This window comes from Danio rerio, chromosome 7 (assembly GCF_049306965.1).
Source record: "Danio rerio strain Tuebingen ecotype United States chromosome 7, GRCz12tu, whole genome shotgun sequence".
NCBI lineage: Eukaryota > Metazoa > Chordata > Actinopteri > Cypriniformes > Danionidae > Danio > Danio rerio.
In genome coordinates, this window is record NC_133182.1 from 20,361,048 (window position 1) to 20,649,405 (window position 288,358).

The following is a 288,358-nucleotide window of genomic DNA, read 5'->3' on the forward strand; positions in this document are numbered from 1 at the left end:
CCAGCCAGGACTTGAACCAGTGACCTTCCCCAACATAATTCACTGTGTGTTTTTTTTTTTTTGGTGTGTTAAAATGTGGCCTTGACACATTACCCCTTTATTTCCTGTTGTCATGACAGATGCAACAAATGAATCCTTTTCCACGAAATCAATTCCAAGTTTCATTGTGCACTGCTGAAGTCAGGATGTTTTTAAAGGAAATACCAGATCAAATTGAAAACATATTGCATTCATTTACTCAGATACTGTATCTCTACACATGTCAGAAACAAACAGTTAAAAGGTTCAAATTTGACAAAGATTTAGACTCCTTCCTCCTTGTTTAGCTTCCAGACAGTTTATCATATTCAAAGTCCAAAACGAGCATTAATGTCCCTCGTGAACAGCAGCTGACGCAGTCGCTTGATACTCCATAATGAAGACATTCCCACTTAACAAGGGGTTCTGCCTTCATGAACTTGTCAGGCTATAACTTTTGGCTTAGACACAAATAAAAGTATTATCATGCTAGCATTTGATAGCATGGAGGAAGACAGCATGCTGTACTTGGACACAAGCATCATTGTTTTCCCGTGATTATCCTTTCTCTATTTAAACCACCGTTACTCAAACCTTTTCCTCTGAAGGTGCTTATGACTCTTGAACACCTGGATTATTTGGATCAGCTGTGTTTGGTAGGGTTGGAGCAAAACTTCCCTTCAGGAATTAAGTTTGAGACCTTTTAGAATGTCATGGTTATTTTAAGTTTTTGTTGCAATTTTTATATATACAATACAGACTGCTTTGCTGTCGGCTGTTGAAGCTCTATTACTGCCAACTGCTTTTAACACTAACCACTACATCCTTCTGGCAACACTCTTCACAGTGTGTTTCTCAGGAACTGTGCTCCACTGGTTACAATTTTACATCTTAGTTACCGTCATTCCCTCTGTTATTCAGTAACATGACATTTACAGGAACACAGGTTACACAAGACCTGCAGGGCAACATGTTGCCTAGGGTATTAGGAAAGAGTTGCAATAGTATCTGGATGCAGACTTGGATTTGCACTCAATGGAGTTAGTGTGAGGGGTAGTAGGGCTATGGGGTGGGTTTAGGTGTGTGCATTAAAAAGCATTGCATGCAGCTCACCTTGCAACTGCACCAAGTCTGCATCCAGACCCTTGCTCAAAAGTTGTAAGAATAAGTGTGTATATAGTGTGCACACACTTCAAAATATATAGAGATACACAAGTTTTGCATTTAAATACCTGTTTTGTCTAGCTATTCCTGTCTAACTCCACTGGTCAATTATTTGCATTGTGCAAATGCATTCAATAACTTTTTAAATCAAACTACTGCTGGATTCAGGTGAGCGTGGAGCTTCAGGCGATGTATTCTCTGTAATATCTTTAAATTGCAAGTAAGAGAAAACACTGGGTTGTATTAGATTAGATTTATGCAGAGCTTTACTGTGTTAGCTAACAACAATGCAGCGATCTCTGAAAATAAAAATATGATTGTTCAGAATACTTCATTAAGGTTTAAGGGGTTAATCAGGGTAATTTAAGATCATCCATTCATGTTTCTATCAGCTTAGTCCCTTTATTTATTAGGCTGTTGCCACAGCAGAATGAACCGCCAACCTATCCAGCATATGTTTTACACAGCAGATGCCCTACCAGCTGCAACGCATAGGAAACAGGACTCTTTTAATTAAAAAAGTTATTTACATATTATTGTTTTATCATTATTTTCTGACACTGACTCATGTCATTCCAAAGAAGTTCATTTGTGAAACATAAAAGTATAAATAATTTGAGAAATGTGAAGATTTAACTATTGTCAGTGTTACCTAAAATTAATCTAGAAACAATGCAGCATTCTTCAACCGATTACTGGTGTTTGTTAGTCACAGGTGAACGTGAGGGTGAGTAAACCAGCGCTGCGTCCCAATTTTCATACTGTCCGTCCTAAATAGTATTTGAAAATAGAATTAGTATGTCCCAAATCTTAGTATGTTGAAAAGAGTATGCCAAGGGTTCCCAGATGGTTTACTATTTCCAGTAAAAATGTAGGTGTAGAACCGTTGATATTGGCCACAAAACATCGCGCTTTAGACATGAATTGGATTAGAACTACAAACGCGGGTGAAAATTGTAAATAAGTAAAATCATGTTAGACGTGTGACGTGAGACCAACCGTGAAGTAGTGAGGCTTGCAAAGATGTTTGAATGACTGTTAGTCAATATCTAGCCAACTGGAAAATATTTAAATCGCATTTTGTGTGTTATATTTCATCTGCAACAACAATACTGAACTTAAATAAAGTAGTGTTTTTTCACATTAATGTCTGAATGTAATTATCCAAAGACCTGAGGAGATTTCTCTGCATGAAAGACTCATTATGGGAGATTAACCTGCTGCTTCTTCTACAATAAGGTAGGAAATTAAATATGACAAAAATGTGGATGATGTGTGGATGATTACAGGGCTCATAAAGTAGAATGTCCCAAAGCTACTCTTCTGTTACACACTCAAAAGCATTTTTTCTTCTCAAAAAAAGGTAGGCTACATACTTTTAGGGTGTATGCGTATTGAGACGCAGCCTAAGAATTTTTAATTTTTAAAGATAAACCACTTAAACAATTGTATATCCTGTATAAGATAGGCAGCTGTACAGTTTTTATTGTTAAGTCTGAGGTTACACATCACTATTTCCAGCTCAAAATGCACAGATCAAATGTTGAAAGATCTTGTGAAAATGTATGATCCTAAATATTTGTCTCAATATTAAAACTCAACCAACCCGATTGGTAAATATGTGTTATAAACAAATAGTGCTGAAAATGGCTGTTGATATAGGATTCTCAATTGAAATTGATGGAGTAGAGGCTTGGATCTGCCCATCATAAGCCACTAATCAAAAAGATTCTTTAAACTTTAAAGACTTTTACACTATTTTTTGTTGAGTTTTTATTTTTATTTATTTATTACATAGTGTTAATTTTGTCATGGCACGGTGGCTCACTGTCGCCTTATAGCTAGAAGGTTGCTGGTTCGAGTCCCGGCTGGGCCAGTAAGCTTTTCTGTGTGTAGATTGCATGTTCTCCCTGAGTAGGCTTGAGTTTCCTCCGGTTTCATCCTCAGTCCAAAGACGTGCTATAGGTGAATTGGGTAGACAAATTTGGCCATAGTGTGATTGTGTGTGTGTGTGAATGTGAGAGTGCATGGGTGTTTCTCATTACTGGTTTGCAGCTGGAAGGGCATTCGCTGCATAAAACATGTTGGATAAGTTGGCAGTTTACCCCTGATAAATATGGGACTAAGCCGAAGGAAAATAAAAGGTGTTAATTTTCTCCTTGCTAGTTGCTGAAATACTATTTTGACTATAAAGTGTAACCGCAAGTCAGTGATAAAAACCAAAACTATTTAGAAATTACAATTCGTAAAAATTTTCTCTTTTATGTTCCGCAAAAAAAAAACCACACACACACACAAAAAAAAAAACAGGAAGTCACACAGAAGTTTTATTTGTGGGCAAACTGTCACTTTAACCATTTAATTAATTCATATCCTTTAACTCTTTATCCTCACATCACTGGCCTTGAGCTTTCAGGATTCAGATGAATAAGTGACATCAGGAGTCACTTCTGTTTCTGGGTCTAAGTGCTGTATCAGTGAAAATGTATATGCTATATATGCTCAGAGTGTGGTGTAGATATGATTCTACCACTTAGGCTATGTCCAAATTTAATTAGCAAATTAATGATATTCTCATCTGTTTGTGTCCAGGACACAAAAAAATTAATTTATAATAATAATAGTTAAAAGTGAGTAAACTATACAGCTATGATATGAGGGTCTCAATTTAAATTAATATATAGAAATATTTGACTGCAAAATTAAAATGTAGGCTTATATCACTTATTTAAATCATTGATGTGTCAGCGTTTTGTTGCTGTTTTATGTTATTTATTTGATACTTGTGTAAATTGCATGAGCATTAGACGAGACAAGTTTCGACCATGTGCGTTCGGAGGAACTCTGCCCACATCCGTTGGCGCATGACGTCAAAGTACACACCTGTGGCGCATTGTTTTTCGAAAATATCAAGGATGCATCAAAAACAGACCACTATTTAGTGCAGCAGTGTAGTGTTAAATAACTACCACATGGTCTGACCAAGAAGTTTAAAATCTAATCCGTCTGAGGGAAACATCAGCCAGAAAACACAAACAAAACGGCATCTCTTCCGGTGCAGTTCACTCGCTCGGCTCGTTCACACTAGTATGATGTTTATTGCAGCTTTACCGTCTACGATTTTCATTCACTTTTTAGGCGGAATATATTAGTGGAATAATGTAGGGAATACTGGATGAGGGTATTGTGGGCACTTTCGAATACAGCCATAGACTTGAGAGTTCAGCCAAAGTTGAACTTGTGCCATGATTGGACTGATGGGAGTTTTAAACCAGAGTGTGACTGCGGCTCCCTCTTCTGGACAGTCCAGAGAAGCACAGCAGCTCGCTGTGATGCAACAAAACCCTTCAAAACGTCCAGGATTTCTGTAAGTATGTTTGTCTGCTTCTGCTGTGTGCTAGTTTTACAAAATTTCAACAGTGGAGGTGAAGGAACCGCAAACGAGCCAAGCCTACATTCATTAAAATGAGTAATAATAGGGCATACACATGCCCGTAGTTAACCTGTTGAAAGGGTGGTTCTTTAAAAAATTGACCTTTTTGCAAGAATACATCTAATTTTCTGTTGAATTATAATATTTTAATACTGCATTTTAGTGTCAAGCACTATTCTAAATTAGCTTGTCGGTACGTCCATTGCTCTTGTTGCTAAAACAGTTTGTGAGGTAAGTCGTTCACACACTGTTTAACATTGCCATCTACTGATGCAGAAACAGACCTAACAGAATTAAAACGACCAACTCCTTTACAAATGTCCACACATGAACAACCGAGAACTAGTAAAATATTATTTTGTAGTCTGCTGGAGCCAGGCAGATGTATTCACTGATCTTAACAGGTGTGATATTTATGATTAATCTATGTCTGTCAGTGTTGAGAAAAGTTACTTTTGAAAGTAATGCATTGTAATATTGATTTACTAACCAAAAAAGTCACTAATTAGTTACTTTTTTGGTAATTCATTACAAACATGCACTTTTAAAAAATATTTTCAACTTGTATACTCATTCTTGATCATATTTGATGATGTTTGATGATCACAGAGAGCTGAACAGATCTTTTAATCTCGGTTGCTTTGTGCACATCCTGTCTTGTTGAAATGATTATAAGTTTTACTACAGAGACATGTTAATATGCGGAAATCAATCAAATCTTTGGGTGGAGAAAACTGCACTCCTACGTCACGTTGTGGTGGGCCTCAAAATGGGAGAGGTTTATATCCTATTTTAACGTTGGGAAATTTAAAAAAGAGACTTATTGCCTTTGTATCACCCCAGTATGACAGTGGAAACACTATATCTAAACACAGTTCTGTCCTAACAGCTTCAAAAGGATGATTTTCCATCATAGGTGCCCTTTAATATTGCTGTCTGTGAAGCGATAGTTCACCCAAAAATGAACAATTCTATTATCATTAACTCACCCATAAACCTGCTGGTTTTCAGCATTCTTTAGAAAATAATGTTTAGTATTCAACAGAAGTGAGTAAATGATGATAGAATTTTAATTTTTAGACGTTTCAATGCTGTTTGGCTTGTTTTAAATAGGCCTATCTGGTCTACAGTATATTGTAATACAGCTTTGTAATACTTCAAAAATTATGAGAATTTTGCTTGCATAATATTGTAGTACCGATTGTGAGTTAATAAATATAGTAGGGAAAATATAAACAGCAATAATGACTACAATTGACATCGAATATTGCAGTGGTGTATCCAAGTGAAAGGAGTTCTTGAGCATGAAAACTAGTTTTGGCCATTGGAAATTTATTGGATCACTATAATTTGCTATTGGATGTCATGTGATCGACACGTTATTGCCCCGCCCTCATGGCAAAATGAAAGCATGCATGGCTTGTGAATATAGAAAGAAGAAAAAAGTAATTGTAAAAGTTATTGCATAAAATAGGGAAAGTTATTTTGATCAAGCATAAAAAAATAGAGCAAGATAAAAAAGAAGAGCTGTCAGTTTTGATTTTCACAGTGACTTTCAAAAACTTGAATTCTACTAATTGACATCATCCACAATGACACTAGTGGCATCACAACAAGACATTGTTTTTTTTAAGACACAAAAGTTAACTAGCTAAATTATGGTTTTTCTTTTATGAATGTTTTCAAAAAAGTAATTCCCCATACAGTGAAATATATTTTTTCCTGGTCAAAAATATTTTAAATATATGTTGTATTTGTGTTCAATAAAATACATTTTTGAAATCTTTGAAAATGTATGTGATGTATGGTTAAGTAGCCTATGTTGACTGGTTCATGTGGAAATAAAGATTTTCTTAATGTTACATGAATGTATCTTCTGGGATTGAAATATATGGAGGGTAAAATATATTTTAAAATGTTAAAAATGGTCTATATATTTGTAGAAAATATATTTGTGTAAATTTATTGTTAAATATATTTGAGCAAATATGTTTTTGGCCATTTTTTATTTTGAAATATACATGAAAATATACACTTTTACAGTATGAGACAATAGCCTACAACAAATCAGCAGACAATAACCTGGAGGACTGCCAGAGTTTTGTGTGTGTGCGTGTGTGCGTGTGTGCGTGTGTGTGTGTGTGTGTGTGTGTGTGTGTGTGTGTGTGTGTGTGTGTGTGTGTGTGTGTGTGTGTGTGTGTGTGTGTGTGTGTGTGTGTGTGTGTGTGTGTGTGTGTGTGTGCGCGTGCGCGCGTGTGTGTTTGTTTGTGTGTGCGGCACGAATTCACACTACTCAAACATGTTTTAATATTTTATGGTAAACAAATATTGACTAAAAAGTGCCCTGTGTTTGTCAACAGCATAACCCCCTACAGCAGAATAGAAGATAAAAGATTTCTACATTTCTGAAGGGAGCTGCTGATCATAACATTACTTATAAAACTGTAATATAAACTTTTTTGTAAGCAACACTTTTCACATTTTGATGCCATGCAGCAGGCAAGCTAATCTAGTGCAAATCACAGCATAAATGTATAAATAAAACCACCATTAAATACAATATGAGGGGATTTATTGCCAACTGTTTTTGCACACTATAAATATTAAACAAACACATAGTATTATATATCACTTCTATCCGGATTAAAAGGAAAGCGTGAAAATAAAATAGATGAAAGAAATGACGAGGACAGTATTTGTGTTTTGTTTTGCATTGTTTATTTACAATTAAATAATAACAGCAGAAATCAGCCCTCCACCCGTTTATTATATGACATATATTCCATCACCACCACCACATTGACAGAAAACAGTTCTCTCAGCCTGAAACGCTGGCTCCACATCCAACCCCACTTCCTCCTCTTCCTCCTCCTTCATTTTCTCTAAATCCTTGTTGATCTTCTCCTCCTCATTCATCAAGTCCCATTTCGTTATTTTACTTTTCCTCCTCCTCTGTCTTCTTTGACTGCTCTCTCTCAACCCTTTTCTCCTTATTCTCCTTTATTGTCTTCTCTTTCTTTCTGTAACTCTCCCTTTTCCGTCTTTTGTTCTTCCACTTCTCTTCCTGAACTCTCTTTTTCTCCTTTTTACTCATCTCCTCCTCCTCCTCTTCCTCAATTCTATTCTCCTCCTCCTCCTTCTTGGTGTTCACCTCCCTCATTTCCTCTCCCTTCATCTGTGCCGTCTTCTCCACCATCTCAGTTTTATCTATTCCCTCTTCCTCCTCTTTAATTGTCTCCATCTCTTCAACAATTTTCTTCTTCGTTTCCTCCTCTTCCTCAGTTTTCTTCTCCTCCTCTTTCTTTCTGTTCCTTCCTCTCCTCCCTCGTCTAGTTTTCCTTGTCTTTTTTTCCATTATTTTCACCACATCCTCCTCAATTTTCTCTTCTTCCTCCTTCATGATCTCCTCTTGATCATCTGTTAAAAGAGAAATGATTGCAGTTTACACATTCAGAGGGTGTTAAACTGAGGGGAAAATAATACAATTTATTAATAACATTACAGACATATGATTATTTACCATTGTTTTGCTGAATTGGGGCGAGATTTTTGCTGCAAGTTTTCCTTATGATTTTTCCTCTCCTCCTCTTTATTCTCCATCCCCTCCTCCACCACCATCATGTTCTCCTTCTCTTTTTTTCTCCTCCACCTCCGCCACATCTGTTATTTTCAAGGAGATGTTAAACTCCAGGTAAGACCAGAAAAATACAATTTATTTAAAGCATTAAAGTCCATTATTTACCATCATAGCATGTATCTTCTGAATCACCCAGAGTGAAGCAGAACATTGCTTTAAAAAGCAAGCAATCCGGCACCTTTTCTTCTTTTTCTCCTCCTCTTTCTTCCTCTTCTTATCCTTCTTTTTCTCCTTCTCCTTTTTTTCCTCCTCCCTCTGCTTCTTTTTCTCCTCCATCTCTAGATCAACTAAAGATTACAGAAAGTTAATTATTGTAGTGGTACTTTTTTCCTTAATGCAAGTTGTGTTTTTTTTCTTGTGTCACAGTAATGATCAATCTACAGGTTATTTAGTGCAATGACACATCCTTAAGTTTGTATTGTCTGAGTTTAAAAGTAAATCAGGTTTAAATGGCAAGTGGGGATGAAAGTAACACTGTTATCTATGCCCCACTGCTAATAACTTGTTTTTCAACTCCATCCATTTTATGAAATAAAGGTATACTGCCAATAACGATTAAACATATTCTAAATAAGTACATTTCATATTGTTGGGTTACTTTTGAAACATTTAATGGAACCCAAATGCAAAATGAAAATGCTATTTATTATATATATATTTTTTTTTGCAAAGATAAAGGACAGAACATGATGCGGTAAACATATTCACATTGTCAGATATTTCAAAAATAATCTTCAGCCAATTATTGAAAATGTTCGGTGAAATTTGCATGACAAACAGGAAAAACTATTTTTGCTGCATATGCAAATACTATATTTATATCTTTAAAATCTGTGAAAGTATGTATGTAAAAACTTGTATTGTTGTGATTGCCGCCATCTAGGTTAAAAGATGGAACCATTTTGAAAGGTGTAAAAAACACACCGTGACTGCTAGCCAGTTTTGAAGAAAACATGACAGAGCGGGGTTAGTTGTAGGGTGTTACTGTTGGACACCAATTGAACTAATAAATTAATTGTTGAATTTTGAGTGTAATGTTAAGGAACTTTTTAAATTTAAATGTTTTTAATAGAAAAAAAAAAATATTCCTAATAATGCAAATAAAGGCATTGTATAATAATGGAAAATAATGCAAATAAATACAAATGTGTTTATCCCAAATAAACACACTGCTATGTAGAATAAAAAATAGCTACTGAGGAAATACACGATTTAAATTAAGCTGGATTTCAATTAATAGTGTAAAATCTGCCTTTGTAAGCACGTTTTACAACTAATATTACAACTTGCCCTGCAGGTGGGGTTAATAACATTTTTACTCCAGACATTTTTGGCAATACTGGACAAAAAAAACAGATCTGGCGATCATACTTTCAATGCGTATTTAAGTGAAGTTTCATAAACTAATTTCGAGAGGAGCACGTGATATGATTGTGCACCGCTGGCCACTCATCCGTAATCAGTAATAATCCAATCAGAATGATCCTAGCTTAGTATAAATGGATCACTTTCTCCTCATTGCACTATCTTCGTTTTGGAAGAATCCCCCCTTCCACCCCATCTCCTCCTTTTTCTCCCCTTCTAGTGAGCGATCGAGACCTACCTGATCTCGGTTCTCCTGATATGCTTCTTGACCGGGCGGGAGCCCTGGGCTCAAATATCTCCGAGCTCAGGGTTCTCTCCCGGGACAGCATGCCAAAACTGCTATAAGTGCCAAGCATATCTAAGTAGGAACTCTTGAAAGAAGAGGCTTGTGTGTTGCTGGTAAAAAAATTTAAATAAAAAATTGGTTTATTTAACCCTATTACTTTGTTCATTATTTGGACAAAACCAAAAAGTGTTACTTTGTGCCCTACTCTCCCCTATTGTGTTACTTTGGTTTACTAAGTTACTATATTGTTCAGTCCCCGCTCTCCACTCACTATTTACTCAGCCTCAAGTGTTTCCTTCATGGCTTTCTTACTTCTGAACACATAACAAGACATTTTGATAACACAATTGCTTTCCGTTGAAACCGTAAAATATCGACCATGTACCGCCACTACTACAAACCAACAAAATATTTCTCTGAGCTACAAAGCTAAAGTATTCCACACGAACGTGTTCTAAATGACGTTCTAAACATCTACAGTAACTAACAAGACACCGCAAACGCCACATAATTAAGTGAGGATAGTTGAAAGCAAATATGGTTAGATGTACAAATCCATATTAACAGAATGAAAGCGATTTTAAGTGTTATTAAAAACACGTTAATTATAATTTGACATAGCCTATCCCTCGGCCCTGGAGTGTCACTGTCCTGCAGATTTCAGCTTCAAATTGCCTGACGTGGAAATATGAATAAGATCTGAATTAGGTGTTGAAGTGGAACTGGAGTTAAACCTTTTAGGACAGTGGCCATCCAGGCAGGGGCGCCCCCAAGGGGTGGCCAATGTAATTTTGCTGTTGATTAATTTAAATGCACTTATGTAAATTAACAATATTTAATATAAATAAATAAGTAAATGAAATGCAGCCACTAAATTATTGTGGATTGATTGGTGCTGACGTAGCTAATTCACTTCCCCTCCCTGGTCGTCGTTGACAGTACGCACACACCTTCAATAGACAGCAAGGGCAATTAAAGGTACACCAATAGAAGAAGCTGCATTAATAATAATGTGCCTCAAAAAGGATAAATTATAGTATTTGGGTCTGTATGTGTGTATATAATAATGCCTTTTGTTCAGTTTATTCATTTGTTTGTTTTTATTATTAATTAATTAATCTTCATTATTTTATACATGGCATATACTGTATGCTGTAAAATAAAATAACTGAAAAAAAATTATATAAAAAGTGTTTTTAAACTAAATATTGATATATGGTTTGCTCATTTACTTGCTGAATTATTTCAAGGATTAAATTGGAATATTTCAAGAGTAATTATTAAATGAATTAAAACCACATTATTTCATTTACTAGAAGCAAAAATATTACATTACACTGAATTCATATTTTTTTTGTGTGCCAACCCAAGATTTGGTGTGGCCTCTTCTGGCCACCCCTAAAAAAAAAGTCTGGGGGCGCCACTGCATCCAGGGCCACGTTTGACACTACAAACTGTAATTTGATAAAATGTCCACTTAATGATGGTTATGATGGATAGCTACTTGCTGTTTAACAGGCAATTGGAAAAAGCAGATATAGAAATGTTTAATATGTCATTCCTCTTCTTCACCAGCAGAGGAGACTGTTGACCAATACTGGACAAAATCAGCCCCACTTACAGTCTTCAACAGTGTTGCCAACTTAGCAATTTTTTAGCAACTTTTCATACTACCCTAGCAACTTTTTTTTCCAAAAAGCACCTAGCAGCAAATTTTAACATTTATTTGCCTATTTTTAGCAATTTTTAAAAAAGTGACTCAAAATAGCAGTGGGTACAGGCTTCACTCAGTAGAGTAAATTTTCTTGCTCAGATTGTTTTTCATAACTGTTAATTGACTGATATTTGTTAACATGTATAATTGTTGGTAATTTAGGTAGCAATAAATTCCAATAGTGTTATATTTGTTGTCACTTTTACAAATGTGTTAATTTCACAGGTTAAAAATAAGTACACAAGCTGTGAATGTTTAAAAGAATGTAACTGTTCATTATCAGTGTTATATTTAAAATATAACATAAATATAAAAAACATAATATATAAATAATATATAATATATAATATAAAATAAAAAACCTTATCAAAAAGTGTATGTATTTTACAAATAGTCAACTCTATTTTTCATAAAAATCTAAATGGACATATTTCAAATAATGTTTTGCTGAGATGTCCTGTCAATTTGTTAAAACATCATTTTGTATACTACATAAAGATGTAGTTTTGAGTTGTGATTACGCAATGACGTCTCATGCAACGAAATATGTCAATAAGAACCTATATATTATGCATCTGGATGTAATGTTTAAATATAATAAAATACACGGCGCCTCAGAGAGTAGAGACATGATGACGCTTGTCAGATACTATGTGATGACGTCACTGATGTGTAAATTAGTGCATGACGCCATCTGGCAACATTTAGCTACTTTTCGGGCGGGCTTTAGCTACTTTTCATTAGATATAATTGGCAACAGTGGTCTTCAAACCTGAACTTTATTGTCAAGAAGCTAGATCAGTGTGCTGCACTTTCACTCCCTTTTTGGACGTGTCGAAATAAAGAAAGAAAGACAGGTGTCCTTAGTTTAATTACTCTATACGACGGGACTATTAAAGCCTTTTGATTTTCTTTGGCTAGTGAATATTCTAGTGAGCGTAGTTATTTTCTGGTAAGCGCAGAGCTCACAGTTCTTACAGTTTAAGGCGTCAAATTTAGGCACTTTTCAATCACTTTCCAGGTGCATTTTAAAACTTTTCCAGCACTTTACAACTGACAAATTTACATAGGCTACATGTGCATTCTTCATCACATTATATTAGATGCTGTTTATCATTTTACTAGTGTTATTTGTAAATAGCATCTCAAGTGATTTAAGCAACTGTATGATCCTATTCAAAAGCATGTGATCCTCTTGAAATTAGTTAATAAATAAACCGCACAAAGCTTTGAGAGATCCTGCAAGTAAACATCTTAACTTCTCAAGTTTTACAGAGCTAAAGATTTCTCAGTTCCACATGTCATGTGATGGAGGAAGTACCTGTTTCTATCGATGACAATGTCTTGTCTAAAAGAGTAGAAAAAGCAATAACCTGGCGAGATGCAACAGTCAGGTCAACGCTCTCTGAAATCCCAAAAGGGCGGTCAAGGCATTAGGGTCTAGATTTATGTTAATAGCTTCATTAAGTGTTTCAAGAACACTGGACCAGAAATGTGTCAATTTAGGGCAACTCCAGAACATATGGAGATGGTTAGCAGGAGACTGCTCACAGCACTGACTGGCATCACTTCTATCAGAACTTTGATTTGCTAGTTTGGCATTGGTTGAATGAGCTCTATGGAACTCCTGAGTACTTGACATTTTAATCAGATAAATGCAGCATTGGTGAGATCCACGGCATATTTTTAAAGTAGGTAAGCAGTAGCTTCCTGTCCTAAGTAACGTGACTTGTTTTCTTTTTTTTAATGAACGTGACACTTTCCCCGCCTATGTCTTAGAAGCAGGAAGAACGTGAGCTTGTCAACCTCAAACTGTCAGAGTGTGATAGCGAGAGGATTCACATCACGAGCTGAAGAGCTGCTCTCTGCTGCTGATGGAGCTCTTTTCTGAGGCTGTGGAATATCTGAAGGCTTATGGCATCTCACCTGGTACCACTGTTTTGTTTAATAGTAACTACACCAATAATAATCAATGATTGTTTCTGAACTGTCATCCGATAATCTGGTGTGTTTTTATATTTTAATAGTGACTGAGGATGAAATGATGGATTCTGACCTACTACATGATGTGTTCCCTGAGGAGTCAGACTGGGGGTCTCATGGCTCTATGCAAACTGAACCATGTTTGCCATCCACACCAGTAAGAAATGACAGAAGTATCTTATTAGTGAGGTCCTGTTTGTATGTTGATTCATTTTACCGTCACCAGTGTATATCAATAGCTCTATTCAAGTGTATAGTCTTTGTCATAGATTCTCAGTGCTGACCCAGCAAATAGTTTTGTGTTTATTAGACGTCTAAACATAGACACATTGGCTATAACGAGGCTAAACTTGGGCTGTCAGTGAAAATCTAATAGACATCTGAGAATAGCCCAAAACCCGACTAGTCGTCAGATAGACAGATTAGACAGACTTTATATGTGTAGTCATTCATTTCTCTTTATTTGATTACTAGTCTAGTTTTGGCCTATTCTTAGATGTCTATTTGATTTTGACTGTCAGCCCAAATTTAGCCTTGTTTTAGCCAAGACGACAATGTTTAGATGTATATTAGACGTCTATTAGACATCTTTTAAAAATAAAAAATGCTTGCTAGGGAATTAAGTAAGTTTAAAATTTGTAATCTTAAGCACAATGTGTTTTCAGACAAACGATAACCCAGATGACCTGCTTCAGAAGAGAATGGTCGTTTTGAAAAGGGTTTTGCTCAGTGAGGAGATCTACCTGATGGAGCTTGAAACGCTGCTCACGGTACAAGCACCTTCTCAACTTGTATATCTACTTTCCAGATTGTCCTATTGGACTGTGAAGTAAACAAAATCACACTTCAGCAAGCACAAAGATAGAAAAAAATTACACTATGCAAAAATTATACTATTAAACTAGTGCCAAGCCTGCATGAAGGGCTTTATTGAAACAGAAAGCTTAACATCAGTGCCATTAATAGCATCATTCTGGGCTTTTTATCATTGTCATCTAGCAGTCAGATATTATTCAAACCAAATGTTCTTCCTTTCTGTCACTTCCTGCAGGTCAACTTCTGTTTCTCTTTGTCAAGTATTGCTTCCCTTTCTTGTCAAATCATTTAAAAAGAGAGAGTCCAGAAAGTCCAGAATGACATGTAACGTAATGATGAAGTGATTGGTATCATGTTTCTAAACCACTTCCTCACAGGAATGGTGTCAGGCATTTACAAGATGTCAGGCATGAATGTTTTATGATTTTATTTAACTCACGTCTGGTGTTTACATTTTTGGAACCACCAATGCGCGTGTAATGCTTCAGCTTGCTACTTCAGCTTTTATCAGCATGTGCAATTTTCAGTTCCCAATCTATCTTTCATTTTGGCATCTGCATCATTTCTCTCTTTCTTCTCAGCCCATGAAAGCTCTGAAGGCATCAGCGGGTACCTCACAACCCGTTTTGTCCACTGAGCAAGTTCAGACAGTGTTTTATCAAGTGCCTGAACTCAGAGATCTGCACCGGCAGTTTTACACAAGCCTTCAAACTAAACTGCATCCTGATAACGTAATGGGTCAGGGGTCACAACAAAGCCTCGGAAGGGATGAGGGCCCGGTGATGCATTACCAAGGGGAGCATCATTTATCCGTGGGAGATGTCTTTCTGAAGTTTGTAAGTTATATTATAATAACACTTATTATATTGTGCATGGATTAGCAGTGCACAATTGACAGAGCATTGTTGATGTTTGATGATTCTGTATTCTCTCTGCTTTGGTGCAATGTGAAACTGCTGACTTATTTGATTGCGTTATTACATTATAAAAATATACTAGTGTTGACTCATTACACACTAATTCTTTTTATAAGATACAAGTACCAATTCCTTTTAAACCTATTACTAGTACTCATGTATTAGATACTAGTACTTATTCATTAGATACTAATTCTTAAAAAAATAGATACTAGTTTTTATTTATTAGATACTAGTAGTTATTTTAATAGTGACTAGTAACTATTCTGTTGTTACTTGTAGTAAATAAAAAAGTATCTATTAAATAAGTACTAGTATTTATTGAATAGATACTAGTATCTAATGAATAAGTACCAGTATCTAATACATAAGTACTAGTATCTATTTAATAGGTACTATTATCTAATGAATGAGTACTAGTATCTAATAAAAAGAACTAGGGCCCTATCACACACCCGGCACAATAAGGCGCAGAATGTGTTTGTTCACAACGTGTTGCTATTTTCAGACCAGCGCAACCCTAATTTTTCCTTTTTCCACCACGTTGTTTAAATAGAAAATCTATTTGTGCCACTTTGTGAACTCATGGGTGTTCCAGTCATGAAAAAAGGTGTGTGAAGGCGCATTGTTGGTGCGTTGATATTTTGAGGGACAAAAATAGACTGTGCAATAGACCAGCTGAAAGCAGGTCTAAAGACCAGTGCAGAGCACAATAGTTGTGCGCCTTGCTTACACATTGCTTAAAACAAGCAAAATGTACAGCAATACAACACATGTACAGCAAGAATTAAATGGTTAAAATATTACAAAAATTATTACTTTCTACATAAATATAAAAAATACTACCTCCATCCCTTCATTTCGTTTTTTTTTTTTCAGTTTATTCATGACAACTTGCTTTTGTATAATGTTCTTATTATTGTTATTATTAAAATTAGCAATATTATTTATTTTATACATATTTATATTTGTTTTATTAAAAACAAGCTTAGATTTGTCCACCTGTCAGGTTTTGAACCAAATAGGGCATAGGACATGTGTTTGAATATAACTTTTTTTTAGCACATTTCATTATTATTGTTCATTTATTTGTTTGCTGGAAATTAAAACTGAATTTAGAAATGGTTTAGAATCAATTCTTTGCGCCTAACAAACTAAATTAAAGGCCAGGGCTATTTAATTGGCGGCCCGCAGGCCGAATCCGGCCCCCGAGGCAATTTGTTCTGGCCCTCCAAATAGTGTGACCAAGACGTAAAAATATATTTAGTCCATTCGAAAAACGGCCGCTAAAGTTATGAAGTGACGTGCATCTGTTCAATTCAGTATGAGCTGCAGAGGTTGCGCGAAGCGTGAGTCACCAGTAGCGAGTGGTGTGGGCAGCCGAAAGCATTTGGATATGTTTTGTAGAAAATGCCTTTTGTACAATGCACAGTAATCATTACTAGGGATGCAACGATTAGCTGATTTCACTATTAACTGCGCTTTTTTTCGTCACAGTTAATTAATCGTAAAAGCTTCTCTGAGCCGCATTTCTGTTGCATGGAAAAGTTATGACAAGTTGCCAACTGTACGCTAGCTTTAAAGTTCAAAGTATGTACACTGAGGTTAATGCGCACGCACACCGGAATAACTATAGCAGCGGCTGTTCCCATATCATGTCTTTTCTGCTTGCAAGTTTGTTAATTCTAATGTAAGAATGACAATATGCGCGCACAAGCGGAGCAATGCGCTTGTGTCTTTCCAGGCGCACGCAGTAGAAAACATCTCATGGTGAGAGTTGTGCGTGCCTTTCAGTGCAATGTAAACAAAAGATTTGTTAGACGAATTATTATTAAAATGATTATGTATGCATGAACCCAGATGATAACAACAGTTAATCTAAATAGCTATACTTTCCTAATATAAAGCTTGAATTTACATTAGATGTAATAACCATGAAAGCATGATTATTCTTCAAACTATATAAACGTACAACCAAAATCTATATTGTTGCATTACTAATTGTTATGCTGATCAAAACATAACATATGAATGTGTCTGAATGTAGAAGAAGCCTACTTCAGCAATGCACTGCTTTTGTTGTGCGAAATACAACATTTTTAATGTTTGTAAACAAAACAAAAAAGTAAATTGGACAATGCAGTTGTTTTAAAATACAATATCTTAAACTTTTAATGTAGAAAAAGCCACCGTGGGTGTCTTTATGTGCACAAATACAGCATTCAATTCAGCTTTTTCAATTCAGCTTTATTTGTATAGCGCTTTTACAATGTAGATTGTGTCAAAGCAGCTTCACATAAATGGTCATAGTAACTGGAACAGTGTGGTTCAGGTTTTAGTGTTTAAGTTCAGTTCAGTTGAGTTTAGCTCAGTTCAGTGTGATTTAATCATTACTGAGAGTTCAAACACTGAAGAGCAAATTAATCGATGCGCAGCTCTACCAATCCTGAACCATGCGAGGCAGTGGCGACAGCGGAGAGGGAAAAAAAACTTCACCTGATGGGAGTGAAGAAAAAAAACCTTGAGAGAACCAGACTCAGTTGGGCACGACCATTTTAATTTCTCCGCTGGCCAAAAGTCTTGTGCAGAACTTCATTCGCCGTGGTTTATGCTGGAAGATGGCCTCAATGAAGACTCGTCTGTCCCTGGAGCGTCGCTGGAATCAGACACATGTTCTCCACTCCCCACGACCATCAGCGCAGCAGCAGCTCAGGATATGGCCTGGTCCCGGATATGGAATCCTTGGGATCATCACGTCGCTGGTCTTGGATCCAATCAGTGACTCCGCCTAATCTGAGGACCTCGGGATGAGTATCCCCAGGTGAAAATAGAGAATAAAGAGAATAATTAGCGTAGCTGCTGTTCATAGTGTATATAAGCTAGATGCAGAAGCCTGTGTGGAACCGCTAGGTGATGCATTGAGTGTATGCTTTACTAAACAGATAGGTCTTTAATCTAGTTTTGAACTGGGAGAGTGTGTCTGAGCCTCGGACATTACCAGGAAGGCTATTCCAGAGTGTAGGAGCCATGAAAGAGAAGGCTCGACCTCCTTTACTTGATTTTGCTATTCTAGGTACTACCAGAAGCCCTGAATTTTGAGATCTTAAGGAACGAGTTGGTTAGTAGCGAGACAGAAGGTTGGTTAGATAAACAGGAGCTAGATTATTTAGAGCTTTATAGGTGAGAAGTAATATTTTAAATTCAATACGAAATTTAACAGGCAGCCAGTGTAAGGAGGATAAAATTGGGGTTATATGATCATATTTTCTAGACCTGGTCAGAACTCTGGCTGCTGCATTTTGTACTAATTGAAGTTTGTTAATAGAGGATGCTGGGCAGCCAGCAAATAGAGCATTACAGTAATCCAGTCTCGAAGTCATAAAAGCATGGACTAGCTTTTCTGTATCTGAGATGGATAGCATATTTCGTAATTTAGCGATATTTCTCAGATGAAAGAAGGCAGTTTTTGTGACATGGGATATATGGTTTTTAAAAGTTAGATTGCTGTCTAATATGACACCCAAATCTTTTATAGTAGAGCTAAAGCTAACTTTGTATCCCTCTAATTGTAAATTGAGTTGCGAGATCTGCTGTGTGCAAGATTTAGGTAATAAGTAATAAGTAATAATTCTGTTTTGTCTGAGTTTAAGAGAAGAAAATTGTTGGTCATCCAGTCTTTGATGTCTTTGATACACTCAGTTAGTTTAGAAAGTTCAGACGTCTCGTCAGGTTTAGTGGAAATATATAATTGAGTATCATCTGCATAGCAGTGAAAGCTGATCCCATGTCTTCTAATAATGTCTCCCAGAGGTAGCATGTAAATTGTAAACAGTAAAGGGCCTAAAACTGATCCTTGAGGCACCCCATACTTTATACTTTAACAAGAGCATATGGGCTCTTAAATGCAGTTGTGTCATCACTCATATAGCAAGTCATATTTCTCCGGCCCTTCATTTGGGATGCTTTTCATAAACCGGCCCCCATGCCAAACTAATTGAATAGCCCTGATGTAGGCTATTGAATGTCTTCAGTGGAGTGAGTACAACACTGTTTCTTTATTCACAAAAGAGAGAAAGGTCGATTGGAGGAGGCTCATAATTTATCCTTGGGCTGCACAGAGCTTATTTTTCTGTCCTTAAAATAGCCAAAGTGGATTCGGATTCGCCCTTATTTCTTTTGCGCCCTGCTCTTTAGACTTTGCGCCTAGTTTGTTAAAATAGAGCCCCTAGTGTCTAATGAGTAAGCACTTGTATATTTTTAAAAAGCATTAGTATCTAAAGAATAGGCAATAGTTTTCAATGAATAAGCACTAGTATCTAATGAATAAGTACTAATATCCAATGAATAAGTAGTACTTAATGAAAGAGATGCTAGTATCTAAAAATAAGTATTAGTAACATGAAAATAGATACTAGTACAGGTTATAGATTAAATATCAAAATGGCTTGCCATAGTGTCAGATGTACTAAACAGGGCAAATTATTATTAAAATAGATCCCATAAAGAATGGGATAGGATTGCACGTTGAGTTCCACCAAGCAGAAAGTGGATAATTTATTAACAATAGCTGATATTAAATTTGAAAGATTTTAAATATTGGTTTAATAGCAGTGCCTACCACAAACCCCAACCATGTTGCATAATTCAAGTATTTCCCTTCTGTAATGTTTGTGGAACTTTCTACTAGGGCATGTGCAATATGATCAGCTGTAAGCATAGATGTGTCCAGAGACTTTCCACAGGTTTTGTGCCGCTTTTATGTCATTTATCTATCACCATTTATCTATATTTTGGCTATGCATACTTTTACTGTTCTGTACTATACTAAAAGTTACTGACATTTTTTACTGTATGTCATGTCACTTAGCAACCTGAGTTTAAAAGTAAAGAATTACATTATAATACATTATTTAGCAGACACTCTTATCCAAAGTGACACAGTCAGAGACAGACAGACACACAGGCACACAGGCACACACATTGTGAGCAGTGAGCAGCCATTACATGAATATCTTTTTTGTGTGTGTGTGTGAAATAATTTGCAGGTCAATCAGTTAGGAGTGTACCGGGGCTTTATTGACAACTATGAGAACGCAGTGAAGATTGTGCAGAAGTGTATGCTGTCAGACCAACGCTTCCGGATACTTGCAGAGGTCTTACATGTTTCCTCTTTCATTTTTATCTTTATTGGATTTTATAGTAAACCACACAGATCTTTTTCTCTCTTTATGTTTAGAGTATGATGTCCTCCAAGAGCTCAGACAATGTGAAAACTAAATATACCTTTGAAGGTAAACAGTTCATTTTTGCTTGTCTTTATGGTTCTGTGGATGTTTTTAAAGAGAATTGGATCAGCATACACGAAACAAACTCCATAATAAAAGGCCCAATGTTTAAAAAAGAAAGAAATTTCTAATCAGTGGAACCAGATTTTTTATACCCCTGTAGATTTGCTCACTCCAGGATGACACACAGGCATTTTTAGTCGCGAGTGTAGTTGTTTAGATTGCAACTATGCAGTTTATTTGTAAGGATAAGGCCTATTTTGAAATATTTATAATTTCTGAAATACAGTGCGTCGGCATCCATCAGCCTATCATTGAGCAGAGCATAGACGGTTGATGTTGTTCATGCACAAGATGGCGACAGAGACTGTATGATAAGATCTTAGAGGAGAAAAACTTGTAATTTCTAACTATAACTTATCAAATCATTATTAAACTGGTAGGTGATGTTCTAAGTTGATCTCTCTCTTTTGTATGCTGTGGTGCTGTATTTACACCATAGTAATTGTAGTGTGTGGAGTCTGAGATGGGACTCGCATATCAGGAAAGTATATATTTTGTGTCGGCCACTCTTTGTATAACCCTGAGTTACGTTTTGGTTGGCCATTTTAAAAAAGTGTGTGTGTTTGTATTTAATGAGTCTCCTGTTTCCGTCACTGCAGACTAGTTCAGTAAAAAGAAAGCAAGAAGAAATGCTCAAATGTGTTTAGCGTTTATTCCTATCGCAAACATAACAGTAATCTATTAGTGATTACGTTGATTTGGCTTTTTAATTATTGTGATCACCCGAGATATACTGGGAAATGTCTCTAGACTGATAGCAGTTCATGCTGTTCAGCCTTATAATCTTAAAATATGAGCAAAATCATTTGTTTTGTCATCTCTTTTGACATTACGCTAGTTCTAAAGTGCCTTTTGTGAAGTAGCAGTGGTTTCTGCTTTTCTGACATCAGCTGCAGATGTGATTGAATGGTGGAAGAAAGTAGTTCCTCGCACAAAAGGATTTGATTAATTTTTTTTTACATACACGATTATGCCATCAAACTGTTGTATAAACGCAATATCACACTCATAGCAGTGCTATATGGCTGTATATCGTCATTGGTGGGACAAGGCATTTGGCCTACTGCCTCCCACCAGTGCCTTTATACAGCCATATCGCATTGCTATGAGTGTGACATTGCTCATATGACAAATAGCTATAGAAGCTGGCATGGAAGTAAAACCCCAATCACTCACGCCATATAGGAACTGGTTTAACAATAAATGATAGAGTCTTGTGGTTTGGTTGTATGTACATTTGTTGAACTAACCCATTTACAATAATTCAACTCAGTCATGTTTAATAATGGTATTGGTGTAGAAATACTACATTACCCATTACGCTGAGTAAAGCCTTCTAAAAGGCATCTTTAGCTCTGCCAACTCCCATCAGAATCTGTGAATGACAAAATCGAGTCTTCCGACATTTTCTTAATACATGCTATTCATGTGATGACCATGTTTTTGTTGTTGCTGTTTTTTTTGCAACTGTACTTTTCAATACTAAATCTAAAAACAGGATATCTGAAAATTATTGTAAATGATACAACTGACAGAACATTATAGAAAAAAAGAAAGCTGTTCACTTTTATTTTACTGCTTGCACCTATAGATAGAAGTGTCTGTTTGTATCTTTCTCGATCATATTTAAAGTCATTTTAAAGTTGTGTCATTCACAATGCTTCATGTAATTGATGTTTGTTTCTCCGTATTAGCAACATCTAGTACCAGTCTTGTACATTTATCTTTTTGGCACATTTTTATATACATTTAAACAAAAGTTTGTATTGATGTGATTTTCCTCACGGCTGATTGATTTGATTTATATCCTATAATGTTTAAAAATGTTTTTAAAATTTCTTTATGAAACCTAAAAGGGAAAAATACTGATACAACTAAACGTAGTGGGCAAAAACCAACACACTTTCTTTGTTCATTTAACTTCACAGCTCTCCTGTACAAGCCGTTAGACAGAGTGATGAAAACCACCCTCGTCTTGCACGTGAGACACTGCTCAATATCTCCCATTTATTTATAAATATTCACTCATACCTATGGATTTATGACCTTGTTCTGCTTCATCCTCAGGACTTGTGGAAGCACACGCCCCCCGAACACCCTGACAGCATCACACTGCAGGAAGCGCTCCGTCTTTCGAGCAGCTTTATGTCTGGGGTGAATGAAAGGTCGCAGTGCAAACAGCCAGTCATGCTGTGCAGAGGAGAGGTACTGCAACGCTTCACATGATGCGTGTCACATGTGTTCCTTGTATGCTGATTATTTGTTAAACTTTAAAATGAATCATCATATATGCATGTGTGCATGTCTGCAGAGACGTCAACTGATGCGTGATGGGTTTGTGGTTGATGTGTGTGAAAGTGGGCACAACCTGAGACACCTCTTCCTGTACACAGACATGCTGCTGTGTGCTAAACTGACAAACGCAGGGTGAGTTTCCTCCAACCAGAGCTCACTGAGCATGTGGCATCATGCTTCATTCATCAGAGGCCTGTTGCACAAAACAAAGTGAACAAATTCTGGGTGGCAGTTTCAGGTAGACAAAACAAATCCAACTTGGTTTAGATCTGGTTAAGTGGTTGCACAATGCTTGATTTAAATTGTCTTGGAATATTATCAGAAATATAATGAATTTAAACACATTTACGAAACAGAAATATAAAACAGAACGTTTAAGAAGGCAACTTAATGAAAATGTTATTTTATCAGTGCAAATGAATCAACTCATTTTAATAATGTAGGATCACCAACAGCTCAGAAGTCAGTTGTTTTAAAATCCTTATTTATTAAGGAACAATTTAGATGTAAATATTTAAAAGGGCGAAAGTGGGCAGTCAACATTGCCATTGAACAGGCAGATAGCTCATTGAAGTTGGTAATATTAGCATGGGACTTCAAGGCCTGGGGTTTGTACATTTCCAGCAGTTTGGAATTGCAAGTTCGCCAATCAGACAAGGTATGATGCAGGCAGAAATTAGAGCTCAAGAGAAACAAAGATGTATGTCTTAAGCAGTGAAGCAAGCATCCCAGGGAATATGGAGAAAGTGGGATCTGCCCAAGTGGAAGAAAAAATGGGCAGCGTTATGGAGACTGGAGCCACACCGCATCTCCTTCTTGCTACGCTCTGTGTATGACACGCGTCCGTCACCATCTCATTTGCATATGTGGGGATTGAGACAACCCATACTGCAAGATATGTGGCCAAAAGTGAACACTGGCACATATTGTCAGGGTGTAAAACATCTTTACCCAGGGTCGAAATAGATGGCGACATGACAAGGTACTGTTAACTCTTGATGATTCAATTGAGCAGGAGAGACGCAAGAAGAAGCATTGCAGATAAGGAAACCATCAGCTTTATCAAGGAAGGGGCAAGGCCTGTCGCAACTAGGACAGTAGCAAAGTCAAGCTTGCTGCAACCACAGACGCTTGGCAATTGAGAGTCGATGTTGGAAGAAAACTGCAGTTCTCAGAAGGGGTTCGTCCAGATATTGTGTTGTGGTCAGATAAAGACCGTAAAATCATTTTAATTGAGCTGACTGTGTGGAGGAGGGTAGTGAAGATGCTCATGAGAGGAAGGTCTTAAAGTACACACCACTAATCCAGGAGTGTAAAATCAAAGGTTGGCAGGCATGGCTGTTTCCTGTCGAGGTAGGGTGTATAGGCTTTCCTGCAAAGTCAGTTTGGCAACTGATGCCAGTTTTAGGCGTTGAAGAAAAGAGCAAGAAACATGCTGCTTGCAGAATGGGAAAAGAAGCAGAACGAGCTTCATGCTGGTTATGGAGTAAGAGAGAGGAGAAAAGCTGGAAGCCATGAGTAGATGGCCAGTGGCTTGGCCACCCATACCGACCCACCAGCTGGAGAGTGTTGTGGTAAGGGTCGAAACACTCAGGGAAGGTTAGGAACCACCTGATGACATCAACTTGTGTCAGAAAGCTATGGTTACATAGTGGACTAACCAAAGGAAGCACCAAAATAGGTGTATGTCACAACATGTAATAATAAAATCAAATTAAAAAAATTAATTGACTAATATTATTTGACAATTAGGGGGATGCGGTGGCGCAGTAGGTAGTGCTGTCGCCTTACGGCAAGAAGGTCACTGGTTCGAGCCTCGGCTGGGTCAGTTGGTGTTTCTGTGTGAAGTTTGCATGTTCTCCCCACGTTCATGTGGGTTTCCTTAGGGTGCTCCGGTTTCTTCTACAGTCGAAAGACATGCAGTACATGTGAATTGGGTAAATTGCTAAATTGTCCGTGGTGTATGAGTGTGAATGAGTGTGTATGGATGTTTCCCAAAGATGGGTTGCAGCTGGAAGGGCATCCGCTGCGTAAAACATGTGCTGGATAAGTTGGTGGTTCATTCCGCTGTGGCGGAATAGAATTATAATTCTAGAGTTCTAATACTAATTTATATAATATAAGTTATTAGCAAAAATGACGTTTTAGTGTAAAAAGCTTTAATTTGTAGTAAAATGGAACTGGGGGTGGCTTTGTTTTCCTTTCTTCAAAGCTACTCTTCGGTTTAGGCTTTTGAACTCTAACTCAGAATAAAATGACCATAAGTTACCACAGTGATGAAACAGGATTAAATGGCACTTATTTTACCCCTTTTCAAGATTTAAGATGATACTTTTGTGTCTCTAGAATGTGTCTGTAACGTTTCGGCTCAAAACACCCATCAGATTATTTATTATAGCCTTCAGAATATTGGATTTTCTGCTTTGAACACATGGTAGTTGTTTTGTTGCCTGTGCCTTTAATGCTAGTTCTCCCCACCCAGTGTTCCCTCGTGCCTTTCAGAATGTGCATTAACGTTATGTCAGGGTACAAAATAAACCTGATTTAACGTCCACAAAATGGGATTGAAGCATCTTCTTTTATATTGTACAGACACACGACTGTGGTTATAAAGATGGTAAAATCACTGTGATTCATTACAAACATGCACTGTTTTAGAAATGTTTTAAACTTGTAAAAATCATTCTTGATGCTCACATTTCATGATGATTGATGATCACAGAGTGCTGAACAGATCTTTTAATCCTGGTTGCTTTACGCACGTCCTGTTTTATGATTGAACAAGTTACTACGGAGATTACTGATTGTCAATCAATTCGGTGGGTTGGGAAACATCATGTTGCGGTCAGCCTCAAAATAGGAGGATTTTGGATCCTATTTTAACATCATGAAATTAAAACCCTTTAAAACCAGCCAACAGTTTTGAGGCCAATATCTCATAGTTTGCACAAACTTAACTTATCTGGGTAAAAACCCAAACCAGTTTTATGCAACATGCTTCGGATTTTAATAGCTCTGTCACATTAGCCTGATAGCGATGTGTTTGTATTTAAAGGAGGCAGGCGCAGTACAGGTTTTGCTGGTATCTGCCACTGGTGGGCCTAAAGCTCCATTGGACAGCTGAACACCTGCCCTCATCAGAATACCAAATGAAAATCAGTAAAACCAGAGTCAAAATGTACCAGCTCAAACAAGCACTCCTGCAACACATGGTAAGACAGTTTGTATATGATTCAGAAGGTTTTTCAGTCATGAAACTAAACAAATATGAAAAATATTGTGTGACTTTGTTGGACTTTATTGAAGAGAGTGAGCTGCATGTTCTAACCTGAAATACATTACCCATAAATGGTCTAACAGTTTTCTATATTGCTTTGGCTCATTTCTTAAATAATTTTTTCTTATTTCAAATCAATAAATTGAAATCCTAAACAATCAGCTTCGTGTACACATCAGATTGGAACTGCTTATTTGTTTGAGCAAATTTCAAATGCTACAAATGCAGTAAGTACAATTGTCTGTAGTTTGCACAACAACAAATTGCATAAGGCTTGATCAAAACTGAGGAGTTGATTCTCACTGTGTAAATTGTCAAATATCATTTCAATCATTTTCCATTATTCCATAAATATCTGATATTGACATTGTTTGTAATGTCTGCTGAATTGGCAGATGACCCCAAATTGCAATACAATTTAACCAATTATCTAATTGCACAATCACTGCCATTTTTTTGAGAATGAAGGAGTTCATTTGGAAGTATAATATTAGTATATATTAGTATAATATTTAGGATGATTACGAATAATGATAGGATGTCATATAATAATAATAATAAGAAGAAGAAGAATATTTTTTTCATGGATGTTACTTTGTATTTTTTTGAATTTGTGGTAATGTAAAAAATGCATGTACTACAATCATGTAATGTTGAGTATAAATACAAATGACTCTTCTAAATGAATATCAGATTTTTGTAAAACGTTAATTTTCATGGTTGACTGTCTTGGTGAATATACAATTAAACATTTTGACCTCTGTGGCCAACATAATGACCAAAAATTTTATATTTTGGTGGCCTCAGCCAACTTACTGACGTGATAACTAGATTTTGATACATGAATTATATATTTTGGGTCAGTTAGTACATTTTGCACACATACAATAAAGTTCTAAAGTTCCAGCAAATAGTTGTGACATTTGCATTTGCAGTTTACAGAAAAAAATATTTCAAATTTGCCAAAGCAAAGCATTGAGGAAAAACTGTAAATGGATTGCACATAAAAAAATAACTTGTGCAGTGTTGCTTTTTTAAAATGTGCATGCATAAGAAAAAATGTGTGTTTATATTTATATATATATATATATATATATATATATATATATATATATATATATATATATATATATATATATATATATATATATATACTGTGTGTGTGTGTGTGCATGTGTTTTTGTGACATATCAGGACACAAATCTGTATAATGACAGGTATTACAAAAAGGAGGTGAAAAATGAGGACATTGGTGACGTCGTCATTTTTCAAAAAGCTTATAAATCACACAGTATAAGTTATTTAGAGAGTAAAGCTGTACACAGTCTCCTGTGATGATTGGGTTTAGGAGTAGGGTGGGGTGAGGGCAATACAATATACGGTTTGGACAGTATAAAATGAATGGAAATCTATGTAATGTACCCACTTTTCACAAAAACAAATGTGTCTGTGTGTGTGTGTGTGTGTGTGTATGTGTACACTACCTGACAAAAGTCTTGTCATCAATCTCAGTTGTAAGAGCAACAAATAATAACTTGACTTCTAGTTGATCATTTGGAAAAGTGGCAGAAGGTGGATTTTTCCACTGAATCATCTGTTGAACTGCATCTCCAATCATCACAAATACTGCAAAAGACCTATTGGAGCCCACAAGGACCCAAGACTCTCACAGAAATCAGTCAAGTTTGGTGAAGGAAAAATCCTAGTTTTGGGTTACATTCAGTATGGGGGTGTGCGAGAGATCTGCAGAATTGATGGCAACATCAACAGCCTGAGGTCTCTAGACATTTGGGCTTCCCATTGCATTACAAACCACAGGAGAGGGCAAACTCTTCAGCAGGATAGTGCTCTTTCTTATACTTCAGCCTCCACATCAAAGTTCTTGAAAGCAAAGAAGGTCAAGGTGCTCCAGGAGAGGCCCAGTCACCAGATATGAACATTATTGAGCATGAACATTATTGAGCATGTCTGGGGTAAGATGGAGGAGGCATTGAAGATGAATCCAAAGAGTCCTGCAAGAATGCTTTCTTTGCCATTCCAGATGAGTTTGAATTTGAATTTGAGTCAAGTTATTTGAGTCATTGCGGAGATGTATGGATGCAGTCCTTCAAGCTCATGGGATTCAGACACAATATTAGTTCTTTTTCCACTGCACCATGACTTTATATTCTATACTGTACATTATTTCTGTTGTGACGAGACTTTTGTCCAAGCAAAGTCAGACCTTACTGACCTATTTAAATAATTAAAAATCTTGGCATGATCATATTATATTTTGGTAAAATAAGCGTAAATTTAGAGGCCTTTGCCTTTCATATGAGCCACTTCTGATACCAAACGATCAACTTGAAGTCAAGTTATTATTTGTTGTTCCTAAAATTCAAGTTGTTCCTTGGATTTGTGACAAGACTTTTGTCTGGTAGGGTATGTATTTATATAAGAGTGTGTATGTATGTATGTATCTATATACAGAAAGATGTCCTTGTGGTAAATTTAATGCATCTAAACACAGAAAGCATTTCTCTGTGTTGTAGACAGAAATATTTTGCGGTTCTGGCTTGAACCAAGAAATTCTAAAAGCATCTTGCAACTGAAATTTGGTTATTATCATATACAAATTAATATTGATGTAAGTCAGATACACAAATTAAAGCTTTTGATATCACTAGTGAAGGACCTAACTCTATTTAAAAGAATAGATTTTGCATCTAGGAGTTATTGACGAATTAGTGTGTATATAAAATATGATCTAAATCTTTTAAAACAATTATCAAGAGCAATAAAAATGAAAGGTAAGTCCACTTTTTGATAGGTACATAATTGTGTGTTCTCGTTACAGAAAGGAAGCAAAGGGTCAGTTTCTCGTGCTGTTGATCGATTGAGGCGGAAACTTGAAGAATGTGAGATCTGGCTTTTAACAAACACACCATCTTTTACTTTAGACCTACACAGCACCAGTGGAAAGGTAAAACCACACGAGCACATCCTTTCTAACCCACACCATGATTTTTTTTAACAGTTCATATAGATATATAGTTAGATGCATAGATAGATGTATAGTTAGATGCATAGATAGATGTATAGTTATATGGATGGATGGATATTTTGATAGAATGATTACTACATATTTGTGCAAAAGTCCAAAAAGTACCAAATGAGATATTTTTTGTAGAAGCCTTTGAATTATTTTTCTGTCATTACTTTTCCTTCCATAGAGTCACACTGTCCGACTGCTTTCTTTGTATGACCTGAATGAGTGGAAAGACGCCATTGAGAAACAGTGCGGAAACTGTGAGTGTATCTTCATGCTGCTGCACATTTTGTCCTGAAGATTGATTGCAGTTCTTACATTTGTGTGTATGTATGTTTTTCCCAGGTATAGAGACGGTTCCTCCAGACCTACTTTCTGTCACCAGTTCCTGCATCAAACTCAGAATGACTCAACAACCTCCTCTTCACTGTGTTCAGTCCAGTAAAGCCTCCATTGCCTTTTGCAGTTTTTTTGTTTTGTCAGTTCTTTCAATCACACTTTTGCAAAATTAGTATACTTTGTCTCATGTGTGTCTTTCGCAGATGAGAGTGCACAGATATGTGGGAGCTTATATGTGATGGTTCAGTCTGCGTGTGGTCTACAACACCCCAGCAGTAAGTGACAAAACACACGTCTGTCTGTAAAAGAATGGAAGTTCCCGAGCAACACAGCAAACCCACAGACTTATCACACGCATTCTGTGCTAGATATGAAGTGCTTTTGGCTTCTATCAAATATGTTTGATGAAGAAACACCACAAATAAATTAGCTAACTTTAAATGTGAAAATACTAGGCCTGCGCAATATATAGCAAAATCATTGTTATTGCTATGATAGTACATGCAATATATGTATCAAAGTCGTGTATGATAAATTACATTTATTTTACACATTGGTTGTTTATCTAAATTTGACCATTATATGGGGAGTTACTATCTGTATCCCCACCTCCGCAGTAGTTGCGGTTCTGCTATTGGCTGGAGTGGCTCAAAGGTGAAATCAGAGCTGAAAATAAACAATAATGGTGGAAGTGTAGATGAAAGGAAAATGACAACAGCCAATCAGAGTCAGAATGTAGAGGTTTTCCCTCACTCATAGTGCTTTAAGAATCTAATTACAAATTCTAAAGTGCATGATGCAAAAGCACTAAGGGCATATATGAATCCACTTTTACTATTTTAAGTACGGAAAAATATGATTTGTGCTCCAGTGCACGCTCTTACGCTGTGCTTATTCTGTTAATGAGTTATGGGTGTGTTTTGAGCATAACATACATAAAACCAATCAGAGTCTCATCTCCCATTCCTTTTAGGAGTCAGTTGCATCACACCATGACGTATTTGCTATTTACATTGCGGACTTTGTTAGCTGAAAAAACTGAATGCTTCACTAGTGAGAAAACCGTTAAACAGACCATCTGCAGCAAGGATAAAGAATGAGCATCCTCCAATCGGTCTTTACTTTCACTTTCTCTTTCTCTCTTTCGTGGATAAGGAAACAATGTTGTTTGCACAGACATCCGTTAGCCTACATAATTAATTTTGTTTCTTAATTGCAAAGATTTGTTTCTAAACTATTTCTAAGTTCAGTTCTAAATTCCAGCAAACAAATAACATTCAAACGAGTTAAATCCAAACACATGTCCTATGCCTCATATGGTCCAAAATCTGACAGTTGGACAAATCTTAGCTTGTTTTTAATAAAATAAATATAAATATGCATATAATTAATAATACTAATAATAACGTAATGCAAAAGCAAATTAAAGCTGAAAAAAGACCCCCGACATAAAGAAGGGATGAAGGCAGTGGTTTTTATTTTAAGTAGAAAGTATTTTTTTTGTAATATTTTATCACTTTAATTCTTTTTCACTTGTATAAATATACAGTATTTGCGTATTGCTGTACATCCTTCGTGTATAGAGCAATGTGTAAGCGAGGTGCACAACTAGCACACTCTGCGCTGGACTTTAGACCTGCTTTCAGCTAGTCTATTGCACAGTGTATTTTAGTTCATCAAAATATCAATGCGCCAACAATGCCCCTTAACACAGCTCTTTTCTAGACCGAAACACCCATGAGTCCATATGGGTGGCACAAATGGATTTGCTATTTAAACAACATGGCGGAAAAAGGCAAAATTAAGGTTGCACTGGTCTGAAAATAGCAACATGTCAGGGCAAACTCATCTTGTGCCTTGTTGCGCTGGGTGTATAATAGACCCCTTTGTAAGTAGAAAAACTGAATGCTTCACTAGCGAGAAAACAGTTAAACAGACCATTTGCAGCGCAATGATAAAGAATGATCCTTCTTCATTTGGCCTCTTTTACTTTCTCTTTTTTTTTACTCCTTTACTTTTGTGGTCTATGGAAACGTTGTTGTTGGCACTCCACTGAAGACATTCATTAGCCTACATATTTAATTTTGTTTGTTAAGTGCAAAGATTTTTTTCAAAACTATTTCTAAATTCAGTTTTAATTTCCAGCAAACAAATGAATAAACAAAAATAATGAAGCGTGGTCAAAAAATTGTGGTTAAATCCAAACTCACGTCCTATTCTTATGCTCCATATGGTAATGCATATGTCTCCAAAACTCGACAGGTGGACAAATTGAAACTTGTTTTTATTAAAACAAATATAAATATGCATATAATTATTAATAATAGCATTTTACAAATGCAAATTGTGATGAATAGACTGAAAAAAAGGCATGGAGGCATGAAGAAGGCATGAAGGTAGTGGTTTATTTATTTTGTGCAGTCTATTTCAGTTCTTCAAACTAGCAACGCACCAACAATGCGGGTTAACACACTTCTATTTTAGACTGAAACAACCATGATTTCACAAAGTGGCACAAATGGATTTGCTATTTAAACAACATTGCAAAAAAGTGAAAATTAGGGTTGTGCTAGTCTTGAAAATAGCAGCAAATCGCGCCAAATACGTCTTGCGCCTTATTGTGCCGGGTGTATGATAAGACCCTAAATATTTACAGTTTTACACCTTTTTTTGTCTGAAATACAATTAATTACAAAAAAAGTTTACTGTAATAATTAAAAAATATATATGTAATAATAAATCATAGGTAATAAAAATAGCATTTTCTAGGGAAATAAAGTATATCGTTATCACAATTCTCAACAACAATATTGCATATTTTTTCAGTATAGTGTAGCCCTAATAAATACCTAAAAAAATTTCAGTCAACATGCATTAAAAAACATCTTCCATTAATTCATGTCACTTGCCCTTTCAGGTGCGTATGTTTGTGTGGAAGTAGACGGCTTTGAGTGTTACGACAGGCGAAAACAAACCAGCCTTTCGGCCTTCTGTGTTACACCACAATGGGATGAGGTTAGTCGTGGGAGGCAGTTGTGAATGTTTAAGAACCGGTTTATGCAATGTATGATCTACAATGTATGCAATTTACTCAATTGATCTTAATTAGCACTATGTGTGGTAATATGGTGTACAGGAGCTTGTGTTTATAGTGGACGGAGCTAAGCAGCTGTTCCTGGTTTTCGTGTGTCAGTACGAGAATGACACACAGAACGACATCGTGGGCAGAACAGTCTTAAATGTGAGTATATGAACTCTAGCCCTAAATTTGTAAAGTCAAGAAAAAGATTTTATTTGAGCTTTTTGTCTAATTGATGTATTTGTTTGTTTAAAATAGATTAAAAGGATGCTGTAAGTGCAGCCTGATCTCTTGAGGAACCTAACTATTTTACGTTTTGTCAGTTTAGTGGCTAATTCGTACGAATTCAGTTGCACAAAAATTTATTTTTAAAAGGAGACATGGAACCCAACCCCACCCCTAAACCCAACTGTCACTGGGAGACGAGCAAATCATACTATATAACATAATTGTATAAATCAATCATTCTGACCCAAACAGTGTATTTTCTGGCCGTTTGATTTTCATTTTATGCTTAAAATCATTAGGATATTAGACAAGTTATAAATCTTCATTGTCCACACATGTGGAAAATCGTTCTTGGACTCTCAAATACAAAACACACACACAGCACAAACACAAAGCTGCCTACACCACAGATTACCAACACACAACCCTGGCTATGAAACCACAGAATAACATTCAACTTTGTATATGCCGAAAGTCATAATCGTTGTAAACACAAATGGAATCAAGACATGTGGAGTACTCCTATTTTAGTTGCATTAATTATTGAAGTCAAGTGCAGTACAAACATGTCAATGCTGTTATCAAACTATTACCGTTTTGTAGGACTTTTAGACGCATTTTGTGACAGGAAAAGTCATGCACACAAAGCTGTTTGACACAGACACACACATGTCCTCCGAGTGCACACCATAACGTGTGTTCATCATCATCACTGAACACTTAACACAGCAATTAAAAAGCGTTCAATTTGTGGAAAGGAGTTTGATTTCTCATGTGAAATTGTACAGGGGAGAAGCCAGTCAGTATAGTTTATAGCTAAATATTTAGCTGTGTTTGCATGTCCTTTATGGCATAGAATTCGTTAAAATAGAAATAAAATACCATTTATTACAATTTTATTAAAAAGCACCTAAATTGTTTTGCATTTTGTGATTATTTATTTATTTATTTATTTACTTTTTCCCCTAGTTCAATAAAAATAAAAATCTATTTTGCAATAATATTTAAAATTATATATAAACATTATTTACCATTTATATATTAGCAAAATATTTAGCGACGTCTGCATGTCCTTTACTGCATAAAATTAACTAAAATAGAAGTAAAATAACTTTTTTAAAAAGTTAATTTAAAAAAAAGCACCCAAATAGTTTAGCTTTTTTTTCAGTTGAATAAATGATTATTTTCCATTCGGATATTTTAGCATTGAAGATTTCTTAAAAATTGGGTAAAAATCTTGTCTCGTCTCATTCTCTTGAACCCAATTTCGTGTCTCGTCTCGTGGAGTAAGCGTCTTATCACACAACTAGTAACAAGAGATTTATTATTATTAATTAAAAATATTTGGTTTTGCTGTGGGTTCTCTGTATCTTCTACCAGAGGGAAGCTTTTCATAAGAAAGGGGATGGGTGAAGTCCTGAACTATTTGTGAGGCCTTGCGTCTGGTCTGGTTTATATACAGTTCACCAAGCTGCTTCTGGGTGTCCATTGTGATCTTTCTAGCTGTGTTAACAATCTTTGCAAGTTTATACTTGCCTCTAGGTCCAAGCATTCTGTACCAGTAAGTAATATTATATGAGATAATACTTTCAACCAGACTGGTAAACCTTCCTCAGAATACCCTTACTAACATTAAAACTATTTCATTTCCTTAAAAGAAAAAGTGTTGCCTTCTTAAAGAATTATAGTCTGCGTATTCACCAAAATTGAAATTACTACTATATAAAATAAGCTTTAAGTACTTAAAACTGTTCACAATCCCAACATGTTGACCCTCAATAGTAACCGGATGACATATAGGCTGCCCTTCCCTACTAATAATTAGTTCCTTAGTTTTCAAAGCATTTAGTGACAAAGCACTCTTCTCACACCATGTCACCAGAGGATATGTGCCCAAAGTAGGCCTTCTCTAGCTCCTCCTTTCCTTTGACCATAAGTCCAACCACGACCAAGTCATCAGCATATAGTTGAGTAGGGTAATATTGCTTTCAGAAATCTGCATTTCTCTTATATACATCAAAAATAATGCAGGTGATATCAAGTAAAGATGATATTTGTTACGTTTTCTAATGTAAGTATATAAAAACTCAATCTTTAATAAATAATATGCATTGAAAATAACTTTAATTTTCTTTTTAAGCCTCAAACTCTAGGTTTTCAAATAGTTGTATTTTGTCCAAACCTTTTTCCATTTCCTTTCTAAACTTTCTATACTATATTCCTTCCTACACTAATAAATTGTACATCAAATTTTTTTTTATCTTTTATGTACTACAACTGCTCCTCCTCTTACTACTAGTAATAACAATAATAATAATTCTTAAAATGTCTTCATAAGAATAAGTATTTATAAGAATAAGTCTTATAAAGAGAATGTTATTTAAAGCATTAATCAAACGACAATTTGCCTTGATTGTTTATATGAGCTATCGCTTTTATTTATTAGGATAATAAAAAACATGATTATTTATGAACTGAAAGATCAAAAGTTTAGTTTACTGTCTCAGTAAAATATTGTTAAATCTATTCAATTAAAAGTATTTTTTATTGTAACAGTATGCACAATATGATATACATCCTTTTAAAAATATTTGTCAGAAATAATCATGTGGCATAAGCAATTCAAAGCATTTTTTGGGCTGTTCTGCATAATACAGTTAATATATTAAGAAATCATATATGTGCTTTACAGTTGGACCCAGACAACATGTTTAAGAAATGGAAAAAGGTCACCTGTTCTTTGGGCCATGTTGACGTAACCTTGTCACTCAAGTATGTGCCCCACCCTCTGGAGCCTCCAAGCACCACCCCTATCCTGCAGGAACCAGTGTTCTGTGTGCCCATTGGACAAGTGGCAATGTGAGTGTACAACCTAAATCATTATTACATACATACACACACACACACACACACACACACACACACACACACACACACACACACACACACAYATATATATATATATATATATATATATATATATATATATATATATATATATATATATATATATATATATATATATRTGTGTGTATATATATATATATATATATATATATATATATATATATATATATATATATATATATATATATATATATATATACACTTTTTATATTGAAAATATCATTTTGTTTGTTTTTTTTTCATCAAATCAGTGACATCATTTATAAATTTTTCAATTAAAGAGTTAAAATGCTGTAATTTACGAATTATTTTAGTAGTTTTAATCAGGACTGAGGTTGATTTACAGATTTATGCAAAAAACAAAACTTAAAAAAAGCATAACATCCCAAGCATAACAAAAGGGTAGTAAATTTGAACAGTGCACAGGTTAATTTATTATTCATTCACTATTATTCATTGACATATATGTGTGTGTGTGTGTGTGTGTGTGTGTGTGTGTGTGTATGTTTATATGTATGTGTGTGTGTATGTTTATATGTATGTGTGTGTGTATTAAATGAAACTATTGGAAAGTAATTTAAATGTCCGAATTATCTTTAAATTAGGAGGAAAGGTTTGTGTTACATATATAATCAACTTCCTTCCTTTGTCTTGAGGTTTCTGTGTGCTGGTTTGCAAATATAGTTTTTTTTAGAGTGTTATCAAAAAAGAAAGAAGAAAATTAAAACAAAATAGCAACTGTTCAACATGTCTGTCTGTTTTCCCTAGGCAAGAGAGTGTGCTGGTCCCACACATTGTCCGTTCCTGTGTGGAGGAGGTTGAGAGAAGGGGTCTGAAAGAAGAAGGCATCTACAGAATTTCAGGAGCAAGCACGGAGATACAAGCACTAAAATATGCATTTAACACTAGTGAGTGTGTGTGTGTCTGTGTGTGTGTGTGTGTGTGTTTGTGTGTTAAATTTTTAGCAGATTCTCAAAGTTCTTATCTCAGAAGTGTGCTTTTCTGTCTTTATCTCTCTCTGTAGATTACCGCGAGGCTGTGAGTAAACTGAGGAGTGTTGATGTGAATGCAGTCTCGGGCACCCTTAAACTCTACTTTAGAGAACTTCCTTTACCTCTTATACCTTGTGAGCATTTCAGTGAGCTTTCAGATGCACTAGGTGAGCTGTTCACACACATGAATGCACAATTGTTGTACTAAAGAGGAAGTCTTTAGTTGTGAAACAGCTTAATAACTTCTTACATGTCAAAGGAAATTTAATTTCTCAATTCATGACTTGACTTTATAGAAGAGATAACAAAAATAGAGATTAAAAGAGATAATAGACCAAGTAAAGAGATAATTCTCCCACAATTCTGAACTATTAACTAAATGTAACCTGTAGGACATGAAAAAAAACTTGATTGCTCCAGACTATTTCAAAAGTATGTTCTGTTTAGTATGAATGTAATTCTGTCCCACAGCTCATTTTATGAGTATTGTGCATGACCTGTTTCATTGCTGGGCGAATATGTGTTTTTAAACAAAATTTTTGAACAAAAATCATTCAGTGACAAATACACTTTTAATTGTAATTGAAACAGTCTTCATTTGAAGTGTCAAATTTTTTTAGGGTGATTTACATTATTTGAGTGGCTACTGTAGATATCAGTGTTTACATACAAAGTACTTATGTGATTATTTGGAACAGAAATAGGGTTAGTGTTGAAAAGACACAGAAAAATCACAAAAGCCGTCAGCTGGTCTCTGAGTTACAAACGCACAAACACAGGTGTGATTGTTTGCTGTGGTTGCTTTATTCAGTGGTTTAATAGACATAATTTTTCAACAAATAATCATGTATATGTGCATAAACATGCAGTGTTAGAACAGTATACATGATAATGATAATAATAATGGTACATTTCGTTTTGTGTAGCGCCTTGGACTTCGAAAAAATGTGTAATTGTTACATAAATTAACTTTGGTTGAGTTTTAAATCTATACATTGTGCACTTTTAAAGTTCATGTCTTTTGAAAAGAATGAGTGGACTCGTCATCCATGTAAATCTTTAGCTATTTCATTTTGACATCTGAATGAAACATTGCCTGCCCGCTTATTGTGCATAACCCGGGAAAACTTGAACCCCCTTCCATCAAACACTATTGCAGTGTGGGGGGTGGGATTGCATTATGATACAAATTACAACTTGTAAGTGTGACTAAAATTGTTGTCTTATTGCTCTCTGTAGCATGCAAAATATGTATGTAGTTCTGTGGGTTATGCTTTCTGGTTAACCGACTGAAGTGGCTTTCACAACAGACACGGAAAGTGCTGGGCTACATTGAACCTCATTGATTTCTATGACTTGAACATGCCAACAAATGTTCTAATACAGCAGAATGAACTTTAGACAAAATTGCACTGTGGTCATAGTTCAATATATTTTAACTGCATCTATGTCAATTAATGTATGTCGATATTATTTGGAGTGCAGGCAGGACCCTTAAAGGTCCAAATGAAGGTGCATTTATTGACAAGTTTATTAAAGGAGGTTCTCGCTCCATGGTTATTAGCACATACAAGAGTTCTGCATTAACCCCCTGGAACCATAAGCTAAGTAAATACAGGAGATAAGGACTTCATTGAGTGGTATTGATTGAGTGGTCTCATGAAACATGATGGTAGATCCGAGGACGGCTATGCTGAAGCCTGCAGTGAAAGATGTCTGTATTTCAGCAGTGATCCCTGTACAGCTTGAACTTTAAGGCTTGATAATCTGAAATGGAGGTGACGACAGCCAGAAGATGCACAAGAATATTTAGTATATGCTTGTGGTCTATGGTGATGTTATCTATATGCATGCTTCGTCTCAGAGTCTGCATGCATTGGATACTGTTTACCATGGTGCGCTAATATTTCTAACTAATATTAAATCCCTTACTTATCATTGTGTGTTGTATATACTAGGGCAGGTTGGTCTGCTTTGTCCATTCGTAGGCTCAAGCCTTGGCATTTCTTTGTTTACAAATCTACATTGGGTTTACTCCCATCATATAAATTACATTTGTAAAAAATGCTATGGCTTTCGGTCACTGGATATCTATTTACTGTCTGTTTCTTAAAGGCAGACTGAGATGGGGAAATAGGCATTTAAATACACAGCACATTTGCATAGAATAATAAACAAATAAAAATGCAGTTTAAAGAATTTGATGGATTTGACACATGTGACGTGTATACTGCCTAATCTTGGCCAGGACGCTTTTGTAAAAGTTTTTTTTTTACAAATTGTTGCAAATGGTTTGAGCATACTTACAGAGCTGAATGCCATGTATATTTATGTACCTGGTCTAATGGAATGACAGTGGTTGGAGAGGATAGTCAGTTGATCACATTGCTGATAGTGGCTCTATGCCTACATTTCCTAATATAACTATCAGTCAGCTCTATGAAGAATAAAGCATTACACTGGTGGGCGGGCATGGCAGTTTAAGACCTCTGGGCCCTGCCCAACCCTGGCTGCCTGTTTCAACACATAAGCCATGATGGGTGTTTGATTCCCAAACACACTGGATGCAATAGACCAATCACTGCAGATTAGAGTCACACAAAAAAGGGGTGTGGAAAAATAAATCCATAAACAAATTATACGGGAGACTCTGGAACAATAAGTTAAAAATAAATGCACAATATAAGTCAATAAAAGTCTTTTTTTTTTTTTTACCTTGCATACATATTAGCCCGTTGTTGGGGACTCCCCAAACTAAATATAATTTTTTTATAATCCATAATAAGGGCACTTTAAAAGAATTTTTCTTGCTTTACAATGAAGCATTACCATAGAAAAATACAATAACAATATAACAAACGATGCTAAATCAAGTAAAAAGAATCCCTAAATGATTTTAATAGAGATTTAAAAGACCTCACTGAATTGATTTACAAAGTGATGATGAATAAGCATTTGAAAAAACCATCTCTCTGTTTGTCTGTCTATCTGGCTGTGTCAGACATCGCTGATCCATTTGTCAGAGCAGACAGCTTGCTGAGTCTGCTGCAGTCTCTACCAGATGTGAACCGCAACACTCTGCTCTTCCTCTTACACCACCTGAGACGGTACACAACATCCTTTTCAATACGTAACTCTCAAAACACTGATTTAGCTTTACTCTAGCCTGACCTCATCTCACATCTGACCTTTTTGCATTCTTCAGAGTTGCAGAGAGGAAGGAAGAGAATAAAATGTCCTTGAGTAATTTGGCCACAGTGTTCGGCCCCAGTCTCTTGCGCCCCCCAGTGTCTCGTGTTGACATATCCCAAGAAGTGGAAGTTCAGGTGGGTTATTTCTGTACAATATCTTCTGTAGCAGATTATTAACTGGTGTGTTGTGCAGTAGAGTTGTATATACGGTAAAAAGTCTAGTAAAAGCAATTATTTTCTTTGAAGACTGTGAGATGTCTGTTTCTCATTTTCTGAAGTTTATTTCAGGAGATGTAAAACAATAGATTTATACCTCTGGAGACTAGCGCATGTTCCTTATAATTGCATGCACTTCTATAATGAAGATCAAATATGGGTGAAATAATGTTGAACTCATTTTTTCATCATCTACTGGTAAGATTCAGAAGGTCATGATTCACGCTGCTTAAATAATTACTTTATATAGCTTTATTTTATATTCTCAGGAGATACAAAACAGATGTTTTGGCACAATGCATTCATCAGTGCGTGATCTTTTAGTAACATTTAAATATGTTAGTAAGTTTAGTGTAAAGATCTAAATTGTCAAATAATTCGCATTTTGGATCTGCACTGAAATCCATAAATATTACTTTAATGTTATCAGATTATAAGTGTCAGAATTCTGCCACTCCGGTCTTGTTAATTCTTGTTTCAGACAATAGTCTGACAGACATTAGTCCTGTCATGTCTTGTATGATGTCCAATTTTTTTACTCCGGTCGAGCACAAATTTTTTGTCATTGTGTGTCATTTGTAAGAGCAGCGTCTCGGCCGCAATCGGGCCGTGCTATTCCTCATGTGATGTGGGTACGCAAGGTCTGGCCGTGTTTGTGACACGTGCTCTCATCCTGGTGTTTGTGTTTGCTCTGTCTGCAACGTGGTGTTTCATTTTCAGCGTCTCAGTCTAGTTTGTTTCGGTTTTGGCTGGTGCTGGGATGAAACGTGCACTGTGAGTTTTATTCATAGTGTACTCGTGTCTTGCGTTCAGTCTTCTGTTGGTGTTATGTTTAGCACGTGGTACGTTTACATGCACTGCATGCTTTAGTTGCGCGGCGAGCTCTCTGGAGAAAGTGAAACCACTCGCGATTTTAGCCGGGCTCGTAAAACAACCGGACACAACAGATTTTGTTCTTCCTGGCTTTTTGTTATTATATGTATATATTATTACGATGTAATGTCTCGGCTGTGTTTTTAAAAATGTAGCTTCCTTTGTTTTCATTTTCCTGCTTCTGCGAGTAACTCTGTAAACCAATAGCGTTCAGCTGCACGTATAGCTCTGCCTTTTGGTACCTTTTTTCCGTGCTAGGTACCCTTTGCAAAGGGTGACTAAAAAGTGGTACGGTACGGTCCGCTTTTAGGTACCCTTTGACAGTGGAAACGTCCATAAAAGCGTACCATACCCTACCGTACCACTCAGTGGAAACGGGCCATCATTTGCTGCGTGTTCTAGTCCTGTTTCACTTAAGCACATGGCTTGTGTTGTTTCTTTATGTCATGTGCTCTCCTGTCTAATGTCTAGTACCAGCCTCCTTGTTAACCCATTATTAGTTTATTCAGTTCACCTGTTTGTTAATAGTTTCTGCTTAGTCTCTGCCTATATGCTGTTCTGTGCCAGTTCGTCGTCGTTTTTTTTCTTGTCCTGTCGTTACTTCCAGCCCTGATGCCTGCCCAGTCAAGTTTGTTTATTTATTTAGTCAATATTTTCAGTCACACTTTATTTTATATTGGTATGTTTGTTGAATTTAAGTTACATTGCATCTACATGCCAACTAATCCTCATTAGATTATAAGTAGACTGTTAGGTTGGGGTTAGGTTTAGTTGACATGTTCCTGCAAAGTTACCTATAGTCAGTTAAATGTCTATTGACAAGAGCTGCTTTTTGAATGTTCCTTTCATGATTCCATTTTACATGTTATATCACATAGACCGATTAACGTCATTGCGTCACCACGCTATCCACGTTTCCTCTGGAGTTTCATGTAATTTCAGGTGTTTCATTTTTAATTTGTCGACTTTAAATGCTGGTCAGCACTTCCACTTTAATTTAGGAACATTTCATGCATGCCCCTGTGACAAACAAGATATTGGATGTATGAACTGCTGGAAGAGTGTTGTTTGAATGGAATTTGATAGCGCACGCCGTATGGGGGAAAACTTCAATGCAGGTGTCTGTGGTTCTTCACTGACTCTGTAGGTGCAGAGAATAGTGTCAAACAGTCATGTGTGTATGAACTATCCTTTCACAAAATGCAATAAAATTCCTACATGATGGTAATAGTTTAAATGCGGTGTTTAAATGTCTGTGCTGCACTTCAATGATGTGACTAAAATCGGCAAACTCCACGTCTTAATCCAGTTTCTGTTTAGTTCGATTATGACCTTAATCAGATTAAATTAATAAAAAATAGCTGTTTACATGGTAGACTCTTAATCAGAGTATTGTCTTACTCATATTAACATCAAATTATTGGTGTCCATGTAAACATACTCATTGACAGGGTTATGCGCCAGTCGTAACATTGCATCTTCTCACCTGATTTTTTTTTTACATTGTGTTTTTTTGTTTTCTGGTCACAGGTCCAGGTGATTTTTCTCTATCTGCAGTTTCAAAACCTTCCAGAAGCTCTCCTCACAAAACATCTGGACATTGATGACCTAGAGTCATGAGCCGTCAACAACTGGACTCCTGTGTTTCCACATAACCATGGTCATTTGTACATTTGTTAAAATTCTCTGTTTAACATTTGTTGAATATTTTATGTTAATCTTATTGAAATGATAGTGTGATAATATGATTAAATAAGGACAACCACAAATAGACCATGTTTAGTTTATAAAATCCAATCATTTACTTCATTCATTCATTTTCTTTTTGGCTTAGTCCCTTTATTAATCGGGGGTCGCCATAGCAGAATGAACTGCCAACTTATCCAGCATATGTTTTATGCAGTGGATGCTGACACACAAAACATTTCAGAGTCAGTTTAAGCAGTGATTCTTTGTTCTCCTCTTTTCTCCAAAGTAGAAAAGAAAGAGGAATATGCTGCATATTGTGTTCATCCAATACAGCATAGATGGGAAGAAAAGTTCAGCTCATTATCAAAAATCTGCGCTGGATTATACCGAAATGCAAAGTTTATTTCAGGAAATCAGTGGCAAAATATTTGTCTGTGTCACTAACTGTAATAATATAAAGAAATCTCCACTGTGCTGAGCGAGAACGCTTACTGTCCAGCGCATCATTGATGATGTAAGCATGCTCAGGCGTAAATGCAACGTGAGTGCTGGCCGTCGGGGGAGACGGAAGGGGGGACAAGCGTGCTTTGGCCCGGTTCAAGGCAACTGTGCATAGTGTGAGTACGCCCTTAGTCTGAAAGTGGTTGAAGTGAAATGAGACAGCTGAAGCATTTGTCGTTGAGAGATGAGAACGTTGTAGCATGAAAGCAGCAGAGCTTTTATTACGCCACTGTCCACCACCTCCAGTTTTTCAGCTCATGATCTTACATTTTGTGTCTTTAAGTTATAAAAATAACAATATTTCTGAAAATATACATTTCATGGACATTTAAACTATTTATGAACAATATATGAAAATGGGCCAATACTTTCAAAACATTATTAAAGGGTCACATTTTTAACAAGATGTAATTAGTTGGTTCCTCTAAAGCAGTGGTCACCAAACTTGTTCCTGGAGGGCCGGTGTCCTGCAGATTTTAGCTCCAACCCTAATCAAACACACCTGAACAAGCTAATCAAGGTCTTACTAGGTATACTTGAAACATCTAGGTAGGTGTGTTGAAGCAAGTTGGAGCTAAACCCTGCAGGGACACAGGCCCTCCAGGACCGAGATTGGTGACCCCTGCTCTAAAGTGTGTGAAGTTAGCTTTCAAAATACTCCATCTATCATTTATACTATGCTGTAAATGCTCCTTTTTAGGTGAAAGCAAAAATAAGTTTTTGACCTTGTAGAATGAGAGTCTCTGGGTGGGCTGAGAGGGCAATAGGAGAGAAAGGTGAAGTGAGACACTTGTAATATCCCACCACAGATGGCCAAGTCTTACACACACTTGTGGGGTTCACCAATAACTCACCCCCACCCCCATGCAAATCAATCCACTACGGTTCAGCTTCAACAAGACCAAGTTCACCATGACATGCACCAGCACTTCAAAGAGATTCATGCGGCCTAAACTCTCCCCTGCGGTTGCTGGGTGTTGCTTTTCACTTCAGCTTATGCCCCACCTGGTCAGGGTGGGATTCTCTATCCTTTCCTCATTCTGATTTTGACTTTGATCCATAATCCGAAGTTGGAAATGCGCTCCTGTTCCCAGCATTCCAGGCAGAAGTACAGCAATGTCAGATGTGTGCCGTAACGCCATCCAGACATGCCCCAGTTACAGTGGAGCATCGCATGTGTTATGAAAGAAACCTGTGCTCCCACGCTAAGACGGACACCAATAAAACAGGTTCCTGCAGTTAAATGCTAACACAGACGCGCCGATCAGAAAACATCTTGCCATTAGAATAAAACTGAGTGAATGATGGATAGAAAGGGGAAAGTACAATGATCAATGTGTGTTATTAGCAGTGGCTGTACCTCTCTAGGGGTCGAAATAAAACTGGCTTACAATGTACATCAGATGCTTTAATAGACAGAATAATCTTATAAAATATGATCAGATCACCCTAGTACATTTTGATGCCAAGGTCTCTAAAAAACGTGTGTGTGTGTACACTTAGCATTACACTGCTATAATGTACAAAAGCTCCAAACTGACATTCAGTAAAACACGTTCATTAAATACTTACAGGGCCTGTTATATCAAAGTTACTTTTTATACACAACATGTTAGTGATTCGTAACATCTAATTTTTATGAGGTGGATCATTAGCCCAACGCTTAACCCCCAATCTGAAGGACCTGATCATACACAAGCCACAGACAATTTAGAATACCCACTTCACCTATAGCGCATGACTTTGGACTTGTCAAGGAAACGGGAGCACCCGAAGGGTAAACACAGGGAAAACATGCAAACTCCACACAGAAATGCCAACTGACCCAGCCAGGGCTCAAACCAGTGATCTTCTTGCTGTGAAGTAATCGTGCTACCTACTGCGCCACCGTGCTGCTCCAAAAGTTTGTTATCTAAAATAAAATATTTATTATACAATAAATTTGATCAGGGAAATTTAGAACAAAATAATTAGATTTTTGACAATTTAAAAGATTTCACAGGGTTGCAGGGCAGCCCCAAAATAATACCCGCAAATACACATTGTTAAACTTTGTCACTATCATTCAAAATAGAATACTCATTAGTCAGGAATATTTAAAAAATGTTTCAAATGAATTATGAACATTCATTTTTATATATTTTTGTAAGTGAAGGCATAAATGATTGTGCATTTGACATAATATCTGTTAAATTGATTTATAATAAAATATTATTTTCCATCAGAATTTTGTCAAGAATGTTTCAAACAACTTTTGTGAAAATTAAATTTAACCACTTTACTTGAATTTGTTTTCTATTAACATGAAATACATTTTATTTATCTGAAGTAGACAGGGGACGATAACCGTTTTCAAGGTATAATTTAAGGTTTGGAAAAGTCAGAGTTTTAAAACCGCCTAAATTGTCTGCTATGCCGTTCTTACATAATTTTTTTCATTTACTTTACGTTTTTTAGTTGTTAGGACAACAGTGTCTCCAGCAGAAAAGATATCCATTAAATTGTAAGGAAATCAGTGTTTTCTAACTATAACTAATGAAGACAGCAGAATTAATTAATTTGAGTTATTTAGCCTGACATGTTTACTGCTCCAAAATATTTGTAATGATTCTCAAAAAAAAAAAAAAAAAAAAAAAAATATATATATATATATATATATATTGTGTTCAAAGGGGAACAAGTTTTAGTTTTTAACCTAGACATAAAAAAAACACACATTTTAGAGCAGTAATCACAAATACAGTGATATTTTTATCCAAAGTTCTCATATCGTCAGAATCTTCCATGCCTAATCTAAACACCAAAATATCATTCACCCATAAACATTTTGAGTTAAAATTCCTAAATCAAATATATTTTTAACAATATTTACATCATTTATCAATCTTGTTTTATTAAGCTTTTACTGAAAAATCATTGGGTCAGCTTTGCCAAAGCATAATAAATGCGGTGAAACAATTGCACATTGTTAATGTTTATTAGTAAAGTAATTGTGTTAAAATTGGTAGCAAAAATTACTGAAGCGTTTTTACAAACAATGGCCTGAGCAACAATGCAAAGAGGAACAATTGTAGCAGAGAGCATTTAAAATATGTATATTTAATGCTCCAAAATAAATTTAATGTAGTAAAATGAGAATCCACTTCCATTTTAGCAGCTCAGAGTGTAGCTTTTTTTTTTTATTCAAACTAATAAATAAAATTGTTTCATCAGTTAGAGTTGCATTTCTGAACAAGTGTTTTCTTTCTTATTTGATAGACTCAATTTATTCATCTTAAATATTTTAATTTTAGTAAAACATTATAAGACAGACAATTGCAGATCCACTCAAAACCTAATGATAATTCTACAGACTTAGATCAGACTTCTATATTTTTGTTTAGCTGTATACACTGAGAAATAAGGATACAAAACTTGTCACTGAGGGCAGCACCTTTTCAAAAGAAACAATCTAATAACTAACATGTGCTTACAGGTACATTTTAATACCTGAATAAAAGTCCAAATGTGTGCTTCATATCACCTTAAAGGTACAAAACTGAACCTTAAAGGTATTGATGTCCTGATCCTATCACGTGATTGAAAATTGGGCCCGAACACGCAATTTCAGACTCGATATTAGTTGAGGATGTCAACATTGTTATAGCAATCTGTGAGATATGTAAACTTGGGATTGCCTATCGGGTATTTTAAGTTGAGGTGCTGTTTGTTTTTATATTAGATTTTTAAAATATTAACTATATATTTAAGTAAAAAGTGAGGAATTGGTGGTATTTATTAGTTGATTGTTTAGGCTACCTCACAGAAGTGATCTGTTTATAAACAGCGTTGTTAAACGTTAAAATAAGGTGAATTAAATAAAAAATAAGGAACATTCTGGATCTGTTTCTTCACTCAATTTTTTTATGTATTATAGAAGTATCAGATCGGGTTTGGGTATCGGTAGATAGTTAAAATCAAATGACTCTGACTCAAGGCCAAAAGAACCTGATTGGGACATCGCTACTTAAAGGTACAAAAATGTACCATCAAGGTACTAATGTATACCTTATTGGTACAAAACTGTCGCCGGGTACCGCCAGTGATAGATTTTGTACCTTTATTTCTGAGTTTGTAGAGTTACATCCACATCTATATATTTTTTGATGTTCACCAATGTGGTACAGTGATCCAGTATATGTACCACAGATGGCACTAGTTTTATTAGCGCTAACAGCGAGCAGGAATCTTGTTGCCATGGACGCAGTGTGTTCATATGAGAGGCATGCATGCTAGGGATCAACTGGATTGACCTCCTCACTCTCGGGTTAACAGAAGCCGCGTGTGTATCTGGTTCCCTGTGCCCGTCTATACATACAGTATATGTGCCTGATCTGAACAAGAGTGTGTTAGCAGCATGTTCTGGAAGGATTATTAAACACTGAGGTTCAATCTACGGTATCTCACTATGAGTAAGAACAGAAGAAAGAGTGTGAGCGTGAGTGCTTGTTGAACTTTGTCTCTGTTTTGTACTGTAGGCCTCATGTCTCGTAAAAATTCCTCTCGCTGTCCTGTAAACACACGCGATCCAGAACATGGCATGCATTCACTCTTGAGGGAATCTTCTAGCATACAAGTTCAGCTATACAACATTCATTCAATCATTTTCTTTTCAGCTTAGACTCTTTATTAACCCAGAGTCGCCACAGCGGAATAACCGCCAATTTATCCAGCATGTTTTTACGCAGCGGAAGCCCTTCCAGCCACAACCAATCTCTGGGAAAGCTTTACAACATTTGTTGCATAATAATTGATTTCTAAGATTGTGCAAATTCACGTACTCTGTAAAAAATATATATATAATATTGCAAAAAGTTATATTGCTTGGGAAAACGTATATTAATTCTGGAAAAATATACTTTAAGAGCTTTAAATAAAGTGTGGTTAAATTTGAATTGGTTAATATTTACTGGACTTATAAATTTAAAAAAGCTGGAGTAAAATTTGTGCCAGTTAAAAAAACAACAACAATGGATTATATGCACACATACTTTTAATTTTACCCAGCCAGCTTTAGCACTTCTGGTGTACTGCCTTTTTTGTTATAAAATTGCTGCGTTTAAGGTCTGATTTCTTTCAAATTCAGTGATCTTCACTGCGTGATAGATACACAATATAAAGTGGTTCATAGACTGAACAAGAAGCACTGCATTAAATTTCATTTTCCGACCACCATGTCTTTAAAATATGACAATTTATTTAACATCAGTGTTTTCAATCGCGTTTTTGTGTTCGCTGGCTCATCCTGACAGCGCTAGTGGTTACACAGACTTTCATCTCATTTTACGCTTGAGGAACTAAATGAATGCTTTAGTCTATTTAACTGAATGTATTCCAATTACATTACAATTTTACATCGATTATGTAAAAGGAACCTTATGAAACTGAAAATAGTCACATTAAGCTTTCACCGGAAGTTCATCGTGGGCTGAAAAACACTAGCTGCGCCTATATCCCATTTAGGTAACATTTTGAAGATAAATTAAATGAAGATTTAAAAAATAAATCCGTGGAACTAGTTACTAAATATTAATTAGTTGAAGCTTCCTGAAATCATTTAGTGACTTCTTAAAAATCAGCTATAGTTTAAGGGCTAACAGTAGTTGTCTTACAGCCTAATAAAAAGAAAAAAAACAAAATTGAAAAGAATGGACTATATGCACAGCTAGTGTTTTTCAGACAATGATAAACTTCAGGTGAAAGCCTAATGTGACTACCTTTAATAAGTATCCTTTTACAGCATCGTTGTAGTAATGTAACTACAATACATTCAGTACAATACAATACATTAATTTATGTTGAAAAAGCTGGTTTGCTTCTTGTCCGGTCTGAGACCCACTCCATATCATATATCATAAATATATATATCAGGCATTGAAGATCGCAATTTTTTTTTTTTTAAGAAACCAGACCTTTCGCAAATTTTATAATGGAAAGACATTTTACCAGAAACCCTGTGGCTCGCTAGCTGAAATTAAAAGTTATCATTTTCTTCAGCGACAATTGCTGACATTTTTTCTTTATGAAGATGTTTAGTATTATCATGAAACTGACAACAAACCTTCAAACCGTCAAGTTGCAGCATTTTGAAGTGTTCTCTGAATTCGGACCCCATCAATTATTGCTTGATCCCCCCTTAAGGACATCAAAAGTCTTCACAAAACATGTTTCTTGTAAAAAAAAAAAAAAAAAGGCATCTGTAGGTGTATGTGAAACTAGATGCATAGTTTGTATTTTATTATAGATTTGCTTGCACATAAAAGTTAAACAGGAAAATAAAAATTCTGTGCAGTCTTCATGGTCATCCATTAGGTTTATTTCATATCACTACATCGAGAACCCCTCAATATCCCTCAAAACATTAAAAACATAATAACAAGATCAATAAATTTGATGTAATTGAATTAAATATATAAATTTGGTTCACTGAGGCGTATTACCGAACATAATTGATAAAACTTGACCCCTGATTTTTATTGTAGCCTATAATTTGCACCCATATTGTTCATTGATTATCAGCAGCCTAATTAATAATGTACGCAAGTTCTTACCTTAAAAACAAGGTGGATAACGGCAAACAGGAATATTGCTAAAATAGTTTTAACGATTTTTTTTTTTTAGTTTTAACGATTTTTAACTGGTAACAAACGGCAAAAACTGTCAGCGAAATGAGCCAATCAGAATTCATCCTGCTTTTTACAGCGGACCATGCAGCAGTTGCCAGTTGGACCGGACGTCAACCGCCATTAAACTGCATAAAAATAACAAGACGAACTTCCCTGTGTTGAATATAACTACAACTAGGTTAGTAAGTGAATTTGTCAACACTAAAATCAATTTACCATGTTTGTCTGTCCTTTCGCTATATTGTGTAACTTAGCTAGTTTAAACCACCTTCACTTGTAATTAATAAAATATTTTAGTTTTTAAATGGTACAAGTGTACGTTGCTCAGTCCCTGATTAACGTTACACGCACAGGTGATTTCTGGAGCTGTTTTGTGTGATCAAACGTCACGGATGCCATGTATCTCGACATCTCACAACTGTGTTCACGGGGTTCAAATAGTGTTAGCTGCGTGTTACCTGATACAAGTGCTTGGCTGCTAGACAAAATAGGGGACATGTGGATATTAGGGCACGAGACATAGACTTCCTGCAATATTGTTCTCAAAACAAGGAAAGCTGAAGGCAGTATGGCCCTTCAAGCTGTGAGAGATTTCTCTACACTAAATTAACTGTCGTCAGTCAGCCAGACAGGAAGGCTGGGAACAGGTGTTTCCTTGGCAAACAAAGCAGGTGCATCATTGGCTGTCTCGCTCTTTTTTACGGTCTTTCCCCATTTGTCTCTAAAACACCACCCCTACCCCCCTCTCATACGCATGATCATGTTTTTCCAGCTCCATTTTAACCGCAATGAATGACTTGTATATTACTGTTAACTGATAAAATTTATTTAATACAAATGCATTAATTGAATTGGGTATGGGCTGGTATAAAATTCTGACAGTATAACATTGGATAAAAATATCACGGTAATTGTGATTACTGCTCTAAAATATATTCTTTTTAAATGGCTGCATAAAAACCCTGGGTAACCCTTTGAACACATTTTATTTTCAAAAACATTTAAAATATTTTGGGACAGTAAACATTAAATAAATAATAAGATTTATAACAATAACAATAAGTAAATAATTCAATTGAATCACTGACACTGTTTTGATTAGTTTAAAAAACACTGCTTTAAATAAATGTATCCCTTCCGCTGGAGATGTTGTCCTAAAAAAAAAACAAAACAAAAAAAAAAAAAACTAACATATACTTTAGGAATGGTAGAAAATTTTGGCGGTTTTAAAACCTTTACTTTTCCAAACCGATGTATACCTAAAAAATGGTTATCGTCCCATGCCTAAATTGAATACACAAATTCATAAATTTTTAAAAGAGGTTTATTGAGGTAGAGCGTTAAATTAAACAGAAAAAAGGTTCTGTCACATTTTAATACACAAATATTTGTAACATTTACATATTGTGTAATAGATTAAAATACTGACGAGTAATAAGACATCAAAAGGCACTGTATTTCCATTGTGTTCAGATTTTAATGAAATGTATTGGAGTATTTATAAATGTTTCTCTTTGTGTGTGTGTCCTTATCTAGTAGGGCTGCACAATATATCCTTTCAGCATCAATATCGCAATTTATTATTTTGCAAGTGTTTTTTTTGAAGCCTGTGACTTTGTGAGGGTTTTAAAAGCATTCAGGCATAGGAAACTGTACCGTTTGTACCTTTGACAAATTAACAATTAATTTTATTGAATTCTTTATAAAAAGAAGACTGAGGTATTATTTTACATTTGATAATTCAGTTACTGTATGCCTGAAAACAGTTTGACTGCTTGAAAAACAATAAAACACTTTATTATTAAATACAAATGTTTAAATTTGTATCTTTTTTCTTTATTGATTTATCTATGTTTGTAGATTGTTTATTATATTTTATGCTCTCCCCTACAGAATCATCCCGATCAATCTAAAATAATACATTATTCTCAAATATTAATTGAACTGGTCAATTGTATGAAGTTAATTGTATTCATATTGAAACATATGTATCGCAGAATAAAAAAATATTGCAATTGTTAGGCGACGCGGTGACAAGAAGGTCGCTGGTTCGAACCTTAGCTGGATCGGTTGGCATTTCTGTGTGGAGTTTGCATGTTCTTCCCGCGTTTGCGTGGGCTTCCTCCAGGTGCTCCAGTTTCCCCCACAAGTCCAAAGACATGCGGTACTGGTGAATTGGGTAGGCTAAAAAATGTCTGTTGTGTGTGTGAGTGAATGAGTGTGTGTGGGTGTTTTCCAGTGATGGGTTGCGGCTGGCAGGGCATCCGCTGCTTAAAACTTATGCTGGATTAGTTGGTGGTTCATTCCGCTGTGGTGAGCCCAGATTAATAAAGGGAAAATAAAGGGATTAATAAAGCCAAAAAGAAAATGAATGAATGAATACTGTGCGTTCACTTCGTTGTTTATCCAAATTTGACCAACCAGATCAGAAACTTTGTATACTTATATACACACAAAGGTGAACCTATTAGTTCCTCTGAGCGGAGAGCTAAAATAAACACCACGGAGTAGAGAAAAGTGAGGAAAATCACAACATCAAATAAGAATCAGAACATCTGCTGGGGTTTCCGTTCATTCACAGTGTTTTATAGTCTAAATGTTTGCACCTTACACAAAGATATTTTGTTTATGCCTGAATTACATTTAATTAGATCAGATAATTATTTATTACATGTTTATTTTAATATGATCATTACATATATTTTTTTTAAATAGCTAATAAAATTTGCATTTCTCTAGGGAAATGTTACATTGCTGAAATATTGTAATTGCAATATTCAACAACAATATTGCATATTTTCACAGAACTTTAATGTGCACTGATATATTTCCCATTTGACTTTCATTTTAAGCCACACTCAACACGTCTGTCATTAAATATGTTCAGATTGGGTTAGATTTGTCAGCTGCTGTTCTGAGAACAATAAGCCACTTACAGTCTTTTAATTTTTAGATATTGGTTTCTTCTTGGATTCTTGGTTTATTCTTGGATTGGTCTCTTCCTGACTGGGGAAATGTTTTACTTTGTTTAACTTTGGAAATATGTCTCTTCTATACTCTACTTGACATGTTTTTCTCAAGCATTGAAACGACTGTTGCTATACAATGCACAGTGTTCCTGTGACTGTCCAAAGCATGTGACTGAGACATGCCATTGGCTTTAGGTTGCTAAACATTTGTGGGAACATAGTAAAAGCGCTGCTAACCCTGTTTCATCGCAGAGTTTGATAACCCTGAGTAAAATGTTTCTGCCCTTCTTCTAAAAAATACAAGTGTGAAATGTTCTCTACCCAGGGTTAAATGCAGGGTGTAGCACAGTGTGAGAAGCCCTTACAGGATACAGCCTATTTGAAACAACCGCTAATTTACCTCACTGACTGACTTCAGTCATTTTAGTATCATTTGTATTTCTGTTCTTAATGCCTGATTCTGTCAGACAGGTGACCAGGTTGGACATGCCGTTGGGTAGTACCGCTCACGTTTACTGGCCTGACTCGTCTTTGAAGTACCTGAGAGAGGATCTTGTGTTTCCTGAGAGGAGCTCAGTGTGACGTTTTCAGCCTCATGGTCCTCCTCAAGGTGCGTTTCTGTGTTTTTTCCTTGTATGTCCTGAGTCCCCCTTTGATTGTGTGTGTGCTCTGATCCTGATTGTGGTGTTAAATGATGCTGCTTATGTGCCATGTGTGTATGTTTATGTAGTCTGTGTGGCACAGACTGCAGTTTGTCAAGATGTGGAGGTGTGTATTCCTCATAAGAGTTTGGGTGAGATGGTTTCTGTGCAGTGGTGTTTCCCTGTAGGCACTTCCCTCGGGTGTCCTGCCCGCGGAACCCTCTCAATTTGGGGCTCCAGTGTTCTCTCCATTGCAAGGCCATTGTGGTGCGGTCTGCAACTAATCTCCTTTCCTCAGGGACCCAACTACGCCTGCTTTCCTCTGCACCGATCAGGAGAAAGGTTCGGCCAATCTGCAGAGCAGGGCAGCCGCAGCTCACATCCCGATCTGGAACCCAAAGGGCCTGAAGGCCTCGCTTTACATGTGAAGAGCCCATGCGAAAAACTGACTGCACCAGTATGGAAAACTGCCACCAGGGACCAGAGCGTTCCTTACTTTTTACCTGCACCTTCAATACTGGGATGAAAGTATGACAGGGACAAGGGACACAAACAATGAAGATGAGAATGTTAATACGACTCAAGAATTCACTATCCAGATTTATTTTCTGAACAAGTAATGTGGCAAAATTCAGCCAACAAGAAATCTGTGTTCTTGACATAATAAAAGGTCTTAAAACTCTTTTTTAGGTTTGATTAACAAGGAACATTTCTGCCATGAAACTCTATGTGCGCACAGGCTGATTGGTCACCTAATCTGCCCCTGTGTCATTGAACTACATGGCGCAGGAGATTGGATGCTGCCCCCTTTGCAGCCAATGAGCTTGCTCCTCATCAGTTTAAATGCTCTGCGCCATTTTACGCTGTTAAGCTGTGGCACGTTTTCGGTGACCCTCCTCCACTCCAGCTTCATTTGTGTTTAGATCTGCAACAGGATTTACTTATATATTACGTTTGCAAGCGGAGCATGTTATATTCTTAGACGGCATGTCTGTGTATATACTTTCAGTAGCAGATTTCAATACTTGCTCTGCCGTAATAATCAAAGAAGCAGCAGCAGCGCAGCAGATCTGTTCTTCCAAGACTAAATACATCAACATTGCCATATAAATATTCATTACCATAATAAATCCCCAGAGTGTTCAGAAATAAGAAACTCAAATTTCATACGAATTTTGCACAGCTTCGGAGTGAGTAAATTACAATACAAAATCTATACATTTAACTTTATCTCACAATTTAGGTCTGTTTACACTAAGAACAATAGCTTGTTAGCTTGTAATAGTTGTTCTGTTATCATAAGCATGCACTGCTGTTTTGTAATCTGACACTAAAAGCTTGTGTTTATCAGTGCAGATAGAATTGTGGTTAAGCAGATGCACATTGACATCAGTGTGGCTGCACTTGTGGTGTTTTCTTCTCACATTGAGGCCCTTTGCTAATTCTGTTTTTCTTTCTCACTTTATTCTGCAATGTGGAAGTAGCCCATGTTTTTTTTCTGAAAAATTTTAAAAATTCTGATTCCTTTGTATATGGAGGAATTTACAAAAAAAAACAGCAGTAAAAGTTCAAGCTACTTGAACTCCCTTGAACTGTTTTGAATGGCTAAAAGTCGATGGAAATGATCAAGACTGAAAGTCTTTGGACTGATTCTTATTAGCTGTCAATATTTTATATCATTCATTACCTAGAAAAAAAGGTAATGAATGAAAAAGGATTATATCAGGATGGAGTTCCCTGTTTTTATAGAAGTAGTTCAATAGTTATTTTAAAGCTTTCATTATTGGCATTGGTGTAAAATGACTTTTTTTTTTCTTTCATTCTGAGGCCAAAAATAACTTGATTAGTAATATCATCTATAGAGCTGCGCATCGATGGATTGCTCTTCAGTGTTTGGACTCTCAGTAGTGACTATTAAACCAGACTGAACTGAGCTAAACTGAACTGAACTTAAGCTCTGAAAATTTAACTACACTGTTTCAATTTACTATATCCTTCTATGTGAAGCTGCTTTGACACAATCTACATTGTAAAAGCGCTATACAAATAAAGGTGAATTGAATTGAATTGAATAGTAATAGACATACCATAATCCTTGAGACAATATGTTTCTAAATTCATTCTGACTCTTGCTTGGGAAGGTGGACAATAAGAAAAACACTCTTCACCTGTGGTGAGAAATGAAGAAACACATTTTAAAAGCAGTAATGGACCATTGCAAAATGGTAATCATGCTTATGATTTCAAAACATTTTGTAATCTATTTTAAATAGCACTTTGTACAAAGTAGACCACCAGTATCAATCTTTCCAGCAAGAGAAAGTGAAGGGCTGTTCTATATCTCTATTCAAGCATTTAATAGAGCTCGGGAGTCCAGGAGTGTTTTTTTTGTCTACAAGTGAAAGGCAGTCCTGGCGTCTCTGGAGACCTGGAGTTGGCCTGTCTACTCAGAGCAGATCATAGTAATGTGTGTGAAATCAATCAGTAGTAATGGACTGCACTGCTCTTTTTTAGATATAAGCAAAGCAGCTGCAGCAGGTATAAATTTCTATAATCATAGCATACTGTACAGTATTCTGTTGCTGTCAGTGGTAAAACATGCTATATTCAGAAAGAAAATATCTGCTCTGGGGTTTTTTCTGTCTGTTGGTCACCAAGCCAGATTTCAACATAGTATCACCCTGGAAAATATTTCACTTAGTCAGTGGCTTTTTTTATTATCTGAGTTTGGTGTCAGTACAAGCTAGTAGTGAGAGTGGAATCAGACGACAATAACAACAGTTTAAAAAAATGTCTAGGTCTTAGCCGGTATCATAAAACAAATGGCAAAGATGTAGACACATAGGGGAAAATATAAATTAGAGTTTAGAATACAGGAAGATGCTATAGATCTTCTACATATAAATACTTTATTTATATTACAAGATGTTTTTATTATGATAATCACCTGTATACTACAAATAAAATTGCTTTACTTCAGGTTAAATGACAATTTAAAGCTGGAGAATAGCATTCTGTTAGAAGGCATGAATGATTTCAATTGTGAATCTCAAAGAGAGACATATTAATATTTTGTTTTGCTTAGAACAGCACATTTGTTAAAACTTTTTTTTGCTAGGGAAATTAATTTAGCCAGAAAGCTAGTGATACTGAAGGGAAACATTATAAAAATAATACAGCTACATTCAGCTTGTGCATACCTCAACACATTTGTTACAAACAAAATGTTACAAAATAGATTCACTAGGGGGCAGTAAATCACTACTAATATAATTATATAGCATATATAAGTTGTTTGAACATTTGTTTTCAAATGAAAATATGCCAGTTGAATTTATTTACATTAAAAAGAAAACTACCCAAATGTCCAACTTTTGATCACTGTACATATATGAAATTCACTTGTTTTCAAATTAATGTAATGTTAATTAAAGTAATGTGTTTAATATTTCAGATAACTTTAAAAAAATAGGTGAAATAATGTTTCATTGTAACTTGGTGAATCAGAAATATAAATGTTACAATTAAACAGCTTATTCTTACTTGTAGTTATTAAAAAATATAAAAGAGTATGTGATTCTTCATGGAACATTTTATACAATTTTGCTGACAAATAGGTAAAATGCATGGATTAAAATATACAGATTAAAAATGAGAATTAGTTTTTTTTTGGCGGCTGCGCTGTAATCTTTAGTCGTTTTTATGTGTCATTATATGGTTATTTATTTATCATTATTATTTATGATTATTTCTGTATGCCTGAAAATATATATATTTTTGTTTATAAACTATGATTATGCTAAATGTCCTTAGTGGATGTCTTCTGTAAGCCTAGGTAAAAATGTACACCAGTATTTTTTTTAAATTACAATTACAAAATTACATGCTTGAAGTTTCTATGCTTGAAACCTCTTTTGATACATGCATTCGTAGCTCATAATAAATGAATATTTTTATTTGTTTCTTAGTGAATATATCCAATATATTTTTTGGGTGTATTTTAGGCATGGGTCGGTATAAGATTCTGATGGTATGATAACCATGGATATAAATATCAGGGTTCAACAATATCATGGTATTGTGATTACTGCTCTAAAATCTGTTCTTTTTGAAAGTCTGGGTAAAAAATAACAACCTTTTCCCCATTGATCGTGGTATGTATTTTTTACATTTAAAATATTTTGAAACAATAGATGTCAGGCTAAATAATTGAAAAGTCATGGACTCCTATTGTCTTAATTAGTTTCAAAAACACTGATTTCTTTTCGACTTAAAAAGCCATCTTTGGATATCTTTGGATATACGAGATTTGTTTTGCAGATGTTTACTAAATCATGGACTGACCAGTAACTTAATAAATAAGTTAACTCAATAAAATAGTCATAAAAACACTTAAATTAACAAAACTTAGAAAATACCTTAGGAAAGGTATAACAGAATATTTGAATGGTTTTAAAACCTTGACTTTTCAAAACAGCGGTAAACCTTAAAACCTGTTATCATCCCATGCCTAGTGCATTTAAACAAATATTTTTATTGCCTATAATCTTTAGGAATAGAAAGATAATACAATTAATTTCAATGAGTTATTGCAACAAAATATATACAAAGCTTTTAAGTTTGATATGTTTTATGTTTCTCTTGATTTGTCCTCGTTATTTACATTTTATTGAATATTTCTCTATCATATTAACTTAGGTATGCAAAGTTTTGGACTATAATCTTTAGATTTTTTTTGTTAGATTGGTTAGCTCCAGTTTTGGTTTTGATACAGACTAATCTAATGTATGTTTATGTAACAATTGCTTACCAATGCTGTACTGTGGCTGGTATACAGGGGTGGGTGGCGCAACCTCCTGAATACCTGAACAAACAACAGGCAGAAAGAAAGGAGGACGAGGGTCTCATTAAATTACAGCAAGCAGTGACAAGTTTATTTGTGTGCCTTTCATTTTGTCCTTCCTCTTTTTCACACCTCCGCTGTGGGTGACTTGCTCTAATCCCTGCGGTGGCTCATTAGGGCATACTTGCCATTTGTGAGTGTATGAGGGAGAAAGGGGACATGTGTGCTGTGACTGCAGTTTGCCCTGTTGTCTTTTAGTGCATGCAGAATGCTAGTGTTTAAAAACAAGCCAACGTTTATCACTGTGTGCGAGCCCACACAATTTTGAGCATGTGTGTGGTCTTAAAGGTCAATAGGGCCACCTATCAGGATGCCCTCTGCCACACACACATAGGTCTGCCACTGTGATAGGTCTGCAGCGCTGGGTCAACCATATATTACCCACGAGTTCTGTACTTCTGCCCATATCTCTGACACAACTGGGGCACTGACACCTTATCCTCCTCCTCCAACCCCCCAAACTCCAAAGTCCCTTAGCAATAAGTCATATCAAACGTCAAATGCCTGATACTTCAGATGCTTCCTTCATTTCAGTGTTTTTAGTCACAGAGGCATTTAGTGTGGCTCAAGGCATGTGTGAACGCAAGCCTGTACTAACTGCTTTAAAGGATGTGGTATATAGATAGAATTTAACATGGATAACATGAGACTTCCTGGCCAATGTTATCCAGAATAAAAAAAAACACAAATCTTCATGTGCTAATAATATCTAATGTCTGGGTCACTTTCCCTGTGACAAATGACGGCTGCGTTTCCTGCTCCATGAGAGGTGGCAAGTGGTCCGCTGGTGCTGGTTGTGTTTTTAGCTGCGGCTCGCCTTTGGTCCAGGAAAGACGGGAGCTCACGCTATAAATATCCATGTTGAGACGTTCCATTTAGAACAACAAACAAGCTCTTCTATCACTGAGCCGTAACCCGTGAAGAATTATGTGTCTGTCGTGCTGGGAGGGAAACAGGTCTGGTTGTACAGCACGACAGGTGCTGGTCGCCACACCATGTCATCCTTCTCTCTGTAGCTTGCGCCGTTACATGAACTCAGATGTAAAAATGTCACAATGCTTATTGGATTATCACTTAATGAAAATGAAGCACCCAGAAATCCTGGAAAGAAGTTGCAATGCTGATGAAAGTTTTTAGGTCTGTGTATGGTAGCTGCTATTCACTACTAAACCCTTGATAAACAAACAGTAGTTTGCAAAAGGAAGATACGGAGGATAAACAAAATAAGATGTTTAATTGGGTCAAGGGCAAATGGCCTCAAAAATAAACACACAATAGCAGATACTTGTAAATGGACTAAAGAATAACAATCAAATTAAAAATTGTATTTATTCTCTGAAAAATCCTTAAATGTTCTTATTTATCGGATCACCTACATGTATATAATATTGGTAGGTCACTGATCAGGTCTTCGGATCAGTTTATTTTTTCTGTACCAAGGTCCTGGTATAAGCGAAGTGGGGATCGGGCTTTTGTTGTTATTGCCTCAAAATATTGGAACAAGCTTCCACCCCATATTAGACCTGCTCCAACTTTATCTGTCTTTAACAGCAACACTGTGAAATAATATTACAATTTTATTATATGTATATATCCTCACTGTTGCTTTTGATTAATTTATTGTATTATTATTATATTATATGTAATATATAAAATACATTTATTACAAAAAGACCGACTCTAAATAGTGGAATGAAAGTGTAGAATTGAAAAGCTAGAAAAGCTCCTGCTGACCAATATAAGGTCTACATATTACAGTTCATTGGTATCAAGTGTCTTCATAATTTTTATGAAGATTAAACTTGTTTAATAAAATGTTTGATTATTGCTTATTAGTAGTTTGTCTGAAATCAGGAGTTCAATTTAGAAGTCAGACCTACCTGATTTCGCAGAGAAAGTTAACTATTTGACTTTTTCTTGAGTTGTTGGCATATCTTGTACAATCTCATTACTATAAAGTGTAACATTTATGGAAGGTTAGCATATAAAAGCTGGCCCATACACTCAAAAAAGTGTTTTTGCTGCTTGTTCAAGCTACTTATTTAAAATGAGCTGAATCAACACAATTTTCAAGTTCTTTAGGGGGACAACATGTTTTATATTTAATTCACTTTAAACAATCAAGTTAACTTCAAGTTTACACTTAGCTGATGATTGGTTATAAAGCTTTTTGGCATGCTGTCCCTGGAGAGAGCCCTGAGCTCATAAGATCCTCAAGTCCAGGGCTCCCTCCCATTGTAGGGCAGGAGGGGAGTTAGTGCTCACGTAGATCTCGAAAACTCCCTTGCTGTAGTAGCTAATGAACAGATTGGGATTGCTCTTAAGATATATCTTACGAAGAGCACATCTATGATGTCGGTTTGGATTTAGTCAAGGGCCCGTTGGAAATCTGCGTGAGCACCGGGAGAACATGAAAACTCCACACAAAAACGTCAGCTGGCTTAGAAAGGACCAGTGACGTTCTTGCTGTGAGGTGGCAGTGCTAACCACTGGGCCACCGTGCCACCCATCTAAGAAAGGAGGAGGAGTAGGGGTGGATAGGGGGATTCTTCGAAATAAAAAATGGCTGTGATATGTAAGTTAGGGTATTTAGAGTGACTAAGGAATCATCTGATTGGTGAATCATGAATTGGCGAATGCATGACCAGCTGTGTTCAATCATAAGCACCTGATCCTCTCTAATATAGTTTATAAATAAACTCCACTTAATCAATTTGTGTTGGGACAAAATAAAGGAATTGTGTGGAACTCAGCATTTTTCAATTTTACATATTGTAAGTAAAGTCACTGTCCACAAATAAGGTATGTAAGAAGATGGGATTTTACTAATTCATACAAATAAGCCACTAATTTGACAATATGTGAAATAATTATTAAAAAAACACAAAATTCAATAAAATTGGGTTGATCCCAAATGTACTGACTAGAATTTGAAACTGACAAGCAGTTAGTTATCTGTCAATAGCCAAACTATGGGACATTTAGTAATCTTTGCTTATACTGTATGTTATGGCCCATGTACAGTTGAAGTCACAATTATTAGCCCCCCTGTTTTTTCCCCCAATTTCTGTTTAACAGAGGAAAGATTTTTTTAGCACATTTGTAAACATTTGTTTTAATAACTCATTTCTAATAACTGATTTATTTTATCTATGCCATAATAACAGTAAATAATATTTGACTAGATATTTTTCAAGACACATCTATACAGCGTAAAGTGACATTTAAAGGCGTAACTAGGTTAATTAGGCAGGTAAGGGTAATTAGGCAAGTTATTGTATAAGGATGGTTTGTTATGTAAACTAATGAAAAAATAGCTTAAAGGGGCTAATAATTTTGACCCTAAAATGACTTTAAAAAAATTTAAAACTCCTTTTATTCTAGCCAAATTAAAACAAATAAGACTTTCTCTACAAGGAAAAATATTGTCAGACATACTGTGAAAATTTCCTTGCTTTGTAAAACATCATTTGGGTAATATTTAAAAAAGGAAAAAAAATTCAAATGGGGTCTAATAATTCTGACTTCAACTTTATGTTTGTACTCACAATCAAAAAGAGCTTGTTTTAAACCCAACTTTAGTTGTTTAACAGAATAAAATTCAAAGTAAGGTGTGATGCTTACGGATGCATGGTCGAAGCGGGGAGTGGCCTTGCTTGTACCCCGGGGCGCACCGGTTACACCTCTGTCCTATGACTCCTTCTCTACACAAACACTGCCCTGTGGACTGGTTACACCAGCGACCCACGGCACCCACGGGGTGACACTGGCATGCTAAAGGAGACAGAGATTTCACAAAGGAAATCACAAATTTTATAAAGACAAAAAGAGCAAGATGTGCTAAGAGAGGAAATTATTGTAAGACTAAGGGTATTAGTGTAAAACTGGCAGGCTTAGACACATGAAGGGAATTAACGAGTAGCATACACAGAACAAGGCAGCTGTGGTTCATGTCTTCAGTTGTATTTCAAGTCTCATTGACCCCTGTGTAACATTTTTCCCATAAAACATATGTGTGATGGTTGGGAGACCTTTGAGAGGAAAGATCTGCTTCTCTGCTTTTGCTCAACCTTTCTCCATCTAAACAAAGCTCCAACCGTCTTACAAACATTTATACATGCTTAAAAAGTCAGGTCTGTTTTAACATTAACAACATCTAAATCTTTCAGTTTCCAAATTTTTAAAGATAATTCTATCGCTTAATTCAAATATTTAGGTGTTAGCAGAGGTTTTATGGTATGTTCAGGACATAATTTAGATTTTTGTATACATTTCACCAAGTTACACAATAAATTACAAGTAAACACTGATGTGTGATATGCAGAGTAAACTGGTGTTATATTGGGACATTGACTAAAATGCTCAGTGAGCATGCCATAGACACGAAAGCAGTCAAAGGGCAAGTGTCAGAGCACATTCCATTAGTCATAGTGTAGCCATAACATAGACACAGACTATGCTACATTTCACACACTTTAGACCCCACAAATTCCAAAGCCAAAAAACAATATATACATTAATATAATTTTTTTTTCAGTTTTGGAAAAGCAAGTACAATATGCAAGCTAATACATGATCTCCACTCAAAATATACAGGCAAATAAATTTTTACTGACGCTGACAGGCCTTGCGGTGATTGAGTGCTTTGCTGTGGTCACGCATGTATCCGTTCTGGCAAAACTGGCAGTGGCGTCCTGTAGTGTGATGCCGGCATTTCAGACAAACACCTCCACTGACTCGACCAGACTGCTGATAAACGGCCATACTGAATCTACATTTATTAGAGTGACCGTTACATTCACATGCTGGGAGAGAGAAAAACACACAATCATGAGTGCAGCTAGAGATGTGAACAATAACACTGTAAAAACATTTTCATTTCAAAATAGCAATGGTGAACATTTTTTCGCCATTTCCTTAATTGTAGAATTTAAAAAAAAAATCCTTAAATTTATTTGAGAAGAAACACTCCATATGATTTATGCACATACACTTGAAGTCAGAATTATTAGGCCCCCTTTAATTTTTTTTTATATTTCCCAAATAATGTTTGATAATATTTTTCTTCTGAAGAAAGTCATTTTTTTCCGGTTAGAATAAAAGCAGTTTTATACTTTTTTAAAAACCATTTTAAGGTAAAAATTATTAGCCCACTTTTAGCTATTTTTTTCAATAGTCTACAAAACAAACCATTGTTATACAATAACTTGCCTAATTACCCTAACCTACCTACTTAACATGATTAACCTAGTTAAGCCTTCAAATGCTATCATCTTGAAAAATATCTAGTCAGATATTATGTACTGTCATCATGATAAATATAAAATAAATCAGTTATTAGAAAATGTGTTATTAAAACTAATATGTTTAGAAATGTGCTAAAGAACTCTTCACTTCATTAAACAGAAATTTATGAAAACAATTAACAGGGGGGCTAATAATTCAGGTAGGCTGATAATAATTCTGACTTAAACTGTATGATATCTTCTTTTTTATTGCTGCACTAGCAGATTTATTGAAGTACATACTCAAAACATAAAAATGTTTCAGTACAGTATACAATTTGCCATTACTGTAACAGTTTAAGTACGTTTCCCCAATATTAACTACTGGCTTAATATTACCATCATTAGTATGATCTTTATAAAGTATTAGCTACATTCTTAGGGTGCTTTCACACTTGGTTTAATCGCCTGGACCGAACCCAAGTTCGTTTGTCCCCCTTGCCACCTTCTCAGCTGGTTTGTGTTCACAAAGTCTTTTTTCCTTCTGAACCCCGCACACTTGCGTCATCAAGCTGCTGTTTTTTGTACAGCTGTTGCTAAGTGATGGCCACGAAAGTGGCTGCCAACCAAAATACAGAGAGCCAATTGCGTCTATCTGCTGCAAAAAACGTAAAAGCGTTCAGAACATCATGTGATGTCTGTAAAAGTCTTTTTTGTTGGAGACAAGTAGACATTATAACTGTTTGTACCGGGTCAGTCCTGCTTGTCACCAAGGCACAGTAGGTGATACACAGACATACACACATGAATGAACATTATGAAAACTAAAGTTTGTTGTACAGTTTGTTGTACAGAACCATACCAGAGTTCGCACAAACCCAGACCACCTCTTTCAGGCGGACTCTGGTACGGTTCACAGGTGCACACCCAAGATCAGAAGACATGTTCATAGCTAAATGTACTCCAAAGTCATATGAACCTGGCTGTGGACCAAAAGTGCCAGTGTGAAAGCACATTTAATCTTATCCAATACCTAAACCCAACTACTAGCTTACTATTAATAAGCAGCAAATTAGCTATTAAGAAGCAAATATCACTTATTTTACATTTAATCATTATTTTATTTACTTTATTTTTTACCAGGACAAATTATCTAAATATGTGGCCTCTAAAGGATTTTCAACCTGTTTCAAATAGCAAAACAAATAAATAAAGGAGCTATTTGCAAAACTTTTTATGTTTTAATTTTTTTGTTTTGTTTTGCCAGTGTTAGCAAGTGTGAGCAATACAGTACTGGCTCCAGTTCACTTAATGTCCAATGGTGTCCCGATTACAAGGGTTTATGAACTCTACATAAATCTCCATCGTGTGTTTTATTTCCCTCAACTATTATATAATGCAAATATTTGCATGTTTTATCTTGTGTAAAAACATGTGATTAATAGTTTCCCAAGGCAACATCAGTGTATTATTAAAGATACATTTAAGACAGACAGAGCACCAGACACACAGAGGCTTAAACTCACGGACGCACGGGTGTGGTTGGCTGGGTGTGGCCCGTTGCCATGGACGATCATAAAAGAATTGCTCACACATGTCACAGTCTGGCCCAGATGTGTGATGTTCACACTGACACACGGCATGCCCCTGGTTGTCACGACGACAGCGAGAGGCATGGCCATTGCACTTGCACCTGCCTCCAACCTGCAGGTCCGAAAGTGCAAGTGTGGGTTTCGTTGGGGCATAAAGAGACGAAGGGACAAGCTGGCGTGAGCCATTTTTTCTTTGTTTAAAATGGGACTTCCCCCTTCCGCCGTTGTTTCTTCTTCTCCTCAACTCTCTCCCCTTGGAGCTCTGCTGTTGGATATTTAGGGATCGATCACATGTGCCATCCTGGCATGGCCTGCTATTGTCCTTTCTATGGCCTCTTCCCACTCTACCTTGAGATCCCATCTCCTTTCGGGTAACATTGTGGCCGCTTTGCAGCACTGTGCTTTTATTCTTAAATCTCTGTGTTGAAGTCTGTTTTTCTCGACTATTTCCCCAAACATCGGTTGCTTTGGTGCCAGTGTTTTTCTCGCCAAACCTCAAAGCTTTGTCTCCTCTTTCTCTCCATCTGTATGCACCTCCCACTTCATTCATTTTCTCCTCTTGCTTTTTCATTTTGTCCATTGATTGATGAAATACTATCTTTATGTCTGTTGCAGTTACCCAATCTTGTAGTCCAGGACTGTAGTCAAAGTCTGGCGAGGAAGGACGTCCGTCCAAAGTCGAGAAAGCCAGCACAATATTTCCTCGATGTTTCTGCAGTGGTCTGGGATCTGAACAAAGTGGCTCCGTCTCCTGGTGTTTTGTCAAAGCAATTGACTGTGCAGGTCGCCCAAATGAGCCCATGCAGTCATTTGAATAAAACTGTAAGGGGCGCCAACTCTGGCCAAAGTCCATTGACTTTAAGATAGTAATGGAGTAGGACTCAACCGAATCCACCTGTTGACAAAACTGAAGACTAATGTATGTGATTTCAAAACGTCTTCCTAGGGGAACTATCAAAGTCCAATCCCCACCACTGGAGCCCTCTGAAGCTGTCCAGCATGTCAGATTGTGGGGGTTATGAAGATCTGTTAAAGTGCTAATATTTGTCTTGGGTCCTTGCTGGAGGTCCTCCATTGTCACGGGCACCCCATAAGCTGTATTGATGAATTCAGACAGGCAGTGGCGTGGACGCCCATCCAGGTGGTAACAGGGGTCATGGGGAGAGGTCCAACTGAGAGGAGATTGAGAAAGTATTGGAGACAGAAGTGAGAGAGGGAAGAGGGTAAAGAGGAAAAGAAGAAGGAAGGAGAGGGTCTGGAAAGGAGGGGAGTGATATCTGGACATGGTGTCGTCAAGCCTGTAACAGTAGGGAAGAAGAAAAAAAGGATTTTAAAAATTATAGGAGGCCATTAAATAAAAGGTCAGGGAACTGATGGGTTTACATGACATTTGAGGGAAGCTCAAACGGACGAGAGCATTGCAATATGAATTTTCTCAGACCGCACCAACTGTGCCACAATTAAAAACATCCCAGCTCTGTAGAAATTCATTCTAGGTTCTAAGTCGACCATTTCACACACACAGTCCAGCCAATAGGAGGCCTATTTGTCAGCAGGAGGCCTCTCTTTATCTGGGCTGTGTCGATGTGTCTAACTCAATGCGCTTTTAAACATATATTCATCTTGACGTTTTCAACTCTGTACAGAAAGATCAGGGGCAATTGAGTGTTTAAACATGGGGAGATTGCAAGAGATGACAGAGCATATGGAGCAGCTGGTCCAATATTCCAATCCCTTTTTTCGTTTATCATTTTTATGGCTTTCCTCAGCTTTAATCTAAACCTGCATGTTGGGGAACTGAGAGTGGAGATGTGAATAAGCAGCATTAAATCAACTAATTGTAAGTAAAAAGAGAAATTATTTGTAACTATTATTAGCAATCGCTATAAGATACAACAAACTTCTTTGCATGAGAAATTGTACTTTGCTCCATGCTTACTATTTACTCACATTAACTGACAATGTTGAAATTATCTAGAGGAAAGTAATTATAATTAAACACACATTACAATACCAGATACTAATTGCATGTGCATACTGTGAAATGTAGAATTGCCACATAAAAGACATGACAAACCTAAATGTAAGCATTAAATATGAATATATTGGCAGAATAGTATATTGTTATATTACACAGATAATAACAATAAATGTGCTCATTACATTCATTATGTTTACATACTGTAGATAAACTGGGAATTAGGGCTGGACTTACTGGTCGTTCTTTTATCTTACTATCCTTCGTATCTTACTTTATGTACTGTATGAAGTGTTGTTACATTTGATTATTGAACTTTTGTACCTCAATACTGCTAGGCTCTCCAGAAAACGATAAAGCGCTGTTTAATACATTTGTATCTTTTTTCTATTTTATTAATTTACGTTTGTAATTTGTTTATTAGGGTGGCACGGTGTTCGCGTGGGTTTCCTCCGCGTGCTCCAGTTTCCCTCACAGTCCAAAGACATGCGCTGTAAGTGAATTAAATAAACTAAATTGGCCATAGTGTATGAGTGTGTGTAAATGAGTGTGTATAGTTGTTTTTCAATACTGGGTTGTGACTGGAAGGGCATTCACTGCATAAAACATATGCAGGATAAGTTGGTGCTTCATTCCATTGTGGTGACCTCTGAAATAATAATAAATAAAAGTAATTAATTTGTTTATTATTATTTTATGCAGATTCTCTCCCCTACAAAATCATCACAGTCAACGTAAAATAATTATGAATTATTTCCCAACGAGTTATAAATCATCTTGTGAAATTACATTTATATGACAAAATATATCGCAGAAAAACTAAATGTTGCAATGTCAGTTTGTTTTCAATGTTGTGCATATAAAATTATTTTATTCTAAGTAGATACTGCTAAAAATTTTGGTTCCTCTGACTTGATATATGCATTAGGCTCAATGTCCAAGTTGGTTTCCGGGTTTTCCAGGACCCAGTGCAACATTTAGTTGTCCTTTTAGTCAGAAAAAAGGTAATCTCGTTGTGTGCCAGAGGATAAAGAAATTATGGATCTATCTAGATTAGAAAATAAAATAGTTGTGCCAGATTGAATGTGAGAACTGCATGTTCAATTTGAGCCTTCATTCAGCCTCTTCCTTTGGCAAGACATTGTAAGCCTGTACCCGCCTGTCTGCAGGCCCTTCGTAATGAATCTCTGTCTTCCACTTCTTGGCCTGATGATGGAGCATGTTTATTTATCTGATGAGAATCTACACCAGAAGTTGCAAAATCTCGCCTCCAGACATGAGAAACAATGCACTCACTCTTCCTTACATAAAGTGATATAGAGCCTTGACAGCTTGTGGGTTTAAAAGACTCAGACAGATGGGTTGCATCTGAAGCCCCTTCACTTCCAGTGGAACACATTGTAAAATCCTTCAGTCAGTGCCTCAGATGATCAGTTGTAAACTGTTGGTTAGTGCATCTAAAACTAACAGAGGAGCATTTGTTGTTCCCTCGGCTCCTCTCACACCCTCTCCTCGTTGGATCACCTGCTCTCAAAGTTCTGAGAATATTCCTAAGTGCTGATGATTGATGATGTCCTAACAAGCGTTTGACATTGACAGCAAAGTCAGCAGGGATGCATAAACGGCCCGGTAGGAGAGGGGAGCACTGAGAGATTCACGAGAGGAGTCACTGGCTCAATTAGCTCTTAGGCTGAAATTTGAGGACCCCTAAGGGACATAAAGGTCAAAAAAGTGCAGCGAGTAGTAGTATAACAACCCACTTATAATCCCTTGTTCTTTAGGGTTTCTGTACTTTTTAATATTAATTTTAATAAGAGTTTTTTTTGCAGAAAAAATAGCGAGGTTGCTGCCTTTACAACTCGAGGTGATGAGCGTACAACTGCGGGGCTGTCCTGCGTGCTTACCCGCTGCGGCACATTCCCAGGGTCCGGTGTGCGGCTCGCGATCATTCCACACATGTTGCGACGTGCCCCAGGGGAAAACTGAGAACACTGTGAAAAACCCTTCCGCATTAATTGATCGCTTGATTAATTGAATCTCCGGTTTCGGAGAGGCGGTTGTGTATCTGAGGGCGATGCGTAAGGCTGTAAGTTGGGAAAGTGATGAGGGTGTGGAGATATTCACGGCTGTCGGTGAAATAGGGAACTCGGGTCCCAATCATAGAGGGTTTGAGCCCCTTTCTAGATTACAATATATTTAATTCGTCTAGCACGTCCAGTATGAACCCTGGATATACGGTTTCCACAATTTACCCAGCTCTTTCCATAAATTCACACCTGGTGTAGTGCGAGAACTGCTTGGGCTTTAGGTTTCCTTTCCTGTTCACCAGAATTTACTTTTGAAAGCGATCGGGGGCGCGTCTTCATAAATTATCACAAAGTCAAAAAGAAAATCTCTGATCAACTTTGTTTGTGCTCGAGTATACAAGTTAGACTGATTGCCTTAGTTTAGATGAGGGCCAATTCATACATGAGTAAATATGTCATTAAGTTACACTTCATCCATAAAATTATGAGACAAAAAAAGTCTGCAACTACTCTTTAGTGAGCTTTTTAGCCACTTGTGGACCGAAAGAATATTTGATGACAATTGAGCTTGACCCTGAAGCTTTATTTATTAGGCTTATTTAGCCTAACTATATCTATTGAAATAAAATAATACGCAGCCTAGGCCTACTGCTTATTAATAAATTGTTATTAATGAATTGTGTTAAAATCCACTTATTCGTAAAACAAAAAATACTCAATCCTTTTGTTTTACAAATTATTTTTGAAGCAGGATATGCGACTTATGCGCCACAACATTTCTGCACAAATAAGCAAAACATCCAATGTCAAACATCCGCCCAAACACACGTATGTTCGCGTCTTCAAGTCGTCCAATCACATGTTGTAGTATGGCTACTTATAGCCACATTGACTGTTTCTGGTTTGATAAAAAAACACCTATTTGGTTGACTCTGCATCTTAACGATTGGAGAGTAGCCGACTTTAGTGTTTTCATAAGCAATTAATAATGCCTATGGCGTTATTTAAATAAATGCATAAAATAAAATTCTTAATAAAAGTTGCATGAAATGGTATATAGGCCTATATATAATTATTTAATTATAATTGTACTATATCACTATGTTTGCGAAAAAGCCGGTGATTTAGAATGCGATAGAAAGTTATCTCTTTTTCTCTGAAATATGATTTTGCACACATTTGGCACATAACTGGGTCTATTCTTAGGAGAGCTGGATACCTGTCAGTTCCTGCGTGCGCATAGCTGCTGTTAACGTTTTAAATCTTAGCCACTGTGTGTGTTGTCGGACAGATGAGAGAGATTTGGCCTGCTTAACACATTTGAACATTCTTCGTCATGGACGACAGCCAGTCAAGGTTGTTCTGAATCCTTGACAAGCGATTCCCGAGACAGACAGGCCTACACCTGGGGTCCATGTTTCTGAAATAAAGTGATTTCAAATTGTGTGATTTATCTCTTCAAGGCCGATGTCCTTCATTAATTAATCGATCACTGTCTTTCTGCTCGTTTTTCTCAGAACAGGAACGTATTTTGCGCTTCCAAATAGCTGTCAGTGTCACACGAAGGAGACGCGCACGCCATGTAGCAGCTGTAGCTTTCGGATACTTTCGGATGGTCTTTATACATGATGCATACAGTATAGAGACACATTGCAGTTTAATTGAAAGCCTAACATATTAAGTCATGTAGTGGATGTCGGTGAATTGTTGTCTTGATCAAAGCAGCACTGGCGTTCTTCAGCACAAATAGCTGCTCGTATTTTTAAAGGCAAAGTTGTCACGCGCCTTTGGAACCAGAGGGTCAACACAATGAGTTTTCAAAGAGAAAAAGAAAAAAAGATAAAAGAGTGCTAGGCCTAATGCCCTTATATTTGTTTATCAGACAGTCAGCTGTGATATTGCAAATGTGAGTGTTTAAATACGTCTGACTTCGAATCATGATCTGCTGACGCGCGTTTCATGAAATCTTACTCAGAAAGCCAAGCCAGATGTAACTTTCTATGCTTTGAAGTTTACGTAAGAATATTCATATGCGCCCATGTCAACTATAACATATGCCTAACAGGTCCAAGCAAGGATACATGTTTGAATAGGAAAACACATGTAGTGCTGTACGGTATATACAGCGGCACAGGCCAGGGAGAGAAGGGGGGAAAAGGGAGAGAGAATCCCTCTCTCTTTCTCTCTCCTCTCTCTCACTCTCTCTCTCCCACGCTATGTGCCCTGGCAGACAAATCATGAAATTTCCCTCCAGGTTTCGTCTCAACGTTGAAAAACAGATGCAAAAGAAATCGCCGTCCGTGATTCCATTCTCCATTTGTGCCAAACACAACATTCCATGATGAACCTATGGGTGGAACAATTAGCAAGGGGGGTTTCATCCCATTTATCCTTAATTAAACATGTAAAATGAAGGCAAACCATGTGTTTTAGAAGATACACAAGAGAGTACATCATCGTGTCAAGTACGCTGGCACTATGGCAATAGCTGGTAGAGATCATCTTCTTTTTAAGAAAAAAAAAGATAACTCATTATTGCAGGCCCATCGAGATTTTATCCCAATTCTATTTCCACTGTAATCCGAGTTAGAATTGTGCAATGAGAATTAAATCACATGGGACGTGAACTAAAGCGAACCCTATAATGATCATTTAATGAAAAATTCTGTTTTATGGCGCAATAATTACAACCATTCGTGTTTATCAGTTGACCCGACATATGTCACAGAATAACGAGGCAAAGTGCGCCCGCAGAACAGGGAACGGAAATTGCATTTTTTTAAAACTAAAATAACGGTTTTCCAGCTGGCCACCTACATGGCCTTAAGCTGTTTTTTTTTTTTTTTTTTCAATCTTATGTTTTACCCAGTCGCAATTGTCAAACTTGATGTGCCTCATTAGACGTATTAATTATGGCTAATCAATGAATATGTAAAACTGCAATGAACTTTCCCCAATTAGTTTTGTGTCATGCTGTAGGCTATATTTTATGCACCATGATAGGAAATAAAACAAAGCATATATATATATATATATATATATATATATATATATATATATATATATATATATATATATATATATACACACATATACTGCAGACTTTATAAAATGTCAGATTTGGATGTCTTGCCAATTTCACCCTACGCGCTCTTCTGAAAAACGCATAAACGGCCGTGCAGATTTATAATTAAATACTGAAATCAATATTATTCCTATATGTAAGGGAATGTGGACGAATATATTCCTTAACCTAAGCTAAATAATGTTTCTGGATTGTTTGACAAGATTTGCGGTGAGCGCAGACAAATGATCTCATTATCCTTAAATTACGCGTAGCCTTCCGGCAATTTTGTTCTGTTCACAGATCATCCAGCCCATCCGCATCTGACAGGTAACCTGTTTTTCAGTCAAGTATTTTATAGCCATGTTACTGTACATTTTGTCTTTTTTATTTTCTATTTAGCCCATTTATTTGTCTGATATAAAATAAAAAATGAAGAAATAAGCGTTTAAAACAAAAATGAAATTCTTTATAATACAGGATACATTCAGATATTTATTTTTTGTCATACAATTATAAGTTGTAGTAGAAGTTATAGGATTCAAAAATAATTATCCAATGGTGTTTGCTCTGATTTTTTAAAAATGTGCATTTAAATTAGGACGATGTAAATGTATGTTTTTGCATTTATGAACCATTTTCTTGTTATAGATCTACTTTTAGGAGACCAACACGACTGAAAATATTTGGACTTAGTAATGTAGTGCTCGGAATTAAAAAATAACATTGACTATGAAGCAGGCAAACCACTAAAACATCTTAAAATATATATAAAAAGTTGTTTGATTGTAAAACAAATTAAAACTTTGTAATGTAATGATGTAAAGTACTATAGATACTGTGATAATACAATTTGTTGAAATATAAAATAAAATAATACCATGCAATAAGTATATAAGCTTTACAATTTTTTTTAATTTAAGAAATCCTTTATATATTAAGGATCTGTAACAGAACTTTTGCAAACTACATTAGCACCATCACCAGTTAAAACTAATCAACAGGTCAGTGCGTTATTCTAAATTTAAATCTCTTGTCAGCAGTCCTAAGCAAGCCTGTTTTAATTTAGGCAGAGAAGCATACACAAGAGCAAAACTTAGTTTACCTACCATGTGCGTGTCGATGCGGGTTGCCGGTGTAGCCGCGTCCTGGTTGATCAATAAGAGCACAACAAGTGGACAGATATTCAGGCGGAGCAGCGTGAGGTCCTGCTGCGCTCAATGCGCCGCGGCAGGGTTACGTATCACCCTGACGTCAACTCCTCCACAGGACACACGCTGAATGCCTGTACATGCATTAAGCACAAGAAGCATGAATGCACTAAAACGAAAGACAAACTTGATTCTCTGACTCTTCAGCTGAGAAAATATCACCTATGGCAATTTTGGTTATGCGCCGTGATCTTGAACCTGAACCCCTGCGGGCGCCAATTCAAAGTTCAATGCGCAATTGAAACAACACTTTGGGTAACCCCAAGAACGAGGCGCTCCCTCTCTGGAGAGGATCTAAAGCTGACACATATGGAAATAGTGAGTAAGGGTGAGGCAAAGAGAGAGAGAGAGAGAGAGTGAAAAAAGAACAACTGAATTGAAAGGGAAACAAAAGAAACTCTCCCAGAGCGGTCCCATAAAACTGATTGATGACTTCCCTGGAGGACTGTTTCCCAGGTGTATGCTAGTTTGTACCAATGCTATATCAAGGTTTGATATTTTTGGATGATTGTCAAATACAACAAACTTAATTGAGAGATGAACTGGTACAATTGAACACATCACATATTCTTGGCATTCTTTCACCCCACAGATCAGTTTGACTGTCTGCTGGATCTATTACGCCATGTGATATTGAAAGAAAGCTGGAGAAAGTCCAGACATTGAGACAGACAAGGAGAGTGTTTGAGAGACGTGAGCAGCAAGAGCAAATGTCACCAAATGGAGGTGAGAGCTACTGTGGTCAGACTGCAAAATAACACCAATCTCCAGGTGTTCAGAACAAAGCATCTATAGAATGGCACTTCATTTATCAGCATGATCAAGTTATGGATTTCATTTATTGTTTAAAGGAGGAAAAAAAAAGTCCAGTGCTTAAGTATTAGTCTTTGATTGCAATTAGAGGTTCTGTAACCTTTTTAAATATTAAAGCCAGCTTTAGTCATTTATCACTGAGCTTTTTTTCTCTCTCTCTTTCTTCTTTTGTTGTCTGAACGTGTCTCATTTCCACTCATTTCATCCTTAATTAAGATTCAAGTATTTGATGATGCAAACAGTGCAAAACTGTGTTTGATTTCGAAACAGCTGCTTGTTAGAGCTTTGTTTTTCCTAGAGACGAAAGGAAGTCAGAATCCTTGGCGTAATTTCTGTTTTAATTTCAAATGAAACACGTCATTTTTAATTCCATGGATACATATTTCATAACTGTTTGGATCAGCTATCACACACAATAACATTCCACATTTAAAGAATAATCATACCAGCAAAAATGTGCTTTATGATACAATATGGCAGAAATTAAGGCATGGACAAAATTATAATTGTTATTTTTTATTATTGTTACTATGATTATTATTAACAATTCAATTCGTCTTTATTTCTATAGTGCGTTTACAATGTAAAGCAGCTTTGTTAAAGCAGCTGAACACTTTAACTGCCTGCTCTACCAAATGGTTGACCAAGTTTTTATTGTTTTAAATAATGACTGTTAAAGTCATTTATAGAATGACTGTTTAAATAATGGTTTACACACACAATATTGTTGGTTTATAAACAATTAAAACAAGCACAATCCTGTTGTACTACACTTGATTTTGGTTTTATTGTAAAAAAAATAAATATACAAATAAAACAATGTAAATGAGAATCTGAATTATTTCATGGCTTACTTTTAAAAAAATCTTTATTTTTGAAGTATGCCATTAAATATTTCGGATTCTCTGATTTAGTATTCACAATGTTTTATTTTGATTATGTTTTTAAATAAATTGGTCTTACACTTCATATTTTCTTAACTTTTATAGTATACAGTTGAAATCATTATTAGCGCCCCTTTGAATTGTTTTTCTTTTTTTAATATTTCTTAAATAATGTTTAACAGAGCAAGGAAATTTTCACAGTATTTCTGATAATATTTTTTTCTTTTAGAGAAAGTCTTATTTGTTTTATTTTTGCAAGAATAAAAGCAGTTTTACATTTTTTTAAAAACATTTTAAGGCCAAAATTATTAGCCCCTTTAAGCTATGTTTTGTTTCTATAATCTACAGAACAAACTATCATTATACAATAACTTGCCTAATTAATCTAACCTGCCTAGTTGACCTAATTAACCTAGTTAAGCCTTTTAATGTCACTTTACACTTTACACTTTACTTTATCTAGTAAATTATTATGTACTGTCATCTTGACATTTCATTGTTAATCAAAATAAGTTATTAACCGTATTATGTTTAAAAATGTTGAAAAAGTCTTCTCTCCGTTAAACAGAAATTGGGGAAAAATAAACAGGCGAGCTAATAATTCAGGGCATTTAATAATTCTGACTTCAACTGTTTGTATTCATTCCGGTATTTTTACAATAAACCGACATATCTACCATTCGGTAGAGGTTTGATATTTTAGAAATTATAGGATGTGTTGAAAAAATGCACAGTTAGGAGTTAAGAAATGCAATCCAAAATAGTTTTTTCTTGGTGGGGCAGTTAAAGGCTTAACATAAGAAATCAAAACTATATTCATTGGTAAATATTTCCTCTCTTAGTCTAAATGTAATTTTTTTCCAACATTTTTTGTGATAAAATTGAATATGCTTTAAACTGTCTAAAAAGTAAGATCGAAAATTCAATGGTGTAGAAATTAAATTTCAAAATCACCCTATAATCTTTCTGTAAATGGAATCAAATGTCATTCCCACATGCTGTTTAACATATGCACTTTCTGACATTTATTTACATTTAAAATGTAAATTATACTTAAGGGATAAATGTTAACCCAGTTACAAATGCATATAAAAAGAGACAGCTCTCACACCTTTTTTGTGCAGTACAGAATGAGTTATAAGAGCAGGAGTAAATGGCCAAGAACAAAAGCACAGCACTGGTGGTAAGTCATGTGTGATTAATAATGTTTAGAAGAATGTGTAGTAAAGTTAATGACTGTAATTGGTCATTGAAGTCATTAGCTGCTGGCCCTGCTTTGTAAGTGGGAATTTAAGAAGTTTATTAAACAAACCCACATTAGGAAAACAAAGCATGAAATCAAGTAATAAAAAGTGCATCTGAGAGATGTAAATACAAAGTCTACTTGTAAAATTTGAGATCTCAGAAAAAACTATTAAAGAAAAAAACATTTAATATGAAAAGCTTTAGTTACATTGTAAGCAAGTGTGTGTGTGTGTGTGTGTGTGTGTGTGTGTGTGTGTGTGTGTGTTATATATATATTAGCCTCCTTTTGAGTTTTTTTTTTACTTTTTTAAATATTTCCCAAATGATGTTTAACAGAGCAAGTAAAATTTCCACAGTATGTTTGATAATATTTTTTTCTTTTGGAGAAAGTCTTATTTGTTTTATTTCGGCTAGAATAAAAGCAGTTTTGGAATTTTTAATCACCATTTTTGTGACAAAATTATTAGCCCCTTTAAGCTAATTTTTTTCGATAGTCTACAGAACAAACCATCATTATACAATAACTTACCTAATTACCCTAACCTGCCTAGTTAACCTAATTAACCTAATCAAGCCTTTAAATCTCACTTTAAGCTGTATAAAAGTGTCTTGAAAAATATTTAGTCAAATATTATTTACTGTCATCATGGCAAAGATAAAATAAATTAGTTTTCAGAAATAAGTTTTTAAAACTATTATATTAAGAAATGTGCTGAAACAATCTTCCCTCCGTTAAACAGAAATTGGGGGAAAAAATAAACAGTGGCGTTAATAATAATTTAGGGGGCTAATAATTCTGACTTCAACTATATATATATATATATATATATATATATATATATATATATATATATATATATATATATATAATTTATTATTTTATTATTATTTTTTTTTTTGCTTCAATAGTTTTTCTGATGTCTCAAAATGTGTGTATTAATGGTCAGAATAAATAAAATTAATGATAAAAATTATAAAACCAACGTTGGGCGAAGCAGCGGCGCAGTAGGTAGTGCTGTTGCCTCACAGTCAGAAGTTCGCTGGTTCAGGCCTCGGCTTTTTTTTGTGGAGTTTGCATGTTCTCCCTGCGTTCGAGTGGGTTTCCTCCGGGTGCTCCGGTTTCCCCCACAGTCCAAAGACATGTGGTACAGGTGAATTGGGTAGGCTAAATTGTCTGTAGTGTATGAGTGTGTGGATGTTTCCCAGTGATGGGTTGCGGCTGGAAGGGCATCCACTGCGTAAAAACTTGCCGGATAAGTTGGCGGTTCATTCCGCTGTGGCGACCCCAGATTAATAAAGGGACTAAGCCGACAAGAAAATGAATGAATGAATTAACGAAACCAATGTTTTTCATTAATATGAATATTTACAGCATAACCAGATCACTGTAACAAGACAAACATCTAGTTTAGAACACACTAGGACGTATCATTGCCATTATTCTTTCGGATTTACCTCAACACAGAATGAAACTGGATCTAAAACTGCTCCAGGTGAGGCTCGAACTCACAACCTCGGCATTGCTCTGCATCGTACTGTCTTATAAGTACCGCGCGCTAACCGATTGCGCCACTGGAGCGTATCTTTGTTTACAACACTGTTTATCTAAGAATAATCCATCCAAATGTTCGTCATGACAATAGAACGAAGCTGGTGTTTCCATAGCTTAAAAAAAAAAATGTTACACTGATCTGGAGGTTCAAAGGAAGTGATGCTGTCAAACAACTTTCGTTGGATTCAAAAACAGTTTATTAAAAAAAAAAAAAAATTCCCACTGAGTTTCAGCTTATTAAATGTCCTAGGCTATTTGTGAATGGATACAGTAGGTTCCTTAGTTTGGTTTACCACCAGTTGAGCTGTACCGCCCCCTTGTGGTGTCTATTCCTTCTTAGTTGGTGGCAGTTTTCTGGTATTTTTAAAACCCTTTTTTAGCAGTTGGTAGCAAACTAGTGGTCAGTGTGGCACTGAATTACATGGTTTTCTTAATTTTGTTACAGTGAGTGTTAAACTTCAACAGACCTAGAAGCATTAATCCATTTGTCATGTTTAGTCATAGCATAAATTACAGTTCATGCATTATATTAGCCTCAGTCAACAAGAAGAAATAATATCTTTAAAATATATATATATATATATATATATATATAGAGAGAGAGAGAGAGAGAGAGAGAGAGAGAGTTGCCATTTTCTAAAAGAACCAATGAATGTTGCTTTCCTCAATATGCAAAAAATCTAATAATAAAATAATTTCTTACACAGTTCAAGCTGTAATTATGTCGCATGCTTTTAACAGCTCTGGAGAGTTTTTTTTTATTTAAATTTATTACCACTTAAATATTTCATTGGAAATATGAAAAGAGTGGGCGACGCAGTGGCGCACTAGGTAGTGCTGTTGCCCCACAGCAAGAAGGATGCTGGTTTGAGCCTCGGCTGAGTAAGTTGTCGTTTCTGTATGGAGTTTGCATGTTCCTCCGGGTGCTCCGGTTTCCCCCATATGTGTGTGAATGAACATGAATAAATGTTTCCCAGTGATGGGTTGCGGCTGGAAGGGCATCTGCTGCATAAAAACGTGCTTGATAAGTTGGAGGTTCATTCCGCTGTGGCGACCCCAGGTTAATAAATGGACTAAGCCGAAAAGAAAATTAATGAATATGAAAAGGGTAGAGTTAAAATGATGGGTAAAGATTATTGATCATATGCATGCATACTTAAGTTTTTTTCTTGCACTTGAACACTTATTTGTAATTACTTTTTGACTTGTAACCTAGAAAACCTCATAATTTAGACATAAGTAGGCCCACACGGAATCTGCGCGCGCAGAATTCCGCAGATTTTCCGCAGATTTTAAGCCCATCATTAATTCTGTTTATTTACTTGTAAATCTAAATTTATTCAGTTTTTGTTCAGTAATTTATTACTTTTTATTTCATATATTAAGGTTTTAGTTATGATACTCCGCTGGATACTCCCAAAATAATTCCGCAGAAATCTGCAGATTTTTACCAAAATTCTCCGCAGAAATAGCAAAAAACATCCGCAGATTCCGTCTGGCCCTGGACATGAGTAATAACATATGTGAAGAACATGATTGTTTCGCAGTGTACTTTTGCATAAGAACTGATCACTGACCAATCCCACCACCAGAGCCTTACATTCAGTTTATAAAGGCTCATACACAGATGGTCAATTTGACAGGACCGTCTTTAGTCTGTCAAACTACTTCATACACACACCCACACCCACACCCCCCCCCACACACACACACACACACACACACACACACACACAGACACAGACACAGACACACACACACAGACACACAGACACACACAAATTAAGACAACAAGCAGATGACTTATGCAAAAATGCATTATTTAAAAGGATTACTGTACATATATCAAGCAGCCACAACATATTTTGAAATTACCCCAAATACAAAATCCTAAAACCATCTGTTTGTTTCAGACACAGTTGTGCAGTAATGATAAATACTAATACAATTCCCAATCTGATCTAGAAGTAAAAAACACTGGTAGTGTCTGTATGTGCTGTAACATATCTGCATAAGGCAGCATACAATAAAAGGCACATTGCTGGGAACACTGCATACAATTATCAATTCAAAATGTCAGCATCGATAAAAAAAAGAGGTAAAATACGAAGGACTCTTCACATCCCATTCTCTTGTAAATGTAACAGATTTTGGAAAGTGTTCTGTAATGCAAAACAATTACACTCATATGGATGTGCTTCTTGGTTCCAATTAGCTTTGTGCAAAGATAACATACTGGTTGTGTGCATTCTTCAGCCATTACGGATGTGCTTTCACAACTCTCCTGCATCATGGGTCTCTTTTCCATCCTTCCCTTCACTCTCCTCTTCAGATCCCTTCATTCCCATGTCACCTTTCCATATCTCAGTAAGACACTCTAAAAGACATATGAACATTTCAAATAGTGGCTTGACATGTTTGTCTGGAAGGACTGGGTAACAAATCTGTATATTAAAAAAGCAATATTAAAAATGCGTGCAGATCCTGTTTCCACCTGATATTAACGGTAATTTTCAGAGCTTCGATCAAAAGTCAGCTAAGATGCATTACTATTTCCACCTGGAGTTAACATCCATTTTCAGTGATCCAATCACAATTGGTCAACAAAGACGCATTAATTTTTCAGCCTGGTGCTAACATGCATTCAAACGAGTCCCTTATGACCACTTGTGTTAAGATTTTGTCAAGCCCTGTGCCTCTTAGTCATGCTCTACAAAATTTTCACATGAACACTCGGTGCTACCCATGAGTATTACTCCATTCAGTATGAAAGCAATCTGATTTAATACGTCTTCAAATATGTCTGCAAGTGGTCAGAAAAGGACAAGCTCAAAACTGGAATTAGGCAGTTGTGGTCTAATGGTAAGGCACAAATGCAGAGCACACATTTTGAGCAAGGGTAACCCTTCTTGGCTTTTTAATACCAGCTCTAAACAGGGTTGAAGTGTTTTTATACCTTGGTCTGAGTCTTTCAGGACATGGGCTTCACAGAAGAATCTTTCCAGTCCTTTGTCTTGATGATGAAAATACCAGTCCTCCACAACCTCTTCATGCTCTTCCAACATGGTCTCACACTTTAAAAGAAACATAAAAAGATGTAAAAATATAAACTTTTATATTTACATGTTACCTTATGGACCCAAAAGACATTTACCACTTTTATTTTCTTTAATTAATTTATTCATCTTTAGTTATTTAAGTATTTAAACCTACAAAACATACTGTTCCAAACAATAATAGCTTTAGAATGTTCATTCATTCATTCATTCTCCTTCGGCTTAGTTCCTTTATTCATCAGGGGTCGCCACAGCGGAATGAACTGCCAACTTATCCAGCACGTGTTTTACAAACTAGATGCACTTCCAGCAGCAATCCAGTACTGGGAAACATCCATACTCATTCACACTCATACACTACAGTCAATTTAGTTTATTCAATTCCTTTATACCCCATTTCTTTGGACTGTGGGAGAAACAGGAGCACACGGGGAAAACCCACGTGAACATGGGGAGAATATGAAAACTCCACAAAGAAATGTCAACTGACCCAGCCGGGACTCGAACCAACAACCTTCTTGCTGTGAGGTGACAGTCCTAACCACTGAGCCACCATGTCGCCGGCTTTAAAATATGTATAAACAAATTAATAATCGTAGGATTCTTAGTAAAATTAACAATCTCAGCTAGTTGCTGTTTTCTCAGTGAATGTGTTGTTAATCTGCTCTCTTGATTGACTGCCCAAAAAAACAAAGATAAGAAATGAGGTTGATTGACTAATATAATTTGAGAACATGAAGATGCATTCATTTATTCATTACCTGTCTCTTCAGTTCTGCCACTTCCACTGTTGGTTCATCCCACAGTTCATAGGGGACACCCAGTTCCACCTTTACACCTTTTTCCACCAGGTTCTTTAGTGTGTTCATAGTTTGACTTGTGCCCTGAAAAACACAGAGATGTAAAAATAATCCAGCCACAATAGTCTGCAAACACACACATTTTATGTTCTGGCTTACTTTAGTGCAAGGGAGGGATGAGTAAAACGACCTAAGGTCAGCTCAATACCTTGGCATATCGAAGGCTTCCTGGTCTCTCAGCATGCACCTTATACTGTAAAATTCTTTCACAGATGTTATCCATGGCCTCAGTGAGTCGCATCTCTCTGGAAACAAATAAATCGTAATTATGGCAACATAGGGAGGATACTGATAGAGTTAGACTCCCCCTAACATTATTCTTCTTATGGGGACATTCTAAAACACAAACGTAAAAACAGGACTTAATGTACCCAAACATCATCAAATTTCTGCCCAACTTTTGTAATTAACCCTAACATCTATAAAAAGAATGAGAGCCAATTCCATAATTAAAGTGAAAAACATCATGTTAAGCATTTTCTTCCCTAATGAAGTCCATTATAAGGAAAAAAGTTAAATGTGGCTTAATTTATCTTTACAACAAGCGGGGAAAATCAATTTTCTATCAAATATTAGTTGTGATTAGCACTTACTACTAGCAAAAGAATGAGCCCCGTTACCACAGTTAATGTGAACAATACTGTGTTAAGCAGTTTATTTTGTTTTGAGTGTCACAGAGGCCAGCTAGTAAGTGCTGTTCAGGTAATCCTCACTTCTCTGACCTCTAAAGGTGCTCTAGTGAGAAACGCTAGAGGCCAAGGTCTTTAGCTCCTTGTTAAAGCAACCGACTCCCATGCGCTTGGTCACCAGTTGGATACCAGCTCGAAGTGGGTTGGGTGGCGTAGGACCAGCAGTGTTACATGGGCATATCAATAAAATCCCCAAGCACATTCTTTTGACAGTAAGGGTTAATCTATTATTAATAAAATTTGATTTTATGAACAGCCTTTTTAACAAATGGTTTCCCTCGGTTGTTGTAAAGTTATGATAAGCCTTTCTTTATTATGGACCTAAATTGGTGAGAAAACGTTAAACATGATATTGTTGACGTCATCTATGAAATTAGGGCCTGTTTCTATGACAATAGTCAGTGTTAATCACAAGTAAAGTTTGACAGAAATGTGGGTTTCCTTAGAATGGACTTTTATAGAAGGAATGCTTAAAATGATATTGTTCACTTGATATACTAAAATAAAAGCTTGTTCTTTTAACAGCAGAAAGTGTTTATTGAGTGTATTTTTATAGAAATTGGATCGACTCCAGATGTTGTCAATTAAATCACATTAAGCTCTTATAATGGACTTTAATGGGGATAAAACTATTAATGTGACATTGTTCACTGTATCCACAGAATCAGGGCTTGATCTTTTGCTAGGAGTTGATTAAAAGCAAAATTTCATTGATTTTTGGTGTGCTCAATTTTTTTTGAGGTATTTTGTGGTGGACTTAAAACACACAAGGCAAAGTTTTTCTCACTACAAATTGAATTGAAGCTCATTCTTTTGACATCAGAAAATATTTGTCATGCGAATAAAATTTGATAGAAATTTGGTTTGCTGTTAAGGTACATTAAGCCATGTTAAACTTTTTCCTAATAATGGAAATTAAAAGGGGTGATAAAACACTTGCTGTGATGTTTTTTACATTATCTTTGGAATAGGGACTCGTTTTTATTAGCATTTTTATAGTATTTAGGGTTAATTACAAGAAACGTTTGAAATAAATTTGGGTTTCTCTGGTTGATTTTTTTGTGCATTAAGGTTTTCTTACACGTTAGGCGTTTTAGAATGTCTTATTTCGTTTCTCATTACTACACGTAGTCAGTATGCTGTAATTACTTACGAAGTGTTGTATTTGATTTTGCGCCTGCGCTTGCCAGTGTCCAAAACTTCTCCAAGCTCCACAACTTCCTTCGAGCGGCCAGTTTTATCTAAGGCGTCCTGCAACTCCACCGTCAGTAATTTGCAAACTATTAAAAACACATTTATTAAAACATCAATAATGCTGTAACTTTAATAAAAACCCATTAGTTGTTGTAGAAGATTTATGCTGTATTTTAGTTTATTTCCCGTGAGAGTTTCTTTTATTATTTAACATCTGAGGGTTTAAGTTTTTCTTTTTGTTTCTTACCCTCGCATTTATTCGGTAATCGCTCCTCTTGATTGGCCAAGACGAGGCTAAACATATAAAACAAGAAAACAGTAAACATTTCCATACTGACTACAAACTTATGCTAACAGTATGAGTTTGTATTAAAGCCTCATCAACATGCTTGTTTATGATAACTTTGAGCTAGTGGAAGTGAGCATGCGCGCTGCCAAGTCGACGCTAAGAAATGTAAACAGAAAACGCGTTATCGATTTAGGCACAACTAATCGAAAGCGCAACGCATTGATCTTGGTTAAAGAGGCCCCGCCGCATGCATATATCAGAAAGAAACTATCTGCTTGTCAAAGTAATGAAAAACACGTGAAAATCGGAGAAATATCTTTAAGACTCCAGATTGAGAGCAACGATTAATCAACAATAAGTGCTTTAAAATTGTCATTTTCCTAAGGTTTACCACTCACCAACCCAAACTTGATGAAACTATTAATAACTGTAGAGCTTTTTAGCTGTCTGAAAGACAAAGTGAAGTCTATGAGAACTATTGTCCCGCCTAACTCTTTGTGTCCTTGAGTGATTTGAACAGGTTTAAAGTTTAAGTGATGTGTATTTATAACAGTGACATGTTGATTGCATTAACTCAGATGGCTGGCACTTGCTTTTCAAGTCTTTCTGTCATCTGTAAAAGCCATTTAGAAAAGATACAAAGTAATGTATTTTGTATCAGTATGTCTCAAGTACTTTGTTTTATTTGGATTAGCTTTTGGTTGAGAGTTAAAGTTTGTGTGTCTTCACAGGGGAGCCTGGTCGCATTACGCAGCCATCAGGATTCAGGTGTCAGAGCCACCCGTTTATTGACAGCCGATATGGTATGATGAACCTTCTGGTGGCTGTGTATGGGAGGGGGTTGAAAAGCAAATCAGAGAGACTGATGGTTAATTGCTTTATTTCTTTTAACCGTTTTATTAATCGTAATTATGCATAGATAGTGACTATAAGGGCAGTAAATAGAAAGATTTTGCTATTTAATGTGACATGCATACAGCTGTAATATTTACACATCTCAGTTTAACTGAGAAATATTTTTAAATACACATTTGAGAAATAGAGAAGAAGTCTTGTAGACAAGAAACATTGGCTACAGTTCTAATATTATATTATTTCATGTTCCTTCAGCTTAGTCCCTTTATTAATCAGGGCTCGCCACAGCGGAATGAACTGCCAACTTATCCAGCATATGTTTAAGCAGCAGATGCCTTTCCAGCTGCACCCCAGTACCGAGAAGCATCCATACACAATCATTCACGTACATACATCAGTTTAGTTTATTCAATTCACCTATAGCGCAGCACATGTCTTTGGACTGTGGGGGAAACCAGATCACCCGGAGGAAACCCACGCCAACACGGGGAGAACATCCAAACTCTATACAAAAATGCCAACTGACCCAGCCGAGGCTCGAACCAGCGACCTTCTTGCTGTAAGGCGACAGTGCTAATCACTGAGCCACCGTGTCGCCATGTTATATTATATTATATTATATTATATTACATTTCTTAGCGTCGACTTGGCAGCGCGCATGCTCACTTCCACTATATTATATTATATTATATTATATTATATTATATTATATTATATTATATTATATTATATTATATTATATTATATTATATTATATTATATTATATATAATATATTATATAATAACAGGCCTCGGTTGGGTCTGTTGGCATTTCTGTCTGGGTTTGTATGTTTACCTCGTGTTTGCGTGGGTTGCTCTCGTTTTCCCTTAATAATAATAATAATAATAATTAATAATAATAATAATAATTCGTTACATTTATATAGCGCTTTTCTGGGCACTCAAAGCGCTTTACACAATGGGGGGGGAATCTCCTCATCCACCACCAGTGTGCAGCATCCACCTGGATGACGCGACGGCAGCCATTTTGCGCCAGACCGCACACCACACACCAGCTGATTGGTGGAGAGGAGACAGAGTGATGATATGCCAATCATGATATGGGGAGGGTTAGGAGGCCATGATGGACCGAGGCCAGTGGGCAGATTTGGCCAGGATGCCGGGGTTAAACCCCTACTCTTTTTCGAAGGACATCCTGGAATTTTTAACGATCACAGAGAGTCGGGACCTCGGTTTAACGTCTCATCCGAAAGACGGCGCTCACTGAGCAGTATAGAGTCCCCGTCACTATACTGGGGCATTAGGACCCACACAGACCGCAGGTTGGGCGCCCCCTGCTGGCCTCACTAACACCACTTCCGGCAGCAACCTAGCTTTCCCAAGTGGTCTCCTATCCAGGTACTGACCGAGCGCAGCCCTGCTTAGCTTCAGTGGGCGACCATGTGAGAGTTGCAGAGAGGTAGCTGCCTTACTGTCCAAAGACATGTGATATAGGTGAATTGGTTTCCCAATACTGGGTTGCAGCTGGAAGGGCATCCGCTGTATAAAACAGATGCTGGATAAGTTGGCAGTTCATTCCGCTGTGGTGACCCCAGATTAATAAAGGGACTAAGCCGAAAAGAAAATGAATGAATGTTCCTAACCAAATTCACTGTATCCCACCCAAATTAAAAGGTTTGCAAAACAGCTTGAATACAGTTTAGCATGTTATTACCTAAAATTGTACGTACATAGCAATTAAAGTCTTCTAATAATGTGAAGCTTGTTTTTATTTTTTATTATTACTAATAATTGTAATATTATTGCTGTTATTAATATAAAATATACTTTTCAATAGTTATTATATGTTTTATTATTACCCTGTTAAAAAAAAAAAACTTGTTTGTTAACAGTTTCTCATATTTTATTTCATTGTCCGCCCGCCTCCCTATTTTCACTTTTGAATTGCATTAGGGGAGCTTAATCTCTAAAGCTCTAACACCCTTTGACGTTGAAACGTTTAACAAAGTTAGCTTTATTGACATTTTTTGTAGTTTGAAGTTATACAGTACATTGTCTGTGTTGATCATACAAATTATAATTTATATGGGACAAAACTGCTAATGAGCTGAAAGTGCCTTTTGTGTTTTTAATTTCTATACATATTAGTTCTTATGTTATAGATTATTTAAATTATCAAATAATTTCAATATGAGTCACTGTTAAACTTACAAATTTTAAGCATATAAAGTTAATGAAGAAAAAAATCAAGTTCAACTAGTGAGTGTAAATAAAAAGAAAGCACCTGTATATGAAAAACATTTTTACACTGTTTGTGTGTGTATATAATATTACAAATTTATTATTATTGTCATATGATATAACCAGTTTCAAATAAATTAGGTGATTAATCAACAATAAGTGCTTTAAAATTGTCATTTTCCTAAGGTTTACCACTCACCAACCCAAACTTGATGAAACTATTAATAACTGTAGAGCTTTTTAGCTGTCTGAAAGACAAAGTGAAGTCTATGAGAACTATTGTCCCGCCTAACTCTTTGTGTCCTTGAGTGATTTGAACAGGTTTAAAGTTTAAGTGATGTGTATTTATAACAGTGACATGTTGATTGCATTAACTCAGATGGCTGGCACTTGCTTTTCAAGTCTTTCTGTCATCTGTAAAAGCCATTTGGAAAAGATACAAAGTAATGTATTTTGTATCAGTATGTCTCAAGTACTTTGTTTTATTTGGATTAGCTTTTGGTTGAGAGTTAAAGTTTGTGTGTCTTCACAGGGGAGCCTGGTCGCATTACGCAGCCATCAGGATTCAGGTGTCAGAGCCACCCGTTTATTGACAGCCGATATGGTATGATGAACCTTCTGGTGGCTGTGTATGGGAGGGGGTTGAAAAGCAAATCAGAGAGACTGATGTGGGAGATGACAAATCCAGACGGTGGAGAAGTACTACATGAGAAAGTGGAAGTACTCAGAGTGAAGAATAACAGGCCAAACCGTGAGTGAGACTGTAAGTGATTATGCGCATGAATGCACTTGTATGCGGGGGGAGCTGCATGTCTAATTAAGGGTCTTGGAAAAGAGGAAAAGCCCATGTGTTAATGTGAGAGCGAGAGACACAGGAAGACAGCATTGAGGGGGACAGGTGGCCATGAGAGAGGAGCTGTACTCAGCTGATTCCTACCACCTTTAAGGGTCAAACTGAGGGCATGGCCAAGAAAACAGTGGAAAAAAGGTTGAAGAAAAAGACATGTTTCAGAAGAAAGTAGAAAAAGACAACTTCTTCCTTTATTGGTGTCTGTGGTTTAATGAAGAATTGCTAAATTCTTTGGAACTATTTTATTGCACAAAACAATCTTTTTGGTTTAAAAAAGGCTTCTTAAATGCGCTACAGAAAAAAAAGACCAAACTTATTATTAAAATGCTTTATTAAAAACACATTATTTTGACAGCCCCATTAGATATGCGGTTATCTTTGCATCTGCTTAATATCTGCTATGAACTGTTGTTGGTTTGTTTGCAAACAACCTATTTTAAGGAGTAAATTTCATGACACTGTTTTCAACCTGACACTTTTTATGCATGTTGCCATTCATTTACACATTCACAGTTTTTTGGGGATGTTTCAAATTCATGTTTGGTAAACAATGCCATTATAACCTCTCTAAAACAACCCGAGATGTGATTTTGTAAATGCGGGAATGTTTTGTGCATAACATGTTTCTTTTAGTCTTTTTTATGGATCTATGATATTGACAGTTTTGATAGTGTTACCATCTGTCCTAAAAACTTTTTAGTATAGCAAAAGAAATACATTTTTGTATATATTTAGTTTTTAGTATACCATTGTAAATGGCACCTGCACTGTGCACACCTACCATAAGAGGGCGCGAATTAATGCCACTTTTTAAATTTTTTTTACATAATTCAATTTGACTATCAAACAGTACACAATACTATATATTGATAAAGCTAGACAGAATGAGAATAAGTAAATGTGTGCGTTTATGTGTTTTCAAGTGTGTATGTACTCGCATGGTGGGAGATGGGTAAAGAAATCTATTGGCTTTATTATAGCTGGCAGTTTTTCAGCACACTAAAAATTACAATTCAGATAGCTAATGTTTAAAACAAGGTTTAAAATGAGTAAACCTGCTCTAAAACAGCTATACTTAATTGAGACATTTGCCAAAAGGCCTTAGACTAATGAAACAAATATTGCTCATGAGACCTCTTATCAGCACCTGAGCCAGGGAAACTCAATACCCAGCCCGTGACTGCACAGCCTCCCTACATGGAACCGCAACCATTCAAAATGTTTTAAACAATTTTATATGAAAGACTTCCACAAATAAGCAGACATCTCCATTCTCACAAAGTTCTCTCACCCTTCCAAAAGAGTTTGAGAGGTTTTAAAGCACATATTCTTGTTTATCTAGTAGATAACTGACCCATATATATATATATATATATATATATATATATATATATATATATATATATATATATATATATATATATATATATATATATATATATATATTATATTATATTATTATATATATACAGTATTATATATATTAATATATATATTATTATATATATTATTATTATATAAATTAAGACACAATAATGTGCTTTTATTTTTCTCTATCTCATTTGCCATTTGCTTCAATGCCCTTTGAATAATGTAACTTTTTACTGCAAGCATCAGTGATTTTAAGATTTAAATAAAAATAAATAAAAATAAGGGATGATGGGCAGGGTGGTGATGGATATGTGCGTACCTTTGAATAAAATCCTGCAGGAGCCCCTGATTGTTAGAATACCATACAGTTTTAAAAACAAATGATCTGAAAGAAGTTTTTGCAGCAATGTAATAGATGAACCGTTTTTTGTTTTCTAAGCAATCATTCAGTTACAGTTCATAAAAGAAACATTTATTTCTTGGAATATTGATGAAATCTTTATTTTCAAAAAGTATACTGAAGGTAACTTTGCAACTTTGCAGTCTTCACACAAATTTATTTAGCAGATATTTTATCCAGTTGCAGCATACAAATTAGTATTACTTACTTACTTGCATCCAGGACCATTTTATATTGAAGTTGATATTTAGTCACACCATGTTATAGTAAAACATTGTAACATCCAATTTTTGTGAGGTTGGTCATTAGCCCAACGCTCAACCTCCAACCTGGAGGACCAGGACTTTCACCCATACACTTTAGCTTCCCCCATTCACTTTAGCTTCAACTATTCAATATAGTGCATGCCTTTGGACTTTTAGACTTTGGACTTGTGGACTTTGGAATCAGGAGCACCCAGAGGAAACCCACACGGACATAGGGGGAGAACATGCAAACTCTACACAGAAATTCTAACTGATCCAACTGGGGCTTGAACCAGCAACCTTCTTTCTGTGAGGTGACAGCGCTACCCACTGCGGCACCGTGCCACCCCCAAATTAGGATTACAATGAATAATTCAGCATAAAGAGGCAATAAACAAACAAAAGATAAAACATGAGAACTAATTGTTTTGTTATTCAACCCTTGTTTAGACAGGACAAATGAAAGCACAGGTTGTTGTTTTTTAATGTAGTGATGTTGATTTTAGAATATCAGTTATAAACCAAAGAATTATGAATTACTTCATGTGGTTAAACATCATTGCTGATTTTTTATATAAAATACACTGTATTTGTTTGCCTTTAGCTTTGGTAATCAGACTCAGAAAATTAATATTAATATTGGCCGAAATGTTCACATTTGTACATTTCCTTCAGTAAAATGCACATATGCCCTCAAGAAAGAGATGATTTTTCAGCTTGAAATGTTTTAGTAAGATAATCTCAAGGCTGTGCTAACTTAGTTAGAAAGATCTAGTTGAAAGATAGTTACAGGATCAATAGAATTTTTTAAAGAGACCATCAAACTTTTTTTGTAGCATCACTGAAAAAAACCTTTTCTCAAACCATTAATTTACCTGCAAAATATTATCAATAAACATATTAAAGCCTGCTTTACTACAGTATATTACACTGTTTATACTTTTTGTGATAAATATTTTATGCACAGATGTAAGCAAGTGACCCTTGTTGGCTTAATAGGAAAGCTTTAGTTTCATTGTAAGCAAGAAGACTGTGTGTGTATGTGTGCGTGTGTGTGTGTATGTGTGTGTGTGTGTGCACGTCCTCTTGTCTCAGTGTCAGCAATTGTTTTTTATGTCACCGTGTTTTCATTTAGACTGGCTGGACAGATGGAGTTTCATCCACAAACAGCAGCCCATGTGCAGGTAGGCACACTTGACATACACGACATTACTTCTATCAAGGATTAATTGAATATTATATTGTAAATGCAAATGATTGTCAAAGTGTTTACCTGTGTAGAAGACCCAAGGAGACCCACACCTATTCTACCAGACTAAAGCCGGTTGTCACAGCGACGTCAAACAGAAAGAGAACACCTGCTGCGGCGATCATGTTATGTCAGACACATGGACACTACAGCAGAATGACTGAAGACCAGCAGCTTATATATATCATCTCATACAAATAACGCACTTACCTGAAACAGCCATTTAGGATACACATCCACGAGGAGTATATTGCACAAAGGCAAAGACAAAAGCTAAGGTAAGTGTTGTATCATTCATTCATTCATTCATTTGATATTTAGTTGGCAAAATAAATTTTGGTCACACTTAATTTCAATGTACAATTTTCACAATTAACAAACCATTAACTAAGACTTTCAGCTCAATAAATTTGTTATTAATATTTAGTAAGGTAGTAGTTGGAATGGTATGTAAATCAAGATCATACTTTATAAGTGGTAATAAACAGTTAATATCTTAAATCAAATCACTTTTATTGTCTAATCATCAGCAGCACATGTGCTATGATGAGTGAAAAGCTTAGGTGCTGGCAGGTAATAAGCCAGTAGTAAACAGTGTGAATTGTTACATAAAGGTGTTGTATGTAAGATTGACTCTTGATGGTTGAACTAAGTATTGCAGTCCAAAATCAAAACACTTTTTCACTCTGCCCCTCCTCCAGTTACTCCACGCAAATGCTGGTTGCCAGATTGATGAAACTGACATGAGTGAGCACGCCTGACTAAATGTAAACAAAGACAAAAGAAGACACAAGACATGTCACTCGTATAATTTTGAATGGAGAAAAGTGTAACAGTCAATATGGTGAATAAGGCCCGACTTCTAGTACAGGAGCCAATCATCGATAGCTGTAGACTGACGATACTCTTTGTAGTGGGAGGGATTTTGACCAGATTTGATTTTCTGCAGTTTTTTTGTGATATGATTGTTTAGAAATAAAACTAAAAAGACAGAGGTTCCTAATATGAAATTCAATGGTAAGCTTTGCAAGCAGTTTTGGAGAATATTATGTTTTCCCATTCAGACAGAATGCCCAAGCACACTGCCCGAAAGGTGTTTCAATGATGGCCGCCAAGTGAAATGACTTGCCTTAAAGAGACTTTGACAGAACTACACATGACGGCACGTGATAAAAGGAACTTTTTATGTTAAAAGGAGTTTTTGTAATAACCATCACCTGAAATTTCTACTTTAGAAATGGTTTCTAGGCCTATGTCTCACGGCTGCATGACAGCATAAAACTGCTATGATATGCATTGCTATAATGAAAGCAGCAGCATATAGTTTACCTCAGTTTACCTTTGTTATCTTGAAAATAAAATAAACATTTAACTTGGTTTGAAAATGAATGTTAAAACTGTCTCAGTGCAAATCAACAAATATCAGTCACTTAGCGTGTACTTTTAATGATTTTAAGGAGCTTTAATATGTATTAATTATATGGTTACCATTTCCTTGGTGTGCAGTGCAAAGCACTATTCTTTGTTTCTGAACAGCTCTGCCATTTAAATGTTTCTGCCATGTTGTTTTGCGTGTTGTTTTGACATGGTGTAACAGTGTAACCTGCTCAACTAATATTTACATTTGCAATATTTATACCATTGATAAAAAAACACCTTGAAAGGGTTTTTATAACTCATTTTGGAGGCTGATGCCATCCAATAAATTTCTTTACCATTGTTTCTCAGATAAACAAGTATGTTCACTTAGCATGTTTCTTAAATATCTGCAAATAAACTATGTTTTTTAATGCTTTAGAAGAGTCAGAAACTTACATAGAGGAGCACCTTTAAACTAAAGTGGTGCCAAAAATTTGTAATAGTTCATACAGTGTTGTCTATGAATAGTAAAATAAGTATTGAACACATCATCATTTTTGTCAGAAAACATATTTCTAAAGGTGCAGTTAAATTGGAATTTTCATCAGATGTCATTAACAACCATCTATTATTCTATCCGTACACAGAAAAACATGAATAGGTTTAGAATGTAAGTAGAGAGTAATAAAATAAAAAGACAAAAGAAAAAATATTGAACACATTAAAAAAGATGTAAAATGCCCAGACAGCAGCTAAAATCTTGCTGCGTTTTTTCAGCTGTCCTCTCTTGTCAGTGTAAAGAAATATTAGTTGCTTCAGTCTCAACGCCTACACTACCAGATGAAACCAGGGTGAACATTTTAGCAAGACAATGATCCCAAACACAGCCAATGAAACTCTCAATTGGTTTCAGAAGAAAATAAAGCTGCTAGAATGGCCCTACCAATCCCCTTGAAACCTATAGAAAATCAAAACTAAAGAGCATGGATAGATAAGACCCACAGAGCCGATTCAAGATATCTAGACTGTTAACGTCTGGGTGAAAGTAAAAAAAGTTTATTTTTATGTATGGATTGTTTGGATTTTACCAAAATCTGGGTCATTTTCATGTCAACAGCTTCTTTAAAATACATTTACCAGGAAAAATCATGACACAATATAATGTTGATAGATAGATAGATAGATAGATAGATAGATAGATAGATAGATAGATAGATAGATAGATAGATAGATAGATGGATGGATAGATAGATAGATAGATAGATAGATAGATAGATAGATAGATAGATAGATAGATAGATAGATAGATAGATAGATAGATAGATAGATAGATAGATAGATAGATAGATAGATAGATAGATAGATAGATAGATATATAGATGGATGGATGGATGGATGGACGGACGGACGGACGGACGGACGGACGGACGGACGGACGGACGGACGGACGGACGGACGGACGGACGGACAGACAGACAGACAGACAGACAGACAGATAGATAGATAGATAGATAGATAGATAGATAGATAGATAGATAGATAGATTGGTAGACAGACAGACAGACAGACTGTGTTGCACCATCCTTTGTTTTTATGTGTCTTTGTTTCAGATTTACTGAAATAAGATCTTTGAAAAGTTTTGGTCCTGTTGTGAACGTTTTAAAGTTACTCAGTTAAAAACAATTGCCTTAACAAGGACACAATTACCTTACAATTGGCCTCCACATGTGAATCATTAAAATAACTACCACATTTCCTGACAACCCCACTGTCAAGCATAATTATCCTGCTTGTGAATCTGAGGTGAAAATGTGCCCAAAGAATTTTGGTAAAGTTGTTTTTTAGTCATAATTTAAAAACACATGTGATAGGACTATTAAATCCTTGCCTAAAAAGAAAGACCCCCACCCCAACACACACACACACCTTCTTACATACAGTGCTATGTTGCAGAGATTGGGCTTTTGTTTAGCAGAAGCAGGGATGCAGATTTAACAAGAATGATACCAAATGCAGACTCAAATTTACATTGAAATAGCTTGAGAACAAAAAGGGGAATGTTCTGCAAGGGCCAGTCAAAACCCTGATCTCAGTCCAACTGATGATCTGTGACACATTTTGAAAATTGCATCAGTGTTATCTTACTAACCAGAACAATCTGTCTGCCAGCTAGCGGAGACAAAGAGACAAAAATCAACCCTTAACAGTGTGTCCTGAACGTAGCTCCACAAATTATACATTGCATTATGAATATTGTAGGTTAAAATTGTTTTTCCAATAAACTATATTTAAACAAGATTTTCTAAAGTCATTAACTCATACTTATTCTCATAGAAAATAATGATTTCTCAATTAAATCTGTCTTGATAATTGAATAATTGAAAATACTTTTTATTTTTTTATTATAATAATAACGTTTTTATTTTGTTTTGCACTGACTCAAAGTCAGTCATGCTGGGCAAGTGTGGGTGTGTCTGGTATGTTCACACAACTTGGATTCACTCTGCACACACAGACACATGCACAACTACCAACTCAACATAAGCACTAATAGGTGGCTTAAACAAGCACACTCGGTTGGCCACTGGCCTACCCCTGTGCCCCTTGCCAGACCCCCAATAGCTAAACTGTCCCCTAAATCAAATGCCTTCACACATACACACACTTTCTCTCTGACACAGACATGCACACACAAACCTTTTATTTACAGACTTTATTTCAGTTTGACATATTTAATCACTCTTAAACGCTGATCCCAAATGTCTCGTAAACTTTCCCTCTAAACATATTTTATTTTGATGTTTTTACACACACAGAGACTCCTGACACTTTAACCTCTCCAGGGCATGTCTAACCCTTCTCCATTTGCAAGGGAAACTACACCGTCGGCAAATACACCGTTACCCAATCATCCTTGAAACTGAAGCTAAACTCATGGGTTCAGAACAACACTACACATTGTGCTTTACAGACCTTGCTAGATCTGGACAAAGGCATCACATAAATACCAGAAGCTTTTATTTCAATTACTAGGATATATAAATATACTTTTTAATCACTATTTTCTAAAACTGGCATGTCTTAGTTGTATTTTAAACAATCATTGAAAAAATATTATGTGACCGTTTATCTCATGTTGATTTTTTATTATTCTGTGTTTTATTTCTGAATAATCATCTACATAGGTTGATCTGAAATACAATTTCAGAACTCAGATCACCCATCTCTTCTTTATCCTTCTTTTCTCAGATCTTTGTGCAGTATGCCAGAAAAAGTCTACAGGTTTCAAGGTCAGTGTTATCATAAGCTGAAAAGATCATGTCTGAGGCGAGGGGCTCTGTTCCAAGATCCACTCTTTCCTCCTTCAGCCGAGTCGCTCTTCTACAGAAGGACGCCCCCTCCAGGACTGACATGGAAGAGACCCAGCGTATGAGTATCCTTTTTTGATTGTGCAAGTGCTAATAGTTAGTTTAATCAAAATTTGGGAGTATCACTACTCTCCAACATTTAGCTTTTGAATATCAGTAGAGTGGATGTACCTCAGTGACTCTTCTGTTTCTAAATGTGTCTGCACTGTCAGCATCATAAGAGATATGTTTAATTAAAGGCCTTTCTGCCAGCTGCAAGGCGTCGGGAACCTGACTCCTTGTAGAGTACGTGTGTCACGTGTATGGCTCCAAATGAAAAAGATTACCAGCATATTATGCTGCATTTACACATGCTATTCTGATTGAACTAAACAAACAAACCAACCAAAGAACCATTAAAGAAGCAATATGTTGATAATTTCAAAGAAGTCTATAAAAGCAGAAATTATAAATTAGGGAAAAGATTAATGAAAAATTAGTGTCTGCCATTGTTATTAATATCTAAAGAGCAAACTATCTATTTATAAATGGCATACAATTGTTCAATCCTATAATGTGAAACAAAATAAAATATTGTTTGTTATCAGAATTTCATAATGTTTCATATTAATTCAAAAGATGCCATATTTATTGTTCTTTAAAGGTCTTGTTTTAATAGACTTATCTAACCATAAACACAAACAATAGAAGCTCTTCTGTCTTCCACCCAGGAACTGTGTAAAGACCCTCGACTCTTTGTGGATGGAATCAGTACAAGGGATCTGCACCAGGGCAGTCTGGGTAACTGCTGGATGGTGGCAGCCACATCGTGTTTGGCTGCAGAATCCTCGCTCTGGAAGAAGGTCCGTATTTTGGAAAATAGGAGATTATGAAACATAAGCATTAAGTAGCTGTTCTGTAGGTGAAACAGACTAGTGTTAGCAATAAATAAAGTGCACCTTATAAATAGGCCGTTGAGTATGCGCATGTATATAGACAATTCTTTTATATACATGCAGCCTTGGTGAGCACAAAACACCTCCTTCAAAAATGATAAGTGAAGTTACAGACCCTAAGCTTTTTGATCATTAGTTTGTTTACTAATTGCGCAAATATCGCAGTTCTTTTCTGTTGTCCCTTATTCAGGTGATCCCAGACCACACTGAACAGGAGTGGCACCCAAAGCGGCCAGATCTATATGCAGGAATATTTCACTTTCGTTTCTGGCGACTGGGCCAGTGGACAGATGTTGTAGTAGATGATCGCTTGCCGGTCAGCGGGGATGGGACGCTGCTCTTCTGTCGGTCTGCAACGCCACGAGAATTCTGGAGCGCTTTGCTAGAGAAAGCCTATGCCAAGTAAGACATTTGGTAAATACACTCTTAAAGTGAATATTATTTCAAATTAATATTCTCTCTCTCTCTGTCTTTCTTAGGCTAAATGGGTGTTATGAGGCTCTCGAGGGAGGTAATACAGCAGAAGCTCTAGTTGATTTTACTGGCGGCGTCTCTGAACCATTGAGTCTGAATCAGGAAGAGCTGATCCAGCACGCTGACCAGAGAAAAATACTGTTCCAGACACTAGCCCATGCACACAGCCATAAAGCACTCATCACCTGCTCAATTCGGGTAAGAAAGCATAAGGAAAACACTTTTTAAAGTAACACTCTGCAAATCCTAGATAAATATAAATAAACAATGACATATTCAGTCACACAACTCTTATGTTTAACTCTTTTAACTCTCTTAACACATTTTTTGTGTGTTACAGCCAGCAGAAGGGGAGGCTTTAGAATCAGTTTTGGACTGTGGACTAATAAAAGGTCATGCATATGGTGTGACTGCTGTCAAAAAACTCCGTATGTCAGAGACTCTGCATAGCATGTGTAATGCATCTCGTCTGTACATGGTGCGAATAAGGAACCCTTGGGGCACAACAGACTGGACAGGAGCTTGGGGTCTAGGGTGAGTTCATTTATATTTATTTTTCTCAGAATCCCAAAAAATTTTACGATTCTGTTATAAGACAAATATTTTAACAAACATTTATGTTAAGAAGAGAGTTTGAGGGCCTGTGTACTCAATGAACCTGGTCTCTATGCTAGAAATAAAGCATTCCAATAAGAGCAGACTTCATGTGTTAACATAAAGATTACTAGCATCTATAAATAGAATCACATTAAATTCGAGAGTTTAGAATAATTAGTTTTAGAAAAGTTGTACTAAAAATAAAATTGTACTATTTCAAACTGTTCTTTAGTTTAATAATATAAACATAACATGTATTTAACTAGAATAGTATGGCGTTATTTCAATAATAAATGTCATAAATGCGGTATTGACGAGACATGGAAAAATATGAGATTTTGTGGTCCTCCACAAACGTGATATGGAAGCAATGCTTCCATGTTTTCAGTCTTGATTTGAATGTGCGTAATGTTGGAGTACATCTGATCATTTCTGGAAGCTGATTCCAGCCGCGAGGGGCATAGTGGCTGAAAGCTGATTCACCCTGCTTTCACTGAACTCTTGGAACTTCTAGTTTGTATGATCCAAAAGATCTGAGTGATTTGTTGGCTTTGTATTCAGTTAGTTTATATATGTCATGAATTGAGGTCCTAGGCCATTTAGTGACTTATAGACAAGTAATAATACTTTAAAATCTATTCTGAATGTAACTGGGAGCCAGTGTAAAGTCCTGAGGACCGGCATGATGTGCTCTGATTTCCTGGTTCTGGTCAGAATCCTGGTCGCAGCGTTCTGGATGAGCTGCAACTGTCTGACTGTCTTTTTGGGAAGGCCAGTGAGGAGGCTGTTACAGTAATCCACCCTGCTGCTGATAAAAGCATGAACAAGTTTCTCTAAGTCTTTAAGTTTTTAAGATGATATTATGCTGATTTACTGACTGCTTTGACATGACTATTGAAACTCAGATCTGACTCCAAAGTCACACCAAGATTCTTGACCTTATTTGTTGTTGTTTGACCCTTAGAGCTAAGGTTTGCATTCACCCTGAGAACCTCATCTCTGTTCCCAAATGCAATGACTTCAGTTTTCTCTTTATTTAACTGGAGAAAGTTTCGGCACAGCCAACTGTTCATTACATCAATGCATTGGCAGAGGATGTCAATGGGGCTGTAGTCATTAGGCAGTAAGGCTAAGTAGATCTGAGTGTCATCAGCATAGCTGTGGTAGGAGATTTGTTTCTTTCTCATTATTTGGCGCAGAAGGAGCATGTAAAAATTGAACAGGAGAGGTGCCAGAATCGAGCCTTGTGGGACTCCACATCATGGGTGTGCACCTTGACCTATGGTTACCTATACTGTAACCTCTCCCTTCAAGGTAAGATCTAAACCATTTGAGGACCGTCCCAGACAGCCCAACCCAGTTTTTCAGCCTATAAGTATGCTGTGATCGACAGTGTCAAATGCAGCACTGAGATCGAGCAGTACCAGCACTGTTAGTTTTCCTGAATCTGTATTTAGGTGGATATCATTGATTATAAGGGCGCTCTCTGTACTGTGATGTGGTCTAAAACCAGATTGAAAATTGTCTAAACATCTCTTGAAGTTTATCCAGGTTATCCAGGTTGCTCTTCTACAAGAGGGGTTTAACAACTGCAGTTTTAAGTGAGTTTGGAAAAATCCCTTAGAGAAGTGAAGCATTTACCACTTTTAGAAGATCCATTTCTAAACAGGTAAATACATTTTTGGAAAATGCTGTGGGCAGCGTGTCAAGACTGCAGGTTGATGGTTTCATAATTTGCACGATTGATTCTAAGATTTTAACATTAATTGCCATGAAATCAGACATAATGAGTGGGGGGGGGGTGACTCTCTCTATTGTTGCAAAGAGTGTACGAGCATTACTTAGTGTTTAGTTCTACATTAAAAACAGGAAGACTGTCTTTATAGATATTACAATGGACTACTAGTTTCGTCTTCCTCCACATACGCTCAGTCTTTTTATCATTTGAACTACTGTTGAATGTCTCTTAGATGCTTTCTCTCTGCCAGTTCTCTTCCTGACTTTAACAGGAGCAATGTCATCTATGACATTCTTAACTTTAGAGTCAAACAAATCAAGGAGAGAATCAACAGAGTCTGCAGATATGCTTGGTGCTAGCGATATGGCCTTCATAAACTGCTCACTAGTGTTCTCATTTATGCATCTCTTTCTGACAAAAACGGCTATTTTTTAATAGCTAGAGTTATCAATATTTTAAAGAAAATCCAGAAATTATCAGATAGTGGAACATGCCTTAACAACAGTCGATGAAATGTGTAAACCCTTAGTTATAAGTAGATCAAGAGTGTCTATGATTGTGTGTGGGTCCTTGAACATGCTGAGTCAGATCAAAAATGTTAAAAACAGTCATCAGTTCTCTTACAGCATTGATTTCTGGATTATCAATGAGAATGTTAAAATCCCCAGCAAAAGTAAAATAGTCAAATTCAGATGTTACTATTGATAACAGCTCTGTAAAATCATCAATAAAAGTTGGAGAATATTTTGGAGGTCTGTAGATAATGATCTATAAAATGCGAGGAGCACCTTTTAGTGCTAAACTTATATATTCAAAGGGCAAATAGTCACCAAATGATACTTGTTTAAACTCATGGACATCTTTAAATGGGGCAGTGATACCTCCACCTCCTAAACACTCAAAAAATCTAAGTTTAAAGGAGCTGTTTCATTCAGAACTGCTGCGCTACAACTGTCATCTATAGCCAAGTTTCATTTAAAAGCATAAAATCAAGGCAATTTGTGTTGATAAAATCATTGACTAAAAGGGACTCATTGTAAAGTGATCGGATGTTTAAAAGTGCTAACTTCCTTACAGTAGTCTCAGATTTACATTTAATAGACACCAAATTTGAATGATTTGCTATACGGCCTGAAGAAGTCTTCAGTTTTCTGTCACATAATACAACACAAATCTGCTTAGAGAAAGCTACAGACACACTGGGTTCCTGCTTGTTCTGTAAACATCTGATAAAGATACTGTTGTCTAAGCAGGCACCCGAGACACATAAATGAGAGCTGTTGTGTTCACCAGCTGAAGATGGGGCATTGTTTGGGCCCTGGCGATGTGGCAAAAGTCGTAGGGCTTTTCCAGGTGGGCTCAGAGGTGGTTGTGGAGCAGGCCGCTTTTTGGTTGTCAACTAGGGGCTTGCGGCAATGGAGTGTTAAAGTTTAGTTCCAGCAAACACCAGTTCCTCCATCTTTTTTGAAAAACCCAAGAGAGGTGAGCAAGGTGACAATGAGAATGTGTCTGGTGACAGAGCTGTGGGTCTGGAGATTCTGGCTGCTAAAATATGTTTTCATGGCTGTTTTCTTGAGGATCATTGTTAAATGACAAGACTTGATGCTGTTAAGATGCGTCACAGTCTGTCTTTGTTGAGCAGAGGACAAGCGTCAGTGTCTCTATCAACAGTGGGTGTTTTGGCTGCATGGTTTTACTGTCCTTGTGTGATGCATCAGCCACAAGTCCACTCAGGAGCTGATTTGAAGTCCTGTGATGATTCGGACATTTGCTAGATGTGTGGATGATGACAGCCAATGGATGATGAAGGGAGAAATAGATATTGTCCTTTAACACCTTTGCACCAAGTTTGTTTGGGTGCAGGCCGTCTGATGTAAACAGTTGTCTTTGGTCCCAGAAACGATTGAAGTTGTCGATTCAGTCCTTTCCTGTTACATGTTTTTTGCAGCCATACATTTAGGCCAAGAAGTTGTAAAAACATATTTGTCCTTCTTGCAGGGAGTGGTCCACTGATGAACGGCTGAATTTTCAATCTTTAAACTGTTTCCAAGAGCTTACAAAAAATCTTTCTTGAAAAATCCTTCTGAATATCATTCTGCCCCACACGGATGATAATTTGTTTTGCAGTCTTGTGCTTCTTTAGAATTTCTCCAAATTCTTTGTTTACATCAGAAACTGTTGCATGAGAAAAGCAGCATGTCATTGTAGCTTTCCGCCTAAAATTAAAGAGGACGCTAATGCAGCAGCGTATAATCTGACCCCGCGAGTACCCTTTAGCCTTGCACCTTGTTTTTGCCTTAAAGCACTAAGACAGCAGCTCCAGTAGTGCAATCGGTCAGCGCATGATACTTATAAGACAGGACAAAGCTTAGCAATGCCGAGGTTTTGAGTTCAAACCTCACCTGGAGCATGGTCTGTAGATAAAGAAGACAAGTGGGGTAAAAGCTAGTGCTGTTCGGAGTAGATTTTGGAGGGCAACCAACCTGCTGAACCTGCTTTTATGCTAGTCTTTTACACCAGATCTAAAATAACAATGCTATTAATGAAATAATGAAATAATGAAAGCTATTAAGTCAGTTGTCGGTACTTATAAGACAGTACAATGCTTAGCAATGCAGAAGTTGTGAGTTTGAGCCTCACCTGGAGCATGGTCTTTAGATAAATAAGACAACCCTGCTGAAAAATCCATCTTAAACCAGCCTAGGCTAGTTGGCTGATTTTAGCTGGTTGACCAGCCTGGTTTTAGAGGGGTTTTGGCCATTTCCAGGCTGGTTTCCAGTGATTTCCAGCCTGGTCTTAGCTGGTCAGGCTGGAAAATGACCAGCCAAATTCAGCTAAAACCAGCTTGACCGGCCTAGTTTAAGCTGGATATAGCTGGTTTTGGATGGACTCCCAGCTTGGCTAGGCTGGTAAAGCTGGTTTTTGCTGGTCATCTCCCAGCCTGACCAGCTAAGACCAAGCTGGAAATGGCTGAAAACCAGCCTGGAAGCGGCCAAAACCCCTCTAAAAACAGCCTGGTCGACCAGCTAAAACCAGCCAACCAGCCTAGGCTGGTTTAAGCTGGATTTTTCAGCAAGGATGTGGGGTGAAAGCTAGTGTTGTCCAGAGTAGATTGTGGAGGGCAACCAACCTACTGATTGTATATTCGATGCTAATCTTTTATGCTAACCAAGCTGTAGATTGTATCATCAAAACTATTTTTAGGAATCACTGCGTTGTTTGAAAACATTAAATGCAGTAGCTCCAGTGGTGCAAACGATCAGCGCGCAGTACTTATAAGACAGTACAATGCTTAGCAATGCCGAGGTTGTGAGTTCGAGCCTGACCTGAAGCAAGATTTTGAGATAAGACAGACAAGTGGTTAGAAAATCACGATTGACTAGAGTTGTGTGTGGAGGGCAACCAACCTGCAGATGGTACCATCTATGCAAATCGTTTACACCTGAACTAAAACGTCAAGGTCTGTGAAAGCTTTTAATCCATTATGATCTGAATCAGGAATGTTTTAGGAATCACTGCATTGTTTGAAAGCACTAAGGAAACAGCTCCAGTGGCGCAATCGGTCAGTGCACGGTATTAATAAGTCAGGACAATGCTTAGTAATGCTGAGCTTTGAGTTCGAACCTCTCCTGGGGTATGGTGTTAAGATAAATAAGACAAGTGGGGTGAAAGCTAGTGCTGTCCAGAGTAGATTGGGAAGGGCAACCAACATGCTGATTGTATCTTCGATACTAATCTTTCTATGCTAACCAAACATTAGATTGTATCATCAAAACTGTTTTTAGGAATCACCCAATTGTTTGAAAACATTAAATGCAGCAGCTCCAGTGGTGTAATCGGTCAGCGCGCGGTACTTATAAGACAGTACAATGCTTGGCTATGCCGAGGTTGTGAGCTCGAGCCTCACCTGTAGCAAGCTTTTGAGATAAAAAAAGACAAGTGGTTAGAAAATTACGATTGACTAGAGTTGTATGTCGAGGACAACCAACCTGCAGATGGTACCATCTATGCAAATCTGTTACATCTGAACTAAAACATCAAGGTCTGTGAAATCTTTTAATCCAGTATGATCTGAATCAGGAATGTTTTAGGAATCACTGCATTGTTTGAAAGCTTTAAATAAACAGCTCCAGTGGTGCAATTTGTCAGCCTGCACTACTTATAAGACAGTACAATGCTTAGCAATGCTTAGGTTGTGAGTTCGAACCTCACCTAGAGCAAGATTTTGAGATAAAGAAGACAAGTGGGTAAGAAATCACGATTGATTAGAGTTGTATGTGGAGGGCAACCAACCTGCAGATGATACCATCTATTCAAACCTATTCAAACCTGAACTAAAACATCTAGGTCTGTGGAAGCTTTTGTTCCAGTTTTATCTGAATCAGGAATGTTTTAGGAATCACTTCATTGTTTTAAAGCATTAAGGAAACAGCTCCAGTGGCGCAATCGGTCAGTGCGGTACTTATAAAACAGTACTATCACGCGGTGTTCAGGTCCTAATTAATTAGTTCAGGTGTGTTTGATATGGGTAGCAACTGAAATCTGCAGGGAGGTGGCTCTCCAGGAACAGGGTTGGCCACCCCAGATCTATGCAAATCTTTGACACCTGAATTAAAACATAAAGGTCTGTGAAAGCTTTTGTTCCAGTATGATCTGAATCAGGAATGTTTTAGGAATCACTGCATTGTTTGAAAGGCCTAAGGAAACAGCTCCAGTGGCGCAATCGGTCAGCGCGTGGTATTTATATGACAGTACAATTCTTAGCAATGCTGAGGTTGTGAGTTCGAACCTCACCTGGAGCAAGATTTTGGGATTTAGAAGACAAGTGGGTAGGAAATCACGATTGACTAGAGTTGTGTGTGGAGGGCAACCAACCTGCAGATGGTACCATCTATGCAAATCTGTTACATCTGAACTAAAACCTCAAGATCTTTGAGAGCTTTTAATCCAGTATGATCTGAATCCGGAATGTTTTAGGAATCACTGCATTGTTTGAAAGCTTTAAATAAACAGCTCCAGTGGTGCAATTTGTCAGCCTGCGCTACTTATAAGCTGTTACCTTAAGGAAACAGCTCCAGTGGCGCAATCGGTCAGCGCGCGGTACTTATAAGACAGTACAATGCTTAGCAATGCCGAGGTTGTGAGTTCGAGCCTCACCTGGAGCATAGTTTTAGGATAAAGAAGACAAGGGGGTTGAAAATTACCTTTGACCAGAGTAGGTTGTGGAGGGTAACCAACCTGCAGGTTCTATCATCTATGCCAGGCGTCATCAAACTTGTTCCTGCAGGGCCGGTGTCCTGCAGATTTTAGCTCCAACCCTAATCAAACACACCTGAACAAGCTAATCAAGGTTTTACAAGGTATACTTGGAACACCCAGGCAGTATGTTGAGGCAAGTTGGAGCTAAACTCTGCAGGGACACTGGCCCTCCAGGACCGAGATTGGTGACCCCTGTTTTAAGCCAATGTTATCTTAACCAGGAATGTTTTTAGGAATCACTGCATTGTTTGTAAAAAATAAAGCAATTGCTCCAGTGGCGCAATTGGTCAGCGCGCAGTACTTATAAAGCATTGCAATGCTCAACAATGCCGAGGTGGTGAGTTCGAGCCTCACCTAGAGCATGGTTTTGAGATAAAGAAGACAAGTGGGTAGAAAATCACGATTAACTAGTGTTGGATGTGGAGGGCAACCAACCTGCGGAAGGTACCATCAATGCGTATATTTTACACCTGAACTAAAACATCTAGGTCTGTGAAAGCTTTTATTTCTGTAAGATCTGAATCAGCAATGTTTTAGGAATCACTACATTGTTTGTAAACATTAAGGCAACAGCTACAGTGGGCCAATCGGTCAGCGTGCGGTACTTATAAGACAGGACAATGCTTAGCAAAGCTGAGGTTGTGCCAGGAGCCTCACCTGGAGGAAGATTTGGAGTTAAAGAAGACAAGTGGGTAGAAAATTACAATTGACTACAGCTTTATGTGGAGGGCAACCAACCTGCAGATGATACCATCTATGCAAATCTTTTACACCTGAACTAAAACATTAAGGTCTCTGAAAGCTTTTTATCCAGTTTGATCTCAATCAGGAATGTTTTAGGAATCACTGCATTGTTTGAAAGCAATTTATGCAACAGCTCCAGTGGCGCAATCGGTCAGCGCATGGTACTTATAAGACAGTGCAATGCTTAGCAATGCCGAGGTTGTGAGTTCGAACCTCACCTGGAGCATGGTTTTAAGGTAAAGAAGACAAGTGGCTTGAAAATTATTATTGACCAGAGTGGGTTGTGGAGGACAACCAACCTGCAGGTTGTATCGACTATGCTAATTCTTTACACCTGAACTAACACATCAAGGTCTCTGAAAGCTATTAAGCCAATGTTATCTGAAACAGGAATGTTTTTAGGAATCACTACATTGTTTGTAACTTTTAAAGCAACTGCACTAGTGGCGCAATCAGTCAGCGCGCTGTAGTTATAAGACAGTGCAATGCTTGGCAATGCTGAGGTTGTGAGTTCGAGCCACTTCTGGAGCAAGCTTTTGAGATAAAGAAGACAATTGGGGAGAAAATCACGATTGACTAGAGTTGTATGTGGAGGGCAACCAACCTGCAGATGGTACCATCTATGCAAATTTGTTACATCTGAACTAAAACATCAAGGTCTGTGAAATCTTTTAATCCAGTATGATCTGAATCAGGAATGTTTTAGGAATCACTGCATTGTTTGAAAGCTTTAAATAAACAGCTCCAGTGGTGCAATTTGTCAGCCTGCGCTACTTATAAGACAGTACAATGCTTAGCAATGCTTAGGTTGTGAGTTCGAGCCACTTCTGGAGCAAGCTTTTGAGATAAAGAAGACAATTGGGGAGAAAATCACGATTGACTAGAGTTGTATGTGGAGGGCAACCAACCTGCAGATGGTACCATCTATGCAAATCTTTTACACCTGAACTAAAATGTCAAGGTCTGTGAAAGCTTTTGTTCCAGTTTGATCTGAATCAGGAATGTTTTAGGAATCACTTCATTGTTTTAAAGCTTTAAGGAAACAGCTCCAGTGACGCAATCGGTCAGAGCGCGGTACTTATAAGACAGTACAATGTTTAGCAATGCCGAGGTTGTGAGTTCGAACCTCATCTGGAGCAAGATTTTGAGATACAGAAGACAAGTGGGTAGGAAATCACAATTGACTAGAGTTGTATGTGGAGGGCAGCCAACCTGCAGATGGTACCATCTATGCAAATCTGTTACATCTGAACTAAAACGTCAAGGTCTGTGAGAGCTTTTAATCCAGTATGATCTGAATCAGGAATGTTTTAGGAATCACTGCATTGTTTGAAAGCCTTAAGGAAACAGCTCCAGTGGCGCAATCGGTCAGCGTGTGGTACTTATAAGACAGTACAATGCTTAGCAATGCCGAGGTTGTGAGTTCGAGCCTCACCTGGAGCATAGTTTTAAGATAAAGAAGACAAGGAGGTTGAAAATTACCTTTGACCAGAGTAGGTTGTGGAGGGTAACCAACCTGCAGGTTCTATCATCTATGCCAGGGGTCATCAAACTTGTTCCTGCAGGGCCGGTGTCCTGCAGATTTTTGCTCCAACCCTAATCAAACACACCTGAACAAGCTAATCAAGGTTTTACAAGGTATACTTGAAACACCCAGGCAGTATGTTGAGGCAAGTTGGAGCTAAACTCTGCAGGGACACTGGCCCTCCAGGACCGAGATTGGTGACCCCAGTATTAAGCCAATGTTATCTGAACCAGGAATGTTTTTAGGAATCACTGCATTGTTTGTAAACAATAAACCAACAGCTCCAGTGGCGCAATCGGTCAGCGCGCAGTACTAATAAGACAGTACAATGTTCGAGGTGGTGAGTTCGAGCCTCACCTAGAGCATGGTTTTGAGATAAAGAAGACAAGTGGGTAGAATATCACAATTAACTAGAGTTGTATGTGGAGGGCAACCAACCTGCGAAAAGTACCATCAATACGTATCTTTTACACCTGAACTAAAACATCTAGGTCTGTGAAAGCTTTTATTTCTGTAAGATCTGAATCAGCAATGTTTTAGGAATCACTGCATTGTTTGTAAACATTAAGGCAACAGCTCCAGTGGGCCAATCCGTCAGCGTGCGGTACTTATAAGACAGTGCAATGCTTAGCAATGCCGAGGTTGTGAGTTTGAACCTCACCTGGAGCATGGTTTTAAGGTAAAGAAGACAAGTGGGTTGAAAATTATTATTGACCAGAGTGGGTTGTGGAGGGCAACCAACCTGCAGGTTGTATCGACTATGCTAATCCTTTACACCTGAACTAACACATCAAGGTCTCTGAAAGCTATTAAGCCAATGTTATCTGAAACAGGAATGTTTTTAGGAATCACTACATTGTTTGTAAGTATTAAGGAAACTGCACTAGTGGCGCAATCAGTCAGCGCTCTGTAGTTATAAGACAGTGCAATGCTTGGCAATGCTGAGGTTGTGAGTTCGAGCCACTCCTGGAGTAAGCTTTTGAGATAAAGAAGACAATTGGGGAGAAAATCACGATTGACTAGAGTTGTATGTGGAGGGCAACCAACCTGCAGATGGTACCATCTATGCAAATCTTTTACACCTGAACTAAAACGTCAAGGTCTGTGAAAGCTTTTGTTCCAGTTTGATCTGAATCAGGAATGTTTTAGGAATCACTTCATTGTTTTAAAGCATTGAGGAAACAGCTCCAGTGGCGCAATCGGTCAGCGCGTGGGAATTATAAGACAGTACAATGCTTAGCAATGCCGAGGTTGTGAGTTCAAACCTCATCTGGAGCAAGATTTTGAAATACAGAAGACAAGTGGGTAGGAAATCACAATTGACTAGAGTTGTATGTGGAGGGCAGCCAACCTGCAGATGGTACCATCTATGCAAATCTTTTACGCCTGAACTAAAACATCTAGGTCTGTGAAAGCTTTTGTTCCAGTATGATCTGAATCAGGAATGTTTTAGGAATCACTGCATTGTTTGAAAGCCTTAAGGAAACAGCTCCAGTGGCGCAATCGGTCAGCGTGCGGTACTTATAAGACAGTACAATGCTTAGCAATGCCGAGGTTGTGAGTTCGAGCCTCACCTGGAGCATAGTTTTAAGATAAAGAAGACAAGGAGGTTGAAAATTACCTTTGACCAGAGTAGGTTGTGGAGGGTAACCAACCTGCAGGTTCTATCATCTATGCCAGGGGTCATCAAACTTGTTCCTGCAGGGCCGGTGTCCTGCAGATTTTTGCTCCAACCCTAATCAAACACACCTGAACAAGCTAATCAAGGTTTTACGAGGTATACTTGAAACACCCAGGCAGTATGTTGAGGCAAGTTGGAGCTAAACTCTGTAGGGACACTGGCCCTCCAGGACCGAGATTGGTGACCCCAGTATTAAGCCAATGTTATCTGAACCAGGAATGTTTTTAGGAATCACTGCATTGTTTGTAAACAATAAACCAACAGCTCAGTGGCGCAATCGGTCAGCGCGCAGTACTAATAAGACAGTACAATGTTCAACAATGCCGAGGTGGTGAGTTCGAGCCTCACCTAGAGCATGGTTTTGAGATAAAGAAGACAAGTGGGTAGAATATCACAATTAACTAGAGTTGTATGTAGAGGGCAACCAACCTGCGGAAAGTACCATCAATACGTATCTTTTACACCTGAACTAAAACATCTAGGTCTGTGAAAGCTTTTATTTCTGTAAGATCTGAATCAGCAATGTTTTAGGAATCACTTCATTGTTTTAAAGCATTGAGGAAACAGCTCCAGTGGCGCAATCGGTCAGCGCGTGGGAATTATAAGACAGTACAATGCTTAGCAATGCCGAGGTTGTGAGTTCAAACCTCATCTGGAGCAAGATTTTGAAATACAGAAGACAAGTGGGTAGGAAATCACAATTGACTAGAGTTGTATGTGGAGGGCAGCCAACCTGCAGATGGTACCATCTATGCAAATCTTTTACGCCTGAACTAAAACATCTAGGTCTGTGAAAGCTTTTGTTCCAGTATGATCTGAATCAGGAATGTTTTAGGAATCACTGCATTGTTTGAAAGCCTTAAGGAAACAGCTCCAGTGGCGCAATCGGTCAGAGCACGGTATTAATAAGACAGAACGATGCTTAGTAACGCTGAGCTTGTGAGTTGAAGCCTCACCTGGGGCATGGTCTTTAGATAAATAAGACAAGTGGGGTGAAAGCTAGTGCTGTCCAGAGTAGATTGTGGAGGGCAGCCAACCTGCTGATTGCATCTTGGATACTAATCTTTCTATGCTAACCAAGCTGTAAATTGTATCATCAGAACTGTTTTTAGGAATCACTCAATTGTTTGAAGACATTAACTGCAGCAGCTCCAGTGGCGCAATCGGTCAGCGCGCGGTACTTATAAGACAGTACAATGCTTAGCTATGCCGAGGTTGTGAGTTCGAGCCTCCCCTGGAGCAAGATTTTGAGAAAAAAAAAACAAGTGGTTAGAAAATCACGATTGACTAGAGTTGTATGTGGAGGACAACCAACCTGCAGATGGTACCATCTATGCAAATCTTTTACACCTGAACTAAAACATCAAGGTCTGTGAGAGCTTTTAATCCAGTATGATCTGAATCAGGAATGTTTTAGAAATCACTGCATTGTTGAAGTTTTTAAGGAAACAGCTCCAGTGGCGCAATCGGTCAGCGCGTGTTACTTATAAGACAGTACAATGCTTAGCAATGCTGAAGTTGTGAGTTCGAATCTCATCTGGAGAAAGATTTTGAGATAAAGAAGACAAGTGGGTAAGAAATCACGATTGACTAGAGTTGTATGTGGAGGGCAACCAACCTGCAGATGGTACCATCTATGCCAGGAGTGACCAACCCTGTTCCTGGAGAGCCACCTTCCAGCAGATTTCAGTTGCAACCCATATCAAACACACCTGCCTGTAATTATCACGCGGTGTTCAGGTCCTAATTAATTAGTTCAGGTGTGTTTGATATGGGTAGCAACTGAAATCTGCAGGGAGGTGGCTCTCCAGGAACAGGGTTGGCCACCCCAGATCTATGCAAATCTTTGACACCTGAACTAAAACATAAAGGTCTGTGAAAGCTTTTGTTCCAGTATGATCTGAATCAGGAATGTTTTAGGAATCACTGCATTGTTTGAAAGGCCTAAGGAAACAGCTCCAGTGGCGCAATCGGTCAGCGCGTGGTATTTATATGACAGTACAATGCTTAGCAATGCTGAGGTTGTGAGTTCGAACCTCACCTGGAGCAAGATTTTGGGATTTAGAAGACAAGTGGGTAGGAAATCACGATTGACTAGAGTTGTGTGTGGAGGGCAACCAACCTGCAGATGGTACCATCTATGCAAATCTGTTACATCTGAACTAAAACGTCAAGATCTGTGAGAGCTTTTAATCCAGTATGATCTGAATCCGGAATGTTTTAGGAATCACTGCATTGTTTGAAAGCCTTAAGGAAACAGCTCCAGTGGCGCAATCGGTCAGCGCGCGGTACTTATAAGACAGTACAATGCTTAGCAATGCCGAGGTTGTGAGTTCGAGCCTCACCTGGAGCATAGTTTTAAGATAAAGAAGACAAGGGGGTTGAAAATTACCTTTGACCAGAGTAGGTTGTGGAGGGTAACCAACCTGCAGGTTCTATCATCTATGCCAGGCGTCATCAAACTTGTTCCTGCAGGGCCGGTGTCCTGCAGATTTTAGCTCCAACCCTAATCAAACACACCTGAACAAGCTAATCAAGGTTTTACAAGGTATACTTGGAACACCCAGGCAGTATGTTGAGGCAAGTTGGAGCTAAACTCTGCAGGGACACTGGCCCTCCAGGACCGAGATTGGTGACCCCTGTATTAAGCCAATGTTATCTTAACCAGGAATGTTTTTAGGAATCACTGCATTGTTTGTAAACAATAAAGTAATTGCTCCAGTGGCGCAATTGGTCAGCGCGCAGTACTTATAAAACAGTGCAATGCTCAACAATGCCGAGGTGGTGAGTTCGAGCCTCATCTAGAGCATGGTTTTGAGATAAAGAAGACAAGTGGGTAGAAAATCACGATTAACTAGTGTTGGATGTGGAGGGCAACCAACCTGCGGAAGGTACCATCAATGCGTATATTTTACACCTGAACTAAAACATCTAGGTCTGTGAAAGCTTTTATTTCTGTAAGATCTGAATCAGCAATGTTTTAGGAATCACTACATTGTTTGTAAACATTAAGGCAACAGCTACAGTGGGCCAATCGGTCAGCGTGCGGTACTTATAAGACAGGACAATGCTTAGCAAAGCTGAGGTTGTGCCAGGAGCCTCACCTGGAGGAAGATTTGGAGTTAAAGAAGACAAGTGGGTAGAAAATTACAATTGACTACAGCTTTATGTGGAGGGCAACCAACCTGCAGATGATACCATCTATGCAAATCTTTTACACCTGAACTAAAACATTAAGGTCTCTGAAAGCTTTTTATCCAGTTTGATCTCAATCAGGAATGTTTTAGGAATCACTGCATTGTTTGAAAGCAATATATGCAACAGCTCCAGTGGCGCAATCGGTCAGCGCATGGTACTTATAAGACAGTGCAATGCTTAGCAATGCCGAGGTTGTGAGTTCGAACCTCACCTGGAGCATGGTTTTAAGGTAAAGAAGACAAGTGGCTTGAAAATTATTATTGACCAGAGTGGGTTGTGGAGGGCAACCAACCTGCAGGTTGTATCGACTATGCTAATTCTTTACACCTGAACTAACACATCAAGGTCTCTGAAAGCTATTAAGCCAATGTTATCTGAAACAGGAATGTTTTTAGGAATCACTACATTGTTTGTAACTTTTAAAGCAACTGCACTAGTGGCGCAATCAGTCAGTGCGCTCTAATTATAAGACAGTGCAATGCTTGGCAATGCTGAGGTTGTGAGTTCGAGCCACTTCTGGAGCAAGCTTTTGAGATAAAGAAGACAATTGGGGAGAAAATCACGATTGACTAGAGTTGTATGTGGAGGGCAACCAACCTGCAGATGGTACCATCTATGCAAATCTGTTACATCTGAACTAAAACATCAAGGTCTGTGAAATCTTTTAATCCAGCATGATCTGAATCAGGAATGTTTTAGGAATCACTGCATTGTTTGAAAGCTTTAAATAAACAGCTCCAGTGGTGCAATTTGTCAGCCTGCGCTACTTATAAGACAGTACAATGCTTAGCAATGCTTAGGTTGTGAGTTCGAGCCACTTCTGGAGCAAGCTTTTGAGATAAAGAAGACAATTGGGGAGAAAATCACGATTGACTAGAGTTGTATGTGGAGGGCAACCAACCTGCAGATGGTACCATCTATGCAAATCTTTTACACCTGAACTAAAATGTCAAGGTCTGTGAAAGCTTTTGTTCCAGTTTGATCTGAATCAGGAATGTTTTAGGAATCACTTCATTGTTTTAAAGCTTCAAGGAAACAGCTCCAGTGGCGCAATCAGTCAGAGCGTGGTACTTATAAGACAGTACAATGTTTAGCAATGCCGAGGTTGTGAGTTCGAACCTCATCTGGAGCAAGATTTTGAGATACAGAAGACAAGTGGGTAGAAAATCACAATTGACTAGAGTTGTATGTGGAGGGCAGCCAACCTGCAGATGGTACCATCTATGCATTTCTTTTACACCTGAACTAAAACATCTAGGTCTGTGAAAGCTTTTGTTCCAGTATGATCTGAATCAGGAATGTTTTAGGAATCACTGCATTGTTTGAAAGCCTTAAGGCAACAGCTCCAATGGCGCAATCGGTCAGTGCACGGTATTAATAAGACAGGACGATGCTTAGTAACGCTGAGCTTGTGAGTTGATGCCTCACCTGGGGCATGGTCTTTAGATAAATAAGACAAGTGGGGTGAAAGCTAGTGCTGTCCAGAGTAGATTGTGGAGGGCAGCCAACCTGCTGATTGTATCTTGGATACTAATCTTTCTATGCTAACTAAGCTGTAAATTGTATCATCACAACTGTTTTTAGGAATCATTCAATTGTTTGAAAACATTAAATGCAGCAGCTCCAGTGGCGCAATCGGTCAGCGCGCGGTACTTATAAGACAGTACAATGCTTAGCTATGCCGAGGTTGTGAGTTCGAGCCTCACCTGGAGCAAGATTTTGAGAAAAAAAAGACAAGTGGTTAGAAAATCACGATTGATGCAAATCTTTTACACCTGAACTAAAACATCAAAGTCTGTGAGAGCTTTTAATCCAGTATGATCTGAATCTGGAATGTTTCAGGAATCACTGCATTGTTTGAAGTTGTTAACGAAACAGCTCCAGTGGCGCAATTGGTCAGTGCGTGTTACTTATAAGACAGTACAATGCTTAGCAACGCCGAAATTGTGAGTTCAAATCTCATCTGGAGAAAGATTTTGAGATAAAGAAGACAAGTGGGTAAGAAATCACAATTGACTAGAGTTGCATGTGGAGGACAACCAACCTGCAGATGGTACCATCTATGCAAATCTTTTACACCTGAACTAAAACATAAAGGTCTGTGAAAGCTTTTGTTCCAGTATGATCTGAATCACGAATGTTTTAGGAATCACTGCATTGTTTGAAAGCCCTAAGGAAACAGCTCCAGTGGCGCAATCGGTCAGCGCGCGGTACTTATAAGACAGTACAATGCTTAGCAATGCTGAGGTTGTGAGTTCGAACCTCACCTGGAGCAAGATTTTGGGATTTAGAAGACAAGTGGGTAGGAAATCACGATTAACTAGAGTTGTATGTGGAGGGCAACCAACCTGCGGAAAGTACCATCAATACGTATCTTTTACACCTGAACTAAAACATTTAGGTCTGTGAAAGCTTTTATTTCTGTAAGATCTGAATCAGCAATGTTTTAGGAATCACTGCATTGTTTGTAAACATTAACATGCAGATGGTACCATCTATGCAAATCTGTTACACCTGAACTAAAACGTCAAGGTCTGTGAGAGCTTTTAATCCAGTATGATCTGAATCAGGAATGTTTCAGGAATCACTAAATTGTTTGAAAGGACTACAGCAACAGCTCCAGTGGCGCAATCGGTCAGCGTGCGGTACTTATAAGACAGTACAATGCTTAGCAATGCCGAGGTTGTGAGTTCGAGCCTCACCTGGAGCAGTGTTTTAGGATAAAGAAGACAAGGGGGTTGAAAATTACCATTGATGGGAGTGGGCAGTGGAGGACAACCAACCTGCAGGTTGTATCGTCTATGCTAATCCTTAACACTTGAACTAAAACATCAAGGTCTGTGAAAGCTTTTAATCCTCTATGATCTGAATCACGAATGTTTTAGGAATCACTGCATTGTTTGAAGGGTTTAAGGCAACAACTCCAGTGGCGCAATCGGTCAGTGTGCGGTACTTACAAGTAGGCCCACACGGAAACTGCGCGCGCAGATTTCTGCAGATTTTTAGCGCATCATTAATTCTGTTTATTTACTTTAGTAAATGTGTAAATCTAAATTTATCCGTTTTTTATTCAGTAATTTAACACTTTTTATTTCATATATTTAGATTTTAGTTATGATAATCTGCTGGATACTCCCAAAATAATTACGCAGAAACCTGCAGATTTTTACCAAAATTCTCTGCAGAAATAGCAAAAAACGCCCGCAGATTCCGTCTGGCCCTGCTTTTAAGACAGCACAAAGCTTAGCAATGCAGAGGTTGTGAGTTCAAACCTCCCCTGGAGCATGGTATTTAGATAAAGAAGACAAGTGGGGTAAAAGCTAGTGCTGTCCGGAGTAGATTTTGGAGGGCAACCAACCTGCTGATTGCATCTTTTATGCTAGTCTTTTACACTAGATCTAAAATAACAATGTCTCTGAAAGCTATTATGTCAGTTATCTGTGCTTATATAACAGTACAATGCTTAGCAATGCCGAGGTTGTGAGTTCGAGCCTCACCTGGAGCATAGTTTTTAAATAAAGAAGAAAAGTGGGGTGAAAGCTAGTGCTGTCCAGAGTAGATTATGAAGGACAACCAACCTGCTGATTTTATCTTCGATACTAATCTTTCTATGCTAACCAAGCTGTAGATTGTATCATCAATACGGCTTTTAGGAATCACTGCATTGCTTGAAGAAAATCACGATTGACTAGAGTTGTATGTGGAGGGCAACCAACCTGCAGATGGTACCATCTATGCTAACCTCTTAACCTGAACTAAAACATCAAGGTCTGTGAAAGCTTTTAATAAAGTATGATCTAAATCAGGAATATTTTAGGAATCACTGCATTATTTGAAAGCACTGAAACAACAGCTCCAGTGGTGCAATTGGTCAGCACATGGTACTAACAAGACAGGACAAAGCTTAGCAATGCTGAGGTTGTGAGTTTGAGCCTCATCTGAAGCATGATTTTGAGATAAAGAAGACAAGTGGGGTGAAAGTCAGTGTTGACCAGTGGTGCGTTTCCTAAACAATGACGTAACTCGTGGCTGAACTGTCATAGTATGATGCATCGTTTGGGAAAAGAACTTTGTAGTGTTTCCTAAAACCTGTAGTTTCTCTGTCGCAGATCCATTGCTTGAACCATGTTAATTACAGTATAATGTAAAACGGCCATAGTGATGATCTAAACTGGGTGGAGCAACAACTTCTTTAGACATGCTGCTGATAATGTAACAATAAAAGTGATTTGATTAAAAGAATGAGGCATAGGGGGATAAGTGGGAATAGAACACAGCCAGGAACTATGTTTCTAACTACAGCTCCAGAGCTGTAGTTGCGAGTGGACAAGTTTGCGACACAGTTTGCGATTGTTTGTTGGATTAATGGATTTGGGAAATGGCAAATCAACAAACTACATTTGTAACGATGGAACTTGCGACTTTAGTTGGCTAACGATGGTTTTGGGAAACGCACCCCAGAGTAGATTGTGGAAGGCAACCAACCTGCTGATTGTACCTTAAACCACACTGAACTAAGCTAAACTGAACTGAATTTAAACACTAAAAACTGAACTACTCTGTTCCAATTACTATGACCATTTATGTGAAGCTGCTTTGACTCAATCTACATTGTTAAAGTGCTATACAAAAAGGTGAATTGGATTAATTTAATACACCTGAACTAAAACAACAACGTCTCACAAAGACTTTGAGCTAATTTTATCTGAATCAAGAACGTGGTTAGGATTCACTGCATTATTTGAAGACAATTTATACCTCAGTTCCAGTGGCACAATTGGTCATCGAGTGGAACTTACAGTATATGACAATACAATGCATAGCAATGCCTAGGTTGTTTATTTGAGTCTCACCTGAAGCGTAGTTTTAAGATAAAGAAGACAAATGGGGTGAAAGATAAAGTCAGGATTGTTCAGAGTTGGTTGTAGAGGGCCACCAACCTGCAGATTTCACCATTTATGCTAATGTTTTACACCTGAACTAAAACATGAAAAGTTTTTAAGCCAATGTTATCTGAATCAAGAATGTTTTTATTTGAATAAACTATATGTATCAGCTCACCTAGATCATTGTTTTATTACTAAGAAGACAAGTAGGGTAATTGATTAGTCAGGATTGTTCAGAGTTGTTTGTGGAGGGAAACCAACTGCAAATTGTAAAACATATGCTAATTTAATACAACTGAACTAAAACATAAACCTTTTTCAAAGCTTGTTGGCAAATGTTACTTGAATCAAGAATTTGGTTAGGAATCACTGCGTTATTTGACTTTACTTTGTTCATCAGTTCCAGTGGTGTAATTGGTCAGTGCTCTGTATTTACACATTTTTGTTTGAATAATGAGACACGAAAATATGAAGTTTAGCAATTACCATAGCCCAGTGGCACAATTGGTCAGCATGTGATGGATATAAGAAAGTACAATGCTTATCAATGTTGTGTTTGTGAGTTTGAGCATCACCAATTAAGTAAACAAGTAGAAAAAAGAGAATGTCCTGGGTGTCCTGAGTTGTTGCTAGAAGGGGTGTCCATGTCGCCTCTAGCACATTGCTGCCCTGGGCGATTGCCAATGCCTAAATCCGCCACTAGTAGTTATGAATCACTGCATTATTTGGATAAAAATTGTACATCAGCTCCAGTGGCACAATCGCTCAGCGTACGGTACTTATAAGACAGTACAATGCTTAGCAAGGCTGAGGTTGTGAGTTTTAACCCTGGGAGCTTGTTTTAAAGATTAAGAAAACACGTGGAAAAATTAGTAAATGAAAGATAAAGTCAGGGGTGTCCAGAATTGTTAATGAAAGTTACTATCCTGCTGACCATTCATTTTAATTAATCTGAATTTATAATTGAACAATAATTATGTTCAGTTAAACACACCTGAATCAAATATCCAAGGTTAGTAAAAACTTTTAGTCAAATGTGATCACGAATGTGGTTAGCATTCTCTGCATTAGTTGGATAAACACTGTGCGTCAGCTCCAGTGATGCAGTCTCAGGACTGCTAGGCAATCTACTGTCTTATAAGTACTGCAATGTTGGAGTTGTGAGTTTAAGCACCGTCTGGAGCATAAGATCGCAATAATTTCATGAACCTAGAGTATAAGAACTAACATTGCAGTCTAACAAAGTGAGTTCAAAATTGTGTTCATGTGGGTTTCCTTTGCAGATCGCCTGAGTGGCAGCAATTTAACCGTAAAGAAAAAGAGAAGATGGGCCTCATTGTCCGGGACGTTGGAGAGTTTTGGTACTGTAAATGACACTATAATAGGGATATATGTTTAGGGAAAAACTGTAGTGGATATAAATTTCACAATTCTGTTTAAAACACATTTTAATCTAATATTTTGATTGTATTTTTTTTTCTTAGGATGGAGTTTGAGGACTTCTGTCGTTACTTTACAGACATGGTGGTTTGCAGATTGGCAGAAAAATCCCTCCTCTGGCCACAAAGCCATTGGAGAGAAGTATGCTGCCATGGAGCCTGGACCTTTACTTCTGGGATCCCAACTTTTCCCTCATCTTCTTATTGCCTGAACATCAAGAACCAGAGGCCTCCATCTGGGCTTCAATGGTCAAAACAAAGGCCAGCTCAAAGACGAGACAAAAAAGAGCAAAGACTCAGTGAAAGACAGAGAGAGGGACGAATCCAGGGAGAAAAACTGACTAAAATAGATAATGCAGAAATAAAACCAAAGCAAATTAAGGATAGAAAAGAGTGTGTAAAAGAACTGGAAGGAGGCATGGAGATGAGATGGGACATGCAAATTGACAGAAGAACTCGATGTGGAGGATGTATCAATCATAGAGACACATTTCTACACAACCCCCAGGTGAATAATTGACAGTGGCTTGAACTAAAAGTGACACCATAATACTATGTATTATTATTGTTCGGATTATGAAAAGGTAAGTGGAAATCCTCCAAAATTTGCGTTGTGTCAGTTATTACAGAGCTTATACAGGCTGTAATGAATATTGTGCTGTTATAGAAAAAAAAACTGTAAAGGTATAGCATTACAACGTATTATGCAATTTTGTATATATTTCTCTCTCTTATATTTACACAGAGTTTGTTATCTCTCTCTACATCCTTTTTAGTTCCTTTTTGAGCTGTTTGGAGGTGGAGAAGAGGTTTTGATTTGTCTTCAACAGGAAGACAGGAGGATGAAACGGAGGGAGGGAAGCGGAGAGAACCTACCAATTGGCTTTGAAGTGTTAAGGGTGAGTTAGTAAACTGAGATGGGCCCATCCCTATCCACAAATGCATTAAAAAATATAACACTACTGAGTTAGCGCTCAAAAGGGATGAAAAGTGCATTAAACCAAAAATAATTTTTATGTTGTTTTTGTGTTATTTAGTCCCAAATTAAGCATGCACAAACAATCATGGGAGCAAAAAGTACCCTTGTACCATTTGAAATACTTAATTCCAAATGGGATCATCCAAGAGGACACCATATTAAAGAGTAATTTCCTCAAAAGTGCTCAACTTGCCAATTCAATGAACTCTATGTAAAAAAAAAAGTACATATAAAGAGCTGATGAGTTGCAGATGCCAGAGAAATATTAACACACACATTTTGTGATTTGCATTTTTTTTTAAAGGTTTTTGTTTTTCTTGGACTTGTTTTGCCTTAGTGTTTTCCTTAGTCCATTCACTCTTAATTTTTGATTTTGGCTTTTCCTTATTTAATTTTTACTAAATAAGGCCAATTGTTTACTATGCACCTTATATTTGAGGTATATATAATCAATTGTATCTAACTTTTGTATCTTTCATAGTAAGTCATTGTGAATCTCTAGACTGCCCGCTACAATGTTTCTTCTTACTTTGCTTCCCTTCAGGTGGAGGTGAACCGTGTGTGTCGAGTACAGTGTTTATGTGAACAGACTGCTAGTTCTGTATATATGGATTCACGCAGTGTCACACTACGAGTGACTCTTGGTCCTGGTCGTTATGTTATCCTCCCTACCACTTTCCAGCCTGGTGCTACTGGGCGGTTCCTTCTGCGTTTTTTCTCACACTCACATGTGCGCCTCAGGTAGAGACAAGAGAATTGGCCCTTTGCTAGCTCTGCTCTTTTGCATACAAACAAGCAAACATTTGATAAGTAAACATAATATCAAACGATTACATGTTTTTTTAATATATCAGTCAGTTTATTTTATTTATTTTCTTTTTTGTTTCCATTTACATATTTAAGGTAGCTTATTGGGATGGCCTGGTGTTTTTGTCTTTCTTACTAATCTCTCCTGTTCTTTTTTTTGGTCTAATGTCTTCAGGGAATTGAAGGAAGAGCTTCCTGCTCCTTCAATGTGGCGGTGTTGTATACCTGACTCTAGTGCCGTAACTACTGTCCATCTACTCAAAGCTTCTGGCCTTAGCCATCCCAAAAAAACAGGTCAAACCTCAACAGTTTCTAAACTTTTTTTAAGGCAATAGATTTAATAGGCTATAAATAAAAAAATGTGTTAGTAGGTCTAGCAGTCTTAGTTAAAAGTAATGCAATAGGGTATATGCACAACTAGTGTTTCTTCCCATACTTATAAAATTCCAAGGAACGGTTAATGTGACTTTTTTCAATTTCATACGGTTCCTTTTACAGCATCGATGTTGTAATGTAATTGAAATATAATCAGTTAAATAGACTTCAGCGTTCAGAGATGAAAAGCTTTTTACACGCATGCGCCCATCATGATTAACATGCTAGCTCAGAAATTCCATTGAACATACTGGGGTAAAATTAATGTTCATATTTTAAAGACACGGTGCAGAAAAATGTGATTAAATGCAGTGCTTCTTGTACATTTTAAGAACTGCTTTATATTGTATATCTATCAGGCAGTGAAGATCATTGATTTTTAAAGACAACAAAAATTAAAAGTTCTTTTGCATACTTCTGCATATACCCTATTAAAAGAGAGCAAGAGGCCATTAAAATAGAAAGCATCCCTATTGTGCAGTTTTAAATGTCCCTAATTTTGTTTTGAAGGAGTTGCCTAATTTGTTTATATCTATTCAAGGTAAATAAACATTTTTATATATATTATTACATAATTTTATATTGCATCATTACCTCTTTTCCCAGTGTCTAAAACTATTCATTCAAGGATCCAGTTTCCTTTTTTGACTGCCTCTTACTGGTCAGATGGCCCAGTCTGTTGAGATTGGTCTACCCCTTTCAGCATATCACACAAACCAAAACACCCATTGCCATATTTGACACTGAGTCGCAAGAACTTGTAATACCACAACAGTAAGAATGTTATCAGTTTTATAGCATCAGTTAAAGTATGATTGCCCTCATGCTGACTGTGATTAAACGGTACAAATGTACAATGAAGTGATGTTCATTATTCAAAAAAGCAGATATCTATCCAGCTGTTTAAACTATGCACAATCAGTCAAGTCATTACAAAACACAGATTTTTTTGACCATTGTGCTGAGATCAGGGAATGTCTGGCTATAAAACATCAACACAAAAAAATAAGTAAATTGGCAAGGTGTTATGTTTAATAATTATTAATAATAACTTATTAATTTATTAAATTTATAAGCATGCTAGATAGTTTCAAAATATGCATATTTGTAAGATTGACACACAGTGGTTGAACTTAGTATCGCACCCTAAAATCAGCAGTTTTCACCCGGCCCCTCCTCCTATGAGTTCGTGCTAACCCAGGTTGTCAGATTAATTGGGCATAAAATTGATCCTGCATTTACAATGTTGTTAGCAAATCAATTATTTTATTGCTAGTATGCAAGTTGCACTTTTTCAAATTAGATTTGTCTATATATTTCAGCTCCTGATGTATATGCAATCATTCGGTGTGAGGAAGACTCTGTTAGGACTAGAGTGTTCAAGAAAGATGAAAGCCCTGAATTCAACACTAAAGCGATTTTTTACAGCAGGAAGCTGAAGTCAAAAATCTCCATTGAGGTCAGAAGCTAAACCACACTGTATTTTGATCATGTTTTATCATTGGCATATAGTAATGTGGATGTTTTTTATGCAAAGCTGTGGAGAAGAGGATTGCTGCTGGACACATTCCTGGGAGGAGCACGTCTTCAGACGGGAGGAAGCGAACGAGGACAAAACAGAGTGATTGACTTGCAGGGTGGCCAATCACGTGGCTCTGTTTTTGTAGAGATCTCCTCCAGTCACTGCCTCACAGACCTGTGACTGACAGGTAATGACCGATGGCATCTCTTCTTCAATAGACGCAACAAGTCAAGCAACTGTGACAACAGTAATGGCTCATTGTCCTAAAGACATCATATCTACAAGACAGAAAAATGTGAAGAATGTGAATGATGTTATTAGTGATCAAGTTTTGTTCCAGTCTGGGACAAATATGAGTTTACAGACATATCCTAAAGCACAACATTATGTTATTTCTATTTTTGAATGTGGATAAAAACCATTGAAAGTAACAGTACTACAAATATCAATATTCAATCAGTACGTTGTGCTTAATTTTTTACTGGTTCTACCAACTCTGATTTACTTTAATTTGACAAGGTGCTAAAGGAGACTTTGAGGGCTCTGTTAACATCTTAATGCGTGTCTTGTTTGAGTTTTGTTTGTTTTTTTAGTCCATGTTTATTTAATATTTTAAATATATATTTCAAAGCAGCTTTACAGCTTGTTTAATCTTTAAATGAATCTGTGAAACAGCCAAAGTTTTTTTTTGTACTGATTAAAACAGCATTAAAAGTTAAAATGTTTCCGTCAATATTTGTGTGTGAGGGGTGTGTGTGACTCTTGAATACATGAGCTAAATATGTGTGAAAAACCTAGAAATGACTTACTTTAGTAATTGAATATAAAGAAATATTAATGTCTTATATTATACATTGCTTTCCAAGCAATTTGTAAAAGCATTTTTAGATTTTGTTTATTTTTTGAAAATTTTTAATTAAAAATATTTTATGCCTTCTTATTCCTTTATCTTCTTAGTCAAACAGATAGTGTAAAACTGTTTGAATGCTTTTTTAGTCTAGATTTAAATAACTTAAAAAAAACATCTACCAAGGCTTTTTAAGAATGCAAACTAAACAATCCCTATTGGAAAATGACGTGTCTCTGCCAAACTTAAACAAAGTGTTTGTTTTACTTGACTCTAAGGACCAAGTGATTAATGAGGTCCATACAATGAATCCACTTAATCTATGCTGTACGATTTTGTGTGCACAAAGATAGAACAGGTTTTTCTTGAAATGGTAGAAATGTAAAAAAAAAGAAAAAAAAGGCGTTACAGCCTGTTAAAACAGAGTGCGCAAAACCCTTGAAGAATCATTACAGGCTGTTTCTGATCAGAGTGTGTCTAGCAAAGACTTTCCAGAACCAGAATTACAGGTAAGCATTTTTGTGCTTTAGTTTAAGAATTATTGATAGTTTATAATTATACACAAACACACACACAAACACACACACACACACACACACGCACACACACACACACACACACACATATATATGTGTGTGTGTGTGTGTGTGTGTGTGTGTGTGTGTGTGTGTGTGTGTGTGTGTGTGTGTGTGTGTGTGTGTGTGTGTGTGTGTTTGTGTGTGTGTGTGTGTGTGTGCGTGTGTGTGTGTGTGTGTGTGTGTGTGCGCAAGACTGTTATCACAACAAGAACTAGTCCCCAAATGCACATGAATTAATGACTACACCTGTGAAGTCTGTCTAATCTGTGTATTTGTTTAGTCTATTTGGGGTTATTCTTAAACATCTATTAGATTTTCACTGACAGCCCAAATTAAGCCTTGTTTTAGCCAAGCCATCTATGTTTAGATGTCTCTTTGTAACTTGAGGATGCTGGGCAATGGAAATGAAGATGCAGTTCTATATTAATAATAGTTGTCAGGCAGGAAATGGTCAATCACAGGTGCAAACAGGTAATCCAGAAGCATAGTCGGGAAAAAGCCAGATGGTCGATGTAGGCAGCAGACATTGTAAACTATAGAACAAGGCAAGGATAATACACGGAATGACTAGACCAGAAACTGCTTTGTGAAGTACAGGGTTAATTTAAGCAATGTCTGTGAGTGTGTGCTGTTTATATAGTCTGTGTATTCAGTTCTTGAGCAGCTGCCATCTGAGAACTGGAGCAGGTGTGAGTGTGTGATGCATAACAGGATTTGTTCGCCAATTTGTGGTTATTAAGCGATCTGTGTGGACTAGATCGTTGGTGATTGTGACACTCTTAGACATCTTTTAAACACACAGAAAACTTTTGTTTTTATTTACAGATTCATACGTAATAATTTTAATAAATTCATTTTTAATACTGTTAAATACTGTAGTATATTTCACACAGGCGTCGCGGAGGCGCAGTGGGTAGCACAATCGCATCACAGCAAGAAGGTAATTGGTTCAAGCCTCAGCTGGGTCAGTTGGCATTTCTGTGTGGAGTTTGTTTGCTCTCCCTGTGTTTGCATGGGTTTCCTCAGGGTGCTCTAGTTTCCCCCACAGTTCAAAGACGTGCTATAGGTGAATTGAGCGAGCTATATTGTTCGTAGTGTTAGTGTATGTTTGTGAATGAATGAGTGTGTATGAATGTTTTCCAGTGATGGGTTGCAGCTGGAAGGGCATCCGCTGCATAAACATATGCTGGATAAGTTGGAGATTCATTCCATTGTGGTGACCCCAGATTAATAAAGGGACAAAGCCAAATGAATGAATGAATGAATATTTTACACCTCAATATTGTTGCTGCTAATGTCATGGGTATAATTGATCAACTACTCATGCATGAGTGTATCTGATGACAGATCAAAATAAATGCGCTCCACAAACTGTTGTAATCATAGCATCTCAGTGACAGTAGTCATTGGTGTAATCCCAAGGACACTGACGTTTGCTTCACGGACAGAGAATAATCAGATCGCTTATTTCTTACATATTAATACTTAAATTCCATAAAGCTGCTAACACCTATCAAAAGATTGTGAATAGTTAAACATCGCAATCACCGCTGCACACGCATATTGTTAGCTGATAATACACATCTTATGCTCAAGCCAAAAGCGAAAGTACAACATGTTTAAACTTCAATTTTTAACAACTTAAATTCGGTCAAATGTTGAGCTGCACAGAGAAATTTTTTTTTAACTTGTCTATTGTCTTGGCTACTTAAAACAAAATACTTTTCTTTATGGTGATCTTCATACTTTAGCTCCTCCGCACTCTGCATTCCAGGACTCTGACATTTAGCAAGTGCATACAAGTTCTGCATTTCCCTGTTTTTTTCTTTGCACAGGCACCATGGATCCAAAGCAAATGTTCAATTACGTGAAATCTCCTCCAATAACTAGTATAGCATGTCTCGGTATGAAAATTTTACACACTACACAATCATAATCTTTGTTCTAGATAAATGGCATGTACTGACTGAAGTAACTTTTTGACTTGTTTGTATTTCAGTGATCACAAAACTCCTATTCCTGGCTCTTCCCATTGCCCAAATTGCCATAGGTGTGTTGCAGTAAATGTAAGAACTGTGGTTATTCCTTCGTTATTATCATCTATTTAAGTTGCCGTTATGTTATTTATCATCACAGGCGCAGTGTATCTCCAAGAATGTCCCCAGCAGAGTTATATCCCAGTGTATGTGCTGGTCACTGGAGTGTTCAGTGTGTTTCTGGCCTTGTTGACATGTCTGCCCTGTTCTAAAGAGCCAGAGGAGGGAGGCAACAGAGCTTTCGGCATGGCCTGCAATGTGTGGAATGCTCTGGTTTCTACTTTCCTGGTTTGCTGGGTGATCACTGGTAAGATTCACTGGTGGGAGGAATAGGTCATTTAATGTGTTCATAGGTCTCTGTCAGCTTCTGTGCATTGTCTGGTTAATCCACTACAAAGTTACTACCCAAACAAACAGCAGATGTTCTGTTTGGAATTTTGTTTAATTGAATGGTAGAGGAACAGCATTCTTCTGTGTGTGGGCTGCCCGAAATTTGAGTGTGAATATGAACTTTTGTTCAGTATGTTAGCTTGACAATAGCCTCTTTCACACATACAGACTTTTCAGAAAAAAATACCGGTAAATTGTTGTAAAGAGATCACGCACAAACAGACCCTTTTCAAAGACTATAGATATACAAAAGCAGTTCACTCGCATTATTATGAATGAGGAAAAGTGCAATGATCAGTATGACTGCCACAGCAAGGGAAGTCCTGTTTTCAGGTTGAAATCACCAATCATTAATCTTTATATAGTCATGTTGGTCTGTGAGGGAGAGATCTGTATAGATTCACTTGTTCATTTTGACCAGCCGTCAATTGGAGAATATTGTGCGCTAACGTTGATTTTAAACAGACATCACATATTGTGTCCTTCGTGTCTTCCCCTTCGCTATGGGTTCTGTCTCAGTTTTTCCAGTTTACCACATCTTCTAGTTACAATTGAAAAGCCTTAAAGGAGATTGGTGTCGAGTCAATCTTTGTGCAAGGCAACAGAGCTTTCGACATGGGCTGCAATGTGTGGAATGCTCTGGTTTCTACCTTCCTGTTCTGCTGGGTGATCACTGGTAAGAATCACTGGTGGAAGGAATAGGTCATTTAATGTGTTCATAGGTCTCTGTCAGCTTCTGTGCATTGTCTGGTTAATCCACTACAAAGTTACTCGCTAAACAAACAGCAGATGTACAAACAGGAGCAAGCTGGAAATAACATGATTTAACATGTAATTAGGGTTTAAGCAATAACAACAATAGCACAGGCCCCTTCACTTTTCAAATTAAAGAGCCTGTTAATCTCTTTATGGCAATTTATCATAATCTTTATGTGTGAGAGGACTAAACTAAACAAAAAATTATTTTATTGTGAATGCTGTACATGTGAATTGTGTCTTGTGTTTCAAATGTTGTAATATGTTAAAATGCTTTTAAATGCTTTTGTCATGTGTTGTTATAATGTCATCTCAGATTTTAAAGAGATATTTCAACCAAAAAATAGAAATCATCTGCCACTTGTTCTAAACCTATTTGAGTTTCATCTGTTGAACAAGAAACAAATATTTAAAGAATGCTGAAAACCTATCACATGTACTGTAAATGTCATGGTATTTGTTTTTCCTAATGGATGTCAATGCTAACGATTTTCAGCATTCTTTAAAATATCTTTTGTGTCCATCAGTATAGATAAACATATTTATTCATGTTTGGATCCACTTGAGGGTGTGCAAATGGTAAGAAATGTTTAATTTGTTTGGGAGAACGATCCCTTTAAGAATGAATATGCAAAGAAAACTAATCAGGCGTGAGAAATCAAACAATGAGTAACTTTAACAAACAAAGAAAAAATAGCAGACAAAGTAGAAATCAACGAAGAAAAAGTAGAAATCATGACAACAGGAAACTAACACAGGACGCTAAAATGAACAAGCTACAGTATAAACTAGACGTGACACATATGGAGAACAAAAACAATAAATAAAGAAATGTGCAAATATATAAATAAATAAGTAAATAAATGCATGAATTCCTGCATAAATAAAACAATAAATAAATAAGCTAATAAATAAATAAATGTAAATAAAAATCTGTAGATTTCATCATAAATAAATAGATAACTAATTAATAGCATAAGCAGGTAAATAATAAAAAAAATTACACTATTGTTGGGGGAAGAAGAAAATGCTAAAACTTTATCCTCCTCCCTTTCAAACGTCAAACATTCATTCTTGAACGTAGTTGTGTATTTACTTTTCCTCAGCTCAACATGCTAATGAGAGGGTGTCTGTCAATCATCCGAAGGCAGTCTTTATGCTGTCATTGGTTGTTCATTAGAAAAACTTAGCATTCTATTTTTTTTATATGATTGATAGACACCCTTTCATTAGCATGATGACCTGAGGATAAATAAATACACAACTACGTTCAAGAAATCAATAAACGTTTAAATGGGGGGAAACAACTTTAAGTTTAGCATTTTCTTATTCCCTCAACATTCGTGTAATTTATTTAAGTATTTAACTGCCCGCATAAGTATTTATATATTTATTTATGCCGAAATTTGTGGATTTTATATACATTTATTAATTTATTTTTATATTTATTTATTTATTGTTTTTGTATGTTACCTCCTCCATAGTCACATGCTAAATAATTAAATGTAAATAAATGTTTTTAAAGTTGTTATTATAAAAATAAATCATGAATATATTTATACAAATTGTTCAATAATAGATAAACTCATCATGACAAGTTCAACTGAAGTTTAACATAATTTTTAATTTTTTTTTAACAGGCAGTGTGTGGATTTACTCTATTTACCCTCCTAATTACAACACAACTGTGGCTGGAGTTCCCTACTGCGATAAGACCCTCTACTTGTTTGCATTCTGGACCACCACCCTGGGCTACATTCTGATAGGTTTAGCACTGTTAATCGGCTGCTGCTTTTGTGTATGCACTTGCATTTGTGGCTTAGCCAAAGCTTAATTAAATGTGTGGGCCATTGTAATGGATATAAATTGCAGAGCTCTTGTTGGTTGGTAAACTAAACTGAACTTGAATATGTTTACAACTATTATTTAACAGTTAAAAGTCATTTGGAAGTACTTGGTATCATTTTGAGGATTGAAATGTAAGACAACTGACGTTATTATATATATTTTTTGTTTACAATGAATGTCAATTTTGTTTTACTATTTAAGATTGTTGAAAGATGAATGGAAACTGAATAAATGACATTTTCATGACTCACCAATTTTAAAACAAATTTAAAACCAAACATTCTTCAAGCTTTTGATAATAATTTTTATCACAAAATTGAGGATATTTATATTGTAATAATTCAAAGTAAATAACAGAAATGTGGCTAAGAAAACATCCATTAATGAAAATTAACTGGTTTGCCTTATAATAGCTACAAACATATACTGTTTTGTTACACTAACCAGATTTAACCCTTTATTTGTAATTAAACTGTGGTTTTAGAAAATGTAATCAATACAACCAAAAGCAAACATCTGTGTATTGCACATTCACGAAGTTTTATAAACTAATTTTGATCTATTAGGTTTGTATTTAGAAAGCATATCTGTAATGTATTGAGGTCCTAGGCTGTTTAGTGATTTATAGACAAGTAATAACACTTTAAATTAAATATAAACCAATCAGATTAATCCAATCCTACAATAAATAGCCCATTTCACCTTACTTCCCTTGTCTTCGTTTAAGAAGAATGCCCCGTGCACCCCATCTCCCCCTTTTCCAGGGGGAGCTCTCGAGGCCTGCCTGATATCGGACCCTCCTTTTATGCTTAATGACCAGGCGGGAGCCTTGGGCTAAATTATTTTCAAGCTAAGGGTTCTCTCTAAGACAGTGTGCCAAACCTGCAATTAGTATAAATCAATATTCAAGTGTGAACTCTTGAACCTATTTTTAAATAAGCAGACATTAACAAATCATAAACACTGTATGTACTGTACTGTAAATTGCATTAAGCCTCCAAAACTTATTCTGCAATTTTTAAAGAATCAATTATAGAATGAATTTGCAAAGGGAGTGCCATGAAGAGAAGAAACTGTAAAATATATAAGTAACTTTGACCTCTGCTGTTCAGACACTGGCATGACGGCATCTATTGCACTAAACAGGGAGGAATGAACAAAGAGAGCTCATTTTAATCACAAATCAAGAAACGAATAAAAACTCAACTATTTAGTCTCCACTTTCCTTCCTAATCTGCAATTGCCTCTCTGGCTATACCACTAACTGTACTTTCGCTCAAAAAATAAAAAATAAAAAAAAAACTTACATTAACCTATACAATGCTTTGCTTCTTAGATTTTACACACCTAAAACTTGCCTATAGCACTTATTCATTGTTACTCTTATAGTTGTGCAAATTGCTTCCTTGTCCTCATTTGTAAGTCGCTTTGGATAAAAGTGTCTGCTAAATGACTAAATGTAAATGTAAATTATTAGCAAATTTCTTTTAGGAAGACATACTGTAGACATGCCTTTATTTAGAAATGTGAGCCAAATTTTCATATAAATGCATATCAACTGAAAAGTTGGAAAACATTCATTCAATGCTTTCACTGAAAAAAAAAAAGATTTCTGCTAAGTAGTTTTTAACAATTTATATGGGTTGAATTTAAACAAACAAATTAAATTTTGATTAAATTCAGCCCAAATAAATTGTTTACAACCAAAAAATTGTTTACAAACCAATATTTGAATCCTTTTATTTTCAATGTTGGATGTTCATAGACATTTAAACGTAGACATTTGAAAGAATAGTTTACAAAGGTTTGTAAAAATGTACACACCCTCTATGAGCTTCCTTTTTTGTTGAACACAATAGAGTTTTTTTTAAAAACATGTTAGAAGCCTATAACTACTGATGTATAGTTACAAAATGAAGGATTCCAACATTTTTTAAATATCTTCTCTTGTGTTCAACAAAACAGGTTTGTGACAGACGAAGGTCTAATAAACACAAACTATTCCATAGTGCCTTTAAAGCTAGTGATGTGACACCATTTATGCTTAGTTTAACGTTTTTTCTATTTAATGTTTACTTCATAAATTCATAACTTTTTTTAAATTAGCACAAAACAAAAAAACAAACAGTTGCACAAAAAAAATTATATATATATATATATATATATATATATATATATATATATATATATATATATATATATATATATATATATATACATACAACAGTTCTATCTGGTTCTCGAATCTGATTGGCTGAAAGCCATGCGATATTCTGCAATATCAGAACTCCTACAGCCTCTTTACCCTTTGTGTATTACTCCGCACACATACAGCCAGCAAAAGTCAGAAACTACAGATCTAAAGTTTAAAAGATGCTTTTAACTGTTTTAACAGCTGTTTTACTCAGCTTATGATTTGAATCCAATGCGGAAGAAAGTAGTTCCTCATACAAAAGGGTTTTTGAGACTCTCCATGTGTGATTTTGTTTTTATATACACAATTATGCCGTCAAACTGTTGTATAAACGCAATATCACACTCGTAGCAGTGCAATATGGCTGTATATTGGCACTGATGGGGGCACTAAGACACTCCCCTGCGGCCTCGTGCCAACGCACGCCACCCGCCACTGACGATATACAGCCACATCGCACTGCTACGAGTGTGATATTGCTCATATATATATATATATATATATATATATATATATATATATAGCTGAAGTCTGAATTATTAGCCTCGCTGAATTATTAGCACCCCTGTTTTTTTATTTTTTTGAAAAAATTCAAAGGGGTGCAAATAATTCTGACTAAACTAAACTAAAATAAATAAATAAAAATTTTAAAAGGAAAATGCGAAAAGATTTACGATACACATAAAAAGCCAACCATGCAGTGTGTAATAGCAAAAAGGTTCTGTATACCTTAATACAAGCAAGTCCATTGTGAAAAGCATTACAAGTTTAGGCTATTGTGAGAGGAAAGAAAAAAAAGATGGGGGGGGGTGCAGGGGGACCTTTTAAGATAGGATATAGGATTAAATATCCTATCTCTTCTTGAACTTCTGAGAGTAAATTTGATGTTTTCAAGCTGAATAAAATACATCACGTCTTTGATTCATCTATTACACAGGTGTCAAACTCAGTTCCAAAAGGGCCGCAGCTCTGCACAGTTTAGTTCCAACCCTAATTAAACACACCTGATCAAACTAATTGAGTCCTTCAGGCTTGTTTGAAACCTACAGGTAAGTGTGTTGGAGCAGGGTTAAAACTAAACTGTGCAGGGCTTTGGCCCTCCAGGAATTGAGTTTGACACCCCTGATCTACTATGTGTTGGGCGCTCAATAGAGAAGAATTAAACGCCTTGCCAATAGTGTGGTGAAAGCAATTAGTCTGAATATTTCTTCTTTAAGTACAATATTTTCAGGGGTTCCAAAAATTGCCAATAGGGCTTCGGGTTTAAAAAGGAAACCATACATGAAACTAACAATTTAAAACATATATTTTCAAAACCTACCTAGATTTGGGCTGAACACAAACATGTAGGCAGTTGTGGCTGGTGAATTTCCTGTTACTTTTTAAAAGAATTGTACTGAAATCAAACTTCTGAAGACTTGTTTTATTTCTGTTGTTGGTTTTAGTTAAGACATGGTGAATGTAAAAAATATTTTGAGGTTCTGTCCTCAGCAAATTACAATCATACACTGATCTCATTGATAAGGAATTAATTGTGTCCTTTGCTTTAAATTTGACTACAACTGAGAGGCTGAAACATGTTTCAACTGCAGCATTACACCAGAGATTACTCAAGAGTTTTTTTGAGTCACTTAGGAAATGCTGGAGATTCTTACTTCAGACAGATAATACCAGCGTTTCACCATTTTCTTTATAAAGTTAAGGTGAAGGCCAGAACACACAGTAAACAATGATGCTGTTTAAAACCTGATAGAAGGTACAGGAGTAAAATCTGAGGTAAGAAACCATTAATGAACGTGTATTATAGATCTCTGTGTTCCACTTTAATAAACTCTGTTGTTTAATGCCACAATTAATTAATAACACTATTGTTAAGTTTAATGTTTCGTATTTTTTATCTCAAAGAAGTCTTTGTATTTATCCAGCAACTGTGCTTTACTGAAGATGGACAAATCAAAGCCATCACCTTTTTTGACACCACTTTTAGGTGAGAATCGTGTTTAAAACTTGTTTCTCTTGTATCTCTGCATATATCAATGTCTGATTCTATATTGATGTAAAACAATAATAATAAAATGCTTGTCTGAACAATCTTACAGTGATATTAACTCTTGTTGTCCTGGGAGTTTTGACTGCTGCCATTGGAATAGGTAAATTATTTATATGCATTTATATACCTCAGCACTGTTGTCTAGAAATGCTGTCACTGTAAATAAATAACAGCAATTTAAAAACATATTTCATTGTAATATATTGACACATTGTACAGTAAGGAAACATATTTGTTTTATTATAATATCTTTTTTAGGAGCCAACTTTCTAAGAGACTGTCCTGTTCAGCCTAACATCCCCGTCTACCTCATAGTCTTAGGCGTATTTGTTTTGCTGGCTTTGATTGGGAGCCTGGGCTTACTGTATGGTCTACATGCTAAAGACACCTATGAGATGCTGCTGTTGTCTGCGCTGGTCATCTCCGTCAGCTTCATACTTTACCTGTTTATAGTCTGCTGGTTCATCACAGGTGAGTGCCGAGAATTTGTCAAATGAGAATTACAGGAGAAGCGGTGTTACTTAAGTAGTTGCTTAAATTACTTTTCTGCTGAAAAATGCCAAATAAGGGATTTACTTAGGTAACATATTAGATATGTTTATGTATAATCATTCATTCATTCATTTTCTTTGGCTTAGTCCTTTCATTTATTCAGCATATGTTTTACACAGCGGATGCCCTTCCAGCTGCAACCCGGTACTTGGAAACTTACATTCACACACATACACTACAGCCAATTTAGTTTATTCAGTTCATTCATTCCTATAGTGTATGTCTTTGGACAGTGGGAAAAACTGCACCCAGAGGAAACCCACGTTGAACATGGGCAGAACATGCAAACTTCACAAAGAAATGCTGACTGACCCAGCCGGGACTCAAAACAACAATCTTCTTACTGCGAAGCGACAGTGCTCAAAATATTTTGCTCAAAATATTTATTCGAAATGAGCTGAAATAACACAATTCTTGACAGTTTTTTGGGACAACAAATTAGTTTTATCAGTTTGTGTTGGGCCAATATGAATGAATTGTGTTGAAACCCTATTTTTTACAGTGTCCAGCAGTTGCCCTAAATACTAGAAACTAAATACTAAATACTACAGAAGAGTAATATATATTTTGCAGAACATTTCTATGTTTCACCTAAAGAAGAATATTCATAATTAATAGACAATTGTTTATGTCTAAGTAAAAATATAATAATTGAGAAATTATTTCATGACAAACGCATAAATTCAGAGAAGCAGAGTAATTGCAAAATATTCAGATATCATAACTTAATTTCTCAAATAAAGGTTTTCGAGAACTCAGGTTCAGATTCAAAGAACTAAAAGATTCTATCATTTGTGGATTTTTAATACTGAGTCAAATACTCTGAGTAAGCTACTTTTCAGAACAAGTAATTAGAAAAGTAATTTAAATACAATTTTATTTATTAATTCATTCATTTTCTTTTCGGCTTAGTCCCTTTATTAATCCAGGGTTGCCACAGCATAATGAACTAGGACGGCGATGCAGTGGCACAGTAGGTAGTGCTGTCGCCTCACAACAAGAAGGTCGCTGGTTTGAGCCTTGGCTGGGTCAGTTGGTGTTTCTGTGTGGAGTTTGTATGTTCTCCCTGCGTTCGCGTGGGTTTCCTCTGGCTGTTCCGGTTTCCCTCACAGTCCAAAGACTTGCGGTACAGGTGAATTGGATACAGCCTAAATGTCCATAGTGAATGAGTGTGTATGGCGGGGTTTCCCAGAGATGGGTTGCAGCTGGAAGGGCATTTGCTGCATAAACATGTACTGGATAAGTTGGTGGTTCTTTCCGCTGTGGCGACTCCTGATTATTAAGGGGACTAAGCTGAAAAGAAAATGAATGAATGAATGAATGTTGGGACAGGCGATTGTGGGAATGTTAATTCACAGTTCACTTACAACACTGAAAATAATTATGTCTGCAAAGTTGTAGCAAACAACGTATTTGGGTTAAATTTAAACAAACAAATTTAATAGAGAAATGTCCAACCTAATTTGTTTGATTAAATTCAGCCCAAGTTAAATGCTTTTATCCATTTAACTTAAATAAATTTAGCAGATTCAAAGAATCATCTTTGAATTTTTTTTCAGTGAAGGGATGAAAAGCGAAAAAATCAGATGTGAGGAAATATTTTGCTCAACTAAAATGTTTTCTCTGTGTATTGCAGGAAGTTTCTGGATATATTCTGTTCATCCCCCAAGTTATGACCCAACAACTGAACAGAATTACTGCAACAAAACTCTTTACCTCTTTGCTTTCTGGTTGAATACAGTCTGTTATAGCTGCCTACTAGCTATCTTGTTTCTTTGTAGTGGATGTACAGTGCTTCATATATGTGTAAAACCTAATTTTCAAAGACCACCTTCAAACTCTCAGTTAGAAGTGTGAGATTATTTCTTTTTGCATGTATCATGATTGTATTTCAAGTCCATTCAGAGGACTAATGTTTTTACTAAGAATCAAACCCATGGTCTTCATATCCTCTATCCTGTATCTTCTACCAGTGTAGGGGTACAACAAAAGTAATGTTTACCATGAACTGATTTGACATAATCAATATAGTTGTATAGTTCTGTGTTTAAATGCACATCATAATGAAGACCTGATTGTAACTTGGAAATCATTGATGTTAATATGCAGTATATTTGCAGTGTAAAATATTAACAACATTAATATTTTATAAATTAAAGATTCTTTTAAAAGGGGGTTTGTCCTGTTTCAGTTTGAGTTTGCTTACTCAACATTTCACCAAAGGAAGTGTTTCAGAGCTTCTGGGCAAGTCTGTAAACCACAGAACTGTGAAAACATACTGCTTGACTAAGAGCAACTGCGCAGTTTAACTTGGATGTCTTATTCACATCTTCTTTATGGAGGTCATTCTGCTCCTATTTAAACGTCTAGTTTCCCCCACAAACGTGTCAAATTAAAAAGAGAACTTTATCAGTAATTAATTAAGGAGCTGCGGAAGATGGAGATGACCGAGACTGCAGCCAGAAAATCTTTCATTGGTAAGAACGCCAGCAAAGCTCATGATGTAAATAATATAACTACTAATAAACTACAAACAATAAGAAAGCTTTGTTCTTTTTTTCAGTGATGATTAACATGATTGCATGGATGATTTTAATATCAGCTACTGGATTAGGTAAAGAGCACGTTTTGCATCTTCTTTCTCAGTAATTCATTATTTTATCAGTCTGGAATCCCATGAAGGCTTGTTTTTAACTAATTGTGGGTATGTTGATTCACAACCAATTAAAAGGGACAATTGTTTTCACACTACTGGAAGACATATTTGAGTTTTGTCTTATTTCTGTTTGGATAAATGTTTTAGGAGCAATCCATTATCATGAATGTCCTGTTCAGCCCAAACTCCCACTCTATGTGACTGTGATCGGTGTGACTGGTCTGCTTTCACTGCTGCTCATGTACCTGAGAAACTCTCTAGATGATTGTCTGTTGGCTCGCTTGTGCAGTGCCGTAAGCCTGATGCTCTACATGTTCATTGTGTGCTGGTTTTTTACTGGTGAGGAAAACATACGTTAGGCTGCATTATATACAGTTGAAGTCTGAATTATTAGCCCTCCTGAATTTTTAGCCGCCCTGTTTATTTTCACCAATTTCTGTTTAATGGAGAGCAGATTTTGTTGATAATAGTTTTAATAACTCTTTTCTAATAACTGATTTATTTGATCTTTGCCATTATGACAGTAATAATTTTTTTACTATATATTGTTCAGGATACTATTATTCAGCTTAAAGTGACATTTAAAGGCTTAACTAGGTTAATTAGGTTAACTAGTCAGGTTTGGTTAATAAGGAAAGTTATTGCATAACAATGGTTTGTTAGACAATCGGAAAAAAACAATAATGACCTTAAAATGATTTTACAAAATTAAACACTGCTTTTATTCAAGCCAAAATAAAAGAAACAAGACTTTCTTTAGAAGAAAAAATATTATAGGAATTACTGTGAAAAATTCCTTACACTGTTGAACATAAATTGGGAAATATTTAAAAAAGAAAATAAATTCACAGAAGCGCTAATAGTAATACTGACTTCAACTGTGTATGAATGTCCTTTTATGAACATTTTACTAATATTTAGTGAAACGTGTCAACAATCATCTCTGTTGTTCTTTCAGGAACCTACTGGATTTACTCCATTTATCCTCCCAACTATGACCTGACTAGTACTGGAGACCACTGTCACAGAACCCTGTATCTGTTTGCATTTTGGTTTAACAATCTCTGCTTTATGTGTGTGTCAGTAATATTTGTTTTTTTCATGTACACAATTTTATATAACTGTACTATTGTTTTATTTACCAATAGAACTGAATGTTAAGCTGCAAACCACTGTAAAGAGTTACTAGTTAAAGTGATATTTCTACCTTTTTTAAAGTTGCTGGAATAACAAGTATTTATGTGGATTTGTTACAGTGCTCAGCATATATGAGTACACCTTCACAAATCTGTCTTTTAAATAATACTTTTAATAGGAAGCTATACAATATTATATTTGTGCATATACACAAATAAGCCGAATCTGGAGCTTATCTAACAAAATGACTGAGGATAAAGGTCCAAAAACTAGTACAGACAAATTTGTATGTAATAGAAAAATATTGAATTAAAATTTTAAAAAGAGTAAAAATCAAGAGAAGCAAAAATGACAAAATTTGAAATTTGAAAAGTTGAAATAGTTTTTGCATTTTTTTTTACTTGTATTTAATTGTTTTATCTTTCAATTTCTAAATATGTCCGGTGACTAAAATCTTATTTTAATAAATATATCTGTTTAATAAATCTGTTTTGTTTAAATGCTCCAAAATACATTGGCTATATTCACAGAGAAATGGAGAAAATAATATGTTTTTAAAAATGGAGTGTACATAAAATATGTAATTTATCCTGAATGTACCAATTTTACGTTACCATTTTCAGTTTTTTAAACATTAACATTGTTTGAAAGTTAGAAACCAAGTTATGTTCATCTACCTAAAACATGATATAATGATATAATTTAACACAAATGCAAAATGCTTACCTCATTTACAATGACACCAACGTATGATAAAGATTAAATATTCCTTATATATATATATATATATATATATATATATATATATATATATATATATATATATATATATATATATATATATATATATATATTGCAATGTTAATAACTTACTGTGAACAACTGTAACTGTCAATATAAATTAAAATTATATATACAAAAGTGCTGAATTATTCAATAGTGAGCAGTAAATAATATATACTGTAATATTTTCCGCTGTATGAACAATTCATGAGAGGTTTGTCAGCAAGGAGGTCTGTAATAGGTTGTTAGGGTCATTTGCCCCGCCCCGACACTTACGCGAGGTCACAGTTTGTCCTGTCACAGCGCCCGTCCCAGAAATGCCATTATTCCTGCATGGAGGCAACAACAACAACAATTCTTCGCCAAAACTACTTCATATTTTAAAAACAGGCTGTCTATAGGACAATATCTAGTCCTTGCTAACGAGACGGTTGGTTGTCATGGCTGGTAGGTAAACATTTAGTTCAATGTACAGATACAGGCACTCCGCGCGGATCTGCATTTAGTGCATGTTACCTAAATGTTTGGCATGTGCAGGTAACTTGATCTTGCCCCCAATGCAGTCTGTTTTACGAGTTGAAAGAACAAAGCTGAATTGTTTATGTTGAAGTCCCACATACGTTTTGCAAAACCATAATCACAAAGTTTTATGTTGAGCAAAGTTAAATGAAGCCCCCAAACGTATCAGCGCGGTGTTTTGAAGAGTGTTTGTTTTGTCGCGTAACGTTAATTTTGTCATTTTTGTTTCTTTTACTGTTTTGGCATAACTGCTGTCATAACATTTGTCATGTAACTTCTGGTTAAGTCGCGGAGCTGGTGGCAAAATGCTTGCAGGCACGGGAAATGGCTTACTGTCCGTACAGTGGGTTTCCAGTCGGTGCCGCCATTTTGACTACAGGGGGCGCCATAGTCACTGGTGGGTGGATGCACCTGTTTAATTTTATTGTGTGTGACACCATGATTCCAAAGCATTTAATCAGCCATATATGACAGCGTGTTTCCTGTTAGAGTGATTTTTGACATTCCTTGTATGTTTTAGGCTGTAATGTTGAGAATGCCTCTTATGGTCTTACCGTATGTGCGGAGAGAACTGCGATACAGAGAGCGGTCGCAGAAGGCTACAGAAGATTTACAGCCATAGCTGTCACATGGTAAATCTTATGTACAAAATGTTCGTGAAATGATCATATGTTGTCAGCAGGACTGGTTCCAGTAGTAAATTTTCCAGTAAGGGTACAATCTACAATCCCACGAGGCACTGGGCAGTTAAATTACACAATTGAGGGAAAAAAAACAAAGTTATTGAATATATATATATATATATATATATATATATATATATATATATATATATATATATATATGTATGTATGTATGTATGTATGTATGTTTAAGAGTTATTGAAAGATATCCATATGTTTGCATGTTTTATCAGAGTTACAAGTATTTCAGTCTGATTTTATTGGGGATTTGTCATAGTGCTTTATGGCATTGTTTAAAGCTAAATAGCTTTGGTGGAACAGTGCATTATTAACTTTCTGCGTAAATATAAGAATTGGTTTTAAATAAAGTTTTATAAATGTGCAATATACAATCATTTAACAACTGCAGAGCAATTATTAGATGGTGTCAAAAATACTTTTTTGTTTAAAACTTTACCTCTGGAGCACAACTCTATATTTGTTTTACTGAAACATTTCACTTTGATTCTCTGAGAAATCGCTGAGATTTTAAGTTTGTTCATAAAAATGATCTATCTTTTCATCTGACCAACAGTGATATCAAAGATAGTTTTGTGGGACCGTGCGGAGCTTGCCGACAGGTATTAATGGAGGTATGGCTGCACACCTATTTGATCAAATATGTCAGTTATTACTCTTGTATATAACGGTCATTGCCCTCTACCTTTTTAATTTTGTTAATTCTTTTTTTTATTTTCATATTTTTCCTCACCTACCTTACATCTTGTCAGTTTGGCACTGAATGGGACGTTTACCTCACTAAGCCAGATGGAAGCTATAGGAAAACCAGTCTCAGAGATCTCTTGCCTTTAGCTTTCACACCGGCTCACCTGCAAAAGAACTGAGCGCAATAACCCTTTTGGTTTTTATGTATTGGGATTTGATTTGCTCTTTGATCTAAAATGTGAAGAATGTGAATTTCCTTGTAATATATGCTTGAGGAGTTTGCCTATTAGCTATAACTGGCCTGTGTTGATGTTAGGGCCCAAACGTGAAAATTCTCTCATCGTTTACTCACCTTTTGTTTCTGTTATGTGCCTGGGGGTGTTGCTTTGTTGTTCCCTCTACCCCTTTCTGTTTTTATTTGCTGTCTGCTATCCTTTTTAAGATCTTAAGCTATCCTTCTCAAACCTTAATGTGTTTCTTTCTTCTGCTGAACACAAAGAAGATATTTTGAAGAAATCTGGAAACCTGTAACCATTGTTTTTTGTAGCATTTATTTTTCGGAAGATAAAGGTTACAGGTTTTCAGCTTTCTTCTAAATATCTTTTGTTTTTAACAGAAGAAAGAAACTCATAGAGGTGGGGAACCACCTGAGGGGGAGTAAACGGTGCATTTTCATTTTTAGTTAAATCCTGCCTTTAAAGTCCCTATGAACTGGAAGCTGTGGTCGTTATTCTTTTAATACTCTGCCGCAGTTCCTTGAGAAGCTGAATATTAAATGAGAAAACAGTGGGTGTCTTTGTGTTTTCCGCTGCAAGCTGATTGGATGCAGTAAAGTAGGCATTTTATTCATAAAGATGGGGAAAGTGTTTGAGGAGAGTTATTACAAGATACCTCCTGCTCACCTTTTCTGTTTGTTGTCAAAACTGACCGTTGCAGCAGCATGGTTAAATATGTAAGCCACAACCAATTCCTAAGATATACAAAACCTGACAATTTAACTGAAAACCAACAGGAAGTTCATTTTCAGATTTAAATTAAAGATTATAAGGGCAAACTATTTTTCATTTTCTTAATGAAAGATGAATTGTTCACCACAAAACTAGCAATGTGAACTACTGTAACAAAATCATATGGTGAGTTTTGATTTCTTGGGGACTTTTAAGGCCATTCCTGTCACAACATCACCACTAGAGAGCACTGCACACCCTGAAATGTTCTCAAGCCTGTGTTCAAATCCAGTCCATGATAATGGCCAATGATTCCAGTGTTCCTAGTTTTGTTGAATATCAGCTACATAGACAAAATAAATAAAAGGTAAAGGTTATTTAAACCTGTAGAGTTATGCTTTGTTTTTTTTAAATATTTCAACACATATGCTTCTGTTGTTTTTTAAGAAAGTCTAAACCAGGGGTGTCCAAACCAAAGAGCTTAGACTCACAATCATGATTCTGTGCTCTTTGTCCAAACTCAGTCCTACAGGGCCTGAATCAGAAAGAGCTTCAGAATCAGAACGAGCTTTAATTGCCAGGTATGTTTGAGTAATTACACATACGAGTCATTTGTTTTCGTGACAGAGCTTCTACAGTGCAACAGAATGACAGAGGCAGGACAAAAACAGATAATAAATATATTTTAAAAATAGAAGTAAATATTGAATGCAAATATACAAATGGACAAGTGTATGTGCAGGTATATCACTCTATACAATGTTATATGTACAGCTGTTATGTGCAAATTGTAAAGTATGTTAAATAAATAAGTGTTTATGTGTACAAAAAGTTGTGATGTTTGTTTCACAGTTACTATCATAAGGTGTTTATGAGATGGATTGCCCGAGGGAAGAAACTGTTTCTGTGTAAGGCTGCTCTGGTGCGCAGTGCTCTTTAGTGTCTACCAGAAGGTAAAAGTTTAAAGAGGCAGTGTGCTGGGTGTGAGGGGTCCAGAGTGATTTTGGTAGCCCTTCTGCTCACTCTGCTTACAAGTAAAGTTCTTGGGCAGTAGGGAGGGTTGTACCAGTGATTCGCTCAGCAGTCTGAACTATCCGACGTAGACTTCGGAGGTCATATTTGGTAGCTGAGCTAAATCAGACAGTTATTACAGTGCAGAAGACTGCTTCAATGATCGAAGTGTGGAACTCTATTAGCAGCTTATTTTGAAGGTTGAACTTCCTCAGCTTATGAAGAAAGTATTTATATTGCATAACAATAGATTGAAACTGTTGAATGTTTGACACAAAAAATATAAATTGATGCATTAATATTGTTCAGAGATGTGTAAAAAAAATGGTAACATTTGGTAATGTTTGTGACTGACAATTCAAATGTGTTCTGCATTAAAAGCCAGGTAAGGCTCAATAGAATATATATTTTTATCCTATAGTAAAGGCACAGTAAAGTGATCGAAATTAGCAGTAATGTACTTAATATTTTCAAAATATGTAAAGTGTAAATGTACAATGTTAAAGATATAATTGGTAAAGTTTAATATAATGTTTTTAAAGAAGTATCAGGGTTTTTGCTAAATTTTAACCATAACAGTTTTTTCCAACTATGAAAAACTATTTTTAACTATTAATATTAATTCTGAATGATCATGTGACATTTCAGTAATATTCCACAATATTACCATTTTTACTAGTCTTCAGTCATGATGAACACAGGAGACTTTTGTCAGAAACTTTTTTTTACATTCTAAAAATGAAAGGTTCCAGTGGTGGATTAGCAGTGATGAAGCCGTAGACTAAACATTATGCCATAAAAATCATTATGGATTCCAAAAAGAACATTTCGACCTTCATCTTTATTTTTTATTTATGTGAAGAAGCATTTTAGATAAATATCCAAGAATGTTTGGTGCAATGTAAAGATTATGTAGAGGTTAAAGCTGCTTTATTTCGTGTTTTCTTTGTATTTATATTGTATTGTGTTGTAACTGTAAACTTTTCAAACATAAAAGTAACAATGGATAGCATCTATTTGGACAGAGTGATTTTAGACATTAGAGCACTGTAGGATTCATGAAAAACAGCTTGATAGAGACAGTTTTCCAGTAGAGAGAGAGTTATTGGTAATCCCTGTGACCCTGGTGCCCGGGGCTGTTTGAAATTCTCCTCACTATGAGGCAGAGGGGCCAACATACTGTTCTGTCACATGGGAACAACACTCACACATTGTTCCCTTAGTAGGCTGTGAGGGGAAAGTGAACATTATTAGTTGGCAGGAGAGCTACAATGAAAAAGAACAAGTCTGTTTTTTTAGCATTAATTCACCAAACTAAAATAAAAAATTAAGAAAAGGTTTGACTATGCAATACATTACAGTTTATTTCATGATATAAAGTTGGTCAAACAGACTACACAGTGCTATCAGTCTGACATTTTGCAGAAAATGCAAACTTATTTGTACACTAATTACATAACAAGCATATGTGTACATACCAACACAGTAAAAATTGTATAAAAAACAAAGAGAGAAAAAAAATGTAAAATGAAATCTATTTGCATAAAGAAACCACCATGTGCTCTTAAAGCCTGTGGCTTTTGCTACACTTTAACGATTTTTTATTTTATTTTTTATTTTCTTTCTTTTTTTCTGGGTGCTTAACAGTAATATTATTGTTTTTATAAGATTGTGAAACAGCAGAAATATAGCCTATCTTTTCTTTTTTCTTTTCTTTTTTTGGTGGGTGCGCAACAGTATTATTAGCAATTTGTTTTTTAAAGATTGTGAAACAGCAGAAATATAGATTGATTACTTTAGATTATCAGTTGTCTCTGACACAGTTTCCTTTGTTACAAAGTACAGACGACTCACACCGAGGCTTTATGACATGATGGTTGTGCAGTAAATGTTATTGCGCTTTTTAAGTCGTGTCTGAAAAGGCGCATTTATAAGTATTTTTTCCGTATTTTCCATCTAGGAAAGTGTATTGATTTCCACGAGGATGTTTGCAGGATGAATTCCTGTTCACTCAAGTGAACTCAGGCTTATTGATGCGCTCAACAGGGAACATTTAAGGGGGAAACTCCTGAACTTGAATTACAGTATGATACAATGATTAAGGGTTAACCTGTCGTGCATGTTATATTCATTTAATTAAAATAGGTATTTGTCCTTAATGCAAAAGTTTATCAGTTAATATAATTTGTTTCAAAGTCCCTTTTCATTTCCCTCTTAGATAGTGAAGGGGCGGGCGCGAGAGAGTCGCACTATATAAAGCGGATTGACCGTCACATCTACTTCTGCGGCGTTTACAGCGGGGGTCCGGCTTGAAACAGAATTATTGAAGGTATGCCTCGTACAATTGTTCATATTTAGGCACTATTTAGTTCAGTTAAACCAGTAAATAATAAAAGAGTTTTCAGGAAAAACAAAGAAGCTAGACTAAAGTTTATCATGTGAATACATTAAAGACGCTTCCAATATTATTTTACTTGTTTACTTGTGCTTAATTATCAAACTACGTTTTACAAATAAAACAAAGTGTCCTTCTGGAAATGATAAGAGTTGTTTAACTGACAGTGCTGAAACTACTATCAAACAAACAATGAACAAAGAAGACGAGATGAAGGAAGTAGAACTGAACGAGATGGATCAGGAAAAACAGCCGATGACCGGCGAAACTCCGACAGGCACCGAAAAAAACGGCAGCGTAAAGGTCAAAGTGCCGGAGGACGCAGAAGTCAAATTTACGGGCCTCTCTAAAGAAGAGTTGATGAAAGTCGCCGGTACAGCTGGGTACGCTATTTAACTATCTTATACATTGCTTTATATAAGCTGTTTGTTTGATGTAACTATTGCCTGTCATCTGCAGTTGGGTTCGGACTCGTTGGGCTTTACTGGTTCTATTCTGGCTTGGTTGGGTTGGCATGTTAGCTGGAGCAATAGTAATCATAGTACAAGCTCCACGCTGTAAACCCATTCCTGAAATGCACTGGTGGAATGAAGGTCCTCTGTACCAGATATCAAACTTGGATGCCTTCTCTAAGAATGGACTGAAAGGTATGAATGAATGTCTATATTTTCAACACCCCTTAACAGGTATCAACTGCCGAATATGCAGTAATTTAGACGCCTTGCTTGGGTAACATTATGAAAACACTGTGGGGGGAAGCAGATTTGCTGATGCCGTGGATAAGCCAGAAGAGACTGACTGTCTTGTGACTCCCTCATGTGAGAAAGCATGTGCTGACCTATGCAAGATTCTGTTCCCAATCACATAGTTGTGATAAGTTTGCTTTCCCACACGGCTACATCATAGATTTAGATGATCAAGTACAGTGACCTTAAACCCTGATATCTTTAGGTGTGCACAAGCTATATCATCAAAGCAGATTAATGATTAAAAGGTGCCCTGAATTCTGTGGCTATAGAGATAACTGAAGGAGGCAGTACTGATGACTGTTGCTCATTCATTTCCTCTTTTTTTTAACCCCTTTCTCATCTGTAGGAGTGGAGGAGAAGTTGGACTATCTGAGTCAGATGAAGGTGAAGGGGCTTGTTTTGGGTCCAGTACATTCTGTGCAAGCAGACCAGTCAAGCGCACTTGAACTAACTTCCATTAACCCTGATTTTGGCTCTGAGAGCGAGCTGACTTCTCTGCTGGACCGAGCACATAGAAAAGGTGAACTCACTAGTTTGTTTTGAAGGTTTTCGAATTGAAATATCAGCCAAGGTCACTTTTCCAGACACATAATAGGTCACTGGATAGATCTAATCATCATAGGCTCCTGTTGTTCTGTTCTAGAGGAAGGCTGTCTGAAATAACAATCAGCTGTCAGTTTAACCTCTGACCTCCTCTCTTGTTTCTCACTACGCTGCATTAATTTTAAAAGGATTTTTCATGAGTCATTTACCATCAAGTATTTCCTTACATATTCTACAAATATACATTATGCGATTTAAAATAAAACTTTATAGTCTTTCTTGGAATTGATTCACCACGTTTATTTAGCTAGAACACCTGCTTAGTTTCGTGCAAATAAAGCAATATGCCTTTAAAAAAGGCTTCATACAAAGCAAACATTAGGCTGTTAAACTCCAGAAATAGCATTTAACAGCCTTCTGGTTTGTTGACTTTTTCCCTCCTCTCCTCTTTCCCTCTCAGGAATCTCCATAGTGCTGGATCTAACACCCAATTATCGTGGAGTTTCATCCTGGTTTAACAATGCTGCTTCTGTTGCCGAGAAACTCAAAGTAAGTGCAGATATATTCATGTAGACAGTCAGTTAGACACCTTAGTGAGGGAACAGATTAAACAGATTTAGAGATGTATAAAGGGCAGAGTAAAAAAAAGATATTTGCATGTACTGTAAACACAGAAGAGAGTTTTGGGATAGTAAGAATTGAAGAGGGGTTGTTCCTCAAATCAATAAAAATTAGAACATTTTGTTAAACAATATTAAGAACCACAACCACACGTCTAAACTGTTTTCGGTTTATTAGTAGATTTATAAACATATCAAACGGCTAAATTTTGCATGCACTGAATGATATTCTAACACTTGTATTACATTACATCATGGTCATAAGCTTCTTTAATCACATTGAAACCTACTGATTCAAAATATAAACAAGCATTTCAAATTATGGACTTAAATCCTAGGCGATGGCATCATTGTGAGGTTTTACGTAAACATAATTTTTTTAGCTTTGCTAGTTTTACTAAATTGAATTATCTTACATTGGTTTTTAAATGTTAAAGTAGTCATGTTTTCAGTGCTGTTTTCTGATCTAATCAGCAGGTATCAAACCTCCCACAGAGTCACTCGAGCAACTGCTAATGGTGACTGTCTTGTGCAGCACCTCAGTTTGTTTTCCAAGGGAATCAAACTGTGGAATTTACCTGTTAGCCTAAAATTAGGAAGTAATATAAATGTTTTTAGTTGTGCACTTAAAAAGTGGTTAAAAACAAAACAGCCGTGTTTATACAAATAGTCACTATTAGTTTGTTTGATTATGCTGCTTTTGCTTTTGGCTTAAAGCAATTTTATATAAAGAATTATAATTATGTGTATGTATTTTACTATTTAACAATGTATTTTCATTTTATGTCAAGCCTCTCGTGGATAGGTGTTGAGAATTAGTAAGTCTGCTAAAACACTCAAATGCACTTGGTGTAATTGTGATGTCCACGTCAAAATAATATAAAAATTTGTTTTAGCAGTGAAAATTGTTTCTTGAGCAAAAAAATAAATAAATCAGCATATAAAATTTAGTGATACTAAATTAGTGAAAGTTTAGTGATACTGAGATTAGTGACATCTGAAAATTGAGTTTTGGCATCACAGGAATACAAAAACATTAGTAAACATTTATTGTAAATTGAGGTTTTTAATTTAATATTATTAGTTTTCTTTCTTTATTACTCTTACTGACTCCAGACTTTGTGTATATGTAGTGTAGTTTATAGTTTAGTGTATATGGAAACTAAACTTTTTTTATCTACTTTGGGTGATGTCATTATAATTCTGTATTTTATATTTGTGCGTAGTCATATAATCAGATATATGTGTTCCACTCTGTGTTTTTATTGTAGAAAGCCTGTGTATACTGGCTAAATAAGGGGGTGGATGGCATCTTCTTATCCGATCTGAATGACATCGTGAATACATATGCTTGGTCATCTATCCAAGCTATATTCAACAAAACTGATGGGACCCCAAAAAAGTATGTGACGCTATAATTGAGGTTTGGTTATTGGGTCTTGTGAGGTAGAAATCTGTTTAGGTAACACAGACTTATTTCCCACAATTTTTTTTACAGACACTAAGCTCTACACTAAGCTACACATCTTATTCTGCAAACAAATGATTATATATATAGGCTACAGGAGGCTTTGTACTTCACTCGTGTTCCAGTTAAACATGAGTAAATAGTAAATATTACGGCCATTATAGGCTCAATGAAACATTTATTTTTATCATACAGATATGAACAATTCAAATATTTAATGGGTTTGCGTTAATTTGTGTATAACCTACTCTCCCAAAACACAAAACATTGTGCAGTTTTAAACCAACAAGATAAAGTTTTTCCTCTCCATCCACAGATTTAGTCTACTATAGGAAGTAGGCTCTGTTGTTAATGCTAACATTTGATTTTATTTTAATTTAACATTTTCATTTTATATGTTAGTTAATGACTTTACAATAATAAAATGAAATAAAAAAAATATGTAATAAAACTTAACAAACACCTCAAACTGTCATCTGAGATGTTGAGCGTTTGATTTCCGCTGTTATATCTGACATGTCATTCATTACATTTTGAGAGGAATGAAATTTACATGTGGTTTGCTGGTTTAAACAACTAAATGCATTTAGACTCACTCAGTTTCGTCTGGAGTTAATCTCTGAAGTGGTCTGAGTGAAAATGACAGGTGTAAATGCCCCCGAAACACATTCAAGATGAATATAACCGAATATCTATCTGGTCAGGAAAAAAGCATTATGTGACCAGGTGTAAACAGCCTCTTAATGTGTCTGTTAATATTAAGCAATAAGATGTGTATTTGCTGATCCCTCCTCAAGCGGACGACACTACTAAATGCAGATGTAAAGGAAGTCTAAATAAATTTAACTGCATTTAAGGTTTGAATAACCAAAAGACATCTTCTACAACACCAGCTGTAAAAACATGCACAATACAGCTCTTTGAGACAAGGGCCAAGTTATAATGTATGTTGTTATTATGTATGTACATCATACACTTTAAAATCCAAAAAGTTAAGGTAACTCAAACCATTTGAGGAAAACAATTGCAACAAACCATTTAAGTTCAAAGACTGATCCTAATAAATACTGTGAACTTAATCCATTTGAGTAAACAAAGCAATTTGAACAGTAAAATCCAATAAATGAAGAGAACTCAAACTAACCGAGTACTGTAAAACCCAATAAATAAAGGCAACTCAACCGTTTGAGGAAACCGATTGCTACAAACCATTTGAACTAACTTGAAAAAACTAATCAATACGAGTAATGTGAACTTACTAAATTTAAGCTGAAAAATGACTTTTCCTAAACTTATCGTCCCATGCCTAGTAGCCACATGGGAGAAATAAACAGTAATTTACTGGAATAGCAGTGTGCATATACTCAATGTTCTCTTGTTTGCATGATGCAGTGTTGTGCATCTCGTCTACTGTGAGACCCTCTTAATACCCTCTCTCTCTATTTTCCTAATCTCTTTCAGAGCTCTGATGGGAACAGCAAGCAGTCTCTCTGTGGATGAAACCTCTCTCCTGCTCAATCAATCAGGAGTTGACCTACTTCTGACCAAATTGCCGTATCCGGCAGGGCTCAGTGGCAGACAGGCTACTTTAATGCAGAGACTCTGCTCCGGTCATCAGGAGGCCAGTCTGGGCTGGGGTCTGGGACAGACTGCGGGCTCTCAGGCATCCAGAACTCCAGCATTGCCCGTCAAACTCTATCAAACCCTTTTGTTTGCCCTGCCGGGAACACCTGTGTTTAGTGCTGGAGACGAGCTCGGACTGAAGGCTGGGGTGAGGGTGGCATTCATAAGATAAAATAACAATACATGGATAAACATTTACTGTACTCATGAGGTATAATTTCACCTTTACAGGAGGCCATGTGGGAAGACGTCAATTCAACAGCAGAGGTACATTTTTGATTGATCACATTTTTACTCTTGGTTCTGTTCACTGTCGTGTTTGCATGTTTGTAAAACACCTGCGCTTTCTGTCTTTTGCTTTGATTCTTTTGGCTACACAGGAGGAGCGAACAGCAGTGCGTAACTTCTTTAAAACACTGAGTGATTTAAAAGGAAAAGAGCGATCACTCCTGCATGGAGAATATGTCAACCTTCACAATTCTCCCACTTCATTAGCATTTCTCCGTCTGTGGGACCAGAGCGAACGCTTCATGGTGGCCGTGAACTGGGGAAATGACTCTATTTCTATGACTCCGACCAATGACGATCTGCCAGCTGAAGCTCGGGTTCGTGCCACCACAGATATAGAGAAACTAGCAGTGGACAGCAAGGTGAAGTTAGAGAAGTTAGAGCTTGGGTCCAAACAGGCCGTTCTGCTGTCTTATCCATTCCCTGGCTAGACACACACAGACACTGTTTAAAAGGATAGTTCACTCCAAAATGAAAATTATCTCATTATTTACTCCGCTCCTACAAACCTGTTTGAGTTACTTGTTATGGTTGAACACAAAAGAAGATATTTTGAAGAATGTTGTAAACCTTTAGCCATTAGTATTTTTGTTTCCTACTATGTATGTCAGTGGCAACTAGTTCCTTCAAACTGTTTGAACACAAATAAGAAACTCATACAAGTTTGCAACCACTTGTGGGTGAGTAAATAATCAGTAAGTTTTAATTTTGGGGTGTACTATCCCTTTAATGTCTCTGATCAGTTTCAACACTGTGCACGAGTCTGGAAAGAGTGAAACTAGGAGTACAATGATTTTTGAGTAGGAGAGATTTTATTAAAAGGTTATTTGTATTCTCTAGCGTGGTACTATTAGAAGCTCTAACTTTAAAGTAGTGAAAGATTTGTCACAGCTGTTGTTGAATAGAAGCTGATCTCTGTACAGAGACTCTAAAGCTCCTGGAATAATAATAAATAAAATGGCAAATGAGGATATATTTGGTGTTTTGTGTGTAACTCTGTCTACTTTACTGAAAGTTGCTCCCTCAAATTCATTTAGTTTTTTGTTGTTGCAGTCTACAATTCATACCCAGAGCAGAAAATATCCACAAGATCTTTAGATACTCTCAATTGGTAACAAAAAATAATAATAATTTAAAAACTACATAAATACTTAAAGTCCACATAAACCAGAAACTCCAGCCGTTTTTTTTTCATAGAGAAACTGAATATTAAATGAGAAAACAGTGGGCGTGGCTTGTTTTTTTCTACTGCAAGCTAGTTGGATGTAAAGTAGGCATTTCATTCATAAAGATGGGGAAAAGCGTTTGGGGAGAGTTATTACAACCTAACAGACACCTCCTGCTCGCCATTTCTGTTTGTTGTCAAAACTGACAGTTGGAGAAGCGAAGTGTTAGCCACAGCCAATTCCTAAGATAAATATGTCATCTAATAAATTAACTGAAAAAAAAATCAATTAAAGATTATTAGTGCAAGCTATTATTCTTTTCTTTTCTTTTTTTCTTCTGCACGGATAAATTGTTCATTTCAAAGCTAGCAATGTGAGTCAACAAAAACATATGGTGAGTTTTGATTTCGGGTGAAGCAGTGGCGCAGTAGGTATTGCTGTCGCCTCACAGCAAGATGGTCGCTGGGTCGATCCTCAGCTGGCGTTTCTGTGTGGAGTTTGCATGTTCTCCCTGCATTCGCGTGGGTTTCCTCCGGGTGCTCTGGTTTCCCCCACAGTATAAAAACATGTGGTACAGGTAAATTGGGTAAGCTAAATTGTCCGTAGTGTATGAGTGTGTGTGTGGATGTTTCCCAGAGATGGTTTGCGGCTGGAAGGGCATCTGCTGCATAAAAAACTTGCTGGATAAGTTGGTGGTTCATTCCGCTCATCCACTCATTAATAAAGGGACTAAGCTGACAAGAAAATGAATGATGAGTTTTGATTTCATGGGGACTTTAAACAAACAAAAACTGCCATTCTTTAAGCATTTGTGAATGTTTTATTGTGTTGCTTTTATGAATACATTTTTACTTGGTGGGTATAGGTTTTTGTCTGCAGGGAAATGCCTATTTTTAATATGGGATTAATTAAGCTGCTATAGGCATCTGAGCTACCATTCAAATGTTATTCACTCATATATATATAGTTTTTATATATATAGTTTTAGGAAAGTCTGCTTCTCTACTGTGAATATAAACTGTTTTTTTTTTTTTTTTACTTTCTTATTAAACTCTCTACAGACTAGAGTAATGCAGTTTAGCAGTTACCGGATTAAATATCATTTTAAAATGCTCTAAAATAAAATTCACGTGTAACCGTATTTCAGAGCATTGCTGTTATTTTTAGCTACCAAAAGCAGTCTGGGTATAAGACTTATTTTAAAAAAAAAACACAACAAAAAACCTTACTAACAACAAACCATTTGAATGATGTACATGATGCAAAACAATCAAATATAGGGATCATGTTTGACTAATCTTCAGTTAATCAGGCTTTACTTAACAAGAGCTGTTAGGTATTGTTGAGGTAATAGCTGATGTTGGCCACTAGAGGGCACTTTAGTCCTGAATATGCACAAGCTCACAATTACATTTTAAGCACCAAATGTAGACTGATATTAGGAGTTGGCACCTTTATAATAATGCACAGAAATCAATGTCAATACTTTTTATGTCAAACCCAACAACATCTAAATGTCATAAACAATCCAAAATAGCAACCGATATCAGCAATTTTCAGTATAAGTAATGTATAAGTACAGGTTGTCTTGTTCCTACTGTATGTAATACTTATTTTCCTTCAGAGCAGAATAAACTGCCAACTATTTCAGCATATGTTTTACAGTGAATGCCCTTCCAGCCACAACCCAGTACTGGGAAACATTCAAACACTCTCGCATTTATACCTTCTTTCTAATATTTGTTTCTGAAATTCCAGCAGACCGGGTGGGGGTGTGGGGGGGGGGGGGGGGGGGGGGGGGGGGCATGTGGAATCGGGGGTGAGGTGTCTGAATATCACAGATTTCGGGCGTCCCCTGCGATCGGATATACTATACCAAATTTGGCGACCCAGGGGTGGTACTGTAACAAAACGCTTAGGACCAGTGGGGTGGGGGGTGAGGAGCTGAAATTGCAGGAGAATTAACAAAACAGGAGAGTGGCGGGAGATGGGTCTGAAATACAGACTCCCGGGAAAAACAGGAGTGCCGGCAGGTATGATTCACACTCATACACTACGCTATATTTGTTTACCCAGTTCACCTATACTGCATGTCTTTGGACTGTGGGGTAAACCGTAGCATTAGGAGGAAACCCACGCAAACTCGAGGAGAACATGCAAACTCACAGAAATGCCAACTGACCAAGTTGGGACTCAAACCAGCAACCCGCTTGCTGTGAGGCGACAGTGCTAACCACTGAGCCCCCATGTCACCCCCCCTATGCAAAACATGAAATTATATTTTATACTAGTTTCAGTATCAGTGTTGCATGTAGCAAGATAAAACAGATGTTAACCTAAACCGTGTGATTGCTCAGGCCATTTTCTCAGTGATGTACAGAAGTCTAGTCACCTGCTTTTGGAATGAAATGAAATCTTGCGGCCTCCTCAAAGCGTACACTACAGAAACAATAAACACACTTGGAAAAAATAGATAAAGGCAGTTCCATCTGGTTGCACTCTCCCATGTTTGTTTCTGGAAAGCAGGATATCAGATGGGCTTAGGAAGGTCCACCCAGACCCCCGCAGCGCATCTGTGAACCCCAGGCCCTCCTGCGGAGCGCTGACAAAATAAACTCTCTCTCTTCCCCCTCAGCTGCTATTGTTCGTCTTAAACTGAAGGAAGGAGACAGAATAATAGTGTGTCTTTGAGACTGAGCTTCACAGTTGTGTCGGTGCACCTTCCTGTAATGGATTAAAAAGACTCTCTGCTTCTATCTAGAGGGTGAAGTGGACTTGAATGAAATCTTTGTAGACACATTCACCATTTCTTTGTACTGTTATTTACAATTTTTGGCCTGTTTATTAAACAGAGTTCTTGATTCTGATTGGTCAATAGCTAATAGTAGTTTTATTTATAACTGCGTCGCTGAACAGTTCTGTGCATTACTGAGCAACTCATTTAATGTTTAATATATAAAAATTTTGGGTGTAACGGTATTTGTATTTGTCCCAAATCGTGTCAATACTGGGGTGACTGTTAGGTTCATTCACTCCCACAATGAATAGTCAGTTCAGATGAGCGGTCACTGGAGTAATATAGAAAACCACAGAACTGCAACAACTTAGCAGCCATTTACAAAAAACACATCTGAAAATGCTGAAATGGTTCAGTCATGTTGCAGAAGAGCATCTCTGAATGCACAACACATCCAACCTTGAGGTGGATTGGCTACAGCAGCAGAAGACCACACCGGGTGCCACTCCTGTCAGCAAAGAACAGAAAACTAAGGCTACAATTCACACAGGTTTACCAAAAGTGGATAATAGAAGTTTGGAAAAACGTTGCCTGTAACGATGAGTCTTAATTTCTGCTGCCACATTCGGACGGTCGGGTCAGAATTTGGCATCAACAACATGAAAGCATGGATCCATCCTGCCTTGTATCAACAGTACAGGCTGCTGCTGGTGGTGTAATGGTGTGGGGGATATTTTCTTGTTACACTTTGGATCCATTACTACCAACTTAGCATAATGTCAACGCCACAGCCACAGGAGAATTGCTGCTGACCATGTCTATCCCTTTATGATCACAGTGTACCCATCTTCTGATGGCTACTTCCAGCAGGATAACGCACTGTCATGAATCGCAAATCATCTAACACTGGTTTCTTGAACATGACAATGTAATCAAATTGTCTCCACAGTCACCACATCTCAATCCAATAGAGCATCTTTGGGATGTGGTGGAATGAGAAATTTGCATCATGGATGTGCAGCCGACAAATCTGCATGATGCCATTATGGCAATATGGACCAAAGTCTCTGAGCAATATTTCCAGTACCTTGTTGAATCTTTGCCATGAAGAATTAAGGCAGTTTTGAAGGCAAAAGGGGGTCCAACCCAGTACACCCATAAATAGTATCCTCACTTCCCCTCACAGCAAGGTCACTGGTTTGAGCCTCGGCTGAGTTAGTTGGCATTTCTGTGTGGAGTTTGCATGTTCTCCCTGCGTTCGCGTGCGTTTCTTCCGAGTGCTTCGTTTTCCCCCACAGCCCAAAAACATGCGGTACAGGTGAATTGGGTAGGCTAAATTTTCCGTAGTGTATGTGTGAATGAGTGTGTATGGATGTTGCACCTGAAAGGGCATCTGCTGTGTAAAAACATGCTGGATAAGTTGGCAGTTCATTCCGCTGTGGTGACCCCAGATTAATAGAGGTACTAAGCCGAAAAGAAAATGAATGAAAGTACACATTTAGTTACGTTAAAGGTGTTTTAAGATGGTGATATATTACTTTTATCCCAACACTGATTAAAGATCGGTCAATAAATTGTTATGAACACTAATGAATGGGTAATTTTAAGAGACGCATAGAAATAAGTAACAAGTTTAGTTTATATATTTAATGTTATAAAAGCTTGCAATTAACCCCAGCAACTTACACCATCAATATATTAGATTCATTTCTTCTTTTTTTGAAAAAGTATTTGTGTGAGCTCCACTGAGTGCATTGTGTCTGACATTGCATCTCTGACTGAGGAAATCTCAGCTTGCATCAAAGGCCACATCCAGATACATTTGCAAAAATAGACATAATCACTTGTGATGAACACGTCAGGTGGTTTGTGTGTTTAAAGCATGAAGTGAATGTTGAATCAATTAAACCTGTAACCAAACTGAAGTCTTGTTATTATGATATTGTAAAAAAAATCTCTATATTGTTTATACAGTGTAACAACTATTAATTTGAGCTAATGCGTTAACTTCAATCCAAATACAAATATATTATACATATACAACATATTACAGTATTGTGCCACTGTACATTGTGTCATGCTTGAAGGTTATAGCTCTATTCATTGAGTGTATACAAAAATAAATTTAAACTTCAGTGTAGTCTATTTGGTTGTGTAAATATAAAACAGTGGAAGAACAGTGTTGTTCCTGGACCAACTAAGATGTTGATCAGGAACATGTCCTACTTCATGAAATCACTAACCAGGTATAGAATAAATAAACGAAAAAAAGAAAACCCTACAACTGTACATTACATGTCCTAAATAGGCCCATAGTTTATCCTGAACGACTCTATAACTCATTTTGAGTATAAAAAACAATTAGAGTAATTTATTTTTACACTGAGAGTACAGTACTGTGGGAATGTTGGCTGTGAGGGGCGGGAACAGAAGAAGTGGTCTTCATAAACGTGCACTGACCAGAAAACTGCTTAGTGTTCTGCCCGACAACACAGAGGAGAACTCAGCTAAACTAAAGGTATTTAACCATGCATTCTTCTTTTTGTATTAAGCCATTGATTTATTGGTCATTATGTGTATATATATATATATATATATATATATATATATATATATATATATATATATATATATGTGTGTGTGTGTGTGTGTGTGTGTGTGTGTTACGGCTTGTTGTAACTTTGTTGCCTTCATGTTGCTTATGGATAAATTAAAAAAAAAAAAAAAAAAAAAAAAATATATATATATATATATATATATATATATATATATATATACATACATACACACACACACACACACACACACACACACACACACACACACATCTGTTTATATAAAACCTTTATGCCTATATTTCATTGAAGATGTAAATTAGCTTTCTTATTTTTTTATCTGTTTATTAATTCAGTGTTTTTAGACAAACTTATATAAACAGGAGAAATGAAGGACATAGAACTGAAGGAAGTGGATCAGACAAAACAATTAATGACCCGAGAAAATGGCTGCGTGAAGGTCACCGTCCCGGAGAACACTGCAGTGAAGTACACAGGCCTCTCCAAAGACGAGCTTGTGAAAGTCGCTGGTACTCCAGGGTGCGCAACCTATATGAGCATTATCAGATTTATACATTCCTCTCAGTCTGTCTGTCTGATGTAGTTATGTTTGCCTGTCTTCTGCAGGTGGATTCGGATTCGTTGGGCTTTGTTGGCTCTTTTTTTTCTTGGTTGGGTTGGCATGTTAGCTGGAGCAATAGTAATCATAGTACAAGCTCCACGCTGTAAACCCATTCCTGAAATGCACTGGTGGAATGAAGGTCCTCTGTACCAGATATCTGATGTTAATGCCTTCACTGAGAGTGGACTGAAAGGTGAGATAAAAGGAATAAAAATCTCCTACCTGTTTATCATTTGGATATCATTATTAAAACTATCAAATCACAGTCTATGTTAGGTATTTTTATAAAATATTAACTTGCTGTTTTTTGTTGTTGTTGGTTTTAAAAATTGGAATAAAATATCCACACCCACACAAACTAATTATATTTTTTGGGTCAATGATTCTAAACACTATTCCTGGTTTGTGCAGTCAGATTATCAAAAAAGTGTGAGTGTGTGAAGTGAAAGCAGGCTAAGGGCTCAGCCTTTCAGTGCTTTTTCTTTTCTCCTCTGTAGGACTGGAGGGAAAGCTGGATTATCTGAGCCAGATGAATGTGGCGGGTGTAGTTCTGGGTCCGATACACTCCTTGAAAATTGACCAGCTAGATACACTAAACCTGATTTCAGTTCAGTCTGAAGTTGGCACTGAGAATGAGCTGGAATCTCTGCTGGGCCTGGCTCATAAAAAAGGTGAACTTAAAATTTCCCTGAGTAGTGTTTTGACACTTGAACAAGCCTTCACTAACAGTCTTCAAATACACCATGACATGTTTAACATTTTAACAAGGAAAGTTAATTTATAAAGCACATTTCACACACAATGCTAATTCATTAAGTGTTATCATAAACAATAAAACAAACAAGAAAATAAAAACGATTAAAAGAATAAATAAACAGATTAAAATGTGAAAAAAAGGAATGAAAAAGAAAGAAAGACATAATAGTTAGTAAATAAATTAACTAATGGAACTATATTGTAAATTGCTACCAGTGGTGGAAAGAGTACTGAAAAATCGCCAACTGGCCAAAAGTGTAGTGCGAGTAGAGTAAAAGTATCTGTAGTAAATCAAACTCAAAATATGTATAAAAAATAAAAAATTGCCCTTTCAAAAGTACTCAAGAGTTGCGAGTATTAAGCTGTGAAATGCTGATGCGCTTATATGAAATTTGTGCATGTGTGTGTGTAAACGTAACATTATGTAGTGCATTTAGTCATTGTTTAGAACTATTTGGCAATTTCATCCCAGCAGGCACAGCACAGACGTTAGATTGACGTCGTACCCCAATGTTGTGGGATGTTGCATTATGTTTGGAAATGGAAATCGGGTTGAAGTCAGAACTCAATTTAAGGCCGACATCAATGTTCAACGTCGGACAGACTTTACATTTTGGTTACTTTTCAACGCAACCTAAAAACTACAAAATATCAAAATCTAATGTTGTTACAGCTTGACGTTGTGTGGACGTTACCCAGTGCTTCATTTGTAAATTAAGAGGTCCCAGAACAGATCGGAGTAACAGATCCACAGGTTACCAGAAGAGGGAAAGGGGTCGTGGAGGAAAATGAAGAGCGGGGCAGGCCTGCGTGTGAGGGGGGGAGATCAGTAAAATGAGATGCCGGACCAGATTTCAGAGGTTCAGGATCCGCCTTGTTCCAGCACAAATTAAGCCCTGCGCTACGACTAGGATGTCTGGGAACACTATGGTGTTGGGTTTTGGTTGCCAAACTTGACGAGTAAATATCAGTGTTTGACCTCAATATGATGTTGGTTTAAAATGTTGGCCAAACATTGGTTTTTGGTCACTTTCCACCACAACCTAAAATCAACAAAATAACAACGTCATTTCACATCATTATTGGAAGTCAATTTAACAATGTTCTTAGACACTGGAGACCTAAATCTAGCCTAATGTTAATGTCTTTGTGTATCTGCTGGGATTAGTGATATGCAGTCTAAACAGACTCTCGGTCATTGAGTGTAAAGATTTTGGACTGAATGCTTCCAAACGATTTGCTGGATTTATAAAGCGCCCATGTCTTGAAATTCTTCAGTATGATGTGATTGCCTGTCCAGTGAAATCCCACATAGATAGTATCGCAAGACTGATTTTTCTACTAAGTAAAACTAAATAAAGTAGTGGCTGCAGGTTAAAGGAAAATAGTGGAGTAAAAGTACCAATACTGCAGTAAAAAAGTACTCGAGGGAAAGTAAAAGTACATATTTTTAAAAGTACTTAATAAATTACAATTCCAGAGAAAAACTACTCAATTACAGTAATTTGAGGATTTGTAATTTGTTACTTTACACCACTGATTGTTACTGTATATAGTATTTTAATAAGACGTTTTGTAAATGCATTTAAGTTAAATTATTTTTATAAATATTTATATATATTAAACATATGAGAACAGAACTTTAAAAAATGTCCTGCTCTCTCTCTCTCTCCTACTCTCCCTGGCTGTTTGACACTCTCCCTTTCTCAGGTATCTTCATAGTGCTGAATTTAACACCCAACTACAACAAAACTTCAGCCTGGTTCAACAATTTCAACGCTGTTGCTGAGAAAATCAAAGTAAGTACTGATAAGGAAGAGGAAACTGTGAAGGGAGGCCTATTTATGACGGTGAACACAGGGAGATGAAAAGATAGTGAGGGAACCAGCAGATTTTAGATATTAGAAAACGTGACACAAACCTATACATAACTTTTTACTTGTAATTTTAGGATGCGTGTACATATTGGTTGGATAAAGGACTCGATGGCATTTTCTTGTCTGACCTGAATGAAATCCCAACAGACGCCTGGCCATCTATAAAGGAAATATTCAACCGAAGCGACGCGACTAAAGAAGTGTACGTACTGTACTGAATGTGTATCTGCTAGTACTTCATGGTCTGCTGCTGTGTAATGAAACAGAGACGCCCTGCGGTCAACTGTGGTACTGCCGCCTGCTCCCTCGCTCTATATTTTTATTTCTTTTTATTTTAAACTGGGTTTCTGCAGGTTTATAATGAAAAGAGTATTACTATCCGCATCAAAAATGTCAATTTTAGTTATTAATTATACCCACATATTTAAAATAATGTGTCAATACAAGCAAACTCTGGTTTTATAGATGCACTTTTTAAACATAACTTTACTGCAAAAAAGGTTAAATATATGCCAAACTTTCTGTCCAGATCAGTGTCCTCACGATAGATAAATGGAGAACTTTTAAAGTGATATTATTGTAAGGAAGATAGTTAAACTATAATGGTAAATCGAGTTAAAAATGAAACTATTTGTCAAACGTTCTGCTGAGATGGATTGCTGGTGTTTGGGTGGTTTTAACCTGATTAAGTAGCTTTTTTATTGAATTAGGAAAATTAGGACCCGTTTAAAATGATTTAACACCTACAACACAATATTTTGGTAGATATATAACAGTTTTTTAGGCCTAAAAGTTAGTTTTCGCAGTTTAAGACACCCTGTTTGAAGCATGAACTCAGACCTCTCCGTCTGATCACTTTCAGAGCTCTGATGGGTTCAGTCAACAGTATGTCCATCAATGATATTTCTGTCCTGCTCAACCGCTCTGGTGTTGACCTGCTCCTGACTGGACAGCCTGATCTGAGTGACTCCGGAGAGAAACAGGCCCAAATAATCAAGGAGTTCAACTCCAGTATCCAGCAGACAAGTCTAGGATGGCGTTCGAGACAGGATCCGGGGACTCTAGCTGCAGAATTTCCAATCAGGCTCTATCAAATTCTGCTGTTCACCCTGCCAGGAACTCCTGTGTTCAGCGCTGGAGAAGAGCTGGGGCTGAAGGCTGAGGTCAGAACACTAGTAAATTAATAAGTGGTTTGGGTGCCATTGCAGTTAATGGGCTGGAACGGGAACTAAAGGTGTCACTTTGTACTGGAATTTAAATATGGCAGCAAAAGAATTAACACTGTTCACATTTTGCAAATTCATCCCATAGAAATGTTAAAGTACTGGTTGCACTATCCAGTAACCAAAACTATAGGATTATTTATCTAATAATCACTGTATTACTTGTGATTTCTGTATTTCAATACTGAATGTAACAAAGCAGGCATAGCAAAAATGTCAACATCAGCAGGTCAATAAAAAGGATATGTAAATTGTGCAAAATGGCAAATTTCCCAATATAAAAATAGACCTAAAATAAATTAATGGATGTTCAGTGTCCAGTGTTCAAAATATAGTTACAGTCTATAATGCTGAGTTATTAGTGCTGTGAATTATATACAGTTGAAGCCAGAATTGTTAGCAATTCTGGCTTCAACACATTTTTAAACAGATTTTTTTTAACTGATTTCTGATTTATTTTATCTTTGCCACAATTATTTTAGTAGTTATACAAGTATTTAGCTGAAAGTGAATTTTAAAGGCTTTTAAATATGTTAATTAGATTCTGTGGCCAATCAGGTGGAAAAAAAATTAAGGGCCTAATAATACTGGCCTTAAAAATGAAAGACTTTCTCCAGATGTACATATTTAAATATATATTATAAAAATATAATATACGTGTATATATAATATATGTGTATGAAGTTTATTGAGAGTGTGTAAATTTAGACCAGTTTTAGCTGGAAAACAACAACAAAACAAAAAAAGTTTTTTCCTTTAAGGATCAGCATTATACAGTCAAGATATTGTCGAGCTAGCTCACAACTAACTACACTCCATTTAACCCACACACACAAACATATACAGTGCTCAGCATAATTGAGTACACCCCATTTTGAAAATGAATATTTTTAATCAATTTCTCAATGAATAAGCAGTGTATTTTAGTGCATTTATACAAAACAGATTTATTAAACAGATATATTCATTAAAATATAATTTTAGTCACCAAACATATTTAGAAATATAAAGATAAAACAAGTAATTTCAAGCAAAATATTGCAAAAAAAATTACAACCTACAAAATGTCAACTCAATTTTTTTGCTTCTCTTGATTTTTCCTCTTTTTTAAAATTTGTATTTAATATTTTTGTGTAACATATAAATTTAGGTATAGTAATTTTTAGACTGTTATTGCAAGTTATTTTGTTAGATAAGCTGCAGATTTGACTTCAGTACTGACTAATCTAATGTATATGCAGAAATATTTTAAAGCATGGTATAGAAAATATTTATTTAAATAAGATATTTGTGAGGGTGTACTCATATATGCCGAGCACTGTATATATGTACATATATAAACTGTCTGAGCAGGACTGATAAAGTTGATAACTGTCATAATGATCATTTAAGATTTCTTTTACAGGAACAACTTCAAGCACTGTGGGACTTGGAAAATCCAGTTGAAGAAAAAAATGCTAAAGCAAAGGTGCTACATTTTCAATATTATTGACAAGGCTATTCATAAGTACAGTAGCTGTGAGCTCATTGCTGTACTAATTATAAATGTAAAACTTAAGCACTGAGTTCTGTTCTTTCCATCATTTACTCATTCAGGCTCTGCAGGAGGAGAGACTCGCAGTGCGAAACTTCTTCAAAACCCTCAGTGACCTAAGAGGAAAAGAGCGCTCGCTTCAGCACGGAGAATATGTTGGCCTCAGTAATTCCAAGTCATCATTAGCATTTCTCCGGGTCTGGGATCAAAGCAAACGCTTCATTACTGCCCTAAACTGGGGGGATAAGCCTGTGACCATGAAGCTGACTTACAGAGACCTGCCGGCTGAAGCTCAGGTTCTGCTCTCCACAGACACCAGCAGTTTAGCCCTGGAGAGCATGGTGTCCGTAGAGAAGTTACAGCTCGACCCCAAACAGGCTGTTCTCTTGACTTATTCTTATGCTGGTTAGACACACAGTGTACACATGCTCATATTAACTGTCTTAAAGACAGTCTTAAAGAAAAAAATGACCATTTTAATGCCATTTTGGTTCTTGAAGTTTAATGGTTATTGTCAAAATGTGTTTAAATCAAATTCAAAGTGATTTGAAATGATTTTTCATTGTCAATCATTTACATAACTTTAAATTTTGAATTAAAAAAATTAATCTTTTCATGTGTACTTTGTTCTTATTCATACAAAACCTCCCTTAAATATATCTATAAATCTGATATTTGCGTCAAAGATGAAAGTTGTTGGTCTGTACATCAAATAAAATGTACAAAAGTAATTTTATATGCATAGAACATGGTTAATATTTTAAATAACTTTTTGGGGGGTGGGGGGTGGGGATCTAAATAGGTGTGAAACATTATTCCATAAAATCACTGGAATTAAAAATATTTGTGTAAAAATGAAAAATTTATTCTGACCTGTACTCATAACAATTTCTCAAATAATAATTGATTAAACTAAATTTACCTTTTAATGTTTAAAAACTGACTAAATGGGAAAGCCGAGTGGTTTAAAATATAGTGGCGAAATTATCAAAGTTTTAAAATCACATTTATTTATTATATTTGGGAAGGTTGCATCATGTTGATCCTTAAATATAGTCTTTCATTATATCATCAAATCCTTCTAAATAACTACAGTGCTCAGCATATGAGTACACCCCTCACAAATTTCTCTTTTAAATTGATATTTTATACAAGTATAAGTATAATGTATTAATATAAGATACAACATTAAATGTTGCATATACAACAGATTAGTAAGAACCGAGCCAAACCTGGAGCTAATCTAACAGAACAACTTACGATAATGGTCCAAAAATAACTACACCTAAATGATAAGTTAGGGAAAAATATTCAACAATAAAAAAGAGGGGGGAAAAAATCAAGAGAAACAAAAATAAAATATGAAACTGAGAAGTTTTGTAGTTATTTTTTACTTTTTTGCAATATCCTGGTTGCCACATTTTCATGGACACCAGATTCAAAAACTTTCAAGGACTTTTTAAAGCACCATTAATTTTAAATTAAGCAAGTTCATAATTCATACCATGAGCTTATATAGCATCATGAAAGTCCTCACTGTACTTAACGTTTCACTTAAACTTAATATTTACATTAAAATTGTCAATTTGTTGAATTCAATAATTTTATTTGTCAGTATTGTACCCGAATTAAAATTAAGATTTTTAATTTAAGAAAGTTTTGTTCTGCTTTCAACATTTGAGTTCAGTTGTTGAAATAAACCCATAAACGAATATAATTTCAATTTTAATTCAGTCCTTTTAAGGACCTGTGTTTGCTTTTAAGTACTTTCCAAGCCTTGAACCCATATGTCTAAAATTCAAGTACTTTTAAGAAGTATGGGAACCCTACAATATATCACTTGAATTTAAACGTATTATCTTTTATATTTCTACATGTGTTCAGTGACTAAAATAATATTTTAATAAATATATCTATATTAATATATTAATAAATAAATCTGTTTTGTTCAAATGCACCAAAATATATTACCTAAATTCACTGAGAAAGGGATACAAATATTCTTTTTCAAAATGGGGTGGACTTATTTATCTTGAGCACTGTATTAACATTTTGAATATAAAGTTGGTGTCCCCTGTAAACTGTGGTAAAAAAAAAGAAAAGTATGATAGTAAAAAAAATAACAATAAAAACATATTCTAATAATAAAAAGATATTCTAATTAAAGAAGAAAAAAGGCTGTATAGCACTTTGTTTTAAAGTTTAAAAGAATGTTTACCGTATGCACTTTCCTCTTTTTAAATCTTCGTATTTAATAATGCAGTAACGGGTCTTGTTTTGTGTGGCGGTTTATCTTCAATTTTTTTTCCTTGTGATTTTTTGCACACAATTCATAATTGTTCTGCGCCTGTCTTGGCTGTATGCCATTTGTCGTTAATTCTCAGGGCAGGAAAAGGAAGACTATGAAGTCAACAGGTGTGTGTATGTGTGTCATGAGCGATCATGATATGTACTATATAAAACTGTATTACTTCCTGCACGCTTCAACTTGTCGAAGGAGGAACGTTTTCTTCCAGCATCTAAATGTTGAATGCGGTCTGCAGGATCAGTTCAGCTCTGTTATAAAAATAATTAACACAAGGATTTACAATCACTATAAACTTTTATAAGAGAAGTACTTTTACTTTTGTAAGAGAAGTATATTTGTTTATAACATTAAAGATTTGGTTATTTTGGAATTTAACCTGTTTAATTTTTATGTTGATCTACTGTTGAGGTCATAGGTCAGATCTGAAATGGTGTAGCTCGTTTTTTGTCCTACCTTTTCTTTCTGCAAGTCTCGTCACATTTTCTTCAGCACTGAAGACTGATGCTGCTTTTGAATCTTCAGTGTGTGAGACAGAAAGAGATCTTATAGAAAAGATCTTTGTCTAATTTGGATTGTGAATTTCCCTGATATATGTGGTTGTGAAGGTGTTCGCGTGTCCTCCTACAGATATCAGAAGAAGAAAATTGATATCTACAGTTGTCAAGCTAAAAAATGTATGCAGTTGGAGTGAGAAGCCATCAAAACCCTTTAAAATACAAGCAATGGGTTTTTGTAATTTCTATTATTTTTATTATATATAGGAACTTAAGATAATTGATCTAACATTTTCCCTTTCAATTCAGCACTCTTTAACTAATAATATGATGAGCATTGTTCAAATATAGGCTTTATTAATGTAAGTGAAGGCTACAATATAAAAGATAATCAAAATAATGTAAAGGGATCACAAAAATGTTAGGCGAGGAAAAAAAAAACAAGTAAGGGAAAAACATCCAGGTCAGTAGATGTTCAGATTAAAAACTGAACAAAACAACACAGTTAACATCTTTTCCATATTTCACAGACGTGTTGTGCTGTTTCCAGTGTTGGGGAAAGTTACTTTTGAAAGTAAAGCATCACATTATTGAGTTACTCTCCTAAAAAGTAATTTGCATTCCTTAGTTTCTTTTTAAAGGAAAGTAATGTGTTACGTAACTTTTAAGTTACTTTTTCATGCCTGGCTGTGGCTTGATCTCTTTCAGGGTTTTTTTTTTTCTTTTTCTTTTTAATAGAGGAGCTTTGCAATTAACAACACAATCCATAATGTTCATTTTTATTTAAAAACACACATAAAATATAATAATGCAGGCTAAAGTGTTAATGAGAATTTCCTATATACACAGATTAAGGAAAGTTTAAAGCAATGCATTTGCTTTTTTTGGACTATTTTGTCCTATTCATTCATTCATTTATTCATACATTTACCTTTGGCTTAGTCCCTTATTTATCAGGGGTTGCCACAGTGGAATGAACTGCCAACTACAGTTAGTCAGAATTATTAGCCCTCCTGAATTATTAGCTCCCTGGTTTATTTTTCCCCAATTCATTCTTTTTCAACACATTTCTAAACAAAAAGGTTTTAATAACTCATTTCTAATAACTGATTTATTTTATCTTCGCCATGATGACAGTAAATAATATTTGGCTAGATATTTTTTAAAACACTTCTATACAGCTTAAAGTGACATTTAAAGGCTTAACTAGGTAATAAAAAAGGCAAGTTATTGTATAATGATGGTTTGTTCTGTAGACTATCGAAAAAAAAGCTTAAAGGGGCTAATAATTTTAACCTTAAAATAGTGTTTAAAAAATTAAAAACCAAAATAAAACAAATAAGACTTTCTGATGGAGAAAAAATATTATCAGACATACTGTGAAAATTTTCTTGCTCAGTTAAACATTTAGGAATTTTTTAAAAGAATGAATTCAAATGGAGGCTAATAATTCTGACTTCAACTTTATTTCAGCATATATTTTACATAACAGATGGCTCCGCAATCAAGTATTAGATTTTTTTTTTTTTTGCTTATTAGTGAAGTAAAATATCCATTCAGACAATTCCTTTCTCCTTTTCTTCCACGTGTTCAAAATAATGAGAATACTTTCACTGCAGAAATGTAAGCCAGAGTCATCATGGTTTCTGCCTGTTCCCGTGGGGAGCCTGTTCTGACTATATTCATTTTAATTCAGCAGTTTATTTTTTAAAAGCAAATTAATTAAACTAAAAAGTAACTCTGGATTAAACTTTTAAAAGTAACTCAAATATTATTACTTAAGTTTTAAAAGTAATGCGTTTGTTACTTAGAAAAGTAATACGTAACTTGCAATGTTTGTAATGCGTTACCCCCAACACTGTGTGTTTTTAAACATACAAATTGACAAATTCAGTTTAAAACTACATAACATAATTTTTCTTTAATGAAAAAAAATTTGTGATTTTCATTTTTATAATAGCTGTGTTAAATTAACTGCAATTAATCTACAATATGAGGTTTAATATAGGCTTCTTAGGTTATTGTTTTCTCTGACAAATTACATTTGCATATTTTAATATTTCAGATTTTATAAGCTATTATTGTATTAAAGGCAGTGATGGATAACAGGTCTAAAGTACGTCCAAAGGTATTAAATTTCAAAAATGACTTGGGATGTAATCGATTATTAAAAACAGGGTTAAATTAATTTACGGTTAATTAATTTCATTATTTCATATTTGTTATATTAAAAGACAATATTTGAGCTTATACAGTAAGAAATTTTGATACTATGATAATGCCTCAGACAAGATTAACATCAGCTGTTTATAGGTCTGTGTATGAGACTGTGTATGTGATATTTTAGAGTCGACCGAGACAGCGTCGTGTTTCTGGTAAAACACGACGTCGCACTCCTGAGATGACGAATTGTGGTCACAAACCTGTGTGTGTGTTACATGTATTTGTCAGATGTGTCTTGTGTCTTGTGTCTGTGTGTGTATGTATGTGATTGTGTGTCTTCTCTGTGGGGATGGGGTTTCATTTTGACTCGGGGCAAATTTTGACGGCAGTGAATCGGGTTTTTTGAGAGTTTGAAAATGGAGCCAAATTACACAGCGGGTTATCTAATTCAGCTCAAAGTTATTGGCTTATAATGCCTTCAAAATCAGGAAACGTTTCTGGTAACTTTAAACCGCAAAAACACGTCTTTCCATCTGAGTTTTGGTTTTGTACGGTCTTTATCATCTCCGCTTCTCTGTCTCTCTTCCTCCGTCTTTCTCAATAAGGGAGAGAAAGAGCACCACAACGCCCTCTCTCGCCCTGTTGATGTGAAACCCTTCAGCGAACAATGCCCAGTCATGCCTGGCTCTCGTTTTTACTGCTACAGCCTACTCACGTTCACTAAACTTCATTAAACAACATTATTATCTTTAACATCTTCATCTCATACTTTTCATCGTGCTCATAAGCATCAACACCACCTCCACCACCATCATCATCATCATCATCACTGAGCTCTGTGAACCTCGGCAGAAGTGTGACTTTCAATATCAAATGTACACATTTATTTGTCTTCAAAATCTCTGTCCCGTAAATGAAACATTGCACCTGCATTGCAATCTCAGTTTCAATCATTTTCATACAGCAATAATAATTGGCCTACTGAAACTGGTGACCTGCTGTGGTGACCTGCAAATCAATATTCTGACATTATTTACTCATTCTCTTGTGTGAACTATGACTTCACATGTGGAGCACAGCCGAAGATTATTTGAAAGACGAAAAAAAAAACCCTTCATTTTGAAATTATGGGTTGACCCATGCACTCTCCTGGTTTGTATCATATGGAGAGACATCGCCTTGCTTGAAGATACAACCACCAGGCTCAACGGCACAAACGTCAATACTACAATACAAATGGACCAATACTGCTGCAATGTTTACAAATATAAAAGCTGACATTCCTATAATAATAATTATCTATATATATATATATATATATATATATATATATATATATATATATATATATATATATATATATATATATATATGAGCAATATCATAAGTGTAGCGGTGTGATACGGCTATATATCAGCACTGGTGGGAGACGTGTGTTGGCACAAGGCCGCACGCCGAGTGCCATAGCGCCCCACCAGTGCTGATATAGAGCCATATCACACCGCTACTCGTGTGATATTGCGTTTATTCAACAGTTTGACGGCACAATATTGTATATAAAAAAGAAAATCAAACATGGAGTCTAAAACCCTTTTGTATTAGCAACTACTTTTTTCCGCCATTCATTCACATCTGCAGCTGACGTCAGAACAGCAGAAGCCGTTACCAATTCACCAACGTCACTTTAAAGTTGGTATTTGAATGATTCTCTATAGCGTAATGTGAAGCAGCGCTTCTTGTGTGTGACCCCCTTAAGGTGATGACAAAACAGCTGAACTTTTCTCACATTTTAAAATTTATAAGGCTGAAGGTGACATGAAATGCCATCCGTCTACAGAGATTTCCCCCTACAATCTATTACAGTCTACAGTGTTTCTCTGTTGCCATCGGTATTGTGACGGGTGCCAGGTGTCCCAGCGTTTACCCGGAGACTTTATGGAATAAAAAAAGGAGACAGAAACTATTTTGCTCTTCATATTGGCCTTTATGCGTTTCTCCCAAGTGCTGCAGACTACAAACATGCCAGTCAACAACAAGTAGGCAAAAGCAAAAGAAAAAGATACTCAAACACCCGTCGCAAAATAAAATGTTACATTTTTTAAATAAAATAATGATACAGCAGTAGAGTAATCATCATACTTTTCCTCAAAGCTCGGTGAACTGAACTGAGCTCCCATACATGCGTGCTTACATCTCAAGGGTTCTGTTTTCCAGCTTCTTATTCGCGCTCAGGAAAACCGTCTTTGGCTGCCGGCAAGCTGTCTCTCAGAAATAGTAAATATTATAAAATAGGCACTATTCTTACAAATAAACTGCATAGTTGCAATTTAAACAACTACATTCTCGACTAAAAAAAGCCTCAAAAGTACATTTTGTTTTCTAACAACAGTAATATTTGTCAAACTGTAGTGTCTCTGCTTGTTACTGGCTGTATGTGGGCGGAGTAATACACAGTGAAGGGTGAAGAGGCCTTTGTGTGATGTTACTGGCAAAATATTGCACGGCCAGACAGAACTGTTGTATAAATATAATAAAACAAATATTTTTATTATATATATATATATATATATATATATATATATATATATATATATATATATATGTGTATATATAGACAGTTGCAATCAGAATCATTAGTCCCCCTGAATTATTAGCCCCTCTGTTTATTTTTTTTCCTCAATTTCTGTTTTACGGAGAGAATTTTTTTTTTCAACACATTTCTAAACATAATAGTTTTAAGAACTCATTTCTAATAACTGATTTATTTTATCTTTGCCACGATGACAGTACATAATATTTGACTAGATGTTTTAGGACACGTCTATAAAGCTTAAAGTTACCTTTAAATGCTTAACTTTTAGGTAAGTCTTAACTAATTAGGTTTACTAGACAGGTTAGGGTAATTAGGCAAGATATTGTATAATGATGGTTTGTTCTGTGGACTAGCAAAAAAAAAAAGAGAGAGATTAAAGGGGCTAATAACTGACCTTAAAATAGATTTAAAAAATAAAAACTGCTTTTATTCTAGCAGAAATAAAATAAATAAGACTTTCTCCAGCAGAAAAAAATATTATCAGACATACTGTGAAAATTTTCCTTGCTCTGTTGAACATTATTTTGGTGCATTTAAACAAAACAGATTTATTAAACAGATATTTTTATTAAAATAATATTTTTAAATTTTTTGCATCTCTTAATTTTTCCTCTTTTTAAAATTTGTATTTAATATTTTTCTCTAACAGTCAAATTTGGGTGTACTACTATTGTAAGTTATTTTGTTTGACAAGCTCCAGATTTGGCTTCAGTACTGACTAATCTAATGCATATGCAAAAATATAATATCGTACAGCTTTCTATTAAAAATATGAATTTAAAAGATTTGTGAGGGGTCTACATATATATCTCATCATTTGTCCTGAAAGTTCCATTGTCACTTTCATCTTGTTCCAAACATTGACTTTCTACTGTGGAACACAACGAAGGATATGTTTTGACTGTTACTGTTTATACAGTGAAAATTAATGGGTTTCAAAGCAACATTTAAAAGCACTGACCTTTTGTTGTAAATAAATAAAAACACTGACATGGTATCTTAAGTTATGTTTTGAATGTAGGATAGTGCAGGATTTAATTTGAATTTTACTTTTTGACTTAGTGTTTAGTCTGTAAAAGAATAAGGTTTTTGAAAAAGATTTCAATCAGAAGTCACATACAATATTATTAATTACTACATTTAAAACTGAAAATGAATGATCATTTAAAAAAAAAGGTGTATGCTGTATAATAGTATGGGTAATGTGAAAAAATGTGGGCAGATTACGAATGCCATGTTGTCATTATAGTATAAGGTCCATTTAAATGCACACTTCAAAATCTGAATGGAAGTTTTAGGCTATATAGGTCGTTCTGGTATTTCTTGACAGTTTTTCAAGTTTTTTGAAATGAAGTCAGACATATTGCATGTTTTATTTTACATACAACTATCGGCGTCTGTTGCAAAAACTGTGAAGAAACTGTGGAAATACTGTGATTTTCTTTTTTTTTATTGGGCAGTAAATGATGTTTATGTTTTTCAGAGTAAGGACAGTAGGATAACAGGGAACTAAGTGGAAGAGAGAGGAGGGTGGGATTGGGAAAGGTCCACAAGCTGTAATTGGAACTCAAAACACCCGGAACGTTGTTGTGCAGTAGTAAACATTTGAAGTGGTGCAAAACTATTAATCAAAATCACAATAAATCTACTGAACAACACCCCTTGTTGTTTTAAAACAATATATTAGAAAAAACATTTAGAAAAAAAAAATGTATCCAATTTAAATGTTGACTACTGTATATGTCGACGCACTAACCGCTGGAATGTTAGTGCTATTGGCACTTTTTAACTAACAGGTGCACATTGGTTTGTACTTTTTAGGTACTAATATGTAGCCAATATGGATCATTTACGTACAAATGTATAGCTCTTGAAAAGTACTGTGCCAGTGACAGCTTTGTACTTTCATTTCTGAGAATGTGTTTAAGAGGTTAAAAACCGCATTTGAACAAAGTAATAAATCTGAAATTATAGTATTAAAAAGAGCCCAAATGGAGAAAACTGGCAAGTTGTCCTACGACCTACAGTTAGATTCTGAATCTGAAGTGTGATTTTTGGACATTTTCCTATCCCATGAGGCCACAGGAAAGGATTTGTGAAGAGCTGTGGAGGAATGCAACAGACACTGAATGTCATGTGACAGTGAAAACATGATAATTGTCAAAGTCTGTATTGTATGTGAAAAAATTTATGCAAGTATGTCTGACTTAGTAAAAAAATAAATAACTAAATTTGAAATACTAGCTCCTGAGTTCGAATCTCTGCTTGAGGATATATCCCTTTCTCTCGCTCTCGCTCTCGCTCTCTCTCTCTCTCTCTCGCCCACTTCACTTCCTGTCTGATTAATGTCCTATCTAATAAAGCAAAAATGCAAAACTAAATCTTAAAAAAAAAAAAACCTGAAAAACTGACAAGAAACACCAGAATTACCTACATCGCCTACAACTTCCTTTGAGATTCTGAAGTGTGCATTCAAAGGACACTTCACTATCCCATGGGGCCACAGGAGACAATATCTTAAAGCAAGTTAAGCAACACAATTCATGCTGGTAGGTCATGTGATAATGACAACATGGAATTTGTAATGTGCCCAAATTTTATTCACAATATATTTTATAGAAAAAAAATTCTACACGATAATTCAACTTTAACTTTATTCAACTTGACTACAGAGCATGCTTGACCACTGTTGAAGTCAGAATTATTAGCCCCCCTAAATTATTGGCACCCTGTTTATTTTTTCCCCCAATTTCTATTTTCAACACATTTCTGAACATAATAGTTTTAAAAACGTATCTATAATAACTGATTTCATTTATCTTTGCCATGATGACAGTAAATAATATTTGACTAGATATTTTTCAAAACACTTCTATACAGCTTAGTGACATTTATAGGCTTAACTAGGTTAATTAGGGTAACAAGGCAGGTTAGGGTAATTAGGCAAGATATTGTATAACGATGATTTGTTCTGCAGACTATCAGAAAAAAATATAGCTTAAAGGGGCTAATAATTGTGTCCTTAAAATGGCTTTTAAAAAATTTAAAACTGCTTTTATTCTAGCCAAAATAAAACAAATAAGACTTTCCCAGGAAAAAAACATCAGACATACTGTGAAAATGTCCTTGTTCTGTTAAACATCATTTGGGAAATATAAAAAAAAAAAAAATCAAAATCAAAGGGGGGCTAATAATTCTGACTTCAACTGTGTAATATATATATATATATATATATATATATACAGTTGAAGTCAGAATTATTAGCCCCCCTGAATTATTAGCGCTGCTGTTTATTTTTTTCCCTAATTTCTGTTTAATGGAGGGCAGATTGTTTCAGCACATTTCTAAGCATAATAGTTTTAAAAACCTATTTCTAATAACTGATTTATTTTATCTTTGTCATGATGACAGTAAATAATATTTTACTTGATATTTTTAAGACACTTCTATACAGCTTAAAGTGACATTTAAAGGCTTAACTAGGTTAATAAGGTGAACTAGGCAGGTTAGGGTAATTAGTTAAGTTATTGTATAACGATGGTTTGTTCTGTAGACTCTCGGAAAAAAAACTAGCTTAAAGGGGCTAATAATTTTGTCCCAAAAATACTTTTTAAAAAATTCAAAACTGCTTTTATTCTAGCCAAAATAAAACAAATAAGACTTTTTCTAGAAGAAAAAATATTATCAGAAACACTGTGAAAATTTCCTTGCTCTGTCAAACTTCATTTGGGAAATATTTAAAAAAGAAGAAAAAAATCAAAACGGGGCTAATAATTCTGACTTCAACTGTATATATATATATATATATATATATATATATATATATATATATATATATATATATATATATATATATATATATATATATATATATATATATATATATATATATAATTTATTATTATTTATTTTCATTCATCAATGTTAAATGTTGCTTTGAAACCCGTTAACTTTAACTGTATTCACATGAACAGTCAAAACATGCTTAAAAATATTGCCCATTGTGTTAAGCAGAAGAAAGCCAACATTTGGGACAACATAAAGGTGACAATAGAACCTTCAGAACAAATGATGACAGCGCTATAATTATGGGTGAAATGTGCCTTTAAAAATTTATTTGCCTTGAAATGCATTTTAATTGAGTCATTTGAGTCATTTGAAAAAGATTGCCTTAGAAACATCATTTCTTGTTTACTGTACATCTTGAGACAAAACAAAGGCAATTAAATATTTTAAGATCAATCAGTCCAAGTGTGCTTAATTTGAATCAGCCTACTTGCATATTAGTTGAGGACTAGCCTTAAACTTTGTCTGTGAAACCGGGGGCTTGTTTGTGTAAGAAAGTTATGAGACATGGCCTTTTGACAGCCAAACACGTATTTTCTAACGCTCTGGAAAGATAAATCTCCTCCCTCTTTCAACTTGTGGCTCAGTGAACTCACAAAAACACTTTGTTTAGAAAGAATACGGTATCATGTACAAAATAAGAAACACAAACTTTCTCTAAAATATGGAAACCATTCATAAGGTACTTGGAGAGGAGAGGTTGAACAAAGTCATTTGATGGGGATATTGGTTAAAGTTAAATTATATCTATTGACAGATCCTATGCGTGTTTTCTAGTGGCCTCTCCAATTGGTGTACACCAACAGACGGAAACATTTGGTGGGTGGCGTATGGGGTATTATTTTATTTTATATAAACTTTTACTTATTTTGTTTGTGTTTATGTATATATATTTTTCTCTTTCTTTTCCTTCTGTAATAAAAAAAAATCTGTCACTTTAGACAATGTTTTACATATGTACACTAAGTACCTATATTAGACCTTTTCACAATTCCAGGTTTGTCAGCAGCAGAAGTCATCACAGTTAGATAAACATAGAGCACATTGAATGGGAAAGTACAACAAATATTTTTCACAAATCTATTTGCCGAAATAATCAAAGAAAAATTCTACGATGGTGTTATCAAGACTTTCAGAATAAAGAAAACAATAGTACAAGACTGATGACGGTAGCTAGAGGATCGAGAGAATAATGTCAAATTTACCGTCCCGCCCTATAGATGCTGCATTTGAAATGCCTTGCACAAGCGGTAATTAATTTTTTTTTTGTAATTTGACGCAAAGATGATATAATACAAACTTGAATGCATAAAAATGTGTATAGGCTTTTTCAAAAAAATCTACATATGAAAAAATTAAGAATTTAAGATTATGATGACCGATAAACACGTCATAACATTGTTGTGGAAAAAGGTCGATTAAATACTCATATTTAATAATCATAGAAAGAAATATCCTGTTTAATTTTGTATGCACAAATAAAATGTGGAGGATCTTTACATACTTGTCGAAATTCTGTAATTGTGTATATTCCCAATAATAATAATAATAATAATAATAATAATAATAATAATAAAAATATAAAAAAATAAAATGTTGTGAAACTAGGCTACAATAAAAACCAAGGAGCCACTGGCCCAACCAATCAAATAAGACACAAATCAACAGATCTTTTTTGTGAGAATAAAATCCAGTAATTAACATTGAAATAAGTATAACCTGATAAGATCCTGATGGACAAGGGCTGATCAGTCATCTGTGATGTTCTATTCTATTCGCCTATTTGGTGAATAAAGTAAAGTATTTGGGTCACATTTTAAAAATGATTTGAATGATGATGATGATGATGATGATGAATACTATTATTATGATGATGTCCATCATCTTGTAATTCAGAATCATGTAGTAAGTTATGTGGTCAAGCAAATATTTTGGCTCATAATTTTTTATGTTCACAGATAATGTTTAAATAACTTATTTTAGAGCCTATTGTACATCAAATGTAAATATAGTAAAGCTAAAATGAAAAGGTTCCAGAAGGCATTTAAAAGTGATCCCACATTAATTTATACATTAAGTACTGCTCCTGATATAGAAGCACTATAAATGTTTGGATAGGTTTTTAAAAAACTTTTTTATTGACTGTATTGTGTATTTTTTGTGGTTGTTTCTTTTTTTTTTAATACTTTTTTTTTTTTGTAATTTTTTGGATATAAACTTTTTTTTTAATTCCTAAAGTTTGAAAGTAAAAAATAGCATCGTTGTATCACAGCTATATATATATAAAATGGCATATATGTGTAATGTGTATAATAGCATTCCTAATATATTATGATATAGGTGATCTACAGCGCGTATGTATGTTTAGTATGTTTGGTTCAATCTATGAACTAAAACACGGTGCCAAAGCCTATTACTATACTATTATAATTCATTATATTATATCTCATTACTAGAAGATGTTTTGCAGCATGTAATGCATAAATGCACATTGTAATTTTGAATTTAGGTATATATTGTTGTTAGGCTCATATTTTTTTATATTTTTCTCTTTCGACTAAAAACCTGTAATGTTTTTTTTTTTACATTAAAATCTTTTGTGCCCTACTTGTATAATCACTACCTAATTTATTATAAAATAATGTAGTGGTTTAAAAGTATATTGTAAATTAATCTGTTAATTATTGGTTGTACGACTATGTCAGTAGAAAGAAAGTGTTTGTACATGGTTCAAGGCTGTTTTCCATGTATTTAGGCTTTCAAACTGCATTATGGGGCTTATATTGAAAATGTAACACTGCTATTTGTGTGAATATTATTGCCATTTTTACTAGTCTAAAACGTTGTGTTGTCTGGGTTGGTCATGTACTGTATTAAGCAGCCAGGGTTTTTTTTTTTTGACTGTTATTGATTTAATTCATAGAGTGTAAGCACTGAGGTTTACCAATGTACACTCATTTTACAACTTCTGGGCTTGCCAGACCTTAAAATGCAAATTGTTTTAAAGAGTATTAAACAAATAACCCCACATTTTTAAAATAACATATAATATGATATGATTTAAATATTAGATTTATGCGATGGCAAAGCCTCCAATCTTTGATATCATTCAATTAGTTGTTTCGAAGACAAACTGAGCTACGTTATAAACTACAACATGGAACAAAAAATGTTACAACTGACAGGACACAAGTTTGTAGATTTTCTTCTTCCCAATCAGTATTTAGAAGTGATAAAAAAACAATGACATAAACAATGTATAAAAAAAAGAGAAAGTGAAAAAAGTAGGGCCAAGGACAGGCACTTTGTCAAACTGAGAGAGCTGCCTCTGAGGTCTGTCGGAGCAACACCATTTTTTTCTCTCTCTCTCTTTCTCTCTCTATGATGTATGATGTTTTTTTTTCTCACTCGTTTCCAGGATCACAATGACAAAGGCTTCAGAAGATCAGAGGAACCAAGAGAAGATTGCCGTACCGAAAAGTTAACCATCACCAACGCCTCCGCAGTCTCTCTATGTCTTTCAGTCTATCTAGCCTTAACAGTGCATCCCTCCTTCATTCACTCACTCGTGCTCATAGGCTTAAATGTAGCTCGCAGAGATCAACTGTCCAGCAGGCCTCCGCTTCAAAACAGAAAGGTAAGTCACATCTTACTTTGTTTATGAACAAGTCAGCAAAGAACAGAGAGCGAAGTAAGTTAGCAAGTGCTTAACCTGACATATACAGTAGGCATGTCAGAAGAGTATTGCACATGTTTTTAAATCCAGAAAACAAAGTTGTGTAAGACATAGAGCTAGCTTTGCTCACACTCATCTTGTTCGCTTTTACATTGTGGATGCAAAGCGATGCTGGAGTGTTTCACTTGTGTTTGAAAGATTGTGCATCGCACCAGACTTGCGTAAAAATCATTTCAGCTGAGCAACATGAATGTGTGAGCTGCACGAAAGATTTCATTGGTGTTGAGGCCTAGTTTAGGAAAAGTATTTAGGATGGAGGACATGCTAGAAACGTTAGCGTGAATTAAACTGTGTGGAATTTTAAGCTGTACAAGATATCACTTTTTACATTTAATACGTTTGTCTTTGTTTTTCCGTTGAGTAATGTGCTAGTATTTTAAAGTAATAGTAGTTCACGCCTTGAGAATTTATAGTAGCTTCTGCGACATTCTGTACATTGTGAATGACAATGTAGAACGTGTCTAAATGTCTGATAATCTGATAACAGTATGTTTGCTTGTGAGTCCTTCTCACGAAAACAGAATTATATAGCGCATAATCATGTGAAAACAGTCCGACAAACCTTTCTCAGTTCGGTGCACAAACCAACTTTATCTTTTTTATTTAATGTTTAGCTTTTTTGAGGGGTAACTTCAAGCCGACACCTCTTGTAGGTCAGCTTTTATGTGCATTAAATAGTCGCACTGATGATTATGGTACTGATAATCTCAAACAATAAAATGTTTGCAAGACTCTTCCATTGACACACTGATTGGACAGTAATGTGCTGCAGTTGTGGCCAAAACTGATCCAGAGCAGTCATTTGCAGAGCATTTGCACTTAATGACCATACAAGTTTAATAAGCATCAAAATATGAGGAATATAATCTGAACAGCAACTAACCAAAGTGTAATTGACATTTACGGATTATCAATCACAGTTAGATCAACACAGAGCACAGTGAATGGGAGAGTACAACAAATATTTGTCACAAATCTATTTGCTGAAATAATAAAAGAAAAATGCAACGATGGTGCTATCAAGACTTTCAGAATAAGGAAAACAATAGTGCGAGATGAAAGATTTTCCAGGATTTAAGATTATGATTACAGAATATGGGTTTGACTTTACAACCTAAAAATAAAGAAGTGTACACGGGCTGCATTATGACTTATTTCTCACTCATTCACTTTAAAATGATTCCTTTTTGTTTTACTTTGGATTGACACAGACAAATGAAACACCAACTACTCTGGCACATACCTATATTATTATTGGTCAAATTTAAATTCCATATTTTTTCTTATGTTTGATTATCAGCCATTCTCCTGCTCATTTCTGAGTAATCAGGTTTTATTGTGCAACCATAAATGAAACAGATAAAAGCATTGTGCATGAGGAAGCATTTTATACTCTCCAAATATAGAATACTCTTTTAAAAATCTGAGCGACAATATGACAATACTGTTAGGCCTGACATTGTTTTTGGTCACTGCTGTAGCTGTGATACTGCATCGTCTAAATCATTTTAAAAAACTCAGGCCTTCAATAATATTTAAATGATTGTGACGTTTTTCATTGATGAATATCGAATGTAGAGAAAATCAATTCAGATTTACATTTTTATGCAAAGAAGCTCACCTGACAAATAATTTCATCCAGTCACCTCATGATGCGATGCTGAAGATCGCTAATCCATGCGATGCTCATTCCTGGAAATATACACAAAAACAATTAGCCACAATTTTCAATGTTTACACTACAACAAAAATATACAAACAAATGAAAACAAATTTATTAAGACTTGACAGGACGCCCCCTACTCATAGAATAGTAATAATTTGTCTATGAATAATTTAAGTGACTTCTTTAATATGAGAGGAAGTTCACATCCACCAAAGGCCTGTTTCCTGTATCACTGCGGCCAAATTTAGCTTTAATAAGCATAAGTGACGCTCCTTTCAATTCAACAGAAATCAGTGTTTACGCTGGGGTTAGGCAAGCTGTTTCAAACTCCAAACTCATGATGCTCAAACTTAAACTCAAACTGCAATAATAGCACATTCAATTTTTATATTGGATAAATGCATTTAAAATAAATGTAATGGCCTTTGAGACCGATATGCTAAGTAAAATGCGTTAGGTCAAATTTTAATGGCAATGCACTTCAAAAACCATTTTTATTATTAATAAAATAAAGTTCAGTATAGTTCAGCTATAATCACTAAGAACATCTATTTTACATCAATTATTGGTGGTATATGATATTACTTGATTTATGTAAACTGTAAATGGGTTTGATTTTACAGTTTTACCTTTAAAAGATCCCTTTACAGTCATTGCGTGTTTATATTGACCTTTTTAATTAACCATGTTTTTTATTTAACTTTAATCCAGCAGTTGGTTTTGTCCAGATTTTAACCAAATTTAGGTTTTAAAAACCCCCGCATTTTAGAGTGTATGAATGCGCTATATTATTTGACTGTGAAAAAAATTTCAATATCAGTATGGTAATGGATATGTATGGTAAAAAGGGATTTGCATCTTTGGGAAAAATGTACACCAATATAATATCAATATATTATATAGGACATGCTTTTTCCTGTCATAATGTCTAGTTCTGCTTGGAAAGATCAAATCTTTTGTTTGTGTTCCACATTTTTAATTGCTTCATTTGTAATCAAGCAAGAAATTCAAGAAATTATTTTATAAAAGTGCAGGAGAGAAATGGTCAAATATAAATCTCACTGTAGTCAGTGTATAAATCATTTAATGTGAGATTTTTGATACAGTGCTCAGCATAAATGAGTACATCCCATTTAAAAAAAAAAGTCAATTTCTCAGAGAATAAAGGTAATGTATTTTGATGCATTTACACAAAACAGAATTATTAAAAATATATATTTAATAAAGTAATATTTTATTAATCTTTAGTCACCAAACATCTTTAGAAATAGAACAAAAATACATTTTACATTCATGCAAAATATTGGGGAAATAATTACAAACTATAAAATTTCAACAAAATTGTATACACTTTTTGATTCTCTAGATTTTTTTTTTCTTTTTTTAAATATTGAATAATTTCCCCTAACATATAAATTTGAGCTACAAATTTTTAGATTATTATTGTACATTATTTTGTTAGATTAGCTCCAGTCTGACTAATCTAATGTATATGCACAAATGTAATATTGTAAAGCAAGCATCCTATAGAAAAAATTCATTTAAATGAGTGATTTGTGAGGGGTGTACTTGTATACGCTGAGCACTTTATCTGCATTTTTTATAATGATGATAAAAACTCATATTCAAAGTTGTCTTTATTTACATGTTTTTTCGAATAATTTGACAGATAAATACTTTTAATCAATGTAGAGTTTTCTTCTTTCCAATATAATGCTCCAATATTTCGAAGGTTTAATTACAGTGATCAAAGCAAATATTGTAAGAATGTCCTCTGAGGGCACCACTTTCAAGTACTGAATAACCAGCTTAATATAAACAAAATCTATAAACCATGATGTCAGTTAGCTTTACTTATTAGATTTCATACTTACAGACAAATACTGGATATGGTGTGAAAGTTCAAGACTTTCCTGAGGATGTTTCATTGATGCTATGTGCATCAGAATTTAGGCTTTCGTGGCGAACATATGAAACAGCTTTTAAAAACACTATATTTATTTTTTTAATGAAGCAGCAACAACAACAATGAAAGAAACGCCATATAATAATTGTAATTCATAAGTATGTGGAACATGCCTGCCAATAATCATTATATTGATGACGCTGCAGTGTTCCAGAGAAATACAGAAAGAGTTGACCTCATTACTGTTATTTTTATATTAGATAATTTTAATATTGAAATTTACAGCAGAACCCCTGCAAAATATATTATTAAAATAATCCAAACTGTTATTTTTTTTCATTTTCATCAACTTTTGTATTTGCACATAAATTGGCCTATCACAATAATCAATATCGACTTATCGTACAACACATGGACATGACCTCAATAATTTTTGCTGATGCAATATACATTGCTCATACATAAAAACCAAATCTAGCAACATTTAAGCTAATTGTGAACCTCTCCATCTCTACTGGAGGTGTCAGTGTGAGTATGGTTAAAAAAACACTACAGTATTTACTATAATTTACTGTAGTATATTTTCATGTGGGTGCCTGATAACTAAAAATAGATCTGGTAGCAGATATCGCAGCCTCTGTTACTTTTTACCTTGCACTTTTTTGTTAACATTTATTATTATTTATTTGTTTAGGATATATACATTTTCACATTCTGATTCCAATCTCTAATTATAAAGTTGTTAAAATGACTATAATTAAATTAAATATTGTTAAGAATAAAATATTATGTGTTCTTTGGAAGAGTTTACTTGCATTGTGATATTATTTTGTCATTCTGAATGGTCTTAAAATGACAATAATGTCATTCATCGCAATATATTTAACCGCAAAAAAATCATCGCGAAAAATAGATATCGTGACAGGTCTACATATAATATTCAGAATTTGGGAGTTTTAAAACTGATTTAATTTATGTATGGGCCGACTGGATAAAATGCTATACATGTACCTATAGTACAGGAAAACCCAACTAATTAAGTAATAGAGCTGTCAAAACTATATAAAATATGTATATATTTATATATTATTATTATGGTATATATTATATGTGTCAGAAACAGAATTTTACATTTATATTTAGCAATTTAGCTTTGATCCCTTTTATCCAGTACAAATAAAGAACTTCACGCAATACGAGCAGCCAATAAGTTCCAGTAATTCTCGTCCCAGACTTACGGCCACATGCGTTCTATTGTATTTGTTTGGAAATTGTGACTCCTCAAATTTTGTGGAAAGTAACTTAACACGCAATTCATTTTCTGATTTTGCTGAAGCGCAAACACATGAACTTTTCCTCCTAAAATATATCATCAGTGCATTTCACTTTGCATCATTCAGGAGAGAAGTTATAAAGGGCCCGAAGTCTAAACTTGCTAGAGACTGTATCTTTTGGGGACACAATTTGCACTTTAAAAAAAACCACATTTATTTATTTACATAACCCAAAACTGCAGGATTCATTCAGTAGGACTAAGCTCTCCTCATTCCTTTCTCACCACTTCCTACATTTGTCAACGCATTTATCTGTGAACTCTTTGCATGCACTTACAAAGTCTGTCTCGTAAATAAGATAAACGGTTTGATAGAATGATAAAGAAAGAGAGGAAAAAAAAAGTCCAAACCACTCTGCTGCCTTCCCCCTCCTCTGTTCACTCTTTCACACATCTGACAGAAAACTAGAAACAGCCTCCACACTCCTCTTTCCATCAATTATATCCTATGTTGTTTCAGTCCCCCTTTACCGTCACCCCACTTTTTAAGTTCAAATTTTAAATGATTAAATATGCACACAAAAAAGAACTGTAGGATGGTTAAAATTAAGTTTTTCTCAGATTACCTGAAGAAATCAATTAAAGTAAAAATAAATGGTGCTTTAAGGAAAAAAAAGCAGGCAACAAAAAAAAGATTAAAAACTAAATAGCATGCGAGCGTAAAATAAAAATAGCACTTTTTATGATCCAGGAATCCGTCTGCTTTGTGTATTGTCTTACACCTTTAATGTTCCACCCACATTATGCTAATAGTGAGGTTTGTGTAGGTGACTCCTGCAGGTACATTCATACTGTACTCACCGCTGAATTAACATCACCCTCATCAGCCAAACTGACAAACCTACAACCCGTGCGTGGGCCGTCCAGATTCAGAGTGTAATGCATCTGACCGAGATATGACACACGTTGGTGGGTGGACCTGTAGTATTGACCTGTCATTCAAAATAAAAATGCCTGATTATATTATATTTCGAACAGCAGGTTAAGAGTTTAGCATGAGAGAAACAAGAAAAAAAGAGAGCACAAAGAAAAAGAGAGGGAAACACTGTGTGTGGGTGGAAATAGAGGTGCAGAGACAATGCATATGTGGTATGGAAACGATTTTATATTGTGGGTACTGTATAAGAGGGATACACATGTAGAAAGAGCTAGAGAGCGGAGGCGGGGTGTACGGAGGTTTCCCTTGTCCACTTCCTGCTCTGTCGCTGTTTCATGGTCAACATCCCGTCACATGTTTTAGAGAAACCACAATTTCTCACTGGTGTAAACACTGTTCTTCTTTTCACCCACACAAACACATGCACAAAAACACTCAGACAAATATGCATGCATGCAAAATAAAAAATAAATAAAGCAATTAATTTAAACATCGAACACTTTAACTAAAGATGAGAAAGTTCACAAACATGTTCTTATTCTGACCGACACTCTCACACCCGACAGGAAGCTCTCACTCATGTCGTATACACTTACACGAACACCCACGCTTTACCTGCCAGTTAGACAACTCTTACGTTCTTTACACTCAAGTCACTAACCACAACAGATGCAAATCTTAAGATAACACTCTGAAACGCCAGAACAATAAGCCCAAAAGGTCTCTCAGCCTTCCAACTTCACTGAAGACAGCACGCTTTCATCTTGCAGCTTTTGTTAATCGTTTTAAAAAGTAAAGAAAAGTTGGGTTGCGGTGGATTCAGGCGTCATTTTGGTGTTTGCTCTACCGTCCACCATGATTGAGATCCTCGTTGGACCAAGAAGAGATGATAGTCTATGGGAGACTGTGAGTATGCTTGTGATGTAGGAGAAGAGATAAAAATAGACTGAAAAGGAAAGAAGGGTAAGGAGGAGAGCAACACAGAAGAGGGAGGGAGATGCAGAAAGAGAGAGATAGAGGGAGATCCGTGACTATTTCCTCAGGATGTGGCTTTCGGTTCAGGGTTTTAAAGGGGGGGGGACTCTATTACCTTTTTGATCGGTGGCACCTGTGAAACAAGTGTGTGTGAGAAAGTGTTTTCACGTTCAAGTATGATGCGTTTGCGCAGAAGTGAGAAAGAGGCAGAGCCTGCTTTCACATGTGGCTGTATTTTAATTTCGGTAGCTGGAGACACAGCTCACTAGTCGACATTAACAGATAGCACACGAACTAAAGCAACAGGTATGGACCGAGGGAGACAATCATGGGTGAGTGTAAAAAAAGAGCGAGGAAGAAGGATGAGAGAGAAAGTAAAAAGCAACTCAAAGGCTGTTTGTCACCTTCTGATTGATGCTTGTTGACATTTCGGCTTGTGCATGTCTGTTTTACTTTGTTGTACTGTTGTCGTACCACTCTGTGCATTATTGTCTAAAAAAAGACCAAGATGAAAACAAACTACTAAGCAGTTGAGAAAAACAGCTCCTTGTACTTGTTCATGTGGTTTGGTTCACTAACGTTCGTGAGGTTGAAAGGCTTTAGATGATTTCTGATAGTCTTTGTGTGCCTTTTCAGTTCTCAGATGCTATGAGTGCCCTTTAACTTGAGGAAGCCGTTTGCAACACAACACATGGCTGACCATACATCTCCTGATCCAGAGTCGCTCTCCTTCGCTCCTATGTTTCGACCTCATGCTGAAGGTCAAAGGTCAAACCACAGCCTCTACCAACAAGGTTCAATTTCTGGGCTCAGTCCATTTGAGGTCCAGTGTGAAGAGCGCACTGGGAGCACTCTTAATGGAGTAGATCAATCAGGGAGCGCTGCTTATTGGGGGAATACATCACCAGTGCCCTCAATGGTACTCAACAGGAACAAGGCACAAGCTGGAGTATATGAGCCCGACTGGAACTCTCACTGCCACCAACAGGAGGCTGCGGAGAGGTATGAAACAACCGGGCATCAACAGCAAAAGCTGGATTCTTTCTCTGAGGCGTTTTGTAGTCGTAGCACTTCACGAATGCTAAGCGGAGGAGAGCAGATCGGCTTCAGCAATACTACTCCTCCATCGCATGCGCTCTCCTTCCCTCTGGTTCTCAGTCCACCTCCGACACCCCTGCCTCCTTCATCCTTCTCTCCTCCCAAACGACCTCAACACTTCTTGCCTGGTCAGATCTTGAGCCAATCACAAATACAAACACAGGCAGATGGAGCGCTGCAGTTCTTTCCTTCTCTACCTTCGCCCTCTACTGGCAGGTTTAATCAACCCATTTGGCTCCAGCTACAAGCTGATGACAACGACGGCATGGACTTAACGCAGCACCTTACACAAGATCCAAACTCCTCTATGGTTTACTCAGAGCCCGGAGGGCCTCATCTGAAACAAGTAAACTCTGTGCAAAAAGGTACGAGTAAAATAATCATGTTTTGTGTAGTGATCAGTTTTAAAATGTGTCCATTTTCAGATCTGAACTGTGGTTTTCGATGTTTTTCATTTTTAGACTGTTCATTGCAAATGTCCCTTAACCCTTCCCTGGCTCAACATCATCAACCTCAGTCCTGCTTGCAGCAACAGCTGAGTCACGAGCCTGGGACATCCGAAGATCACATATCATGGCCTCAGGTGTGTCGGCTGCACATTTGGACTTTGCTGAGCCTATTAGATTGATAGCTTCACAATCATTTGTAGATGTACTTTTAGCTGATTATGCCAGCAAGCAATGTTTAAATAAATCATTGTACATATAATTACTTTTTTCATATTGATAGATGGGACAATCATCTCATTCTTTTGGACCTTCTCTGCACCAGGCCAGTCTCCAAATGCAGGTTTCAGTGCCAGGAGATGGATCACGGTTCGGCTGTGGACTGAACTTCAGTTCTGAGTCCACGGAAAAACCACTGGGTTGCTCCAGCACACAGGTATGAGACCAATTATTTGCCAATCAATTTAGTTTTTCTGGAATATACATATTTTGGTCAAAGACATTTGGCATCTGCATTAAAGTTTAATTGACAAAAGTGTTTTTTTATGCATAGAAATCATCTCAACTGCACAAAATGCTACTTTATTGTATAACCCTTGAGGGGAGGAAATGATGTATACACATTAAACAGTTTTCCTTTAATATATAATACACTTACTGGCCACTTAATTAGGTACACTTAACTAGTAGCAGGTTGGACCACCCTTTTGTCTTTAGAACTGCCTTAATCCTTCATGGCATAGACTCAACAAAGTACTGGAAATGTTCGTCCAATTTTGGTCAATATTGACATGACAGCATTAAGCCAAATTTTGACCCTACCATCTGAATCCAGCAGCAGAAATTGAGACTTATCAGACCAGGCAACATTTTTTCAATCTTCTATGTCCAATTTTGGTGAGCCTATGCGAATTGTAGCCTCAGTTTCTTGTTCTTAGCTGACAGGAGTGGCACCCAGTGTGGTCTTTTTTCGAACCATTCTCTGTAAACCCTAAAGATGGTTGTGCGTGAAAATCCCAATAGATCAGCAGTTTCTGAAATACTCAGACCAGCCCATCTGGCACCAACAACCATGCCACGTTCAAAGTCACTTAAATCACCTTTCTTCCCCATTCTGATGCTTGTTTTGACCTGCAGCAGATCTTCCTAACCATGTCTACATCTATATAAATGGTATATTAGGGTTAAAACAAACACTAAGTACATACTTATTCTAATCCGTACTTATTGAAAATATATAATATATGATCATACTAAATTCTATAATTTTAAAAGTTTTAAATGATTAAATGCTTTATTTTGATTTAAATGTAAAAATGGGTCTGGGGCTGCAGTGATTCCTAAAAAAAAATCTATTTTGTTCTAAATACAAATTGTTTTGTATTTTCTATAACTTGCATTTTTGTTGTGTCATCCTTAAAATGCATTATATTATTATCATTATTATTAGTATCATTATTTTTGCTAAAATCACACAAAAGCATGGTGCATTTTAATGTATGAAGAAAATGTTGTTTTCTTTGAAAACTGCGTTTCCTTAATCGCTCTCTTTTTTTAGCTTGCTTTAAACAACATCTGAAACTTTGTATTGCAAGCACTTCTCTTAATTATTGACTTTTTATGAAATAAGCGACTTGAATACTAAAAATCATTTGTTAATGAATAATTGTAAACATATTTCAGAAAATTCTGTTTGTCTGGGAAAAAAGTGTATTGTGGTTTCTACAAAGAAAATCAGCACTTTGATCATTTCAAACCAACCTAATACAAAACATTTCTTGAGATTTATCCTATTTAAAATACATTACTTTAAAACGTTTGATGGGGTGGGCAAAATTCTTTATTTTACAGATTAATTTTTACCAAAGCAAAGAACATACAGAAAATAAAAGTGGCGCGAATTCAAGATGTGAAAGAGTATCACAGTAGATGAAAGGCACAGTATCTGTCTAAAGGCACAGACCCAGACAATTAATAAATCATTCAAACTTCTGCAATGTAAATGAAATATAAGAATACAAATAACTCCAGAATTACAAATTCAATCCAAATATTCCTGATCAATGCGTATAATTGTTTACGGAAGTGTCCTTTGGTTGAACATTTTTGGGAGAAAATTCTATGCTTTTTATCCATGCTATTAAAATATGATATGCCCAGATGTCTACGTTTTCTACTGTGTATTCCAAATATTTTTCTTGTCACAAGCACTTTTACTAGCTCAGGAAAGATTTTTTTTTTTACTTTCTGCTTATTGCATGCAAAACTTATTATGGCTCGTTTTTGGAAAAATACAGAAACCCTTCGTTTTGGCCAATGGTTGCAGGATTTGTTTAGTAGTGGTTAGAAAATTTGAATAAACTTATACAATCAAGAGAAAACCTGAAAACTTTTTTTTAATTTGGAATCCCCATGTAGGATTCCAGAAAGAAGTAAAGAAGTATCACCTGCTATTGATATATCGTTGTTGTTATTTGATGTACTTTTATAATGCGTGTACATGCATTTACTTATATTTTTGTGTGTGTATACACAAACACATACTCTTATATATTTGTACACACATAAATATTCTTTTACACAATTTTTTTATCAGCCTAATTAAATCAAAAATCTGTGATCGAGGAAGTAGTAGAAAATCTTCTCTCATTTAGCTGTTTAGTTCAGTGTGCTCAAGACCTGTCAACACTCCCACAGACCGTCTCATGCTCTGCAGACCCACAGAGACATGCCTTCTTGGTATAAGTCCAGTCGGGTTTCTAAATCTCTTGTTTTCTAAAGCTGTTGTTAATTGTATGCATTTTTGCATTACCCTTTTACTTAAGCCTACTTCCGCTTGTCTTCGCAACTGGCTGTGTACGCACAGTTTTATTAATTTGATGAAGTTATTAGGCTACATTACATAGGCTATTTTATATACATATCTAAAATGCTTTGGCATTCAAGTTTGCTTTGAACTTAAAAGACAGACAAGCAGATTCTACTTGTCAGTGGGTGCACATGGCTCCTGAATAGCATAAAAGAGAAATAGTCATTTTCTTTTTTATATCAACAGTCTTTTTTTTACTTTTACCCATTGAAAAGAAACCGTGTATAACAGTGTCATAATAAAATAATATTATTGTTGAAAATTAATAATGTTTTGTTTGTCACACATACCAACTATTATTATTTTTGTGATGTAGATAAGTGGTGTTTCAATCCAAGTACATTTCAAACCTATGAAAAGCACTGTTATTTTTTATTACTAATATTTATTTTAATTTATTATTTATTTTGGTATGTTTGATTTTGATTTCTGTAGTACAAGTTAAAAACACCTAAAATAAAATATGAAAACTAAATGCAAGAGACTTCTTTCAAAAATGTTTGAATAGAGATTTTAATTTTCAGTAAGCCAGCTCAAGAACTTCTGGTGAACTGTCATGCCATTATAAATTGCAGTGTTTAATCTGGTTTCTTTAAAAAACAAATAATCTTCACTGCCTGATTGATATACGGTATAAAGTGGGTCTCAGACAAGACAAAAAGAACTAAATTAAATTCCCTTGTTCCATTCCATGTCTTTAAAAAATGGAAATTTATTTTACCTCAATATTTTTAATGGAGTTTCTGTGCTCGCCTGCTGCTCTCTTTTTACGCTTAAACAACTAAATGAAAGCTTAAGTCTGTTTAACTAATTGTATTTTAAATTATACTGTCAGTGTTGTAAAAGAAACCTTATGAAATTTAAAATATTCACATTATCTTTTACCGGATGTTAGGGGTGTCAAAATTAATAGTTTCTTCGGTGCACCGCGATGTAGACTCTTCGGTATCGGTTCAGTAATAACCATAACCGGTTATTACTGACGTCATTTACCTCATATGCGCAGTCGTGAAGGAGGCGAGCGCGAGTATTTACAACACTCCAACTACTTAAAACTCATAAACTGTGCACAATTTCACATTGTGTGTTTGCTGGATCAGACTTTCACTGAATTTAACAGAAAAAGCCCCTATTTCATGGAGATAGAGAGAATGAAAGTACTCCATTTCTCTCTCTCTCTCTCTCACTCACTCACTCACTCACTCACACACTCACACACTCACACACAGTGCACAACTGTGATCGCCGCTGCTTATTTAAAATGACAAAATTGTATTACAAATAGTATATAAATATGAATATATTCATACATTTTAATACAAGAACTGCTGCTGTGAAGAAAATATAAAACTGTGTATGAAAAGCACCATCAATGCACCGTGATGCACCGAAATATCGAATTGAACCGAATCGATGGCATGATAATTGTAACCGAACCTTGAGACCAGTGTAGGTTCACAGCTCTACCGGAAGTTTATCTGTGGCTGAAAATCACTTTCTAATCATATAGCCCATTCCCTCAAAAATTTTAAAACATTGTATATATAAATGTGTATATATATATATATATATATATATATATATATATATATATATATATATACACATATACATGTATATAACAAAACAAAAAGTAGATCACGCAATACATATATTATATATATATATATATATATGTATATATATATATATATATATATATATATATATATATATATATATATATATATATATATATATATATATATGAAAATCAGAAAGAACTGAAAAGTTACTAATATCTTGTTTTGAGTTGTTTAAATTTGATAGGCTATGCATCATCACTCACTTGCAGCTTTGTGTTTTCCTGTTGTCTCGTGTAGAATGTTCCCTGTTCTGTCTATACTGGAGTGCCTTTCAGCAGTGTGATCCAGCTGAGCAGGGAGCTCATGAAGAACTGGGAAGAAACTATATCTCACTATACGCCACCTCCAATGCTGAACCCGACACGCAGTGGCACAGGGCTCTTCTGCAACCTGCTGTCTTCCTTGGCTGTGGAAAACAGAGCACTGTGGACAAACGAGAGCAAAGATGAGGATTCACAAAGGTTAGACGCATTTAATAGTTTTCTGCTGCTTTTCAGTTTAAGTTGACTGTTTGTGTCAGTCTTGTCTTTAAAAATCTGTTTGTATTTAATAAACATATGCCGATAATTAATAATCCAATATATTGTTAGGCCTGGCCAGGTATAAGATTCTGATGGTATGAAAACCTTGGATAAAAATATCAGTTTCACGGTACTGTGATTACTGCTTTAAAATATTGTCTTTTTAAATGTCTGGGTAAAAAAAAAAAAATACTTTTTCCCCTTTGAACACAATATATTTTATTTTAGGAAAAAAAATTCTAATATTTTGGAACAGCAAAATCATAGGTTTAATCTGATTACAAGTCATACAATTGAAGTCAATATTATTCACCCCCCTGTGAATTAGTTTTTTCTTTTTACAAATATTTCCCAAATGATGTTTAACAGATCAAGGAATTTTTCTCAGTATGTCTGATAATATTTTGTCCTCTGGAGAAAGTGTTATTTGTTGTATTTCGGCTAGAATAAAAGCAGTTTTAAATTTAAAAAAAACATTTTTAGGTCAAAACTATTAGCTCTCTTTAGCATTTTTTTTCTACAGAACAAAACACAGCTGTACAATTATTTGCCCTTTTATTAATTACCCTAACTTGTCTAATTAACCTAGTTAAGCCTTTAAGTGGCATTTTATGCTGAATACTAGAAAAATATCTAGTAAAATATTATTTATTGTCATCATGGCAAAGAGAAAATAAATCATTTATTAGAAATGAGCTATTAAACCTATTATGTTTAGAAATGTGTTAAAAAATATTCTCTCTGTTAAACAGAAATTAGGGAAAAATATACATGAGGCTAATAATTCAGGAGGGCGAATAATTCTGACTTGAACTGTATATATTTTATTAAATGTAGTTTTTAAATAATACATTTCTGTAAGATAATATTAACATTAACAGTAATAAATCTGGCTTTTTCTTATTGTTGATTTCAATAAATAATAATGAAACTGTACTGTAAAGCTTTTCCTATTTTACCAACTTTATAATCTTTCTGCAATTTCATTTGGTTGAAGTATTTGTTTACTTTGATCATGTATATACACAATGAAACAATTCAGAGGTTAGCACTGTTGCCTCACAGCAACAGGGTAAACATAATTGGTTGTGTGTGCCAATGAGTGTGTAGGTGTTTTCCAGTACTGTGTTGTTGCTGGAAGGGCATCCACTTTATAAAACATATGCTGGGATAGTTGATGGCTTATTCCACTGTGGCAAACTCTAAAATGAAAGCCGAATGACAATGAATGAATTTTTGTTATTAATTATACCTGTTATAAGGTTTTGAGTGGGCACACACAGAATCTGCGCATGCAGAAATCCGGAGATTTTTAGCCCATCTTTGAGTCAATTTAATTACTAGTGTAAATGTGTGCAAATTTTATATTTATTCAGCTTTTAAATTAATTTCAGTGATCTTATTGACTAATAAGAAAATGTTCATGTCATTCATTTACAATAATACAATTAAATTTGCATTGTAAACATTATATAAAAGTTAAAAAGATGTTTTTTTTTATTTCATATATTAACTTTTTGGTTTCAATACTCCCAAAATCATTCAGCATAAATCCACAGATTTTTTTTTTTTTTTTTTACAAAATTCTCCGCAAAAATCTAAAAAAAAAATTGCACTAGTTATGAGTAATCTTTTTAGCAGCTTAAATCAACACAATACAATTTCCCACAATAAAAGCTTCAGCAATTACCTTGCAACTAGAAAGCTTGATATCATCATAAACCTCATACTTAATATGATGTCTGAAAAGATAAAATTAAATGACAATTGATCTGTAAAAAAACTTTTAAGTATTGTCAAACATTGTTGTTCTTGTTTTGGTGAATCCATATGTCAAATTTGAGACATTTTTCTTTCTATTAATTCACACCCAAGGTGCATAAATATTGGCCCAGAGTATCAAGTGGAGATACCAGATCTAATAACTGAAAGTGAACACGGCATGCATTCAGAGGAACTAGTCCGGGAGGAGTTATTATGGAAACCTTGGGTGGAGTTAGAGGAACATGACATCCTCTTACAGCATGGTAATCAAAATAACACATCACAGCTACTTTTAAAACAACAGTTTCTAGAAAATGCATTAATGAGTTATTTCAAACCTCAGTGGAGAATCTTCTTGACCTGAGTGCCTCCAGTGTTCTGCCAGGAGGTGGCGCCAACTTGGAGCTTGCTCTTCATAGCCTTTCTTGCTGCCAAGGAGACATACTCGTAAGAACAACATTTATTAATTACTATCTATATATTTATGCATTACTTGAAATTACCTTTTCTAAATGTCAACAGTAATATATATTTATAATATAAACAAAACAATGTAATATCTTTCTCCTGATCTCCATCTCCACCAACACTTCATTCAACAGGCAGCGCTGGAGATGCTGTTGTTTACAAACTCCCCTCCATCAGAAAACTATCACTATTCTGGTAAACACCTGATGGGTTCTAGATTCACATAAACATTAAGCCAACACAGTGCTCAGCGTAATTGAGTACACCCCATTTTGAAAAAGAAATTTTAATCCACGTGTCAGTAAATATAGGCAATGTAATTTGGTGCAATTTAACAAAACAGATGTATTAAACAGATATATTGTATTTAATTAAATAATATTTTAGTCACCAGAAATATTTAGAAATGAAAAGTTAATGCAATTAAATTCAAGCAAACTATTGCACAAAAAATATATTTATTACAACCTACAAATGAAATTTTTTTTCTAATCTTTCTCTAATCTCTTGATTTTTCCTCTTTTTGAATTTGTGTTTAATATTTTTCTATAATATATAAATTTGGATGTACTAGTTTTTGGACGGTTATCATAAGTAATTTTGTTAGATAAGCTCCAGATTTGGCTTCAGTACTGACTAATCTAATGTATATGCACACATGTACTATTTTGCATGTATATATCTAAAAAATAGATTTGTGAGGGGTGTACTTACAGTATATACGCTGAGCACTGTATGTTGTGAAATAAGACTAATTCTGTTTCCATCTAGGCAAGGATATCTGGACTCCAAATGAACAGAAAATGTTCCATAAAGCATTCGCAATTTATGGCAAAGACTTCTCCTTTATACACAAAATGGTAAAGCGTTGACTATTTAAATCTCTAAGTCACCGAATTCTAGCGATCACATTTGCGATTTGGCATCTTTATACTTTCAGGTAAGAACAAAGTCAGTATCACAGTGTATTGAATTCTACTACAACTCCAAGAGACTTTCAGAGAAACAAAGGAAGCAGAGGGAGAGAGAAAAGGAAAGTTTGGAGGCAGAAAGACTTGCAGCTGTCATCAGTCAGGTAGGACCGACATCACTTGAACTCCTGCAGCTGAAACTGAAACATTGAATGAATTGTTTTCAAAATTCGAATCAGTGGTGCAGAGCTTGATTATATAACTATATAATCACATATCCATGATATATTGGTTGTTAATATATAGCTATGTCCAGTGTGTTTTCCTCTAAACAAAAAAATACAGCAGCAAGAAATTTGTGAGTAAAGAAATTATAGCTACATGCCTATGTTTATGCCTGTGCATGATGTACTATTCAAGTTAACATATGAGATTATTGAAATTACATTGCTATGATATATAAACAAATGACGTATATTTGAGACTACAGTCTATGCATATCTTTTTTGTGACTATTAAAATCAATAAAAATGCAATTAAAATAGCCATTTTAATGGAGAATTCAGGAATGAGGCTGTCCAAAACATGTTTTATTTACAATGTTTTGGCCAGCAGGTGCCGCCAGCCTATACATTTTCAAATCAAAGGGTTTAATTGACTCGAATTTTAGAAAAAGCTTATTTTATCACTTGCAATACAGTGGAAAACGTTGTTTTAATTATACAAAACATCTGCAAACTTACCATAGTCTCTAACTGAGCCTCCAAGTTGTCCGAAACTTTGAACGCTTCAAACAAACAAAGTAGCATAGGCCTACAGTTTACTGTAAACTGTGCTGTAAATACGTTTGAGAAATGTTTCCACAACCCTTAACTTACATTTTACGGATATACCCTTGGCTTCAAGCAAGTATCTTCATTTTGAAACGGCGAAAAAGATCCTCAGACTGCACTGTAGTAAACTTCACAGACTTGTTTGAGCCTCGTTTGGTGAGCGCGCAATGCCGCGCATGCGCGTCAAACACTCAGTTTGAGGAAAGTAAATCAAACTAATAAAATCAGCAGGCTACTATGTTCGGTGGAGGGAATGTTAAGTTTCTTTAGCAGCGCCCATTTATCTGTCCTTTAAAAAGCGTGTAATAGTCAGCAGCTTTCATCTTGCACATTATAATTGGAAGACATTCTGACAATGTTTTTAAATGTGACTTAAAACGCTCAAAGGAGTATATTTACACGGACTTTTAATTTTAGTCAGCCAGCCCTAGGGCTTCCGGTAAATTGTCATCTCATAGATAATCGCCATGTTTCAGATCTGATTTCTTAAATAAAAATAAAAAAACACAGCGATCTTCACTGCCTGGCTGAGATACAATATAAAGTGTATCAGACCAAACAAGAAGCACTGCATTAACTTCTATTTTTTCGCGTCATGTCTTTAAAATATAGAAATTAATTTTACCCCAGTATTTGCAATGGAGTTTTTGCACCAGCCCGCTGCTAATGTGTCTTTCATCTGTTTTTACGCTTTAACAACCACATGGATGCGTAAGTCTGTTTAACTGATGTGGTGGCCTACACTTTTTACTAACTTGTGATTTTAAGTGTTCTTAAATTCCTATTATGTCCAATTTTCATAAACAAGCCTTGAACACATGGAAACTGATTTATAAGCATAACTTCCCCCCATTCATGTATTATCTGGGACAATCAGTATATTTTATTCAAAAACAAGTGCATATTTTGGAATGGTTATGTTAAAAAGGATTCATTTTTGTTACAGACTTATTAAATCATGTAAGAGATTTAGGCATTCGCAATGGTTAAATGAAAACAAGAATTCCCTTCATACTTTTTTCCCCCAAAAAATCCAATAGTCTGGACACAGCCTTTATGATGCAAACTGAAACTGCATCGCTCAAAGATGCAATGTCAGACACAATGCGCTGAATGGGGTGACGTTACTGTGACGAGAAGGGTTAGGGGTGGGGTTAGGTGAGCCAATTAAAAAGCATTGGATACAATTCAGATTGCATCTGCACCGAGTCTGCAGCCAGACCCCTCTCCAAAAAATCTTGTCAGATATAATACATAATTCTCAATAAAGTAAAATAAACAAATTTTAAAATACTGCAGATACTATCTATGCAATGATTTTATTATCAGGTTTATAGAAGGTTTTTAACCCTTGTTTTGTTTTTGTAAAATGGAACCAGAAACAATTTAATTTATTTTTCAGTTGCAGTTACACAAACGGTTTTGGCCCCAAGTTTCCATATTACTTTTAAAGTGTTTTATAAATCTATCAATATAACTGGTAAAATGTTATTTATTTATAGATTGCAACTCTGGATTATTGGAAATGGACAAAATAACAAAAAATCTTATACATTTTCTTTTTAATTTTAATTCTTAAGTACCACATCCACAAAAAATGTATGCGGACTTGTAAACTGTTTTTCATTGATCTTAAAAAATTGTATTATTTCCTGATACTTCTATACAGAGTAATACCAAAGCTATTTAGACATCCCAACTGTTGGAAAAATACTTATGTACATGATCAATTTTTGTTGTTAATTCCCTTGTATACCGTTTTATGTATAATTCTGTACTCTCGTTTAATCAATAAAAAAAGGTCTCTTTAACTGATTATATTTGAATAACATCATTGATGCTGTAAAAGGAACTCTATGAAATTGAAATGTCACAAACATTTCACCAGAAGGTCATCATTTGCTGAAAAACATTAGCTGTGCATATAGACCATTAAGTAACTGCAAAAAAAATTGTTAACATGCCATTTCATCTTTCACAGGTTGCTCCTGCCCCAAAGATGATTGTGAATCAAGCCAATCTTGACAGACTGATTAATACTGCACCACTTCCCACAAGCTTTCCCTGTAAACAGTGTGGAAAGTAAGTACACATACAGTAGACCTATTTTGTCTGTGATAAAGGATTTGATTGGTTCGTCATGTTAAAGATCATAACTTTTTGCAAATGCATGCTTTTGTTAAACATGGCCTATGAAAATTATCTGTGGATTTAAGTAGGGCTGCATGTACAATATCATTTCAGAATCGATATCACAAATGTGATCACTCATCACAAGTATTTGCAATGTAACTTTTGTTAACACGTGTTTTTTTTTTTTTTTGCCCTGTGTGAGTTTTAAAAGAACTCAGGCCTAAGAAAAGGTACCTTTTGTAACTTTTAAAGATTAATAACAATCAATTTTATGGAATTGTTTATTAAAATGAAGACTATGCAGTATTATTTTCCATTTGATTATTCTATTACTGTATACCTGAATTAATTAACTCTTCAGAACATTAAAACATTGTATTTTTAATTAGCATTTTCTTTAAATGTATTTTTGTGGATTGTTTTAATATAGAAATAGTGTTCAATTAAAATGCTTATACAAGACTTACAAGTGCTATACAAATAGCTTGAATTATGTTTTATGTAGCCCCCAATAGAATCTTCCCAATCTAAAATTTATTTCCCAGTATTGTGCAGCCCTAGTTTAGTTGTACACTACATTATGCATGTAAAAACTATAACTTAAAATTTGTTACTTTAGTTAATTTTAGTGATTAACCCATTGACATCTCAAATTGTCTTTTCAGAATGTTCTATAAAATCAAAAGTAGAAACGCTCACATGAAGATTCACCGGCAACAGCAAGAGGATTGGAGAGAAAAGTTACAGATAACCTCAAACCACCATCATGGTCTTAACCTGACTAGAGCACTGGCTCATCCAAACCAACAAATTTTAACACAGACCCACCATCAAAATCATATCCTAACCCAAAGTCTCATTCAGAATTTGGTCCAGTCACAAAATCAGTTAGCTTTTCTACAAAGCACAAAGACTCCACATGCATGTCAAACCAGTAGCACCAATTGCATGACTCCCACCCAGAACCCTCAGATCGTGTCCAAAGCAACTCCTTTACCACTCCACACTGGACATCAGACATGGAGCTCCCTGCATGGTGTAGAAACTAGTGGCCTTTTCTATAACAGAAGCTCTTTGGTAAATGGACTTCACTTGGCCATTCACGACAGTGTCGGTAAGCCATGGACTGATACTCAATAACTGACTTTTGCTAAACTGACTTGTACAGTTTGATTTAAAGCCTTAATACAACTCATTAAAAGATCAGCTTTCAAGAATGGTCACATCTTTTTACAGAGTCAACAGACACCAGGAAGTAGTACTTAGAATTTCATTTCAAACATGAAACCACACATAAATCAAGTCTTAAGATGTTTATTCAGTTCAAATTTAAAAAGTTTCTATTTTGTCCTGTGGGGGGGAGAAAGAAAGAGAATAGGTTACATGGGTCATTAGAATTAATATAATATGAAAATTAAAGTTACAAGTCACCTAGGAGAATGCTTGTTTTCAGACCAGCGCAAATGGCCCATACGCTTGTAGTTAATTGGTTTTTGTATGAGTGATGTCTGAAAAGATGGCTGCAAAACAGTGCTTTCCTGGATTCGCACTGGTTTTTGAACAATGGCTGCTTGAAAAGATGGACGCAAAACTGCACTTTCCTGGACTTGCACTGGTTTTTCTATAACAGTTGCCTGAAAAGATGGGCGATACACAGCACTTTCCTGAACTTGCACAGTCTCAACAATTTTAGGAGGAGCTGAAAGAGAAAAAACGAAATGACTTACTGCAGTCAAATTAAGTTCAGACACAAGATTTTCAACTTACCCATAACAGACTGAATTACTCCAATTCCAGCTACATCAACTTTGAACCTCAGGTCCACTGAAAGGGTTTCAAGGTAACGTACTGGGTAAATGCACTTCACAATCACCCTGGAGGAAGTAGAGAGAGATAAGTGGCACATGAACAATCAGAGCTTGATTTTGCCAGAATCATATATAAGGGACATCCTCATTTTCAACTAAACCCATGTGACTGCTTGAAATGATTAGACAGCCTCGTGGGTTAAGTGTATAGTATGATTAAGCAATCATTACCCATTATCATTTCATAAAGCACTGCACTAGTCCCACACACCAGTAACTCAACTAAAATGCAATTAACTAGTAAGGCTTTAACCAAACCAAGCCTCTGCAATGTCGTTTAGTGCATAAGGCCAGCAGAAGCCTTATAGCATTCACCTCCCATGCAAGAATTACTGATTAAATCCCTGCTCTGCTCAATAGAGTAGGACCAGTTGGGATACAATGGCTTTGAATAACTTATTTTACTAGTCAGTCATTGGTGGTGTTATAAAAACATGCCTTATGTAAACTAAATGGTTTAAATTGTGATTGGTAGATTACATTAAGTTGGTCAGTTGTGAACATTGCAAGTGCTTTTCCACACTTTAACAGCAGAGGTCCTAATCAAGCACTGATTTGTAAAGAGCAAAAGACTCAATACAAGAGTTGAATAGTTCACCGCTTTAGAAAGCTCCATTCCACTATCACTACAAACCTACAGCTTTAGAACACAGAAGCCTTAAAATAGTAAGTTTACTCAAGTTCCTATAATAATAATAAAATATACCTGTACGCAGCATCTCTAGTGATGACTGGCTTTGCGTCAGAGGAATATACCTCATGAAGCTTTATTTCATTTTCATAAGTCACATACCGCTGATCAATCTGAAGTGCAAAAACATGCAATTAGATTTTACGAAACCTCAATAGTATATACAAACTACAAAAATAAATAAATAAAACCCACCTCAACTCTAGTGCCACAAGTGTTAAGGCCAAAAGAGAACAAGACTCTCCTCTCATCAGTTTCTTTGGGTCCACAGCTTGGGTCTAATAGCGTGGTTCGGGCAGGGTCTGCATTAGGTATTGCTTTAGTGATGTCGCTCACTACAGTCATAACACCCTCAGGAGAGCACACTACAAGACAGTAACAGTTTAAAAATGGCATGCAAACCACCACTCAAGCTTAAGACCCATAATATTCAACAAAAGACACTTCACAAGTACACCAGGACCATTACCCAAGAGCTCTGTGGTTTGGAAGAGACAGCGTCTAGCTGAGGATTGCACAGTTTCCAGCGTCTTAGCATTTCTTGTGAAAATCTCAAATTTGGCAGAGAACTGTTGTAGAGTAATATCCTGTAACAAAGTAAGGTCCATAAGGTTATCTACAGGCAGACACTGAAAGGGCAATTGAGGGGGAAGAGAGAGGGGGGCACTCTTTAAATCCTGCAAGTGCTTAACAGACCTCATATGTGTATCCAGCTGTAAATAGAGGGATATCCATTATTAAGGCGCTGCTATCATTGGTCACGATATATCCACGCTCTGACATCAGTTGTGGGGTCAGTCTGTGACGCCCAACAGCAAAGTCCCACAAATGATCATAGCCACGATGCTCCTTCCTGAAGCTTACGCCGTTGGCAGCACACGTGCTCTCAAAGACTGGAGGGGCTGTTGAAAGTTGAAAAGCCATCAGTGCAAAGCAGACAACTTTAATTTGAATGAAAAACCTGAATTAAAGGTTCTTACAGGCTTTAATAACCACAGCAGACACAAAGGAATAGTGGTAATATGTCTCCATTTGAGGAAGGATGTTCAAAGTCCATTTAACATTCAACGCGTACTCAAAAACACCCTCTGAAACAAACTTAAGACACCGTAAAGGGGGGGGAAAAAAAAAAAAATTTGGTTAAATTTGATTTACATTAATGTGGCCCGCATAACCATTGTAGCACCCACTAAAAATGTAATTTCTTTGAGCTGCAGTTCTATACCCACTCACCTTTTTCACAACAAACTGGTCCTGAAACGGCACCCTAATGATGTATGCAAAGGTTAAATTTGTTTCAGAGACTCTAGTGACAGAATAGCCCATCTGGATGGCAGTCAGTACAGAGATCTCCTGTCCATTAAACTCCATAGCCACCAGTTCCACATCAGTAGGTACATTGCCCAGATAGATGGTGAAAACTTCTTCCACAATGTTGGTTTCTGGAAAGGCAGTACAGTTAATTAAAATAAAGTACAAATTAGGATTTAATGCAAGAAAATTCCAACTCACTGTTAACGGTGTAGAGAACACGAGGAACTAGTGGACTGGAAATTTGCCGGACCACATTTTTCTTAGTCACCATACCACTTTGGTCCACATACGTTTGTTGGTAGGCCAGCTGGACAGTGTAGATCTCATAATACACATTATCCATTATGAAGCTCTGAAAGAGAGATGGATTAAAAATGTAAAATCCACAAGTTTTCTGGATCATAAGTGATGCAGACTCATACCTTTCTGTACCCTCCCTCAGCGCCAAAGGGGATGCTACTTTCTACAGTATTCCCAACCACCATCACAGAGTAGCCACGCTCTTTTGCAGGCAGTTCATCCACAATCTCACCATCAACACCTATGGCCATGTACTCTGTCCTCAAGACAGGAAGTCCTACAGCCAGTGGAGTCATTATTGCAGGAGTTCTCCACTGAAGTCTGAAGCCATCAAAACGACCTTCATCTGGAATTACAAGCAATGCTGAAATAAAGCACCTGAATTCATTGTGCCTTTCAGTAATGCAAATGACTAATACAAGTGGTCGTTACCCCTTGAGCACGATGCAACTAGGTCCATCATGACCACCATCCAGGTCTGTCTGAAAAACACTGTGGCATGGATCACTTCAACTGCGACATCATTGACCTGAATTAAGTTTGATGCAATAGTCAAATGTTAGTGCAAACAAAGTTAAGGAACAGACCAATCAGTTCAAATCAAATCTCCATACCATTTTGACAGTTGCATGAGGTTGACCATAGGCAGTCCGAAAAACAAGTCTGCCAGATGTGCCCATTACAGTGTACCCCAGAGAAGCAGCCTCTTCTGTTGACATAACTTTGGATCGTTGTCCCTCTTGTTGTAGAATAACCTGCCAGGCCTCTACTGCTGAACTGTGGGCCTGGAAGAGAGAAAAGCAATTGGAACCAAAGTCTCTTTAATTGAAAGACTTGGACAAGAGCAAACTACCCACCACAGCATGGGTTTCAGAGAACTCTGCCTTCATGATGCTAGTTGAAAGGCAAGGCATCTCCGCCTTCACAGACACCTAGATGATTGAGAAGCAAGGGTTTAAGATTGGTAGGACATAAGCATTACATAAAGATCAACTCATACCTCCAGGTAGTTCTCCTCACAAACAACTTCTCTTGGAGAGAAAGTATGAATAGTGCAAGTCTGAGAGACATTGAAAAAGGATTCCAGCCCATTTTGATCCGCAAGAACCACACGAAACATGAAGTTGAAGACCTTGTCAATCTTGAAGGAATTAAAAAATAAATAAAGTTACTTGCTCAAGATTACACTTCATGCTTCAGGTATCATAGATAACATTTGTAATCCAGGATAAGTTTGATTCTTTCAAATCTGAAAGGCACTTAAACTGTCATTAAAGAGAATCTCTAAAGAATGCATCGGTGCTGAAATAGCTTTCCAAATTTAAGACATTAAATGACAAAACCCAACACTTGATGTAATGTGCTCAAGAAAGCAGTACATTTAGTTGGGATTTATAAAGGATCATGAAATGCTCTTCCAAAACAAGAAACGTGAGCCAAAAAAAAAAAAAAAAAAAAAAAAAAGTAATGGAATAAGTCTTTAGTCAAGGAATCTTTGCGGAATTATATACGAATCCCAGCCAGTAGCAGGAACTAGATGACGACCATCCTGAAAGTGGTCCACCAGTAAGTAAGTCCATGTTCTATACCTGATTGTCCACATGACAGGAGAAATAAGAGGCTCTGAGAAAAACACGACCTTGAAGAGGCTGGACAGAGTAAGTATAACCACACTGAGCCGCATAGCGCTCCGTAATAGAATATGCACCTGCAGCATCTGAGACAATAGAAATTTGGTTAAATAGGGTGAGGACATCTTACAAGCTTTAGAACTCAAAAACCACTAAAATATAACAAAAGCAGCAAAACACACCAACGGCCTCAAAACGAGGCTTCAGACCAGATGGTGGCATGTCTACGGAGACTAACAAATAGTGGGCCTTGCACTCCACCTGAATGGGAACTAGGGAGGGGAGAAAAAATAAAATAAAAAAATGAGACAAACACAGACATTAAACTTGGTGATAATGCTTTCTGGTAAGCTCTTACCTTGTGGCTGCACAAGAGACTGTTGAAATGAACCTTGAAGTGAACCTTTGAAGTCAGGAAGAGCAAAAGCTACTGCACACAGGAGAAGTAACCCTCTACAAAGACAGAAACAAAGTTATATTTTGATTCCTATTATAATTACAAACATACTCCAAGTAAAATAAATTACCCTGTAACAAACTCTAACGCCATGGCCACTGATTACCAGAAGTGTCTGTAGTATGGTAACTTATATTAGAACCAAAACTACATTAGCACTAAACCGCAATATCCTAAGCAAAACGGCTTAGAGTACAAATCTACTGCCTGCTGACTGGGTTTTAAACGTGTCAGGGTAATTGACTTGTTAGGCAGTAGGCGTGTTTGATTGGCTACTTCAGCAGCAGCTGTGCTTGTTAGGGCAAATGTAAGGCTTAATTGGCTGCAACTATTTTTTAAGAAATAATTTATGCAAATTGTATTTCAGTTGAAAAGTGTTTTCCACAATACTTAGACAAATTAGTTTTAAGATGAACAGTTGCAGCGTTTAACTTATGTAATATTCGCTTTAGTCACTGCTGTAAGAATTGCTGAAACAAAAGACATCCACCACACTGAATCGTATTGCGATTCTTTGTTTGAAAAAATGCTAGACATCATGTAATTTGTAAAACGGACAAAGAATCCAGAGCTTTAGGTTCTCCCACATGTTGCAAGTTCAAGGGAAAACCATAGGAGAGAGAAGAAAGTTGTTTGACTAATGACTTCAATCAAATGTCTGCACATATGGTAGCTATTGCTGTTGTCATGAACAATTTGAGAAGAGAAGAGCAGTTTACCTCCGCGAGCCTGATATTTGATAGCTGACATTTGTTGGCAAATACACTGTTGATGGTAAATGCACAGGAAAGTTAAAAGTTGGAACGTATGTGAACTAAACAAGCAATTATAGCAACGTTTATATGAAAAATATATAGATGGGAGATATATATTTATTAAATCTTAGCGCTGTTTGAGCAATAAATAGTCTAAACCAGGGGTGTCAAACTCAATTACTGGAGGGCCGAAGCCCTGCACAGTTTAGTTCCAACCCTGCTCCAACACACTTACCTGTAGGCTTCAAACAAGCCTGAAGGACTCAATTAGTTTGATCAGGTGTGTTTAATTAGGGTTGGAACTAAACTGTGCAGAGCTGCGGCCCTTTTGGAACTGAGTTTGACACCTGTGGTCTAAATCATGTAGAGAAAATGCATGTAATTTATTGTAAAATCAACGTGTTGAAACATTTCAGGTGTCCAACTTATCTGTTTATGATATGTTTAGATTAATCTGTGCTTTGTTTTAATTTTGTATCACTATATTGAACTTTTATTTTCATTCGAAAGTACTTTTTCCAGCACCTCAAAAATGAATTTATTTTATGTTTTGAATCAGAGCAATTATTATTTTTGGCCACACGGTGGGAGCAAACGCAAATAAAAACTAATTGATCATATCATTTTTCACAGTCTCTAGCTTTTCTGAATCAGAGTGAAAACATAAAGAACGTTCTGTGTAAAAACCAATGAATGTATATATTTTAGGAGGCGATTGAAAAGTTATACTGAATGGGATTACTCTGACATCTGCAGAATCAATGGATAACAGCAACTGTGCTTCTCTTTATGAACATTCTCACACTGAAGGTCCAGTGTGAATTAAATGCATTGAAAAATAAACAGTGGGTGGTTATTAAGCTCTTTCTGCAAAGCATGATGCAGGAAATACAAATTGTCTTGTCTCAACAGCACAACAGCTATTTTGTGAAGTGGTGGGGGGAAACTATCTGTCATCTGTCAGAGAGGAAGTGAAATCATTTCAAAATGTGATCATCAAATAACATACCAATGAAGGAGAAAAAAACAGATGCAAGACTGTGAGAAAATTAAGTCATTTTGGTCTCCACAAACATTTTATTCAAAACCAGAAGTAGCATTCAGGACTAAAATCCCCTTTTAAGAAAAAGAGGAATAAACTACCACCAAATATAATAAGAGTCATCACACAGCCTTACAATATTCAGAGAAGTGATTAAAATCGAAACAGTGATATCATTACATTGAGTGCTCAGTCTTTCATCAGAACAATTAATAAGATTCTTGATTGAAACAGAAAGTACATGTTGTGCTCTGTCTCGCACAGCATATTTATTTGTAGCTCCACTAGTAGACAATACACTTTCCACTCAATCTCTACTGCGAGGCTGCTATTGTGTTGACTTCCTGTTGTGGGCAACAGGGTGACATGACATCACTTTGCTTGATATGTGCCGTGAGTCATTTGTCTGCCTACTGTTGAATTCTAGTCAACACAGAAATCAGCACTGCTTTGGACCAATATGTGTATTGACTAATAATGTTGGGGGAAATGATTGACCTTATATGATAAACAGATGAAACAGTTAGCCAATGTGAGATGTGCAAATGTACTGAGCACAAGTCAAATTATGCTTTGATGGTTTTAGAGCAGGTTTGATTTTTTTCTGAAGGTAAATTAAGCATAGGTCTGGTGTAAATATGATATTTAAAGCAAAACTGTCATTATACAAATGGTAATCCATACATTAAAAACAAAGATACTTTCACTAGGCTGAAACAACGATGGCTAATTTTCGTAAGAAAACCATTTACTTAATTTGCCTCAAACTTAAACAATTCGAAGTTTCATGTTTCATGCATGGGGCGACACAGTGGCTCAGTGGTTAGTACTGTCGCCTTACAGAAAGATGGTTGCTGGTTCGAGTCCCAGCTGGTTCAGTTGGCATTTCTGTGTGGAGTTTGTGGGTTTGCATGGGTTTCCTCTGGGTGTTCCAGTTTCCACCAAAGACATGCGCTATAGGTGAACTGGATAAACTAAATTGGCTGTAGTGTATGTCTGTCTGTGAATGAGTGTGTATGGATGTTTCTCAGTACTGGGTAGCAGCTGGAAGGGCATCTGCTGTGTAAAAACATATGCTGCATAAGTTGGCGGTTCATACTGCTGTGCCGAACCCTGATGAATAAAGGGACTAAGCTGAAGGAAACTGAAAGAAGGAATCATTTATAATATAACTTTTGGTTAATGCACTGTTGCACTATTATGTACAAAACATTGTATGGTAGCGACAAAAAAAAAGTGTATGATAAAACTGTGATTATAGGATAGAAGTCTGATATATGGCAACACATGCAAATTATATGCACACAAGTTCATGTTTGGATTTACAATATGCCTATATATAGATTATATGTACTATTGGAATTACATATGTTGAAACATTACCTGTAATTAGGATAGGACAAACTTTATTTGTCCCAGAGAGGAAATTAGTCTTGCATGGCAAAAAAGTGCTACAACGTTGCTCTAAGCTGACAATAAAATAAACAAAACAATCAAAACAATTAAGAACATACATTGTTTACAAAATAAGACCATATAAAAAATATAAATATGAAAAGCACAGAACACAGTCAGGTGCTAATGTACTGCAGGTGCATTGTTCTTGGTAGAGTTCAACAGTTTTATTGAGGTAGGAACAAAGGAAAGCTTTGATCTATTGGTTTTACACATTGGCATTCTCAGTCTTTTTCCTGATGGTAACAGCTGATATTCACTGAAAAGAGGATGCTTGGAATCAGCACTAATATTTATTGCTCTTCTCATGATCGCCTGTTCATATAAAGCCTTTATGGGCTCGTATTGTTTTATTTCTATGATTTTCATGGATGTTTTTTAAATATGAACCAACCTTTTTTTTAATTGATCAGATAGATGTCCAAACCAGACTGTGCTTCCATAATGAATTATACATGCCTATATATATGACCATATACTGTCAGATCTCCGTACAGGTTTAAAAATATTATACAGTACAGTGTCGGGGTAATGCATTGCAAGTAACGCAAGTTATGTAATAATATTGCTTTTTGAAATAACGATTGAATTGACACATTACTTTAAAAAAATAAGCAATAATGGTTGAGTTATTAAAAATTTTTATGTTTTACTTATTAGTTTAATTAATTCACTTTAAAAAATTGCTAAATTAAAATAATGTAGCCACATTAAAGCCTGCACACAATGAGAGAATGCAGGAACAAACTGAAATGAAGATGGCAGAGCCTTATATTTCTGCAATGAAAATATTATGGATATATTATTTTATTTTGACAAATTAAAAAAAGGGAAAAGAGGATTATCTGAATGGACAGGGACTTTTTAATAATACGAAAAGTTCAAAAGTAGCAAACTGTAAATATGGCATGTAAAGCTCTGCGGTCAGGAAGTTCTTCGAAAATAACATTATCCTACAATGATTTTTAATGTTTTATTTAGAGGTAAACGAACATTATACAGTGTGTTGTTAACTGCTCTAATTAAAAAAGAAGAAGAAAAAAGTCAGGTCAGAAAAAGTAACGCAAAAATAACTCAAAAGTAACGTAATGCATTACTAGCTATAAAAAGTAAATAAGTAATGCAACTAGCAACTTTTTTGGAGAGTAACTCAATATTGTAATACTTTCAAAAGTAACCTTCCTCAACACTGATTATATATTTTAAGTAGGCCTATAATGACTCATCGACTATGTTAGATTTATTTTATGAAATAAATGATGTAATGTGGTAGCACAGTGGCTCAGTGGTTAGCACTGTTGCCTCACAGCAAGTTTGGCATTTGTGTGTGGAGTTAGTTCTCCTCGTATTTGTATGGGTTTTCTCTAGGTGCTATAGGAGAATTGGGTAAACAAAATTAGCCTTATAGTGTGTGAGAGTGTGTGAATATGGGTGTTTCCCAGTGCTGGGTTGCGGCTGCTGCATAAAACATTTGCTGGAATAGTTGGTGGTTCATTCCACTGTGGTGACCTTTGAAATAGAGACTAAGCCGAAGGAATGAATGAATGAATTAATTTTGTAATATTTCAGTTACTCTCTTTAAATATTTACCAGATAGGCTATTCGGGTAACGTTAAGCTGTTTTACGTTTTCTTTTAACCGAGCAAATGCTGATGATCCCTTATTGCTCCCATCTAGCAACGTTAAAATATCAGCGCGAGAAATACGAAATAATACCGTGTAAGTTAATTCTCCACCAGAACCCGTGGAGGAAAAACATTAAGATGAGGGATGATTTCTCGCGTTATTAATTTCCAAGAAGAATGATACATGAGGAAGACAAAGACGTGGACGTGGAAATAGGCGTGACAGTGCTTACCAGAATTTGCTTGTAAATACACCTTATTTACAGCAAATTGGTTTGTGCGTCCATCAGGGCGCATGCAAACATGAGTTCTGCTGTAAGTATATGCGAACCAGCCTGCTTGCATGCATCTTTATGTATTATTAAACATCTCGTTAGTTTCATTACTGTTCGAATAGATTTAGTTTAACTGACTTATATTGCAGAGCTCAAATAATGATGATGAATTACACGATTTCATCTGAACTCATATACTAACGGAAAGGATTTTATTTTCTCAACCCTATGCTAGTAAATGACAGGCTTGCTGCCGTTGCCTAGCAACGAAGCAGCGATCCCTTAGGTATTTGAAGGCTTCATCAAATCCCGTTCGTTCACCATTAAGCGGTTACAAATAGTTTGTTATGTAATGTCAATTGTGTCCATTATTATAATTATCTAGGCTAAACTGTTTTGCTTTTTGTGATGGATGCAGGAGCAACAACAAAGGACAAAGCTTCAGCACTTCCTGTCGGAGCTTGCAATATTCGGTTCGTTGCAGGTGGGCTAATGTTGGAGTAACAATAATCCAAACTGCACTAAATACTTGAGGTAATTAAAGATAATGTCTCTAATGATTTACTGCCTGATTATGTCGGTCTGCAGGGCTTTCATTATTTTCAGCCCTGGCTAAGAGGAAGAGAGGAACTTCTGCTGACTGTGGTCAATGAGGACTTGGTGGGTGTTATCTTTCTCTGTTGATCTGACTTCATTTTCTGTCCCATCCTTTTTATGTACACAAAAATGTGTTAGATATTTGGAGATGCTGAGTCAACAATCAATTTAGAGATCTTAAAGGGATAGTTTACACAACAATTGAAACTCTGTCATCATTTACCCTCCCCTTACTTTTAGTAAGGGTAAGTTTTCATTTTGGGGTGAGAAGTTCTTTTAAAGTCCCTCTAAAATGTTTTGAAAATAAAATAAATGTTTGGGTGTTTGTTTAAATTAAGTTAAAGGGGTGGTCCACTACGATATCATATTTTAACCTTAGTTGATGTGTAATGTAGCTGTGTGAACATAAACAACATCTCTGAATGTGAAACGTTCAAAGTTCAATGCAAAGGGAGACATTGGCTTTTACAGAGTTAGCTTAGCAAAGCCTACAGCGAACTAAGATTGTGGACTACAAAAAGGCGGGCTTTCGGACAAACTAGGAAATATGACAAGTCATTTATACAACTAAAGTAAGAAATATGGAAAGATAACATGTTTGTTTTAGAAATTAAGCATGAGCACACATTGCTTTGAATCTTATAAAAAAAAAAACCAAGCTTTAAAAATACACTCTAGTTCACCCCTTTAATCCATAAGCAAGTGTTCTCCAAAACAAAAATGAATCAAATTTTATTTGCATAAGCTGAAATAACACTTGATTCCATACTGTATATCGTAATACTGTAAAATGGGGAGAGATCATAAATAATTGTAAAGAAAATACAGACGCTCTAGTAGTCAAAGGTTTGAGCACATCAAGGCTTATTTGCTATGCTGAAATAAGACTGAATTTATATAATCAAATACTCACTAAGACTGAATGTATAAAATTCAAATTTTGAAGATATAAGCATTCAAAACATGCAGCTTCTCACTTCTGCCAATATTAATACATTTTTAATGACATCACAGTTAGATGCTTTCTGAAGCAGCAATTTACAGTGTCAATCAAAGTGTTAAATAAAAATATACTTTCAGTTTAAGTGAATGAATACTGGTTTCATTGGCAATTTAACACAAACGGCTGAAAAATAACCTATTGAACTCATTTGAATTCTACATTGAATGCTGTATTTCAAAAAGGAGAAACAGTCAGTCAAACTTAGAACTGTTAGTTTAGACTGTTGCTTTTAATTTCAGGTGCAGCTTTAGCTTAATGACTGGCTGACAGAGAGATATGATATAGAACCCTGCACGGGCCTTAAATCTAAGCTCTAGCCCGGCCCTGGCCCGGCTGTAACCCGGCTGTGCACACAGGCTGTAACCCGGCCCCTGGCAAACAGCTTATCAAAATTTTTGGTCCGAGTTCGACCCAAAGCCTGTTTTTTTTCCGCCAAACAGTTCATACTGTTACAGCCATTAAAATTGACCAGATTTGTATTTAATAGAAAGTTGATGTTTTTTAGTTAAATATTTTTTTGTTTCAGAATAATATAGAGAAATGTTTTTTTTTTTAATGTAAGATTTAGTTTAAGTGGCATCGATATCCAAGCAATATGTGGTCCACAGTAAGTTTACTCAATTTACAAGTTGTGCATTGTGCATAACCAGTTGGCTCATTATTTAAAGTTGTCACTATTTGAAAAATTGACCAGAAGTTTGCCTTTTTTCTAGCGTTTTTCGCAGTTTCACGTGGCTGGAAATCTCTATCCGCAAGGCGTCACACTCACACTTGTCATACTCCAGACCGCATGCAATAGATGTCATTAAACTTTTCTATAAAGCAGGCCTGAAGCTTGATATGCGTGCTAGCTATGATGTGAAAATTGGTCCAAAGCCTGGCCCTAGGGGCATAAAAAAGTCGGGCACCGACGACTCGAGCTTGGGCACAAATGCAGGGCTGTAATATGATATAGATTAAATTTTATTAGTTTATTTATGTGAATTAGTTTAAATTATGACTATCGTCTATGGTTAAGGGCAGGGGTTCCCAAACTTTTCAGCCCGGGACCCCCAAAATAATAATTCCAGTGACTTGTGACCCCACTATTCTCTGAGGTGGTAATCAACATACAATCATTGCACACAGCGGTGCATACACCAACAGGAAGTATAAGCACGAGCATATTTACAATTCAAAAAATGTAACAGTCTAACAAGCATATAAATTTTCAGTCATTATTTAGTTGTTTAATTTAATATTAATCTTACTTCATGAGAATGGTGGGCACAATGTTTACAGCACTAGACTTTTTATGGTTTAATTTTGGAGACCACCACTTGGAGATCATCCTGTTCAGTCGTGACTTTTATTTTTAATGTACGTGAGCGCGGTAAAGGTGTCAAAGTTTAACATTGTGCCATAAAATCAATCTGCTGCATTTAACACTATTGCTGTGTCATTAATCTAGCATAATAACCCCAGGGGTCACAATCCAATGGGAAAAAAATTAAAAAGCTGAAACAGTAGCTTTTTATTTGCATGTTATTTTTTATTAAACTATTAAATAATATTTTTATGTAGGTTATGAATAAAATATGATAATTCTAATAGTTTAAAAACATATATGAGATTTTTGGAATTCGCCAAGCGACCCCCTCATCATTGTCTTGCAAATTCCACTTTGTGAACCACTGGTTTAGGGGATACCTGATATGTCCAGCCCTGTCTTCATGTTTCAGTTGAAATTTTCATCGAACACACATTGAACAAATCTGTGCATTAAAAGGCACTTCAGTGGAACTTTAAACATACTATTACTATTATGAAGAGCCAAAACATTAAGGCCACCTGTATAAAAACCTGTTGGTCCCCTGTCTGTACTACTGTGCTGGGCTGAGGCATGGACTGTTTGAGACCCCTGAATATGTCCTGTGGTATGTGACACCAAGACACTATCAGCAGAATCTTTCAAGTCCCTTTTTAAAGTGGAGCCACTGTGGATTCAATTGTTGGTCCAGCACATACCACAGATTTGACTGCGATCTGGGGAATTTGGAGGCCAGGACACCTTGAACTCTTCATCATGTTCCTCAAACCATTCCTGAACATTGTGTGCTGTGTGGCAGAGACCAATATCCCGCTGAAAGAGGCCGCTTCCTGCAGTGAAGGCCATTGTCGTGAAGGGGTGTTGCTAGTCTGCAACAATGTTTGGGTTTCTTGAAAATGTATGTCCACATGAATAAGACTGGTTTCCAGGCAGAATGTAACCCGATGCGCCATCATTATAAAAAAATAGGCGTCATTGGATCAAGCCACCTTCAACAAGTTCATTATCCAGATCCAATGCTTTGACCAATGTGGGTGATCTTCTACTGGCTTAGACTATTGAGTTATGCAATATATTGAACGTGCATGATATTTTTACAGTGAACTCTTCAACATATTGTGAATAATTCTTTATTATTTCATTTTTAGATGATTTTTTATAAATATTCCTATATTTAAATTGGCAGAGGTGCATTACAGCATCAAAATCGGAAATGTATTTTTAACTAATTAATTAACATTTTTTTGCTAATCTAGTCTATGACATGCATGAGATATTGATTTAAAATGCTAGCATTAGCTATAGTACCCTATTTTTCTTTTGCTAATAATTTCTTTTTAAACATTTGTTTAGACTGAACATTTATGTACAATAAAGCAGTATATTTGTTATTATACCTTTTAAGCCTTGTGCACAATGGGATGTTTATTTCTTGGCCCTATCCTCAGCATTTTCTAAAGGTTTTTCTGTTCATAAAAAACAGAAATACACCAGTACACTTAGTGCAACTTCACTCTTCTGACACTGACTTGTGGTACCCTCATGCTATTTCTTTGTATATTTATAGTGTAAGCCTTTCTTCTTTTGTTAAACATCCTCCACTACAGCACACAAATGCTGGTCAAAAGTGTGTGGAAAAAAGTTACAAACTATTAAAGAAAATGAAGTAAACGGAAACTCACCATTGAGTCCTACTGGACTTACAGGACTCTTAACAGACTATATAAGATTAAAGTGGGAAAAGCATGTTGGCGTTATTTTGAATGAACACCAATGAGTTAAAATATGTGCTGTCCACCTCAACAAGCTCAAGAATGTGGCGTGAGTTTTGTTGGAAAAATTTGATCAGATTTTTTATTACACCAAGAATTAAATTATTACAATTGGGGTCTCCTCATCCTTTTTGGAGGAACTGTGGGGTAAAAGAGGCACATCATGCGCATATATTCTGGCAGTGCTTAAGAACAAACAGTTTTTAGTAAACTGTGCACTCTAGTATGTTTGTTTTGTTCCCACTGGTTATCTGTTCCTAAAAAAATCAATAAAACCTTAGTATAAAATGATTTTTTAAAAACCCAGCAGAAACTATGCAATTCTCATGTATTTCACAATTGTTTTGTATCTGTATGCACATTCACATTGGTGCCCATTGTTCAGTCACAAGGCTTTGGCGATCATCATGTCAATAATTGTCCAGGTGTGCACAAGCCTTTTAAAGTCATCTTTTTGGCAGCTAAGGGCATTATCGTGAGTGATAATATTGCACATGCTGATAAAAGCTTCAGCAATTATCGCAATAAAAAAATGTAATAACCATCATAATAAGCCATTCAGGAAAGCCTTTGTTGCTTCAATGAACATTAGGCACCCAACTTGGATCACTTTTTCTCCCTCTTACTCCTGCATCCGACACATTAATTCAGGTATCTGATTGTTTGTTTACCATCTGGTCTACCTAGACCTTTACAATCTCCTTGATTGGAGACTGTCTATGATATTTACATAACATTTCACTGGTTATAATGGCTCGATCATTGAATATTTCAACAAACTATGTTGTGTTTTAGAGACATGTAATAGACATCCAAACATAGATGCAATTGATAAAACGAGGCTAAAATTGGGCTGCTACTAAAAACCAAAAAAAAAATCTAACAATAGTCCAAAAATAGACTAGTCATCAAATATACAAGAATGAATGACTAGACATGTGAAGTCAGTCTAAACTGTCTTTTTGACGACTAGTCTATTTTTGGACTAGTGTTACACATCTATTAGATTTTCTGTGACGGCCCAAATTTTGCCTTGTTTTAGCCATTGCGTCTATGTTGTCATGTCTATAGATGTCTAAACACAAAAAAATGGTTGCTGGGATCAACGTAATCTCAAGCTCAACTGCTGCCGCAGTAATATTTAGTGGTTCTGTCCTTCTTACACTTAGAGATGGCGTTCTCCTGGGTTTCCGGTGTCTGTGGCCTCCACCTTCACCAGCTCAACCTTCAGTAGCAGTTACAGTCTGGACAGTGACTATGCCAGCTCTCCTTTAGCAGAGGAAGAGCCGATTCCTCAACAACATCAACAGACACCAGAGGCCACACCGCAGCAAACTCCCATCAGGTGGAAAGAAAACGTCCTTACATTGTAGTATTTATGACCTGTATAGTGCTGTGTATCAATTATTTTAATTATTCATTATTATTATCATTATAGGAATGTTGATTCTCATCTTCTCCCAGCCTCACCCAGTGAGAGAGAGATCGCCGTTCCTGTGAGTATCATTTCAGAATACAGACTTTAAGATAGAATGTCAAATCACAGTTTTGAGGATCAGTCAGATTTATAATGGTTTTGGAATTAATATTGCAATAATTCAAAATCATGGATTTCTGTTGTAATATACAGTATACACTCACCAAACACTTTATTAGGCACAACTTACTAGCTGCACATCCATGATGCGAATCTCCTATTCCACCACATCCCAAAGGTGCTCTATTGGATTGAGATTTGGTGACTGTGGAGGCCATTTGATCACAGTGTCACATTGACACAATGCTCAGTTGGTACTAATGTGCCCAAACTGTGACAAGAAAATATTCCCCACACCATGACGCCAGATTCTTCCCCAAATGTCGCAGTAGAAATCGTGACTCATCAGACAAGGCAACGTTTTTTCTATCTGCTTTTGTCCAATAGAAGGCTCTATTGAGCCTGTGCGAATTGTAGCTTCAGCTTCCTCTTTCCTCAACAAAGCATTTGTGCCAACAGAACTGGCGCTCACTGGATATGTTTCCTTTTTCTGACCATTCTCTGTAAACCCTAGAAATGGTTGTGCGTGAACATCTCAGTAGATATGCAGTTTCTGAAATACTCAGACCAGCCCGTCTGGCACCAACAACCATGCCACATTTAAAGTCACTTAAATCACCTTTTTTCCCCAGTCTGATGCTCAGTTTGAACTGCAGCAGATCGTCTTGATCATGTCTACATGCCTAAATGCATAGGTGGACTAACAAAGTATATATAAATAATTAATTTGATGCAAAACTGAGTTTTGAGGAGCCATTACAACAGTTATTATTATAAGTTTATTATAAAATATTTTAACGTGCATAATATTAAAGTGGTCGTTCACCCTAAAAATAGAAATTCTGTCAATAATTGTTCCAAACCCCTGATATTTTTCTTCATCTTTAAAACAAAAATTATTGTACTTTGGATGAAATTCGAGACCTCCCTTATCCTTCATAGACATCAATAGTCCTGACTCAAAGTCAAGAAAGGTGCCAAAAAAGAAACGGTACCAAAGTTGAGAAGGTAGCAAAACAATCCACGTGTCTTCTGTGGTTCAGTCAGAATATCATGAATAAGGACTTTCAACAGTTACTTCTCAGTGTCAGTATAGGGCGCACGTTCATGAGTTTACTCATGGAGTATTCTAATAGCTTCTTAATATTTCGATTAAATTTCTGAAGTCTGTTTTGAGAATGTTTTTGGTATTGTTCTGATCTTTGAATGAGTCAGGAACATTGCTGTCAATGGAGAATAATGAAGCTCTTCAGATTTCATCTATAAATATCTTAATTGGAGTTCCGAAGACTAATAAAAAACTCAGGGGTTTGGAACGACGTGAGGGTAATTAATTAATAGGTTCGCCGACCTGATTTCATCAAGCAGGACATGTACCTGGATTAACATTTATGTTGATCCTGGAACAACTTTCCAATCAACCAATCAGAATTAAGGGAAACGTTTGCTGTTTATGTTAAGGCTTACGGTTAGGTTTATGCATTTGTACATGATTGTTATCCATCTATTATTCCCCTCTGATTTTGTGAATAATTTACAGTTATGGTTGGGTTTAGGGGTAAGGAATTGATGTGGATTACATTTTTGAACAAAAATGATGTTCCAGGATCAACATAGATATTAATCCAGGATCGCATTGTACTTGGCAAAATCATGACGTGCTTAATAGGTAAGTTTTATTTTGGGGATGAACTAACCTTTTAATATTTGTTGAAAATAATGTTTACTTTGTTTTTTATGCAAAGATCTTTACTGTCTCATTTGATCAGTTGAATCCATCTATGCTGAATAATGTTTTAGAACAGCATTTTCACTCTGACTTCTGAAGTGTTCGAGATCAAGAAAACATTTCTGATTGTCTTGCAATGGTCAAAGCTCTCAAGACTGTTTTTTTTTCATCATAGGAAATGAACTGCACCCTGTTCCTGTTAGCCGGCTATGCCAAGTATGGGCAACCATATGCCTGGATTCGTTCCAATCATGAGCGCCTAGTAAACATTGGAGGAACTGATACTCTAGTCAAAGATACACCAATGAAGCTCAAGTCCATCACAGATTGGCTTTCATCACCTCAAGGTTTTAACATCTATATTTCAACGTCAACAGGTTTTATTGGCCATAATTGTATCATAAACAGTTTCTTCATGTTCCTGGCTCAAGGACTGGAAAATGTTATAGTCATTTCTTTTTACAAGGTTAGAGGTTACGTATAAATGCCTTACTTTACTCTTTACTTATCACTATAAAGAAATCTTTTAGCCTTATTTTTTTTAATTGAATCAAATAAACTTTTCTAGTCATCTCAACTAAAGACTGATTTATACTTCAGTGTCAAGTAAATTTGCTTTGCGTGTAGTCGTGCATTTATACTTGTCTGCTGCTTGTGTTGCTCTGCAGTAACACTTATGAAACGCTAGCTGGCAGTGAGGTTTTATGTTGCTTTTTGGGTGTTTTTTTTTCTCTGAAGGAAACCTTAATGTAGAAGTAGCTAAAACTCGCTCATTCTGAGGCGGGAATCGGCAGACATGCAACAACTTTAATCATAAGGAAACCACAAAACAAAAGTTATCATCTGGAGCTCCTTCACTGGACTCGACACTTGTAAACACTCGCTCCATCAGGCTTGCTGCTCTCAGCCCCGCTCACACTCGTCACCGCTACCAAGCAGTCCAATCATAAAGCTTGTGCTACGCGTCGTTGGATGTGTAGTTTCATTTTTTGTGAAAAAAATGTACGTCAGCGTTGGTGTCGGCCACACAGAGGGCTATGCGACCGCACGAAGGCTGTGCTAGACCATACATGTGCTCTTGATGCAGAAGTATAAATCAGCCTTTACATCCATCAAACTGACAAAAAAATGTTAACATAAAACCATTTGTTGTCATCTCTGTTTGTATTACCATGTTTTTACAGTTTTATCATGCACAATTTAATTAAACCTGGCTCTTTCAAAGCTTTCTTCTGTGCTGTAGGAACTCATGTATGGGATGTAGTCAGTGAGCTGGTGGGACTGTGCACCATGCCGCCTCCGGACAACCCCTTCTCTCTGGACATGCGTTACCTCCAAACCCTGTCCCTCCCAGAGCGTTTCCTGGTCACTGGGGCCCTTCTGAATTTCCTGGAGATGATTGTGGTTCAGGGAAGTCGAGAGGAACCGTTCTATGATCTGGGTGAGCACAGAGCTTGAATCTCTTTAGAAGACTGAAATCCGGGAAATCTTGGATCCGAACACGCTGAATGATCTTTTGTCATTTTGCTCGTAAGATAAGGGGTAAAACAATCCAACGATATAAACACGACAAAGTCTTGCTCGCTTCAGACGTCCTGTGTCTGTTACATACTGTACACTCATTTACCCTCAGAATTACATAAAAAATAAGTTCAGTCCAAAAATGAAAATTCCATTATTAATTACTCTTACTCATGTTGTCTCAAATCCTGAAACCTTTGTTCATCTTTAATAATAATAAAAACTCCTTACATTTGTATACATTTTCTTGACAGTCAAGGCGCTTCACACATTTTTGGGGGGGAATCTTCTCATCCATCACCAGTGTGCAACATCCACCTGGATGACGCGACGGCAGCCATATTGCGCCAGATCGCACACCACACACCAGGGGCCTCATGTACAAAGACTTGCGTTGAAATCATACTAAAATATTGCGTATGCACTAAGCTGTAAATGTGCGTATGCAGTAAAAAATTCAGATGTATGAAACACTGCGTACGCATAATCCCAGGCATACTCTCTTTGTACATCGACTTAACGTGAAACTGAGCGCACGTGCATGAGCGCAAAACTCCTCCCTGCCTCCTCCCCCTAATAAATATGGTAATGACTCTACTTTGGCAAAACCAAATGAAAAGCAATGGCAAAAGCAAGCAAAAAGAGAAACTTTGATCAGAATGTGAAATGGAGGTGCTCCTTTCGGAGGTAGAGCGGAGAAAAACGGGGGTATTTGCAAGTATGTCGTTGGAATGAGCTAGTTGAGTGATTTTCGCCCGTTTGATCGACAGAGACAACAAAGCTAAAGAGAGCAGACATCAGCCGCGTATGAACCCGTTTCGAATCCAGCATGTGATGAACTCATTCTTCTTTTTTCCCCCATTACATATCGGATTTTGCCTACTCTTCATCACGAGGAAGACATGTAGGAATCATTAATAAGTGTGTATTATGTTAAATGCATTTGAGCATTACATGTTATTTGCACATTTATTGAATGGAAATGTTACGATTCACGTATGCAAATTCGTCTTCAGATGGCGCCTTTATAGCAATGTGCGTGCAGTCGATCGCTCCGATTACATTGGGAAAACCGGCGATCGCTTCAAATTGTGCTTTAATGTTTGAGTTTCAACTGTATGGTACGGAAACCTTATATACCTGCTAGACATGCGGATGATCCCGTCCCATACAGCTGGCATTGCACGGCTCAAAGATACTTTGTAGTGTGCAATTTGACACAATTGCCTCTAGGAGTCGCCAATGGAAATAAAACAAACACACATAAGAAATGCTCGTATGCCAGGCATGAAGTTGGCGTGGACCAACGCAAATTCTCACGTCCATTTCATCGTTAGTAAATCCAAACATGAGCGTGAAACCTGGTATACACAAAGTTTTTGTGCGTACGCAGCCTTGCTACATGAGGCCCCAGCTGATTGATGGAGAAGACACAGAGTGATGATGAAAATGGGCAAATATGGGTTAAGCCCCACAAAGAGCGAGGACCTTGATTTAACATCTCATCTGAAAGATGGCACTCTCTGAGCAGTAAAGAGTCCCCTTCACTATACTGGGGTGTTCGGTCCCACACAGACAACAGGTTGAGCACCTCCTGCTGGACACACTTACACCACTTCTGGCAGCAACCTAGGTCTCCTATCCAGGTATTGACCGGGCATTGCCCTGCTTAGCTTCAGTGGGTGACCATGTGAGAGACCAGAGAGCATGCTGCTGGCAACCTTTAGAAACCAAATGAAGATATTTTAGATTAAATCTGAGAGCTTTCTGATCCTTCATAGACAGCAAGTTTGTGAGACTTTCAAAGTTCAGAAAAGGAACTCAAAACATTGTCAGAACATTTAGTGGTTCAACAGTAATTATACGAAGCTCCAAAACTCTCGTGTGCCAAAAAAAAACAACTGTAAAAACTACTTTGTTCGGATATGTCCTTTCCTCAGCTGCATCAGGTCCGGGTGGACATTTACTTGGGGCAATACAATGATTGCATGTTGCAGTGTTGAGTTAGTATCAAAACATTTACCCTGATAATCTGTGATGATAAAAATATTAGCAAAAGTCGAATTTACAGTTTTATTTGGCACACAAAAGATTTCATGAAGCTCCATATGATTACTGTTGGACCACTGAAGCCACATGGAATGTTTTGACAATGCCTGTACTGGAATTTAATTATCTAATGACCACTGTCTATGGAGCTTCAGAGAACTTCTGGATCTTGTCTCAAATATCTTTATTTGTGTCCTGAAGATAATTTTTCAGAGGATTCGTTCACCTCAATATTTAAATCCATCTTTACTCCCTCATGACGGTGTAAATACAGACTTGCATTCATATTTGGCACACAAACAAACATTCTTAAATCTGAAAGATCTCTGTCCCTCCACTGAACATCAATGGACCCAAAACTCAGATGCTGCCAAACATGAGCAGATTCATCAAGCAGTTTAACTAAATCTTGTGAGGAGAATTTATGAGTGTATTGTTTTTGGCTTTATTTATAAAAAATTGATCAGAGAGCAACAAAGAGAATCGCTTGATTCACAAGGACATACCTCAGTGTTTCTTGTATAAGCTCAAACATGCTGGTGCCATACACAAGAATGAGCGTTTAGAGTAAATATACTTTTAATGGAGGTACAGAAAGATAACTTCAGTATCAAATGTAAACAAACGTCTCGATTTAGAATGATAATAGGGTGGGCAAATAATAACAGGATGCAGAGGTTACTGGTTTGTGTGAAATTGGCCTTTGTTTTTATGATTGTCCTGTAATTCACCAATGTTTCTGCTTTGTTTTTATGATTGTCCTGTAATTCACCAATGTTTCTGCTTTGTTTTTATGATTGTCCTGTAATACATTAATGTTTCTGCTTTGTTTTTATGATTGTCCTGTAATTCTCCAATGTTTCTGCTTTGTTTTTCAGTTGTGGCTGAGCTGAAGCCATTGAGACAGCTTCATTTCCAAAGCCTCTCTGAGATCAGAAAGTTTCAATGCAGTGACAGAACTTCAATTCCCCTAAATGGCAAGCTTCAGGATGAGAACTGACTCTTTAGGAACGGACTCTCCATTTGGCTAAGATAATCAACGCTTGCTCTTTTTATTTTTGACATTAAAGGACCATTCATTTATGTACAATATAAACAGAAGTCAAGTGGTTGTTAGCCTCACATCTCTAAGCTTCAAAATATCAGCCATAGCTTGTTTTTGTGAACACCTACAGTACACGTCTGTGAAAAGTTCTGAACTCCGAGTATTTTAATCCCTTGCATTAAAAGATTTACGCCCCATGACTTACACTGAATCTGCTCCCTCCCACTGTCCTGAAAGTCAAGAAAACAACTGGCTTTTAAAAAGGTATTGGTGTTTGATTAAAAACAGAATGAAAGACACACGTTTAGTGTATAAAAAGTTTAATATTCCATATAATACATTTAATATTTAAATATGTACACACAAATGGACTTAAAACAAGGTACAACATTCATAGAACATTACACCTTATAAAAGCAGACAGAAGGGATCCAACAACAGATCCAAAGTCTTTGTAGTGCGAGATCCGGCTTTAAATAAAATCTTTAAGGATAAAACTTACAACAACAAAAAAAGAAAGACACAATTGTCCTAACACATCAGGCAGAATATTTAATACCATGAGGCACTGATTGTATACTACGGTGAAACATCATCTGTAACAGTGTCAAGGAAATAGCTACTTGGTGCATGACAAGTCTTCAAAATCTCAATAGTTCCAGTCATGAGAAGCAGGGCGTCGTTGGTTTATGCAACTAGCCTATTGAAAATGCTTCCTTGTGCTTTAGTTCTACATATAACTGCAGTGCTTTTCAAGGACATTACACTTTATGCAAGCACACCTTTGAACCAATCAGCAATGTGATGTCATGAGCTGTTGCCTGGAGACAGTCACTTTTCTTTTTGGTGAAAAATGGACTTGCTGTTATAGAAATACAGAAGGGGGAGGGAGCCATAATGGCCTCAAGAACTGCTGGAATGCAGGTGCATAGAGAACTTCTCATTTTAAGAGCAAAGCAAAATAGCACAAACTCTCCTCTTCATTACGGAACAACTTGAAAGACTTAAACCGAGGTAGAACCAGATATGGCTACGATAGTCCACAAACTGTAATCTAGGTACCTCAGTTTACACTTACTCCTGATACCAAAGAAATTTGGCGTAAAGAACACACCCCACCCATGTCTAACTGTTTCAGTGAGGGTGTAAAATCGAATATGATTCAACTTTAAGCAGATTTGGCCATAAGGAGGAGTATTCAAAAGCGTACAGTAGTTCAGAATAGAGCTGACTGTCTTTAACACCCTTTATAACATTAAAAAGCTTAACTATCCTTGTCCATTTGAAAAAAAAAAAAAAAAAAACACTTTCAAAAGCTCTGACTGCAACGTCCTGCCACTGTATACCATCATGCATCCACCCACTTTCCACACAGATCCTGTCTTGACAGCTCTAATACAAACAAAAGGGTCCGATTGCTCATCAGTAATGCTGACAAAATACCCAGACATGTACACAGAGGAGGAGACTGACGAGAAACAACACACTCTGTAATACACACATGGGTTTAAACCTTCCAGTTCAGCTCAGAGGCTGAGGTTTAGTTTTAGTCCTTAAGCTAAACCGAGAAATTAAATCCAGCTTGATTGGATCCATCGACTTCTAAAAAAGAAAAAAGGCATTATCTGTGGACAACTGTATAGTTGATCACTTTGGTAAATCAGTAAACTCAAATGCGGTGGTTGTTCAGATACACACACACACACACAAACCTGAGTTACAAACTCTATCAAAGCTGAAAAGTTCCAGCAGTTTGAGGTGTGGTTGTCCTTTTCCTCGCATTCAATGCTGGAAATTCCAGGCATCACAAAAACATGGATGTGGTCAATGTTCAAGGTGTGAGCTGGACTTTCAATGCCAGACATCACTGGCGGAACCTCTTCTGCTGACGGTACGGAGAGGACTGCGGGACACTGACCCCCTCTTCTTCCAACGCACTGCAACACAACATATAAAACAAGATACGATTACAACTCTGATATGAAAAATAAATGTAAAAACACAGAATTTGACAAGATCCCAATGACTGAATTGCACATGGCTCTCATTTACATCATAAAATGATCTGCCACATGCATTAAAGTCAACCAAGTCTAAATATGATCATGCATTTAATGGGATTCAACCCATGACCTTAGCATTGCTAGCACAACGAGCAACAACAGGGTGCCCAATCCTACTCCTTAATGGAAAAATTCCTTGCAGAGTTAAGCTCCGACACTCGTGCCTGGAATATTCTAGTAAACTTGAAGAACTTTAGTTGGTTCAGGTCTGGTAAATTGGAGCTAGTATCATGCCAGGTTCAGACTTAATGGGGGTGGGGGTTGTTGTAACGTTAGTTCGCATAATACATGCTTCATTGAATGCTTACATCTATTTTCATAATGAAATGTATTGAAGTTTTTAGTGTTTTGTGGGGTATTTAGTGTATTCTGATCTACCGTCTCCCCTGATTAGCTATTTCAGAAAACCTGTAGGTCAAACTATACAAACTATGAAGCTCATTTGACTTCATTTAACACCTATTTTACAAGAACAGTCTCTTGTCAACACTTACCATGCCTATCAGTGCCCTAGAACTGCCAGTTTCAGACTGTTACTGATTTTTGTTTTTTTGCATGGACTGATCGGCACGATTATGCATTCGGGATAGTATAGGCCGTTATAGGGATGTTCAAATGTATATTATGCAAATTACCTTTTTTAAATATTAATATTATTTAAGATACAGGTCAGAGCAAACTTTTTCTCATGATTTAACTTCCATACATGTTGTTTTAATTTATTTAAGGGAAAGGGGGTCGGGGGAGGGGGGATCAATCCCCTCCAAACCCCCCTATAATTTACACCCTGATTATAACATGTAGTGTGATCAGATGCCATGACTGGAATGCTCACTGATGTCCTGATTGAAGTTAAATGCTGGGCTGTTTTAATCCAACATTGGGTTATGTTAGATTTTTAATCCAGCTGTTGGGCTTGACCCAGCATTTTTAGTGTAGCCGGTCACACCGGTGACACAGAGCCTTTCATACATACAGTAGCTTTTGAACATGCTTATAGCATTGGTGCTGCAGGAAAATGGAAAATTTGAAAAATGGAAAAGTTCCATCATAAAAAAACAGATAACAAGCAGAGATTGGTCAAGCAGCAATGTGAAATCTGATGGGTCTCATATAGGATTAGCCCATTAGCTCTTTCCTGGTTTTAACTTATACAAAATTTAGCAGCCCATCCCCTGAGTGGGACCAAAAAATAAATAAAAAAGAGGGAACATTACTCCAATACTACACTCTTTAAACTGACTGCTTTATTTCAGTAGAGTTTTAAAAATCTCATTTTTAGATCTCTAAATGTACAACTCCTTTTTATTTATGCGAGCAACTGACTTTGTATCAGCCTAGCAGATCCGTTTTGTACGTCTAATTTAAGACTCTGATCTAGAGGAGATTGTGTTTTCTGTATCGCCACACCCAGGCGTTGAAATGCCTTACCACCATTGATAAGACAAGCATCTTCTGTCGATATCTTTAGATCTAGATTAAAGACTTTGTTGTTGGAAAGCAATTTGGTTACAATTAAATTGTCATAGTCCTTGACATGAGATTTTAAGCATCACTCCTGAGACCCCACCCAAGATTTGTGTCCTCTGTAGTGGACCTTGTGTTTTCATGAATTTTCTTAGAATTTTTTAAAGTTACTCTGTCAAGTCATGTTGTACTGTTCAGAGGACGTCCTGGGCTTTCTAGTGAGATGTCATTTGATTGGCTGGCATGCTAGGAACCGCTTTTTACACTGCATCCATAATGGCAGACATACAAACAAGCACATTTTATGGGAAGGAGAGACGTATGTAAATGTAGCTTTTTAAATTTTTATTTTTTTTTTTTACTATTATTATTACATATATATTTGTTTATTAATAGATCAGGAACAATACATTTAGCTTTCAAAGCTGTAACTTGTTTGTGTTTTATATCATCCTTTTTTAAATGTCCACTATAGTGGACACCAGGACCATCTTAATGTAATCAATGACTGCATGTTGTAGAGGCAGAACTGAAGCAGAGAGGATTCTTTATAAAATAGTTGAGGGAGACTCTGACTTATAGTCTGACAATCAGACAATTAGAGACAATTAGAGAATTACAATCAGTTTTAAATCGCTTTTAAGGTAAACTCTTTCAGACTAAACTGTTTCAGGAATTTTAATACAAAAGGAAAAAATGGCTTTTGTTTAGTTTTTGTGACATTAATATTTGATTATTATCCCCTAACAGTCATATCCTGTACAGTTTTGTTGTCTGAGTTTGGCAGTCGTTTCAAACTAAAATGGTCCTGTGGTCCAATACAGTGGACATGCGGTAAAATTAAAAATAAAAACAAAAATGTAAAAACTCTAAATTATAGATTTTTTTAACCCAAAGGATGTAGGAAATCACAGAAAAAAAGTCTCAGGAGGATATTGAATAATTCAACACAGCGACTATTGTGACAGACAAAAATATTGTTAAGTCTAAACCAGGGGTGACCAATCCTGTTCCCAGTGACCTACCTTCCGGCAGATTTCAGATCAAACCCTGATCAAAGACAATTAAACCAACTCAGCACACTATGGAAATTAAAGACAGGTAAGTTTGATCAAGGTTGGAGCTTAACTCTGCAAGAAGGTAGATCTATAGGAACAGGATTGGCCACTTCTGTTCTAAACCCTTGCATTAAACTCAGGAGGAACCATGAGAGCAGAAGAGGACAGTCAAGAGCTACACAAACTCTTGTTTCTCCTCAACTCACCTTTTCCCAAACTAGCTGGCAATGTTGACCCTTTGGCTGGAGTAGGTGTACCAGGCATTTCTGGCTCTCTAGTAATCCCATCCCCTGCTGGTAACGTGGCACATCCACCCTGCCAGTCATTGAGCGCTCTCTGAAATGACTTTGCTAGGCAGGCGGTCATGTCTTTAGCCCTTTCTGCCCGATTGCACCAGAACACTCTGCACTGCAGCTGCTGCCCGGGCTGCCGGCAGATGTACAGAAAGACGTTGGGTCTGGCTGCATGTGAGGCACAATACGCAATGTCCTGCAAGTAAGTCTTGGTGAGCTGTCTTCCAGTGCTCAGTTCTTTCACTTCAACATATCGAGGTCGCACTACAAGGGCATGATCTTTAGAAAGCTTCCCAGGGGCTCCGTCCAGCAGCCGGTCGATGGCATCCTCTGCTTGCTCCAAGTCCAGTGAGAAGATCTTCTTGGTGCCAAGGTAGTGCACCTTAAAAAGGGGATCACCGTGAGATAGACTCTCAGTGCGATCACGCCGGAACCGGCGACGCAGGGCCGCTGGAGAGTTCTTTAGAGTTTGCATCAAATGGAAAGACGCCAGAGCCATTGTGGGAGGAGAGAGAAGTGGAGAGACTTTTTTGGAGTCACCGGTATCCTTCTCCTGCTTATCTAGTAAGCCTCCCAGTGTGGCGGAGCTCAATATAGCCTTGAGATCTGAAAGACAAGATAAAATATATTTACACTGATGATTCAATTCAATCATCTTTATTTCTATAGCGCTTTTACAAGGTAGATTGTGTCAAAGCAGTTTAACATAGAAGTTCTAGTAATTTAAAACGGTGCCTGACTGTCTAGTTTTCAGTTGAAGTTCAGCGTGGTCACTGAATTTCACTGCTGAAAGCCCAAACACTGAAGAGCAAATCCGTCGATGCACAGCTCTACAAGTCCCAAACCAAGCAAGACAGTAGTAAGAAACAAAACTTGATCAACTGACCAAAGTGAAGGAAAAAAAAAACCTTGAGAGAAAGCAGGCTCATTGGGGGAAGACACTGCTTTCATGTCAACCTCATCCCTCATCAGCAACTGCTTCAGTGGCCTTATTTCAGCTTTTGCTTCACACTACCACGATAATAAGCTTAATCTCATCAATGAATATGATTTTTGCAGATTTCCTGTGGGATGTTATGAAGATCACAAGGGAATCTTTGTTCTCTCACAGTGTCATCACACTATGCTTTTGTTTGTTTTGAATATGCGCCCTCTAGTGTTAAAAATTACATACGGTGCCTTTAAATGATGTGAGATTTACATTTTTAGATAATCACTCAAGTGTTGATAGTGTTACATTCCATAATCATGTTTTTATCTACACACAAAAGTTTTTGTTTTTGATGTACAACTGTCTGTGAGCTCTTCATGGAAAAATGGACACAGACAAAAAAAACAGGATCAGTTTAAGTCAAGCATTAACACACTTCTGCATTGTCTCCAGTGTGCAGCACAGGAGCTTCAAATATTAAACAGGCCACATTTGTGTCTAGCAAGAGTGGAAGAACGTCTGTCGCCTGTGAGTCACCCGAGACACTTTGCTGGAAAAAGAACGATAACCTGTGTGTGGGGGACATCAGAAAGGACTTTTCCACTTCAGCGCAGCACTGTTTAACACCATTTTAAAGGGGTTTGTTCTTAAAATTTTTATGATTTCATCCCATGTTGGAATGAACCAAAAAATATAAGTATTTAAGCAAGGCAAGTTTATTTATATAGCACATTTCATACACAACGGTAATTCAAAGTGCTTTACACAAACAAGAATAAAAGAAACAAGAAAATAAAAATTATTAAAAGAATTAAAAATGATAAAAACAGATTAAAATGTGTTAAAACAGGTTTTAAAAGAATGAAAAAGACATAAGTGCGATTTGTCTGCCATAGCACAGTGCACATGGAGTAAAGGCACAGCTAAACAGATGTGTTTTCATTCTTGATTTGAATGTGCCTAATGTTGGAGCATATCTAATCCTTACTGGAAGCTGATTCCAGCATCGAACCCTAGGAATTTCTAATTTACTTAATCCTAATGACCTGTTAGGTTTGTATTCAGTGAGCATATCTGTAATGTATTTAGGTCCTAGGCCATATAGAGATTTAAAGACAAGCGTTAATACTCTCAAATCTATTCCGAATGTAACTGTGAGCCAGGTGTAAAGACCTGAGGACAGGTGTGATGTGCTCTGATTGAGCTGCAACTGTCTCGACTGTCTTTTGACAGTCCTTTACAGTAATCCACCCTACTGGTGATAAAAGCATGAACAAGTTTCTCTATGCCCTCAGTGGAAACAAAGCATCTATTTCTTGCAATGTTTTTTTATATAAAGCATTTCTAAAGCTGATATTGTTTTTTAATGTTAAAACTAAAAACAATTACAATAACCAAATAATAATAAATAAATAAATAAAACGAATACCAATAAATTACCAATATCAAAATCCAGATTATTAAAAATTCTTCCATGCCCTAGAAATGAGCTAAAGCATTGGATGATAATGAATATATATGATTATAAAATGTACAATATTTCATTACGAGTTTTGCTCAAATCAAATCTAATTTATAAATCTAGACAAATCTAGTTGTTTTCCATTTAATGCTAGTAAAGCAGCTTTAACTGAATCTACATTGTAGAAGAGCAATAAAAACAGGCTATAACTTGACTTCCTAAAGTTTTTTTTAATTTAAATTTCTTTTATTAGTTTTTTTTACAAGGAATATTATTTACAACATTCATTTTATAATTAGATTTTATATATAAATATCCAATATCGCTCCATGTTGTTGTTAACAATACCCCAAATAAACCCTTCCCTCCCTCAACAGCCTCAAACTTTCTATTAGAAAAACTAAAACACAATTAAGGGGGAAAAATATAAATAAATAATAATAAATAAATAAAAATAAAATGAATAATAAATATGTATTCATATATTATTGCTCAGCTTAAGAACCAAGAGAGCTAGCATATAATCTATTAAATGGCAATACAGCATGTCAAAGGTCTTTAAAGAACCAGTAAATTAGTCTAATTATTTTCAATTTAATGCAAGTAAACACTTCATAAGTGTTTTTAAAGATTCATTTTAAATGAAAAAATAGAATGCCCATAATTGTCCCTCAATGACTAATAGGGATTCATACAGTTTAATTGTGACAATATGATACAAATATGACATTAATACAGGTTGAGTGTGCCATGTTTAAAGTAACCCAAAATTTGCGTTAAACCTTGTCAAATAATCATTTCAATCTAGTCTCTTAAAGCTTAGTTTAAGCATTTTTAAGTATTTATATTGTATGTTGAAATATTCACTACACCCTTTATAAACATGTATCTGAACAAAGCCTAGGTTTAACAGGACCTTGTGGGCCTCATTAGGTCAAGTTCAAATGCACAGAGGGGTGTTGTAGTTGTACCTTGCAAAACTTATGTAACACTTGCAGCTGGTTTTTCCTTTGTCTCAGGTTCCAGAAAACATCTCACTTTTAATCCCACATTGTGTTTGCCATGTGGCCGATACCATTGTGCTGCATTTTATTTTTTCCGCAGTCTTTTTTTTCGGACTCATTATTTCAGCATCCCGAGACGCTTCTGAAGTTGGTCACCACTCAGACTTCCCACTGTTTTTAGCTGCAATGCCTATTGTTGAGAAGTAACTTTCTACAGGAAACAGCTTTAGACGACATCCCTCCACCTTCAAAATATTTCTTGTCCCAAAGACAATGGTATGTAATTGCGTGTCGTGTTAGAAATGCAAATATGGAATACTGTAACCTAGACTGATTTTAACTAAAGGCAACTACAACACACACCTATGCAAGGAAATGACCTTTCTGTTTGACAGCCCTTTTAAACATCTGACCTGGGAATGAGCTTAGTGAGCTGAAATGGTAGAAATGCAAGAAATTATTTCATGCAGTTCACTGCAATTTGACAATTGCAACATTTGTCTAGTCAATGTGTGTGATGTTGCCATGTTTTGTAATTGAGAGAGACACTCAGATGCACTTGCACGATAAGAACATTCCTAGTCAAATAACAGACGTAAATGTAAAGTAGTTCTAAAGTTGATCTCCAGCCTAATTATCGACATGCTTTTTTAAAACATGCTGCAGACAGTGTGAGGCAAAAAAACATTACTTAAACTGAAGTCTATCTTTAACTTTTGCCCAAGATTCTCAACTTTACAATAGTAAATTATTACAAACCAATGCATTTTTTCAAATCAACTTATGCAATAATTCACACTTACTGAACAAACTTAAGCTTAAAATGTTGGTTTACCCCAAAAATAAAAATAAAAATTACAATGGTTTGAAAACAGTTACGTTTTTTTCCTGTTGACTTAACACAAAAGATGATATTTTAAGGAATGCTGGCACCCATCGTCTTCACAGGGTTTCTGCAGGTTTCATCAAGTCAGATGCAAGACTTTTAAAAACCCTTTTAAAACCATTATGAATGAGATTTTAGGCTTAAATGGGGTTAAACACTAAGGACTTTTTGAAACGGCCCGTACTGTAAAAAATGCAGGGTTCCACAATTCATCCATGTTGTCCCAACACAATTTGATTAAGTTAAGAAATGTGTAATTGTTTTTTTTTTTTAAATGTTCTTTTCCTGATAAGGGAATTTAATTAAGAAAATTTTGCTGTAAAATGTTTATCAGCTGTTGTGAAATAAACATCTCTTTGCAATAAAAATGTAAAATTAATACCCACAACACCATATTTCTGTGAATTTAAGTCTTTTTATTGGCTAAAATTTTGTTTTTTTTTTAATTTAAGACATTTTAAGAACAAATGGACACCCTGCTTCAACAGTAGCGCAAAAAAAAAAAAAAAAAGCTAGTTAATGAGCACCAGCAGCAAGCATTTTTCAAAATATCATCTTAAGTGTACAATGGAAGAAAAGAAATTGATTTTAAACAAGTGAAGGGTGAGTAAATGAAAGCAATTTTGATTTTTGGTTAACTATTTTTGTAGCCTGCCTAAAAAAATCCTACATTTACTGTGTATTTGGTAAAAAAAAAAAAAAAAAGAAATGTCTACAATTTAAAAAGGTTTAATTTTCATTATTTGTACAACAGCCTACCAGGCAAGAAACAGGACAAAAAAATCCCAAGCCCAGGAGTCACTTTTCATCTGCTAATGGCTCAAAACTCTATTTAATAAACTAACCAGTACAAGTTATTTAGCCCAATAACACAAAACAGAAGACTCACACTCACAACAAGTTTTTAAATAGCTACAAATCCCATTCCCAATGCAAGAATTGTCTTACCTTTCATGCACTCTTTTCTTGTGGTCAGACACCGGCAAATCATGCGTCCTCCACGAACAACTAAACGGAAAACTGAAGTTCCCACCCCGTACTTTTTTCTCGGTTGTTTAAACGCGAAACCGTAACGGCAGAAGTGTTTCAAGAAGATAAGCTGAGCCGAATGCGCTCTTTCTCAAAGTCGACAGTGGAAATGGTAGGAGACAAACGCATGATAAATGTGGCGTGGGCAGCGCACGGCTCTGCTTACCTCACAAACCGAATGAGTGAGTCAGGCGCGCGCACGAGTGCTGTATTTGAACGGCGTGGTCCCGCCTCCGCGGAGAGATGTGAGAAACGAAAACCATGAGGGAACCGAGTTAACGAGTGCTGGAAGGGTATGAGGAGGGTGTGGGCAAAGTTCAGCCCAGAAGAAAAAGCGTCACCGATGTACCCAAAATAAGATTCACCAGGGACAGACAATGAATGCATGGACACGGTGGAGAGAGAAAGAGTAGTTGTCAAGTGAATATGTAAATACGTAATCACAGATAGCATCGATCATATGACTGACGAGGAAACACAACACCTGCATGCGTTTGTGACTATATTTACTTCTGCACGTTCACCCTGACTCGTGTGCCCTATGGGTATAAAGGTAAATGATTTTAAAAACATTCTAGGTCACCTTCCTGAAAGCGCAGATATCGAAAGACTGTTAATTTTGAAAGATTTATGATACAAAAAAGCCTTATCCTGCATAAAATAATAATTTAACTTGTTATAATGTTGATGATGTTAATGGATGTAAAAAGACTGAATTGATACTTTCCAATGTTCTTCAACTAGACAGTGATCACACAAGAATATGAGACTTGCTGTAAGAAAGACAAGTCTAATTTAGAGACTTGGCACTAATTTAAATCAAATGATCGTCAAAGAGTTAATTGACAGAATGAGAAATCTTGTGACATTACGTTATCTTGTTCACATTCAATTTATCAAGTTATTCAATTAGCGAACATTGTGCCAGAGCAATGCACTGAACATCAAGACATGTGCAACTGTATCTAAAATTGGTAATGTAGTCTCTTATGTGTCCCTTAATAGCATATTTCCCATTGCTATCAAAGCCTTAACACACATAGTTTTCAAACACTGTTCAAGTATTATTTATCATCTACCCTTCCACTGCTAGTCATGTAGCTCTCCATCAATGCTGTTCATACTGTACTTGTTTTATTGTATTGCTTACCGTTATTTCTGTGGAACATAGCTATAAATACAGTGCTTAATGAAATTATTAGACCAACAACAACAAATTGTATTGGTGCAATGCAATTATATATAAAAACCTGCATATAAATAGTCCATCTCAGTTCTTTGAAAGTAGATTGCAAAATGAAAGAAGATTGTATGCATTTCTAAAAAAAAAAAATGTTTGCACTTTCAACATTTTGATGTTTTCTGTGTTTTTCAGGAGTGTAGGTGAAAGTGAATTGAGTTAATTCATGCCATGTGTGTGGACTGAGTAAGGAACACTGAGGCCCTGTGTAATCAGCAAATAAGAGTTTTGGGAGACACACCCACCAAAGTACCTTTGGTAGCACAGCAGTGCTATTATACAACTACCAGTGACGCCACAGCCTCAACAAAATCTAAACACACACACACACTCTTCGAATGCATAATGCATCCAATACATGCAGTACAAACACACTGTCTTTCAAGTGAACCCAAAGTGAAAAACACACTGCCAGGTTCATTGCACAGTGCCAAACCAAGAATAACTGAACAATTGTCACGGGTAAAGCATTTGACGCCAACCATGGCATGTTTATGCCAGAAGAAAAGCTAAGTGGCATGAGCTAGCAAGGCATCATGAACTTATTTAAGTCCTGCAGTATAAAAAATGCAATCATTTCTGTAAAAAAAAAAAGTTAGTCGTTTCTGTATCTATCTTTTGGTTGATATCTCTGATCTTAATCTAATGCCCATTAACTTTTGTTGTTTTTTAGGGGTGGGGTTGCTATTTGGGGAGCATGAGAACTTCAGGAAAGGGTTTCTTTCTTTTTTCAAGTCAGCATGTTAGTAATCAAAGTAACCACCCTAAAGTTAGAGTAACTCTAATCATCCATATCTTATCTCACAGGCCTAAATTTAAAGATTCCAGAAAGAAAAAAAAAAAAAAAAGAAAAAAAAAAATATATATATACTACATATATATATATATATACAATATATATATATATATATATATATATATATATATATATATATATATATATATATAATTTCAATTTCAATTATATATAAAGATGCATTTTGCTTTTCCCACCCAAAATTTATTAAGTACATTTTTACACAGACATTAATACACTGATCATGGAACTTTTTAAACACAAGCTGGTCAAACTTTTGTTTAACCCTTGTGCACTGTTCAAATCGACTACCTTTTTGTTATGTTTGGGAAGAAAACATCCACTGAATTAAACTGCGGTATAAATGCAAAATGAAAAACATTTTTTCTGTTTATTTGCATACATTTGTTAACCAACTCTAGTCCTGATTAAAACTACTGAATGTTTTAGAAATTACAGCATTTTAGCTCTTTAATTGTCAAGTTCACAAATGGTGTCACCGGTTTGCTGAAAACCTCCCCACACAAAAAGATGTATTTTTTCAATATAAAAGTAATTGTGGACTGGATTTTTTTAACCTTTTATCACACATCTTGGACATGTAAACGATTAGTAACAACATTGGTTTTGATTCATTGTTAGATTTAGATTTTTTTCCCCCTAATTTACTGTTGGTGGTTGTTTTTGCCCCATTGACTTCCGTTATAAGCACATTTGATGGTTCATCAATCCACAGTCTTTGTTTTTATTTACTCCATGTAGTTCTGAGAGCTGAGATGCATATTTAGATTTTCTCAGACACATCAAGGTAAGTGTGTAAAGGTCACTCTTACACACTCACAGACACATACACACACTTTAATTTGCTGTTATACCCCATATTAAATCCAGAAACTAAGCTTTTTTGCACATGCCTATCTAAAGGGTTATTGGTAACAACTGATGATCAACCTCTTCTTAACAGGGAAAACCTGCAAAAATCTATGATTATATGCTGTCATGGTTTTGCAATCAAAAATGTGGTTATAATGGAAGTCAATGGGGCAAAAACAGCCACCAACAGTAAAGTAGGGAGAAAACATGAAAATCAATCATAAACAATGTATTAAAGGCAATGATGTTTCACATGTCCAAGACTGTGATAAAAGGTTAAAAAAATCTAGTCTAAGATTACATTTTATATTAGAAATACGTCATTTTGTAGGGGTTTTCACCAAACCAGTGACATAATTTATTAAATTGGCAATTGAGGAGTTAAAATCCTGTAATTTTCTAAGCAATTTACTAGTTTTGATGAGGACTGAGGTGGATTAATGCATTTTAATGCATTTTTACAACAGTTTAATTCAGTAGATGGTTTCATCCTGATAGTAACAAAATAGCACATAAATGTAAATGTTTCTAAAATGGTACAAATGTGAAATGTTTCCTAAAGGTTCATATAACAGAGAAATATTATTCTTAAAACCTAAAAAAAAACTTAATGTATACAATATTCATATATTTTCTACCAAAGGTAAAATATGCTGTTAATTTACTCACCCCTGGGCCATTCAAGATGACCTTTTTCATTAGCAGAGCATTAAAAAAGATTTTGTTGATTGGACCTAAATGTGAGCTGACACTGTTTATTTTTACAACAGCGTATAAGAAAAGACGTGTGTTGTCTTGTTCATCAAAATGGTACTTGTACTTAACCTAGATGTTGCGGCCTATAAAAATGTTGTAAACAAACTGCTCACGTGTGAATTCAACTGAAGAATAAAGTCACCTACATATTGCATGGCCTGAGGACACAAAATTAACAATAAATTTTCATAATTAGAAGGTGTTTTGTTCAGAATGGCACGTAGGCAACCTGATGGTTGTCGCCTAAGGGTGCTATGATGGTTCAGTTTGATAAGCTTGAATTAAAGTGGTTATTCTTGCTTTGCATATAAGTCTGTGTGAAATTTTATCAGATACCGAGATGCATTCTTCAAGTGCTAAGTATTGATATTGATGCTTAATCATAATGAGATAATAAATATGATTGTAACAGTGAGGGATTAACATTATTCATGAGCAGGCTGCACTTTTACATTTGGTATTTGATTTGGACAGAGTCCAAATATGTAATGTTTATTTATTGACGTTCTAAATCATTCTTGAAAGGGCTGTAAAAGAAAATTCAGAGCGAGTACAGAATAGATGTTGGACAAGCTCAGTTGGAATACGAAGACATTTACTAGCACTGGACTTTGTCTGCTGTAGCAGATTCGGAGACAGCTGCGTGCTGAATATTTATGCGCAACCTCTGACAAAGCACTGCAGCTAAATTTAGTAGCAGATGAGCAGACCACAAGCAGCATTATTAGATTAGCTGTGATAATTTATGAGGCATATCTCACATTTTGAGTTTATTGTAACCTGCAGGTATGAGGCTTCATCATTGGGACAATGTCAATATACACTCGCCAGCCACCTTATTTTGCCTTTTGCCTTCAGAACTGCCTTAATCCAAAAGCAGTTGCTGCAGATTTGTCGGCTGCACATCCATGATGTGAATCTCCCATTCCACCACATCCCAAAGGTGCTCTATTGGATTGAGAGCTGGTGACTGTGGAGGCCATTTGAGTACAGTGAACTCATTGCCATGTTCGTGGCAAGACGTGTGTTGTCTTGTTCATCAAAATGGTACTTAACCTAGATGTTGCGGCCTATAAAAATGTTGTAAACAAACAGCTCACGTGTGAATTCAACTGAAGAATAAAGTCACCTACATTTTGCATGGCCTGAAGACACATAATTAAGAATAAATTTTCATAATTAGAAGGTGTATTGTTCAGAACTGCACGTAGGCAACCTGAAGGATTTCGCCTAAGGGTGCTAAGATAGTTCAGTTTGATAAGCTTGAATTAAAGTGGTTATTCTTGCTTTGCATATATGTCTATGTGAGATTTTATCACATACCGAGACGCATTCTTCTAGTGCTAAGTTTTGATGCTTAATCATAATGAGATAATAAATATGATTGTAACAGTGAGGGATTAACATCATTCATGAGCAGGCAGCACTTTTACATTTGGTATTTGATTTGGACAGAGTCCAAATATGTAATGTTTATTTATTGACGTTATAAATCATTCTTTAAAAGGCTGTAAAATAAAATTCACAGTGAGTACAGAAGAGATGTTGGATGAGCTCATTTGGAATACAAAGACATTTACTGGCACTGGACTTTGTCTGCTGTAGCAGATTTGGAGACACATTTTTAAAGCACAATACTCAAGTAGGCTGTAGCATTGACAGGATACTCAATTGGTGCTAATGGGCCCAAAGTGTGCCAAGAAAATATTCCCCACACAATTACACCACCACCAGCCTGTACCGTTGATACAAGCAGGATGAATCCATGCTTTAATATTGTTGATGCCAAATTCTGACCCTACCATCCGAATGTCGCAGCAGAAATCGAGACTCATCAGACCAGACAACGTTTTTCAAATCTTCTTTTGTTTAATTTAGGTGAGCCTGTGTGAATTGTAGATTAGTCATATTAACCTTCATTTATGTAATAAACAAACGAGTAGAGAATCAAAAGACAAGTGAAAGAGAAACCATTAAAGTGACAGCGCACAATATTCCTGCTGCCGTCTGTTTTTATCATTAATCAAACAAAACAAGAAAATCCCTCACTGCTCTGGACTTTTGTAAGTGTTTTTCTTATAGTGAAAATGCTTAAAGCACAGTTTGTTTGATATTTTTATTCTATTGTATTTGTTTCTCTTTCCTTTGCAGGGTGGAAAATAACTATGTATGCAGTTGAAATCAGATTTATTAGCCCTCCTAAATACTAGCAACCCTTTTCCTCCCCAATTTCTGTTTAATTGAAAGAAGATTTCTGAACATAATAGTTTTTATAACTCATCTCTAATAACTGATTTGTTTTATCTTTGCTATGATGACAGCACATAATATTTGACAAGATCATTTTCAAAATACAAGCATTCAGATTCAAAGTGTGATTTAAAGGCTTAATTAGGGTAATTAGGCAAGTCATTGTATAACAGTAATTTCTTCTGCAGACAATCAAAAAATGTATTGCTTAAGGAGGCTAATATTAAAGACCTTAAAATGGGTTTTAAAATATTTAAACCTGCTTTTATTCTAGCCAAAATAAAACAAATAAGCCTTTCTCCAGAAGAAAAAATATTAGAGGAAATACTGTTAAAATTCCTTGCTCTGTTAAACATAATTTGGGAAATATTTATTTTAAAAAAATTCTCAGGAGCGCTAATAATAACTGATAATCGTTTTGAATAATCGTGATTATAATTATGACCAAAATAACCGTGATTATGATTTTCACCAAAATCGAGCAGCCCTAATTTGAGTAACTGTTGCCTTTCTATCAGCTCCAACCAGTTTGGCCATTCTCCTCTGACCTCTGGCATCAACAAGGCATTTGCGGCCACAGAACTGCATATTTTCTCACTGAATATTTTCTCTTTTTCGGACCATTCTCTGTAAACCCTAGAGATGGTTGTGTGTGAAAACCCCAGTAGATCAGCAGTTTCTGAAATACTCAGACCAGCACGTCTGGCACCAACAACCATGCCACATTCAAAATTAATTAAAAAAGCCTTTCTTCCCCATTCTGATGCTCGATTTGAACTGCAGCAGATCGTCTTGACCATGTCTACATGCCTAAATGCATTGCCATGTGATTGGCTGATTAGAAATTTGCATTAAAAAGCAGTTGGAGCAGTACCTAATAAAGTGGCTGGTGAGTGTAATTATCTAATATACTGGTTAATAAAAGTAGTTGTATTAATTCTGTTAAAGTATATTGTTGTTATCATGTACATTTTAGAATAGACATACAGCTTTACTAGACCGAACTGACAAACAGTAGTACGTGCAGAAACATAATATTCCTGGCAGAAACTTATCTTATTTAAATATGGGATTGTGATTGTTAGGTTTAAAAAGTGCTGCTTTTTATGTTTGCTTATTATATTTCAATATTAATGCCATATTTTTCTGTCTGATTAATGCTTTGTTTCATTTTTTACTTAATTTCTACTACACTACTCAAATATGTGTTTGTTTAAGGAAGATAAAAGAACATAAAGTGCAAAAAAAATAACCAATCTTTCAGTGGCAATTATTACAGATCTCCGTTCCATTTAAAGCAACTTTTTAAATTAGACTATGAAACGATCAACAAAATAATAGGTCTAAATGTTGTGTTTTTCTGTAGAAAGGTTGTTAAAATGTACAGAGCTGCCAGTGTTAACTCACTGCAACACTCATATAATCTCAAATAATTCCTTCAGTGTTCTTTTTGTTGGCATGAGTAGGTGTGTGCACACATCCATGAGTGCTTCTACTCACGTTCGTCTGGATGTGTAAATAACACATGCACTAGAAAATGTACTTGTTTGTTTTGGCTGCAAACACACCCTGAAGAGCAGATATTTCTGCTCAAGAATATTGCATGGAGGCCAGTTTGGTGTGCTCAAAAACTGTCCATGATAAAATCAGGTTTTACCTTACGTGCATCAGAGATCAAATTTAAAGAACAGCCTACACTCTTTTATATTTCAAGATCACTGCTTAGACCTATTTAAGGTAATGTGATGTAAAATATATATTAATATCTTATAAATATTCTGAAGCTGGATATAAAAAACTTAAATGAGATTTGTAAAATAACACTAATCAAAATCAGAGAAATGCTTTCACATATCTCACAGCCACAGCAAATCAAACAGTAATTTCTTAAATATTGTATCTAGTAACTCATTAAAGTCACTCAAAAAACTGATTTTCCATGAAGGACAAATGAAGGAAAGGACAGGAAAATGTTTTACTTTCCCAAATTCATTCGCTTTGGTGTAATCATTTCCCTTTGAGATTGTTCACAAAAACTCATTATTTAATGTGTTTCTCATATGATTGTTATTGTTTGTTTGTTTTTCCTCGAAACAAACACGCATTCAATTTAGGTTTTTGCAACACATTTCAAAAATTTGAAACAAGTTTCAAATCACATCATCATTTACCCAATTGTTCCAACTTTTTCATAATGTTACAGGTCTAAATGACAGGAAAGCATGTATATTTACAAATAAAATTGAGTCGACCAGACAAAACATGACATATTTTGTGTTCATACTGTCTGCAATGAAAAACAAGTCTAAGTAAATTTAGAAATCACTACTTTCTTTTTTTGTTTGTGTTTTCCACACTGTCCCAACTCTTTTCTGATTTGGGGTTGTAGTTCAAGTACTGCAAATGGAACTGCTCTCCAGTTAGATCCTAAAACACTTGGAGATCTGTCTCAACATATGAATTTGGACTTCCCATCAGCACAAAGAATCAAAAGGCCTGACTAACCTTTGCTATTGAACATGCAGTTTGGACAGAGAACTGGACTAAAGTTCTCTTCAGTGATAAAAGCATGTTTAATTTATTTGGGTCCGATGGGAAACACTATGTTTGTCATTAAACTGAGGGAAAGACTGAGCCCAAAGTGTGTTGGTGGCGTTTTTTGCAGTGGAAGTTTGGCCTTTTATACAGCTACTTTATATGGCAGAGTGAATACAAATGTTAATCAGAAGCTTCTTCAGCAATGTGCAGTTCCTTTCCTGCATTCATTGCACAATCAGCCAGCAATTTTCATGCAGGACAATGACCTGTCACACTGCTAAATATAGTAGATATAGCAGATCTTTGCTATAGCTGAGAACACTGAAATAAAGAATGGCAGCTCTGAGTCCTGATCTAAGCCTGAGTGAAAATACCTGAAAAATTCTTGGTGAAAAAGTAATGGCTAAAAAACTCTAGTCAGTGAACTGTGAAAAACAGGGATGTTTTTGAAAGACTAGTGATGTCTTGTGAGGAACTGTTCATCTTTCTTTATTTGTACAGCGCTTTTACAATGTAGATTGTAGAAGTTCTAGCAAACTGAAACCGTGTCAGTCCAGTTTTTTGAGGTTCAGTTTAGCTCAGTAAGTTTAATTTTCACTGCTAAAAGTCCAAATACTGAAGAGCAAATCCATCAATGTGCAGTAACAGAATCGTGCTGTGCTGTGAGAGACTAGTGATGTATGTGGTCGCAGATATGCTGAAGTTATTCAGGCTTCAGACTTATTTTTGACAGCTGTAACTTTCAGAAATTGTAGTTGTAATCTTCCTTGCTACAATCAGTGCTGTTTTATAACTTTGATAAGACTGTTTTCCATAAAATAAAGGGTTTTTGTTGAATTATTTTGGTAAAACACTGTTCTATTAGCATGGGATAGCCACAACAACAACAAAAAAATCCTTCAAGTTTTGAATGACGACAACATTGTTTCTGGAAAAAAAAACTCTTTAGAAAATGTTTTCTAATTTAGATCTCCTTTGTTGTTTTTAGTATGGGATGTAGTTTAAGTGAGAAAAACTGAAGAGTTTACATACTGACTGAAACAGTTAATGTCTAACACATTATTAAGCCTTGTGCTGGAAAGCTTGAGGGACGAACTGCTTGACCAGCATGACTTACTATAATGTCACATGACTAATGCTAAGCTCGTCTGTACGCCAGTGTTTGCTCAGTCTATTTCCTTACTCAGATATGGCAGTAATGACAAACAGTTGTTCTTCTCCTAATATGGGAAAGAGGGACGTCAGTGCTCTAAATACAACATTTTTCTTTACCTCATTTTGGACTCTCTTGCTGCTCAGTTGCATCAGTTAGATTATGAGCTCATTTCCTTTTTTTCCCTGTATTACAGTATAAATAAAACATAAATTAAAGTTGGTTAATCTTACTTATATATATATATATATATATATATATATATATATATATATATATATATATATATATATATATATATATATAATGTACAATCCAGTGAATAGTGACTTAACATTTTACAAATCCTCCAGTTAAATCAAAGCTTGTGCCAATAACTTCCCATTTGTGGCTTTAAAACTAAACTTTTCGAATTTAGATTTTAATGGTTGAATGCTACTTTGACCACAATATTTCTAGTACTTTTTTGTTGTTGTTGTTGTTGACGCAAATCCACAGTGACTGTAAAAACAGGGTTTGATGCTTGTGGAACCCAACCCAGTTTGATTTGGGATTGAACCGGCAATTCTTTGCATGAGAGTTGGTTGCTTTTACAAAGAGGCTAAATGGCGTCGCTAGAGACCTTAGAGGTCAGAGGAGTGAGGTTTACCTGCATAGCACTTCGCTAGCTGGACTCTGCCAAATGACTCCCCTAAACCTCACTCCCATCCTGGACGAGCCCCCATGTGTAACCAACCGGTCCTATTGCACCCATCCCAATCTGAGCTAGGATCTAATCTGCGTTTTTTAAGGGAGTTAGTTGCTCTAACAAAGAGGCTAAAGACCATGGCCTCTAGCGTATGTCGGAAGAGCACCTTTAGAAGTCAAAGGAGTGAGGTTTACCTGCATAGCACTTCGCCAGCTGGCCTCCGTTACAATTACTTTTTTCAGAAGGAGCACATGTACTCCTAAGCTGAAATAGCACATTAGGAACACGCTGCAGAATTTCAGGAGTGCAGTGAAAATGTATAAAATAAAGTGTTTTTCCATAATAAATGTATACGAGAAGATCTTTAAAAGCAATGCAGCTTCATATATTTGAATACAATAAGCACACTAGGTTTTATTTTATTGTAACAACAGCCGTCTCTTTAAATAGTATTTAATAATAATTTATAATTTAAGATGTATGAAGTTTAGCTAGCGGTCCACAGCAGGATTGGGATAGAATTGCTTGAATGAAGGCCTCTCTAAACAGATCTGAATCAAGTGTTCCTTTGAGGACATGCCTAGGCAGTTTCTTGTTGACATTTTTATCCAGTTTCGAGTTGAAAAAATATCTTTCACACTGGGCAGCAGAAATAGGGAGATATTAATAAGTTATTGTTAATAAAAGAGTGCAGTATTACATGGTTAGTGTAAACGTTCACATGACCAGAGCAATTTAATCAGTGTTATTATCAAAAAAAGATTATGGCTGTATCAATGGTCCCAAACCAAACATTTTAAAATTTTTATAATTATATATTGTACATATCTATAAGATGTCTAATATTAATATATGATTTTATGCAATATTTGAATGGTACTTAGAGTAAACGTTGATGGGAACAATAGTGCCAATTTGACAATAAATTAAATAAAATTTAAATAAAATTTGACAATGCAGTGCATTAGGTAAAATATCTACTAACATAGGTTTCACAAAAATGTTGCCAAAGTTACAGTTGCCAAAGTTAATATTGCAGTACGTTAAAAGTTTGCATGTTACAAATGCAGTGCTCAGCATATATAAGTACAGCCCTCACAAATCTCTCACTTAAATTCATATTTTCTATAGGAAGCTACACAGGGTTCATACACATTTTTGCTACTAAAATTCCATGACTTTTCATTGACTTTTCCAAAATTTTCAGGTAAATATTCATGATCTCATTTCTTGTTTCATGAAATGTCTACGTACAGGTGGCAAATAAGTCATTACAGCATATCAAAAAATATGTGACAATCCATGTACATTATATATATTTTATATCTGTAAACTCGTTGTTAGAAAGTATTTTGCTGTCTGTGTGAAAATTTTTTAAATGTTGGCTTGTGTTTTCACAAGACTTATAATATTAGTACAAATTAGCCTTCAGCACCCACAGTATCTTACCTCTGCGGTTAGAGATTGTTTCTGGACACGACACTCAAAAGAGAGGCGAATCTAAAACTGCTTTTGATTTTTAAAGTTATTGCTTTTGCAGCTGAAGTTTGCAATGTTTACCCCACACAGAGAATGTCATGTCAAGGAACGGACAGCTCAATTTCATTTAATTTAAAATGTACCCAATTTTATCATCTCAAATATGTTCACAGATAATTGGTAAACAAAATTTTATGACTTTTTCAAAACATTTTGGGTTTATTTGTTTTTCCAGAACTTTTCCAGGCCTGGAAAATGCCTTTTACATGACTTTCCATGACTTTTCCAGGTTTTCCAGGACCGTATGAACCCTGTATACAGTAGTATATTTGTGCATATATATTAGATTAGTCAGTACTAAAGCAAAATCTGAAGCTAATCTAACAAAAAAAACTTATGATAACCGTCCAAAAACTAGTACATCCAAATTTATGTTATAGAAGAATATGAAATACTCTTGATAAAAAAAAATCAAGAGAAGCAAAAAAATAAACAATTTTGTAGTTTGTCTTTTTTTGCAATGTTTCGCATGAATTTAAATGTATTATCATTATATTTCTAAAGATGTTCTGTGACTATAATATTACTTTTAATAAACATTTCTGTTTAAGAAATCTGTTTTGTTCAAATACACCAAAATATATTACCTATTCACCTAGAAATTCATAAAAATATTCATTTTCAAAATGGGGTGTACTCAATTATGCTGAGCACTGTAATTCACAATATTTGTTTTAATTCTGGTTACATCAAAAAGTTCTGATCGTGATGCTTTCTCAAAAATATTGCTGTGGCGCGAGACAGAACATTGTATTCTGTCAAAATGATTTAAGTAAAGTCAGTGAGATAGAGATATAAGGACTCAAGTACAGTATAACCAAAGTCATTGGTATAACTTAATCTCTTGACAGAAATTAAATCTTTAATCCTGTTTTTCATATAACAGGCAAAAAATAGACAATGCAGTTAAGACATCCCTATTGTAGTATCTATCCAGCGAACAGTGATTTTAAATAATTAAAAAAATCCTACAGTCAAATCAAAGCAGCTTGTGCCAGTAATTTCCCACTTGTTAGATTTTAATGGTTGACTGCTATTTTGACCACAATATTTCTAGTATTTTTTGTTGTTGCTAGGGTAAAGCTACATTGACTTTAAACTACATTGAATAGATTTTTTTGATAAGTTACATCATGCCACATTTAGAGTGATGAAAGCACCCAAAAAAAGATAGTATAGCGGCAGAAAAAGAATGTCAACACATAATAGACTAAACAGGAAGGGACGGCGGTTTCCTGGCCAGCACAGGATCAGGAGGAAAATGCATTATATAGTATGTAGGCTATTCAGCTGATGTTATTTTGGGTGTACACAGTTGTTATGTGTGTCTTGTTTACATTTTACATTTGGTGTACATTTACACTGTTTGCATTGACTGTTAGAATCCACCATTTCTTTACAGATGTTTAGATCAATCAGATTCTGCCTAAAGGTTATTACGTCCCATGTGTGGAGTGACTGTGCCTCTGTTCTTCCATCTGGAGTTCTTTATGAGGTGTCTATAAAGGGTCTTAGGCTACTGGTTGTGACATCATGGCCGCTATTTTTCCATGAATGCATGAGTTTTCTAAGCTCTGTAGTTAAAAGTGTTAATGTTAGTTATATAATGGTTCTTGGCTCTGTACAAGTACTAATGAGCCCATACCAGGGCACCATCTAACATAAAAAAGAAAGCTACGTATTTTTCTCTTTCATGCTACATGTTGATCACTCACAGATTCTGTTTTGCGTCAGTGATGTCCTTGACATTTCAGGTACAATAGAGCTTTTCAGTTTGTAGTCCTAAAACGCCAAAAAAGTTTCCAGTAATGAGTTTTTTGAGGGATTTGATCCTAACATTAATTTCCTATTAATTGTGAATTTGCCAGTTTCTGATTTATAAGTAAAAGGTTTATAGTTAATGTTACTTTAAGAGAATTTAGGTTTAGTTGTTTTTAAAATATGCATATATATCCAAAATGCATTTTAAAGAAATAAATGAGCAATATCACACGAGTAGCAGTGTGATATGGCTGTATAGCGGCACCAGTGGGAGGCATGTGCTGGCTGCAGGCCCAATGCCTTAGCGTCCCACAAGTGATGATATATAGCCATACTGCATTGCTATGAGTGTGATATTGCATTTATACAACAATTTAATGGCATAATCATCTATATAAAAAAGAAAATAAAACACGGAGAGTCTAAAAACCCTTTTGTATGAGGAATTTCTTCCCCCATTCACTGATATCTGCAGCTGATGTCAGAACAGCAGAAACTGTTTATGCTAGTATTTGAATGATTCTCTAGCGTAATGTCTAAAGTGATGACAAAACAGGTGTTTTCGCTTACATTTTAAGATTATTAGGCTAAGAGATATGAAGACATTCATTCATACATTTCACAGTACAGGCATTTCCCAGTATTTCTCTGCTGCAATCGGGATATCACAATAACTAACCCAAAAAGTTGAGTTAAAAAAATTTCTGTTGTGTTTATGATAAGGAAAAATACTTAACACATGCTTTAATGTCTCATCCGAAAGACTGTGATCCCTGACAGAGATTATTTTTCTCCAATTCTCTCCACATAAGTTGTGTTTTTCTTCCCAAATAAAGACTGCAACATCAGTACCAAGATAATGAGAGTTGACAAATCAGACAACGCAACTTGGAAACTGGCTGTATCAAAAATGGCATACTCTACTATATAATATCCTCAGAACAGTATGTGACAAAAGTACTATGTTCAATTCACAGTATGCAAAAAAAAAAAAAAGAAAAAAAAAAGAGTATTCACAATTACCTGGATGAACTAGTTCTTTCAGTGTGATTCTGAAGTGCAAACAACAGACATTGCTATGCATTTGGGTCATGAGAAAGAGTTTTTCAAATGACAGTGAAGCAATGCAACTGATGACAGCATAGGACATGTGATGATGACAACATGTGAGTAAGTATCCGACATTCACACTAAACTTAGTAAGAAAGCTTGTCTGAATAAAATATAAGATTATAACTGTGTGAATTTAAAGTCAAAAATTACTTTTAAAAAAATTCCAAATTGTAAAAAAAGAAATAACTTATTAAGAAAAATTTTAATGGCGAAAAACATCTTAAAATGTTAACTCGTAATATAAACGGAACTGTGGGCTAAAAAAAAGATTAAATTGCCCATTTATTCTGTCTTACAAGCTATAGCTTCCATAAGGAAATGTACTTTTTAAGCAGTAGCAGGCCAATTGATTTAATTAAAGTCAAAATAATGGGCCTACAAAAAAGTAAGTGTGGTTTCTTTAAGTTTAAAAAACATAGGCCAACTTACAATTTGCGAATAACAATGTGTACCCAGCAAGCACAGGGCATCAACCATAGACTGTAAAAGATATGGAGGTAGTATACATGACATCACGTGCTGTTTCTGAAGAACACAGAAAAAGCCACCAATAGGCATGGCCAACCGTCACCATTTTGTTTGCGTGTCATCGCACCAACCGAGGGATACCAAACAAGGGCAAAGAGGCAGAGCGTGAGCAGAGCTACAGAGACACGTGCTAGCATTTTTGCTTAGGCTTTTCTTTGGGAGAAACGCTTAATACTTTATTACCTGCAACTTGTTTGTGTTCTAACTATGTGCCTGGCTGTGTTCTATTTCAATGAAGTGTTTAGACTTTTAAAAAACGTTGTAATACATTAAGCCACCAAACATTGTTCTTATAATGGTTTTCTACTGGAGGAATACCTGAATTACTTCCAAACACTTCAAATATAGCTTGTGTTAGTAAATGCATGGCTACTTATAAAATCCAGGCATAACACTGTGTAACAACGTTTCAGATGACTGTTTATACTGCAAATCCAGCTGTCAGATTCTGGAGTACATTCGGGTTCTAAACAAAATTATAAATGATAAATTATCTTAAATAAAACAAATACATTTATAGAGATGGTATACAAATTCACTCACCTGCATAGAGGCCACGTAAATGGTTTGTGAGTACAATTAAGTGCACACAGCATGCCATATCATCTGACAATTGTAAGAAATAAATCCAAAAGGCAATTGACTGTGTAAAGCCACATAAAACAAAAGTTCAACAGCTAATCAGTCGGATTAAGCTGAGTTAAAAGTGATGGCGACCAGCGAGACCTAGCAGTCACTCAAGTGGCCAAGCCCTTAATTTTGCAGGATTAATATAACCTTATATCGTTATAAAAAAAATTCACCCCCTCACAGTTGTTATGAAAGATAATATTAGCTATATGAACCAAAATTGTTCTTTGTACCAGGCTGTAAACACCTCTTTTTCTGCTGTAAAGTTGGCTATTTTAACAGTGGGGTCAATAGAAATCCACTTTATTATAGAGCCAAGACTAGGGGAATTTTGATGAACTGCAGTTTCAGTTAATTCCGTATTAGCTTTACGAGGGAGAGCGGGAGGTTGCTGCTTGGCATCAACATGATGTCAAATTGACATCTTATCCCAACATCCTGAAGATGTTGCATTTTGTTTGGAAATGAAAATCAGGTTGATGTCAGAACCCAACGTCAGACCGACATCAATGTCCAACGACCAACTTATAAAATCAAAGTCCAAAGATGCTACAGCTTGACATTGTGTTGACGTTAGCACTATGATGTCTATCATACGTTGGATTTTAGTTGCCATACCTGAAGAATAATGTCAGTATTTGACGTCAATATGATGTTGGTTTAAGATGTTGGCTCGACGTTGTGATTTTGGTCACTTTTTAACAACCTAAAATCAACCAAATATCCTAATTTGACGTTGTTATTGGATGTCAAAATAATGTCCTAAGCTGCCTAGACATTGCATTTTAGTCACCGCTGACGTCACAATCTAAATCTATCCTAAAATTAATGTCTTATGACGTTGTGTGCCTGCTGGGGTAATTTAACACAAAACATATTGAAAACGTCAGAAATTAAATATTGTGATTAGCCTTAATTGGCATGGTGTTGGTCGTGGATGAAGGTTATTTTGCAGAATTGAAGGAATGTGTGCGTAAATTCTAACGTCTAAAAGTATGCTGTTGTTGTGTGGTATCTCAAGATTTTCTCGCCCTCACCTGTCCATGATTCAGCTATTCAAGGATACTGAGCACAATTAGCTGCCGTTTCTGTCTGAAGCCCACGCGCGCTCCTCCGTTTGAATGAACTGACGCGCGCTCCCGGGCACATTCTCACATGCATGCGGCTGAATATTTACGTCATCTTAGCATCATCCGCCGCTGATGGAAAACGGCTGTATTTTCCTCCTTGCTTGCGTTAGTCTTCAGCCTCAGACAACGGTTCAGTCAGCAGCGCCCGTTACTTCAACACTGGGTCTGTTTTTAGTGGCACGTGGCCAGTCACTCAGAGCGAAATCTGAATATAACCGTTGAAACGAAAGCTTCTCCACCCTGTACGTCTGACTAGTGCATGAGTCCACGAATCTATATTTAGCAGCTTTCAAAGTCCGAAAATACAGTTTACCCCTTTTAGAGTTTAAAAGCGACATTGTGGACTGGGATGTATGGTCCGTGGGCTGAAGCTAATGCCCAAATAAACCAAAAGGAAGCTATGATCATATTATAAATTGGCTATTAGCCTATAAACTATTTACATTAATTCAGACGAATAGACACTGGAATAGTGTTTGTGCCTTGTTCTGACTTTGTTTTGAATTTAAAAAGGACTATAAACACCTTTGGAAATGTTGTAGATCTAAACATGTTTATATATTGTTATAAAACACCTAGCATCTCTTGGAGTTCAGCCACAAATGTATTTATTATGGGAATAACAATAACCTAAGAATAAATGGCCTCTGAGTTCACAATATTACTTTATCAGCTACAGAAGCAGCTTATTTAATATATTTTAAAGGAACAAGATGTATGATACCCAACCCAAGGTTTATGTGAACCTATATTCAAAAAGATCAGTCTGTTATAGAGGTTGTGCAATTGACAATTTTAGTAATTTTACATTTTATGTTCTTCTCATGCTTTATTTAAGGTCATAGCAAGTTATTCTGGCTTTAATATAAATGATGACACTGCACATGATGTCATGTCTAAATGATTCAGGAAGGAAGCCACAGACTGTGAGGGGGTTTTGTCACCGACACACAAGTTAATATGAAACCAAAAGGTAGAATGACTAAAATGAAAACTACCATTAGACATATCACTAATAAACTGTAAAGAAGAAATGCTTCTTTGGGACAATCATTCAAGTGATCTCTTATCAGTAATAATTAGAGTCAACATTAAAAATATTTAAGCCTACATTTTAGTTTATGGTTTGCTTGCAATATTTATACAAATCATAGGTTTCAGATGTCTCAGACACCCAAATTTTAAAGCATCCTGATATAAAGGGACCTAAAAATGTTAAATGCACCTAAAAAGCTTCGCACAAAATATATTGTAATAATAATGATAATATAACTGGATCTAAACATTATTTGGAATTTTTTCTTCTAAGTTACATTATTTATATTTACTTACAGCACAGTATTATTCAGTCATATACTTGTTTATTTTTATCTAATATTATTATTTTTAAACACAAATTCTATCTTTATTAATGTAAAATAACATTTAGGATATTGTCCTTATTTGAATGTTATGTCATTTAATAATGTTTTGCATAAATTATTTTATAATTATTACATTATTTTAAGGGCAGCACAGTGGAGCAGTGGGTAGCACAATTGCCTCACAGCAAGAAGGTTGCTGGTTTGATCCCTGGCTGGGTCTGTTGGCATTTCTTTGTGGATGTTCCCTCTGTGTTTGCGTGGGTTTCTGAGTGCTCCGGTTTCCCCCACAAGTCCAAAAACATGCAGTACAGGTGAATTGGGTAAGCTAAATTGTTCGTAGTGTATGTGTGTGAATGAGTGTGTATGGATGTTTCCCAGTGATAGGTTGCAGGTGAAAGGGCATCTGCTGTGTAGAACGTGTGCTTGATGGGTTGGCAGTTCATTTCACTATGGCTACCCCAGATTAATAAAGGGACTTAGCCGAAAAGAAAATAAATGACATTATTTTTATTCAAATTAGCATTTGTTCATGTTTATTTTTTTTAAACTTCTTTCAATTTTATTTAATGACAATATTAATTACATTTAATTAATTATTTGCTATTTTCTAATGCATTCTCTACACTAAATTTCCCCATAACATTCCCTCATGGGCCTCTGGGTCCCCCGACCTCAGATTGAAACTGGATGTCCAACAGTGGAGCCCAAACTGCAATATCAAATCCGAACGCACAGATGGCGCTGTTTCAGCGGTTTCATCTTTTCATGCCGCGTGGAGTCCGAGCAGCGTAAATACATCCCTTCCGTATTTCCATTCTAAATTATTCCACGTTGACAAACACTCAGTTTTTGTAGCACACTGTGTGTGTTGTTATTGTTAACCGCAAGATGGATTTCACAATCCGGGCCGCCACGCTTGAGGACTGTAAGGACATCTCTCGGATGATACTGGTGAGTCGAGTCCATGATGCGTTCTTCCGCGTGTCATATGCCTGCGTCCGTCCATTTCTGACTATTTTAAAACTGTTTGGGGAAAAAATGAAACGGTGATCATTTGCGTCATCGACAGCATGCGCAATCATTCAATATCCCCCAAACACTGCTGTTGTGCTGTGCGCACGTGCGTAAGTGCATCAGTGTCGATGGCAGAGTTACAGTAAGCCATGTTTGTTTGGCACACTGTAACCTGACACTTTCCTGTCATTGAGCCCAGTGGACGGCAATGTGCGGCAGACTTCACCTGTCAGCCAGCCGCAGCGACTTCTGCGTTTTGAATCTCGGAAACTGCGCGATGACGTCATCTTAAAGATGAAAGATTGAAGCTCAGACGCCGCTCTGCTACATTAAGCAGGCCAGTGTAACGTCATGGAATAAATTAACCTCATTACTAAAACCTTGTTATTTATGGTGCAAATGACAATTGAAATTAATAACAATATTTAAAAAAAAAAATCAAACAGATTTTGAATGTTTGAAGTTTTGAACAGCAGGAACAACTGAGGCAAAACTTAATATAATTCAAAACCCAACACAAAAATGGATGATTCAGTAGGCCGACATGTAAATTAAATCTATAGCTTTTCAAGACGCTTTTCTTTCAAAGCAAAATTCTGCAACCTGGTTCACTATACACCAGAAAACTGTGTGACTTTAAAAAGAAAAGGCTTTTTAATTGCATATCAGTTATTACTTACTTATTTTTTCAATTCAGAATTACAATATTTTCACTTAAAAAACACTAAAATAGTTATTTTGGTTGGTCTTTGAAAGACAAACATTTGACAGGCTAATAAATTATAGACTTGGATGTTAAGGCCGACGTCAATGTCCAATCTAAAATCAACCAAATATCAACGTCTAACCATGTTACACCTTGACATTGTGTGGACGTTACCACTATGACATCTGTCATACGTTGGATTTTGGTCAATTTCCAACACAACCTAAAATCAACCAAAATCAACGTAATTTGACTTCTTTATTGGACGTCAAAATAATGTTGTCCTTAGACGCTGGCTAGAAATTAGAATTTTGGTCACCTGACGTCACAACTTAAATCTAACCTTATATTAATGTCTTATGATGTTATGTGCCTGCTGGGCATTTAAGTGTATTAAAATAAAATGTGAACACTGCTGCAATGCACTCTGAAAAATGTATGGGTCACTTGAGATAAAAAAAGCGACATATATGAAACATGTAACAATTAGAACAATTGTAGCACATAATTAAAAAGATGTTTGTCTCATATGAATTTACTCAGCTCTCACTACAGGCCCGAATTGACTAAATAGGCAAAGATGTTGAAGTAGGCGTTCTTTTATCATACTGTTACGCCACACTGAGACAATATGTGAAATTTATCATCTTAGCAGCTGTTTTTATTGTGAAAAATCATCTTATATGTCGAGAGATGAAGGGAAATTTTATTCCTCTATGCTTTCCAAATTCATGACATCTTTGTCATGTATTAAATAGTCGCAAAATCGAAAAAATAAAATAAAATAAAATGTCACAATGGGCATAGGAGAATAAAGTAAACTGTTTAAAATTAACTGTTTGAATTGTTTAAACTATAGGAATTGGCAGAGTTTGAAAAAGTTTCTGACCATGTCAAGATCACACAAAGAGGTAGGCCTGATTGTTAAATTTCTCCACTAAAGATAGATTGATTTGCATGGAGTAGTTCATGACGTGGGTTTCTGTAATAAGAGATCTGTAACCAAACATACTTCTATTACTATAGATCTGGAGCAGGATGGATTTTCCAAAAACCCTTTTTTCCATGGAATTATTGCTGAAGTACCAGAACACTTAAAGTCCAGAGAGGGTAAGAGTAAAGACATATATCACTATCTACCTCCATTGTTATTTAAACAGATTAAAAACTGCTGTCCTCCTGGATGTTTGTTATCTAATCTGAGCATGCGTGTCTTGCCTAGCCTGAATGCATGGTTGTTACATAAGCTTGCTATGCCATTTTTTCTCCTCACATTTAGTCACAATATATGCCATAACCTGTGAATAAATAATGTCATGGGATTTATATACAGTTGAAGTCAGAATAATTAGCCCCCCTCTTTACCCCCCCCCCCCAATTTCGGTTTAATTTTTGTTTAATTAATGTTTTTATTCTAGCCGAAATAAAACAAATAAGACTTTCACCAAAAGAAAAAATATTATCAGTCATACTGTCAAAATTGCCTTGCTCTGTTCAACATCATTTGGGAAATATTTAAAAAAAGGAAGAAAAAAAAAAATCAAAGGGGGGTTAATAATTCTGACTTTAACCGTATGCAAGTTAATAGAAGGAGCAATTTAAGTGGAAGAGGAATTGTGTTGAGTAAAAAAGTCAAACAAATATAATAAGGTTATCATCAGAATTTCATATATTGTTCATTCAGTGCATGCTTTTTATGTGCTTTATACAATGACTGGCCACTTTATTAGGTACACCTTACTAGTACCAGGTTGGACCCCTTTTTGTCTTCAGGACTGTCTTAATCCATTGTGCTATAGATTCAACAAGGTACTGGAAATATTCCTCTGAGATTTTGGTCCATTTTGACATGATAGCATCACACAGTTGCTGAAGATTTGTCAGCTGCACATCCATGATGTGAATCTCCCGTTCCACCACATCCTCAAGGTGCTCTGTTGGATTGAGTTCTGGTGACTGTGGAGGCCATTTGAGTACATTGTAATGTTCAAGAAACCAGTCTAAGATCATTGGCACCTTATGACATGGTGTGTTATCCTGCTGGAAGTAGCCATCAGAAGATGGGTACACTGTGGTAATAAAGAGATGGACATGGTCAGCAACAATACTTAGGTAGGCTGAGGCATTGACACGATGCCCGATTGGTACTAATGGGCCCAAAGTGTGCTAAGAAAATACCCCCCAGATTATTACCACACCACCACCAGCCTGAACTGTTGATACAAGCAGGGTGGATCCATGCTTTCATGGTGTTGATGTTAAATTCTTACCCGACCATCCGAATGTTGCAAAAGAAATCGAGACTCGTCAGACCAGGCAACGTTTGTCCAAACTTCTTTTGTCCAATTTTGGTGAGCCTGTGTGAATTGTAGCCTTAGTTTTCTGTTCTTAGCTGACAGCAGTGGCACCCCGTGTGGTCTTCTGTTGCTTTAGGACATCCACCTCAAGGTTGGACGTGTTGTGCATTCAGAGATGCTCTTCTGCATAACTTGGTTGTAACGAATGGTTAATTGAGTTATTGTTGCCTTTCTATCAGCTGGAACCAGTCTGGTCATTCTCCTCTGACCTCTGGCATCAACAAGGTATTTGCGCCCACAGAACTGCCGCTCACTGGATATTTTCTTTTTTTCAGATCATTATCTGTAAACCCAATAGATGGTTGTTTGTGAAAACCCCAGTAGATCAGCAGTTTCTGATATACTCAAACCAGCCCGTCTGGCACTAACAACCATGCTACGTTCAAAGTCACTTAAATTACCTTTCTTCCCCATTCTAATGCTCGATTTGAACTGCAGCAGATTGTCTTGACCATGTGTACATGCATAAATGCATTGAGTTGCTGCCGTGTGATTGGCCTGTGATTAATTGTGATTAATGAGCAGTTGTACCTAATAAAGTGGCCGGTGAGTGTATACAAGTCATGTGTGTTTTATTTTTTTCCATTAAACTGACAGAAATGATTTGCGTGTGTGACTCTTCACAGGTCACACCAAAGTCGGTTACTCTCTGTACTTCTACATGTACAGCTCATGGAAAGGTCGAGCTGTGTACATGGAGGATCTGTATGTGATGCCAGAGTTCAGAGGTAAAAATAAAACACTGTGTGCTTAAATTTAAGATGAACCTTAACCTCTTTGACTGATTAATGATTTTCTGTGAGTATTTCCAGGCAAGGGCATTGGCAAGGCTCTGATGGCCAAAGTTTCCCAGGTGAATGCTGTTTATTTGTGCTAGATAATTGAAGCATGTGGCATCCGGTCATAATAACTTAGCAAAGAAACTATGATTTAACCTGCTGTGTAGACTGTGTAAATCTGACATGTTTGTGATCGTGCTCCTCTCAGCTTGGTCTGGCTGCTGGTTGCACTCAGCTCAACTTCACTGTGCTGGACTGGAATAAGTCATCTCTGGACTTCTACCTGAAGCAGGGCTGCTGGGACGTGACCTCTGAACTGGGCTATCACTGCATGCGCTGTGAGGGTGAAGCTCTTCAACACTTGGCACAGGGAGAGCTTTAAATGATCAAACACAGATTTCATTCTCAACTCCAGCCAGTTACACATTACTTGAGAAGCACAGGAAGACAGTAAAATAAGCTGACAATTAAAATGGGCAAAATGAAAGAAATAAACACGCTCATGACCTAGTTAGATTTTAAATACACATTACTGAAGGGGTAGTTCACCCAAAATGAAAATTGTATGGTAATGTTGATGTTTTTCTTGATTTTTCCTGTAAAACTTTATTTAAAGGTGACCTATTATTCAAAAATCACATTTATTAGAGGTTTAAACAGTTTTGTAGCAGTAGTGTGTGAAAATAACCAGCTTCTAATGGTAAAAATGTATTAAGTTTATTTTTTATAGTCACATTTCATATAAACAGTCTGCAGAAACACTTTGATTGACATTCTCCCTTTATAAGTGTCATCGCTGTGGAAAGCCTCGCCCGTTAGTGATGATCTCTCTTTTTAATTGGCATAGAATGATAGTCTTGTTTTTGAATCTGCCACTATGCTGCCACATAGACATTTGCAGCTCCACCCCCCACAGCACATCTCATTTGAATTTAAAGTGACAGTCACCAAAATGACACAATTAGGATCAAAGCCTAAAAGGGGCAGTTCCATAGAGTTAATAAATAAAACATTATTTGTGGCACATTTTGAGCTCAAAGTTCACATTCACACTTAGAAACTTATTTTACATCGCGTAAAAAAGGCATAAAAGGTCCTCTTTAAAATTTTCTCCAACATATTACTTTGGCTGTACTTCTTTTTAGACTGTGATTTTGAGTTTTTTGTAATTAGTTCCAGTTATGGCTAATATATATGCACAAATATATTATTGTAAAGCCTCCTGTTGAACATATTAGTTTAAAAGAGAGATTTTTGAGGGCTGTACCCCAAAGTTTTAGGCTGCGTATTCACTGAAGTGTTTTTGCGCTTCAGAAACAGAAGCGCTCAGCTATGGGTGTTTCTCCAACTGTTTTAAAACTTTTTTTAAAATGCTGAGCACACACACTGCTAAGCATAATAGAGATGCTCAGCACCTGGATACACTGCCAGCATTTTAAAAACATGGTAATTCCATTAACAACAACAAAAGAAAAACAGCTCAGCTCAGGAAAAACGCTTTGGTAGAGATGTACTCTTAAGAAGCAAAACAATCAGTCTGTGCTGGAAACATTGACTACATTTATATGGACATCAGTAATTGAATTGTTTGCCTTAATCTGAATAAGACAATAATATGATTAAGGTGTTTACATGAGTTGCTCTTTGAATGTTTCTTTTATGATCCCATTTTACATGTTATAGCGCATAATTTGATTAACGTCATTGCGTCACCATGTGTTTCATTCTTAATTTGTCGACTATAACTGCAGTTTGGCACTTTCATTCAAGAACATTTCATGCATGCCCCCGTGACAAATGAGATATTGGATGAGAGTATGAACTGCTGGAAGTATGAATAACTGTTTTATTTAAATGCAATTTGATACCGCACACCGTAAGGCAAAAAAAACTCTTCATTTCATGTCAAACAGCCGTGTGTATAGACTGTGCTGTTGCAAAATTCAGTGAAAATCCTACACGATGGTAATAGTTTGATTGCAATGTTTACATGTCTGTGCTGCACTTCAATAATGCAACTAAAATCGGCATACTCTGCATGTCTTAATCCAATTTCTGTTTAGTTCGTTTATGACTTTAGTTGGATGAAATTAATCAAAAATTGCTAATTACATGGTAGACTCTTAATCAAAGTATTGTCTTAATCACATTAGAATCATTGATGTTCATGTAAACATACCCAATGTATACAAATCGATTACCAATTGCATAAAATAGTTGTATTATATCATTACACTGCAAAAAATGCTTTTCCTACTTAGATTTGTCTTGTTTCTAGTACATATATCTCGAAATTCTGAAATAAAAAAAGCATTTTTTAGTTAATCAAAGAATGTTTTCTTTTTTAAGAACTAATATGTCAAAATTAAGTGAGTTGTTCCTTAAAGCAGCAAAATAATCTTGTTTTTATTCAGACATAAGACTATTTAGCTTCTTTTAGGGAAAAACTCACTTCATTTTGACAATATTTCTTAAAACAAGACAATAGTTTTAAGTTCATCATTTAAGTTGTTGTGGTGTAGCCTGTATGTTGCCTTTTGACTTTTAAAGTTAGCTTGCATATTTTAGAATACCAAAGACCTTGGTGTCAGCTAAAAACTTATCTTTTATGTTCTACTGAAGAGGTCCTGTACGTGTACAAAATTTTCATATTTGGGTGAACTATCTTTTTGAGGCAAAATGAGCTGAGAACAACAACCAGCAGAAGCTTATTTATGTTGCATCAAACCATGCAAATGCATTAGAATTTTAAGTAATACCGATTTATTGTGCCCTTTAAAATTGTGATTCTGTCCTTACCAAAGATTCAGAGGGGCACTTTTGTTGGTCAAATTAGGACATCATTTTCTATCGGATTTACATGAGTGAAAAGAGTGGAGACAGTTACAGTTGATGTTGTTATCATTGTTTGTATTTACACTTGTTGGTTTTAGATGATATATTTAAGCTGCCATTTTATTGTATAGCCATATATTACATGTCATTTTGTTTACACATTTGAGAGCTTGTTTAACCATCTAGTCATCCTTGTTTACGAATCCAAAATCCTACTATAATGATGTTCCTTGACTATATAGTAAAATCTTGATCTTTAGACAAGAGCACAGCGATCTGTCCATTTACACTATATACGCACAGAAAAACACCATTTACTTCTCTCATCAAGCATTTGGTAATGGTCACCACATTTTTGTCACAACAGTCAAAAGCTTGTCGAAAACAGGAAAAATGCACTAAAATTGTAAATAAGTGAAAACGTTCGAGGTTACTAAAGTAACCCTTCGTTCCCAGAGGAGGGGAACGGAAGCACTATAAGTGGATTTGATGTTCTAAATCCACGTATGGGAGATTCTGTTCAGAAGCTACTCGTCTGAAAGAGTATTGAACCGGCCAATTAAGAATGAATTGGCAGCGCAAGCCTGCGCAGGTGTGCAGCATATGCAATCAACTGAGTATATAAGAACACCTGGCGCCAGTAGACGCTATCCTTTTTAAGCTGAAGAGACTTTTAACAGCTAAGGGACAGTCATTATGGCGACGGAGTATAGTGCTTCCGTTCCCCTCCTCGGGGAACGAAGGGTTACTTTAGTAACCTCGAACGTTCCCCTTCGGGGGAAACTCCAGCACTATAAGTGGATTTGATGTTCTAAATCCACGTATGGGAGCCCATTGAAAGCGCCATAATGACTGCACCTTACCAACACCCAACATGAGAGAGCGGTCAGGCAAGCGTGACGCACCCAGATCATGAGAGGCGCGGTCCTCCAACGTGCCCTTGGCCCTAACTTATCCCACTTCAAAAGAAGTTTTACGGAATAGGTATATTTTTTGGGGAGTCGCTAGCGTCTAGATAATTCTAGGAATATACAACAGTACGTTGGGAAGCGTGCCATCCCAGTAGGGAGGACGCTGCGGAGACCATCCGCACCCAATAGGGAGAAACAAATGGAATTACATATGGACTAACCCTGAAAAGGGGGAGTGCGCATAAGAAGGTGGTTAGCAGATAGGGAAAGCACGGGTCCGCCCAGGGGGGGAGCTTAACCGTGGCGGAAAGCATATGGGGATCACCAGCGGGGATCGGCCATAGCAGGCACCTATACCCAAAACGCGGGCTGACCAGCGGGCAGACCTACAACGTAATGGGCCAGCAAGTGACTCCTCCGCTGAGTCAGTGCTGGGGGCCTTGGAGGAATTTGCAAGGCTCACCGAATGGGGAACTTTACTGACAGACAGAAGGGTGCACATCTCTCCGTGTTAGGGAAAAAAGGCACCGCAAGCGTGTACAACACCTACCAAGTTGTTTCCTCAATCACCAAAGGTACCTAACACCCTTGAGGAAACCGGCTCCACTCGCAGATTACAAAATCTTGCAAATGTGTTGGGTGTCGCCCAGCCCGCAGCTCTACAAATGTCTGTTACAGAAGCGCCGCGCACACACGCCCAAGAGGATGCAACGCTCCGAGTGGAGTGCGCACGCACTCCCGGGGGGCGCGGCTGACCTCTGCTCAAATAAGCACATGAAATGGCCTCCACAATCCAGTGGGATAAACGTTGTTTAGACACGGCACTTCCCTGCTGCCGTCCGCCATAACAGACAAAGAGCTGCTCAGAAGATCTAAAGTTCTGAGTACGATCCACATAAATGCGCAGAGCGCGAACTGGACAAAGTTAGGACAGGGCTGGGTCTGCCTCCTCCGGGGGCAGCGCTTGCAGGGTTACTACCTGATCTCTAAGGGGAGTGGTAGGAACTTTGGGCACATAACCCAAATTCCAGGCACGAGTCACTGACCGAAAATGCCTCCAGGTCCCCGACCCTCTTAATGGAAGCCAACGCGACCAGCAGAGCTGTCTTCAGGGGCAGAAATCTTAAAGATACTGTATCGAGTGGCTCAAAGGGATCAAATCGCAGGCTCGTGAGAACGAGGGCGAGATCCCAAGAGGGTGTGAGAGGGGGGCGAGTTGGATTAATTCGCCTAGCGCCTCTGAGGAACCGGATGATGAGGTTATGCTTTCTCACGGTGCCGCCAGCCACCGCGTCATGGTGAGCGGAGATGGCGGCAACGTAAACCTTGAGAGTGGAGGCAAGATCGGGGGTCTTCTTCAGTGAATAGACTCCACTTCAGGGCGTAGGCGCGCCTCATAGAGGGGGCTCTAGCCTGAGTGATGGTATCAACCACCGCGGGCGGCAGGTTACCTAAGTCTTCCTCGCGTCTATGGACCACACGTGGAGGTTCCAGAGATCGGGTTGAGGGTGCCAGACGGTGCCTTGTCCCTGAGAAAGTAGGTCCTCTCTCAAAGGGATCTGCCATGGGAGGGCCGTCGCGAGGAGGGAGAGCTCTGATATCCAGGTTCGGTTGGGCCAATGGGGCGCAACTAACAGAACCTGTTCCTCGTCCTCCTCGTCCTCCTTGCGTATGCCCCGAGGCTAGCTGTGGGCCAGTGCATCCGTGCCGAGAGAGCCCTCGGTAAGGGAGTAAAACAACTGGCAATGAGCGTTCTCTGGGGAAGCAACAGATCGATCTGGGCCTCCCCGAATCGCGCCCATATCAGCTGGACAGACTCGGGGTGGAGTCTCCATTCTCCAGAGTGAATCTGCTGCCGTGAGAGCACATCGGCTGCACGGTTGAGCATACCTGGGATGTGAATGGCGCGCAGCGACTTCAACCGCGGGTGACTCCAGAGGAGCAGACGGCGGGCGAGCTGAGACATGCGGCGAGAGCGCATATCCCCCATACGGTTGATATACGCCGCCGCCGCCGTACTGTCCGTCCTGACCAGCACGTGTTGCTGCTCTAGCACCGGAGAAAAACGGCGGAGAGCAAGAAACACTGCCAACAGCTCTAGGCAATTAATATGCCAATGCAGCTGGGCACCTACCCACAGGCCCACAGCTGCATGCCCGCGACACACGGCATCTGTCCCAGAGCATCTGTCGAAACAACAACATGACTGGACGCCTGTCCCAGAGGCACACCGGCCTGCAGGAACGAGGGGTCGTTCCAGGGGCTGAGGGTGCAGCGACACAGCGCAGTGACAGAGACTCGGTGTGTGCCCGCATGCCATGCGCGTCTCGGAACTCGATCCTGAAGCCAGTGCTGAAGTGGTCTCATATGGAGCAATCCGAGCGGCGTGACAGCCGCAGCGGAAGCCATATGCCCCAGGAGCCTCTGAAAATATTTCAGTGGGACCACTAACTTGCTGTCGAGCTCCCTCAGACAGTTCAGCAGCAGGCGAGCGCGCTCTCCGGAGAGGCGCGCTACCATGGTGACCGAGTCCAGCTCCATTCCGAGAAAAGAGATCCTCTGCACCGGGGCGAGTTTGCTCTTTTCCCAGTTGCAACCTGCTCTTTTCCCAGTTGCAACCTGCAACCCCAATCGGCGAAGATGCCGGAGCACCTCGTCTCTGTGCGCAGTCAATTACTCCCGAGAGTGGGCTAAAATCAGCCAATCGTCGAGACAATTGAGTATGCGGATGCCCGCGAGCCGAAGGGGCGCTAGGGCACCCTCCGCGAGTTTGGTGAAGACCCGCGGAGACAGAGAGAGCCCGAAGGGGAGGACCTTGTACTGCCATGCTCGACCTTCGACGCAAACTGCAGAACTGACGGTGGCGTGGAAGAATGGAGACATGAAAATACGCGTCCTTCAGGTCTATGGCTGCAAACCAATCCTGAGGGCGGACGCATCAGAGGATGCGCTTCTGCGTAAGCATTCTGAACGACAGCTTGTGAAGGCAGCGATTCAAAACGCGCAGATCTAGGATTGGCCATGACTAGGGTTGTAACGGTATGAATTTTTCACGGTATGATAATCGTCTAAAACAATACCACGGTTTGACGGTTTCGCGGTATACGGTATGTTACAAATGTTACAAAATAATAGAACAGTGAAGCAAATTTGACTTTTTCCAAATATATATTTTTAGTTACTATAAACAACCACTTACAATGAACAAATAAAAATAAGAAAATAATAAATAATGTGTCAAAGTCCAAATAAAGTCCAAATAAACATGGTGCAAATCCTCAGTAAAAAATAGATATAAATATTTACTATACTATAAATAGTTACATAACGAAACTAGATTCAATATGGAACATCCTTAGGTTCTATGTGCCAGCATGGATTTGGATGTGGTTGTATGCAATGCAGACAAACAGCTGCATCTTCATTTGCGTCTTTTGAAAACAGCAAGAGCAGCAGTTCGTCTTTGCTGTGTCACTGTTTTGTCATGTTTCTGTGCTGCTGTGCATGCAAAAGTACTTAGTATGAGAATTATTTCATGCAAAACTTTTTTTTTTGCGTTTTATTTAGCCGCGCATAAATGTATGCCTTTCTCTCATTCCGTGTTGTTCAAAAAGCTTGGTCCACAAACAAAAGCGAAACCTATGCTTATTGGTTGTGATATAGCGAGTTTGAACCAATCTGGGCATGAAGGAGGGACAATGCATCAATGTATCATGTCTGATTTGTCCGGAGACACAGTGACGAGCATTTCTTTGTCAAACCTTCGGCGAGGAGCAGGTATGGATGGCACGGCGGGCGGAGCGGGCTTACGGGGCCGCCGATTAGACATCACCCATCAGACTGCTCTCTCACTGCCTCGAATTCCTGGGTGAATTTGCAGACTGTGTCGCCGACCGGCTTGGGATATGGGCGAGTCAAGAAAGCGGACTTTGTCAACTTCGCGCATATCAACCAAGTTTTGTTAGAGGTGGGGCTCCTGGACCACTAGTGTGGACATCGTCCTCCCCAAAGCACACGCAGCGGACTTAGTAGTCCGAAGAGCTTAGTCGGCTGCGGTGCGAAGCTCATAAGCCTGGGTTGGACCCACCCTCGTGCAGCTCGGCCAGCGCCTGCGCTTGGTAGCGCTGGTTGGTGGCTATCGCATGCAAGGCGGATACAGCCTGATCCGTAGCTTTGTAAGCTCTAGCTCCGAGGGAGCCGAAAACTCACAGGCTTTGGATGGGAGATGAGGCAGACCCCGCCAAGAAGAGGCCCTGCGCGGATTAACTGCCATCGCACACTCAACCTGAGGAATCGCCACATACCCCCTGGCCGCTCCACCACCAAGAGTGGTGAGGGTGGAGGGACACGCAGCACGAGCAGAAAAAAGGTGCTCTTTAAGACCGCGTGAGCCTACTGTGCGTCGCCGGGAAGAAGGGCCCCTCTAGTTGGTCTGGCCGCGGAGCTGGGGGATAAACCATCTCCAACCCACGGCTGAAGCAGCCCGAGAAAGCACGGCTAACACGTCCGTTTCAGTATCCGTTTTGACAGCGCTCACCTGCCCGAAGGGGGCGAGCGGGTCCGGATCATCGTCGGACAATGAAAGCCCACCCTCCGATGCCGCGGAGGACATCTGATCTCCGGTGTCAGCGAGCGTGAGAGCTACCATCTGATTAGAAGGATCACTCCCAGCGCCCGAAGCTTGGATGGAGCGCTTGGAGGAGCGAGAGGCACTCGTTCGCTCGAAGTGGCTGTAGACAGCAGGAGGAACCCTCTTGAAGCTCGATCAGAAAAGTCTCTGAAGCGAAAAGGATAGCGTCTGCTGTTGCCAGGTGTGCTTATATACTCAGTTGATTGCATATGCTGCACACCTGCGCAGGCTTGCGCTGCCAATTCATTCTTAATTGGCCGGTTCAATACTCTTTCAGACGAGAAGCTTCTGAACCGAATCTCCCATACGTGGATTTAGAACATCAAATCCACTTATAGTGCTGGAGTTCCCCCCGAAGGGGAACCTGTTATTGGAACCATGTTTGGATTTTGCTTTTCTGAATTTCTTACTTTGCTTTTTTTTTGTGCATTTCGCCTTTTTGCACAGTTTTAGCAAGCTGATGTTTTAGGTTTATTGGCAAAAATTATTTTGGAACTAAATATTGTGCTGTTACTAAATACATCTTGAACACGAAAGACATGCAAGTACCTCAGTCTATCATTTTAGTTACCTGTAACTTGTAATATTCTATGACCTAATAAAATGGTACTGTTATTTTCTAGCACTTTAAAATACACTGTGTAGCCTCATAGTGAAGACGATGAGCAAAAGTGACATTGTTACAAGCTGCTGTATCCAATGTACTGTGGATTCTGACGTTTCCTCTGTCCTATTGGTCATCAATAAAAGTAGATTTACGCCGTTTTTGCAGCATGTGTTTTCACTTGCCCAAGCCTTTAATGCTATGTGATGTAGATTAGTGTTGAACAAAACTATGCACATCTAATTCTAAAATAAACATAATTAATGCCATCAAAGCTCCCTTCTGCATCAGTGACCATAGAATAGTGCAAACCCAATAACAAAAACTCCAGAAATGTAAAATATGATTAATATGTCTTATTCACACAATGTTTGTTACATTGACTATAAACTTCAGTATGTTGTGCTTTATTTCATTGCATGATGTCATTATTTCCTGAAAAAAGGCATTTTAACAACTTGTAATAAATTGTCATAATGAGTAATTTAATTTTTTTAAAACAAAATGTGTAAAAATGTATGTTAAAGAATCTATTGTTTAAATTGCAAAACTGTCAAGAGTCTATTACACAAACATAGCCTACAAGATCCATAATTTCCTTCAAAAAAAATAATTGTAAAAAATAAAAAAAAAATCTAACTGAATGCTTTGGTTCCTAAATATGCATTTTTTTTTATTTAGATCGATCTGCTTTTGTCCAGCTGTATATATTACAGTTGAATCTGTGAGTATTATATTAGAATTATTAGCCCCCCTGACTTATTAGCGCCCCTGATTATTTTTTCCCCCGATTTCTGTTTAATGGAGGGAAGATTGTTTCAGCACATTTCTAAACATAATAGTTATAGAAACCTATTTCTAATAACTGATTTACTCATCTTTGTCATGATGACAGTAAATAATATTTTACTTGATATTTTTCAAGACACTTCTGTACAGATTAAATTGAAATTTAAAGGCTTAACTAGGCTAATAAAGTGAACTAGGTAGGTTAGGGAAATTAGGAATTAGGCAAGTTATTGTATAACGATGATTTGTTCTGTAGACTATCGGAAAAAAGAATTGCTTAAAGGGGCTAATAATTTTGTCCCAAAATTGTTTTTTAAAAAATTTTAGCCGAAGAAAAAAGATTATCAGACATACAGTGAAAATTTCCTTGCTCTGTTAAACATCATTTGGGAAATATATATATATATATATATATATATATATATATATATATATATATATATATATATATATATATATATATATATATAAATAATAATAATCAAAAGGGGGATAAAAATTCTGACTTCAGCTGTGTGTGTGTGTATGCATATATATATATATATATATGGAGGATCATTCGGTTAGTAATTGTGCTTAATCTGCAATTTTGCTGTCGAAATCAATGCAAGAACATTATTGTTTTTAAATTAAAATATTTTAATCAAGTAAAGACGGTGGTAAAGAACATTGAACATTCTTTCTTTTTTTATATCCATCTCCAAAAATCATGATTTTGTGCCCAGACAACCTTCCTGTCTGTGTCTAGATGTATCTGAATTTCACTCTGTCACTCATTTATTGGGCGGTCAGACTCACCTGCTTTTTTAATGTTTAAGTTACCGTGTCACTGATAAACAAGTTAATTACAGTTAACCTACATTTAAATCAGTGCAAGTTGACACTGTGCATTAAAATTTTCTAATGTTGTGCATTAACATGCACTTTCTCAAAAACAATCGCGTATGTTTACTGCCCAGGTCATTGACTACAGAGAACGGCAGAACTTTTTTTTTTTTTTTTTTATGTAAATCATTGTTTTATTTTTCTTAATTACCAATTGGGAGTCTTTTTTGTAGAAACCCAGAATGTGATTCATATGCGACAGCACACTCAGCACATTTATAATTAAATGTAAAAAATTTGTTGTATTTAAATTAGTATTATTAATATTATCATCATTATCATCAATATCTTTATTATTGGACAAATTTTGGAATTATTGCACTAATATTAACATATCATTTGGATTAGCTGGGTCCACAGAGGTGTCTCATTTAATTGACTGTTCTGCCACCAAACTTCCGATCAAAAACCTTTCGTTTAAATAGACACCAAAGCCGATAACAACTATTAGTATAATGACAAGATTAAGCTTTGCAAAACAACACTTCAATTAGCCTAATTAAACACTGGGTGTATGTCAATTTACAAGCCTAAAGATGTAAAGATGCTTTTTGCACAGTGAAGTGTACTGTCAACAGCGAGACGGTATAGCTCAGAATGGTCCAGAGTCCTTTACAGAGGGTATATTTAACTGTTTGCATAATCATATCAGAAACTACAGATGGCGCTGTTTCAGCAGTTTCATCTTTACTTGGCATGGTGTGAGTGTCAAAGCAATATAAATACATCTCTTCTGTATTTTTCCATTTCATTATAGTCCACGTTGACATTAGAATACTCAGGTTTTGCTCCACACTGTGTGTTCTTATTGTTAACTGCAAGATGGATTTCACAATCCGGGCCGCCACCTTTGAGGATTGTAAGGACATTTCTCGGATGATACTGGTGAGTTGATCATACTATTTAAAAACTTTTAGAAAAATAAAAACACTAATCAACTGTGTCATTAAATGAAAAATAAATTAGAAATGTATTACCCTAAGTGTATTGATGTAACGCACAAGCAGAAATGATAGCAAAATTATCTTTTAAAAATTATTTGAAAATGCATTGGATTGCATGTTCATAATACAGTGGTATGCAGGACTGACCCGTTGTACATGCAAAGTTAGCAAATCGGGCACCACCAATCTCTGGGAGTCCCAAAATTAAGCATAATTTTATCTGGGGACCCCTCTGTTCAAGCATTATGACAAATTATTGTCAGTGCTTGATTTTTTTTTTTTTTTTTTTTAAATTTAAAACACACATGATCAATTTTATTTGCTGTACATCATACCAATGTTTTTGGATAAAACTGAAGGGCTTTATTCTACAAAAATCTGCTAGAAAATTGAACAATTTATTAAAAATTTTAATCTGATCTGTATCAGATATACATCAAATATATATATATTTATTTATCTGTATCAGATATATGTATCAAATACAGATCCAATAAAGTTATTTTACACAAAAGGCAAAAGTTTGGTCTAAACCAGCTAAATAAAACACTGTTGTTGTACAATATAAAGATTGTAAAGCTATTGCTGGTTGTTCAAATCCAAAATTAGTTTTCTTGCTATGATAATAAATAGCCAGCTAATGTTTGCAATATAGCCTATTTCTTTATATACAATATCAATTTAGAATTTTTCACTGCCAGAAAGATAAAAGACTTTATATTTATTAAGTCTTTTTGTTATTGTATATTTTTTGTTTTTGAATATATATATATATATATATATATATATATATATATATATATATATATATATATATTGCTACATGCATTTTGTATAATCACCATTATCCATTGACATACAGTATATGCAATTTTTGAATGTCCTTCAGCCTAGCTTGTACCATTCATTTTTTTCCTTTTTTATTTGATTTCACGAGGGCAATATGATTTAACAATTCCAATACAGACGATTAAACTATGTGCCGATGCGTGTATTATGGCTCTTAAGCATTTAATTTATGGAGTAAAATGCAACATGTATATTGCTAGAGTGGACTAATAAAAGGTTCACTCATTTTTCTTATCCTAAAACCACAACAAAGTCTACACGACACATTGAAAATATAATATCCAGACACCATATTAATTGAGCATTTTTGCTTGACAGTTAAGACTGGCTAGACTGGATACAGCTTTGATTTGATATCTAAAGAAAAATTAAGCGCTTGCTTTTTGCAGATGCACCTTGAAAACATTCAAGTTCAAAATGCTGTAAGCACACCTTAAATCATGTGACAAGGTAAATAACCAATCCGCTTCACATTTTATATGGATTATAAACATTAGAGCAACAACTGTTGACTGATGACTTGAGATTAATGAAAGCATCCAAACGCTGCGTTATTTTACTAATAATAAAAAACAACTTTTATCAGAGCTAAAGCAAGGGTTTGAAATGTGATCACCTACAGCCAATGAGAGAGCAGCATCCACTAGTATAGGTATCTGCAGGCCAGCAGGAGGTTGGGGGAAAAGTTAAAAGGGCTTATTTTTAGTCTATTTAGACCCAAAAAAACTGAGGAAAAATTTGTTGTTCCTATTACAAAGTCATGAAGTGTGAAATTCCCTGTCGTCGATCCAGTGTAGTCTTAGAGTATAAACCAAGTGTGCCGCAAGCCTACGTTTGAGTGAAGGTTTCGGCCGTTAGATCGCCCCCTGGGGGCTGGCTGCAGTACAAGTCATAAAGCCCGCCTCCTCCGTGTTAATGAAGGAGACTTGAGCCCAAATAAAAAAAAATATTACACTTGCAATAAAATGTCCCGAAAGATAGTCGTGGTCGATTAAGGCACTGGTTATTGTGCTGAAATAGGTGCAGATCTTCATTTTTGTAAACAGTTTGTTTTTAGCAGTAATTTAATGCTGGGCGTGTCATCGTGATTGACAGCTGTGATTGACAGTTTCTCAAAGCGCGGCGTCTGAGCTTCGGCAGGAGACTGAAGTAGACTGAAATGTTATTATTCGATTTCTGTGTTATTTTACCATGACAAAATGAGTTCAGCAGTAAACTATAGTTTCTGACATACATGATCCTGGTGGAACACTGTTTATTCGCTAAGTTCAGGGCTTTTTTCGGGCTTTATTAGTTTGCTGATACACGCCTAGCCACCCAAATAGCAAAACACAGTTCCGGCTAGATTCTCGCCTGCCGGAGACTTATCTCTTAGAGCTCAGACTGACTAATGTTACCTCTGCTGGACCTACTCCGGATGCCTGGACTCACTGCCCGATTCCAGTCCGAGTCAATCGAGCCAGATGCGGCGGCCGAGCGAGCCGGCGCTGCCGCATGCGAGCCGGAATCAGCCCGCGACGCCGCGAGTAAGTTATGCGCTGCAGCCCGGAGCTGGCGCGATTAAATATATAAAACCCTCATATTTGTTAACGTTATTACATCCATTTGTGTTGATATGACAGCAAACGCATGCTGAGAAGTTCGGGGGGCGTAGTTGATTTTACATGAAGCGTTTGGTTGGAAGCTCGACTCTGCTCATTTTCGCGGCTCCTCCTCTGGCTCCATCAGACAATCCTTCTGCGCATGTCTGGCTCCAATTTCAGCAGTCTTTTGCGACAGTTTGTGCCCGTCAAGCAGGCGTTTTGCCCTCAAGGCGTTCAATGGGAAAAAGGGCTGTCGCGTCGTCCATATTTTTTACAGTCATTGGTATAAACACAACAGCAACAAAATGCTACCCAAGATAGTAATGTAGTGTGAAAACATCTGTGACACAGCTATTTAGAAAATGGTGCAGTCTGAACTCGGCATTAGGAAATCTACCATTTTGCCAGGAAACTTGTCAATAATTTAGTGATTTAAAATTGGTCAGCCCCCTGGGCCCCTTCTGGCCTGAGGCCCCAGACATTTGCCTGCCCTGCCATATGAAACCATGCCAAAAAACCAAAGCCCTTTGGTTCTCAATAAAGAGAATCAGGACCAAGAAAAGGGTAATTTTATGAAATGAAGGAATAATGATCATTTAAGTAAACTGAGGTGAAGTAAATCTCGGTCTAAAAGTTAGTAATTCAATAATAAGTGTCAGCCATTTCCTAGTTGGATTGAAACAATGATAATTTTCCCTTATTTTTAGGTCTATCCAAGCTTGTATTATATACTGTACTTACTGCATGTGGAACTCTTTTTAAAAATGGGACCTGTTTTGAGATAGAGTTACCAGTTCTGTGAGGCAGGCAGCCTGGTCATGCATGCAAGAAGACTGATTCAAACAGTTTACTGAGAAGACTCAGTTCAATAGAATTATTTGTTTGTGAAACAGCCATCACAATAATGCTTTTTCAAAATCATATTAACTTATTGTAACCACATCAAATTATTGATCAAAATGTATTTATAGAAAATGGATTGCTCAAACATCAAAAGTGTGAATGTCAATACTGAAAAGACATTTAAATCAGAATTTTGCAATACATTTTTGATACACCTATTTTGAAATGCATCCCATGGTCCCGTGAAAATGCAATCCTACTTTTCTAAATGTTTGAATACAATTAGGGATTAATTATCATTCATATAATAATAAAATTATCATTAGGGATGATGTACGTTACACACATCAATTTGGGTAATTCAGTTTAAATTAATTTTGCAACTTATAAAGCATTTACAATCATATGTATAATCCATAAAACTGTAGCTGGAAATGACAAGTGTAAATTATATAGTTTAATTTTCATTCAGTAGCCTTTACCTGTCAGCTGTGACTGCTGTGCATTCTGAATCTCTGTCGCAAAGGAGAGGGGCAAATATTTTATTCTAATTCTAATTATTCTATATTCTAATCAGTCGTAATTTCTCAATTAATTTAATGTACGCCCTACTCATTGGGTAACAGTTTTGTATTTTGAAATAAAAAAGTGGACACTGCTGTAATGAACTGTAAAACTAAATGGTTCACTTGAGATAAGAACATATTACTCAGCATATACCAAACATGTAACAAGTAAAGCAATTGCAATACATGATAAAAAAAAAAAACGTTAGTGTCTTTTGTCATACTATTACATCATACTGAAACAAAATACAAAGTTTATTATTGTGCAGTAACCTTGTATATGCATAAAGATGAAGAGAAATTTTATTCCTCTATGATTTCTCATCTCATGACATTATTGTGACAAGTGCTCAAAATCAAAAAAAAAAAAAAGGAAAAGAAAATGTCACCATAGCATGGCAGAATTAAGCAATTGTGTTGAACTGTTTAAATTGTTTAACTATAGGAATTGGCAGAGTTTGAGAAAGTTTCTGACCATGTCAAGATCACACAAAGAGGTAAGGCTGATTGTTTCCCTTCTCCACTAAAATTACAATGATTTGCATGGAGCAATTCATACTGTGGGTTTCTATAATAAGAATTTGGATCTATAATCAACTGTACTTCTATTACTATAGATCTGGAGCAGGATGGATTTTCCAAAAACCCTTTTTTCCATGGAATTATTGCTGAAGTACCAGAACACTTAAAGTCCAGAGAGGGTGAGAGTAAAAACATAATTAACTATATTTTTCATTATTATTACTAAAGCAGATTAAAAACTGTTGTACCCTCTCTTTTTTGTTAAGCACAAAAGAAGACATTTTGAAAATTGTTGAAAAGCTGTAAACATTGACTTCCATATAGTGTTTGTTTTCTACGGTGACCGAAAGAGCTTAATGTGCTGCAATTTAAGAAACCACATGCAATTACAAAAAACACCAGCATATTAGGAAAAGATCTTCGTCTGTTTGACAGCACATGTGCTGCAAATTCTCATGATTCATACACATAAAAAAATAATAAAAACTGCCCTGCATTTTCCCACAACACAAACATTAATAAAACGTGCTGCATTTTCTCACAATGCAGAGAACTGAACACAACTGTAATGTTGTGAAAAACGTGATGGACGCTGCTGTGCTCTGACTATTTTCTTAGTGAAGTTGCATGTGATCTAAGGTGAGTTTTATGTTTGTTTATTTTAACATCCTGATTCCCTTGTCTTTAGTATGTATTAGCCTAAATAACTATAACCTAAATACCTTAATCCGTCACGTTTTAGGGTCTCCTTGAACCATTTCCTTTGCGTTGTAAGAAAATGCAGTGCGTTTTATTAATCGTTTGCATTGCGGGAAAATGCAGCATTTTTTTATGCGTTTGCAAAGTGTGGATTTGCTGCATGTGTGCTGTCAAACTGAAAGATCTTTTCTTAACTTGCTGCCGTTTTTTGTAATTGCACGTGTTTTGTTAAATTGCAGCACGTTAAGCTCTTTTGGCCACTGTAGTTTTCCTACAATGGAAGTCAATGGTCACAGGATTCTAACATTTTTCAAAATGTGTTCTACATGTGCTCCTCATACATGCAAATCATATGCAAGTTATTTTTTGCTATTAAACTGACAGAAATTATTTGCGTGACTTCATACCAAGGTCATACCAAGATCGGTTACTCTCTGTACTTCTACATGTACAACACGTGGAAAGGTCGAGCAGTGTACATGGTGGATCTGTATGTGATGGCAGAGTTCAGAGGTAAAAAAATACAAAACTGTATAATTTTGTTTAATTTTAAGTTTTTAAATAATCCATAAACTCAGACTGCTTAGCAATTTTCTTTGAGCATTTCCAGGCAAGGGCATTGGCAAGGCTCTGATGACCAAAGTTTCACAGGTAAATGATTTTTATCTGTGCTAGAAAATTGTTGCATAATAAATAAGCAAAGAATCACAAACTTTTATTTACCCTGCTGTGTTGACTATGTGTAAATCTGACATGTTTGTGATCGTGCTCCTCTCAGCTTGGTCTGGCTGCTGGTTGCACTCAGCTCAACTTCACTGTGCTGGACTGGAATAAGTCATCTCTGGACTTCTACCTGAAGCAGGGCTGCTGGGACGTGACCTCTGAACTCGGCTATCACTGCATGCGCTGTGAGGGTGAAGCTCTTCAACACTTGGCACAGGGAGAGCTTTGAACGATCAAGAACATTGGTTCCACTCTCAACTACTGTAGGTTACTAAGTTACACATGGCTAGATATGCACAGGAAGGCCGTAAGCTGAAAAATGGGCACATTTAAAAAAACAAAACATTTTGAATAAAATATTGAAAAGTTCAAATTTGCTTTTAATTTACTCTAGATATGTGACTAATTTGCAGTAGAACATTTTAGCTGAAACCTATAGTTCTTAGCCATTCATAAAAAAATGGCATCTACTATCAGCACTTTTAGATTTAAAAATCTAATCGGTGGAGGACATGACATACATTTCTACTGGTCACTTATGTCATATACTAATAAAATTTAGTATTTGTTGAAAAACATGTGCCTTTATGTTGTTATTTGCCTCTGACAAGATACTAGGCTGGGTGGCATGGTGGCTCAGTGGTTAGCATTATCACCTCACAGCAAGAAGGTTGCTGGTTCAAGTCTGGGTCAGTTGGCTTTTCTGTGTGGAGTTTGCATGTTCTCGCCATATTCGCGTTGGTTTCCTCTGGGTGCTCCGGTTCGCCCACAGTCCAAAGACATGTGCTATAGGTAAATTTAATAAACGAAATTGGTCATAGTGTATGTGTGTGTGTGTGTGTGTGTGAGTGAACGTGAGAGCGTATGGGTGTTCCCCAGTACTGGGTTGTGGCTGGAATATGCTGGAATAGTTGGTCAGTCATTATACACATAATGACACATAATGACATTTCAGCTTCTATAGCTTTGTTGATGACAAGGACCAGATGTATGTAACATTCAGCAGGTAACACAGTTTAAAAGAGCTCAGATTTTAGATGTGTAAGAGGTTTGTAAGTGTTAAAAGACCAATACCAAATAACTGTGGTAGGAAAGGTGTATTCACTAACATTCACTGGGCTTTAAAACTAAATTTAAACAAGATCAGTCTAATGAAAGCATATAGTTGTCACACTTTCTTTATCATGGGCCATTTGTTGAATTTAAGTTACATTGCATCTACATGCCAACTAATTCTCATTAGATTACAAGTAGATGGTTAGGTTAGGGTTGGGGTTGATGTAAACTGACATGTACCTGCAAAGTTTCTTATACAGTAGTCAGTTAAATGTCTGTTGAAGGAGCAGTATCAGCAGATATAAAGCAGACGTCTACTAATACTTAAATGGAGCATTAAAATAAAGTGTTTCCTAAAGTCCAAAAATAAAGGTGTGCTATAAAAGTGCCAAAGTGATAGTCTACCAGTTTATGTACAATTCAAAACAGTGATAATACAAAAGCTTGCAAGAATATTCTGGAAAAATAAGTCCAGATAAAGGAATCTCAATCAATCTGGAAAAGGTCATGAAAAGGGCATGCTCATGCAGTGCAAATTTAGGCCAAGTGAGGGTTTCCTGCACTGTAAAAAAATCCTGGTTGCTTTAAATTTTAAGATGAATCAAATTAACCTTATGAGTCCATTGAACTTATATTATGCTAAACTGACTTAAAACAGCTTTCATAACTTATAAAATCAAGCTAGAACATGATTAGCTTAGTTTAATAAGTTACAATGACCTAAAAACATCTCTCAAGTGCTCTGCACTCACAGTAAAAAACAAAAAACAAAATCAGGCTTACATGTAAATTCATTTTTCTGTTTGCTTATAAGTGCTTTTTTGAGTTTCAAATTACTGATAACTTGCATATGTAAAACACCATGGACAATGGTGTCAGCTAAAAAACATTATGTTTCACTGAAGAAGTCATCTTCATGTTGGACTGCTGGAAGGCGAGTAAATTTTCATATTTGGGTGACCTATTTTTTAGGCAAAATGAGCTGAGAACCACAACCAGCAGAAGCTGCTTGTAATGTTGCCTCGAAACATGCAAATTCCTTATAATTTCAAGTGATACTGATTCCTTACACCCTTTACAATTGTGATTCTGGCCTAATCAATAATTCACTGTTTTCTTACTGGAATTTCACTGTTTTTGTATTTACTATTGTTTTATGTTTATTGCCAAAACTTATTTTAGAACAAAATACTGAGCTGTAAGTAAATACATCTTGAACACGAAAGACATGCAAGTACCTCAGTCTATTATTTTAGTTACCTGTAACTTGTAATATTCTATGACTTATTAAAATGGTACTGTTATTTTCTAGCACTTAAAAATAAAACTGTGTAGCCCCATAGTGAAGACGACGAGCAAAAGTGACATTGTTACAAGCTGCTGTATCCAATGTACTGTGGATTCTGATGTTTCCTCTGTCCTATTGGTCATCAATAAAAATAGATTTACGCCGTTTTTGCAGCATGTGTTTTCACTTGCCCAAGCCTTTAATGCTATGTGATGTAGATTAGTGTTGAACAAAACTATGCACATCTAATTCTAAAATAAACATAATTAATGCCATCAAAGCTCCCTTCTGCATCAGTGACCACAGAATAAAGTGTAGTTGGAAGTGAAATTCACATTTGGCCAGCAGATTACTCCATTTCCCAGCTGTGGGAACAAAAGAAGCACGTCGCAGTTGCCAAAACTTAAACAACAGCGACATCAAGTGTTCGCCCAGAAAACTGATTAACGATATCCCACATTTAGGACTTTCTCCAGAGTACTTCACTGAGGAATTCAAACAATATTTCGATGTTAATAACAACTGAGACAACCGCGGTGTACATATGTTGTTTCATTTAATCCATTAAAACCTTAGCTGATTGGCAGGACAAAGTTTCATAAGCAAACCCAATGAGGGAAAAACACCATAAATCAGACTCAGGCTCTGATTTGCTCATTTTCTGACTCATAATAATCAAAGTCCTTGCCAGGAAACCATCCTGTTGTTTAGCTGTCATGGGAGTGGGAAGAGCAGAACTACACACTTCTCCACAATATTTATGGTAGGAAAGGAATAGGCAATTATTCGTCTGCACTATTTGAAATTTTATAGACCACAGAGGAGATAAAAATGACAACAGGTTCCAGAGATAGACTAAAGGAAATATTAGACTTGGGATTAACAGATAAAACCTCGCTCAAGCAAACATTTACATGTCATTTAAAGATAATGCAGGTTATTTTAATCACAGCTGTTTAAAATAACACACACAGTTCCTTCTGAAGGCCTCTAAAAAGTTTACATGGCTTCTATGACATTATGAACTGATTGAGGTTACCTGGCAGAAATGCATAAATATAAATAATAATCTTTTAATGTATTTTGTTTCTTAATAATAAATAATTTATTAAATAATATTTCTTGCATGACCCAATTTTTACACTATATTTTTAATAGGTTAAAATACTTAGTTCCTGTATTTATATTAGTTCCTAAATTTAAGTAACCTAAATTATAACTTGACGACGTAGTCGGGAGCGATGTCACCTCACAGCTAAAAAAGTCACTGGTTCGAACCTCGGGTGGGTCAGTTGGCATTTCTGTGTGGAGATTGCATGTTCTCCCCTTGTTAGTGTGGGTTTCCTTACAGTGCTCAGGTTTCCCCCACAGTCTAAAGACATGCGGTACAGGTGAATTAGGTATGCTAAATTGGCCATAGTGTATGAGTGTGAATGAATGAGAGTGTATGGGTGTTTCCCAGTGATGGATTGCAGCTGGAAGGGCATCTGCTGCCTAAAACATATGCTGGATAAGCTGGTGGTTCATTCCGCCGTGGAATTCTTTATTCTGATTTGTATTTATTTGTTTGCTTTAACTCTTATACAATATAGAATAGTAATGTATATTATGTATTTCAGTAATAACATTGTATTATAATATTAACTCTAAAACTAAATTTCTAATCAGCCAATCACACGGCAGCAACTCAATGCATTTATGCATTTAGACATGGTCAAGATGATCTGCTGCAGTTCAAACTGAGCATCAGAATGGAGAATAAAGATGATTTAAGTGACTTTGAACATATCATGGTTGTTACAGCTGGACAGGCTGCTCTGAGTATTTCAGAAACTGCTGATCTAGTGGGATTTTCAAGCACAACCATTTCTAGGGTTTACAGAGAATAGTCAGAAAAAGAAAAAAATAGCAATGAGTGCAAATTGGACGCAAATTTCTTGTTGATGCAAGAGGTCAGAAGGGCCAGACTGGTTTGAGATGATAAAAAGGCAACAGTAACTCAAATAACTTGTTACAACCGAGGTGTGCAGAAGAGCATCTCTGAATGCACAACACATCCAACCTTGAGGCAGATGAGCTACAGCAGCAGTAGACCACACCGGGTGCCACTCCTGTCAGTTAAGAACAGGAAACGCAATTCACACAGGCTCACCAAAATTGGACAATATAAGATTGAAGAAACATTGCCTGGTCTGATGAGTCTCGATTTCTGCTGCGACATTCGGATGGTAGGGTCAGAATTTGGCATAAACAACATGAAAACATGGATCCATCCTGCCTTATATCAACGCTTCAGGCTGGTGGTAAAGGTGGTGTATTGGTGTGGGGGATATTTTCTAAGCACACTTTGGGTCCATTAGGAGCAATTGAACATCATGTCAACGCCACAGCCTAACTGAGTATACTCATATACTCATCAAAACTCAACAATACTCATCAACAATCCTTTGATGGCTATTTCCAGCAGGATAACGCGCCATGTCATAAAGCGTGAACCATCTCAGACTGGTTTCTTGAACATGACAATGAGTTCACTGTACTCAGATGGCCTCCACAACTATTTAGGATGTGGTGGGATGAGAGATTCGCATTATGGATATGCAGCTGACAAATCTTCAGCAATTGTGTGATGCTATCATGTCAATATGGACCAAAATCTCAAAAATATTTCCAGTACCTTGTTGAATCTATACCATGAAGGATTAAGGCAGTTCTGAAGGCAAAAGGGGTTTAACTCGAGGTGTACCTAAAGTTTTAATGGGTGCCCTACAAAGGGTTATTTGCATTTATTTTATTTATTTTTATTTTTTGCATCTTATTTAAATCCCATTTAGCTATTATTTTAATATTAGAACTTTTGGATTATTATCCGATTTAATTTTAATTATTAACACTTGTTTAGTGACAATTATTTAATTGGAATTATATTTATTTGTCTGTTTATTAATTAAGTTATTTTCAATTTCCTCCAAATTTTTCCATGGACCACACTCCCCAACAGTTCCATAGTATATCCCCAAATTGTATATTGCTAAATAAATAGAGCCTGGTATAATATTTACCATATTAATGTTCTTTATACTTCTCTGGTTCTGTACACTATTAACATCCTCAAAATCTCAGCTATTATCTTTCATCCAGAAAGGTTTCATTCCAATTCCCTTTAAAACTAAAGCATCCCTTGGTATGTACATTGTGGTAACAATAATCAGCACTCTTTGCTTCATTAGTGCACGGCCACACACTGTAAAAAACCGTAGAGAACAACCAGTTCAACCAAGCATATAAAAGACGCGCACTTGTTGATCTGAGGCAGGACGGAGCTCAATCCTATTTCACTACAGAATAAGAATACTTGGCAGCGCACGAGGGAGGGGGGAGGAAATCTGTTTTCCACTGCTGTGCAGGACTCACTTCCCTGCAGTGCATACTTGAGCGCATGGACGCAGGAGTGCTTTGAAATGACACCTCTCGTGGACTAGACCATCATCTATCTATCAGTGAGAACACGAGCAGGTCATGCCAGAGATTCAGCTCCCTGGAAGACGTAAATAAAATGCAAATCCCTACTGGGCTACTGACAACACTCAGAGCAAGAATGAACAGAATACTGCTATGCCATCTGTGCCAGACGCGGTCCACGCAATAAACACGTCTCCATATACCAAAAGCACTGGCCGACTTGCTGGGGTCAGTCTTGCAAGTGCTGCATTTGCGCTCTGACTTGGAGAAGCGCTCGCGCACGGGACCTACCGGAGAGGCTCAGGGATGTTCTCGTGGATTACGGACACAATGATTGACGTGGAAGCTCCAGAACGGTGAACGACCCGCGTGCGCAACAATGCAGCGAATTTTCCAGAGGAGACGGATCCGCACGCTGCGCTGGGTCTGGTCGCTGATGGCCGTGCTCGCGCTGTCTCTGGCCGTGTGCAGTGCCATATTTACAGTGTGGACGCTGCGACAAACGCGGGACCTGTCGAGGTCTTTCCAAACTCTGCAGGAGCGCTTGGAGCAGGTAAACGCGATCGCTTTGGGGTTTGTCTTTCGATGCATGCATGCGTTCTTGCACACTCACTAATCACCATCATGCAATTATTTTTCGCATTGTCTTTATTTTAATATTCTGCCATGCACGATCTTGTGGTGCTGACAGTGAGAGCACTTTGCAAGCTTTTTCGGGGGTGAGGTATTCTACACACTATATCACGAGGAATGTAATTGTATCGAGGCACTTGATTATACAAACATACAGCTGCGGCACCGCTGGGGGTCTGCGGGACGCGTTTTTATGACCCTTCCAGACTTTGCGCGCGGGGTGCTGTGAGTTATGGCCTATTTAGTTTCTAAAGTCGCTGCCAAGTGTGATGATTTTGTTGCCAGTTTTGCTCCGTGTTTAGGGCAATTTACTGGAAATCTTGGAGTACTTGGCACGCGCGCGTCTCGGAGCCAGCTGACATTGCCTTTTAAGCATCGCGTCTCGTAAAGCAATTGTGTAATTATGGTGAAATGATTTGCAACTCGTAAGCTACTATTAGAGTCTTATAGCCTGCCCTCAAGCACAGATGGGTTGCACTGTCAGAAGTGTGTGTTGTCATGAATGTCAGTATTGTTTTAATTACTGGAACAGAAGTGGCTTATTTCTTCCGCCGATGTGGACGGAACAGCGCGCTGAAGTGAAGGCTCATGAATCACACACAACTCTTCCAAACACCGCTACTGAACACAGCACGAAACACACACAGCAACCACTGCGCGACTCCAGAATTAATGACTCTTATGATCCGGTTCTTTTTAGGGAATCAAACTATGCTGCGTGTGTAGAACGACTGCCGAACGAATGACTCTTATGATCCGATTCTTTTTTAAGTGTTCAAATAATACACTTATAAACGCACAAATGATTTTTGTGTATGATTTTGTTTTTGGTGAATCGAACTGGCACCTATTATGGAGTTCAAGAACTGGATGAACCTCTTAAAGTAATTTGCTAGTTCACACCAAAAAAGTCATAATTTACTCACTTTTTATTTGTTTTTAGACCTTTACAAATTTTTGTTCTGATCAATAAAAAAAGAAGATATTCTGAAGAATGGTGAAAACTGGTAACTATTGACTTCTATATTTGTTTTTCCTACTATGAAAGTCAGTGGCTTTTCAGCTTTCTTTAGAAAATCTTGTGTTCACCAGAATAAGGAAACTCATAAAGGTTTGGAAACTCTTAAGAATGAGCAGATAGCGAGTAATTAAAAAAAATTGTGTAAATGGAGTAATCATTTAGTGACTGAAAATGAAAGGCTACCACGCTTTTGTGCTTTTATTTAATATAAAGCCTAAGCGGGCAACACAGCGGTGCATTGAATAGCGCTATTGCCTCCCAGCAAGAAGGTCATTGGTTTGAGCTCTGGTTGGGTCAATTGGCTTTTCTGTTTGGCATATGCTTGTTCCCTCCATGTTGGCGTGGGTTTCCTCCGAGTGCTCCGGTTTCCCCCCACAGTCCAAAGACATGTGCTATAGGTGAATTAAATAAGCTTAATTTGCCGAAGTGTATGTGTGGGTGTGAATACAAGAGTGTATGGGTGTTTCCCAGTGCTGGGTTGCAGCTTGAAGGGCATCCGCTGAGTAAAACATATGTTAGATAAGTTGGCGGTTCATTTCGCTGTGGTGACCCCTGATTAATAAAGAGACTAAGCCGAAAATGAATGAATGAATAAATAAATAAAGCCTAAGCATTCCAGAGCAGTGAGATTTGTTTTTCAGAATTAGGGAGCATTTCATTTAATTCCACCATGGAATAAGATCAATTTTATCTGACTTTTATGTGATTGTTTTGAATTTCACAGTTCTTTTCAGTATGCAACGTCGTCTCTCACAGTTTCAGTTTTTATACTTGAAACTGCTCATTTGTATCAAAGTTCTGAGAAAAAGTTAACTCAGAATTTTGTAAATAAGCTTCTCGCTGCAAGAAATCCCATAAATCACAATTGAAAGAAATTATAGAAATAGAAAGAAAAAAATTGGTAAAACTGCAAGAAACAGACTTATAACTTTAAAAACGTAGTTATTCAGAGAATTCAAACAAATAAAAAAGGTCTGAATCAGAATATAAGATAATAAGATAGTAACTCACAATATTGATAAATAAAGTCCTCATTTTGAGGAAGTCAGAATTATGAATCATCAAATTTTAAACATAGATTCACAAGAATGCTGAATTTCTCAAAACTGTCAAATAAAGTAAAAATTGAGCGATATATAACTGACAGATGCCACAAATAAAACTTGAAATTATATGAAAATGACAGAATTGTGAGTAATGTTGCAATTACATCTTAATTTGTTTATTTTTTAATCTGTGATTTAAGAAGCGTTATTGGTTTGTCATCATGGGACAATAACTAGTTTCAAGGTTTAGCGCGATTTGGAAAAGTCAAAGTTTTAAAACAGCCAAATTTTTCTGTTATACCATACCTACAACATTTTTTAGGGCAACAGTATCTCCCGCAGAAAAGGAGCCTCTGCAACAAAATCTATTGTTCCAAAATAGTATAAATGTCTCTTAAAATAAAATATATTGTGTTCAATGGGGAAAAGGTTGTTTTTTTACCCAGAAATTTAAAAAGAACATATTTTAGAGCAGTAATCATAATAGGATACCATAAAATTTTTATCCACGGTTATCATACTGTCAGAATCTTATTCCGGCCCATGCCTTGTCATAACTACATAAGTCATTCATTTTCTTTTCAGCTTCGTCCCTTTATTAATCAGGTGTCACCACAGTGGAATAAACCACCAACTTATCCAGCATATGTTTTACGCAGTGGATGCCTTTTCAGCTGCAACCCATAACTGGGAAACACCCATACACACTCATTCACACACATACCAAACGAACAATTTAGCTTACCCAATTCACCTATAGTGCATGTCTTTGGACTTGGAGGAAACCCACGCAAAAGAGGGAGAACATGCAAACTCCGCACAGAAATGTCAACTGACCCCGTCTAGGCTCAAACCAGCGGCCTTCTTGCTGTAAGGCGATCATGCTCAACTACATAATTAGATTACATTAAAATCTAGACCCACTCCCGACTGAACCATCACTGTTCAGAAACATCTTAAAGACATCAATCCAATCAGGATCTGAGATGTCAAAAAAGAAACGCATAGGCAGGTGTTGCTTTAAACATAAGCACATGTATTAAATAAATTCATTCTCTAAACACTTTTTGTGAACTCTTTGACACTTAATTAACATTAGTGAGGTTTTTAATCCATGCTATTATAAGCAGCCTACTTTATGCATATTGGAATGTAGTGAATATGACTTCGGCAGATTTTCAGAAATTGTATAAAAATATGAACTGGCATGATCTGCATTTCTGTGTGATGTGCTATAATGAAGAGTTGGCAGCAGTGCAAAGTTTTTCCACTTTTCCACGTGCATGAGCTATTGTGAATTATAATTTAATAACTACATTCCAAACTTTTAACCCCTAAAAAGTATTTTTAAAGAAGTGTTATTAACCACTGTCTGAGGTCACACACACACACACGCAACTCTAACTGTGTCTTTTGTAGCACAGTACAGTTATTGTGCACTTTGCATGGAGTAGACTGAACCTCCAGATGGATAGGTACTCACTTCATCTCGGGGCACAACCACAGTTTCGGTTGCCAGACATTTGTTAAACTGCTGACAAAGCTTTCACATGCTTGTCACATTGTTTGTCAGCCTTTTCTTTTTCACTTAATTTAAAGCTTCCTTTTAACAGAGAAGCATTCCCGGAATGTATTGCATCAAGGGGTAAAAAACCCTACAAGGTGTTGTTAATGGCATTTAGGGGAAGTGGTTGACCTATTAAAAACTCAATTTCAATGTTTTCCATGCTTCTGGCGACTGTTTGTTTGTGTCTCGCTCAGGAACGCCTCCAGATTATTTCAAAAGGCTATGACTACTGCATGGGTTACCCGCAAAACGCCAGTTAATAGAAGCCAGCAGTGTTTCTCTCCAGTGGCCTGCTCAATCCTGACACACATATTTAGGTTCCATTCCTGGCCCGGTCATGCTGGTCGCGTCTGTCTTCCATATCTGTCTGCAAAAGCTGTTGAGAGTGATGAAAAATTGGATTCTTTTTTCTGCTCTCACTTGTTATTTCTCTCTCTCCTTCAGGTGAATATGCAGCGTAAGGCCATCTTCCAACTGATCCTGGAAAAACGCGAACTGTTGGAGAGCCAGAGGTTCCGCAGAGATGGTACTGAAGGACATCATATGTCATAATGTCAGGCAGAAAGCCAGTTACTGAAATGCATTGCACAGAGGAGAAGAAATGACAGCTTTACTTACAGACTATTTATTAAAACAAGCTCTTTGACGGAAATCGAATGAAACCATAGGGATTTTAAAAATGCAGGAGAAAAACCCCAAGCGTAAAACCGACACACGACAGCTGTTGTCAAAAAACCTTGGATCACCTGCAGTCTTTCCAGCTGCAGAGGAATCTTTGGTTGTTGCACGCAATATTTACACAGACCAAACCGTTTTTGGACACCAAGGCACCTTGGGTAAACCATTGGGCATGTGTTTCCAAAAGCTGCAACAGGAAACAGTAGGCAGCAGGCTGAATGACAGCAGAAATTACAGGTTTGAGCTGGATGGACACGCACCCGGCGAAAACCAACTGGCACAAGGACCGCAAGGGTACAGTGGTTTTAGCAAGCATCTAAAAAGAGTGACCCCTGCATTGAAGCCTGAAATAGCTTTAATTACCAATAGACTATAATTCTGCAATTATGCGATAAGGAATCTCGAGGCCGGTGGAAAAACCAGTGCCAACAGGGTAAAAACAACAAGCCGCGGCCAAAAAGATCAACAAAATAAACATTGGGGAAGAACAGATGGGCCGTCAGAAGTCTAATGAGCAGCCGCAAGTCTTCAGCTGACACCTGACGGCTGTCTGATTTCCGAGCCAAAATGCTTATCCACAATCATTCCTCAAAATATGCTGTTTTCCTAGCCCAGAATAGTGCCCCTTGGGGACAGTCACGGCTTCGAGCTTAAACGGTCAGCCAGAAATAACAGTCGTTTAACCATTTCTGAGAGGTTCCTTTTGAAGTCTGAAACGTAGGTGATCAGTCAGTGCACATTTTGACGGACTAGCAGGAGTTCAGACAGCTCCCCTGAGGCCAGACTCGAGAGTCTCCGGAGAGGGGCAAAGAAAAAAACAAAACCCACACATTTCTCAAGGTGGTTTGTTTGAATTATTGCGTTCGGTTGAACGGTAGCCATAGCTGTTAATCTATCTCATTTCACATGAATATTATTTTCTGCATGAGAAAGGTTAGGAAAGAGCCAACGATTCATTTTTCTTAATTTTTGCCTCGTTGTTGACTAGAACCAGCTGCTGGGGTGAACGCAGAAAATTCTGTGCGGAGTGCCTGTTACTGAAAACAAAAGACTAGGAGAAGTGTAGAACAGAGCTGAAAGGAAATATTTCACCATCTGCTTTGACAATCAGGACCTCAGCTGGTGTATAAATTATTTTTGATTAATCCATGATGTTTGCATCTGCACAGCTGTTTAACGCTGGAAGATGCAGGAGCTCCTCATGGATGACTCTTATCTGCATTTCAGATGCACAGAGTTCTGTCTCTTTTTCCAAAACATGCTTTTCTTTTGTTTTTGTCTTGCTAGTGGGAGGGAAGAAAGGAAACGGACGAAAAGTGGCCTCTCATTTTGAGAGTAAGTAGACAACATTGCAGATCATTTCATTTCTCAATCAGACACCCAAATTGCTATTGAACTATCCCAGTCTAATATGTATTCATTTGTCAACAGTAACCAGTGATTCCTTCCAAAAAGGTGAGTTATTCCGGGAGTATACTGTATGCATGCGTAATGTGGAACATTTTGTGAACAGAGGAATATTGTCTAATAATGTGTGTGTGTCTCAGTTGGAAACGAAGGAGTCATTAAAGGATGGACTGAGGAGCAGCTGAATATGAGCAGGGCAGTGAACTACAATTCAGAGACCGGCACCTTCAGAGTGGAGCGTAGCGGCGTCTACTTCGTGTATTGTCAAGTAAGTTGTTTTTGCTGACTTTTCTGGCACAGTGGTAGCATAGCTATGTATATAGTGTGTCTGCAATCACCGCAATTAAAGCTAGAAAACAGGATGTGGAACTGCATTAAATTTAAGTGTCATAAAAATAACCAGAATTTCCAAGAAATCAATTTAACAATGATAGATACGATCGAGACTGAACAATATATGCTATACAGATGAATACATAGACAGACAGATACTGTAAATTCCTCGTTTCAAATCAAATTCCATTACCGCTTTCTGTGGTTCCTCCAAAACCAAATCAAAGAGCTTCTGGTTTAATCATAACTTTTCTTTCTCTTGCGCTGTGTTAAAGGCCTTCATGCTCTGTCTCCTGCACTGAATTGGTCTCTCATAACATTCCTGTTTCATTCTCTTTCTCCTGCCGTTTGGCACCATCTGTGTTTCCACCCCCAGGTACACTTCAACGAGAACCAGAGTCAGTATGTGAAGCTCGAAGTGTCCATTCCTAAAGGCCCTTTGCTCCAGTGCATTGAAGGGTACGGAACCACTCCAGCCTCTGGCTCTCACAGGTTTCACTTCCTGAAGCCATGCCAGGTCTCCGGCCTCCTTCGCCTTAACAAGGGGACCGAGCTGAAGGCTGTCACCGGAGCTTCCTTCAGTCTGCAGACGTCAGGCAAGCACTATTTCGGCCTCTTTAAAGTCAACTAGATGCACTGAGAGTTTCCAGACACCTCAACTGTACGGACAGCAGACTTTTATAGTTTTCCACAGATCACTGGTCTAAAGTATCTATCCTGAACTTGTCTCTTTGAACCCGACATTGCCTTAACAGAGAGAATTTTGACTCTGAAAGAAACATTTTTTTTAAACAGCTGTGCACGGTCATGGATGACCCCTTTATGAGCACAAGTGGCCTTCAGTGCAGATGTCATCAGGATGTTATTGCCTGCTCAACTTGCCTTGTTGGACCAATTTATGGAGAATCATTTGGTACTATGCTGGTTTGGCTGCAAATGCCTTATTAAACACAAACCAGCACAATTTCTACTATATAAATATAGCTTTTAATTACAGCATACCAGAGATGTTGCTCCAGCAGCGTGGTTGGCTTATATACTGGCATAACCAGTTTGAACAGAAGGAAGATGAATTTTCAGCAGCTTTCCTGGCCACTACAAGCATGAGAGGTTTCACCACTGGTTACTTGGCTGGACCAAAATGGAGTTGCCCCAGTTCCTGAACTGCCTTACCACTGGATGGGTTCAGTGCAGAAAAATGAAGGTTTTGGTTGGTCGTTATGAAAGCACAGAGGGCCTAAATATGCATTGAATGATACATGAAACTTTAGTTGTTGCAAAAATGCCACATTTCTCTCCAAATACACTGTCACTGTGACATACCAAACATATAATAATATTTATCAGTAAAAAGGCAGTGACTTAAAGCAGATGATGTATCTTGTGTACTGTACTGTTCCTAAAGTGGACTTATGTGTACATATAGCATGAAGGTTGATGGCGTGGACCCTTAAAAAGTCACAATATGCCTTTGGTTTTTATATAATGTGCAATTTCATGTCTATTTTTAATTAGTTTAAGTAAAGTTACAGATTTTTTTTTTACACCACCTTAAATTCATTTAATCTCACTAATTAGAAATGTATGAAACCACTGGTGAGTCAAATCTGTTAATGTCTACATGATTTCCGCTTCTGAAGCCTTTCATAAATCTTGTCAATGAATTAAATCTTAAATGGAGATCACAACCGCTGTTTTAAATGCACTTTGCCTCAAATGGGTTTCCTTATAATTCAACCGGCTTCCTCTTTGTATTTCCTGAACCCTCATGCGGACCCCTGCAAAACCTTTTTATTTCCACTTGCTTCTGGACTCTCACTTCCTGAATCCAAATTGTTGAAAACCTTTGAGGAAAAACATGTGCTTATTCCCTACTGGTCTCTAGCCCCATTCCTTCCCCCTTTGTCTGCTCACTACTTTTTTTTGTCTGTTTGGGTTCACTCCTTGAACAAAATCTACATTTGGCTAGCGGGACCATTTTTTGCTTTTAAAACATCCAAGATAAACCTGACTGGTTGGAGATGAAGTGCTGGCAGATTCAGCGAGAGTCAACATGTGAATTTGAGGTGAAGGAGGCAGTTTTGATATTAAAAAATACACACAAAATGCTTCTTCCTTACAAGGCTATATTTGTTTAGATCATATGAAAAAAATCTATACAAAATTTGACTGTATATGAGACTGAAGTTTCTACATTAACGATAATGGAGTACATGCACACAGACTTTAAATTTCAGTCAGCCAGTTCCAGGACTTCTGGTAAATAGAAATCTTATAAAAAAATAAAAAATAAAATAAATAAATAAAATTAATAATAAATAAAATCACGGCATTTAAGATCTGATTTCTTTAAAAATCAGCGATCTTCACTGCCTGGCTGAGATACAATATGAAGTGTGCATCAGACCAAACTAGAAGCACTGTGTTAAATTCTATTTTTCTGTGCCATGTCTTATAGAAATTATAAAAAAATATAGAAATATAGAAATTAGTTTTACTGCAGTGTAGGTATGGGATGATAACCATTTTCAAGGTATACTGCGGTTTGTAAAAGTCAAGGTTTTAAAACCACCAACATTTTCTGTAATACCATTCCTAAGGTATGTGTAAGAGTTTTTATTTACATTTTTTAGGACAACAGTATCTCTAGCAGAAAAAATATCCAAAGAGCTTTTAAATTGTAAAGAAATCAGTGTTTTGGAAACAAATGAAGACAGCAGAAGTCAATGCGTCATTTTCATTATTCAGCCTGACATGTTTACTGCTCCAAAATTTTATAAATCTTAAAACAAAAAACAACAAAATAAAATTATATACATATATATCTATATACACGCACATGGAATAAACACACACAAAATGAAATAACTCAACATAATCATATTGCATTTGAACTCTTCATATATTGTTTTCAAAGGGGATTTTTTTTACACAGACATTTAAAAAATATATATTTTAAAACAGTAATCACAATACCGTGATATTTTTTTTCCAAGGTTATCATACCATCAGAATATTATACCATCCCATGCCTAACTGCAGTGTTTTCAATGGAGTTTCTGCACTCGGCTCGCATGCTGCTAATGACGGCGGCTGCGATTCAACAGTCTTTTGTCTCTTTTTACTCATTAACAGCCAAATGGATGCTTAAGTGTATTTAACTAGTTATATTTGAATTACATTACAACATCGATGCTGTAAAAGTATCCTGTAAAATTGAAAAGTCACATAAACCTTTCTCTGCAGGTTCATAATAAGTTGAAAAACACTGGCTGTGCATACAGCCCATTAAGAATGAATCAAGAATGAAATTCAGTAGATTTTCAAAGCCCTAGGTAACAGTGTTACATACCTTACATTAAAATAAATAAAATAAGTCAAAGGACAAATAAGCAACTTGAAAAGTAGAAAATATACATAACCATAATAATTCAACAATTACCTGGATGTAAATATGCTGTGTAGTCAAATATGGCTCCAGACAAAAACACCTGCCTTATGGATCCATCTTATTTTGCAGCATCACAGCTTTTTCTTGTGTAAGAAACAGATACATTCATTATAAAAACCGTAAAACTATTTGGACAACAAATGTATGGTTAATAACACTACAATAAAATATGAGAGCAAATACAAAGTTTGCATAATAAAACAGCAACGTACCTTTTTAAACTGCAATGTAATATAGATGGAAACAAATAATAAGACGTAACGTTAGCCTACATTCATGTTAAGATGGCCGCGCTCGCTCTTACATTAAAATAAAGACTGCAGCTTTAACGGTAAAGTCGCACAGAAGCAAGACTCGTGAAAATGTGGGTGAGTCAGTTGTAAATTCATTAACCATCCTGCAGGATTAAAAATAACTTGTTCATAAGAGTCATTTGTTCGTGAAACAGTCATTTGTGAGAAGATTGGCTCTTCTTTGTCAAAATCAGAAAGAAGCAAACGACAACTTACTTGTTTTGCGAGGAGTCCTTTGAATAGAAGATCTGAACGTCGAACTACTGAAACACGAGCGAGTTTAAGGCTGTTTCGTGAGTAATAATCTCACTCATTACAACGGTTTATATGAGTAATTTTTTCGTTGAATTGAATAACCCAGCTTGCACTGCGTTCGTTGTTTCATTCAGGGTAAAAAGCCTAACTTAGATAAGATACACAGCCGGCCGGAAGTGCAATATGCACATCAATATAACAGCAGTTTTTATGACACAGTAAAACAATAATTCATATTTTAACAATACTGTGATGGATAGGGTTATGGTAGGAGTAGACGTTAAAAATACAATTTATTGGGTAAGTTAATAGATAACAACACGAGGTACAACTACTGTTTTTACGATACTGTGAAGGTTGGGGTTAGGGTAGTGGTAACTTAGAGGTTAATAAAATACAATAAATGGGAAATTTAAAAAACAATGTAAATGATTT

General features: G+C 36.4%; 16 protein-coding genes, 1 long non-coding RNA gene and 14 other non-coding genes across 76 annotated transcripts; 25 read left to right on the plus strand and 6 right to left on the minus strand.

Moving 5' to 3' along the window:
- The first annotated feature begins 4,476 nt into the window (after positions 1-4,476).
- Positions 4,477-43,704, plus strand: si:dkey-33c9.6. Of its 7 annotated transcripts, none has more exons than XM_073908326.1 (24): positions 4,477-4,549; positions 6,976-7,059; positions 13,397-13,546; positions 13,645-13,757; positions 14,266-14,370; positions 14,998-15,252; positions 20,379-20,486; positions 20,570-20,624; positions 22,610-22,662; positions 22,749-22,886; positions 22,993-23,108; positions 26,032-26,188; positions 29,093-29,218; positions 29,469-29,544; positions 29,630-29,725; positions 29,827-29,898; positions 32,541-32,638; positions 32,760-32,864; positions 35,623-35,789; positions 36,606-36,745; positions 36,862-36,996; positions 39,831-39,936; positions 40,035-40,155; positions 42,640-43,704. In XM_073908326.1, exons 3-24 carry the CDS (start codon positions 13,492-13,494, stop codon positions 42,727-42,729), a joined length of 2,487 nt encoding a protein of 828 aa, XP_073764427.1. In that variant the 5' UTR covers positions 4,477-4,549; positions 6,976-7,059; positions 13,397-13,491; the 3' UTR covers positions 42,730-43,704. The 7 variants fall into 7 exon arrangements, with proteins under 7 accessions (XP_073764427.1, XP_073764428.1, XP_073764425.1 ...); XM_073908327.1 differs by having other exon boundaries at positions 13,400-13,546; XM_073908324.1 differs by lacking the exon at positions 6,976-7,059.
- Positions 43,705-51,270: 7,566 nt separating this feature from the next.
- Positions 51,271-73,859, minus strand: ntn5 (netrin 5). Of its 3 annotated transcripts, XM_005172234.5 has the most exons (8): positions 73,737-73,859; positions 73,473-73,648; positions 65,229-66,592; positions 63,094-63,282; positions 62,102-62,251; positions 58,385-58,438; positions 55,662-55,742; positions 51,271-54,091 (listed from the first exon to the last, which is right to left on the minus strand). In XM_005172234.5, exons 3-8 carry the CDS (start codon positions 66,577-66,579, stop codon positions 53,397-53,399), a joined length of 2,520 nt encoding a protein of 839 aa, XP_005172291.1. In that variant the 5' UTR covers positions 66,580-66,592; positions 73,473-73,648; positions 73,737-73,859; the 3' UTR covers positions 51,271-53,396. The 3 variants fall into 3 exon arrangements, with proteins under 3 accessions (XP_005172291.1, XP_009301384.1, XP_021333444.1); XM_009303109.5 differs by having other exon boundaries at positions 65,237-66,592; positions 73,473-73,859; XM_021477769.2 differs by having other exon boundaries at positions 73,473-73,859.
- si:dkey-19b23.12 lies at positions 53,403-123,192 on the plus strand. Of its 11 annotated transcripts, NM_001386642.1 has the most exons (17): positions 53,403-53,543; positions 74,167-74,300; positions 87,786-88,004; positions 91,255-91,303; positions 91,401-91,646; positions 95,977-96,154; positions 96,806-96,937; positions 97,221-97,432; positions 97,510-97,702; positions 97,845-98,038; positions 118,416-118,493; positions 118,617-119,079; positions 119,348-119,470; positions 120,095-120,291; positions 120,533-120,651; positions 122,055-122,191; positions 122,270-122,930. In NM_001386642.1, exons 6-17 carry the CDS (start codon positions 95,990-95,992, stop codon positions 122,432-122,434), a joined length of 2,178 nt encoding a protein of 725 aa, NP_001373571.1. In that variant the 5' UTR covers positions 53,403-53,543; positions 74,167-74,300; positions 87,786-88,004; positions 91,255-91,303; positions 91,401-91,646; positions 95,977-95,989; the 3' UTR covers positions 122,435-122,930. The 11 variants fall into 11 exon arrangements, with proteins under 11 accessions (NP_001373571.1, XP_073763079.1, XP_073763082.1 ...); XM_073906978.1 differs by lacking the exons at positions 53,403-53,543; positions 74,167-74,300 and having other exon boundaries at positions 87,924-88,016; positions 95,977-96,017; positions 96,096-96,154; positions 122,270-123,192; XM_073906981.1 differs by lacking the exons at positions 53,403-53,543; positions 74,167-74,300 and having other exon boundaries at positions 87,924-88,016; positions 91,404-91,646; positions 95,977-96,017; positions 96,096-96,154; positions 122,270-123,192.
- Positions 78,002-78,095, minus strand: trnai-uau (transfer RNA isoleucine (anticodon UAU)). The gene is made up of 2 exons: positions 78,058-78,095; positions 78,002-78,037 (listed from the first exon to the last, which is right to left on the minus strand). It is a non-coding gene; the product is annotated as a tRNA-Ile (tRNA).
- cnpy4 (canopy FGF signaling regulator 4) lies at positions 79,872-84,299 on the minus strand. Its single transcript, NM_001039513.1, is given in 6 exon segments — positions 79,872-80,445; positions 81,025-81,142; positions 81,886-82,008; positions 82,133-82,229; positions 83,827-83,953; positions 84,115-84,299. Coding segments are annotated over 6 exon segments (654 nt in total). The 5' UTR covers positions 84,200-84,299; the 3' UTR covers positions 79,872-80,341.
- Positions 104,548-104,641, plus strand: trnai-uau (transfer RNA isoleucine (anticodon UAU)). The gene is made up of 2 exons: positions 104,548-104,585; positions 104,606-104,641. It is a non-coding gene; the product is annotated as a tRNA-Ile (tRNA).
- On the plus strand, positions 104,911-105,004 carry trnai-uau (transfer RNA isoleucine (anticodon UAU)). The gene is made up of 2 exons: positions 104,911-104,948; positions 104,969-105,004. It is a non-coding gene; the product is annotated as a tRNA-Ile (tRNA).
- Positions 105,367-105,460, plus strand: trnai-uau (transfer RNA isoleucine (anticodon UAU)). The gene is made up of 2 exons: positions 105,367-105,404; positions 105,425-105,460. It is a non-coding gene; the product is annotated as a tRNA-Ile (tRNA).
- Positions 105,975-106,068, plus strand: trnai-uau (transfer RNA isoleucine (anticodon UAU)). Its single transcript has 2 exons — positions 105,975-106,012; positions 106,033-106,068. It is a non-coding gene; the product is annotated as a tRNA-Ile (tRNA).
- Positions 107,192-107,285, plus strand: trnai-uau (transfer RNA isoleucine (anticodon UAU)). The gene is made up of 2 exons: positions 107,192-107,229; positions 107,250-107,285. It is a non-coding gene; the product is annotated as a tRNA-Ile (tRNA).
- On the plus strand, positions 108,856-108,949 carry trnai-uau (transfer RNA isoleucine (anticodon UAU)). Its single transcript has 2 exons — positions 108,856-108,893; positions 108,914-108,949. It is a non-coding gene; the product is annotated as a tRNA-Ile (tRNA).
- Positions 110,197-110,290, plus strand: trnai-uau (transfer RNA isoleucine (anticodon UAU)). The gene is made up of 2 exons: positions 110,197-110,234; positions 110,255-110,290. It is a non-coding gene; the product is annotated as a tRNA-Ile (tRNA).
- On the plus strand, positions 111,004-111,097 carry trnai-uau (transfer RNA isoleucine (anticodon UAU)). Its single transcript has 2 exons — positions 111,004-111,041; positions 111,062-111,097. It is a non-coding gene; the product is annotated as a tRNA-Ile (tRNA).
- trnai-uau (transfer RNA isoleucine (anticodon UAU)) lies at positions 111,308-111,401 on the plus strand. Its single transcript has 2 exons — positions 111,308-111,345; positions 111,366-111,401. It is a non-coding gene; the product is annotated as a tRNA-Ile (tRNA).
- On the plus strand, positions 112,372-112,465 carry trnai-uau (transfer RNA isoleucine (anticodon UAU)). Its single transcript has 2 exons — positions 112,372-112,409; positions 112,430-112,465. It is a non-coding gene; the product is annotated as a tRNA-Ile (tRNA).
- On the plus strand, positions 113,867-113,960 carry trnai-uau (transfer RNA isoleucine (anticodon UAU)). The gene is made up of 2 exons: positions 113,867-113,904; positions 113,925-113,960. It is a non-coding gene; the product is annotated as a tRNA-Ile (tRNA).
- On the plus strand, positions 114,428-114,521 carry trnai-uau (transfer RNA isoleucine (anticodon UAU)). The gene is made up of 2 exons: positions 114,428-114,465; positions 114,486-114,521. It is a non-coding gene; the product is annotated as a tRNA-Ile (tRNA).
- trnai-uau (transfer RNA isoleucine (anticodon UAU)) lies at positions 114,863-114,956 on the plus strand. The gene is made up of 2 exons: positions 114,863-114,900; positions 114,921-114,956. It is a non-coding gene; the product is annotated as a tRNA-Ile (tRNA).
- A 352-nt stretch (positions 123,193-123,544) lies between the features above and the next one.
- On the plus strand, positions 123,545-128,955 carry LOC141375344 (transmembrane protein 272-like). Of its 2 annotated transcripts, none has more exons than XR_012383239.1 (5): positions 123,545-123,610; positions 125,515-125,583; positions 125,679-125,729; positions 125,816-126,781; positions 128,502-128,955. XR_012383239.1 is itself a non-coding variant. In XM_073908331.1 (5 exons), exons 2-5 carry the CDS (start codon positions 125,520-125,522, stop codon positions 128,693-128,695), a joined length of 516 nt encoding a protein of 171 aa, XP_073764432.1. In that variant the 5' UTR covers positions 123,545-123,610; positions 125,515-125,519; the 3' UTR covers positions 128,696-128,955. The 2 variants fall into 2 exon arrangements, 1 of the variants encoding a protein (XP_073764432.1); XM_073908331.1 differs by having other exon boundaries at positions 125,816-126,022.
- Positions 128,956-132,163: 3,208 nt separating this feature from the next.
- LOC103911370 (transmembrane protein 272) lies at positions 132,164-138,070 on the plus strand. 3 transcript variants are annotated; one of them, XR_012383240.1, is made up of 8 exons: positions 132,164-132,679; positions 132,829-132,890; positions 133,003-133,053; positions 133,212-133,424; positions 135,142-135,982; positions 136,069-136,119; positions 136,309-136,500; positions 137,120-138,070. XR_012383240.1 is itself a non-coding variant. In XM_073908333.1 (5 exons), the coding sequence occupies exons 2-5, from the start codon at positions 132,848-132,850 to the stop codon at positions 135,360-135,362; spliced, it is 528 nt and encodes a 175-aa protein (XP_073764434.1). In that variant the 5' UTR covers positions 132,164-132,679; positions 132,829-132,847; the 3' UTR covers positions 135,363-136,036. The 3 variants fall into 3 exon arrangements, 2 of the variants coding, with proteins under 2 accessions (XP_073764434.1, XP_073764435.1); XM_073908333.1 differs by lacking the exons at positions 136,069-136,119; positions 136,309-136,500; positions 137,120-138,070 and having other exon boundaries at positions 135,142-136,036; XM_073908334.1 differs by lacking the exons at positions 136,069-136,119; positions 136,309-136,500; positions 137,120-138,070 and having other exon boundaries at positions 132,512-132,679; positions 132,809-132,890; positions 135,142-136,036.
- A 315-nt stretch (positions 138,071-138,385) lies between these two features.
- zgc:103586 lies at positions 138,386-141,766 on the plus strand. Of its 3 annotated transcripts, none has more exons than XM_073906512.1 (5): positions 138,386-138,618; positions 138,887-138,997; positions 139,121-139,232; positions 139,858-139,915; positions 140,054-141,766. In XM_073906512.1, exons 1-5 carry the CDS (start codon positions 138,591-138,593, stop codon positions 140,165-140,167), a joined length of 423 nt encoding a protein of 140 aa, XP_073762613.1. In that variant the 5' UTR covers positions 138,386-138,590; the 3' UTR covers positions 140,168-141,766.
- Positions 141,767-142,768: 1,002 nt separating this feature from the next.
- Positions 142,769-194,708, minus strand: LOC108190658 (uncharacterized). Of its 7 annotated transcripts, XR_012383246.1 has the most exons (8): positions 194,580-194,708; positions 194,445-194,488; positions 192,661-192,750; positions 190,241-190,460; positions 182,949-183,079; positions 178,864-178,934; positions 164,864-165,031; positions 164,426-164,658 (listed from the first exon to the last, which is right to left on the minus strand). It is a non-coding gene; the product is annotated as an uncharacterized lncRNA (long non-coding RNA). The 7 variants fall into 7 exon arrangements; XR_012383242.1 differs by lacking the exon at positions 182,949-183,079 and having other exon boundaries at positions 162,595-164,658; XR_012383244.1 differs by lacking the exons at positions 164,426-164,658; positions 164,864-165,031 and adding an exon at positions 176,394-177,128.
- Positions 144,226-150,605, plus strand: slc3a2a (solute carrier family 3 member 2a). Its single transcript, NM_131601.2, has 9 exons — positions 144,226-144,275; positions 144,509-144,724; positions 144,801-144,988; positions 145,437-145,610; positions 146,094-146,182; positions 147,525-147,655; positions 149,183-149,492; positions 149,576-149,611; positions 149,725-150,605. The coding sequence occupies exons 2-9, from the start codon at positions 144,534-144,536 to the stop codon at positions 150,061-150,063; spliced, it is 1,458 nt and encodes a 485-aa protein (NP_571676.2). The 5' UTR covers positions 144,226-144,275; positions 144,509-144,533; the 3' UTR covers positions 150,064-150,605.
- zgc:158423 lies at positions 156,028-162,715 on the plus strand. Its single transcript, NM_001080083.1, is given in 9 exon segments — positions 156,028-156,053; positions 156,447-156,630; positions 156,718-156,905; positions 157,210-157,383; positions 159,179-159,267; positions 159,420-159,547; positions 160,208-160,508; positions 161,974-162,036; positions 162,165-162,715. Coding segments are annotated over 8 exon segments (1,443 nt in total). The 5' UTR covers positions 156,028-156,053; positions 156,447-156,478; the 3' UTR covers positions 162,513-162,715.
- si:dkey-19b23.10 lies at positions 176,795-197,938 on the plus strand. 6 transcript variants are annotated; one of them, XM_073908335.1, is made up of 13 exons: positions 176,795-176,839; positions 176,925-177,143; positions 184,636-185,462; positions 185,559-185,680; positions 185,827-185,979; positions 190,275-190,498; positions 192,434-192,585; positions 192,666-192,769; positions 192,925-192,985; positions 193,562-193,650; positions 193,731-193,865; positions 196,516-196,616; positions 197,333-197,938. In XM_073908335.1, the coding sequence occupies exons 3-13, from the start codon at positions 184,691-184,693 to the stop codon at positions 197,805-197,807; spliced, it is 2,388 nt and encodes a 795-aa protein (XP_073764436.1). In that variant the 5' UTR covers positions 176,795-176,839; positions 176,925-177,143; positions 184,636-184,690; the 3' UTR covers positions 197,808-197,938. The 6 variants fall into 6 exon arrangements, with proteins under 6 accessions (XP_073764436.1, XP_073764437.1, XP_068078681.1 ...); XM_073908336.1 differs by having other exon boundaries at positions 176,826-177,143; positions 185,869-185,979; XM_068222580.2 differs by lacking the exons at positions 176,795-176,839; positions 176,925-177,143 and adding an exon at positions 183,632-183,930 and having other exon boundaries at positions 185,869-185,979.
- Positions 197,939-197,965: 27 nt separating this feature from the next.
- zpax4 (zona pellucida protein AX 4) lies at positions 197,966-203,123 on the minus strand. Its single transcript, NM_001204179.1, has 19 exons — positions 202,999-203,123; positions 202,830-202,924; positions 202,654-202,743; positions 202,430-202,557; positions 201,841-201,981; positions 201,698-201,772; positions 201,455-201,625; positions 201,273-201,369; positions 200,963-201,186; positions 200,739-200,892; positions 200,460-200,668; positions 200,207-200,324; positions 199,923-200,128; positions 199,696-199,813; positions 199,422-199,591; positions 199,242-199,339; positions 198,435-198,541; positions 198,099-198,366; positions 197,966-198,017 (listed from the first exon to the last, which is right to left on the minus strand). The coding sequence occupies exons 1-19, from the start codon at positions 203,019-203,021 to the stop codon at positions 198,008-198,010; spliced, it is 2,502 nt and encodes an 833-aa protein (NP_001191108.1). The 5' UTR covers positions 203,022-203,123; the 3' UTR covers positions 197,966-198,007.
- Positions 203,124-207,824: 4,701 nt separating this feature from the next.
- Positions 207,825-220,842, plus strand: si:dkey-19b23.7. Of its 6 annotated transcripts, none has more exons than XM_068222581.1 (8): positions 207,825-208,120; positions 208,499-208,564; positions 208,669-208,740; positions 213,931-214,106; positions 214,200-214,257; positions 216,203-216,374; positions 217,253-217,468; positions 220,476-220,842. In XM_068222581.1, the coding sequence occupies exons 1-8, from the start codon at positions 208,109-208,111 to the stop codon at positions 220,595-220,597; spliced, it is 894 nt and encodes a 297-aa protein (XP_068078682.1). In that variant the 5' UTR covers positions 207,825-208,108; the 3' UTR covers positions 220,598-220,842. The 6 variants fall into 6 exon arrangements, with proteins under 6 accessions (XP_068078682.1, XP_021333449.1, XP_073764442.1 ...); XM_021477774.2 differs by having other exon boundaries at positions 217,271-217,468; XM_073908341.1 differs by lacking the exon at positions 207,825-208,120 and adding an exon at positions 208,159-208,366 and having other exon boundaries at positions 217,271-217,468.
- A 103-nt stretch (positions 220,843-220,945) lies between these two features.
- si:dkey-19b23.8 lies at positions 220,946-231,019 on the minus strand. Of its 2 annotated transcripts, XR_011016276.1 has the most exons (4): positions 230,755-231,019; positions 225,437-226,129; positions 222,355-222,579; positions 220,946-222,244 (listed from the first exon to the last, which is right to left on the minus strand). XR_011016276.1 is itself a non-coding variant. In XM_021477775.2 (3 exons), exons 1-3 carry the CDS (start codon positions 230,795-230,797, stop codon positions 222,494-222,496), a joined length of 822 nt encoding a protein of 273 aa, XP_021333450.1. In that variant the 5' UTR covers positions 230,798-231,019; the 3' UTR covers positions 220,946-222,493. The 2 variants fall into 2 exon arrangements, 1 of the variants encoding a protein (XP_021333450.1); XM_021477775.2 differs by having other exon boundaries at positions 220,946-222,579.
- Positions 231,020-249,934: 18,915 nt separating this feature from the next.
- On the plus strand, positions 249,935-263,189 carry sat2a.1 (spermidine/spermine N1-acetyltransferase family member 2a, tandem duplicate 1). Of its 6 annotated transcripts, none has more exons than XM_073908345.1 (7): positions 249,935-250,145; positions 251,774-251,825; positions 251,941-252,024; positions 253,898-253,999; positions 254,084-254,124; positions 254,259-257,439; positions 262,655-263,189. In XM_073908345.1, exons 1-6 carry the CDS (start codon positions 250,083-250,085, stop codon positions 254,430-254,432), a joined length of 516 nt encoding a protein of 171 aa, XP_073764446.1. In that variant the 5' UTR covers positions 249,935-250,082; the 3' UTR covers positions 254,433-257,439; positions 262,655-263,189. The 6 variants fall into 6 exon arrangements, with proteins under 6 accessions (XP_073764446.1, XP_073764445.1, XP_073764444.1 ...); XM_073908344.1 differs by having other exon boundaries at positions 254,259-257,428; XM_073908343.1 differs by having other exon boundaries at positions 254,259-257,376; positions 262,745-263,189.
- A 2,265-nt stretch (positions 263,190-265,454) lies between these two features.
- sat2a.2 (spermidine/spermine N1-acetyltransferase family member 2a, tandem duplicate 2) lies at positions 265,455-272,009 on the plus strand. The gene is made up of 6 exons (NM_001008598.1): positions 265,455-265,589; positions 269,935-269,986; positions 270,107-270,190; positions 271,122-271,223; positions 271,321-271,361; positions 271,489-272,009. The coding sequence occupies exons 1-6, from the start codon at positions 265,527-265,529 to the stop codon at positions 271,660-271,662; spliced, it is 516 nt and encodes a 171-aa protein (NP_001008598.1). The 5' UTR covers positions 265,455-265,526; the 3' UTR covers positions 271,663-272,009.
- Positions 272,010-277,289: 5,280 nt separating this feature from the next.
- tnfsf12 (TNF superfamily member 12) lies at positions 277,290-285,609 on the plus strand. Its single transcript, NM_001076607.1, is given in 6 exon segments — positions 277,290-277,792; positions 281,951-282,032; positions 283,472-283,519; positions 283,616-283,639; positions 283,732-283,859; positions 284,301-285,609. Coding segments are annotated over 6 exon segments (711 nt in total). The 5' UTR covers positions 277,290-277,618; the 3' UTR covers positions 284,556-285,609.
- Positions 285,610-288,358: the final 2,749 nt, after the last annotated feature.

Bases quoted from the DNA above. Each gene is read 5' to 3' on its own strand.
- LOC141375344 (XM_073908331.1), top strand. From the start codon at position 125,520: ATGGATCCAAAGCAAATGTTCAATTACGTGAAATCTCCTCCAATAACT. The intron at 125,584-125,678 runs GTATGAAAATTT...TTTGTATTTCAG, and splicing joins AACTAGTATAGCATGTCTCG to TGATCACAAAACTCCTATTC. The intron at 125,730-125,815 runs GTGTGTTGCAGT...TTATCATCACAG, and splicing joins CATTGCCCAAATTGCCATAG to GCGCAGTGTATCTCCAAGAA.
- zpax4 (NM_001204179.1), bottom strand. From the start codon at position 203,021: ATGGCGTTAGAGTTTGTTACAGG. The intron at 201,626-201,697 runs GTGGGTAGTTTG...TCTCTCTTCCAG, and splicing joins TCTCTGAAACCCATGCTGTG to GCCCACAGTTCAGCAGTAGA. The intron at 199,814-199,922 runs GTCTGTTAAGCA...ACTTTGTTACAG, and splicing joins CAGCTGGATACACATATGAG to GATATTACTCTACAACAGTT.
- si:dkey-19b23.7 (XM_068222581.1), top strand. The intron at 208,741-213,930 runs GTGGGTGTTATC...TCTTACACTTAG, and splicing joins CTGTGGTCAATGAGGACTTG to AGATGGCGTTCTCCTGGGTT. The intron at 216,375-217,252 runs GTTTTAACATCT...GCTCTTTCAAAG, and splicing joins TTGGCTTTCATCACCTCAAG to CTTTCTTCTGTGCTGTAGGA.
- ntn5 (XM_005172234.5), bottom strand. From the start codon at position 66,579: ATGTCCAGATATCACTCCCCTCCTTTCCAGACCCTCTCCTTCCTTCTT. The intron at 62,252-63,093 runs GTCAGTAAAAAT...TGTCTCCTTTAG, and splicing joins TCACCGCAAGGCCTGTCAGC to CATGCCAGTGTCACCCCGTG. The intron at 54,092-55,661 runs GTATGTCTATTA...CTTTCATCCCAG, and splicing joins ATATTGTCTCAAGGATTATG to TATTGAAGGTGCAGGTAAAA.
- zgc:103586 (XM_073906512.1), top strand. From the start codon at position 138,591: ATGTTACCTAAATGTTTGGCATGTGCAG. The intron at 138,619-138,886 runs GTAACTTGATCT...CTTCTGGTTAAG, and splicing joins TAAATGTTTGGCATGTGCAG to TCGCGGAGCTGGTGGCAAAA. The intron at 139,916-140,053 runs GTATGGCTGCAC...ACATCTTGTCAG, and splicing joins GCCGACAGGTATTAATGGAG to TTTGGCACTGAATGGGACGT.
- slc3a2a (NM_131601.2), top strand. From the start codon at position 144,534: ATGAACAAAGAAGACGAGATGAAGGAAGTAGAACTGAACGAGATGGAT. The intron at 144,989-145,436 runs GTATGAATGAAT...TCTCATCTGTAG, and splicing joins CTCTAAGAATGGACTGAAAG to GAGTGGAGGAGAAGTTGGAC. The intron at 149,612-149,724 runs GTACATTTTTGA...TTGGCTACACAG, and splicing joins ACGTCAATTCAACAGCAGAG to GAGGAGCGAACAGCAGTGCG.
- si:dkey-19b23.8 (XM_021477775.2), bottom strand. From the start codon at position 230,797: ATGATTTGCCGGTGTCTGACCACAAGAAAAGAGTGCATGAAAG. The intron at 226,130-230,754 runs GTAAGACAATTC...CTTGTCTTTCAG, and splicing joins AAGAAAAGAGTGCATGAAAG to ATCTCAAGGCTATATTGAGC. The intron at 222,580-225,436 runs GTGAGTTGAGGA...GTTGTGTTGCAG, and splicing joins GCCAGCTAGTTTGGGAAAAG to TGCGTTGGAAGAAGAGGGGG.
- si:dkey-19b23.10 (XM_073908335.1), top strand. From the start codon at position 184,691: ATGGCTGACCATACATCTCCTGATCCAGAGTCGCTCTCCTTCGCTCCT. The intron at 185,681-185,826 runs GTGTGTCGGCTG...TCATATTGATAG, and splicing joins ATCACATATCATGGCCTCAG to ATGGGACAATCATCTCATTC. The intron at 185,980-190,274 runs GTATGAGACCAA...TGTCTCGTGTAG, and splicing joins TGGGTTGCTCCAGCACACAG to AATGTTCCCTGTTCTGTCTA.
- si:dkey-33c9.6 (XM_073908326.1), top strand. From the start codon at position 13,492: ATGGAGCTCTTTTCTGAGGCTGTGGAATATCTGAAGGCTTATGGCATC. The intron at 13,758-14,265 runs GTAAGAAATGAC...ATGTGTTTTCAG, and splicing joins CATGTTTGCCATCCACACCA to ACAAACGATAACCCAGATGA. The intron at 29,545-29,629 runs GTGAGTGTATCT...TGTTTTTCCCAG, and splicing joins TGAGAAACAGTGCGGAAACT to GTATAGAGACGGTTCCTCCA.
- LOC103911370 (XM_073908333.1), top strand. From the start codon at position 132,848: ATGGACAAATCAAAGCCATCACCTTTTTTGACACCACTTTTAG. The intron at 133,054-133,211 runs GTAAATTATTTA...TATCTTTTTTAG, and splicing joins GACTGCTGCCATTGGAATAG to GAGCCAACTTTCTAAGAGAC. The intron at 133,425-135,141 runs GTGAGTGCCGAG...TGTGTATTGCAG, and splicing joins AGTCTGCTGGTTCATCACAG to GAAGTTTCTGGATATATTCT.
- sat2a.1 (XM_073908345.1), top strand. From the start codon at position 250,083: ATGGATTTCACAATCCGGGCCGCCACGCTTGAGGACTGTAAGGACATC. The intron at 252,025-253,897 runs GTAAGAGTAAAG...GACTCTTCACAG, and splicing joins ACACTTAAAGTCCAGAGAGG to GTCACACCAAAGTCGGTTAC. The intron at 254,000-254,083 runs GTAAAAATAAAA...GAGTATTTCCAG, and splicing joins TGTGATGCCAGAGTTCAGAG to GCAAGGGCATTGGCAAGGCT.
- sat2a.2 (NM_001008598.1), top strand. From the start codon at position 265,527: ATGGATTTCACAATCCGGGCCGCCACCTTTGAGGATTGTAAGGACATT. The intron at 271,224-271,320 runs GTAAAAAAATAC...GAGCATTTCCAG, and splicing joins TGTGATGGCAGAGTTCAGAG to GCAAGGGCATTGGCAAGGCT. The intron at 271,362-271,488 runs GTAAATGATTTT...TGCTCCTCTCAG, and splicing joins TGATGACCAAAGTTTCACAG to CTTGGTCTGGCTGCTGGTTG.
- si:dkey-19b23.12 (NM_001386642.1), top strand. From the start codon at position 95,990: ATGCCAGAAAAAGTCTACAGGTTTCAAGGTCAGTGTTATCATAAGCTG. The intron at 97,703-97,844 runs GTAAGAAAGCAT...TGTGTGTTACAG, and splicing joins TCATCACCTGCTCAATTCGG to CCAGCAGAAGGGGAGGCTTT. The intron at 119,471-120,094 runs GTGAGTTAGTAA...GCTTCCCTTCAG, and splicing joins TTGGCTTTGAAGTGTTAAGG to GTGGAGGTGAACCGTGTGTG.